The 288358-nt window shown below is 35.8% G+C and overlaps 3 protein-coding genes across 5 annotated transcripts; 1 reads left to right on the top strand and 2 right to left on the bottom strand.

The window, feature by feature from the left end:
• The first annotated feature begins 81450 nt into the window (after positions 1–81450).
• On the top strand, positions 81451–228011 carry LOC134540764 (alpha-tocopherol transfer protein-like). 3 transcript variants are annotated; one of them, XM_063383674.1, is made up of 8 exons: positions 81452–81586; positions 208611–208790; positions 211330–211424; positions 211975–212128; positions 213879–214072; positions 217928–218038; positions 219260–219410; positions 227080–228011. In XM_063383674.1, exons 1-8 carry the CDS (start codon positions 81538–81540, stop codon positions 227124–227126), a joined length of 981 nt encoding a protein of 326 aa, XP_063239744.1. In that variant the 5' UTR covers positions 81452–81537; the 3' UTR covers positions 227127–228011. The 3 variants fall into 3 exon arrangements, with proteins under 3 accessions (XP_063239745.1, XP_063239744.1, XP_063239747.1); XM_063383677.1 differs by lacking the exon at positions 81452–81586 and adding an exon at positions 175551–175634; XM_063383675.1 differs by lacking the exons at positions 219260–219410; positions 227080–228011 and adding an exon at positions 218748–218942 and having other exon boundaries at positions 81451–81586.
• Positions 117109–119681, bottom strand: LOC134540629 (uncharacterized). The gene has a single exon (XM_063383476.1). The coding sequence runs from the start codon at positions 118623–118625 to the stop codon at positions 117246–117248; it is 1380 nt and encodes a 459-aa protein (XP_063239546.1). The 5' UTR covers positions 118626–119681; the 3' UTR covers positions 117109–117245.
• A 363-nt stretch (positions 228012–228374) lies between the features above and the next one.
• On the bottom strand, positions 228375–259225 carry LOC134540765 (uncharacterized). Its single transcript, XM_063383678.1, has 10 exons — positions 259150–259225; positions 255537–255638; positions 252529–252760; positions 247500–247522; positions 247166–247201; positions 244015–244141; positions 241829–241911; positions 238331–238358; positions 232585–232740; positions 228375–230637 (listed from the first exon to the last, which is right to left on the bottom strand). The coding sequence occupies exons 1-9, from the start codon at positions 259186–259188 to the stop codon at positions 232619–232621; spliced, it is 792 nt and encodes a 263-aa protein (XP_063239748.1). The 5' UTR covers positions 259189–259225; the 3' UTR covers positions 228375–230637; positions 232585–232618.
• Between the last annotated feature and the right edge of the window lie 29133 nt (positions 259226–288358).

Below are 288358 nucleotides of genomic sequence, written 5' to 3'. Positions count from 1 at the left end.
CGAGAGTAAACGACTGTTCGTTCCTCCGTGGAAGCTACCTAGACTGACCTCACACCACCAATACCAAAGTATATATATCGTCAACTGGTATGACATCATGTCCACCACCTTGACTTCGTCTGCTGGAGGCCACCATCTTGTTTTCGTCTGCTAGAGTGTGCTGGCGACATGTTAGTATAATTTTCTGTTCACCATACCTTTGAACTAGACTGTTGTCATTTAACTTTTACCTTGACCTTGAAATTTGACCTTGACCTTGAAATTTGACTTTGATCCTGACGACCATCATGGATCCGACATTTTGTGTTCAGTACATGCTACCAGGAGGTACCACCTGCTAGAGGACATTACCACCATCTTGTTTTCGTCGGTTGGAGAACACCATCTTGTGTGTGTACTCATCTTACCATCATTACCATCATTACCATCATGCTAGTTTTATTCTAATCCGATAGAGTGCAGAAATAATTTATTATTACTGAGGTGCCCGCCATATTGAAATTTGGACGCCATATTGGAATCGTGTAATTATTTAGCTATAAATGCGGGAAAAATTCCAAAATTCACCAAAAAAATACAATAAATTTACATATTGAATCGATGCATCATGTCCTCGGTTCGATACTTGAACAGTGACAAGTGTAACTAAATATTAAATAAAATTTAGAGTCTGTTTTCCATTACCTTTCATGGAGTTTATAAATCATTCTCTCTTCAAAAAGAAAACTCAAGACAATGTACGACAATTTCGACGAATTAAATACGTGGCCGTTATGCCTTACATGAAAGTCTAGTTTTTCGATACTTAGAATAACCTCTAATCCGTTCATGTAAAAATCTATAGATACATACATATAGACTAAGCCTCTTCGGACCGCGAGACCGGGTTATATACAATGTCAGACGTATATACCAGTTATTTCCGAACCTCACGACCTTCTTCGATGTCAGCTAATTATATTCAATTAAACCAACGTAACATGTTTGAACGCTTACAAGAGGACCAAGAATATCATCAAAAAGGCAGCACCTTCAACAAAAAGGCAGCTCATTTGGAAGCACCCTCAACAAAAAGGCAGCACATTTGGAAGCACCAGCAACAATCAGGCAGCACATTTGGAAGCACTATCAACAAAAAAGACAGCACATTTGGAAGCACAATATAAAAGGGAGCACATTTGGAAGCACCATCAACAAAAAGGAAGCACATTTTGGAAGCACCATCAACAAAAAGGCAACACATTTTGGAAGCACCATCATAAAAAAGGCAGCACATTTAGGAAACACCATCAACAAAAAGGCAGCACATTTTGGAAGCACCATCATCAAAAAGGCAGCACATTTAGGAAACACTATCAACAAAAATGCAGCACATTTTGGAAGCACAATCAAAAGGCAGCACATTTCGGAAGCACCATCAACAAAAAGGAATCACATTTTGGACGCACCGTCAATCAAAAGGAAGCACATTCTAAAAAACGAAAGCTCATTTAACGAAAAGGAGATACATTCTCACGCACATTCATCTCGCTAGGATGCGATCGACAATGTTAAGTTAGGATATAATGTCTCCATCAGTCTATGAATCCATCAGTCTTTAGTTCCATAAGTCATTGGCTCTAATAGTCAGTAGCTCCATCAGTCATTGACTCCAACAGTCTTTTGGCTCCAAAAGTCATAGTCATTGGCTCCATCAGTCATTGAATCCAACAGTCTTTTGGCTCCAAAAGTCATTGGCCCCAACTGCATTTTGCTTCAACAGCTCCAATGATATTTGGCTAGAACGCTACGAGTCTAAGAGACTATGAGGCTACAAGGCTACGTGTCTACAAGGATCTAGCTGGTTACGAGACTGCATGGCTAAAAGGCTACGTGGCTGCGAAACTACATGCCTATGAAGCTACAAGGATACGTCTACTCGGCTCTAAATGAATGCAAGGCTACATGGCTACAAGACAACTTGTCTACAAAGCTTCATTTCTACGAGTCTTCAAGACTCCAACTGCCTACTACAAAGCTCCAACTACTCCAGCAGCATTATTTTATACGATTACAAGTCGAATTGTTTATGTAGCTACAAGTCTACGAGGCTACTTGGCTACGTAGCTACAAGTATACGAGGCTCCAAGACATAATAACTACGCGACTACGTGCCATGAGGTTACAAGACCACGTGACTACGAGTCTTCAAGTTTACGAGTCTGCGAGGCTACAGAACTACAACTACGTCTGACATTTTTATGACACGGTCTCGCGCTCCAAAGACGCTTGGTCTATATGTATGTATGGCTTTTTACATGAACGGATTAGAGGTTATTCTAAGTATCGAAAAACTAGACTTTCATGTAAGGCATAGCGACAACGTATTTAATTCGTTGAAATTATCGCACATTAAATGGAGTTTTATTTTTGATGAGAGAATGATTTATAAACTCCATTAAAAGTAAAGGAAAAAAGAATCTAAATTTTATTTAATATTTAGTTACACTTTTCACTGTTCAAGTATCGAACCGAGGACAGGGATCCTTCGATTCAATATGTAAATTGATTGTAATTTTTTTTTGTTAATTCTGGAATTTTTCCCGAATTTCTAGCTAAATAAATACACAAATCCAATATGGCGTACAAATTTAAATATGGCGGGCATCTCAATAATAATAAATGATTACTGCACTCTATCGGATTAGAATAAAACTAGCATGATGGTAATGATGGTAATGATGGTAAGACGAGTACACACACAAGATGGTGGTAATGTCCTCTAGCAGGTGGTACCTCCTGGTTGCATGTACTGAACACAAAATGTCGGATCCATGATGGTCGTCATGGTCAAAGTCAAATTTCATGGTCAAGGTAAAAGTTCAATAACAGTCGAGGTCAAATGTATGGTGAACAGAAAATTATACGAACATGTCGCCAGCAAATTCTAGCAGACGAAAACAAGATGGCGGCCTCCAGCGGACGAAGACAAGGTGGCATACATGACGTCATACCAGTTGACGATATATATATATACTTGGGTATTTTGATGTGAGGTCAGTCTAGGTAGCATCCATGGAGGAACGATCAGTCGTTTACTCTCGCTGGGAATCGAACCGAGAACCGAAAACAATTAAGAAACTAAAAATTTGTAGTTGGAAATTATTAAAATATTTTTTTGGAATTTTTTCGGAATTTCTATCATTAAAACTGTGGATTTTCAAGATGGCGGCCGTAACGCGAATTGCAACATTAATAGGATCCCATATGGTGGTCATGACGTAAAGTGTACGATGAAATCGTACTTAACCAAGATGGTGGGCGTAACGAAAAGTGCAATATTTATATAATCCAATATGGTGATCTTCACGATATGTGCAACGATGGTTTTTAAGTAATATTTTATTAAATTTTAATTATTCAATTCGATTGATTAATTATTTAATGATTTTTTTTTAATTTTTCAAGATTTTCTAACATACAAATTACGGATTTTCAAGATGGCGGACATGACGTCATACTAGGTGACGATATATATACTTTGACATAAGTGGTGGGGGTGAGTTTGCCAGCAACCACCGTGAGGGAAGGATCAGACGCCATTTTAATTTTAATTTTTGCCCTCACTGGGTTCGAACCGAGGACTCTGAGATCCATGGCGTAAGTGTACATTTAATTTTTTAAAATAGTTTTTATTAAAATTAATTAATTAATTTTTTTTATAAATTTTAAAATTTTTCCCGATTTTCTAACATAAAAATTACGGATTTTCAAGATGGCGACCGTAACGGGAATTGAAACGTTGACGTCATAATCCAAGATGTCAGTCATTGTATCCCTTTTCCTATAAATGGCTTATCGGAGCCGTTTTTAGGATTATGAGTTCTTTATAAGGCAAAATGACTTTGGAGGTTTTTCGAAATCCTAATATTCTATTCGTGGAATTTTTTGAATTATCAAAGTTCAAATATATGAGAATATATCGTAAATCAAATTCTTAAAGTGCAAGAATTAATTACCTTTATTGCCGCAATTGTTGCTGCAATGAAAACAATGGAAACCACAATAACTTTTCACTTCACTTTATAAACAGTTGAAAAAACAGTTCGCGTGTAGGTTGTGTGCTGCCGCTGTCTCTCTTCTACTCGGACGCATCGGCCGATGGAGTGGAGGAGAGATAGATGCGTCACAAGCCGATCGTGCCTCTCTATCGCTTGTTCCGCGCTCTCGCTTGCACGCTCGGCTCAGGCGCAACGTGACAATGAGTCATGCTTTTTTCGTGCGTGCAGCTGGCGTTCATCGATTCATAAGACGTTATCACCTCAAAAATAATATAATGGTGAAACTGGACCCCCTCTTTCACAAAGTCCTGTCTACGGCCGTGAGGCGCCTCGTTTGAAAGGCGTCTAACAGCCAGTTACTGTTCGTGAAGAGCAGAGACGGGGGACGCACCACAACGCCGAAATACCACCACTCCGAAATGCCAAATGGACCACAACGCCGACAACTAGAAAACTGCTGTGTACCACAACGCCGAATTACCACAACGCCGAAATACACTAACGCCGAAAAATGTCATTGCAGGACTGCCGCAAAGGTTAGGTTAGATTAGACTAGGTTAGGTTAGACTAAGTTAGGTTAGACTAGGTTAGGTTAGGCTGGGTTAGGTTGGACTATGTTAGGTTAGACTAGATTAGGTTAGACTAGTTTAGGTTAGGCTAGGTTAGGTTAGGCTAGGCTAGGATAGGCTAGGTTAAGTTAGGTTAGGTTATATTACGCTAGGTACATTTAAGAAACACACACAAATTCATTCAGTTGTTATTTCAGCGTTGTGGTACACAGCAGTTTTATAGCTGTCAGCGTTGTGGTCAATTTTGACATTCGGCGTTATGGTATTTCGGCGTTGTGGTAACGACCCGCAGAGACGCGCAAACTCAACTCCATGTGAGGACACGGGTGGACACTAGGCCGACCGTCTGTGACCTCGCTGATGATCAGATATATTCACTTGCTCCCACGAAGAGAAACTGAGGAATTCTCACTGAACATGCTTTTACTGCCTCCCCCCTTTCTCCACTCTATGAAAGCTCCCACACAAACAAAGCTACTGTCCTTCGGATGACGCTCCCACAACTTTGAAAGCGTTGGTAGAAAATTACGGTTCACACCACGCGGAGGTAAGAAGAAGCTAAGGAGTGAGTGTGGGCAATATTTGTATTGTTGTTAATTGAAGTCCAAATGAGAACGACCTACTACTGACCTCCTTTCCCACCTGAATAGCAAGACTTTTTGAATTGACAACGTCTAATAAATCGATGAACGCTGGCTGCACGCACGAAAAATTGTCCCACTACGGATGTCCCACAACGGATGTCCCACTACGGATGTGTTTTTTTTGTTTTATTTTCCTAACCTAAATTAAAACTAAGTGTATTTGGGAGGGGTCTGGGTTAGGGAGAGACTCTAAGTGCGTCTCAGGCCGAAGCCTATACGCTCTAATCATGCAGGGGTTAGCCATGCGGGAGAGGGAGCATTCATCGTGTGCTAGGAGGGGATTGGCCAGCCATGCAGTACGTATGTGTTTACGCATGCGTGGCATCTCTCTGGTATGTTGCGGATGGTACAGAGAACTCGGCCGGCATGTGGCGGCGTACTGGTTCGAGGTTATTGTTGTGCACCGCGCCACGGGAGTATATTCGCAAGGAAATGGTGTTCTTCAAGTACGTATTTTTTAAATTGCTAGTGTAAATCAGTATATTTAAACAGTGTTGTATGAGTATTGTTTTAGCTGTGTAACTAAATATTTATTTCTGGTATCATACTTTTCACGCTTCAGTTTGACATTGGTAATTATTTGTCATGAGTTATTATTTGATAAACTAAATCAAACACCGTATTATAGTTATGAACCCACGAGCGTGTAAATATTTCGAGTCCTACAGAGAATATGCTAGTTAAAATAAATTCAAACAAATATCGTGCGTGGAATATTATTAATTAGTTGCAGTACCCGGCTTTGCCCGGGCTGAACACTGGGTGATATATTGTCCGCGAGTTACAGCAAAATGGATAGCGATATGTCCAGTGTGGTGGACATTAAGAAATGACACATAATTACTGTTTGTGTATCTGTGACCTATGGTTTTCTGTATACCCATAGCGATCGGTTGAAAGGATTAGAAGTTGATGCGCTACAGCTCCATCCAGCGGCGAGTTACAAAAAAAAATGGTTAGTATAAAAATCTTCTCCATGATAAAAACGCTTCGATGTGCCAACTTTCACGGCGATCGGTCAAACGGTGTAAGAGTTTATCGACGTCATACATGCCAACATCCAATTATATATATTCTTATATTTCGACATTCTGGGGCTTTCACTTTTGCGGAAAGTGGATGTTCAGAACCTCGAATGGTTTGGAACACTCCATCTCGAAAGAGATATAAAGGAATATAAGAATGTAGGCATTTACTGTACTCCTATCTACCATAATAACAATATTGACAAATAGAAAGCTTATTACCTACCTATGAATAATTATCTAAATTAATTAATAAATAACTGCATGTTTAAGAATTTACGTATATACATAATATTAAACTTCAAACTATACACACCAAAAAAAACTAAGGATGATTGTGAAACTATTTTTTATTTGTCATAATGTTTAAAACATTTGTAGGATTTGTTTATATGTAAAAATGTGGTGGCAATATTCCGCTTATCCAAAGGAGTACAGAAATTAATAGAGATATCACTCCTTGTACACACCACAAATCTTTGAATTAAGTAAAAAAAAAAACATAGTCCAAAATGAAACAAAAAGTATAAATAACAACTAATTTGACAAAAAAATGTATACAACTGGAATGACAATGTTAACATCCGCCTGAAATTTAATATAAGTAGGTAGGTAAGAATATATATATAAGAAATTAAATGAAATTAAAACATACATGAATAAAATTATCTCACACTCAACCAAACATAATGTTTAATATGAAATAAAGGAAGATGGCAATTACACGTAACTATTCTAATTAATAAAAAAAATCAACTTTCCTGAAATAATAAAATTCAAATTTCTCAACAATATATTACATAATTGATAAATATTTCTGGTCTTCATTCTCAGCAGCCCTAATGGCTGGTTTCACCAATGTCCCTTAACTTTTAAGGGCTGCTTAAGGCATGTGTAAGGGCTGCCTAGCACATTGAATCATTTCACCAACAGTTAAGGAACTCTTAAGTAATCTTAAGCATCCCTTAGTTTAAGTGGTGGAAATCGGGCCCCTAACTATTTAAGCGGCACTTACTGTCACAAAACCATAAAAATAAAATGGATGCCGTGGAGGAATACGAAGAACTAGCCGAAGATGTACATTTTATTTTTGATATAAATGTTATTACTGAAGTTATGGAACATTTTTAAGGTGAACTTAATGTGAAATCCTTTATTATAAATACATTCGAGAATGTTCGCATACTCCACTTTTATTTAAGAACTCATTTAATAAGGAAGTAATTAAAGGTTTTTCTTTTGAAAAGTCTTAAAAGAACATTTATTACAAGGAATTTTGTATGTCCTAAAGGAAATAAACTGATATTTTTTTAAAATTTTATCTGCTATTAAAACTTAGTTTAAACATAGACAAAATTACAAAAGCGAATAAATTCTCCCATGCTGCGTCCTTTTCTTTGCTCGAAACAGCATCCGTCCTCTTATTTTCTATTATATTTTTATGCCTCTCAACTAGGCTCAACGCCTTCATTTTCTCATCAGAAAAAAAGTTTTGCGTTTTCATTCTCTTTGTTTCAAACATTTTCACACTACTTTGCAACGACCATATAGCTACTACTTTCCGTGAAAATACACTCACATCGTAACATCCAATTACTGCGAAATTAATAAACATTCAGATATTTGTTTACTGTTTAGTAAAAATATTTGATTGGCTTATGTAGGTCACGTGACAACAAGTTCGAAGTACCAACTGAAAACTATTAGTACTTATATCTGTACGAACCCTCGCTCTATGGTAAGCCAGTCCCTAACTAAGCAACCCCTACATAAGTGAATGTTACGATGGTGAAAACCAATTTCGTGAGATTTTACTTTAAGGAACGCCTAAACTTAAGCAGTCCTTTGCTGAGGGTGTGTTTAGGAGGCGTTGGTGAAAACGGCCATAAGACTCTTGATGCTCAGCAGATAAATTATAAACACTAAACCAAACTCCTTGCAAATAAGTAGGTACTGTAAAAAAATAACAATATTGACAAATAGAATGAATAAATTTCGAAGAAATTTATAAGTTTAAGAATTTATGTACCTACATAATATTAAACTTGAAACTATCCACACAATAAAAACCTAAGAATGTTAGTGAAACTAATTTTTTTTATTTGTCATAATACCTAAAATATGTATGTTTCTAAAATGAAACAAAGTATAAATAATAACCAATTTGACAAAAAAAAAATTGTACAACTCGAATGACATTGAAAACATACACGTGCAATTTAAAAGAATTATGAGTGCCCTAGGTCGGGAGAAAAAATGTATAAAGAAATTAAATAAAAAAAATGGGTGCGTGTACTTAGGTACGCGCATGAGAAGTTATACTTCTTTGGCATCATTAAAAAATAGTTTTTAATTGCATGCAAAAATATTGCGTGCAGTCCCTCCACGTGAAAGAAGTGAAACTTCGTAATGTGGAAATGAAAATAGGAATGGGTAGAAATTGATTTTTATAGTGAAATCATATTGTATCAAATCAAACTAAAAAAATAAAGGAAATAAATTTGTAACGATTCATAGATTCATCTTCAGGGAGAGCGAGACACCTATTGAATGTCTATAAAACTAACTTTTTTATGAGAGCAGATTTTCATGAAATAAATCATGAAATCATTCAACGATAAAAGCTGTTTATTTAACTAAGCGGACGGGTTCTCCCCAAGGAGAAAATTGACGTGGCGAGACCTCGTGGACATAGAGAAATGACACACACTCACTATTTATGTTTCTATGAAACATGATTTTTTTCTGCAATTTAAATTGTAATATAAGTAGGGAGAGCGTGCCGACTCTGGAACATAGACGAGGGGGGAGCGGGGTAATCCGGGGATTATCCCATTTTTTATGGTTTTTTACGCATTTTTTATGGTTTTTTATGTGCAAATCCAGTTTTTTATGCGCTAATCCAGTGGCTAATCCGCTAATCCGCAAATCCGCAAATCCGCAAATCTCAAATTCGCAAATCTCAAATTCGCAAATCCGCAAATCTCAAATTCGCTAATCCGCAAATCCGCAAATCGCAAATCCGCAAATCCGCCATTTTGTATTTCTAGAAATTTCCACCAACTTCGAATCGTGACGTCATGATTCTGTGTCGTCTGCTGGAGGCCGCCATCTTGATTTCTTCTGGCCGCCATCTTGTTTCGTCTGCTGGAGGCCGCCATCTTGATTTCTTCTGGCCGCCATCTTGTTTCGTCTGCTGGAGGCCGCCATCTTGATTTTTCCTGGTCGCCATCTTGTTTCGGCTGCTGGAGGCCGCCATCTTGTGTGACGTCATATAGTTCTGTTGGTCGCCACCAGGTAGCAGCAGGTATTATTTTATTTTAACTAAAATATTTTCAGTGCCGAGGCTGGGATTCGATCCATGGGACGTGAAAACGTCCAGGATGTCGTGGTTACGAGGCGGACGCCTTGACCACTAGACCACGAGACCAATTGGAATATGGTGGAATAAATAATCTATATATGCTACGTACTGACGGCAAGTTTATGATAAATGGGGGAGGGTGTTTTTGCCTTCCTTAATGCATACCTAAGGCGCCACATTTGAAATTAAAATTATTATACAGCCGCCATCTTTAATTCCAGCACAGACTACCAGATGGCGCCAAATTCAAAAATTAGTTGCCAGAGGCGCCGCCATCTTGGTTCTCAAGTTGGCTGGTAGATGTCGCTAGTATCGCGCGCCAAATTCAAAAATTAGTTGTCAGAGGCGCCGCCATCTTGGTTCTCAAGTTGGCTGGTAGATGTCGCTAGTATCGCGCGGCAAATTCAAAAATGAGTTGCCAGAGGCGCCGCCATCTTGATTCTCAAGTTGGCTACCAGAGTGTGCCACCGTCGCCATCTTAATTCATATTTCAGATGCCAGGGCACAGCACCATTCGATACATCGAATGCTAATCGATATATTTACTTTTATTTCATATTTCAGCTGCCAGGACGCAGCACCATTCGATAGGTCGAATGCTAATAGATATATTTACTTTTATTTCATATTTCAGCTGCCAGGGCACAGCACCATTCGATAGATCGAATGCTAATCGATATATTTACTTATATTTCATATTTCAGCTGCCAGGGCGCAGCACCATTCGATAGGTCGAATGCTAATCGATATATTTAGTAACAAGTGTTGCTACCAGAGGGCGCAATATTTAAATTTAAAAAAATATTACAACCTTTAAACAATTCTCCGCCATATTGGATTCAACAGCCCCACCATCTTGGAAGCACATGATACACCCAAGGACTCGTTCCAATACATGCACAGAGTGCACCGAAAAGATTGTTCCCTTACATGCACAGAGTGCACCATATTGAATGATCATGATATGTGTTCCTTTATATGCATCAGAAGCAGGCATAAGAAATATTTTCTTATAGGCATAATTTAGTGTTAGCTTTCCTGTAATGCATTTAATAATAGTGTAAGCTCATTATTATTATTTAGTGATAGTGAATTTATAACTATGATGTGTAGTCTCATTCTCTTCATCTCGACGTGGCGGAAGATTCTCTGGAGTGTAAGCTGAAAAAAAATAAATAAATAAAAACTTGTGTTTGAATTTATAGTGGTATGCTGCTTTCCACATCACCTTAGAGACTATGTCTCAGGAGGTACAGCATTAGATGCGTTAACTCCTTTTTTTTATACATGGCGAGTTTCCCCGAGAGGCCTATTTTCCATGTTTAACAAGGGCGCAAGCATTATGCTTCACCGTCACTCTCTCCGAAGCCGCTGTCCACTCCATCATCTGGCTCCACTTGCTCTTGAGCCTCCATTACAGCTTCAAAGCATGCTATAATACCGTTGTAAAGGTATGTTAGAAACTCGTATTCCTCTGGAAATGCAGCGAACAAATTGATCGCGGAGACCTCTAGATGGTGTACTATCGCATCTATATTCATGCCGATGCAAGCATGAAGCGCATATTCAATGCAATCGCGCATTTCCTCAAAAGCAGCCATGTTCATTATGGAATTGTCAGAGACAGAATGAAGACTATAGTTGACCTGGTCTTGACGGAAAGATGACATGCAAACCCGATGTCGCGCTACACATTCCAATGAGGCGCCCAGCGCGGGCTGACGTCACAGCTTGTTGATCCCAAGCTGCAGAGTGCTGGGTCGTGTTCAGGAAGTAGTCCACACATTATAAATACATTGCAGGAATAGAATCTCAACAACAGCCCACACAAACGATTCCATAGAATATGCTTCGATTGAGAACAAGCAATAAGGTAAAATAAAATGTGTATATGTAATCTTAAACTCCCATATCCTTTCTCTTTACCCATGTCCTCACGGTATCGGGAAACCCCTTCCAAGACACCTGGAATCTTTCACCACGCTTTCGATGAATTTTATTTACCAAGTATGTATCGGGGTATTTTGTAATTTGAATTTCTGAAGCATAAAAAACACCTTGTATTTCATTTCCATCCATATCACTCAAGTTATACACACGCGGAAAGCTGGACCTCATAGCTGTTACTTTAAACACTTCGTGAGACCAATTCGGTGTAAACCCCTTTTCAAAAACTTTCTTGTTTCGTGACACGCGTACATGATCCCCCACACGAGCCTTAGGTTTTCTAGGGTCAATTGTCTTTACATATTTGTAAACACTTTGTAGCAAAGAGTCATCCTTCACTTGATTCGGAGCCATGCCAATGGTGCGGTGGAATCTGTTATTGTAGACACGTAGAACTTGTGGTAAAATTTTAAGCCACTTATAATTTCCTTGAGCTGAAAACTCGCGAAAAAGCAGCGATTTTAGAGATCTATTAAACCGCTCTACCACACTTGCTTTAATCTCACTGTGAGTGGAATAATGATTAATATTTTTTCTTTTCATAAGAGCTCTGAAAGTTGAGTTATAAAATTCTGTTCCCGCATCACTTTAAATACTTTTAAAACTTCCTGCTTCTTTCAAAATACTTCTCATGGCAGCAGTAACCATCACACCTGTCTTTTGTTTAACTGGAACTGCATAAGCACGTTTGCTGTACACATCTATGGCAGTCAGGATGTACTTGTAACCACTGTTCACTTTACTGTATGGTATCATTTCTACCAAATCAATCTGTAGTAAATCATGGAGTCCATATGTTAAAACCCTTCTGCGAGGAAATATAATACGTTTGCCTCGGTGAAGCTCGTATGCAATCCCACGCTGTGCGTCGCTCATTTTGCAATGTATCCTGATTCTTGTAACTCTTCAAGTATCGAAAGGATTTCGTTATTGTGTCCGGTGTGGCCAGAAGCCTGCGAGGCCATTAACAACCTGAGTCGATCTACTATCTCATTCGGATCATTCCAATAAATGAACTCTCGTTTACGACCTAAATCCAATGTTTTATGTAACAATCCACTTCCTCGTTGCTGCGAACCAATATGTGGAAACAGTTGCTTAATGATATCAAATTTCGCATGTGACGTGCTTTTATAGAGATTTGTTGCAGGATCATTCTTTTTAAAATAAGCATTTGTAAGCTCTAGTAGATTACCATATTGTTTAAGGGCCGATTCCGAGTACGTATGTGGCTCTCTGCGAAATAAAAGTTCAAATAAACCAGGAGCAGGTTGTATTAGTTCATCTTTAACGCGAATCATATTGTTATCGTGAAAAAATACTTCCGTGTCCCCTAAAAACCAGCGGTTATGTCGTTTAGATACACCATAGGTTCCATCACCAGAGCGAAGGTTGTAGCTCTGCAAATAAGACTGCACTCCACCTAAAGAATCATCATATGGAACACCGTGATGTTTTAAAGGAATAGCGGTCGAGTCATCACTGTCGCTTGATTCTAAATATTGTTTCACAGTAGCTTCTTCCGCAGAATCCTGCTTCACAGTATCGATAGACTGTGCGAGCGATGTAGTAGGTCCAAGTTTATCCAAACGCGAATTAACAGACTTGAATATTTCTTCATTAATTGCATCCCTCTCCAAACGAGCTCGTTTGGCAAGTAGATACTTTGCACGAACATTTTCTATGACGCGCTCCAACTTACTAGCCTCAAGAGACATGACTGCAGAGTTAGCGATAGCATATCACCCTTTTATATACAACTAGCATCAATACGTGAGTGATCTAGGCATGTCTAGAGCTTGATGGTTTTGGAGGTGCTGGTTTTGGAGGTGCTGGTTTTGGAGGTGTTGGTTTTGGAGGTGCTGGTTTTGAAGATGCTGTTTTTGCAGGTGCTGGTTTTGGAGGTGAAGGTTTCTTAGACAACACACCGCGAGAATATTCATCAGGAGTAATCGTCAAAACACCAACAGTGCGATTCATTTGTGAAAGCTGTTGTACAATTCCAGCATTAATTTTCAATACCATCTCAACCATGTTAGCATTTAGTGCATCATTTAGTTCCTCTATAAATGTTTGTGCGAATAAATCTAACCTGCTCTCCAACGAGGTGCACATATCACCCAACTTTGTCGACACAGCTGAAAGACTTTCATTTAATTGAGCAATTAAATGCTGTTCTTTAGCCTCCATATTGCGCAAGAACTCCATAATCCCCACTTGCACATCTCTTGTTACAGTAAGTGATCTGTTGATATCTGTAACTTGTCGTGTCATACCATCAGTCATCGAATGCAAAGCATGTGTAAAAGCCCCGCTTACTGCGTCAACATACTTCTTATTAGCAGCATCACCATCTTGTTTAGGATCACCAACTCTCTTCAAATGTTTCCAGCTTAAGTCGCAGTCCCCTTCACGAGTAAACGTCATGCATGAGTCGTGCGATCGTTTAAGTCCACCACCACCGAACTTTGACATCATGATTCATGAACCTATCACAATAAACTGATCAAAACCACATCTGTAATGCCCTTTATGTAGAGGAAAATCTTTAGCTATCACAATGAAACCATGCTCATTAGGACTGTTCCAACAGTGACCGCAAAGAGTTTTAAATCTCTCAAAGCTCATATCTGTACCGACATGGTCGGAAAACACATGTTTTAGATTAAGATCGTCCATTTTAAACAAAATTATTAGATTACAATTATCTCGCACTAATTGCTTTCGGGTTTGGGTATAAGTTTGTACCAAGTAGAAACAGTCGATCTTGTGGTGTCGCCCCATAGAATAATACTTTTGAACAATGCTTTGTTTATCACAAGCAACATCATCGAAGATTAGCACAGAGTTGGGGAGGGCTTGACTGGGGTCTAAAACATCAGCATTTTCTCGAAATTTAAAAAATTTCACTCCCCCGACATTTTCCAGCACATGGGCTAAACGTTGATATTTTGGTTGTTCTAGGGACTTGCTATATAAATACACATTCTCAAAACGTATCCCATTGGGGTGTTCTAGAAGTGAAAGAATAAGACAAGTTTTGCCAGAATTCGAAGGACCTGACACTATACACCGTATGGTATTTGGTAACAGAGATCCATGACGTTCTTCAGTTTTACTAAACACATCATCATCAATTAGTGAAATTGGTAAAGCGAGCTGTTGTTGAACAACCTCCATTCTTAATACTAAACCTAAACACTATAAAACAGTCATCCTTATAGTGAAACCACTCAGTGTCTTGATATGTCTTGTATGAGACGGAAGAGAGGTTCAGGCTTAGTTAATTCTGTTATAAATAAGCTACCATTCGAGGCACATCTTCCGGGCTACAATTTCTGTGGACCTGGCACGAGACTAGCCGAGAGACTAGCAAGAGGTGATCGTGGTGTGAATGCACTAGACGAGGCGTGTCGTCTTCACGATATTGTGTATGCGAATAGTAATAACTTGGCTGAAAGACATAAAGCGGATAAAATATTAGCTGACACGGCCGAGAAGATTAGAAAGTCTCCCGAAACTAAATTTGGACAGAGAGTATCCGCGTGGACCGTTAACAAGATTATGAGAGTGAAACGTAAGCTTGGTGCAGGTTTAAGATTTTCATCATCATCAAAGAAGAGAAACCGTAAATCTGTCAGGAAAGCCCTGGGGAAGAAGGGTGGTCTATTACCATTTATATTTCCAGCACTCGCTGCATTAGGCAGCTTAATTGGTGGAGCTGCGGGTGTTGCTAAAACTGTTTCCGATGTCCGGAGTCAGGCACGTATGCAAGCGATAGCACGTGCAGTAAAAAACGGTTCAGGACTTTATCTACGCCCCTACCCACAGTCGGGTGGTGGGGGAAAGCGAAGAGGAAGAAGAAGAAAGAAAAATCGCGGGAGCAGGAAGCGATAATCAAAAACTTACCAAAGCGAGCTCTTACAAACCTCGAGTTAATGAAGGCGATAAAAGAATTGAAAATACCATACTTTAGACAAATATACATGCGCGATTCGCTACCTAAGAAACCATTGCGTAATGAAAGTGCTATTTTGAATCTAGACTCATCCAAAGGACCGGGAACGCATTGGACTGCTTATGTCAAGACCGGTCCTAACGTTGAATATTACGATAGCTTCGGAGACTTGCCTCCACCAGTGGAACTGATACAATATTTAAACAAGTGCAACATAACCTATAATTATGACAAACAACAAAAGTTTCATTCATGGAATTGCGGTCACTTATGCTTAAGATTTTTAGTATCAATATATAAGAAGCATTAGTGTTATCATAAGCCACATATGCGACAGAGTGTTTATAGAGAGACCACACACAACGCGAGACGCAGTGTAAACTAGACAAAATGTCAATAACATTAATTTTAACTGGGAAGAGCTCGATTATGAGAACCTACTACTTCCCTCCCTTGCAATTGGATGGAGAGTGGACAATGGCATTGATCGATCTGACAACATATAACTCGATACCGAACATTGATGAAAATAATCAAGTTTTTCGATACATCGCAAACAATGAACATCATGAAATGAAATTACCAACAGGTGCATATGAAATAAGTGACATGGAAGCTTACATAAAACAGAACCTACCTGCAGATTCAACATTTCTATTACGAGGCAACCCCAACACCTTACAGTGCATAATGTTCAGCAACAATATACATGTGGATTTTAGTGGAAAAAATACATTAGGTGAAATGCTTGGATTTTCTTCTCAAGTATACAAAGCAGGTGAGCTGCATGAATCGACAAATCCTGTAAATATATTCCCCGTGAATGTTATACGAATTACAAGCAATGCTGTGGGACACACATACTTGAATGGTAAATTAAACAATACTATTCATGAATTTTCCCCCATAGTACCTCCGGGATATAAGATAAATGAACGACCTACCACGCTCATTTATGTCCCAGTTACCGTTCAATCGATATCGGAGCTCGACATTCAAATAGTCGATCAGGAAGGACGCTTAGTTAACCTAAGAAAGGAAGAAATAACTCTAAGACTGCATTTGAAAAAACAATGGGAGTGAAATATTTTTCTAAGCATAAATGGAGCGGTTCAGGTGTGTCCTTATCCAGTAGACGACGAGACATCAAGCGGCTAACATCTGTTAACGTGAGATTCCTTAAAAAACTTGGATTTAGAGTTTATCCTCATGGAGAACACCGTTCTTGAAGTCGAGCAAGCACCACAATTTGAGGATTCTATTTCAAAAACTGAACTGCATATTTACAAACCATACTTAAATGGACCCTATGCCCCCAACTCTGAAATCCATATAGTGATTCAAAATCATGATGCATACACAAACATCTCAAAATCCTTTTTGCGTATACGTGGAAAACTCGTAAAGGCAGACGGACGGAAACCGGACCATGCAAAGATTATAAACAATGGTGTATTACATATGATCAATCGGATAGGATTTGAACTGAACGGCGTTCTTATAGACCAGACCAGATCACTAAGAGTGGTATCTACAGTGAAGAATTATCTTTCACGAACTCGTGATGAATACGCCATCAGCAAAATGGAGGGATGGTGTCTCGAGGAAAACTATAGCTTGCCTCTAACAGCCGATGGTGTTTTCGAAATCTGTGTTCCGCTAAGCCATCTCCTCGGCTTTGCTGAGGATTATCACCGTATACTTCTAAACTCCAAACAAGAGTTAATTATAGTTTTAGAAAATACGTACATTAACTCGATCGTAGATGCGAGTGCGCAGCCTCAAGCAGTTAATTTAACCATAAACTCTATCGATTGGGCCGTACCACACATCCAAGTGTCTCCAGCGGAACGCACGCGACTGCTTAAGCTTGTGGAGAAAAGCAGAAATATAGATATAGCATTTAGATCTTGGTCTGTTGAAACATATCCCAGCATGCCACAAGCACAAAATGTCAGCTGGTCAGTAAAGACAAGCTTCTCGATGGAAAAACCACGATACATAATAGTCGGCTTTCAATCGGCTAAACATAATGTAATGGCTGCCGATAAATCGAGGTTTGACCACTGCAACATAAAGAATATAAAACTATTCTTGAATTCAGAAAGTTATCCATACACGGATTTGGACATAAACTTCGACAATGGATTTTACTTAATCGCATATGATATGTATTCAAATTTTCAAGAGTCTTACTATGGAAAGCAGAATGCACCTTTGCTTGACCCTCATCAGTTTAAGGAACTGGCTACGTTATTCATGTTTGATGTAAGCCGTCAAGCTGAGAAAATACCTTCGAATATCATAGATTGCAAGTTGGAGATCACAAGCTCAGACAACCTACCGATCTTAACACAAGCATTTGCAATAATATTGCACGACAGACTTGTCTCCTATAATCCACGAGACAAAGCTGTTAAAATACTGAGTTAAGCATAGTAGAGGCTCAGTCGTGTCTCAGCCACCATGAAGTATGTTAATCTGCAAGGATTTTTCTCTCAGTATGGCTTTATTACCAAGGAACTTAGCATCGCTGACTCTGAGGGGAACATAATTACGCGAACATTCAAACCGCCGTTTGAGTGGAGAGACATTAGTCGTAAATACAGGAGAAGTAATGCGTGGCTCACTAAAAATTTTCATAGTTTAAAATGGGAACACGGATTGTTTCCCTACAACAGTCTTTCCACCATCTTGACAACTCACTTGAGTGGAACTGTAATAGTTGCTGGAAGCGAACAGAAAAGATGGTTGGGTAAACACTGTCTCAAACACATGCACATAGTGGATGCACAAGAGGAATATGGCTGCCCGGCTTTCAAAAAATTAGACATAATGTATGCTCAAAATCGTGACAGCATAAGACCTGTATCGTCTCGCCGTAATGTCGCATTGCTTAGGGCTTGGATGCTAGAACACAGCGATCCTGGAATGTTGGATGACGCGCTCGAAATGGAATCAACAACAAGCGAAGCAACGGTAAACATGTCTGGACTGGAGGCGCTATAAATTGAGGTCATCGTCCCGGGGTACGACAGTCAGCGTACAGTTCGCGGTCGTGCGGGCGTAGACTCACTATATATTCAAGAAAAATGACGTTCGATCCATCGGCACGCTACGCAGACGTGTCACCCGGCTTTCGTCGTGTGGCATACCTTACCGGAGATGGAGAGTTCCACCTCATAGTCTGCAACTTCAATCATCACTGGAGCACCGATTGCGATCTGGAGGCTCCGGACTTTATTGAGACGCCCTGCAATCAGGTAGATTGTGTTGTGCACTACTTGAGACCCGACAGTAAATTTCCTACTACCTTAGAAGAACTTAAGGCAGCAGCCGCTACTGAAACTATAACCTCAGAACCAGATTATTCTGCAGTAAGGTGTGATTTGAGACGCAGCACGAACCCAGAGACAGTTGTGCATTGGGAGGAGCAGTGTGATGGTTATGTTCACAACACAACTTATGAAAACAGTGTTTGCTACGAGACATGTAGTTTCCTTCAGTGTAAACTTTATCGATTCACCCCATTCGCTTAAGTTTGAGAGCTAAGACAATACCTATGTCAGTCATGTTATCACCGCGATTCCATGATATAACTCAAAGCCAAGAAGATGCCGTAATAGATGAATTGTGGGCACCGAGCATCTTAACATGGGATGAAGCGACAAGATATTTTAATTATCCTCCTGATCCACGATCTAAAGAAATGAAGCCTTCGACTTTGTTTGACAATACCGAAAATAGATATCTTTACAAACGTGCAAGTCTGAACTGTGTTGAATTTCATGTAGAGTTCTATGAATTTGATATTGGATTGAGTAGTCTTCGATACGTTTATTTCGAACTTTGTCGCGAAAATACTCATTTCCGACTGAGGTGGCACGCTGATAGACCATACAAGTCCGTGACTCTCTTGACTGTTTTCGACTGTCAGCATAAAGACTGTGTAATAAATCTTAGTCATCCAATGGCAAAGTTTCCCTGTACTATTGATGAGCTCAAGACATCCCGTGACAGAGACTATGAAAGTACTTTCTCCGAATGGTGTACCGGAATTAAACACTATCGCCATAATCCCGCTACATGCATGTGGAACCCACCTCACGACACGCCTTGCAGTAATCATTTGTGTTCCTTGTCGAGAGGTCGTTTATTACGAGAAAACAAATTCTCGGTGTCGACGCATCTAAGCAAGCAACTATGGGGATATAGATAATGGACTGTTCTACGAGATGCTCTACTCTATGAAATTTCGTAATCAATTTATTCATTCGGATGGGCAATATATTTTTAAATAGGATCGCCGCTTCCTGGGTCGACAGTCGAGCTGAAACTGTGTCGGTGTGAGGATCTGTGCCAAGCAAGATGTCTAACTTTCATTCAAGCAAGAAATACGTGAGTGTAAATCCTGGTCTAGGCAGTGTTGATTACAGCGAGTGGAGTCAAGACAATTTAAAACACATATCGGAAAGCTGTGACGGCATGTTTCACTCGAAACAAATACTCGACCCAGGACCTCAAGACATACCATTTGAATTAATTAACTGCTCGGGTTATGGACAATGTATTGTTAACATGCTTCGACACGATACAGTGCTGCCTGCCACGAGTGAAGACGTCTACGCACACGCATTCAACCAGACAGCTACCCAATCGGTTCAGGTTATCCCTGAATGCATTCAAATCAGCCCTGATTCGCCAACATCCATCATACCTGTAGCTGAGCCAATCACCGAGGCGACACCGAAGTCCACCAGACGACAGCGAAAGCCTGCTGCCTCTCGCAAGAGTCGAACCAGAGATCTCAGTCATTTAGGACCGGTGAGTCAAGATGTCGGAGTTCAAACAGAGTCTAGTGCTTCCATACAAAGAACTGACGAGATGGCCCGGGTAGCAGTGCGCTCATTACTTCTAGAATTATTAAGCAAAGTATAATTGAATTTTTGTCACTTTGTGTATGTAAATGTTTCAGCTGAATACGTAAATATAATATTCTTTGTGTGTAAGGAAATGTTCAAGTTAGCATTCAAATCTTTTTTTTATCGTCACTTTAATACTCTTTGTATGTAAATGTTCAGGTTTGTATGCAAACATTATGTGTGATTTTCTTGTAATATTTCAGTTTTGCATAAAGTTTTAAAATAAATTGTTAAAAGCATAATGCATATTTTATTACCGAAACTGTTTGCAACTTAAGTAAAGAACGTGTAGGTTACTGTATTTTTTATTAATACTCTTTTCAATTATATAATTTTCTGGTTTAGTATAATTTAAAAAAAAATGTATTCAAATTATCCATCAGTCTCTGCGCCCGCACGTTCACGAAATGTATGTTGACTACAATAAAACTAATGTGTAACCTCTGATTTATTGTTATGATTTAAGTATTCCTCTGATATAAAATAAAAGCTAGCATTGAAACGTCCTGCCTTCCTGGGCCGACCAGCGGGTTGACGTGCGAGAGCCCGTGGATGAAGCTCTCTATTTTCAGAGAAAGGAATTTGTTTTTCCAGACAACTGTCGTCGCACCTAAGAGGTGTCTATATGCTGTCACAGACTTGGTTGACAGTTTCTGCAATCGTTGTAATGCATTACAACGATTGCAGAAAAATGTTTTCAGTAAGCTATAATAAAAAAAACATTAATTAAATTTTAATTCTGAAAAAAGTGAATGGTAGAAAATCTACATTCTAAAACAAAAAAACATATAGTTTAACTAGTTTTCCATGATCACCATATTATTAAATGATTTTACCAAATATAATCTACTCAACTTTCTTAAATTAATAATTTTCAGTTTATAACTGTCATCTAAAGCCGACACACAGAGTAGGCGATTCCGCGAGAATTCAGGTCATCGCCCGACGCAGATTTATATATATATACACCTGCCACAGAGGTCGGAAACCTCATTTGATCGCAGCCAGCCCTCGTCAGCCCTCGATACCTCCTCCGCAGAGAGACGTTCTTCTCCAGATAAGGTATGTGTTCTGTCAGTTCTGACTGACAACACGAGATGGAGTACATTCGTTTCGTTAAAACACGTTCGCGCACTGTGTTTACAGTTCTTATTTAACAATATGTCCACTATTTTAAATAAATAAACACGTTAAAACGGTCGAATTAAGCAATAACTAAATCCATGTATTTATATTACTTAAATTGTGTATTATCACGGAAAAATTACTAAACTCTATTTTTTTTGTTGCGATTATATTACTTTGAATATTATTCCTGTTTTCGCTTATTTATTAATGATTGAGAATCAACTTGTTTTCATAATTATTTTTACAACGGGATGCGTGTATTTAATATTTCTTTAATACATCTTTCATTCTGTTACTGAACGCTATGCGCGATTTATAAAAACAACAACCATTCAGAGCTCGTTCTTTGCTTGCAAACAGTTAAATAAATTTTGTCAAACTTTAAACAATATTAAGCGTGATATGAAGTTGATATACATTTGTTTTCAATACAGTATGTTCCATGTAAATAATAATTCTCTACATTCTCAGAATATACCGACATATAATTAATTTCTTGCACATTGTTTACATGTCTTAAACATTTTATATTTCTACATTATTTACAACTTGAAATACTTCACAAATAAATATTACAAGAAGTTTTCTCATGACATACAATTATTTCATATTTACACTTATTTTTTCAATACAAATTTTTACACATATTATGGAAAATAATAAGTGCTGATACAGCTGTTGGTTTCAGTATATTAGAGCAAGCATCTTTTATTTATTTTTCAGGTTCTAACTTGTTGAGCGTATCCTTCTTTATTTTTTTTAAATTCCTTTTATAATAATGTCTTCTCCATACTCTAATAAGCGTGCTAGTTTTGAGGAAAGCGAGCCTTCGATGTCTGAGCTCGATGAATCATCTATTGATTCATTGATTTCATCTTCATCATCATTTGAGTCAGTGATTTTATCGTCGGCTGATGATTCATCCAACCTAGAGATCGAAGACACGCCACCTCCCTCTTTGCCTAGCCTGAAGCCCGTCGCTTTAGATTCCGCATTCCAGGGTCGACTTGTTGATTCCAGAATCGCGAATGATATTCCCCAGCCCGACCCCAACATTAATAGATTTCTCTCCAGGTGCAGGGAACCCTTTCTGGACGTAGTGGGTGGCGTTCTCCGCCCATTCAAAATTTATCTTACATTGGCCGCGGTATTTATTAAGGAGGATCCTTTGCAGGGGCCCATCAGTGAAAGCTTCCACTTCGCCTCCAAAAGTATCCCTGTTTTGTTAAGTGAGGACCTAGCAGAAATTTTCAGTTTCACATTAGTTTCTGTGCTTATGGAGCATGTAAGTGAGTTTGCTTTGCGCGGGTCTGGATGGATGTTGAGTCATGTAAAACATCTCGACATGCATGTCTCTGCATACCGACCATTCACGGTGGGGGCCGCGCATACAAAGTTGCCTGCATTTTTGTCTAACCGCAAAGCTTGTGTAAACATCGAGACTGACCGTGAGATGTGCTTTCTGTATGCCGTTATGGCAGGTGTGACGCCGGCGGCTGGGATGGTTACTCGTACTGGATCGTATCCTAATCCTCTCGAGGTTTTTGATACGACCGGTATGACGTTCCCCATGACACTGCATCAGGTTAAGATCTTTGAGAGTCTCAATAATATTTCCGTGAACATTTATTCTTGCGTGAGTGATCAGGGAACGATTATTGACGAGGATTTTAACAAACCCACTGATGCAAGTATCCAGCCGATTTGCATTACCTCTATGCGATGTGATCGCCATGTGAATATTTTGGCTATTCGTGCGTCTGGTGCTCCCGCTCATCTCCATTTCGTGACTATTAAGAATTTGTCCCGCTTGCTTTCTTCTCAACTCTCGCGTGATCAACATACAAAGTGGGTTTGCGACCGCTGTCTTCAGTATTTCCATACTGCGGACAAGTTGAACTCCCACACTGATTTGTGCAGCCAACACACGGCCGTTCGGTCAGTATTCCCGACTGAGGAGACCAAATGGCTCGAGTTCACAAATGTATCCAAGAAGGAACGTATAGGCTTTGTCGCTTATTGCGATACAGAGACCTACTTGAAACCGATGTCCGCCTGTTTACCGGAGACCGATGCCTCCAGCACCACGACGGTGAATGAGCACGTGCCTTATGCATGTAGCATTTTATTAGTTTGTTCGTACGATGCTTCGCTTACCAGATATGCGCACTTTGAAGGGGAGAATTGTGTTGCCGACATGGTCTCTACCTTGATTGATATGACTAAGTTGGTGTGCGCGATTTATGCTAAGACCGTTCCCATGAAAGCCCAGACTCCTGCTGTTGCTGCGCGGTTGGCGAGTCAGACACATTGCCATATATGTAATAAGACACTAGGTGACAAGTCAGTGTTGGACCATGACCACCTGACCGGTGAGATTCGTGGCTATGCGCATTCTCAGTGTAATATTGCATTTAGACTGCAGAAGAACCAACTGGTGGCTATTTTCCACAATCTTCAGAATTATGATGCCCACTTTTTGATGAGACCATTAGTCTCACGTCATATTGCACAACCTGACGGTTCCTCCATTTTGGAGAACCCCGGGGAGGTCAGGGTTATAGGCACGTCTCTTGAAAGTTACAAGAGCATAACAAAGTACATACCGATTACCGGTAATGATGCGAGAGGAGGTACTCGAACAGTGCGTTTAAGATTCATTGACTCCCTTAACTTCCTAACTTCATCTCTGGATACTCTGGCAGGTAATCTCTCGCCTGCTCAGCTGAGCCTCACTCGTGTCCAGTTTCCAGAAGACGCACAGTTTGATCTAGCTCGTAGGAAAGGGGTGTTCCCATACGATTTCGTCACTAGTATGGCAGAACTGCAGACGACCTCACTACCCCCTAGGGAAGCATTTCATAATGCTCTTAGTGGGACTGACGTGAGTGACGGGGACTATGCTCACGCTAGATCTGCGTGGAATGTTTTCCGCTGTAAGACTTTGAACGATTACGCGTTGCAGTATTTGAAGGTGGATATGTGTTTGTTGGCTGACGTGTTCGAGAATTTCCGTTCAGTTTGTTGCCAGTCCTATGGCTTAGATCCGGCGCACTACATTACGGCCCCATCACTTGCGTGGGACGGTTTGTTGAGCAAGTCTGAGGTGTGTCTGGAATTAGTCACCGATCCAGATATCTATCTTTTCTTGGAGAATGCTGTTCGGGGTGGGATCACCAACGTTAGTCGGCGCTATGCGAAGGCTAACAATGTTTACATGAGCGATTATGACTCCAGCCTGCCATCTTCCTACATCTGTTATTTCGATGTAAATTCTCTCTATGGTCATACGATGCTTGGTAAGCTTCCGGTGGGCAACTTCCAGTGGGTGCAGGAACTCGAATATGCAAACTGGAACTTTAGCACCATGGACACCGATGGTGACTGCTCATGTTTTATAGAGGTGGATCTATCCTTTCCGCGTGAATGTCATGACCGGCTATCAGACCTGCCGCTTGCACCCGTGAATGGCGTACCGGTGAACGGCAATATGTCAAAGCTCTTATTGACATTTGAACCGCGAAAGAACTATGTTTTACATGCAAAAACACTGCAGCACTACCTTACGTACGGGGCCGTTCTTGACAATGTTCATCGTGTTTTGCGCTTTGAACAAAAATCCTGGATGGCGTCGTACGTACGGTATAATCTGAATTGCCCTGCTCAGGCAGCGAACCCCTTTGAGAAATCCTTCTATAAATTAATGAATAATTCCGTTTTTGGCAAATCTTTGCAGTCGCCGCGTAGGGAGCGTGACATACGTGTGGTTTCGCGGTACGATACCATATATGGTGCGGCAGAGTTGATAGGTCGTCCATCATTTAAGGCAAGGCGGATCGTCGATGAGAATCTGGTCCTCATTGAGTTAGCCAAAGGTTCGGTAACCTTCAACAAACCCCTTTACACTGGTGTGGCCATCTTAGATTTATCCAAATTGCATCTCTATGATTTCCACTATAACTATATGCAGGTTAAGTTTCCCTTTCCATCTCTGCACCTGCTTTACTCAGATACCGATTCTCTTCTGTACCACATCGAGTGTCGCGATGTGTATTCTTCGATTCTCCCCGATTTGGCTTCTCGATTCGACACTTCGAATTATGCTCCAGATAATGCTCAAAGGTTTCCATCAGTCAACCACGGCATGACTGGTGTCATGAAGGATGAAGCCGCTGGACGCATCATTACTGAGTATGTTGGTCTTCGCCCCAAACTTTATGCATACAAGATGGACGATGGTGCTTTTACGCTTAAAGCCAAGGGTGTGAAGGCCAGTGTACTCAGCTCGCTACTTTTTGAGCAATATCTGGATTGCTTGCAAACAAATTCACGGGTTTGGGGGACTCAATATCATTTTCGTTCACGAAATCATATTGTTTGTACTGAACGCGTGACTAAGGTGGCGTTGTCATCAGGTGACGACAAGCGGAGCATTTCCGATGATGGAATTAGCACGCTTCCATGGGGACATTACCGTCTAGATCCCTGAACCTGAGTTCCCCACATAATAAGAGATTCTAACTTCTTTTTTTTTTTAATAATTTTCCAGTTTATTTTTTTTTGTACTATCCTCATACCTTGGTACGCTCAATAAGCATTGCTGCTCCGAGTCGAGTTGTAGGAAAACAACAGCACTCCAAACTCCTCCTCCGCTCGGAGTGGTCAACTGGGTAGATGGCAACCAACTTCGATTCATTGCCTCCCCCTTCAGCCATAAAACATTAAGAATGTTGGACAGAACTCATGCACTACTGTACTGCGCATGTGGAGATAAAACCATCGGTATGTTTAACATGTAGAGATTGCACTCATCTTATTTACACGGTTCAGATAGTGAATCTGATAGTTTTCTTTACATGCTAGTCTGTTTAATAATTTAAAGTAAATTTGAGTCTATCCTGATTTTAAATGCTAATGTGGTTAAACTTTGTTGCATGTCATCTTTCCGTCAAGACCAGGTCAACTATAGTCTTCATTCTGTCTCTGACAATTCCATAATGAACATGGCTGCTTTTGAGGAAATGCGCGATTGCATTGAATATGCGCTTCATGCTTGCATCGGCATGAATATAGATGCGATAGTACACCATCTAGAGGTCTCCGCGATCAATTTGTTCGCTGCATTTCCAGAGGAATACGAGTTTCTAACATACCTTTACAACGGTATTATAGCTTGCTTTGAAGCTGTAATGGAGGCTCAAGAGCAAGTGGAGCCAGATGATGGAGTGGACAGCGGCTTCGGAGAGAGTGACGGTGAAGCATAATGCTTGCGCCCTTGTTAAACATGGAAAATAGGCCTCTCGGGGAAACTCGCCATGTATAAAAAAAAGGAGTTAACGCATCTAATGCTGTACCTCCTGAGACATAGTCTCTAAGGTGATGTGGAAAGCAGCATACCACTATAAATTCAAACACAAGTTTTTATTTATTTATTTTTTTTCAGCTTACACTCCAGAGAATCTTCCGCCACGTCGAGATGAAGAGAATGAGACTACACATCATAGTTATAAATTCACTATCACTAAATAATAATAATGAGCTTACACTATTATTAAATGCATTACAGGAAAGCTAACACTAAAGTATGCCTATAAGAAAATATTTCTTATGCCTGCTTCTGATGCATATAAAGGAACACATATCATGATCATTCAATATGGTGCACTCTGTGCATGTAAGGGAACAATCTTTTCGGTGCACTCTGTGCATGTATTGGAACGAGTCCTTGGGTGTATCATGTGCTTCCAAGATGGTGGGGCTGTTGAATCCAATATGGCGGAGAATTGTTTAAAGGTTGTAATATTTTTTTAAATTTAAATATCGCGCCCTCTGGTAGCAACACTTGTTACTAAATATATCGATTAGCATTCGACCTATCGAATGGTGCTGCGCCCTGGCAGCTGAAATATGAAATATAAGTAAATATATCGATTAGCATTCGATCTATCGAATGGTGCTGTGCCCTGGCAGCTGAAATATGAAATAAAAGTAAATATATCTATTAGCATTCGACCTATCGAATGGTGCTGCGTCCTGGCAGCTGAAATATGAAATAAAAGTAAATATATCGATTAGCATTCGATCTATCGAATGGTGCTGTGCCCTGGCATCTGAAATATGAATTAAGATGGCGACGGTGGCACACTCTGGTAGCCAACATGAGAATCAAGATGGCGGCGCCTCTGGCAACTCATTTTTGAATTTGCCGCGCGATACTAGCGACATATACCAGCCAACTTGAGAACCAAGATGGCGGCGCCTCTGACAACTAATTTTTGAATTTGGCGCGCGATACTAGCGACATCTACCAGCCAACTTGAGAACCAAGATGGCGGCGCCTCTGGCAACTAATTTTTGAATTTGGCGCCATCTGGTAGTCTGTGCTGGAATTAAAGATGGCGGCTGTATAATAATTTTAATTTCAAATGTGGCGCCTTAGGTATGCATTAAGGAAGGCAAAAACACCCTCTCCCATTTATCATAAACTTGCCATCAGTACGTAGCATATATAGATTATTTATTCCACCATATTCCAATTGGTCTCGTGGTCTAGTGGTCAAGGCGTCCGCCTCGTAACCACAACATCCTGGACGTTTTCACGTCCCATGGATCGAATCCCAGCCTCGGCACTGAAAATATTTTAGTTAAAATAAAATAATACCTGCTGCTACCTGGTGGCGACCAACAGAACTATATGACGTCACACAAGATGGCGGCCTCCAGCAGCCGAAACAAGATGGCGACCAGGAAAAATCAAGATGGCGGCCTCCAGCAGACGAAACAAGATGGCGGCCAGAAGAAATCAAGATGGCGGCCTCCAGCAGACGACACAGAATCATGACGTCACGATTCGAAGTTGGTGGAAATTTCTAGAAATACAAAATGGCGGATTTGCGGATTTGCGATTTGCGGATTTGCGGATTTGCGAATTTGAGATTTGCGGATTTGCGAATTTGAGATTTGCGAATTTGAGATTTGCGGATTTGCGGATTTGCGGATTAGCGGATTAGCCACTGGATTAGCGCATAAAAAACTGGATTTGCACATAAAAAACCATAAAAAATGCGTAAAAAACCATAAAAAATGGGATAATCCCCGGATTACCCCGCTCCCCCCTCGCCTATGTTCCAGAGTCGGCACGCTCTCCCTACTAATATACAAAACGGTATTGAAAATTGAAACAAATATGGCGACACTACAAACTGTCAAGATCTTTATTTTTTTCTTACTCTCTAATTAGTTCCTTACAATAGCAAAACGTAACGTAATGGCTTGAAAGCTATTGCTCGGCAGACATAGAGGAATGACACTAACAGTTTGTATATCTATGACACGCATTACATAAAATTAAGATATTTTTTTAACCCGTTTAAAATTTATTTTTTTAGACAAAAGATAGCCTATGTCCATCCCCAGGATATAATCTATCTCCTTGCCAAATTTCATTACGATCCGTTCAGCCGTTCAGTCGGGAAAAGGTAACAAACAGACAGACAGACAGACAAACAGAGAGACAGAGTTACTTTCGCATGTATAATATTAGTAAGGATTTATACCATCTGAAACAATTATTCTTCTCAATATTGTCTCTTGGCCGTGTGGTTAGCATGGCTGACTTTCATTCCAAAGGTTATCGGTCCGAAACTCGGCAACTGTGAATTTTTTTTGTACTTGTAAAAATAAATACGGCGCACGTAACATTTCAAAAGTAATAAATATATTTGAATTAATTAATGCAAATAAAAGTAAATTTATTTATTAAATTGTACATTTCATTTCACTCCTTTGTATCCATACAAAATAGTGATAATTCAATAATATTGATTCAATTTTATTCATAAAAGTATGCAGAGGTAGATTTTATCATACAAAAGATAGAAAAATTTAAAAAAAAATTTTTCTCAAAGAATATAATATTTTTAATGCCTAAATGGTTTGGTTGCAAAAACCTATTACGGCTCAGTCTTAGGCCGAATATGATATTTCCTTTTCATCTGGATCAATCATTTCATCAATGTTTTGTTATGATGTTGTTACGTTAAACTATCGTCCGTAAACCGACTTTACAGACAACCAATTATTTTGTTATAATTACATTTAACGCCAATTCCTTGCGATGTGTTGTTAGCAATTTGTTATGACTGCATTTTAACGATTATTTCTTACAAATTACTTTTAAGCTATCAAACAAACTTCTGTCACTAAGCTTCATAGAGCTTTGGTTTGCTTTGCCAAACAACTGATCACCAGTGCATGGAGGTAAGAAGTAAGGGATTTGATGTGCTCTATATTTGGGAAGCCTAAGATGGACATAAAGTTCTGCCATTCCCGATTACACCCGAACAATTCACCTTCGGCCAACCTCGGGTGTTTTTATATATATTTATATTTCTCTGTTTATTTTAGTGTAGCTATACTAACGTAACTAACCGTCCATAGTGTTTTAAAGTGTTTTAATGTAGCTAACCTAACCAACCACTTTTAATATTTGAATTCACTTTTCCTGCGCAAAAATAAAATAAATCCTAAAGTTGGCCGAAGGTGAATTGTTCGGGTGTAATCGGGAATGGCAGAACTTTATGTGCATCTTAGGTCTCCCTCAATATTTGACATGTTCAGACTTGAAGTTAAAATGAATATGACCTCTCCACCTGCTTGGCAAAACAATTTTTGGTTATAATGAAGTTTTTAACGCTAATTTTATTTCTTGCAGATGTGTCAGTGTGATGCATTCCTGCCAATATTCACTACATGATGGCATACTTACGATTCTCCCTAGCGAGTTATTTTATAGATTGAGGTCGGGCCCCATCAGAGTCCCAACTCCCACTGCAAGAGTCAACTCTTGTTACCTTCCACAAGGTAAACACTTTCCCAGATGGGGCCTAACCTACATATTAAATTCAAACCAAATAAAACCTATGCTTAAAATGTAAGGTGGCAGAAACATTGACATAACACATAAAATTATTTCCAACGTTTATTGTTTGTCTTTAATACATCTCATAAATAACTTCCAGTACAAATATAGTTATATCTGTGATGACTCGTTAGTCCAACAAATATTATAATTTACACACAATAAATACTAAAAACTTTATAGTTTTCTTTGGTTGTTATGAAAAGGTATAAGCTCTAGGCTAGAAAAAGCCAACATTTATAAGCTACATTTGAATGCTTAATATCTTTACCAATATAAATAAAAAATTATTAACCAACTCATAAGGCAAGGTCTTTGGAGCGCTAAATCAAGTTATTGAAAACAATATGGCCGCCAAACAAGGAAATGCACAGAAGGTGCAGACAATGGAACAAGTGCCAAATCCACATTATGAGCACCTAAACAAAAAATTGGTTGTCTGTAAAGTCGGTTTACGAACGATAGTTTAATGTGACAACGTAATAACAAAACATTGATGAAATGATTGGATACTTTTATGAATAAAATTGAATCATTTTTATTGAATTATCACTTTTTTGTATGGATACAAAAAAGGAGTGAAATGAAATCTACAATTTAATTGATAAATTTACTTTTATTTGCACTCATTAATTTAAATATGTTTATTACTTTAACGAAGAGATTATTTTAACTATAATTTTTGCTATTAAACTTCTTCCAATCTGTGTTATTCTGTTAAGGATAGGACGAAGATAGGAAAAGTAGGAAACGAATGTGAGTGTTTCAAGGATGATGTGAAGGAAAATGGTTTACCCAACACCATAAAGCAGTCAAAAATAATATATTTGCGCCACGGACTCTGCAGCAATGCTAGGAGGAACGGGTTAGCAAAGAGCAATGAAAATGTTACATTGAAATGCATGAAAACAGAATTACGCCACGGACTCGGTCGCAATGCTAGGTGGTTAAGGTTAGCAAAGATCAATATAAAATGAGCGTAACGGGACACATCTAAACGGGACAATGTGCGAAACGGGACACTTTTTTGTGCGTGCAGCCGGCGTTCACCCATTTATTAGACGTTGTCACGTCAAAAATAGCATCGGTTGGTGAGTGCAGTAATAATAGGTTATGTTACAATTTTGACTAAATATTATTATCTCATATAAACGATCGTATAAAAAGTCAACTGCTTTTATTTAGTATTCAATGAAAAAAATGATCGTGCGTAGCTATTGATGAAAAATTAAAAATTAATGTTTATCCTCACACATGTCATAACAATGTGTCTAAAATGACAATTTGAACCGGCCAACCACCGTGCGAGAAAATCTTCTATAATATCCAACAGGTTAAGCCTGGCTTTTTAAAAGCAGCAATTAAAAAAATTTGATTTATTTGTCCAATTTAATCATTTCAAATTAACAATTTATTGACATTGATTTGATTTCAGTTTATTTCTATAACTAATTGTTCGTGATTATATTTAAACAAATTATTTAAATAAAATTTGCAACAACTGTATATAATATTTGAAAAAAAAGTATGCAATTTTTCATCAATGTTTTCTTATGACGTTATCACGTAACAGTATCGTCCGTAAACCGACTTTATAGACAACCCCCTTTTTTTTATAATTGATTAAAATAAAAATTTGTGGTCACTCTAAAATCCTCAAGGAACGTTTAGAACTCCGCTTACAGAAAACTGTGCATTCTATATTTTTTGGTTTGTATTTAGCTGTTTTTAATGCTCTCTTCTTAAGTAATATGATTGTTGGATTATTTCGTTAAATCAAGTCATATATTTATATATAAATGTTAATAAATACATAAATAACACACGTCAAATTTGTATGAAAGACATACTTGCTTCTGTGAATGACTCATGTTGGGCTGTAATGGGAATATATACATTACTGTAGCCAATGATCTCTCTGTAACCTGAAGTAGCTAAGTTGCTACAAAATTTTTTTTATACTCTGTCTTGGTTTATATATTTATTCTGTTTTATTTTAAATCCGGGAAGGAAGATGTCCGGCACCCAAAGACGTTCTCCTTGGCTTCGTGCCAGCACGGCATTGTCTACAGGAACACGTCTCCTAACGGAAAGTTTTTAAGGAGATGGCGTAGGGACCGGAAAAATTCGCGGTTTCAATGACCTCTAGGATGAACTTTATAGTTCTACGTACACTCGATCAATTGTCACCCTCTCATTGGCTGCTGTCTTGCGAAGGTGTCCCAACGTAGCGGCCTGTGATTCGATACAGCTTCGGTTGAGTGTTTCTCATTGGCCCAGAGTCATCCGGGTGAGTTGTGAGCCAATAGCAGAGGCAGCACTGAGGTGTAGCTATTTGAATTTCAGGCTGTCGTGAAATGAATCCGCGAATTTTTCCGTTCTCTAAGAGGTGGGATAGGCCTCAGCTCTACCTTGGTGGTCCAGTTAGATTAAAATTCCAGACTCACATGCCCTCCAGTTTCGACTGGAAAGAGTGCGACCTCCTTCCAGGCACAGGGGTTAAGCTCCTGTGATTTTTCTTTCTTGCTTTCCAAAACGTTGGACACAGCATAGCTAAGATCTGCCACAGAATTGGCAATTCCCCGGGTATGCACTCGCGTGCTCATGTACTGGAAAGAAAGATCAAGAATCAGGTGATGCGATCTTGGTGGTTAAGACCTTAAACTTGTCAGAAATATAGTTTAGTTCACACTTGTTTATGTGCATGTATGAGTGTTCGCACAATAAAAAGGCTCATAATTGCCAAATCTATGTGCTTCATACTGGTACTCGTCTGTTTAAACAAGCACACGCAACTCAATTGATGGTTTCGGAAAATGAACTTTATTTCATCACCTCATAAACGTACTATTCGCGTTTTTCATCCATCAGAGTATTAATATATTCAATTTTCTTTACCTCCGTGAACACGTGTTTTAACAAAAAAACTTTTTTACTTTTTGCTAGCTTTCAGTTGGCTAATAATTCACACACAACTCGTGGGAAGAAAAGTAACAAACTCCCAAATGCTTAAAAGTCAAGTCGTATGGTTTTGTTATGTGCATACATAACGCTTTCTGTTTATTTTTCAGCGAGAACCAACCTTTATTCAGCTCACGATTGATCTGTTAGTTGATACATAAATCCCATGCAATATCTTTAAAAAAAATTCAAAGCCAAAGGATAAGTAACTTAAATAAATAAATATCATGCAAAAGTTCGAGTCTTTAGAATGCTTTTTAAACTTTTTAAAAATAAGTCTAGTGTATTGTTAACTTAAGAGTGTGAATGTAAATGATCAGATTGTATGGAGCATGTTTTAGAGTAAGAGATTCCACTAAACTGTTTATGCTTGTTCCTGAAATAAATAAAAAATTAAAAAAAAATCCGAATTTAAATTTTCAGGAAAGACTGAATGAAACTTAAGCTTAAGTGCACATTAAAATAGACTATAACTGTCCAACTTGTATATTTATTTGACTTGTGTGAATTTTACTGTCCACGCGGACGAAGTCGCAGATACAGCTGGTTAAAAAATATTTCCGGTAATGAGTAGAGACCTGTAAAATTCGCGATTTCAAATCCCTAAAGGATAGACTCCATGATCCTCTATGCACTCGTGCAAATTACATCTGCTGATTGGTTACCGACTCGTAACACCTGTTGACTCGAATGATCGTGATTTGCTAATTCTTCTGTTAAAGATTTTTCATTGGCCCAGAGTCCTTCAGATAAACTGTGGGGCCAATCACTGAAGCAAAATAATGTCAAAAGTATTTAGACTCTATCCTATCGCGAAATGAATCCGCGAATTTTACAGGTCTCTAGTCACGAGACGTAGTATTCATTTTTTTTTTGTGTTTCATTTGAGAAATCTTCTCCCGCAGTTTCTACTTCGGGGTCGGAATAACCATGCAGTTCCATCTCAAAAGGACGAGTGCATATTTTCCTCATCACGATAGTGAGCGGTGCACCACATCGTTGGAGTCTTAGAGAAACAGGAGGTGTAAGTACCCGAATTCGCGGTTTGACACTACGGTAAATTTGCGGACTTTCTCAACGAAGACTTTAAGCATAAGGCGAGAGGAGAGAAGCCACACTAAAATCAAAAAATTCCAAATGGCCATCGAAAGCATGTGAGACGTGGCCACACACGATTGGCCGACACAGAAGACAAACGACAGGAGATTCCTCCTCTTGATTGGCTGGCACTGGAGCCATTAGGAAGAGCCTTAAAGTCATTAGCTAACTGAATCCCATTTACTTTATTCAAGCTAAATAATGGCAGGCATTTTTCGCGAATAAAACGGAACGCCTGCAACAAGGTATGTCCGCACCAGCGGTTTCTTCCTTGTGATAAGCGGCCGTCTGAGAGAGAAGTAGTTGCCTTGTTTGGCTGAGCCACTCAGGACGCGTTTACTTTCACAATGAATTACTGTGATTGGTGTTTTAACAATCGTCATGTACCTGAAAGAAACTCACCCAATCACGAAACACAGACGATGCTACAGTGTCTTAACTTTCAGCTGGTCTCGGAATCTTTTTGCGAAATATGCATGGCCCTAATAATAATACATTCTCAAACGGTTACAGCACAGATAAATTAAACTCAGAACAACCCTCCAGATTATCACAAATAATTCCCCACAAAATTAAATCCTAAAAAAAAAACTTGCAGTGTTAAAATTCGACTTATATACATCGATTATCAAAATATGGCCTTGCACCGAACAATAACACAAACAAAGATTCTCAGCAAAAATACTATCCTTTAAAAATAATGTGAGCGAGTCTTTTAGTACTCGCCAATAATGTGTAACATTTAACCTCGGTAACGAGCAAATTCGTATGTTTTCAAGTTGCAAATACACTCATATTACGAAACTCGGACACGAAATTTAACTTTGAATTATTTAAAATAATGTTGAGCGTGATAAGTATGGGAACGCAAATTGTGTTTTTCAACCACATTTCTGGACGCGAATTACACGTAGTTTCTGCACCTGCCGCTAGAATTCGCTGCCGGAATAGTTACGTCTAATAACAAATCATTAGAGTTGCAGACCGAACTTTTAAACAATATAAAGAAACGGCTCCTATAAAAGCGAAAAGAGACTTGAAAAATACTAAACCCCGGTTTTGGGCCTGAGGTTCAAGACATTTTATTGAAATACTGGCCAAATTATCTTTGAAAGAATTGTGCAATGGGAGTGCATGACTTGGTGTAAGCTTTTGGACATACGTCATTGCTAAGCACATGTATGTCTGTAGAAGAAAACTACAAAAAACCCAAAAGACAGAAACACAAATTAAGCAAAAAATTGCTGTTGTCAACAGGATATAAACACCACATAATATTCCTGTTATGGAGCAGATAGCAGTTCCCGAAACGTCGCTTGTTTCTGTTTTAGAAAACTATTGTGTTTGTTCCGTCTTTTCGTTTTGTCGTGTTTTTGTCTCGTTTCAACTGTTGTGCTGAATTTTTTTTAGGTTCAATATTTTTTTGCTGTCATCATTTGTGGTTTTTTTTTTCGTTCTCTTCTGTTTTGGACAACTATTGTAATCGTTTCTTCTTTTCGTGTTGTCGTGTTTTTGTCTCGTTTCAACTGTTGTGTTAAATTTTTTTGGGTTCAATTTTTTTGTGCTGTCATTTGTGGTTTTTTTTTCGTTCTGTTAGTCCATTTATCTTTGTTTTTATTTGTTTGTAGACCATATTCCTGTTATGGAATATTATGTGGTGTTTATATCCTGTTGACAACAGCAATTGTTTTGCTTAATTTGAGTTTTTGTCTTTTGGTTTTTTTGTAGTTTTCTTCTACAGACATACATGTGCTTAGCAATGGTGTATGTCCAAAAGCTTACATCAAGTCACTGGCCAAATGTTAAAAAATTCATTAAACAGTAAATATTATAACGTATAAAGTTTCCATAGAGATGCGTATAAAATAGAAAGTGTAAGTGTAGCAATAGAGTAACATTTAAAATACAGCTACGTCAGTGGAACACCGGTTTGTCCTTTCGAAAAAAATTATTTTTATTTTTTAAATGTGCTTGTATCTTGAAAGTTTATAATTTTATTAAAAAAACAATTGTTTATTATTTTATATATAATACGTTTTTTTGGCAGATTTGCTTTTTTGTAGTTACGCCCTTTTAAATTTTTACAATATATTTTTATTTTGTAGTCACTTAATTTCTTGCTGCTAAAATTTATCAGTAAATATCACAGATTCACTTAAAATAAATAATTTTTTGTGAATTTTTTAACATTTATGTATATATATCAGAAATAATTTTCATTTGTACAGTATTAAAATGTATTGAATTTTTAAACACATGTCGTGTGTATTAAATTAATGTGTTTGTTATATTCAGCATTGTACAGCGGGTACATTAGGCGCCTTGCAACCTCCTAGTTATAAGTTATAAGATATTTAGTAGAACATTGCACGAAACATTTAAAAAATCTCTGATTGAAATAGTTAGTTTATTTTAAGATTTCGGAAATTGATTATTATAATGTGTGCTGGTTAATTTAAGTACGAGTATTAAATATGTATGCACAATTCATGCATATATTTTCCTACCGTACTGTAAGCCATTGTATGGTGCCTTGAAATAAATGATATTGGCAGTACATGAACTCGAATTTGTATATTAAAGTCAAATACATTCGATTCAGATTTGTGTACGGATTCTAGGTTACGATATGAAATGTTGCATTTTAAGGTTCAGTCGTAGCTATGTGTCTTGTATTTCAAGTAGATACATAACCAGTTTAACCTTGGGAAAAAAATGTTGCATTAAAAAACAAAATTTAAATAAATAACTGGCTTCAAAATAAACAAAAGTAATATATGTATACTAAAAAAAGCAAAAAAAAAAATCTTTTATGCACCAATTTAATAATGAATTTTTATTTCGTTTATTGTAATTAGGAACTTACTGTTTATTATTTAATTATTAATTTTTTATACTTTTGAATTCGGTGCCTAGTACAACATTAATAAAGAGCGTTTGTAACTCAATACATGGGATAGAAGTGAAATTTCCTTGACATTTCAAACCTCAACTAATTATGTATACTAGTGCTATCTTCATATTTCTTTGGCCAAATTCCTATTAGGCCTATCTGCCCTGTTCGCGTTATAAATGTTTCACAAAAAAGTTTCACGAAAAAATTGCATTAAATATCGGCATTGAAATTTTAATCTCACCGCGCCCAAAGAAGTTTCTATTCGAAAGTACACTATATTTGTTATTGATGGGCAGACCTTGTAAAGACACTTATCGAAAATTAATTTGCAAGATTTTCCAAAAAAAATAACTTTGAAAAACAACTAATGTATGGAGTCAAAAAAAAAAAAGAAACTACTAGGCTTTTGTATCTCCATGTTCATCACATAGATTGTAGACTTATAGTTAGAGACCTGAAAAATTCGCGGGTTCATTTCGTGTTATACTAAAATTCAAATAATTATACCTTAGTGCTGCTTCTGCCATTGGTTCACTGTTAATCTGGAGGACTGAGGGCCAATTAGAGATCCTCACTCATAGAAGTGTCGAATCACAGGCCACCCAGTCGAGACGACTCACAAGTCAGCAGCCAATGAACAGTTGGCATTCGCCAGAGTGTGTAGAGGATATTGGAGTCTATCCTGGAGGTCATTGAACCCGCGAATTTTTCCGGTCTCTACTTATAGTTCTTGTTTTTTCAGAGAAGCTTTTAGGTTTTTATATATTTTAAATAGGACCATCTTTAGGTTCAATAATAATATTATTGAAATTTTAAAATTATACTTACATTTAAGTAATGTTACAAAGCTTCTATTATTTCGTTTCCAAACAATTAGTATCAAGTAGAAATTTAGGACTAATAAGATTTCATTTATCATACTATGATTGAAATAAAAAAAATCCCTTTCGGCACAACCTATAGGCATAGGTAGATTTAGAAGTACATATTTATTCTGGAAATATTTTAGTAACTTCTATAAACTCCTGGAAAAATTTAAGACCATTATGTAGCCTAAATAACATCCTTTATGTTCGCCTATATTAAAAAAAAACATTGATTTAACATTTGTTCATATTTCATGTAGCAAAAATTTTTTGAATGTTTTAACTTAATGCATCCAGCATTGAATGTGAACGAATTTCATATTATGCCTACTAAGGTATTTATGCAATTATTTTTTATCTCCAGTTACTATTTGTCATCCCTTGCACTAATATGTGGCCGTATTAATTTTTTTTGACCAAGGTTTAAGGTATTATTAAAAAGGCTACTAATAAATTACTACGAATTTGATACTAAGAAAGTTTATTTTTTTTATTTTCAACCCCCCTTTTTACGGTAATAGTTTATTTAATCATAAAAAAATTCAGCCAAAAGTTTTAGATAAAGTTTAGGTGTTTGACACAAAATTATAGTGGATTGGATAGTATCTATTAAATAAAGTAATAACATTTTGTCTTTCTACCCTTGTTGTTTTCACCCCTTGCAGTAATGGTTTGTACTATCAAAAAAAAAATTCATACGAAATATTTAGGTAAACATTAAAAGATTTCAAACAATTTTAATGGATTTTATAGTGTACCTACTAAGGCCGTTATGAATTTTTTGTCCTCCAAGCATTGTTTTTTCAGCCCCTTGCAGTTATGGTTGGTCGTATCAAAAACTTTTTCAGACGAAAAATGTTTTACATTACTCCTATGAGTTATTATACATTCAAACGGATGTGAAATTTTCCATATTATGGGATACAGCAATTTTTCTCTTTTTCAAAAAACCTAACCTTCCTCATTTTTTCCCCTTTGTTCGGATATTGCCAATTAAGGAACTCTACCGAGATTTTGCGCTACTAGTTTTTATGTATCAATTTGGAAGTGAGTTGTGAATAATTGCTACAGTAATCGTGTCCCAAAAATTGTGATATATATATATATGGGTCATTCTCCAAAAAATGTGCAATTTCAGTCCCGGTCAGTTTCAGAGTAATATAACATATTTTTAATGCTTGAAATTTCAACATAAATTCATTGGAAACCAATAAAATTTAAAAAAAACCTGTAGAAAACCTAAATACAATATAATCTCATTTTTTATTTGTCACAAAGTGTGCACTATCTCACCTCCGTGGCTTGTCCCCGCCGACAACTAAGCACATATATCAGTTCACTTTATTTGAATGGCACAATTTTTATCTGCTTTTATTTATTTGCCATAATGTATACCTGTAAACAATTTTTGTTGATAAAATAAAGTGCATAATTTATTTATTTCATAATTATATTGGGTGTTTTATGGTTGTCCCTCACACGGGTTCTTACCTCCATCAGTAAGACTTGAAACTGTAATAATCTATTATAGAGTGCATTGCAAGCAACAATCTGTAGACAAAAGCAAGGCGTGGTAGTAATTTTGTTTACTCTTAAAAATGCAGTTTAGTAAGTTGTTTCAAATGTGTATTTTCTGAAGTTTGTAGTATGAAATATGGATATTGTGTTTTGAAGTTCTCACCTCCGTGATAATTATTTCAAGGTAAGAAACATTGTATTTAACTTTCATTCTATAGATAAATGTAATAATGTGGTGAATAAAAGTGAAATCAACAAACACAAATGTCCTAACCTCAAATATGCCATAATTATTTAACTTCAAGTTTAAAATACTCACCTCCGTTACCCTCACCTCCGTTACTTGCAATATTCACGGAGGTGAGAAGAAGTAGGTAACAGAGTAACATTTTTCAACATTTTAATTTTGTTATTTTTGTGAGTAAAACATTATGTACACATTATTACATCACATAAATTATCAAACATTAAAGTATATTTCAAGCATAATATATTTATGTATTGGCCATTTTAACATGCTCTTAAAGATGCATTGCTATTAAATTGATGTTCAATTCTTCTTTGTGACCTACAATTAAGGTTATTATAGTAACAGACACTTCATTGTTCAAAACTGTAGTATAAATAATCACTATTTTGCAAAATCTACAATGCAGTGTTAAAAAAATAAAAATATTGAACATGAAATGTCACAAGCTTCTTAAATGTACGTATTCTATGCAGAACAATTTTTCTGGAGTGATGCTTCAAGAAATGTCAGCAATGTTTACTTTCACTAATAATATTTAATTTGAATTTTAAATATTTTTTATTACTTTAACTGTACAGGCCTAATTGTAAATAGATTTGTAAAAAAATTAGTTTTTGTATTTGCGGGATCTAGTAAGCTAATTACAGTTCGTTATACATTTCAGAATGACTAAAAAGGAAAACATCTAAGAAATTTATATTTATATTTATATTTCCTTCTGTTGTTGCAAGAATAGATAAAGTCCAAATTATTGAACAACCTTTGGTGAACAATTGTGGGCAGTATTTATTCAGCAATAATCTGGAAGGCTATGAAAACATTTCATGAAATGTATTTAAAATACTTTTAATTTATGAGACCAGTGTGTGTATTGCAATTTTTCAATTTCAAATTATTACTACTTAGTAACTTTTAATACTGAATAGAAACTTGAAATCGGAGGCTGATTTAACAGTGCAAATTACTTGCTTACATCAAAATGTGAAATTTAAGTTTATGTAAATTAGCGTAATTATGTCTTAATATTATAGGTACATTTTCTGTCTGTCTGTGGTTATTTATTATACTGGCTCCTAGAGATTAACTCTACTCTATGAACTCTATTCTCACCTCCGTGAACTGTGAACTTTTTAATATAATATATTTTTGAAGAACAATCACAACAGCAATAATGTACATAATACTGTAGGTAACTTGTAAAAATATTAATAAAAAAATCATATTTTTAAGTTTTTAGATTTCAAAATCCAAATTGCACACTTTTTGGAGAATGACCCATATACATATATATATGTATAAACTTTTGAGTTGTCGAAAATGTTAGGGTCTACAAACCATGAAACGAAAAAATTGTATAAAATTTTTCGGAATGTTGCACCTTGGTAAAAGTCGCAATAGGTAGTAGGCCTATTTATTTGAAATTTACCTAAAAACTACTTTCTAATGAAATTTTGAATAACAATGATTATATTACTTGGAATTTTTAAAAAATGTATTAGCTACAGTTTGTTAGAAAAATGTTTTTCTTAGGGGCATTTTTCATATTTTCTACTGTCTATATCTATATCTGTATATGCTGTTTGTATCCAAAATTACTTATTATATACATAGATTTTTAGTTTGGTGGTAAGAAGTAAACTCTAAAATTAAAGCTTTTGCTGTAATAAAGATTGCAGTTAAAAAAAGGCTGATTTTATTTTGAAACATAAATGATTCTTGACGATAAAGCATCATTTTTAACAAAGATCAGAGAAAAGCGACCCAATTGACTGCATTCTTGGTTTACGCTAAATTAACCGTTAGAAATGTGATACAATAACTATGTCACGCCAGAAAGTGCATTTGAAATATGCTACCACATGTATCATCATAAATCTTTTAATCCTCGTAAATGATCATTATTCTCTGATATCAGTCCAGTATTTATGTTTTCATATTTGCAATCATATCAACGCGGCGTTGGTTAAATAATTTTGAATTTAAAAGCCAGATTCAAAAAAAAAATTTGTCGGAACTTAATATGAATTTAGGTACCAATTTTTTTTACAATGATTATTAAAAGAAGAATAAATGTTCTGTTAAAACTCTTTACTATCAGTGCTAAGATGGTGACCACACTAGTTTATATTTAAGTAGCATATGGGCTCCGTTTCATGATGATTAAGCACAAAGGAGTGACAGCTGTACGCATTAATTAACTCTTGCTAAACTCGTCATTGAGACATTGAGTTCATGGACATGCGTTGTTCTCCGTGGCATTAAAATAAGTTGCAGCGTCACGCAAAATCTTGACATGAAAGCATTTCGCCATACCAGCAAGAAGTACGTAAAATATTGCTTTGTCTTACGTAAATGTATAAGCATCGCTGTGATTGTCTTAAAAAAAAGTAATCGATTCCAGATTCATGTAACTTACAATAGGGCGTGCTGAATTTTGGAATATTAAAACAAGATAAACCTTTTTTTCTCTCTCTCTATCTTTGTTTAATTGTAAACATACAATTATTATTATTTTGTTTCATGAGTGTTATTTCTTAAAGAATAAATATACCCATGGCTTGCGAGCAAAATATTAAGCCAAATTTTTAATTCAATCCTTATTTTTTTTTCTTGCGAGAGTCAGAAAACCATATTAAAACATGATATCAGATATCATTTGTAGGATCAAAATAATTTCAGCTACTCTAGCTAGTTTACTAGATTTACATTGATCTAAGTAATTTTTTGAAAACAGTTGTGCAAATTTGCCCAGAATGTACGAAGAATGTTTCATTACAGTGGTGTTTTGTTTAGTACAACATTGAAAATTATATTTTCAATCATACGTTTAGACAAGAGACATGATTATAATCAGCCAATATGAATATTTTTTGGATTATTTGTCGAACAAAGTTTTATATGTTTTATAGGCATATTATATATTATTTTATTTCTGGGATGTAAAAATTACCTTAATATATAATCATAATTTTTTTGAGCAGTTAGATTGTATGTTTCTACAAACTAAATCTTAAAGTTATGAAGTCCTATTTTCAACCAATTTTCTGTTCGAAGGACTGTCCTTCATTATGCTATTTATCTAAAATACATATTAATAAAAGAAAGTGTTTGACTGTGTCTCTGTCTGTATTTAACGGAGTCCAGGAACGGAAAGGTCTAAAGCAAACTAAACGCAATTTTTCAAATTAGGTATTTCCGCTTCCAATTATTTTAAAATGAAGAATTTTACGCCTTGTGTAATAACACCTCGAAAAGAAGTTGTCTGAATTTCTTAATTTTAAGTTTTAATAAAATTTATATATTTTTAACCTCACTCCATTACTATTGTATAATTGTATGTATATATATATATATATATATATATATATATATATATGGTCTGCTTTCGATTTATCGTTTGAATTTTCTTCACAGGAATTGATTATTGCCATCCAAACCCTTATAAACTATTTATTTTTAATCAGCTGCATTAATTTAATTCTAAGTATTGTTGTATTTGTAAAATAATTTTCACAAATATAACAAATTCTTTTTCTGTATCATAATAAAACCAAAAACAAATTTTTTGTGGCTTATTTGTGTCATAAATATACTTTATCCCGTACGAAGAATGGGTATTACTGCTTAGTTTATAAATATGCACTAAGGTTGATTAGACAAAAATAATGAGCACCGCTTACAGGCCGTAGCTACGTTAAAATACGTCGAATGAAACACTTAAAAAACACGTCGAGCAGGCAAAGTGGCGCTATGGTTTAACAAGAGACTTTCATTCGGGAGAACATGAGTTCGAATCCCAGTTCCAGGCAAACTCCGGCTCTGGCACGTTACTAAAGACAAAGACCAAATAAGACGTAGCTTGGCTTTTGGGTTGTAGCCGTGTCCTTGGCGAATAATTCACCGACGTTTCGGTCGACATTGCAGTCGCCATCATCAGGGAGCAGTTACCTACTGTTGGTACCAGTAGGTACCAGTAGGTACCAGTAGGCAACTGCTCCCTGGTGATGGCGACTGCAATGTCGACCGAAACGTCGGTGAATTATCAGCCAAGGACGCGGCTACAACCCAGAAGCCAAGCTACTTCAGACAATGCCCGTGAAATCTTGCGCACATTATTAATGACCAAATACTTCCGCGTTTTTGAAGTGAAACTTTTCGATGTTGAGTAATTTCGTGAAAGCGAGGGATGTAAAGGAACGGAAATATGTAACAGATGGTGCTGCTATCTATGGTGGATGGCGAGAACCGATAACCACAAAGCCAAAGGGAAACTTTATTGAATTAACCGTTTAAAGAATTTTAACCAGTTGGGCAGCATTTTAATTAAATTCTTTGTCGAAAATCAGGTTTAAAATTGGTTCTCTGTAAAGTAGGTTTACGGACGATAGTTAAACGTGACAACGTCAAACAAAACATTGATGAAATGATTGCATACTTTTATGAATAAAATTTAATCATTTTTATTTTAATAATAAAATAATAAATACTTGAAATTATACTAGCAATCAGATTTTTAAAATGCAAGAATAATGAACCTTTATTCACGAAATTGTTGTTGTAATAAGCAATGAAAACCACATTAACTTTTCACTTCACTTTATAAACAGTCGACGGACCAGTTTACGCGTAGATGACTTGTAAATAATTTTAAAAAACTGGCGTTTAGCTATAAAGTTTAAATATAATTATGAACAAGTTTCCATATAAATAATCTGTAATCAAATATCTATCATCAATTATATGAATCACCATAACTTTTTAGTCAATTGTAACATAACCTATTATTACTGCACTCGCCGACAGCGTAACGGAACACAGCGTAACGGAACAATGAGCGTAACGGGACAGAGCGTAACGGAACAATGAGCGTAACGGGACAGAGCGTAACGGAACAATGAGCGTAATGGGACACAGTGAAACGGAACAATGTGCGTAACGGGACACTTTTTCGTGCGTGCAGCCGGCGTTCATCGATTTATTAGACGTCACGTCAAAAATAGGATTTTGGTATTTCTTCAAGTCTTTTTCGCTTTTATCGGAGCCGATCCACTTTATAGCTTAAAATTTCCTTCTGCAAATGGAATGATTCGATGGTTGACCTAGCCGCTCCGGCAGCGAATTCTAGCGGCGGGTGCGGAAACTACGTGTGATTCGCGTCCAGAACCTTAGTTGAAAACTTCATCACGCCTGACATTATTTTAAAGAATTTTCCGTTAAATTTCGTGTCCGAGTTTCGTATTACAAGCATACTTGTGACATGATAACACATTAATTTGTTCGTTACCGAAGTTAGATGTTACAAATCAAAGGCTAGTACTCAAAAGACTAACTCACATTTGTTTTCACAGCTGGTGGAGTAATATCAGACTCACAGAGAAATGGAAGTGAAAAGGTAACGGAGTTAACTCGTTTAAAGTTATGTAACGAATATTTCTCGGTTGCGAGGTGTTTAAAAGGAAGACTTCATTCAAAAGGGTCAGGCGGACGAAGAGAAAATATTACGTATAAAGTAGAGAGTAAGAAATATTTGAAACTGCGTGTATTTTCTTCTTTGTTTTTTTCAAAGAGTATTTTTTTTATTAATTTAATCGTTTGAGTGAATAATTGAATATTTTAAAGTAAAACATTTTCACATCTGGTAACACAAAGTTTTTGATGTTGCATTTGTTACAGTAATGAACCTCTATTGGGTACTTTATTTTTGTTAAGTAATGTTACATTTAAGTTGTGCCACGCTGTTGTATATATTCCATGGAGGTTGCTGTTAGAATTGCGAGGAGACGACATGCTCTGACGTAGTTAAAGTCAATATTTAACATCGCTATCGCCATATTGTACCGCCCAAAAACATTCCGGAGATGGTGCCCAATAACGTCTGATAATGGTCGGTAAGTATGAATTCGAATCTCCGTCGTTAAAAACAATTAACTTCATTAAAAAAAATTGATTGTCTGTAAAGTCGGTTTACGTACGATAGTTCAACGTGACAACGTCATAACAAAACATTGATAAAAGGATTGCATACTTTTATGAAAAAAATTGAATAATTTTTATTTTAATAATAAAAGAATAAATAATTGAAATTATAATAGTAATCAGATATTTAAAATGCAAGAATAATTAACCTTTATTGCCGAAATTGTTGTTGTAATAAGCAGTTAAAACCACATTAACTTTTCACTTCACTTTATAAACAGTCGACGAAACAGTTCACGTGTAGATGTAAGTTGTGTGCTGCCGCTGTCTTTCTTCTCCTCGGACGCATAGGCCAATCGAGTGGAAAAGAGATAGATGCGGGCCAAGCGTACAATGAGCGTAACGGGACACAGCGTAACGGAACAATGTGCGTAACGGGACACTTTTTCGTGCGTGCAGCCGGCGTTCATCGATTTATTAGACGTTGGTACGTCAAAAAGTATTTTAAAACTGTTACTGCCAAAGTTTTGGGCGTCTAACCAATATGGCGCAACATAAATTAAACTTATAAAATCTTTTGACATTTTAAATCACATTGTTCACATACAAAAATTAAATTACACTTTTGAAGCTAACCTCTCAAGTCTATACTTTTTTTTACGTTTTCAATCACATTATTTACATAAAAAAATAATGAAACTTATAAAGTTAATTGCACAAATTAATAACTCTTTTTAACACGAATAAATAAAACGTAGATAATTTAAATTTAAAAAAATTGTGTGCGTGTAGTTTTGTACGTCATGTTTATTAGGTATATATAAAGATAAATTATTAGCATTTTTTATTTAATCAAACAAAAGATAATAATGATAATATTTCGGCACAGTCTATAACATCTTAAAGTACATATTTCTTCTGGAACTGTTTTGGAAACTTCTATAAACTCCTGGAACATTTTAAGAACTTAATGTAGCCAACATAACATCATATATGCTCGCCAATATTACAAAAATATAGATTTAACATTTTCTCATATTCCATGTAGCGATAATATTTTGAGTGTTTTTAACTTAATGTATACAGAATTGAATGTCTGAACGAATTGTATATCATGCCTTAGGTAGTTATGCAGTTATTGTTGACCTCCAAAGACTATTTGTTCATTACTTGCACTAATACGTGGTCTTAAAATTTTTTTGGACAAAGGTTTAAAGTAATAAAGTGATAGTTATTAATAAATTCCGACGAATTTGATACAAAGAAATTTTTTTTTTAAATTTCAATAGTTAGTTTTATCAAAAATTGTTTCAACCAAAGAGTTAAATAGAGTTTAGGAGTTTTACATTATATTACTATGGATTTAATAGTATCTATATCTGTTTGAAGTAAGGATATTTTTCTTTCTACCTTTTCTATTTTCACCCCTTGCAGTAATGATATATTATTTACAATTTTCTTAAGACAATAATTTTCAACAATATTTAAATGGTTCATCTACTCAAAAATTGTTTTTGATAAAAGTTTAAGATAAAAATTATAATATTTGCAAACAATTTGAACGTATTTGATGGTGTGCCTACGAAGGGAGTTAAGGTTATTTTGTCCTCCAACAGACGAAAGTTGTAGATATTAATTTTAAGATATCATAATAAAACAGTACGGATGTAATAGTGTACATAATACAGAAATTATGATATTTTTAAATTATACCCCTTTATGTTTTCATTCTTTCCAACAATGATTCATCTAATCATAAATTGTTTCTGACAAAAGATTTAGGTAGGTAATAATTACAAGATTTACAAACAATCCGAACGGATTTGATAGTGTACCTACTAAGGGAGTTAGGAAATAATTTTTTTATTCCACCCCTCCTTTTTTCAACCTATTGCAGCAATGGTTCGTCTAATCAAAAATTAATTACGGCAAAAGTTTTAGATAAAAATTATAAGATTAATAACAAATTTGTATTAATCCAATGTTGTGCCCTACGAAGGAAGCTATTATTTTTTTCTCCTCCAAACCTTGGTTTTTTTTTCAACCCCTTGTAGTTCTGGTTGGTTGGTCATATCAAAAACTTACCCGAAAATATATTTTGGTATTATTTATACGAATTATTATACATTCAAAAGGATGTGATATTTTCCATATTATTCGAATTACAGCGATTTGTCTTTTCAAAAAAAAACTTCCCCATTTCTACCACTTTTGTCGGATATTGCCCATTAACAAACTGGACCGAGATTTTCCACTAATAGATTTTATTTTTCAGTGTGGAAGTGATTTTTGTAAACTTGCAGCTGTTGTCGTATATATAATTTGTCAATGGTTTTAGGGTTTATGTGCCATGGAAAGAAAAACTCTATAAACATATTCCAGAAGTCGCACCATGCCAACGACTAAAATAGGTAGTATTTCTTTGAAATCTATCTAAGTGCCCATTTACAGGAAATTTAACAAAAAAAAACCACTTCAAAACGTCTTTTTTTCATTGAATTTTAGTCACCAACCTTTCATTGCATTTGTGATAATCTAAACGAGTAAAAATTACATGATAACACATACTTTATAGCTAGAACTGTTCTCTTCACAGTTGGAAAATATAGCCGAATCATGGCCTAAATCATATACATCTATTAACATGCTACTGAAAATTAATTTTGCTTCATAGAATTAAATAACACAAGTATGGCTTCACTTTCAGAATACCTATAAATAGTATCAGTAAGTAAACACATGTACGTTTTTATTTTAGCTTTTTTTTTTCGTATATGTTTCTTTCCTTGATAATCCCATTTTCGTAAATAGTCTGAAATTAAATATGTTATTAGATTTTTACCTCTATACATTTTGTTATAAATGTTCACTATTTAAGTCACATTTACATTGAATAAATAAAAAATTATTGGAATCTTAATTTATGATTTTTCGTTGAATGATGTAAAATTTAATTAAATTTGCTGGTGAGCTTTAAAATTTTAAATTACAAAATAAAATATTATGAGTAATTTTTATCACAAAGATAATGTAAGATTGACGTATTGGGTTTCTTTGAAATAAAATTACAAGCATTTAATTCAATTTTTATAGAAATCGCAGGAGGAAAGAAGTTGTCATAGGATCAGAGGTGCCAACGCCTTCCAATTCCGCACCTTACAACCCACGCAACAGGACAGTTTGACAGTTTGCCTACACGGTGACTGCAAGGGGTATTTGCAAAACCTTATGTTCGATACGTGTACAAGCGCAGAGACTGCTGCCATCTGCCGTGTGTATAAGAAACAAGCTGAGAACTGGCCATCAATTTGAGTACAGGTATTTCTGTAATCTGCTATACAAAGGCTGTAATGCTTGGCCGTTTTCAAATTGTTCAATAGGTAACAATGTAATTTGGTTTTCAGTAGGTTTTATTACGAGTGCATTCATTCAATAGTCCCTTGTTTTCCACAAGCAAACCATACACCGAGGTTAAAATAAAAATATACAAGAATTTATAATATTTTATTAAGTTTCAATATTTTCTCAATAAATACCAGTCTTAAATGCCTGAAACAATACAACCCTATGAAACATAAAATTTCAACACAGGTGGTTTTTACTGAAATTTAATGATTATTTTAGTTGCGTATCATGGCTAATCCTAGAAATCTATAATACTTGAATGGGTCAGTAACACGTTTTTACTATGAAGTTTAAAAAAAAACTTGACGAATTGGTAATTTATAATTTAATGAGTTTCGTAAGGATAGAATAGAAATATTTCACTAGATTAACATACAAAATCCAGTCACGTGATAATTTTCTCAACAAAATCTAGTGATAAAAAAAAATAAACGGTGCATCGAGAGAAGACGTTGAATTTGCTAGTTCTTTGGAGATGAAAATATAAGGCGTAATATACGCGAGGGGGGAATTTTGGGTTAAAAAATTGTAGGTACATAATAATTGCTTAAACAATATTTTATTCACGCAACATATCTGTATATGTAAATTTGTTAAAGTAGTGGACAATTCGGTACAAAAAAGTGGGCTTCAGTCTCGTAGCCTACTACTTGCCAGTGATGTGTAACGCCTAACCTCGGTAACCAACAAATTCACGTGTTATCGTATTTCAAATACACTATACACGTGTAATACTCATAACACGAAATTTAATGTAGAATTCTTTAAAATAAAACCGAACGTGATAGTAAATATGTAGTCAAATATTGTGTTTTCAAGTACCTACGATTGTTGACGAGAATCACGCATAGTTTACGCACCCGCTAATAGAATTCGCTGCCGGAGCAGCTACGTCGACTATAATCATTCGATCTGCAGACCGAAATTTTAAACTATATAATACAAACGACTCCGATTAAGGCAAAAAAGGTTTGAAAAAAAAAACTAAACCCCGGCTTTGGGACTTATTTACGAAAATCATTTTTTTAAATTACAGCCCATTTTTAAAATTCATGAAACAGTCATTACTATATATTTCCCTTAGGTTTTGTTTACTTTGGTTAGCGCCACTCTTCATAGATAGCAGCACTATATGTTGCACATTTCCTTTTATTTACTTCCATCACATTGACGAAATTACTCCAACTAAATGCAGTACACTAAGAGTTAAGAAGTTACACATAAAAAAATTGGTTGTGTGTAAAGTCGGTTTACAGACGATAGTTTAACGTGACAACGTCATAACAAAACATTGATGAAATGATTGCATACTTAATGAATATAATGGAATCATTTTTATTTTAATAATAAAAGAATAAATACTTGAAATTATACTAGTAATCAGATTTTTAAAATGCAAGAATAATTAACCTTTATTGCCGAAATTGTTGTTGTAATAAGCAATGAAAACCACATTAACTTTTCACTTCACTTTATAAACAGTCGAGTGGAAGAGAGATAGATGCGGCGCAAGCGTACAATGAGCGTAACGGGACACAGCGTAACGGAACATTGTGTGTAACGGAACACTTTTTCGTGCGTGCAGCTGGCGCTCATCGATTTATTAGACGTTGTCACGTCAAAAAATATTTGTTTCATTTTATGTCAGTTATTGTGTTACATAATGACACCGTGACGATGCGGGTTTTTGATTATATAGTATAGTCGGCAATTAATAAATTATTTAAACCCGAAACTAACGTCACATAAAACAATGTAATAAATACCATGGTTAAATATATAACCTTTAATCTCATGCAAAGTTCAACTATGTTGGTTGATATCTGATTGTTTACAATCAAAACAAACAAAACAATCATCAAATTCATAAAAAAATTTAAATCTTGATTAATTACAACACACATAGTGAATATGTGATTGCTCAAAATTTGACTGCAAACAAAGATAGTTTAGTAATTTCACTAATTATTCTCTACATAATGAGATTGCAGTTAATGCAAGACAACGAAAAAGTTTGGTTTATTCTTTACCTAATTGGAATTATGGTCAAGAAACTGTTTTGAAATGATTTCCATATTTTGAGATAATTTCAACCAGTGTAACATTGTACCAGACAAATATCTACATATTTATAAACACAGTTATCTGTAGGCCTAGTAATTTATTTGTTTGTAGGATTTATGTAATAAATTTTATGTTTGTAAAAGAACTTAATGTGTCTTATTTCTCAAACATGTCACTTTTGTGTGTTTTTTTTTTACATAAAATTACCTTTTTTGCAGTGACGAAGGATCGAACCAAGGACAGGAACTGATCGTATAAATCATTATTTTAATAAGTGTTTTTTTGATGAATTTCGAATTTTTTCTTGAATTTCTAGCTAAATAATTACGAATTCCCAAGACGCCACTTAAATTTCAAAATGGTGGGCACTACAATAATAATAAATGATTACTGCACTCTAGCGGATATAAATTAAATTACAATGTCGGCAGTGCACTCTAGCAGACGAAAACCGAAAACAAGATGGTGGCCTCCAGCAGACTAAAACAAGATGGCGGACATGACTTCATACTAGCTGGCGATATATACCTTGGCATATGTGATGGCAGGTCAGTCTGCTTGCGGCTTCCGTGGAAGAAGGATCTGTCGTCATTTTTTTTATATTTTTTTTTTTAATTTTTGCCCACGCTGGGTTCGAAGCGAGGATGTAAGTGCGTGTTTTAAATAATGTTTTGTTAAAATTATATTAATTTTTAAAATATTTTTTCTCTTAAAAAACTGTTACAAAATACCGATTTTCAAGATGGCGACCGTAATGCCATAATCCAAGAAGGCGGAGTGGTTTTATATCAATTTTTATTATTTTTTTATACAATTTAAATTTTTTCTTCATTTTCTAGCATAAAAATTACGGATTTTCAAGACGGCATGCGTAACGAAAAATGCAACGATCTAGAAACCAAAATGGAGTCCGTAATAAAACGTGCAACGATTATGTCATACACGACCAAGATGGTTCGCGTAACGAAATACGCAACATTGTTTTTAATTTTTTTTATTATATCTTATCAATTAAATTTTTTTATGAATTTTAAAATTTTTCCCGACTTTCTGGCATAAAAATTATGGATTTACAAGAAGGCGGCCTTAACGAAAAGTGCAAAGATATAAATCCAAGATGGTGTAATGATATTTATTTCATAAATTTTTGACGTGACAACGTCTAATAATCGATGAACACCGGCTGCACGCACGAAAAAGTGTCCCACTACGGATGTCCCACTACGGATGTGTCCTGTTTGCTCATTGTAGATACGCATGCGTGGCATCTCTCTTCCACTCGATTGAAACAACCATAGATTTGACTTTTAAATCATATTTTCGTCGTTTGAATTATTAATATTATGTAATTTAACGATCGTCCACCGATTTTCAGCACAATCGGTACGGTTATTTAAAAGTAATGATGAATATTCAAATACGTTTTGAACCAACAATGGTGTTTTACAGTAACACATAATAATTCAAATTACAGCCGGGATCTTTTGCACAATGCTTTAAAAAATATTGTAACACATCATAAATAAGTTTGGCGTATTTGGGATGCGTATTTTTTATAAAATCGTGTTATAAAAACGAAATAATATTATTCCCCTACCGTGAACAAAAATATTATAAATATGTATATAAGATCTGAAACTACAACTCTTCAAGTATGGCGTTGTGGCCGCGCGGTCAGCGTCAAAACTTATTCTATGTAAATATTTATCTGAATTTTCAAGTGTTTTAGTGATGTGTGCAAAAACTAACCACAAAAAATAGGGCTGATAGCCCCAGACAAGAGACAAAGGTTTTTAAACTTTCCTTTGAATAATATCTGCAAAACTTATGTAATTTTCTGTAAATATTGTTGTGTTTGTAAAGTGTAACTATAAATAATAAATGTAATTTTTGGCAAAGGAGCACCTGGTGGTGGCATGCCACACTGTCATGAAAATGTAAATGCGTATCAATGTAAAATAAAAATCTTTTGAATTTGAATTTGATTTGTCGCTAATTTCCAAGCTAAAGGTTGTCGGTTCGAATCTCGGCCGTTGCAAAAAAAAATTTTTTGTACTTGTAAAAATAAATACGGCGCACGAAACATTTCAAAAGTAATACATATATTTGAATTAATCAATGCAAATAAAAGTAAATTTATTAATTAAATTGTACATTTCATTTCACTCCTTTGTATCCATACAAAATAGTGATAATTCAATAAAAGTGATTCATTATTATTCATAAAAGTATGCAGAGGTAGATTTTATCATACAAAAGATAGAAAAATTTTAAAAAAATTTCTTCCTCAAAGAATATAATATTTTTAATCCCTAACTGGTTTGGTTGCAAAAACCTATTACGGCTCAGTCTCAGGCCGAATATATTTCCTTTTCCTCTGGATCAATCATTTCATCAATGTTTTGTTATGACGTTGTCACGTTAAACTATCGTCCGTAAACCGACTTTACAGACAACCAATTTTTTATTATTTTTAATTTTTCCCCGATTTTCTAGAATAAAAAATACGGAAATGAAATATGGTGGCCTTAACGAAAAATTGGAACAGTTACATCATTATTCATGATGTCGTCAGAGGCTTATCGGAGCCTGTAGATATGGATTATTAAGCCTCTATATGGACATTTAAAGCCGTTGGCATTTTTAAGAATTAAAACGGGAATTGTTAAGGAATTTAGATACATTTAGAGTCATTTTTGAGTCCAAAATGGCCGCCGTTATGTCAGAGAGGTGGGTCATTGACCCGGTGCCTCGCTTCTCAACCAGAAGCCAGTTCTCGGAGTCCCTTTTCTACACTACTACATTCGCTTCGACAATTAAATCTTACAATCATTAACAACATATATCAAATTTTAATTTTCAAGCTATCCTGAAATTTTAAGTTCTTCCGCATGTCGCACATTTAGTATTGAACACATTTTGACCGTTTGCAAGGTCCCAAAAATATTAAGAAACGTGGCTGTAATGTGATATGAATGTTCTGGAATTGTGTTTGGAGCATAAAAAAAAACAATAATTTTTTTCCTATACGCGTCATGAATAAAGCAGTGTTCTGTTATGAAATGATCTTATAATTATTTATAGGCTGGGTGCTGCGTAAACTTTTCAATTGGACTACCGTTGGGGAAATAAAGTCTTAACTTCTACCAATTGTCGCCTGTACAGCCAGAACTATTCAAACTAGCAAAATATCCTAGAAACATTCTGTAGTATCTCGGACAGTAAAATGTTTTTGATGTGTAACATCTTAACTCTCGGTACCCGCGTAATTTTGGTGAGAGAAATTTCGTGAATGCCACGGAAGTCAAGGGACGGAAATGTGTAATAACCACGGTGGTGCCACCTGTGGCAGATAGCGTGAACCAAAGTTCACAAAGACAAATGAATACGTTACAGTACCAACTGTTTAAGAATTTAAAAAAAATGAGAGTATTTTGGTAAATTTCCTTTTCGAAAATCAGGTCAAAAGCCGTGATTTAGTATATTTTTGACGTGACAACGTCTAATAAATCGATAAACGCCGGCTGCACGCACGAAAAAGTGTCACGTTACGCACAGTGTCCCGTTACTCTGTGTCCCGTTACGCTCATTGTACGCTTGCGCCTCATCTATCTCTTTTCCACTCGATTGGAACAACCATCGATTTGACTTTTTCGAGGCACATTAAACTTGAAACACTCCCATTCGTTTCCTACTTTTCCTATCATCGTCCTATTTTTAACAGAATAACACAGATTGGAAGAAGTTAAATAGCAAACATGTATAAAAGTTATAGTTAAAATAATCTGTTCGTTAAAGTAATAAACATATTTGAATTAATGAGTGCAAATAAAAGTAAATTTATCAATTAAATTGTAGATTTCATTTCACTCCTTCTTGGTATCCATACAAAATAGTGATAATTCAATAAAAATTAATCAATTTTATTCATAAAAGTATGCAATATTTCGTCAATGCTTTGTTATGACGTTGTCACGTTAAACTATCGTCCGTAAACCGACTTTACAGACAACCAATTTTTTTTTTAACTTTTTCGCTTTTATCGGAGCCGTTTCATGATAAAAAATTTGAAATTTTGGTCTGCGAATGGAATGATTCGATAGTCGATGTAGCTGTTCCGGCAGAAAATTGTAGTGACGTTTACGTGTGATTCGTGTCCTGAAATGTAGTTGAAATCACAATTCAAGTAAATTTAGTACGCTCGGTATTATTTAAAAGAATTCTACTTTAAATTCCGTGTCCGAATATAGTATTATGAGTGTATTTGAAACATGAGAACACATGAATTTGCTTGTTACCGAAGTTAGATGTTACACATCACTGGCGAGTTGAATGACTCGCTCACATTTTTAATTTTTTTAATGATTGTGGATTTTTTTAGTATTTATTTACCCGTCTATGAACAACAAATGTGAGCAAGCATTCAACATGTCAATGCAGATCCCATTTCTTAAGTTGCTTGCAGAAATGTTTTTGGTAAAATGCGGTGAACAAGATCTCTTGATCAGCGAATTCCCCAAAAACAGTTCCAAGTAGCCATTTCATGTTTCCTCAAGACGAGATTTTAAAAATTAAAACATAAACATTTAAATCATTAATAATTATTATGATTTATTAGCTCGTATTAACTTCCTCCAAGAGGATAGAAAAGCATTTGGTTTTATTCAAAATATAATTAAATTACGCTTATAAGATGCCACATATGTATTTACGGTTAAGTAGCGGTTTTTCCTTGTCATGAAAATGATTCATTTATTCATTCTCTAACGGTTTTTTTCAAGGTTGTTGTAGAAAATGCACAATACTTAGATAAGTTCTTAAGAATGCTGAATCACAGGTAGATTGTATTTTAAAAATTCACTAGCAGTTGTTAAGATAAAACAAACGAACTGTTGTTAAGATAAAACAAACGAACTGTGGTTATGATAAAACAAACGAATTGTTGTTAAGATAAAACAAACGAACTGTTAAGATAAAAAAAACCAGCTGTTGTTAAGATAAAACAAATGAACAGTTGTTAAGATAAAACAAATTAAAAGTGGTTATGATAAAACAAACGAACAGTTGTTAAGAAAAAACAAACGAGCAGTTGTTAACATATACACTGCGCAGTCATTAAAAATAACGAAGTGACATTGCGGTACTCAATATTCACTTCATTTAGGATCGTTTCACTGTGAAACCAGAATGCAAATAAAAAAGGTTACTGCTTTTTAAAATTAAAGGATATGTCCTCTGCAGATGTACCTCTAAACAAAGTATCGTTTAATTCAAAGACCGCATTCAGAGAAGGACTCTATGTGGGCCAGTCCGGTGCCTGGGTTCTGGGCGTGGAGGCGGAGAAACTGTCCACCATCTTTGATGACCTTGACCTTTGACCTTGACGTTTAACTTCAAAATTTGCCAACAATAGCCAAAAGAAAAGACTCAAAACTCTTCGAAATTTGCCTAAAATCCGCCAAAATCACATAAATTTACTGTTTTAAGAAGAAAAATTCCGCCAAAAAATCTTTAAAAAAAATCAGAAAAATTAAAAATTTCCTTTTTCGAGAGAAAAAATACCACGCAACAAATTAAAAATTGGGAATTCGAAAAACTTCAAAAGACCTTTGCTTAGAAGAAAAAAAACTCCCCAAAGTGACTTCAATTCCACATGGGCAAGCCACCATAAGCCGCTTAGGTTATGACCTCGACCATTAAAATGCCATGCCCTCCATTTTGATTTGTTATGTCATCGCTGCAATTTTCGTTACGGCCAACATCTCGAAAATTCAAATATTTTAAGCTAGAAATTCGGGGAAAATTGTAAAATTAATAAAAAATTAATATATTTTTTAATAAAAAACTTTCTACCATCTTGACTTATGACTTCATGGACACCATCTTGCAAATCCGCGATTATTATCGGAAAAATTGGGAAAATGTGAAAATAAAAAAAAAATAATATTTTTTAAAAAAATTCAATAAAAAAGTGCTTACGTCATGCAATCCTTGGTTCAAACCCAATGAGGGCAAAATAAAAAGGCGACGGAGCCATCCTCCAGGGAAGCCACAGGCAGACTGACCCCCCACCACTAATGACAAGCTATATATCACCAGCTAGTATGATGTCACGTCCACCATCTTGTTTTCGTATGCTAGAGGCCACCATCTTGATCCAACATATTGTTTTCGTCTGGTAGAGGAAAATGATGCCGCCATGTTAGTTTAATTTTTACCAGCTAGAGTACAGTAATCATTTATTGCCATATTGCACGCCATATTGAAAATCCGTAATTATTTAGCTAGAAATTCGGGTAAACTTCCCAAATTCCATCAAAAAATTTACAATCGATATATTGATTCGATTGAGCCTTTCCTTGGTCCGATACTTTATCAATGCAAAAAAATTTAATTTTCCATGAAAAATAGTATTTTAAAAAATATGGTGGAAAGTCCTAAAAAAAAGGTTTAAATTCCTTATCTATCAGCCTCCAGTAAGCCGATGATGAAACATTGGCCGCCATATTGAAAATTCACGATAATTAAACTTGAAATTCGGGAAAAATTACAAAAATCATCCAAAAAATCATTAACTACATAGACTCCCGTCCTTGGTTCGATTCTCAATAGGTACTAATGGCTAGGTACCAGTATTGTTTGCGAAAAGAGTTTTTCCCGTGCTTGGTTTAGTACCTTGCGTGCTGATCTACAGTTCTGCTTCATGGCTATTGGCAGCGCGACGTTGTGAACAGCCAATCATTATAGGTCTAAAGAAAAAAAAAAGGCCGGGATTTGTGGATAGGATCTCAAAATTCGTGAGAATTAAAACATCCAATGACTGACCATGAAGCAGAACTTCTGATGTGCACGTAAGGCGCTGGAACAAACTAGCAAAAAAATTTCGCGAAAATTAGGGCCATTTTGATATTTATTTTTGTCCCATGATATTTTCGCTTTGAGAAGATAATTATATCTGCTCTTTGTTAACGTTCGCTTACTTTTAGTTGCATACTTTGATTCAAACAAATTGTTACTTTCCGGGGGAAAAATAAAGGACAAGATAAAAAGTATACAAAAAAATAATAATTGTCTTACGTTTTGTTTGCCGAGAAATGAAGCGAGTCAGAGGCTGTGTTCCAAAAAGGTAAACATGCGTGCTCACGTACTCGCTCTCGGAAGTGACGTCACGAGAGTGTTGTTCCATATAGTCGAGTGCGAGCACGAGAACGAGTGCGCATATCGAGTGCGTTTGAATGCATGCTCGTTGCGTACTCTCCTAACCATTGTTTGTTTACGTTTACGTCTGAACTATTGATCTAAACAATGGTAAATGAACAATGCACGTTTCATTTAAGTAGCTGTTCGTAATTAAACAACACGCGATGTCTTCATGTTATCTGTAAGACGTGGAACAAATATGCAACAAAGATTAACAAGTATGATACCGGTAATAGCACGGTAATTGACCCGGAGGTACAGGTTAGGTTAGTTAATTTTAACATGATGAAACATAAACATATACATACATGCATTTAGGTGATGGATAAACCAACTTACATGTCTTAATGAAGCTGTTAGCATTGTACATTGTTGTAGGAAACCTCATACGCAAATAATACCTTAACCTACCACATGGGTGTGTTTACTTTGGAGTATGGTTGTGTTCCAAATGGCGAGCATGCATGAAGCATGCATTTTGCACGCAAGGAATTGTGGGTGTGAGTATGAGCACGAGTGCAAGTGCGAGTGCAAGTGCGAGTGCGAATTATTTGGAACACAGCCAGAGTAACGTGGCATATGTCATGTTGACGTGCAGCTTCTCTCACAGAATGTCCTTTTGAAACCGCTTGGGCAGCCTGTGTAAGCGTTTCAATCGTGGCCTTGCCGCGATCAATTTTCCTTTTGGGATTTCTCATCTACAAATAGAAAAAAAAATCATTCAAACATTATAAACATAGAATATAACTGATTAATTCCCACACATTTATTTCCAATATGCTGTTTGAAAATATATATTCACTTAAATGTATTAAAATTAACTTTAAACAACGAAAAAACATCATCATGTGTGTTGCATTGTTACACCAGAGGGGCCGGGGTAGGTTGTAACAAAGATAATTCATTGGTAAAACCTGCCCCACACGACACCATAACCGAAAAAACCCTGTGTGAACAGAACTTTTCAAAACGTTCGGAAGATAGAGCCAGGTATTTGTAAAGCACAATTACGTTATCCGACAACGTATTTTAAACATCATCATTGCTGCATTACACAAGAGACAGGAACGTAAGTTCGTTGAAGGATGTAATTCACTTACCTTTAAAAAAAAATCAAATAATTTGATGTGGCGAACGTATTCTAACTGACGCATCAACAGGCACGTCGTTTGATGTAGAGACAGCTGCGCTCTGTTGAGACATGAACGAACTATGACGTCTGTTACAACCTACCTCGTGTTACAACCATCCCCGGTCTCCCCTACGGATAATTCTGTCCATGTTACGATATCGAAGAATAACATATTTTTTTTTCAAAATGAAATTAATATTTCATAAACTTGAAATGCAACCTCAATGGTTGCCATTTGTGACGTTTACGTGCATTGCGGAAGCAGCAGAAGTGACAGTTAAATGTTCCGGGAGATGCCTCTCCGTTTACGTGATCCGTCTACGTTTCCATTCCATTGTGAATCGGGCCTTATCAACGCACGAGACCGCAGAACAAGGAGGGAGACACAGTGATACACAAATACGACACTCGCAGTGGAACGTGTAAACATGTTTTGCGCGACTTGCGGCACTTAGGGCGCGGTTACACGGGGGTCTGAACTACTTCAGGTGAACTTGTTCAGCTGTTGAGTGCGGTTACACACAGTCAGAACATGTTTCGTTCGAGGCCATTTCCCATTTAACTTAAACAGGTTGGCAAAGTAGTTCAGATCGACATATCTTCTACATTAGCCTCTGATTGGCTGTTTAGAATATAAATAGTCTTTTGCAGAAATTCAAGATGGAAAGTGTTTCTGGCACAAGTTCGAGTAATATTTTACCGAATGCAACAAAAAAATCAACAGATAATTATATATATATTTTTTAATTGATCCTGAACTTAATTTTCTTAAAACTGAGATAGGTACTCTCGCTCAAAAAATAATAAAAAATAAGTTAAAATATTTTACTGTGCATGTTGTTTGAATTCCCGATATGTAAAAAAATATTCAGCAATATGTAAACACATTCCATTTCTGCTGATAATGCTGTATAAACAAGTGAGAAAATCCCGCGTTTTCTGGATACAATTACAAAATAGAGATCAACAACACAGTCATTCGTTGATAGTAGACAATCGGTATTAGAGCTAAACACACATTTCAGCAACTACAGTGTAACCGTACACTTTCGCGTTTGTAAACGTGTTTACTTAAACATGTTCACCTGAAGTAGTTCAGGGTCCCGTGTAACCGCGCCCTAACTGTCGGGTAGGCCCATAACTACTATAAAAAAAAAAACAACTCCAAAGTGTTGTGTTCATAATGTTAATTTCAACTAATTGACGACTAAATGCTTAGGAAAAAGAGATTCCGTGCAGTTGTTTTGTAATAAATAATAAATGTTTTGTAATGAAAGAGTTAAATACGGAAAATTTCTAGTATGCCAAGCAACAGAGTATGTGGGCTACCAAAGTAAATGGAATATTATTAATTTTCAATGCTAATAGCTTGTTCATTACTTCACACAATCAAAATAGTTCTGTTAATAATATATGATGAAAACTTTTATCTGGCAAGTGGGCCTTGAAATACTTTTAAAAAAATTGGTTGTCTACAAAGTCGGTTTACGAACGATAGTTTAACGTGACAACGTCATAACAAAATATTGATGAAATGATTGCATACTTTAATGAATAAAATTGAATCATTTTTATTGAATTATCGCTGTTTTGTATGGATACAAAGATGGAAATAAATGAAATCTACAATTTAATTGATAAATTTACTTTTATTTGCACTCATTAATTCAAATATGTTTATTACCTTAACGAACAGATTATTTTAACTATAACTTTTATACATGTTTGCTATTTAACTTCTTCAAATCTGTGTTATTCTGTTAAGGATAGGACGATGATAGGAAAAGTAGGAAACGAATGGGAGTGTTTCAAGTTTAATGTGCCTCGAAAATGTCAAATCGATGGTTGTTCCAATCGAGTGGAAGAGAGATAAATTCGGCGCAAGTGTACAATGAGCGTAACGGGACACAGCGTAACGGGACACTTTTTCGTGCGTGCAGCCAGCGTTCATCGATTTATTAGACGTCACGTAAAAAAATGGGGTGTGGTTGTGTCATGGACACGGCCGTGTGTTGTACGTGAATATGTGTACGTAACAGGTAATATTTTCTATACAAAATATAAAATACTCTGTTTTTTATTTTAACACCATGTATATTCACTGAAACTGATTTAAACAAATGTTTTATATATGAAATCGATAGATTTTGACGAGAGCTGACGATTGAAACTCAAACGAACGTCGTAGCTTTTTCGAGTCAAAAGCTATACTAAATTTAAATCTCGTAACGCAGCAGAATGACCTCAAAATGGCGGCACTCCCCCTCCACCACGCGCGATGCGTCACAGTCCTCACTTAGCGTAACGAATTATTTGATCCTTTAAGCTATCCAGTGGTGTGATTAAATTTCGGATGGAGAAGATAGACATGTAGCTGCAACATGAAACTGTATCCACCGATTTTGTTATCATTCGTTTTTTGAATTTCCTCCCACTATGGAAGCAATTCAGAAGAGGTATTTACGTCAAAAAACTAGGTCTCGGTCTCGGCAAATGGAGTTTCTCCTGCGCGCGGGAAGCCTTCTTTTCACAGACGAGAGAGCCAAACGCCCGATCGTGCATCTTAGTTTTTTTTTGGTTCATTGTAAATATATATGGCGGTGTTGATAAACGGAAAGACCATAAATAAGGCAACGGTATTTATTTATCATTTTTTTTAGAGGAGTGTCCGTGAATGTTTATTTTGGACAACTCATGATAACTAATGGTCAATTAGGTTAGGTTAGCTACATCATAAATACTTTAAAACATTTTGCATGGTTGATTTGGTTAGAATAGCTACATTAAAGATACTGTGAAATCATGTGAACGGTTTCCTAGCCCTGGATAGCTACATATTTACACCCATACAGCACAAAATGTTACAGATATGTTTCAGAAATATAACTTTTGAAACATTGTAACATGTTTGAAACATTTCGCAACCTACCTGAAACATCTCGGATATATTTCAGAAATGTCCAAATGTCCGCCCTGTGAAATATTTCAATGAAACCTCCCTGCAACATCAAATGGTAATGTTTCTGAAATGTTTCCACTAATGTCCCATCAATATTTCTGAAACATTTAACCGAAATATTTCCATAAATGTTCTGAAATACATATAAAATGTATCATGTGACCCAAAATACCTCTGGAAATTAGGATGACTGAGGGTATATTTATAATTTAAAAGAGTATTGCACTTTAACAGATACCATAATGTTACAGCTGCATTGGTCAGCTAGTTGCAGTGAAGTGCAGTGACTGTGTTCCAATTCATCACAGCATGCCCACGTACACTTCCTCTTGATCACTTTGTGCATAATGCCCCTTGACCACTCCCTTAGAAAGTGTTAATCGGTGGATTGATATGATCTTGTTCGTATCTTCTTGTTTTCGTCAAGTTTTGCTTGTCCATAGTAATGTGTCATTTTTTGATTATATAAAAAAATAGATATTGTAATATTATTTTGTTTGAAATTATTTTAAAGATGTGCTCTGGTAGGGCATAGAATGTAAATTTTTGTCGTTTTTAATGTAATGATAATTGATTATATTACTTAATAATTTGGCTTGTACAATAATTAAAAATTTACTTATAATTTCTAATGTAAGATTAAAAAGGCCTGCCGACAAAATCCAACAATTCAGGTAAATTAATGAAACCATATTCTCCACCCTACTGAGCTTAATTTATAATTTATATATACATATATATGAACCAAGTTAAAGAAATAATTTAATTTATAAAGACATCAGATGTTTTCCCAGGTCAGCGTACCAGACTTGCCTAACATTAATTTTACAAACTATTTTATTATTCTAAAAACAAATTATGGTTATAAAAGCAAAATTTAAATAAGTCTTCAGTATGCTTGCAAAGTGAATGAAACTTACATGAATGTAATAGGTAGCCCAGCATTGGTGTCCATGGTTCCTGTCCATTGCATTTTATTTTAATGGGGAATTTGAATGTGATATAGTGGCAGGCAGGCATGCATCTACATCAGTACATGGGGAAAAAGGGACAAGCTAATGCACAAAGGTTCCATTATTAAATACAATGACAATGTCATCTTGTAATGAATAAATTAAATTGAGGCTCCCCAAGCTATCTGTATGTGATCTCCTTATGCTCAGCACAGAAAGTATGCTAATATTTACTTAATCCATAACAACCAAACCCCATTTGCATAGGAGACATGATTACTGAGCATTTTAAAATATAATTTTCACAACCCAATGTGTTATGGCCACTTCAAGTTTGTTTTTGAGTATCATAAATGAGCACTTGTCCATCGATGTCTTTATCTGTATTTGAACAATGTCTTGAGAATTTGGGTATGGTTTTCTATTGCATTCCAGATGTTGACATTCTCAAAAATCACGACACTGTTATTGTGTACGGTATCAGTGGTCTAGATAATCATGTGGTATTACATTAACTTAAAATACTTGATACACACAAGAAAAAAAATTGCATTCAACCTCAAACAAATGTTATGGAAATAAAAAAATAATATACCTATATACAATACAATAACATATTATAATAGAAAATTCCTACTTGTATGTTGCACAGGAAACCGGTATTAACATAATGAACAGCCATGAGACTTGACCTGTGCTCGTATTGTGATGTACTTTTCTCCTTATTTAATGCTATAGTAAGTACATATGGCTGGTGCTTGTTTTTTGGACATTTGCAAGAGAAAAATTTGCGCTTGAAAACCCTCAAAAGACATGTAACAATTTTATGTTATAATTAATGTCTTTTTCTTCTTAAACACACATATACTAATTTACAGAGTGTCTAAATATGAAACAATGCAGTCTTAATACAATTTCATCATATAGCTTTATAATCGACATATTGTTTTCCATTTCACACAAGCTCAACATAAATGAGACTGGACTAGAATCGGCTGTCCTCACTAAACAAAAAACTTGTCTGACCAGCCTAAATGAAGTGAGATGGTGGTGTAGTAGTGGAATATAAATGGGAATGAAACAAATGTGCAATGAGAAATACTCTTTAACATTGCAATGTCACTTTCCCTAATTGAAAGACCTATTGTATCAGACAAGAGCTCAAATTGATCCAGCTTCCCTAACATTGAGTGGCCAGTGACTTGCTGAAGATACAATAGTGGCAGTCCATAAAAAATCTGGTTTCCTTAATTTTTTCTATAGATAGCATGTTAATCTACCTAAAGTTCGTGGATTAAGCTAGGTTTTATATTTGTATTTTAATGCTACAAAATTGACTAAATAGCCTAAGGATAAAACAACAAATACAATATGGCAATAGTATATAGGGTCTCTAAAATCCAAATTTTCAAAGTAAATACACAAAATAATATTAACACAACCGTACTTCCACACAAACTATATTCAAATGAGATCACAAATTTATTGTAAACAAATAATATAAATAATTTTGTAATATGCAGTACAAAATTTTAAAATAATATGAATGGCGAGTTATACTTTGTACAAAATAGAAGGTAGCCAGTTTGGCCTAACTCGTCAACAATGTAATCATTAGAGATAGAGAAACTTATTTAAACAGACAATAGGGTTTTGGATTGTAACTTCTATGATCTATGTTATGAAACCAGCCAAGAATGCACCTGAAGTAAGTTAAGAACCATGTATAACCATAATCAGAAAGCCACACCAGGTCAAACCAGGTTCTTTCCATTTGAATACTTAACAATAGAGGCAAAGATGCAAAGGGGTATTTTCAATAACAAATAACAACGTAGTCTGAGAAGTAGACTTTAATAAAAAAAAACTATATGTATGTATATATATATATATATATATATATATATATATAATATATATATTTAATATATACAATACATGAAACTTTTAACTGACTCTATGCAGATGTTCTTTGAGATTTTTGCTGGAAAAAAAAGAAGAAAAAACAATTATTTTTAACTTGTTTCAGGTCAATTATGACATGTATGTGAGATATTTAAACATGTAGACACTAAGTTGTTACATTATTTATTTTTAAATTACCATGCAAACAGAAAAAAAAAGTTTCTGTTGCCAATGATAAATTTCAAAACTGAAAGCATCTTAAAAGGGACAAATTGGTATTGCAACCTATGCATTTTTTTTTCAAACTTATTAAGCAGGAATACTTCTTCACTGGGAATTTCTTAACATGCTATTTACATTCCTAATAATCAATTTAATGGTGTCTGGTTAATGCAAAGAGGCCCATGACATTGTATAATAACACATTTTAAGCAAAGTTTTAAAAGAAAACTTAAATTTAAATCCTAATGATTTCCTAATAAGTGTCTGTGTGAACAGTGCCTGTGATGTTACATCATTACAATTCAGCCCATGTTTTTGTGCAATATTACTCTAAAATTTCTAGTAATTTTTTGAGCAGATTCTCAATATTATCCTTTGTAGTGCACATTTAATGTTTATTTTCATTATTTAAATTGCTACCACTACATAACTATACACATGTAATCTAATAAATCATAATTTAATGTGTTTCCTTTATTGTCATATAATGGATGGAATTAGGTTTTGTCAAACTCTCCAAATCAAACATACTTGGTTACTACCATAAGTAGTATGTGAATGGGCATACTGGGACAGGGTTCAGGGTGTGGATTGTGATTGTCGGTCCGCCATCTTGGATTGTGACGTCACGGCGGCCATCTTGGATGGTTGTGACCTTGACCTTTGACCTTGACCTTGAATTTGATCCTCAAAATCCGACAAAATTGGGCAAAATTTGCCCCAAAATTCCTCAAAAATCGCCAAAATTTCCATTTCTGTGGAAAAAAGTTCCGCCAAAAAATCTCAAAAAATTCCACAAATTAAAAATTTCTCATTTCGAGGGAAAAATTTCCCGTTTCGAGGGAAAAATTCCCGTTTTTAGTCCTTAAAAATCCCAACGGCTAGAAATGTCCTGATAGAGGCTTAAGCATCCTTAACTCAAGCCTCAGTTAAGCCTCTATCAGGATGTGACCTTGACCTTTGACCTTGACCCCGGCGGCCATCTTGGATCCGCCATTTTGGATGACGTCATTTCGTTTTCTAGAAAATTCCGGCATTGTGTTATCCGCCATATTGGACGATGACGTCACCGTTGCAATTTTCGTTACGGCCGCCATCTTTAACTTTCTTATTTATTATCCGATTTCAATGAAAAAAATTTTAAAATTTATTAAAAAATCCATTTAATAAAATTTTAATAAAAAATATTTAAAAAATATACTTTTACGACACGGAGTTTGGAGTCCTCGGTTCGAACCCGGTGAGGCCAAAAAAAAATTAAAAATGGCGACCGATCCTCCTCCCGTGGTGACTTTTGGCAGACTGACTCCCACCACTTTTCTTAAAGCATATATATATCGTCACCTAGTATGACGTCATGTCCGCCATCTTGTCTTCGATGCTGGAAGCCATCATCATCATTGTATCGTCGACGAGAGTGCGCTGACACCATGTTAGTTTAGTTCGTATCCGCTAGAGTGCAGTAATCATTTATTATTACTGTGACACCCGCCATCTTGAAATATGGCCGCCATCTTGAAAATCCGTAATTATTTAGCTAGAAATTCGGGAAAAATTCCAAAATTCATTAAATAAATCACTCATTAACTTACATATTGATTCGATCCGCTCCAGTCCTTGGTTCGATCCCTGAATGATGCAAAACATTTAATTTTATATAAAAAATAATAATTTCAATAAACCATGTTCAAAATTCTTAAAGAGACTTTAAATCCTCTACTACCATCATCCTATCAGACACCAAGACCACCATATTGGAAATTCGTAATTGTAATGCTAGAGATTCGGGAAAAAGTTCAAAATTCATTAAATAAATTTGTAATCTATATACTGATTGATTAGATCGACTAAGGTCCTTGACACGATCCCTGGCCGATACAAAACAACTTTAATTTTAAAAAAGTACCAGAAAAGTGTAAGGTTCGAGAAATAAAACACCTCAAAGTCTTTTACAAACATAATATTTATTACACAATTTCTATCCTACTACAGAATCACTTGCGAAAGCCAACAACAATCTTATAAACATTTAGCCCTGCATAGACGTGCAACGACTACTTCTTAGCTCCAAATGGCTCCCAAAGCTCCAACAGCCTCCAAATGCTTAACACAGCTCCAAATGGCTCCAAATGCTCCAAACGGCTCCAAATGCTCCAAATGTCTCCAGCAGCTCCAAATGCTTGACAGCTCCTAATGCTTCAAAAGGCTCCAAATGCTCCAACAGCTTCAAAAAAAGGCTCCAAATGCTCCAATAGCCTCCAAATGCTTAACACAGCTCCAAATGGCTCCAAATTCTCCAAACGGCCTCCAAATGCTTGACAGCCTCCGAATGCTTAACACAGCTCTAAATGGCTCCAAATGCTCCAAACGGCTTCCAAATGCTTGACAGCTCCAAATGTCTCCAGCAGCTCCAAATGCTCCAACAGCTCCAAAAAAAGGCTCCAAATGCTCCAACAGCCTCCAAATGCTTAACACAGCTCCAAATGGCTCCAAATGCTTGACAGCTCCAAATGCATAACACAGCTCCAAATGGCTCCAAATGCTCCAAACGGCCTACAAATGCTTGACAGCTCCAAATGTCAACAGCAGCTCCAAATGCTCCAACAGCTCCAAAAAAAAGGCTCCAAAATCTCCAACAGCCTCCAAATGCTTAACACAGTTCCAAATGGCTCCAAATGCTCCAAACGGCCTTCAAATGCTTGACAGCTCCAAATGTCTCCAGCAGCTCCAAATGCTCCAACAGCTCCAAAAAAAGGCTCCAAAAGCTCCAACAGCCTCCAAATGCTTAACACAGTTCCAAATGGCTCCAAATGCTCCAAACGGCCTCCAAATGCTTCAAAAGGCTCCAAATGCTCCAAACGGCCTCCAAATGGCTCCAACAGCTCCAACAGCCTCCAAATGCTTGACAGCTCCAAATGTTTCCAGCAGCTCCAAATGCTCCAAATGGCTCCAACAGCCTCCAAATGCTTAACACAGCTCTAAATGGCTCCAACAGCTCCAAAAGACTCCAAATGCTTCAAAAGGCTCCAATTGCTCCAAGAGCTCCATCTTCAATTGGTTCCAACTGATTCCTATTACTTTTATCGAACTTGGCATGATTACTAACATGTCTTTATCAGTATACATTTTGACTGGCAGTGGTAACGTTTTTTTACACCTTTAAGTTATAAGTTTTATTTAGAAATCAGATTTCGATAAATGATAGCTTCCATCTGGAAAGAAAATATATTAATTTATCTTCAAGTTTATACACATACATTTAATTTAATACATTATTGTATGTAGCCAGCTTCCCTCAGTTCTTTGAGTATGAAGGATATTTCTTTAATGTTCGAATAGTTTCCTGCACAAAGCGATCCATGTAGTAGTCGTAGCCTGTTAACCAATATGTTAGGATCTTCCCATGAGGTATAATCAATCTCTTCTGCTGCCTTCATCATCCTTGCATGTTTATAATAAATATTATCTCTGGTGTTTATCGTTTTAACACCAACCACAAGGTCACTTTCGTCATCTTGCCAGTGATTATCACAAGCTTGATCAGGATTATTTATTTTATTACGCCGTTTCCATCGTTTTGGTCTCAAACCACCATCACAGTCTTCGCTCTTGCATGCTTTTGGTGCTTCAGTACAGTACTCAATCATGTCAGCCTCAAATGTGTCACCACAATCTTCAATCATGCCAGCTTCTGATGTGTCACCACAGTCTTCAATCATGTCAGCCCACAAACTTGATCAGGATAATTTATTTTATTACGTCGTTTCCATCGTTTTGGTCTCAGACTGCCATCACAGTCTTCGATCTTGCCTGCTTTAGGTGTTTCAGTACAGTACTCAATCATGTCAGCCTCAGATGTGTCACCACAATCTTCAATCATGCCAGCCTCAGATGATTCATCAAAGTCTTCGACCTTGTAAGCTTCAGGTGGTTCTCCATCTTTCACATTTTCATGGAGACGACTAGATATTGGAGTAAATATATTTTCATTTCTAATGTGGTTACAACTTCTTTCGTTTGTTTTAAATTTTAAATTATTATCTTGATCTAGATCAGTAATTTTAGCATTAGCTTTTTCGCCTTCGTTCCTCTTCCGCGATGTTGTAGCCCAGTCTTCGTTATCTTTATTCATCTTAATTGTACAGGTCTTGTAATGTCTATCCAAGTAATATCTTCTACCAAAGGATTTCTGACACTGACTGCAATGAAATGGTTTTTGACAAGGACCCAAATTACACTCGCTTCTCTCATGTCGTTTAGCATTCTTTCTCAAGGTAAACACCTTGCTACAGTATCTACAGTGATGACGTTTTGATACAGCAACAAACCCCGTTTCAGGATTCATATTAGTTATTGAGACTAATGCCAGATGCAAACTAAGAGTTTTAAATTAGATATATTACTTAAATAGAATTTTTTAATTATTTCATCAGCGAGAATTAATTTATCTCATTCAAAGGTACTTTTTGCAAGTAGTTCTGCTTTTCAACAACAGATGTCGCCACATGTTACTTGCAGGTAAATAATATTTAGTTCTTTTATGCGGGATGCGGGATGCTCACTAACGATCGCAAAAGAAGGATGGCTTCGCTAGACTCCAAAGAGAAGGAAGTTCGTCCATCCTGTTAGTGCTTCTTAGATTTCTCAGAGATTATTTGACTGAGTAATGATATTTTTTTTTAAATTTCCACCTGATAAAAATATTACAAGTGCTGATTTATTGGCAGAATTTCAATAATTAAATGCGACCTTGAATAAAAAATGACATGACTCATTAAGTAAAAAATTCTTCATGCAGAGATCAATTCCTCATCAGTAACCAGAAGCACTCGGAGAAAACCATCAGATGTCTAGTCAGGAATAATCAGAAGCACCCAGAGAAAACCATCAAAATATTGTCAAGAATAATCAGGAGCACACGGAGAAAACTACCATAATATTGTCAACAATAAACGGGAGCACACGGAGAAATCCACCATAATATTGACAAGAATAATCAGGAGCACACGGAGAAAACCACCGCAAGTTTTCTTTGATATCATAAAATTTCAGGAAAAAAATAATACTAAAAATAAAAATAAATTAATAAAAAATTAAAAAAAAAAAATAAAATAATACATAAATATATTCTGCTAGCTTGTGAACTTCTCATTGTTGAACAAAGATAGAGTTCTAGTACAAGCCAGAATTTTATGTATTTTTTTATTTTATTTTTTTTAATTTTTTATTAATTTATTTTTATTTTTAGTATTATTTTTTTCCTGAAATTTTATGATATCAAAGAAAACTTGCGGTGGTTTTCTCCGTGTGCTCCTGATTATTCTTGTCAATATTATGGTGGATTTCTCCGTGTGCTCCCGTTTATTGTTGACAATATTATGGTAGTTTTCTCCGTGTGCTCCTGATTATTCTTGACAATATTTTGATGGTTTTCTCTGGGTGCTTCTGATTATTCCTGACTAGACATCTGATGGTTTTCTCCGAGTGCTTCTGGTTACTGATGAGGAATTGATCTCTGCATGAAGAATTTTTTACTTAATGAGTCATGTCATTTTTTATTCAAGGTCGCATTTAATTATTGAAATTCTGCCAATAAATCAGCACTTGTAATATTTTTATCAGGTGGAAATTTAAAAAAAGATATCTTTACTCAGTCAAATAATCTCTGAGAAATCTAAAAAGCACTAACAGGATGGACGAACTTCCTTCTCTTTGGAGTCTAGCGAAGCCATCCTTCTTTTGCGATCGTTAGTGAGCATCCCGCATCCCGCATAAAAGAACTAAATATTATTTACCTGCAAGTAACATGTGGCGACATCTGTTGTTGAAAAGCAGAACTACTTGCAACAAGTACCTTTGAATGAGATAAATTAATTCTCGCTGATGAAATAATTAAAAAATTCTATTTAAGTAATATATCTAATTTAAAACTCTTAGTTTGCATCAGGCATTAGTCTCAATAACTAATATGAATCCTGAAACGGGGTTTGTTGCTGTATCAAAACGTCATCACTGTAGATACTGTAGCAAGGTGTTTACCTTGAGAAAGAATGCTAAACGACATGAGAGAAGCGAGTGTAATTTGGGTCCTTGTCAAAAACCATTTCATTGCAGTCAGTGTCAGAAATCCTTTGGTAGAAGATATTACTTGGATAGAAATTACAAGACCTGTACAATTAAGATGAATAAAGATAACGAAGACTGGGCTACAACATCGCGGAAGAGGAACGAAGGCGAAAAAGCTAATGCTAAAATTACTGATCTAGATCAAGATAATAATTTAAAATTTAAAACAAACGAAAGAAGTTGTAACCACATTAGAAATGAAAATATATTTACTCCAATATCTAGTCGTCTCCATGAAAATGTGAAAGATGGAGAACCACCTGAAGCTTACAAGGTCGAAGACTTTGATGAATCATCTGAGGCTGGCATGATTGAAGATTGTGGTGACACATCTGAGGCTGACATGTTTGAGTACTGTACTGAAACACCTAAAGCAGGCAAGATCGAAGACTGTGATGACAGTCTGAGACCAAAACGATGGAAACGACGTAATAAAATAAATTATCCTGATCAAGTTTGTGGGCTGACATGATTGAAGACTGTGGTGACACATCAGAAGCTGGCATGATTGAAGATTGTGGTGACACATCTGAGGCTGACATGATTGAGTACTGTACTGAAGCACCAAAAGCATGCAAGAGCGAAGACTGTGATGTTGGTTTGAGACCAAAACGATGGAAACGGCGTAATAAAATAAATTATCCCGATCAAGCTTGTGATAATCACTGGCAAGATGACGAAAGTGACCTTGTGGTTGGTGTTAAAACGATAAACACCAGAGATAATATTTATTATAAACATCAAAGGATGATGAAGGCAGCAGAAGAGATTGATTATACCTCATGGGAAGATCCTAACATATTGGTTAACAGGCTACGACTACTACATGGATCGCTTTGTGCAGGAAACTATTCGAACATTAAAGAAATATCCTTCATACTCAAAGAACTGAGGGAAGCTGGCTACATACAATAATGTATTAAATTAAATGTATGTGTATAAACTTGAAGATAAATTAATATATTTTCTTTCCAGATGGAAGCTATCATTTATCGAAATCTGATTTCTAAATAAAACTTATAACTTAAAGGTGTAAAAAAACGTTACCACTGCCAGTCAAAATGTATACTGATAAAGACATGTTAGTAATCATGCCAAGTTCGATAAAAGTAATAGGAATCAGTTGGAACCAATTGAAGATGGAGCTCTTGGAACAATTGGAGCCTTTTGAAGCATTTGGAGTCTTTTGGAGCTGTTGGAGCCATTTAGAGCTGTGTTAAGCATTTGGAGGCTGTTGGAGCCATTTGGAGCATTTGGAGCTGCTGGAAACATTTGGAGCTGTCAAGCATTTGGAGGCTGTTGGAGCTGTTGGAGCCATTTGGAGGCCGTTTGGAGCATTTGGAGCCTTTTGAAGCATTTGGAGGCCGTTTGGAGCATTTGGAGCCATTTGGAACTGTGTTAAGCATTTGGAGGCTGTTGGAGCTTTTGGAGCCTTTTTTTGGAGCTGTTGGAGCATTTGGAGCTGCTGGAGACATTTGGAGCTGTCAAGCATTTGGAGGCCGTTTGGAGCATTTGGAGCCATTTGGAGCTGTGTTATGCATTTGGAGCTGTCAAGCATTTGGAGCCATTTGGAGCTGTGTTAAGCATTTGGAGGCTGTTGGAGCATTTGGAGCCTTTTTTTGGAGCTGTTGGAGCATTTGGAGCTGCTGGAGACATTTGGAGCTGTCAAGCATTTGGAGGCCGTTTGGAGCATTTGGAGCCATTTAGAGCTGTGTTAAGCATTCGGAGGCTGTCAAGCATTTGGAGGCCGTTTGGAGAATTTGGAGCCATTTGGAGCTGTGTTAAGCATTTGGAGGCTATTGGAGCATTTGGAGCCTTTTTTTGAAGCTGTTGGAGCATTTGGAGCCTTTTGAAGCATTAGGAGCTGTCAAGCATTTGGAGCTGCTGGAGACATTTGGAGCATTTGGAGCCGTTTGGAGCATTTGGAGCCATTTGGAGCTGTGTTAAGCATTTGGAGGCTGTTGGAGCTTTGGGAGCCATTTGGAGCTAAGAAGTAGTCGTTGCACGTCTATGCAGGGCTAAATGTTTATAAGATTGTTGTTGGCTTTCGCAAGTGATTCTGTAGTAGGATAGAAATTGTGTAATAAATATTATGTTTGTAAAAGACTTTGAGGTGTTTTATTTCTCGAACCTTACACTTTTCTGGTACTTTTTTAAAATTAAAGTTGTTTTGTATCGGCCAGGGATCGTGTCAAGGACCTTAGTCGATCTAATCAATCAGTATATAGATTACAAATTTATTTAATGAATTTTGAACTTTTTCCCGAATCTCTAGCATTACAATTACGAATTTCCAATATGGTGGTCTTGGTGTCTGATAGGATGATGGTAGTAGAGGATTTAAAGTCTCTTTAAGAATTTTGAACATGGTTTATTGAAATTATTATTTTTTATATAAAATTAAATGTTTTGCATCATTCAGGGATCGAACCAAGGACTGGAGCGGATCGAATCAATATGTAAGTTAATGAGTGATTTATTTAATGAATTTTGGAATTTTTCCCGAATTTCTAGCTAAATAATTACGGATTTTCAAGATGGCGGCCATATTTCAAGATGGCGGGTGTCACAGTAATAATAAATGATTACTGCACTCTAGCGGATACGAACTAAACTAACATGGTGTCAGCGCACTCTCGTCGACGATACAATGATGATGATGGCTTCCAGCATCGAAGACAAGATGGCGGACATGACGTCATACTAGGTGACGATATATATATGCTTTAAGAAAAGTGGTGGGAGTCAGTCTGCCAAAAGTCACCACGGGAGGAGGATCGGTCGCCATTTTTAATTTTTTTTTGGCCTCACCGGGTTCGAACCGAGGACTCCAAACTCCGTGTCGTAAAAGTATATTTTTTAAATATTTTTTATTAAAATTTTATTAAATGGATTTTTTAATAAATTTTAAAATTTTTTTCATTGAAATCGGATAATAAATAAGAAAGTTAAAGATGGCGGCCGTAACGAAAATTGCAACGGTGACGTCATCGTCCAATATGGCGGATAACACAATGCCGGAATTTTCTAGAAAACGAAATGACGTCATCCAAAATGGCGGATCCAAGATGGCCGCCGGGGTCAAGGTCAAAGGTCAAGGTCACATCCTGATAGAGGCTTAACTGAGGCTTGAGTTAAGGATGCTTAAGCCTCTATCAGGACATTTCTAGCCGTTGGGATTTTTAAGGACTAAAAACGGGAATTTTTCCCTCGAAACGGGAAATTTTTCCCTCGAAATGAGAAATTTTTAATTTGTGGAATTTTTTGAGATTTTTTGGCGGAACTTTTTTCCACAGAAATGGAAATTTTGGCGATTTTTGAGGAATTTTGGGGCAAATTTTGCCCAATTTTGGCGGATTTTGAGGATCAAATTCAAGGTCAAGGTCAAAGGTCAAGGTAACAACCATCCAAGATGGCCGCCGTGACGTCACAATCAAAGATGGCGGACCGACAATCACAATCCACACCCTGAACCCTGTTCCAGTATGCCCATTCACATACTACTACCATAATTTAGCATAAGAAAAACTAATTTAAATAGAAAAACCAATGATGCTTATGCTTAGTACAACACAACTCGAAGACTTGTACCTTCTCTGCGGTAAAGGACAAGATTTATTTCAATTATTTTGCGCTGCAATTCCAGCCCACCAATAAAATGAAGGCCAGATTGCAGAAATAACTTTGTTAAGCGAAATGGCAATTAATGAAACCGCTGTCTAATTATATGTGTAGGCCTAGTGCATTCACTTACAATAAATTACATTTATGACAAGCCAGATATAATAGCAGGCTTTATTAAATTTCCGTTAATAGTAATACGTAGGCCTACAACATACGATGTAAGTACTACAGAGTGCAGAACATAACATAATAAAAATAATTACTTAACCAGTAGAATTGTAAATTATTTCAAATAAAACACTTCAATATTTATATTAAAATAAACACAACATAATTAATTTATGTGTTGTGCACAGTAAATAAACATTAATTACCCTTAACTACATATTATAGGTTATGAAATATATTTACTTAAGTATATTATAAAAGCCCGAAGGTGATAACTGAATAAAATAAATTGGTTTAATCAAATGCTATTAAAACCAAAATATTTAGGAACCTATAAGCCTATATTTGTGTGATTTTTAACTAAAGATAATAAATAACCCATACATTAGCATTCGTGTTCTACAGTCAACGACCATATATAGCTACAGTAAGTAGAAAACTTGTTAGATGCTTTCGCAATTTTATTAAATCGCGAATATCCTGTTAATGCATCACATAAATTAAAAAATCAGACTGAAAACAGCGCACATATAAATATGGCACGGGAATGTTAAGCATACCGACAAAAAAAGACATTCCTTAACCTACAGCTTTACACATTTCGAAGACGCATAAAAGAATGTTTCTATACCGGTACTTGCTTAAGTGCGAAAGTAAAAACAAAAAAAAAAGTAAACTAACATGAAATAAATAATGTTAAAACTTACAATTTATTCACCACATATAAAAATCCAAGTACCAAAATACTGCGCCAAAACAAGAAATAATACACAAAGACAAAGATTTCTAAACTTCAGTGCCAACAAGCATGATGGGAAGTTTCAATATAATGTCTCAGATACATTTCAGAATCAACCACAATGTAATATTGCCAAACGAATCTTGCTGAAATGTATCTGAAACTTCATTTATAGACATGAGTACTATGTGTCCAATGAAATGTTTATGAAATATTCCAGAAACATGACAGATGAAATGTAATCTATTCGAAACATAGTAATGTTACTGCAATATCACAGACATGTTACTGAAACATTGTGTGCTGTATGGGCATATTTTTAAGCAACAATAAAATGATTTTACAGTATTTTTAATTTAGCTGTACTTGCCTAATATAACCAACCATCCACAATGTTTTAAAGTATTTATAATGTAGCTAACCTATGACGTTTGTTAATGAATAATTTTAAGAATGACATCTTATAAGTTAAACCCGCGCATTTGGAGAATAAATGCCCGCGAATTCCCCCCCCCCCCCCCTCCGCAAATAAATACACCTGTTGTGGTACGGAAAAAAAAAGCGAGCATGAACTTCGGCGAACTTCGGGTGTGGCTCTCTCAGATTCGTGGTCGCGGCGATAAACGAAACACACACTTAATTCCAACAGATCGTCTAACTATCTTAAATTACACTATTTATAGGCGCGACCGCGATACCAGAAGTGGAGGGGTTGCCCTACTAATCCACAGAAGTATACAACATAGCGAATTTCATTTACCTGAATTTAATAAATTAGAAGCTGTTGCAATTACTTTTAAAGTCAATAAACAACAAATAGTGCTTATTTCGATGTATGCACCACCGGGCAGGTCACTAACTGAAAACGAGCTGGACATTTTATATGGCTCAGCTCCCACATTCCTAGCAGTCGGCGATATTAATGCCAAGCATAATGACTGGAACTGTCGGAGCAATACAGCCAATGGCCTACTGCTGCAAAGACACGAGTCTAATAAAAATTATCAAGTACATGCTCCCTCAGAGCCCACGCACGATAGCGGAGTACTAAGGCACAACCCCGATATTTTAGATATTGCATTAAATAAGAGAGTTCAAACGGGATTCGAACTCAGAGTCCTTCACGAAATGTCGTCTGACCACTTTCCAGTACATATACTATCGATGACGTGGACACTGACATCAGTCCTCCGAGAAAAATTAAAGACTACAAGAAAGCCGACTGGAGAGGCTTTCAGACGTATTTAGTCGATAATTTGCCTGCAGCCGATGCTGCCAACTTCGAAACGAAAGATAACATCGAATCAGCAGTCACTGAACTTACAGTTAAAATTCAAACTGCAAATAACTCGTGCATCCCAGAAAAGGTGGTTAGATTTAAGCAAGATGAACTGCCGGTGTATATTAGGGATTTCATTTCTCAGAAAAATAGATTAAGGCGCGAATATACTCGACTTAGGCAGCGCGACATTAAAGCGCGAATTAATGAATTACAGAAAATAATTTCCGATGAAATAACTCTATGGAGGAGCAGCCAATGAGAGACGAAAGTCTCTCAGCTACAGGTGCAAGATGGTAGCACCTGAGTATGACAAAGCGGTTCATCTATAAGATAGATAAAATACCTCCGCTACAAACTCGCACTGGGTTCGCTTTTACACCAACAGACAAGGCACAAGCCTTCGCGAATACCCTTGAATTAGCCTTTCAACCTAATATCGAACCCTGTGATCCGCAATTTAATGCCGGAATATATAGATACCTTACAATTACACTCAATCAGCCTTTAACTTCAAAACCTTACTTAACTCAATCTCAGGAAGTTAAACAGGCTATCAGGCGTATGAAACCACGTAAGGCACCGGGAAACGATGGCATTCAGGCAGTAGTCCTTAAGAAACTGCCCGACGAAATTTTAGCATACCTAGCTCAATTAATAAATGGAATACTTAAACTACAGTATTTTCCATTGCAGTGGAAAGAAGCGAATGTGATAGTTTTTCATAAATCCGGAAAAGATAAGACACTGCCCCAAAATTATAGGCCCATTAGTCTGCTGAGAACATTGTCAAAAGTAGCTGAATGCATAATTCTGCAGCGACTAAATGCTCACACTAAAGAAAATAACGTACTGCCGGACGAACAATTTGGTTTTCGCAGCGCGCATTCAACAACGCATCAACTGGTCCGTATGACCTTTGAATATATATACTGTATAGAAGTCGCCAGCCCAGGTTAAAATTTCTAATACGGTTTTGAGGTAGTTGGTTAATTCGCCGCTGCAATCGCCACCATCTCTAGGGCATCGACTTGTGGTGGTCCCTAGCGGACAAGTGTCGAACTCTTCAAACACCCCTTCCCCCTCCTGTGGAACGACGTTGAGCTGCAGTGAATGATTGGTGGGGGGTGCGGGGAATGACAGCGGGCGACAGCGCTGCGCTCTAACGTGTAAATAACAACTAAGACGATACAGGGCGTTACGGCAGCGCACTGCAGCGGTGAAGTTCCCAAGCTGCTCATCATACGCTTCTGAAAAACGTAGAGTAAATCCTATCCACTCGCGACTTCTATACAGTATATATATTCAAAGGTATAACAGAACAAATAATAACTGCGTTCAATCAGAATAGCTATAATCTCGCAGCGTTTTTAGACATAGAAAAAGCCTTTTATAGAGTACTTCATGAAGGATTAATTTATAAATTATTTAAAACTGGCTTCCCCGATTGTTATATTAAATTACTGGCCTCGTATTTGGAAAATCGATCCTTTAGAGTCACGACAGAAGGAGCACAGTCCGATTTAAAAATAATTAAAGCAGGAGTCCCACAAGGCAGCATTTTGGGGCCGGTTTTATTCAATATTCATATCCATGATATGCCTAAGCCCGCACACCAATCAGTTCAGTTTGGCTGCTACGCGGACGATACGGTATTGTTTAGCAGATCTTGTATTCTAGAACTCGCAGCAGACAGATTGCAAACCGCGTTAAATTCAATAGAACAGTGGTGCACAAAATGGCGAATTAAGGTAAACCCTACTAAATCAGAAGCTATAATTTTTACGCGTAAACATCTCCCGCCACTCGAAGATAGACCACGACTAACACTTTTCAATGAGCAAATTCCTCACAAAAAAGTGGTTAAATATTTAGGCGTGCACAGGGATAGGAAACTACTGTGGCGCGATCACATAGAGGCGAAAAGAAAACAGCTTTCACTAGGCTCATGGCCCTCTACCCCGTCATGAGCAGACGTTTAGGTAGCTCTGTTAAAAACGGAATAATAATTTATCACGCGCTAATAAAACCAATAATCACGTACGCAGCGCCGGTGTGGGCAACAGCAGCGGAATCTCACTTAATCAAGCTACAGAGAATTCAGAATAAGAGTATTCGTATTGCGACAGATGCGCCTGTGTATTGCCCCGTCAGGGCCATGCACAGAGAGCTCAAACTAGAACTTTTAAAACATTATTATTTCCGAACTGCGCAAAAATTCTATGATAAATGTGCCATAAGCAGAAACCCATATATTTCATCACTGGGTGAACAAGATCCAGGGTTGCATGGAAAATATAAAATGCCAAATTCAATCTTGGCTCATAGACCTCCATAGTGTGCTGTGGCTGGCTGAGCGATCGGCCAATCAGCGCGACGCAGTTTTTTTTTTTAATTATTCTCCCGTGAGTTGAAACTTTAAAATTATAGACAACATTAAAATGAAATAATTAGCTAATTCAAAATGGTCCGAAGCACGCAGGTGTAGGTTTGGCTCCCGGGAGTTCCACTGCCTGTTGTGTTAGGGCTGACTCACTATGTACGATGGGCATGGCCCGCCTAGCAGGCTTCACCTCCAGTGCCGGTTGTGTTTCTGAAAGACATGGGATTTTGAATTGCAAGCTTGCAACAAATACCAAAATGCGAATATGTCTTTACTTAATTCACCTGTAACTTTATACGCCGACAGTTCCTCTATATTTAACTAGTAGTATAGTAGTAGATATTATAGATTTGTAAATTAGTAATAAGTCCTAGCTACAAAGTAATAGCCATCAGAAATATATATTTGTAAAAAAATAATTAAAAAAATTAAAAAACAAAATCAAAAAATAATATTTATAGCTATTATTTTAATTTTGTCTTAAGCACTGCACGTCCATCCATGAGTTGGGTGTTTGCATATTGCGTAACGAAATGCCTAGTTTGTAAGTCATTTATCTTTTTTCTGTTTTAGTTTCTTAGTTTTTTAGGTGCTGACTGGCGGCGGAGTGAGTGGTCAGTGCAACCACTCACCACCAGCGGCGCTTGCGTCCCTGGTCACTAAATCCAGTACTGGACAATTAGCAAAGCGGACCACGAGTCCAAGTGCCCAATGGTAGATTCTTTTCTACTCTGACCAACACTTCATCCAGACCATCCTCTGTCTCCTGTAAATTCCTACATGTAATGCATGCCAAATTGCATCCCGCATGAATGTGCCCAGGGTTTTCCCTGTGTCTATGCAGGTTTTACCTGGGCCCAACCTATCTCTGGTTATAGTCTAGATTTAAGAGTGAGGGGAGTTATTCATGGCGCCAATCGTTGCCATGGCTGGCCAATCCCCTCCTAGCACATGATGCATGCGACCCTCTCCCTGCATGGCTAATCCCAGCATGACTAGGCGTATAGGCTTCGGCCTGAGACGCACCTAGGTCCCTCCTTAACCCGGACCCCTTCAAAATACACATAGTTTTTGTTAGGTTAGGAAAAAAAAATAATCGTGGTCGTGTGGTTAGCGAGGATGACTTGCAATCAATTTTGAGAAATGAAGGCTTCCCGTGTCGAGCCAGCGTGGCTGGCAAGGAGCGTGGGAGGTAGTTCCGCAACTGGCCGCGAGGCTGCGGTGGCGTCGCTAGCTGCTCGCTTGTCCCGCGGGCCGGACCGTGAACGTTGTTTTTCTCGCAGTGGAGTGCGCGCGCCCGGTTGGAAACGGTATTTTTTTTTCCCCCTTCTCCACGGACTGCAGGCGGCAGCTGACATGGCACCCGACGAGACGAAGGTCCTACGCGCCGCGATCAAGCCGCACGGTGAGTTCTGATTCGTCAAAACGTGGCTCGTCACACGGTCGCCGCGAGCCGGTGGTCGTGTAAACACCCGCTGATACGTGGCGTGTGTTCTCCATCGCTCTGCGTGCTACCGCATTCCACAACATTACAATAATGCGTAGTGCGGTCCGTTACAGAGGCCCGTTCTAAAAAAAAAAAAAAAATTGGTTGTCTGTAAAGTCGGTTTACGGACGATAGTTTAACGTGGCAACGTCATAACAAAACATTGATGATATGATCGCATACTTTTATGAATAAAACTGAATCATTTTTATTGAATTATCACTATTTTGTATGGATACAAAGAAGGAGTAAAATGAAATCTACAATTTAATTGATAAATTTACTTTTATTTGCACTCATTAATTAAAATATGTTTATTACCTTAACGAAGAGATTATTTTAACTAAAACTTTTATACATTTTTGCCATTTAACTTCTTCCAATCTGTGTTATTCTGTTAAGGATAGGACGATGATAGGAAAAGTAGGAAACGAATGGGAGTGTTTCAAGTTTAATGTGCCTCGAAAAAGTCAAATCGATGTTTGTTCCAATCGAGTGGAATAGAGATAGATGCGGCGCAAGCGTACGATGAGCGTAACGGGACACAGCGTAACGGGACAATGTGCGCAACGGGACACTCTTATGTGCGTGCTGCCGGCGTTCATCGATTTATTTGACGTTGTCACGTCAAAAACCCTGCAGCCAAACCAGTAATCACGTGACCTGCAACAAGTAACATGGCCGGAAAATTTCATCCGTCCGTCAATCAAATTTTTTTTTTGTAAACTTCGAACTTTTGACATGCGGACGCGGACGGTTTAAAATTTTAACCTCAAAATGTCAGCTAAGTGTCTGCGTTTAAAATGTTATTGAAATTTTTTAAAATTAATTTGATTCATTACACAAGATACATTTTCTCCAAACCAGTCTGTCCCTGCGGTTGAATGGTCTTAACAAATACAAATACTAATATTTTGTTAGTTTTCTACCGTCTCCCCGTAGCATACACCTCTCAAGCTATTTCGAGTTCTGGCCGTTGGCATTACGTACTGTTGGAAATAATAAAAAATAAAATAAAATGTAAATCACTCGTTTGCTGATGGACGAACACGCCAGGCTATTGTAATTCCTTCCTGCTTCGGTCTCCAGTGCCCATGTAAATGTGCATTTACCCTTTTTACAATGCGCGATATCTGCCATCATCGCTGTGCTATGTTGCCCCAGATATACGCCATAAAAGTTTTAGACAGCTTTATAATGTTATTAACAATTTTTTTTTTTAATTTATGTGAAACAATGTAGTTAGTAATGGGAAATCTTGAATGAGAAAATTGGAAATACATTATCTTGTTTTTCATCAATAACAGCAGCTGATAGTATTCAATTTTTTTTGGACGAGCCATAACTGAATAATGCCATATTTGGTTTCAACTTTTTTGTCAACATTTTCTTTTAAATATTAACATATTTGGCTGTGTGTGATCAAAACACATATTAAATGTAATGACTTGTTATTAATAGTAACCCGAACCACCTGGTTAGACACTATCAAATTCTAAACGTATTTTTTTAAGGGGGGTGGGGTGGAGGGGGTCCTCAGAAGTAGCTTATGGCTTTCCCGTTTGGAATGGACCGTGACTCAACTGAAAGTGTTGCAGGTCGACGAATCACTACAGAAAAAAAAAAGAGTTTGTGTCGTTAGGGCATCGCATAATTAATTGAAATGATTAAAAAAATCACGTGACATATGACACCATTTGCATTTACCTTATTTTTTTTTAGTAGCAAAATACGATCTTCTGAGTGAAGTTTACATTCAAGCCAGCTTTCGGTGCAAGTGGGATCTGGATTTATGTCCCACCTGGAGATATGGGTGTAAAATTCTATCGTTGGAATAGGTGAAACAAATATGCAAAGTTAGTAAAAATGTCAGTTTATGACAGTAAAAAAAAGTCAAAATTGTTTACATTAATAAAGTGGTTATAACGTCTGTGTTCTACTCAAGCAAACGAGGTTCCAGTGACAGCCATATTAATTTATTGGTGATGTGTCTTTCCAGCGGCAGAATGCTGGAAAAAAAAGGGGGGGGGATGGGGTACTTCTGGTATGATATAACCTCCATAGAAGTTGAAAATTTTGATATTATTTCATAAAAAATATACTGAAGTTAATTTAACAATTTTACTAACATTTTGTCAATTCCTAAGAAATACCTAATTGTAATTTTTTTTTATTGGAACTAAACTATTTATTGAATTATTTTTTTGCTTGGTAATAATTTTACGCAAAAATGATAATATGAATGTATACTTTTTTATATCAAATAATTAATAAAAGTTAAATAAAATTTATTTAGTTCATTGCAACAAAGTATGATGTAGAAAGTCGATACTAGAACTAGAAAGTAGGTACGCCTCAACCCACACATTCCAAGGTTTGATAAGCCTCACGTATCATTCAGATATAAATTTTCCACTTCAGTGGACCAATAGATTGAAAGGGTAAAAAAAAATATAGACTATAGAATTTTAATTTCCTGAATTGTGAACTTCAAAACGCTGCTGCAGTTGGGCACAAATCCGGTGGCCAGTGGTCCTGCCTTATTTTCCCCTACCCTCCTCCTGAACTGAACCACATTCTTCCAGGTCATCTTTCCCAACTTACTGTTCCAGTCCACTGTCCACTGAGAGAAAGGTTTGTTTGCCTGAACAAAATATTTGTTTGAATTAACAAAATATATTTATTTCGCCATATACAAACAAATATTTTGTAGTAGGAAAGATTCTGTTGACCCAACCAAAATGATTTTGTCAACTCAACTGTATATTTGGTTAGGTGTAACAAATCAATTTTGTTACTTATTAATTTTGGTTAGGCTAACAAAATATTTTGTTACGTCAAGTAAATATTTGTTTCGCCACATATAACCAAATATTCGTTTTATTCAAACAAACCTTTTTCTCTGTGTCGTTCTTAAAGATCATCGACTTTTCCGCTCTTTCTGTTCTTTCCCCCCCCCCCCCCTTTTCACTCTAAGGACTTTTATTTGTAATATTCTCATGTCACGGCTTTCCCGTTAGGTATAAAATAATACAATGCCGAAAATAATTCTTACGAATGCTAAATAATTTCCTCTGTTTACCCTGAAAACATCGTTCCTGATTTGCCACTGGTTTCTGAGTAATTGCCGTTTATAGGTTACATTAGATAGCCTAGGTACGCAGTAAAGCAGACGTCACCATGGTGTGCTTTAATTACGTTGGCAATCCTGTGGCTTTTCATATATTATGTATGTTAGAACGGATATGTTTTGTATTAGGATATTGTGACTCAATGGAACGTAAACAATAATTAATTAAATAAAAAATTACGTTGAGTCCCAACTGTGCATCCAAATCCAAACGTTAACTCATGGCAGGGATTGTTTTAGCCTTATGGAAGTGCGAAGCGGCGACATGTTACGTGTGACAGCACGTTCGTTACCTGACGTAAGAAAATGAATTATTACGTTTGATACTCGTAATCACAATTCCTTTTATACGCCAGGTTACGTGCTTTGGCACCTCCATACTGCAAAAAAAAAAAAAAAAAAAACTTGTAAGGTTTGACAATTGGGTTTGCATGCACAGTAGCGATTCATTGTAATTTTTTTTAAAGTTATTATTTACGTTCCATGAATCACAGAGTTAAAACGTGCTTACATTTATGGGAAACCACATGATCGGCAACGCAATTAAAGCATAGACGAGATATTTAGAACATTCTTGGAAGAAAAAAAAACTTATAGCACTAAACTTGCGTCCATATTCTATAAATTCATCCAACCTAAAATTACGAATTGGTAGGTTGTTCAAAGAACGTAGCTACTGTATTCCAATTGAGTTAATGTATTTGTCGGAGAAGAGGTATAGGGACAGTGCAAAATTGTACATTTCAGTCCATAAATACTCTTTGTCCTCTTTTGTAAAGTTTTCTGAGAATAAACCGATCGGTATTTTTTTTTATGAATTTTTATTTTATGAGGAACTGACTTTTAGTTGTGGATTTCCTGGTTTTACAAGCACAGATTAAAATTGTTACATATAAATTGCTGTCTCAGTATCAAGTTCACTCCAAACTGAAACAATTCTAGCTGACTTGTGGAATTGCAATTCAGATTTAATAGCGTGCCAACTTTTACAAGTCCAAAATGTTTCGTTATGAACCAATTCAGATTAACCATTGTAAAACTTTCACTTGTAACTTGTAGACTTCTGTACCTAGGACACAATGTGACAGAAACCATATTTTTCTGAGCACGTTTAAAGAATTTTTTTGAAGATTTAATGTTCGCAGGCTTTCACGGCCATTGTCTGAAGTAGCTTGGCTTCTGGGTTGTAGCCACGTCCTTGGCGAATAATTCACCGACGTTTCGGTCGACATTGCAGTCGCCATCATCAGGGTGCAGAGTTACCTACTGTAGTACTGAGTAGATAACTGCTCCCTGATGATGGCGACTGCAATGTTGACCGAAACGTCGGTGAATTATTCGCCAAGGACACGACTACGACCCAGAAGCCAAGCTACTTCAATTTTAAAAATTGCCCCGTATACTGTTTCCTACCGAAAGTTTTTGACGTATCGTAGATATTAGTGTTATTTTTTGCCAATAGTGAGAACTTCTAACAGTGCTCAAGTTCATGGTTAAACGTGCATTTGGTTGAAAAGTGGACACAGTGTCTTATGCCTCGTAGGTACAGACTAGTAGTTTCACTCGTGCATGTGTGATGTTGACGCGCGAGAAGTGGATCGCCTGTGTTTACGGCGCACTTTGGAAAGTTAACTCATATCTAGGCTCAGGATGAACGACCAGAGGCATTGGGTGACTTTCAGAGGTCCTTGGTAAACGAGTACAGATGCACGCGCTCTCTAATCTCCTCTTTCTCTTTGTCTCTCTCTCTCTCTTTGTCTCTGCTTCGAGTATACGGCTGGGTTTATAAACCACGCATTAAACGCAAGAACTCAAGAAACGCAAGCCGCAATTAGTAGGTACAAAAAAAAAAAGACCGTATCAAAACATCTGTTTTAAAAAGCACGCAAGACAAAAACGCAACGCGAACATCGGCTAACTTATAATTTTCTTGCGTTTCTGCTTGGGTTTGCGCCTTCCATATGTACCTATGTGCCGGGAAAGCTACAAGATTTTTTTTTTATCACAGTCATCACGTTTTATTTGCTACTAAACTTTTGCTCAGTAAAAATCAGATGAAGTATTAAAAAATAAAAAAAGTAACTTTTTAGACGTTATTACTTTATAATTTATGGAATGGTGGAAAATGTTTTTGACAATTTTTAATTATCTTGGTAGCAAAGTAATAAGCCTGGTTGTCATGTACTCGTGTATTTTTTTTTTTTTTGAAAATGAAACTGAACTTACGATTTTCAACACTTAATACTTTGCGGCAGTGTAGTTTTTTTTTTTTTTTTTTTTTTTTTTTTTTTTTTTTTTTTTTTTTTTAAAGTTTTGAAACAAAACTTTTAACTTGGCGTTTTGATTGTTCCGTATTTGAAAATAGATAATATATGAAACATACACGGGGAATATTCCCAGCTACAAAAAAAAATCAAAGTAGCCAAAAAATTTTTTTTTTCGAAACGTGAACGGCTTTTAAGTTGTTAGGTTGTTTAAGTTGTTGGCTGATTTACAAAGGTAATGAGAGCGTTAGTTATAGCCTGGAGTTGAGACTCTATTGTCTTCCTTGCTCTGTGGTTCTGGCCTGATCGAGTCACTGGACTGCGACCCTAGCGGTGACGGCAGGAAGTGACGAGGTGTTATCGGCCCGAGCCAACTGCCGCGTGATTCCGCTGCTTCGTCACCGCTGCCCGCTGACAAGTCACGCGACACACTCGTCCAGTCAGCGAGATATTTTTGACGTGACAGCGTCTAATAAATCGATGAACACCGACTGCACGCACGAAAAAAAGTGTCCCGTTACGCACATTGTTCCGTTACGCTCATTGTCCCGTTACGCTAATAAATTGACTAAAAAATTATGGTGCTTCATATAATCGATGATAGATAATTTATTAGAGTTTGTTTGTATGAAAAATTGTTCATAATGATATTTAAAATTTATAGCTGAACGCCAGTTTTTAAAATTAATTACAAGTCATCTACACGTGAACTGTTTCGTTAACTGTTTATAAAGTGACGTGAAAGGTTAATGTGGTTTTCATTGCTTATTACAACAACAATTTCGGCGATAAAGGTTAATCATTCTTGCATTTTAAAAATCTGATTACTAGTATAATTTCAAGTATTTATTCTTTTATTATTACAATAAAAATGATTCAATTTTATTCATAAAAGTATGCAATCATTTCATCAATGTTTTGTTATGACTTTGCCACGTTAAACTATCGTCCGTAAACCGACTTTGCAGGCAACCAATTTTTTTTTTAAGTGAAAACTTCTTCAGCCGCGTTGAGCGATTTTTGGTAGGGGCCAGTGGCATAGCCACGATTTGTGTTTGGGGGGGGGGGTGGTGGTGGTTAAGAAGCATGGTTCCTCCCCCCCCCCCATTAAAGCTGTGGGTGGGGAGGGACCTTCCCCCCAAAAAATTTTGGATTTTAAGGTGTTAAATAGTGCTATTTTAGCAGTTTTCGGTACTTATCTTTAAATATTGTACAAAATATTATTAATTCTTTAATAAAAAAATTGTTTGAGTGATGAAGTAAGAAATTAATTAAAGATATTTTAATCAAACCAAGTGCCTTGTCCACGTCCACTCAAAATCATAAATTATGCTAGAAGCTTGACAACTATTCCTGGAAACAATTATCTTTAGCTTGAAGAGTCACCCAGTCACAACCTGCTTATAATTACCGCGCTGGTTAAATACAGTAGGTGTAAGATATTTGAAAACTTGGGACCCGTCACGGCGTCACAACCTTATAGCTTCTGCTCGCGACAGGGGTAGGGGAAGGGAAGGAGAATCGGTAGGGCTCGCTTACTCTTCCCCTCCAGTGCAGTGGCCGGTGATAGCAGTAAGACACCCAGGCTTTTAGCTAACCTGCTTTCAGATAAGAAAAAAAATTGCTAAAAAAGGGGGGGGGGGGGGAATTAGAACCCCTAAACCACCCTCCCCCCTGGCTTCGCCACTGGTAGGGGCAAAACTTATGGGTTCGCGTCACCGACATGTTAGTGACGTGTTGCGCCAGATTGGCGAATCGCAGCGGCCTGTGTACATGTATACGCATATATACAATAATACATTGTATATACTCGACTGTATCATGTGCGTGTTTGACTCTTTTTTGGATGGGTTAAATCTTGTGAGTTCACATCACCGACATGCTGTAGTAGCAGTAAGTGAAGTTAATTTGACCACGTGAATACATGACCTAGGTCTGACATCGCTGGTAAGTCATAGCTAGGTAATGAATTTTTACGTAATTTTTACATACCACAGACATCTGTTGTGACTTAAATGATGTAAGGATAAATGATATCATGCTGATATCGTACTGACATAATACCAAAATCATTTTCTTACGTACATTTGAGGTAGAGATGATGTCATATTACACATTTAAAAACAAAGTTTTAATTTTATACTTCTGTTGACAGTCCCCATGACTGGATATTTTTTTTTCTTTGCCAACCTAAGGCTGGACACGACGTGACAGTTGGCAGCACTGCGGCCGTTTGTGACGTGAATACGACTTTAAAATTTTTCTTTCATAGTGGAGACAATTAAAAAAAAAAACGAATGATAACAAAATCGGAGGATACAGTGTGGTGTTGCAGCTACATATCTATCATCTCCATACAAAATTTAATTACTCCGCTGTATAGCTAAAGGATCAAATAATTCGTTACGCTAAGTGAGGACTGTGACGCATCGCGCGTGGTGGAGGGGTAAGCGCCACCAGTTTGAGGTGATTTTTGCTTCGTTTCGAGATTTCCACTTAGTATAACTTTTGACTCGTAGAAGCTACGACGTTCGTTTGAATTTCAATCGTCAGCTCTCGTCAAAATATATCGATTGCATGTATAAAAAATTAGTGTAAAATCGTTACAGTGATTATATATGGTTTTGAAATAAAACATATTAAAAATTATATAATGCCAGCCTATACGCGTCAAAAAGCCAAATCGAAAGGCAAGATTGTATACGGTTGGAAAGGGTTTCCCAAAAAAAAAAAAAAAATTGAATTATACCAATAAAACACCATATGACGTATTTTATATTTTGTAAAGAAAATATTACCTGTTACGTACACGTATTCACGTACAACACACGGCCATGTCCATGACACAGCCACACCCCATTTTTCTGCTAACCTACGGCCTGACATGTCGCGACAGTTGGCAGCACTGCGGCCCTTTTTTTACTCTGACGTCATCTCTGCAGCTCGTTGCCGGCCACGTGGTTCGTGATAAACAAGCAAATACACTAGGGACTAGTACAGGCCAGCTCTACGTAATAACAAATAAGGAGAGAGTTTGAAAAATAATCCATCAGCAAGAGGTGTGGCAAAACATGCTTTCTGCATAAATTTTTATACATACAGTACATCATAAAAAATTGTCCCAGTTATAAACTTCAATAGTATCAGCTGTAAGTGTTGGTTCAAGGTCACAATTAAAAAATTGGTTGTCTGTAAAGTCGGTTTACGGACGATAGTTTAACGTGACGTCATAACAAAACATTGATGAAATGATTGCATACTTTTATTAACAAAATTGAATCATTTTTATTGAATTATCACTATTTTGTATGGATACACAGAAGGAGTGAAATGAAATCTACAATTTTATTGATAAATTTACTTTTATTTGCACTCATTAATTCTAATATGTTTGTTACTTTAACGAAGAGATTATTTTAACTATAACTTTTATACATGTTTGCTATTTAACTTCTTCCAATCTGTGTTATTCTGTTAAGGATAGGACGATGATAGGAAAAGTAGGAAACGAATGGGAGTGTTTCAAGTTTAATGTGCCTCGAAAAAGTCAAATCGATGGTTGTTCCAATCGAGTGGAAGAGAGATAGTTGCGGCGCAAGCGTACTATGAGCGTAACGGGACAATGTGCGTAATGGGACAATGAGTCATCCTTTTTTCGTGCGTGCAGCCGTCGTTCATCGATTTATTAGACGTTGTCACGTCAAAAGTTACTCAATCAGTTTTCTCGCTTGCAGCGCGAAACAATTGCTCTTTCCCCAGTTACTAGAGTGTGAACCTGTAAACTTTATCTGGCAATAGAATGGAGCCCCTCTCCATTGGAATCTCCTTGCACGGGAGTGGTTGAACGTGTAAGTCCCTGACCGTTGGATTGGTCGTAATGGTCGAGACGATGGAGCTCTTTCCCGCTGTCCTCCACGTTCACCTGACATAACGCCATGCTCTATAAAAGATCGTGTCTACGTTCCGCCACTACCTAATGATTCGCCAGAGCTGAGACACAGATCTGAAGAGGCTATTGCTTCCATTACCCCGGACGTGTTAACCCAAAGTGTGGGAAGACTTGGACTTTATGATGGATGTATGCCGTATGACTAAAGTTGCACATATCGAACATTTGTAAAAATAACTAGGTTAGTTTACCTTCAATTTGATATGTTATTGGTTGTTAAATTTCCAAAATGAAACTGTTAGGGTGTACCATGGAAACTGGGACATTATTTTGTATACATTCTGAATTATCTGGTTTCAAACTTTATTCTTTTTATTAAAAACGTTTGAGCACTGGCTGTTTATTTCCCCCCTTTAACTGTATAATGATAAAAAAATAAGAGAAAATAAAGTTGGTTTTGTGGTCGTAATGTTGTGTGTCGTATGTATTAAACTGATACATTGTTCATACTAGGCATACCGTCTGTCATCTATCGGACTGACGTGACAACACTAGGTTTTAAAAGATAAATCTTGGGGTTATCTTATTAGTCTCTAGTGTATTTGTAAGCAGGGCTCTCATGAAATACTATGTGGCAAGAGCAAGGGAAGTTACCTTTGGGGGAAGGGGGGGGGGTAATTATTAAGTCTCCCCTCACCTTTTACTTAATTAAAAAATTTCAAGCCCTACAATCTACAATTTAAAAAAAAAACTCGAGACTATAAACGTTATCGTGGTCGTAATTGTAAACGTGTTCTGTGCCTATCTCATAACATAGGTATAATGTTCACAATGAATTACTATACCACTTTACTTGTTATTTTCGTCATACTGCCAGACGGCCCTTGGTGATACGATAAGCTTCTAAGTGTTCAGGGTTAGTTAAAATCAGTGGAGCAATGATAAATCTAAATGAAGTAGATCGGTAGCTCTACCGCACACCCCAAAAAGAGTTACCAACATAGCGACTGTGCCGCTGGATTTAGCGACTTTAGAATGCGCTCGGTGGCAAAACCTTTGTGTTTAGCGAACAAGATAGATTTTCTAGCAACTAAGATCGACAGATTGTGACATGTTTCTTGGCAGTAAACGAATTTGGGCGTAAAATTTGTTCAAATTTTTAAAATTTAAATAATTGGAGTAAGGTGCTAGTATTTTTTTCTTCAGAAATAATTAAGATCTTTCCGGGAAATATTTCTTCACCCGGTGTTTTTGACAGAATGGCTGTGTTATGCTTTCTTATTTTTTTATTCATTTGAACTCTCAGAAAAAATAAAAGAAAATAATTTATTTACGAAACTTTGCTAGGATATTCCTTCAGAAATTTTTCCTAGCATCTTTTCATGAAAACTGGAATGGTTTTCATAGAAAAATCACAATGTTAGAGAAAAGATAGTATATGTATATAAAATTCATTTATTATTGATGTAATGGTATGTGATGATTAGTAAATAATACATTTTTCTAAAAATAACTTATTTAAACAAATATTTGAAATGTTAAGCAATACATAAGAGAATTTTTTCTTCAAATTCTCGAAGAAATTTCTTTTAAATGATACTGTTGGCAACCCTGACATCTCATTCGTCTTTTTTAAAAAAAAGTATTAGACTTACGCATTGCCTCGAAACAATTTTGGAAATTATTCGAAATGTTTGCCCCATGCAGGTAATTTTCTACCAAATTTTTTAACGATAGAATTCTTTAAAATCGTAATAACTCTGAAGTTCAGAAATAAGTATTATTTTACTAGCATAATTTCCCAGAATTGCCCATTCTTCATGCAGAGTGAATATGCTTCATTAAGGTGATGTGGGAATTTTTAATTTCCAAAGCAGATGTAGACAGTAATTTTCCTTTTATTCTGGAGCTCAAATTTGCAAAATTTCATAAAGTCTGGAGTAAAATTGTAGATTTTTGTAATAACATATACCTATACCACCTGTGCTGGCCAAATTAATTGTTTAAAACAGGCCGGCACTATACCAATACAAAAACAAATAAAAATTAAAAGAAACCTAACACATAAAAATCAATGTGATTAGTTTCTTGAGAATTTAATACAGCCAGAAAATCGCGTTAAAGACATACATAGTTCGCTTTAAAAAATAAAATAACTACCACGATGAAATGAGATAGAACTTAATAATTAAAATAATTCATAAAATCATTGTTTATCGAATTTACCCTCCGCGGGTGTCGTTTATAATGATATGTATATGTGTATTACTAAATTTTGTAATAATAAGCTACTCATGTTGCGAATGCAGATGTCATAATTCGACCGACAAATACAAGTAACACACTGAAGTGAAATAGGGAAGGACTATGGCTCGCGAAAAGATAACTTATACCAGCGTTCGCCAGGAGTAGCTTTTCCTCTTATTTTCGCCAAAGGTAATATTGTGTGGAATGTTACCAAGATCGAATAAATCTGTAGATTTTATTTAGTTTCAAATCAAACAAGAAGACCCAAAATTATTTTAACGTATAGGTAGAAGAAAACCTTTTATTGCAAAGTTTGAGAGTACACGATGTCTTTAATTCGTCCATCCGGAGCGTCCAGTAATTTTCTTCTTATTTCTAACGTCAAGTGTGCAAAATTCAAATAAAAAGTAATAATTATGCTTTAAGGTTTATAAAAGGGGGGTGGAATAGTTTTAATGAATCTTTATGTATACATTTACCTCACTTTGGTTTCGGAATTATTTGTAGACAGTAAAATTTTACTCTTAATTTAAACGTCACGTTACTAAATTTAATCAAGACACCAATATCTTGCTTTGAAAGGTGCTAATATAGACAGGAACCTTTCTCTGGTTTTGAAAATTTGTATGCAAAATTTCACCAAGCTTGGAGTAAATTTGGCGTTTAGAGGCGATGCTACGCTAAGAGCACCAGCGAGCGTCGCACTTATCATCCAGCCTCGTGAACACAAATGCATCCCTGACAAGGCCCCTTTATATAATTACAAAAGATTTCCTTAAATGCTTCCAAAATAAGAACAGTCGCTGGAGCCAGTGTGTCCTTTGAGAAGGGGACTATTCCGAACCAGATGTTCATAGTATATAGCCTGTAAGTTATTGTCATTTTGAAGTTACAAGCAGTGTCTTGAAACGTTTCAATCGTACCTCCGTACTAGACAGCTTGTTTTTCGTTTTTATATGCACATGCTTGCCAATTACAGTCAATATTGGAAAAATGTTCACAAAAATTAAAACTTTTGCGAAAATCCATTAAGATGGGCCAGGCCGTACGGAATTATATACAGTGTCTTAAATTACAGTATAATGTCATTTTTTTTTTTTCGATTAGTTACAATTTTTTTGGCCTTATATTTATTAAGCTTTTATTTGCTTCCATGAATATATTTAAAGAACGCTATGAAAAAATCTAATCGGAGGTTATTGAATACCTTTTTAGCCGTGCATCTGAACTTTTGCAAGAGCGCCATCACACGAAATTAACGCAAGACAACAGTGTTCGTTTATAAAAATCACCAAAGTTTTCTTTTGCGGGCTTCTTTTGATAGTTAATGTTGATCGTTGAAAACGTGTGAAAATTTCAGTAATAAGATTTTAAAATGTTAATTACTTTCGCTGTGCAGAGTTTTCATAAGCGAAATAAAAATAAAATCGTAACCTTCTGTAGACATATCATGCGTATTTTTTTTACAGAGATTTCTGAAACGCAAGCCAAAATGCAAGAATTCTATATTCGGATGGTGATCGCTTTGCGGTTTTGCGTCATGCATAGTTTATGAACTGTTGTTATGAAATGAAGATATTTTTATGGTTTTGCTCCGTGCTTTGTTAGGTTTTACGCGTCTCGCGCACTTTATGAACCCAACCTTGCGCAGTAAAGCCTCATCGCTTTCCTCATTTCCACTTCACGGATTTCCTTGCCCGGACGTCACAGCAGTTGGTCAAGGGCGCGCAAACCAGTCTGAAAGCAGGAAATGGCGCGCTCGTTAGTGTCGCTTGCGGGTGGCCAGGTCGGGCGAACAAGCTTTTAACTTCGCTGGCTAGGTCAGGTAAACATCATCACGACACTTTCATGCATCAGTTAGCCAACTAACTGAGGGGAAAGGGTGACTTCCCCCCGCCTGACATCTACACTATTAAAAATAGAGCCAAGCAACATGCGACAGCTATTTTACTTCTTTCTGGCCCGTGAGCCACCTTTAATCTTAAAATCGCACACTTCGCGCCCCGCCGTCGTTTCCAATGATTCGAACAAAGTGACGGGGTCGCACTATTTATGTTGGTGACCACATAGCGAGTTATGGGAACGTAATAGTTCCCGGTATCGCTGTCACACGCTCCCGGCCGAGCATATGAGGAAACGGCGGCGGCAGGTAAACATAGTCCAAGCAAAAACTTAGCAGGTTAAACGAACATAGAATTAATTTATTTTGCTTCGTGTCACGACTGTGCTGGCCGTCTTAAGTGAGGCGCATTCCAGTGATTTTGAACATTTCTGATTTTATATCAAACGTTTTTTTCTGATGTGTAAACAAACGTCTTAGCTATCGGTATACGGCTTTTTGTAGGAGAAATTTCTTGAAAAGGTCGATGACCGGAAATGTATCACAAAGATGGCGGACCTACGTGAAGCAGAAAACCCGTATATGGTCCCTCTCGTTATCATTACGGGACATGCCGAACGTATTGGTGTGCCAAGTTAAACTTATGACCGCGAAACTACCGTGGAGTATATTTGGTGAACTAAAAATAGTCATAGTGAAATGTAATCACAAGTTTTAAAATACCTAAGGAAACTGGCATTACAATAATTATAATACATATTCCCCTCCAAATTCCCAACAAGCTTAGTACAATCTTGGTAGCACATCGGCAGAGCGCGCGCTTGGTAACATAAAGGGGCAAGGTTCAAATCTCGTTAACGGAAATTCTGTTTACTTCTTTAAATAACATCATATAATAATGTTGAATCAGCTCAATAAGGTTAAGGTTTGTTTGTAGGAAGTATTTACACAATTATTTCAGCCATTTAAGCAAATAAAAATGTACAAACATATACTTAGTGTTATAAAAAAATTTCAAGTTCGTGTTTTAATAATTCTATAGAAGTATAACTTCTAACGTATTCGGAAACTTTATAATACTAACTGTTTAGTGAATTTTAACAAGACTGTCAGTATTTAAATAAAATATGCTTGTTGAAAATAAGTTCCAAAGCCGGGTTTTCATCGGAGCCTTTTGTAATGGTTATAAAATTCCTGTTTCGTGTTGCGTTTTATAGTGGCAAGCAACGTTTACAATTCTAGGAGCAGGTGCAAAATGTAAGAGTGTGATTTGCAACCAGAAATCTTTAATCTGAAAAATTACTATTTTATTTATTAGGTTTTAAACACGCAAGGCATTATTTAAAAAAAAATGGGGTGTAGTTGTGTCATTTACACGGCCGTGTGTTGTACGTGAATACGTGTACGTAACAAGCAATATTTTCTATACAAAACATAAAATACGCTATTTTCTAATTTAACACCATATATATTCACTGTTACTATTTTACACTAATGTTTTATGTATGCAATCGATAGATTTTGACGAGAGCTGACCATTGAAACTCAAACAAACGTCTTAGCTTCTCCAAGTCAAACGTTATACCAAATGTAGGTAAATATCAAAATGCAGCAAAATGACCTCAAAATGGCGACGCTTCCCCCTCCACCGCGCGTGATGCGTCACATTCTTCACTTAGCGTATCGAATTCTTTGATCCTTTAGTTATCCAATGGTGTAATCAAAATTTGCATGGAGATGATAGATATGTAGCTGTAACACCAAACTGTATCCCCCGATTTTGTTATCATTCGTTTTTTTTTGAATTGCATAATAATACTAATAATATAAATTTCTATGGTTAAAAGCCTGTGTGCAGCATAATTGCTTTTAACAACTGCTGTTTTCAGTATTTGGAGCACAGATATATAATTTTAAAATTTTGGTTTGCTTGAAACTAATGAACAGATATTAATAAAACTTTAATGTTTTGGTAAGGTTTTTTGCTATCCTAAAAAACTATACAATATTTTCTGCTTAGAAAATATAATTCCTTTAAAGCGAAAAAGAGTAAAAATAGTATTACGAATATATATATATATATATATATATATATATATATATAGCCATGCAATCAATCGAGTAGGAAGCACGATTTCCAAACAAACAAAAATCTTCCAACTATCTGTTTTCAGAAGTTCTACTTCTAATATGAGTAAAAAAGGGAACGTTTCTTTTTGATAAGAAAAACTCATATCTTCGACTCTAATAGAGCTTCTTTACCAATTTCTCTGATTCACGTCGTTGCGTGTATAATTATTTAATGATCTCTCTTAAAATACAGTAAACTCCCTATTATCCGCGCATGCTACGAAAAAATACAGCACATATGTAAATCTGTATTTTATTACAAGTGAGCAAATTTGAACTCTACTGACGAGTGTATTGTGTGCAGTGTACAGTAAAACGCCACAGGCCTTCTCGGAACTCACGCAGTGTCTAATGAAGTCTCTGAGTACGTACAGTCCTGTATCCTTGTTACGAAGCAAGTACCGAGCACTTGTATGTTTACAATACTGAAATGTATGGCATGTTAATTATTTAGTAAAATACTAAAATTTTAGCATCATTTAAATTTTTTTATTGTTAATTGTAACTTTTACTGTACATACATTTTTAGAATTTTAAGTTGAAATTAATGTTTCCTTTTTTGTTTCCCATTTTCGGCTCTTTTGCGGATTATCCGCGATTTTCACTATCCGCGGTGGCCCTGCCACTTAATTTCGCGGATAATCGGGAGTGTACCGTATTACTATTTTTGAGCTGTATATCGATGAAAATACTTTGCATTTCAGGCCTGTCTGGGTCAAGTGGGTAGACTTTTCTCCAGGACCTATTTATTTGGGGAAAAAATATAATAATCCTATTTTATTTTATTTTATAGATCATGTGTTATAATATTTCTGGTACGAAATAATTCTCATCAAAGTATGTATTGCGCGAAACTTAATTTTAGTTGAAGAGAGGGGGATTGTGTGGGGAACAATTCTGATGCTCCATATTACAATAGAGTTGAAAATTTTCCTGATCCTTTTCGAGGAGTCTGTAAAACAACGTATGAAATCCTCCGTACTTTTCTCTATGCCAGAAACTTCACTGGTGTAAAATTTCCTCTTATTTTTAGTAATACATATTCAAAAGAAGGACTTGTTTCCAAACACAAAAATGAGGGAATATCCAATTTTTTTTTATCCTTCTCTCGCTGAATAGTAGTGAAAAACTGTAGGAGGCTCTGTGACGACTCTAACTACATCGGAATCGCAAATAATCGAAATAGCTATGTAGGTTACACTGACCATAGCCTTGGACAACGACCAAAAGGCCAATCAGGAGAAAGGAGGACTCTGGTTGGATCACTGCTGCAGCCAATCGGGAAACACGCCCCTCTCGGGCGAGAGTAGATATTAAAAAGGCAGAGAACTTGTAATAACCTTGGTAGGTAACTGCTCCCTGATGATGGCGACTGCAGCGTCGACCGAAACGTCGATTACGTGTCGGTGATATCTCCGCGGATACCAGCCAGAAGCCAAGCATTTCCAACGACAGCACATCCGAAAGACTGGAAATTCAACGTTGTTTCTTTGTACCCCATACAGTCACCGACTACACTGCCATCTATGAATCTGCAAATGAAGTAAAGTAATCGAAAGGGCGTGAGGCTAGAATGTATTGAAAAGTGGTTGTCTCTAAAGTCGGTTTACGGACGATAGTTTAACGTGACAACGTCATAACAAAACATTGATGAAATGATTGCATACTATTATGAATAAAATTGAATAATTTTTATTGAATTATCACTATTTTGTATGGACACAAAGGAGTGAAATGAAATATAATATTTAATTAATAAATTTACTTTTATTTGCACTCATTAATTCAAATATGGTTATTACTTTAACGAACAAGTTATTGTAACTATAACTTTCATACATGTTTGCTATTTAACTTCTTCCAATCTGTGTTATTCCGTTAAGGATAGGACGATGATAGGAAAAGTAGGAAACGAATGGGAGTGAGTGTTTCAAGTTTAATGTGCCTCGAAAAAGTCAAATCGATGGTTGTTCCAATCGAGTGGAAGAGATATAGATGCGGCGCAAGCGTACAATGAGCGTAACGGGACACAGTGTAACGGGACAATGTGCGTTACGGGATTCTTTTTCTAGCGTGCAGCTGGCGTTCATCGATTTATTAGTCGTTGTCACGTCAAAAAAATCTATTTAAAACAGTTTTTTTTCCAAGGCTCGAACGGAGGCACTAGATAACTATCATTCTCGCATAGTAGAGTTTTAACAATAATAAACGTCTCACGACTTGTCCATTGCCAGGATGCTCTTTCAATTTCAAAACGCTGATAATTTAGTTTTCGTTTTTAAAAAAAGTTATTTTACATTTGGGAATAAATTATAACTGCTAATTTTCTTTTCTTCAGTTAGTATATAAGCGATCAGGTGGTAACACATTGCTGTATGAATTACATTTAACATATACAAAAAATTAAATAATTTGTTTTTTACTATTATTTATTATTAATTTACATCATAAAATTTTAGATGAATAAAAAATTAATGCTCTCTATGAATTTACAAGCAAACTAGCTAGCTTTAGTAGCGCTATCTATCGTGTCGGTTTTAAACACTGCGTGGGCGCATGTCGGACCGTTGAGTCGCCACTGGCTGGCCTTGGTGCACGTATGGGAAGCCTTCATTTCACAGACGAGAGAGCCAAACGCCCTTTCGTGCATCTTCGTTTTTTTTTTTGGTTCATTGTAAATCACGATAACTAATGGTCAATTAGGTTAGGTTAGCTACATTATAATTTTTTTTAAAACATTGTGGAGGGTTGATTTGGTTAGGATAGCTACAGTAAAAGATACTAAGAAATCATGTTAACGGTTTCCTAGCCCTGGATAGCTACATATTAAAAAGTAATTTGCTAAGCAACCATAAAATGATTTTACAGTATTTTTTAATGTAGCTTTACTTACCTAATATAACCAACCATCCACAATGTTTTAAAGTATTTATAATGTAGCTAACCTATCCTAATCGACCGCAAAATTTAATGCCACACCGGTTTATACAATGAGATGGTACGGAAAAAAAAAAGCGAGCATGAACTTCGGGGAACTTCGGGTGTGGCTCTCTCGTCTGTGAAAAGAAGGCTTCCCATGCGGTTCTCTCGGACAACTGTCCCGGGGTCTGTGAACCCTGCGTTCCTCGGAGGTCGCTGCGGCGCAGTCGCCCTTGAGGAGCGCTGCGAGTCGTCGACACCGCAGCGGGGTCAGCACCGAGGGGTCGTCGACTGCGGGGGGTCACGTGACGTCAGCTGACCTGACCGCGTCCTTCGAGACGTTTCACTCGTTCCACAGTGCGCCGGCGTTCGCTTCGGAGAACTGCAGGAGTTTAGGCCGTCCGCGACATGAAAGCAAATTCAACAGCGATACGATGTCCCCCTCACAAGTCACTTCATAAGTAAACCATTTAGTTTGGGGCAGTGTCGAGACACACGGCAATTAAATGTGAAACGTCTATGACACAGAGCCGCTCTTAGAAGTGATGGCGTTGAAATGAAAACGAGACATCGACTGCATACTACTAAAACTTTCAATACAAAACAGACTCTGAATGGTACATAACTATTTAGATTAAGGGTCCCGCCTCGCATAGGCGTGCCTATAAAGGGGGGGGGGGGCCAGGTGGGCCATGGCCCCCCCTAATGTAATCACTCAGATCGGCATTTTCTCTAATGCGTTCGTTAATATTCGTATATTCCTGCCACTGTGACTCTCAAGCTGTGCAAGTATTACAAGATAAATAAAAACTCTTGCCTGTTTGTTTAACTTACAATTGCCTGGATATCATTATAATTCTGTTCATTGGAAAACAACTTTATATTATGATGGATAGTTCCAAGCTGTTGAGAGAAAGTTACCTTGACTTTTTTGCGTGTTCGTAACCATGACTTTGGGTTAACTTGAACGTAATTAAATACAGTAGAATGTTTCTAAAAAAATATTTTTGTAATAAAAACTGTTCTCAATTTGTTGAGTCTATTAAATTTAGTAATTGATTGAAAAAAAGAGAATGCTTTGCAAGTTTTTAATATTTGTGTTTGTGATTGTAATCAGAACTTTGAGATAACGTTTGCGTTAACGTAATTTCGTAGAATTTATTACCATGTAAATGAAAATCTTATGCAGGTTTATTAAAATGTGTGTTTTTAATAAGAACTTTATGTTAATCTAAACATAATTAAGTAGAATGTATTACCATGTAAATAAGAATATTTTGCAGGTTTGTTAAAATTTGTGTTGGTAATCAGTGCTTTGAGTTAACTTGAAAATACTTGAGTACAATATATCACCACATAAATCAAAATATGTTTTAATGATTTTAAAATTTGATGGATTGAACAATCATTCATTGTAAAACAAGGTCAGTTGAAAATTCAAGCTATTTTACTTTAAAAAACATGTACCTTTTGAGTGTCGTCTGTGTCATCTAGAATTTTGAATTAATTTTTTTTACGATGATGTGTGTATTTCAAAGCAAAAAAAAATAAATATTTTAAGAGGTTTGTTAAAGTTCTGTTGTCTGAATTGCTGTGTTTGCATTCTCTAAAAAGAAGTTCATTTCAAGGTAGATCTAGACCAAGCTATTGGAAAATTCGAGGGGGAAAAATGTGTAAGTATTCTTTAAATATTGTCTATGAAAAAAAAAATTTCCAAGATTGTTAAAATTATACGGATATAAATATTAACTAGTAAACATATCTCGTTGATACTGCACAAAAATATAAACAAGTCGATGAGTAAATGTATTTAGGCTATTTAATTCTAAATTCAGCTTCTGATTTAAAAATTTAGCAGGGGCCCCCCCCCCCCCCTAATGGAAATATCTGGGCTCGCCTATGCCGCCTCGTCAGGGGTTTATGTGTGTTAGTGAGCCGGGATGATAAGCGCGACGCTCGCTGGTGCTTCTAGCGCAGTGTCTCCTCTGGACTGGCGCGCAGTCTTCTCGTCGTGCACAGGATAACTGTGAAATTTGAGCGGTGACCGTAACATTATATGGCCAAGAAAAGACGATAAAGGTGTAATGCGAGTTCCTTAAGTGCTTTCAAGAATCTGTACTCTGAAAACATGCGTTTTAGCCATTTTAACTCTTCTAAAAATACAGTTTAAAAACTTAATCCGAAGTCGAAAGTACTGTTCAGCCCTCAGCGAACTCTTGAATGTTTTTCGTAAACAAACCCCAATCGGTTATCTCGAGTAGTTTTGAAATCGCGTAGCTTTTCCCAGGGCCGGTGCAAGTTAAATTGGCGCCCTAGGCGAAAAACCTTAATGCTCCCCCCCCCCCCCCACCCACCGCGCCGGACACCCACCAAAAAATTTTCCTTGCCTCAAAATACATCACGTAAGCCTAAGATTTTGTCAACAATCAAATGTAAGCAGGCTTGTGTTTTTGTTTACTTATTTACTTATTACAAATCATAAACAGGTCGCCGTGGACTTTAAATAATTACTTATATCAATATAAAAATTCCAAACTGTTACAAAAATCCATTTTCATCTAGTTTCAATAATCGTTAAACATATAATATCTGCTGTTATGTGTCGTGCTGTGCCGCCCCCAGCTACTTGGCACCCTAGGCGGTTGCCTAGTTCGCCTATATGGACGCGCCGACCCTGGATTTTCCTGAAACTCTATGCGCACCTTGTGTGTGCCCGGGTAGACAGGGGCCTTAATGTTCGACGATTACGGGTCAAGTGACGGCAGACCGTTCGACCTCGGGGAGGATATCGAATTCCGTTCGAGCGCGACACCGTAGAGATTTTACTAGCATCTAATCGACTTGCTTCAGGTACTACATAAACGAAATTTCCGCTATACTTAACGCCGGGGAATTTAGTCTGAAGGAATGGAATGCTGCGAGCTTTTCGATTTTATTTAAAACCTCTGCCGAATCAAAGTCGATCTCCAGACGCTGAAAGATTGACCAAACGGATTGGTTTCGAATACCGTTCTGTAGCGTTCGTCCGCTGCGCGCCAATGGTCCTCTGCATCATTTAACAACTTGCACTGACGTTCATGTCCCTCAGTTCGGAGACGTCTTCGGCAGATGTGTGGGTGCTGTCTTCACTCGATGTGGCCACTGGTACAGTCAGGTGCAACAGCGACGCTCCAGAGACAGTCTCTCTCGATCGGCGCCGGACCCCGGAGTTCCTGTGCGTGGCCCGTGGCCTCCTCTTGCCAGCAGTACACGTGATTTGTATTTGCACTGCCTGAGATTTACATGTTTTTTTAATACGTACGTATATGCTTACTTTACATTTTTTGACGTGACAACGTCTAATAAATCGATGAACGCCGGCTGCACGAACGAAAAAGTGTCACGTAACGCACTTTGTCCCGTTACGCTGTGTCCCGTTACGCTCATTGTACGCTTGCGCTGCATCTATCTCTCTTCCACTCGATTGGAACAACCATCGATTTGACTTTTTCGAGGCACATTAAACTTGAAACACTCACTCCCATTCGTTTCCTACTTTTCCTGTCATCGTCCTATCCTTAACAGAATAACACAAATAATTTAAATAGCAAACATGTATAAAAGTTATAGTTAGAATAATCTGTTTGTTAAAGTAATAAACATATTTTAATTAATGAGTGCAAATAAAAGTAAATTTATTAATTTAATTGCAGATTTCATTTCACTCCTTTGTATCCATTCAAAATAGTGATAATTAAATAAAAATGATTCAATTTTATTCATAAAAGTATGCAATCATCTCATCAATGTTCTTTATGACGGTGTCACGTTAAACTATCGTCCGTTAAACAACTTTACAGACAACCAATTTTTTACATGTAAATATAGTTGAATATACACTATTTTTTTTTGTGCCTAAATCGATCGATAGAAATAAACTCTATACACAAACACACGAATCATCGCGACGTCCGAGTATTGAGCTACAATGAATAGAAAACAGCGAGACCGCCTGTTTTGACCTATCTGCGTGATTCCCCTTCCCCTTTCTCCCCAAAACCCCCCACCGGCGACGCAGACTCAAGTTCGTAACAGCGAGCTGTCTTTATACGTTTAACGGATCAATATTAAAGCAATGAAACAGGAATAATATATCCCCTCCCTGTAACTTTCTTGGGGAAATTGCGTGGGCTCAATACGGCGCAATATAAATAAGTAGTATATAAATGGGCTTCCGGGGACAAGTTCCAGGCTGAGGATGGAGGATGGGGTCAGTCATTTTTGGATTTTGACGTCATGGCAGCCATCTCGGTGGCAATTTTCTCAAACTTCCTCAAAAATACTTAACAATAATTCCTAGAAACTGTCCTATTTTTAGGAAAAATATTCCCTTTTTTTTTTAGTAAAGATCTCCCATTTTTTCCTCGAAAAATCTGGAGAGGTCAAAATTCCTTGGAGAAGGGCCATTTTCATCAGAGAGGGGTCATTTCCATCAGAGAGCGGCAATTTTCCCCAGAGAGCGCCAATTTGTCCCCGAAAGAGGCAATTTTCCTCAGAGAGGGGCAAAATTCCTCGGAGAAGGGCAAACGTCCTCAGAAGCCCCATCAGAGGTCATGCATGACCTTGTACTTTATCGATTTCGGTCCTTGGTTGGATTCCTGGCGAAATTAAATATGTAAACTAATAAAAAAAATTAATAATTATTATTGAATAAAGTTGTAATACAAATTTTTTACTTCACATCTGCCAATTTTGATGAAAACAAATCTGCCATCTTGAAAATCAGTAATTTTAAATTAGAAAATCGGGAAAAAATTAGAAAATTAATAAAAGATTATATAATTAATTTTTGATAGAATAATGTATAACACGTATTGTGTTTGAACCCGGTGAGGTCATTCCATTAAAAATGGCGTCGGATCCTTCTTCCACGGAAGCCACCGGCAGACTGACCTCCCACCACTAATGCCAAAGTAGACATATCGCCATCTAGTATGACGTCACGCTCGCCATCTTGTTTTATTCTGCTGGAGGCCACCGTCTTGGATCCGACATATTGTTTTCGTTTGATAGAGGGCGCTACCGACATAGTTTCATTATTATACCCTCTAGAGTGCAGTAATTATTTATTGCAATGGGGATGAGATGTCATCCAAATGACGTGTGTGACTTAATTTGTTGTTTATTTAAATTTATTTAAACTTTATTTAAATTGTAATAAAATTTTTTAAGAATGTTTCGTAAATAAATTACATGTTAACCCTAACCGTTAATCGAACCGAGTACTCAAGTCGATTAAGTAACTAAATATTTGAAGTTATCTAATTTTTATATTTTTGGGGATTTTTTCGGCCTTTTTGGTGGAAAATGAAAGATTTAATGTTTACGGTCAAGGTCAAGGTGATGATGGGGCTTATTTAGAATTTTGCCCTTCCCTGAGGAAATTGCCCCTCTCTGAGGAATTTTGGCTTCTCCAGATTTTTTGAGGGGAAAAAAGTAATATTTTCCATATAAAGGGAATTATTCCCTCAAAATAGGGAAATTTCTGGGAATTTTGAGGAAATTTTAGACCGATATGGCCATAAAAGTGGGACATATCTCAAGTGGGAAAAGGTGTAAATCTTTTTCTTAAATTAACAAGTTTATCGACTTTGTGTCATCGATTTTATTGACTAGAGACTAAAACAAAGTGAATTACAATTCTGCCATTGTTTACCAAACACAGTGTAGGTTTTGACATAAATGAAACCACATCTGATTAGAGAAATAAAAAAAAAACAGGACAGCCAGAGAAACCATATACATATTTAAATAACTCCCAACATCAGTAAAGAAAATGGCTATGAGCAGGAAGATAGAAGAATCCTACTGTGTCGAACTCGCTTTGGTCAGAAAAAGACAATGAAACTAAAAAAAAATATATATGCATGATTGGCCGATAACAGTAGCCAATGGCCATGAGAGCCGTGCTCTGATTGGTTGGCACTAGAGCCAATAGGAGGAGGCCACACATGGTTGTCTAACTCTGGCAATTATGAAGATGCCTGCTGCAAATCAGGACGAAATGTTGGTGCAATATATCACTTACTACTCGGCTCTACCTTGAATGCTAAGATGGTTTATCAGGCAATGGCCTTGGAAGTCTGCAATTCACTGATTTAATGTGTCACGTGGGGTTTTCGTGGACACATGGGTCCTCGGTGGTTCAGTGGTGGCTGACCTCCGTAGCGTAGTCGGGTGCGCTTTGGCTTACTGTGCGAGGGGCTCTGGGTTCGAGTCCCGGGTAATAGACCAGGGTCGATAATTTTTGAAACCAAAAAAATAATAATAGTAGGATGAAACCCGTTAAAAAAAGGTCGAGAATATAACAAAAATTAAAGGAAAAATAATTTACGGGCGATCTGAGGTCGGCAAGTGGAAGGGGGTGAGTTTTTAAGGGTAAAAAACGGTGTATCTCGATTTCCTATTTAAAAAAATTAAATGACAAAGTTGTAGGTAATAAAGAGACCTACAACTTTTGTAATTACACTTTTTTCACATAACCTAAAAATTTATGTGAAAAATTCAAATAATCAAGTTTTTGGTTTTTTATTTTTATCTTATGCAAAAAAATTTCTTTTTCACGAAATTTGCTGAAAACTTGCCTTTTGCCTTTTTATGTCCCAAAGACACTGTAATTTTTTTGATTTGAAATATTTATTTTTTCACCTTATTTCGACTTAATATCGAAAAAACACCCAATTTTCAATCGAATATTCTCGCGTCAAAATATCAGCTTTTTAAAAAAAGTCGGACAGTTTTTTGTTCGTTGATATCTCTTCTTTCTGATAATGTAAAAAAATATATACATTATTATAGTAAATGTTCTCAGGAAATGCAAAGAAAAGAAAAAACTCGAATCCGAATTTTTTTAATCACTATGTACAATTTTGAGCTATTTAGTAAAATTTACACTTTAATTACTTGAAAAACGTAAAATTGGAGGGACTCCACGCACTATTTTTGCATGCAATTAAAAACTTTTTTTAATGATGCCAAAGAAGTATAACTTCTCACGCGCGTTATTAAGTACACGTACCAATATTTTTTGTCACTAGCCGTGTAAAAACAGGGTTTTGTTTTAGTTAATACTAAACATTTATATTAAGTGACTAACGCAATAATTTTAAAGTTTACTATCGCGACACATGACATGATCCACTATCTCAGCAGCGGCTATCTACCAGCATGCTTCAGAATTTTTTTTCCCGTCGTAGTCACAATAATTATTACGGGAGAAATAATGAGAGGGAATTTGAACCTTACGAAAGGAAACTGAGTAAACACGGAAAATTTTGCGTTTAGTTGATATTTTTGCATTCATTGTGTGAAGCTGTAGTAAACGTCATGAAACGTGCCTGAAATTTTACAATGTCTTTAAAAGCAGTAAGAGTTGTCTACGTATATTTCTGCCTCAGTTGCTCTATCAAAACAATTTGTAAACAATTCTACGCAATGTTTTGCAAGGTACATTCAGCAAATAGAGAACCACCGTACTACATTTAAGTAATGTTAATTTTGAGACTGACACAGACTGTATCCAGCGAAATTTTTCACCTGTGCTACTGCTTAAACTACGGACTTCCAAACAAAAGGTAAACTGCATCAGCGATTTTTCGAAGATTTGCGTGAAATATCGTGATGTAGGTCGTTGAGTTACATGCTCCATATCTGCTTGCATCAAGGATTTAATTTCAGCATATAGGCTTCACGGTTTCAAAGTTTATTGATAGCAGATTTTAAACAATGCAAGATAGTTTGCTTTGAAAAAATGGAATCCAAGCATGGAAACGTTCGATTTATTGAAAATTTATGTAACTAGTTTAGGCCTGCATTGATATAATATAGCCATAATATAGATTTCCGTAACTTAGAATCCGACCGATAAACTTGGGCTTCAGGTTTATAACGAAAAAAATAAATTTCCCTAACTGTCTAGCGTTTAACTTATCTGAATACTTTTAACACGAACTGCACTATTGTATGATTCTGTGATAGCTTGTCAAAATAGACCAATGGCTACATAAATATTAATTTATGTAGCCAATTTGCGACATTCGACTTTTTAAAAAAAATTAAATCACTGTAATTTGGCGATTTACCGCGTTTTCATTTGATTTTACTTATTTTGCACATAATTAAAGACATATCTCTTACCATTAATATATTCCAAAGTGGCGCACACACGAACGGTAATTATATTGATGTCTTAAGACATATACAGATGTATAATGTTAAGTTTTCATTTTGAGTCAAAATTCGACGGGAAAAATTGGACAACAGGTTTATTACGAATAAAAATGATTAAACCATGTTAACGCCTTTAAAGTTGGAGCTTATTATTTTTTTTTTTGCGAATAATAGAGAAAATATTTTAGTGGAGACATTCAGCTTTTAGATAATATTTATTTGAACAAAATTTACAATAGCAAAACTGATTGCTGTGCAAAATTTATTTCTTTGAAATGATTGGAGATAATACCATTATTTTCCATAAACTTTGTTTCTGAAGTGTTGTAACTCACAATTATTTCGTTTAACGTCAGAGACAAATTTTCGAATCCATCTTAAGAACTCGCACAAAAAAAAACATTCAGCTTCAATTTCAAAGGCTTACGCAATTTTTGGTAAGCTCTTACACGATGTCGCCCACATTTCTTCAAATAATTTTCTTAATAAAACTGCAGCTGACGTTTCTAGGTCGAATTGTCACTCAACCCGTAAACTTATAATTTACATTTGGTTGGGCTGAAGTTTTTTGAAACATCACCGTTGATGTTTGCGTCACTTTGGAAAGTAACATCTAGTACCTACACTGTATTTATTTGTGTAATTGGAACAGAAATATTTATGTAAAATTACAGGTATTTTTAAATTTGTACATTTACATGAAAACAACTGTATCACTACAAAATAGTGTAACAGTAATACTGGGTTTGGATTCTTACCTGATCATTTATGTTTTTGTTGTCCCACTACTTCTTATAGATAAAGTTATTTTGCAAACAGTTCCACGAATAGCTTTCCAGAATTAACTGCGCACATTAATACACATGATACAATAAAATAAAATCAAATGGTTGTATATTTAATTATCTTTTTCATGGTTTAAAAATTATGTTTGAATAAAAAATCAATTAAAATATAAATGTGTGTGCCAATTTTCGTAATAAATACTCAGTAAAAACTCTAAAAAAGTATTTCATATATGCAAACATAACCGTAGTCATGTTTGTACAAAGTCACGATATATTTCCTATTTCGTGGCAACTGGTTTTAAAACGAATCTTTTGTAAAAGTACTGAATTTTTTTTTGTGTAAAACTGTTTTGTACTATAATTTGAATACGAATCCATGCTAAAACAAGGTCAATCATAAACGTTTCCTAAATTAAAACCCTCTAAAAGATATATAAATGATTCTTTCTGGGCTTAAGATATTGTTTCCAAGTTGACGATTTATCGCAGAATCATAAAGGTTTGTGTTGAAAGTGTTTCGATAAGTTAAACTCTTGTTTAGTTTAAATGAAACAAAATTTTTTTAAGTGAATCAACCTGTATAAAAATATATTTTTTTTTTATCTCTCTGGCTACCAATTTGTTGCTGCATATCATAAGACCTGTTTCCGAAATGGAGTGCAAATGCTGCTGAAAGAATCTAAGCCATATTGCAAAACATTCCCGTCAGAATAATGTGCAGTGACGTTTGTAAACGCGGAGTAGCAGTTTGCACGACTCTGCTGGTAAACAAGAGTAGTGACACGGTTCACCCACGAAGCTGAACAAAGGAAGAACTTGCTCAGCAGAATAATTCAGGTCGACAGCAGAGCTTTCACGTAGTCTCGCCAAACCATGTGAGGAAGCGTACACTGTTAAAAAAAAAGTGAGCAAGTTTTCCAGTACTTGCTAGATAGGGTAGGTGACCCAAATATGAGACCCGGCCTTAATATGAGACCCTTGGTTATCTTGACAAGTAAGAGCTGCTACCTATCAGCCGCTCTTGGAACTAACAGAAGCCTCCATTTCCCGACCACGGATAGAGTGAGACTTTTATCTGACGCGCGCGAGATCCAGAATAACAGTTTATACGATTTTCTTCATTTTGAGTTTTCGTGAGTGGCATCTTGCAGCTTTATTATCAACATAGAGGTACTTTATATTAATTATCCATTTATACTCTGATATGAGCAGTGAAGTAAGCTTCCATGTGCATAAATAAGGAACTATGGCAGTTTAAAATTTCAGCCTTGTTGATGTGTTTTGTAGCGGCCATTATAAGGTGCCTAATATGAGACCATTTACGTGTCCTAATTTGAGATAGGGTCTCATATTAGGATTAAGGGTCTCATATTAGGTGATTTAGATTCAAAATAATACTGTCGCTGTAGTAACAGTAACTAATAAGTTTAGCCATTTGTAGAGAAGACCAGAGCCACCCAAGAGAAACTTCGATGACAGATCAGTCATGTTGCAGCAGTGCAGTTGGGCCCTTTATCAGACCTGTGGATATTTCACCACTACCAAATTTTCCTTCAAAAGAAACATCCAGTAGATGTGGTAGTGCCAATGTTATCACATCATCGCCATACAAAACAAGCTTGGATGAAAATGTCGCAAGAAAGAAAAGGCTGAAGCTCGTAAGAAATTGGTTCTTGGGAAACAGAAAGGAAACGAAGCTAGACCTACACAAATTAGATCTCGGAACACGGACAAATTAAGGATAACTACCAAATCATTCATCGCTGTAGATTCTGAGGATTCCAGTGACGAAAATATTTCGCTGCATGACAGTTCAAATGAAAGTAATGGACCTGAAAGTGATGATGAACCAGAGTGTTTGTTATGCGGCTGCCTTTTCTCAGAGGACAAACATGGCGAGAAATGGCGGCAGTGCCTCAAGTGCTATGAGTGGGCTCATGAAGATTGCGGAGCTGATCCATGTTTTGTGTGTCCTATGTGTAACAAACAAAAGTGCAAAAAGTGACTAAATGATATCAAATATGGAATTTGGAACATAATGTAGGGGATGTCTCATATTAGGAACACGTTTTTGTTTACATACAATTTCTCATTTTTTTATTTCTTAGTTTAATTACTTTCTGTTTTAATATTAGTGCTCAATCTTGTTTTTAAGTAGAAGTGCATGGCATAATATATCATCTAAGATAAATAAATCTACCAATAATGGTTTTAATAACAAAATATAAATATTTTTAAAAAGGGGTCTCATATTCGGCACACTTGCCCTACATATAACATCTAACCTCGGTAACGAGCAAATTCACGTGTTGTCATGTTGCGAATAAGTAGTATAGAAATGGGCATTCTGGCGCAATGTTGTTTCTTATGGGACTACGGCTTGATGGCTTGGCTTGCCAATCGTGAGGATTCGGCTATTTTCGGGCGTGTTCACCCCTCGAAGCCTGTGATCGGGACCCCGGCGGTAATCTCGGATGATGCCACGTCCGCCATTTTGTTTTCCCACCATTTTGAAAATCTGTGATTATTAAGCTAGAAATTCGGAAAAAAATCTTAAAAATCATCAAATAAATCACTTATTAATTTACTGAGTGATTAAATTGATTTTCTTTCGTGGTTCGACCCTTGTTGGATACAATGAAAATAATTTTAGGTACAAAAAAAAAACACTTATTTAGTCAAACTGGGTAAACAATCCTAAAAGTGGCTTAAATTCCTAATTCAGCAACCACGAGTATGTTTCCAATGCCGTCTTCTTAAAATACATCAGAAATTAATTTACTGACCGATTACTGTCCTTGGTTTGATCTCTGCTCGATGAAGGAAAAAAATTTCAGTTAAAAAATTATTTATTTTAATTTAACTTTGACAGGATGAAAAAAAACTAAATTACAAATAAACAATTTATTACATAAATTCTACAAGTACAAAATTATTTACGCGTGTTTCTCATTTTCTGCAGTCTTCTTAGAAAGCGAAGCAAGTCCTTTGCATGCCTTGGCATGTGTTTTCGGGGCAGTTCTACATTGCAGTCAATGATCCAAGCATGTCCAATCAGTGGCCACGCTCAGTCAATTTTCGGTCACGCACGTCGAGTTGGTGACCAAGCATGTATATTCGGTGGTCAGGCACATTCAGCTTGTGGCCAGACATGTCCAGTCAGTAGCCAGACATGTCCAGTTGTTGGCTAGACCGTTGGTGGTTGGCCACTTACAGTTTGTGGATAGGGTAACAAGACCAGTTGGTGGCCAGACATAAGACAGGTTGGCCAAGCACAACTAGTAGGTTGGTCTGGCACATACACTCAGCAGCCAATAGGTCTAATTTTTCGATACTTGGAATACCTTTCAAACAGGTCATGTACAATGTCAGGCGTGTATGTCAAGCAATCCCGAACTTCGTCGGTGCCTGTTACTGCTTTCAAACAATTATGTCGTATTTCAAGCTGCAGACAAGACAAGATGCTCTGAAACCGTCAGAACTACAGTATAGATATAACATATTATAAAAAAAATGGCCAAATAACTAAGCATGTTTTACGCTTACTATAGGACCAATAATCCCTAAAAAAAAAAATTACACTTACAACAGGACCAAAAGCTTTTGATCCAATATATATTTAGTCCTGAGTACAGACTTGCATACACACATTTAACGAAAAGGACACACATTTGGAAGCACACTCAAAAAAAGGAAGCACATTTAACGAAAAGCACACTCAAAAATGAGTCTCATTTAACGATAAGGACGTACATTTACACCGGTTCTTAGAAATCGTTTCTCGGTTCTCAGTTACAGGTTAACCTCCACACAATTTCAAGTCACACCAAAGATACAGCATACTCTAATAAATGGTGTATTTGTTTAAAATGACTCATCAGCGACCTACTGTACCATAAATAGACCACAAACAAGTCACCCAGCCCTAGGTAGCACCGTTGTTTCTAATGTCACTATATGCTGGAGCAGCACTCTACCTACATCCAGTGGTGCAGCAATATCTTGTAATACAAACCAACAGATTTGTTTTGCTCTACCAGTATTTAATTTAGGCACACCAATAAAAAAGTGCTTGAGAAAAATTTAAATATTTGTACACAAGAGATTTAAGTAATTTATAAAAAATAAACAATAAAAACTAATACTGGAGTAGCAAATAATGTATGTCTTATAATGGGTAAGGGATGGAACACCCAAGTTAACAGATGTCTTTTTAAAGAATATATTAATACATGATATGTTAATTGTATTATAAATATAAGTGGAGACCAAACATTTCTGCAGTAGCAAGATATAAAATTTTTGGTTGACAGACATCAAATCTTGGGCGAAACTGGAGGAATTCTTGAGTAAAATATCCATTTCTTTAGTTAAAGGACATGCATAACAAACTAAGTGACCTATTGATTTATATAAATATATCTTCAAATTATATAAAAAATAAAATAAAATAAAATTTAGTCTCCAGATATCATCAAGTTATCTAGAGCTGTAGAAAAGGCAAAGATTAAAATTAAAGATGGAAAAAAGCTTTTCGCAATAACACTCATATCATTTTATTCAGGAAAGTCGAAATTTTATTTTGATATTAAAAATTAAAAAAGTCAATATTTTAATATTTTTTACTGTCAGACTCCCCTTAAGAATAAGTTTAAAATGCGAACCCCACAGAATATGCGAGTGAAGATGCTTAAAAATAACTGCAAATTTGCTTGATAAATTCTTGTTCAATGATTTGTAGATTCAAATATTTTTTTTTATTACTCGATGGAATAATCACGAGCGACGAGCGGAAAAAAATGATGTACCGACATACTAAACTTTAATGTTAGGTAAATAGGTATATTACATATGGTTTTCGGGATCATGTAAAAATTCGTCTCAGTCTAAACTGCTCAAAAGTAATACCCGAGTTAAAGGAATCCGACTCTTCTTTAGGATCTTTGTCTTTATTTATTTATTTTTATTTATTTCCAAAATTCGTTCAACAGATTCTTAAAAAAATATAGAACATGTCAATAAAGTCAACAAAAATGAACAATACAAACAATCAAATTAATTAAATCATAATATCACATTAAATTAGTACTAATTAAAACAAAAATATAAATACATCAATATACAAACAAATCATCATAAGTTATTCTAAACATTATTATAATATTCATTTAATGTATAAAATGAATTTTCTAATAAATAGTTTTTGAGTAGAACTTTAAATAGTCTTGGGTTGCAATGGGAGATTGCTTTTAGTTTATGAGGGAGTGCATTGAAAAGTTTTATGCCAGAGTACAGTGCACCTTTTTGATACCTTGATGTATTATTACTTGGCACATGCAAGTCGGATTTATTTCTGGTGTCATAAGTGTGTATTGCACTGTTATTATCAAACTATCATTATTTTTAACTACAAAATTAATTAATGAGTATATATACTGACACATCATAGTAAGTATCCTTAGATTCTTAAACAATGGTCTACAAGAATCATAGTGATTAACATTAGACATTATTCTAATAATTTTTTTTGTAGTAAAAAACATCATTAGCATAGGGTGATGATGCCCAAAAAATGATCCCATATGACATTACAGAATGAAAATACGAAAAATATATTTGTTTTAAATAAAAAACAGATACAGTTGCTGATAACGATTGAAGTGCGAAACAAGCTGAACATAGTTTAGGTATCATTTTAACTATATGTTCCTTGCCACACAAGGTATTGTTTACATGCAAGCCTAAAAATTTAACACTATTTGCTTCTGTAATTTTAGTATCACTATAATTCAATTGAACTACAGGGTTAGACTGTTTATGTAAGTGAAATTTTAAGATACTTGTTTGATCAATATTTAGAGTAAGATTATTAGCATTAAACCATTGATTTAATTTATCACATACACTATTTAATGTTTGAATTAATTCTTGATTTTTAATGTTATGACACAATATGCTAGTGTCATCTGCAAATAAAATTACTTCAGACTGATCAGTTATAAAAGAAGGAAGATCATTTATATAAATCAAAAATAATAATGGTCCCAGGATCGACCCCTGAGGCACACCAAGATTAATTAACCCTTTATTTGAGTGAACTGTACTATGTCTATTATCAGAAATTTTTACTAGTTGATACCTATTTGACAAATAAGATGTAAACCAGTGGAGCGCAGTATTTCTAATACCATAAAATTGAAGTTTATTTAGCAAAATTTTGTGGTCAACACAATCAAAAGCTTTAGCTAAGTCACAAAAAATACCTGCCACATTCTCTTTATTATCTAGTGCTTTAAGAATAGTGGAGGAAAATTTGAAAAAAGCTTCATTAACAGATTTCCCACTTCTAAATCCATATTGAGACTTAGATAAAATATTATTTTTTTCAAGATAATCTGTTAATCTATTATTCATTAATTTTTCCAGTATTTTTGCAAAAGATGAGATTAGGCTAATAGGTCTATAATTAGATACTTCATCTTTATTACCTTTTTTATAAAGAGGTGTCACCACAGAAAATTTTAATCTATCAGGAAATATACCTGATGTCATGGAAGAGTTAAAGATAAAAGTAAGAGGTTCACTAATTATGTCAATGCATTGCTTTAATAATTTTATGGAAATTTCATCAATTCCTGAGGATGCTTTAGGTTTAAAAGCTTTTACAGTTTTACAGATCTCTATTATGTTAGTAGGTGTTAATGAAAAACTCATTATTTGTTTTGTTGATAGCGTGATGAGGAATTATATTTGGCTGGATGCCTATTTTAGGTTTATTATTAAGTTTTTTTGCAACGTTAAGAAAGTATGAATTAAAAATATTAGCAACATGAATTGGTTCCTGAACAGTTCTATCATTCACAGTTAGTTTCACCGAAGTGGAATTATTTTGTACACGGTTCATTTCCGCTCTAATTAATTTCCACGAAGTTAGTACTTTATTAGTTGAATTACTGATAAGTCTGTCAAAATAAAGCTGTTTGGCCTTTTTAATTACTTTATTCAAAATTATACAATATCTTTTATAGTATGTCTTAATACTGGTATCAGTTGCACTTTTAGCCAGAATATAGAGTTCCTTTTTCCTATTGCACGAATTTATAATACCAGTAGTTATCCATTTATTTTGAGAGGAGTTATTAACACTAACAACTTTTTTTGGAAAGGCTTCTTCAAACAATTTACAAAAAGTTGAGTGGAATTTATTATATTGTAAATTAACATCATTTGATGTATAAACATCATACCAATTTTCCAAAAGTAATTTAGCTCTAAAAAATGAAATTGTTGTATTATTGATAGTTCTAATCCTTGTACTTTTAACAGGTTTTTCAAAACTAATAACAAACTGAGGATTACTAAAAAATAATAGTTGGGCATCATGATCTGACAAGGCATTAATATAAGGTATAGTAAAACAATTTTTAACATTATGAGCCTCAACAAAAATATTATCTATTACAGTTGCTGTGAGGCCTTGAATTCTGGTAGGAAAATCAACAGTAGGTATTAAGTTATATACTAAAAGCAATGAACATAATCTATGTTTGTTAACACTGCCTAACATAAAATTTACATTAAAATCACCACATAAAATTATGTCAGAATTTTTACTTTTGATCTTGATTAATTTGCTTAATACAGATTCTAAACCATTTAAAAATATTAAAAAATTGCCAGAAGGAGATCTATAAGTGACAATTATATAGACCTTTCTATCCTGCAAAACTATAGAAGCCATTGTACATTCAAAATCCTTTTCAATACATAATTTATTTATATCAAATTTAACTAATTCAAATTTGACATCTTGTTGAATGTATATACATACACCTCCACCAGTAGTCTCATTTATACTATAAAAACTTGCAAGTTTATATCCAGGGATTACAATCTGTTCTATTTCATAAGATTTGCAATAATGTTCAGATAAACATAAAACATGTAAATTTATCTTATTTCCCTGATTACATGACTTTATTACTTCATAAAATAAGTCTTTTTTATTTTTAATACTATGTATATTTTGATGCATAATTGCGAGTTTGCCACAAATACTCTGTCTACTAATGAATTTATTGTTTAGTTTAGCATAAGATGCATTACACAGGAGAGTATTATTTTGGTTTATAAAACAATCTGCTGGTGGAGCATTAATATAATTTAGTTTTTTGGACCAATATCATAACCAATTGGAATCACGTTGTTTATATTGTTTTTGGATTGCAATACACTAACAATTTGTTTGGCAACATGTACTTTACCTTTTAAGTTTATATGTAAGCCATGTTTGGTGAAGCAGTCTCTTGGCAAATTAAATACATCAATAACACAAACGGATTGGAATTTTGAACGAAAATTTTGTAATCGCTTATTTGTAATTTCTATTTCACGATTGATTACTGATTCTTCATTGAGGTCATGCCTTCTTGGTATGTTGCAGACTGCTACCCTCGTGTTGCAAAGATTTAGTAATAGGTGTTTCAATTTAATCACTGCTGCTGAAGCTTCGTTTTTATATACGTCGTTTCCTCCTGCAGACAGCACAACAAGGTCTTCATTAGTGAGATTTCTTGAGTTTTCTGTGGCATGCTTAGTAACTTCTGCAAAACATCCACTTGGCTTTACCATGCCAAAAACATCTGTGTCCTGATGGCACTGTGATTTAACTTCTGCCGCTAAACCTCTTCCTTGGCTGTCCGAGAATAACAATATTTTTCTCTTCCTTTTGGCCAGGGCATTTCTCTGTTTTGCGTCTGTGGTGTTTATGTTTACATTTACCAAATTACTTTCACATATGGTCGATCTTTGCATAACATTTTTCCAGCCCCTTGCTCTATATTGCTGTCCAGGTTCGCATCCGTTAGAAGTTTGCAAAATGCTGTATTTATTATTTGTCGGTATTTCAATCCTCTGATGAGTAGGATCATGTCGGAGTTTTCCCTTAACCACTGTTGACCACGCAAAACTACCTGAACTATTGTTTTCTTCATTAGTGTGCCTATTTATATTTCGTACATTTTCAATGTCTTGCTGCAATAATTTAATTATTTCCTGTAATGATTTGTTTTCTTCACGCAACTGTGTAATGACCATTTGTACTTCTTTGTTATTCTCGTGGCTAGATACATGTTGGTTAGTTGCTCTTAATTTGATTTCTTCACACAACATCTTTGTAGTGTTTTGAAGCACTTTATTTTCCTTCGTTAATTCTGTAATCGCTGTTTGTAACTCACTTAACATGACACTATCAGTTAAAATATTCTTTGCGTGAAACATTTGTTCATTATCACTAATTACGCCGCCATTTTTTGCCGTGCACTTCTGACATTTCCATTCTTCTTTTGGAATGTTTTCAGGATCCACATTACTGCATTTTATAAAATGGTACCATAGATCACAGTTCTCACAAAATATACCATTTTTTACAATTTTTGAACACTTACCGCAGTTATGATCCATCAAGATTTTAAGTTTTGAGCACGAGCAATTAACACTGTTTTTACAATTCCGCGCCATCATTGTAGCATTCTTCACAGGCATTACAGCCTAATGTGAACTGCTTTTTAGGCGGTGGTTGTGATGAACTGCAGGACTGTGCAGAACGGTTGTTGAAGAAAAAGTTGATTCTTTTTCTTCAACAACCGTTGATGCTGTTTTCTTTTTTCATGACTGCCATTCCGCACTACTCACTCACGATACTTCAGATAAATAAGTTTATTTTAAACAGTTCTGTAGTACGGCTCACAAAGTTTCTTGGACTTAAGCAAGACGTACAGCTGTTGAATGATAACTGATGTGGAAAGCGCTCTGCACGTCAGGTCGTTACCGTTAGATAAAAACGAGGCGGGGTGAATGCAAGGGTCTGAAGGTCAGGTAGACAAGGGTGGACAAAAACGGAGCGTAAGCTACTGCAACGAGCGGAAACATTTACTGGTCTTATATCCCACAATAATATTTCCGCTATCAGCACTGTGAAACGTGAATATTTAGAATAAAACAGGAACAGTTGCGTATTTATTGTGTCTGTACACCTATCGAAAAGTCGTAATTTATTTTAAGAATAAAGTAACGCATAGACAAGAAAATCCCACAAAACCACTTAGCATTGCAACGAAGACAATGCCTCTTGTTCATCTAATTCAATGGCCGGGCAAAACCATCACTTTGCCCGGCCATGAAATGTTATGGCCGGGCAGTCGCCTGGATCGCCCCCCCCCCCCCCCCCCCCCCGGTTTCTACGCGCCTGCTACAGACTTGACTATTTAACGGAAAATGATATACATTAACACGAACATTAAACTCAGGAGGATACGATCGTTCGCAGGATACGATAGGATACGTCTCTAAATGTCTTTGGCTACAACTGCTGTCTTTGGCTCCAACTGCTCCAATGGCATTTGGCTACAAGGCATGGCTTCATCTATCTATAATAGTTCCATTCAGCAGCGAATGTGTTGGCAAGATATATTTTTTTTTAAAAAGCTAAACTTTCTTAGGCGCGTTATGAAAATACCACGACAGTGAATTTTTACGATACGCCTGCCACATTCAACGAAATTTTCAAAGGATGAAAAAATGGGTACATAGCTACCAAAAAAAAAATTGCTTTTAAAATCTTCTGTTTTAGTGATTAATACTGAATACTGGACCACATAATTTAAAACATTTATTTACTGTGAATAATAGTGATATAAATTGTTTTTTTAAATAATAATATTAAATATATTATATATATTATAATTACATAATATATTATGCACTAAATATAATATTTTAAATATGATGTTTTTATACATAAATAAATAACTGATGTTATGTACTCATATTCATAAATAGTTTGCATTATATAATACAAATAATATTATTAAATAAATAAAATCAATAAATTATAATTATCATTCTGTACATTTTTTAATTTAAATTATTAACTAAAATTTATCTCGATTATTTTACTAAAATAAATAACTGATTATATGAACGAGTTTGTATTAGTATCGAATTCTACTAAGTATTAATTTAATTTTTTTCAATTTGATTGAATTTATACATTACCAACCGTATTTATAATATCACTCCAGTCGTTTTATTATTTTATTTCTGTTAATTATTTGGATGCAAAATTAAAGTTAGTGTTTATAATGCATGGTGGTATACCTTGTAACTTGCGTATATGAGTACACGCACCCATTTGTTTTTCTTTACTTTTGTTTTGTTTGGACACTCGTTTAAATGCCTCGTCGCGTTCTTTGCAAGTATATCGCGCTGTTGTGGTTCCGGTAGTACCCTGCCACCTAGCGTACTTGGTGGAACTACTTCCCACTGTATAGCCAGCAGCACCCTGCCACCTAGTGCTACTTGGTGGAACTACTTCCCACTGTATAGCCAGCAGCACCCTGCCACCTAGTGCTACTTGGTGGAACTAATTTTGGCTGTTTAGTCCAGCATCGCCCTGCCACCTAGCGGCTACTTGGTGGAACTACTTCCCGCTGTATAGTCCAGCATCACCCTGCCACCTAGCAGCTACTTGGTGTAACTACTTCCCGCTGTATAGTCCAGCAGCACCCTGCCACCTAGCGGCTACTTGGTGGAACTACTTCCCGCTGTATACGCAACAGTTGTAAGTGGCCTTGAGTAATGACAATGATCTCCCACGGAGGGGAAAGAGGGCCAGTTTTCCCCTCATTCCCCTTCGAACCGCAAGGTTATTTCAGCTACACTGCATTTCAGGTGATCTGAGCACTTCTAAGTCTCTAATAGGCTACATTGCATTTCATTGAAAATCATTGCCTTTCCTTTCATTGTATTTCATTGCTCTTCATATTATTGCTATTTATTACCTTCCCTTTAATTGCATGTCATAACATTTCGTAACATTTTGTTTATATTTTTTGCAATTAATTCATTAAATTTCAATTGATTTAATTTAAGTTTATTTTATTGAATTTTCATTTCATTGCCAATTTCTATTCAATGTCGTTCGTTTCATTGGCTTTCGTTACATTTCATGTTATTTCACTGCCTTTCATTACATTTCATTTCATTTCGTTTCATTTCCATCTTTCTATTCGTTTCATTGTTTTAATTTCATTGCCTTTTGTTTCATTTTCCTTTCGTTTCAACGCATTTAGTTTCACTGCTTTTACTTTTAGTGCCGTTTATTATATGGGTTTTCATATTTTTATAAGTCAACGGAACATATAATTATGTTATTGGCGCGGTCGCATAAGACGTTAGTTCAATTACAATACAGCCAATAAAAAATTCTTAGGAATATAGACTAGGTATAAATCGACTATTCACTAAAAAACACTGGATGATTACAAAAAAAATATGGTTTGACTCAGAAATAATAATTTACCAGTATCTATTACAGATAAATTTAACACTAAAATTATTTTATCATAATAGTGCTGGAAAAAGTGAGAGTAATTTTATTTTTATAAACACTTTTAGTAATTATTTAATAGTAGTAATCTTATCTGGTTTTTAACACGGGTTTTTTGACTTATGAAAATATATTTATATCGTTCAATTACATTACAATAAATCTTTCTCTCGCAATAAGTGTATTTATTTCAGTGATTGAAAATGCTTTATACAGTGTATTGGATGCTTCTGTCGTGTTTTCACCAATTTGAAAGTTAAAAAAAAATTGGTTGTCTGTAAAGTCGGTTTACGGACGATAGTTTAACGTGGCAACGCCATAACAAAACATTAATGAAATTATTGCAAACTTTTATGAATAAAATTGGATCATTTTTATTGAATTATCACTATTTTGTATGGATACAAAGAAGGAGTGAAATAAAATCTGCAATTTAATTGATAAATTTACTTTTATTTGCACTCATAAATTCAAATATGTTTATTACTTTAACGAAGATATTATTTTAACTATAAATTTTAAACATGTTTGCTATTTAACTTCTTCCAATGTGTGTTATTCTGTTAAGGATAGGACGATGATAGGAAAAGTAGGAAACGAATGGAAGGTTTCAAGTTTAATGTGCCTCGAAAAAGTCAAATCGATGGTTGTTCCAATCGAGTGGAAGAGAGATAGATGCGGCGCAAGCGTACAATGAGCGTAACGGGACACAGCGTAACGGGACAACGTGCGTAACGGGACACTTTTTCGTGCGTGCAGCCGGCGTTCATCGATTTATTAGACGTTGTCACGTCAATAATGGATAAAATCTTAAATGTCATTGGGTTGTCATAGCGTCGACGTCTGTGTCGGTCCGTATGAAAGTTGGAAGTGGGTGGAAGTAAACTCACGGTCCAGCCATGATATAAATTGCTCCTATCACAATACTGTGGGTATGCATAGTTGCAGTTTAGTTTAGGTGGGGTGATAGGGGTGACGCTGGATGGTGCTTCTAGCGCGGCATCGCCTCTAAATCGCAAGGCTCTGAAGTGCTGACTTCTCGTCGTTTATGGGCCAACTATGAGATTTGTATGGCAACCATGAGATTACATGGCAGATAAATGAGGATACATGTGTATTGCTGGTCTTTCGAGTGTTACCCATTTTTAACCTTTCTTAAAATACAATTAAAAAAAAAAAAAAACCAAATTTGGGTAGTAATAAAGTTTTTTGACGTGACAACGTATAATAAATCTATGAACGCCGGCTGCACGCATGAAAAAGTGTCCCGTTACGCACATTGTCCCGTTACACTGTGTGCCGTTATGCTCATTGTACGCTTCCGCTGCATCTATCTCTCTTCCACTCGATTGGAACAACAATCGATTTGACTTTTTCGAGGCACATTAAACTTTAAACACTCCCATTCGTTTCGTACTTTTCCTATCATCGTCCTATCCTTAACAGAATAACACAGATTGGAAGAAGTTAAATAGCAAACATGTATAAAATTTATAGTTAAAATAATCTATTCGTTAAAGTAATAAACATATTTGAATTAATGAGTGCAAATAAAAGTAAATTTATCAATTAAATTGTAGATTTCATTTCACTCCTTCTTTGTATCCATTCAAATAGTGATAATTCAATAAAAATGATTCATTTTTATTCATAAATGTATGCAATCATTTCATCAATGTTTTGTTATGACGTTGTCACGTTAAACTATCGTCCGTAAACCGACTTTACAGACAAACAATTTTTTTTGTTAACGGACTCCACTATAACGTGAGCAGTTTTAAGTAGTGTGGTTTACTTTCTGAAGCTCTGCACACTGTATTTCCCCCCCCCCCCCCAAGTATGCGTGGCCCATAAATGGCCATGCATGTACTCAGGAACATCGAGGTTCGTGGTTGGCCGTGAGAACAGTTTTCTTTGCCAGGGCCCGAACGAATAGCATTTCACCTCTTGTCCACACAAGGACGAGCGTTTCCAGTTGCTCCGTGGGAGTGTTTTGAGTTGTCTTACCGACTGTGTTTTGTTCTTTTGACGTCTCTTCCACGGCGTGATCATTTGATAGATCGTAACACAGAAGAATTAGGAAAATTATCGGCAATGGCTACAGATAAGGATCCATCATGGAGTGTTTCGGAAAAAAAAAGACGCGGTAGACCAAAATCAGGACAACAACATTCTAAAAAAAATAGGTTGTCTGTAAAGTCGGTTTACGGGCGATATTTTAACGTGACAACGTCATAACAAAACATTGATGAAATGATTGCATTCTTTTATGAATAAAATTGAATTATTTTTATAGAATTGTTTCTATTTTTTATGGATACAAAGAAGAAGTGAAATGAAATATACAATATGAGATATACGTACAATTGATAAATTTACTTTTATTTGCACTCATTAATTCAAATATGTTTATTACTTTAACGAACAGATTATTTTAACTATAACTTTTATACATGTTTGCTATTTAACTTCTTCCAATCTGTGTTATTCTGTTAAGGATAGGACGGTGATAGGAAAATTTGGAATCGAATGGGAGTGTTTAAAGTTTAATGTGCCTAGAAAAAGTCAAATCGATGGTTGTTCCAATCGAGTGGAAGAGAGATAGATGCGGCGCAAGCGTACAATGAGCGTAACGGGACAATGTGCGTAACGGGACAATGACTCATCCTTTTTCGTGCGTGTAGCCGGCGTTCATCGATTTATTAGACGTTATCACGTCAAAAATGTGTTAAATTTCATACACAGCGCCGTTCAGAGCAATGAGAGGGATAGATCGTCGAATTTTCACGGCCAGAAAATTGAAAGTCTAGTGTCGACAGGATTCATGGGGAACCTTAGAAGTTAGGCGGCACGCTCAGTGTTTACGTTCACAGTTATGACCACAGTGACATGTCTACAGACTTTAGACTTCAGATTGTATTTAAGTGACCTTTGGGCCCGATAGTTTCGCTCGACGGCCCTGCAACGAATGTTTAGTGATTTAACATTTTAACCGTGTGATTTTGAAAATATATATATATATATATATAACACGTGTAGACATTTTGAGCATTATACAAATGTTCCTAGAATCTCCAGAAAAAGATTTTACAGGCCCCAGTTATATTTCATGCATGAACATCTTAAATTTAAATACACTTATGTATATTTAAATTAACTAATGCCCTATATATATATATATATAATGCGTTTACGAAACTGAGACCAGAAAAATGAAAAACGTTTAAAGCCCTTCCGCCTTCTGGAAAACCTTCAAGAAATGCTTCCACTCATGGAATAAACATTGGGATAAGTGTGCATCGCCTGTCAAGGTAAGTATTCTTACGCGCGACGCGTGCCAGGTACCTGAGCGGCCCTTCCAGCGGTAGTCTGGTCTGGCGGCCCCGCACGGCCACTGACGTCACGCGCGCATACCTTTGAGGATTATGGCGGCACTATAGTTTTAACGCACTACATTATTGTAAGATTGCATTAGTTCGCCCGAGTATCTGCATTAAAATTTTGTGATGTTGACAGAATCTCGTTAAATTACACATGCCTGCTGTTTGTATAGCACCTGTAGTACAAATCGTTATGCCAGTGCTGTCGCCATTATTTCATGATTTATCAGTGTCCACGATAGTGGTGACTTTAAGATGTTAGACTCGAAACGTTCTTTAAATTATTCATGCAATGGGGAATTTTGATCTAATGCAGGTATTATTGCCATTTTCCATTATAGTTTCGCACTGTTTGTCATGGAAAAATTTCGTAAAAAAAAATATCCATAATTGTTTTTTTTTTCTCCAGAATTTTTTCATGACAAACAGTAAAAAACTGCAACGGTGTATGTAAAAAAACTGCATAAAATCAGACTCGAATTTGATAAGTCATAGGTTCGATTATCCACAATTTCCTAATTTTACACATTCGTGGGTTGTGGGAATTTACTTTATATTGTACGTTAAAAATTTACTGACTTCGTTTAAAATAAACTAAGTATCTCACGTGAAAATATACGTGCCATGGTGCAAAAATACCCAAAAGCAATGGAAAATGTACACAATCATAGCAATTGCCCGTTCGCATGTACAATAGCGCTTAGACCTGCACACTATTAAAGGAAAAAAATCTCAAAAATCGTGCGTACAAAAATACACCGACATTTGTAGATCCTTTTCTGCCGCATGCACTGGGTGTCAAATTACACGATTTTTATATTGATATCAGATTTCATACCCGAGCCCGCTCGAATGTAAGTTTTAGTGTTTGCCCACAGACTCCTTCCACTCTGTATATTGTATTAATATTCTTGTGCAGTGCACGTACATCTGCGAACAATTGATCTGGATGCTAATTCATAAGCACAAACAGCCAATCATCCACGACTTTCCACCTAAACTTAACAATAGTCGTCAAATTGTACCTTAAATTGTAATATTTTTAAACGATGGACCCCCTAAAATCTATACTAATATTATAAAGCTGAAGAGTTTGTTTGTTTGTTTGAACGCGCTAATCTCAGGAACCACTGGTCCGATTTGAAATATTCTTTCAGTGTTGGATAGTACATTTATCGAGGAAGGCTATAGGCTATATTATATTATCAATAACATTAGGGATCCTTACTAAAAGTCCAATTTAGAATCAAATGCGTTGGAGGGGGTTAGATACAACATGCAGTAGACATACGAAGTGTGTGTTGACAATGCCGCAGGCGCTAGAAGTCTTATATATATATATATATATATATATATATATATATATATATATATATATATATATATATATATGTGTGTGTACTAGCTAAACCCGGCCACGCTTTGCTGTGGCACAGTTTAATATTAATTCATTGTTTAATTTAATATTTTACTGTGCATGGCTGTGGAATGTAATAGAAGAAATAAAAATGTGTTTAGCTTAAATATTTTTATTGTAAAGCTAATGGAAGGACTACATTCCTTGTTTTCCCATTCCCATTCCCATTCCCATTCATTAGATATTCATAATTTTTAACGCTAATAAATAAACTCTAATTTTTTGGCATTTCTTAAGTAAAAATATACAATTTTTATCCCATTTTTACGTTAATATTTTTAATATTGTAATTAAAATTAATATTTTTATGTACAAAATGAGGAGTGGACATAGTTATAAAATAATATTCATGGATTTTATTTTTTAAATCTTAAATTTTTTCTTAATACAATGAAATATTAGTTCTGTAATTATTGTTCCGTTCATAATTGTTTACACAGAATGTATTGAAAAAAAATTAAGTCAATTTATATAAAACCTTCTATGAAAGTTATACTGACTGTTTCATTGATAAAATTACTAAGAAATATATAAAAAAATATAAGTTTTAAAAGCGAATAAAAATTTATAATTAACCAAAATAAACTCAAAATACACAAATGTATACTTTTAAAACATGTAATTAAATTAATTAAAATGTGAAGTTTTTATTGTAAACAAATAAATATGAAAAACACATTTCCAGTGTCACATGCTGTGCGATGCCCAGAAACATAAAACTTCTGCAATATTTTATGAGAAAAAGCAGCTAATAATAGGGTTGCTCAACTCACAACGATAGAATGTGGTTAAGTGTCGAAAAACGTGTCTTAGTTAATATATATACTTTAAGAGGATTTTTCGGCCTTGACAATTTTCGCACAACACAGAAAACACGATTTTTCATACTTTGGCACCATAAGGTTTAATGATAGTAGCCTACATAATTCATATTTCCAGTGAAAAAATTAAAGTTAAATTATTTCCAAGATAAAAAAACTATATGAATACAAAATTCTGAAAATAGTGTTTCATTAAATCACAATTTTTTTATAAAACATAAGTTTACTCACTTTACAGATGAAATCCAACCAATTCCATTCTTTAATTAAACATTTATAAATGATACCATACACATAAACTGGTCACAGTGACACATTTTGTGCTTAATCAATATTTGGCTTATTATAAAACAAAACAAAAGTGTTAAAAGATTATTGTTGGAAAAATCAACAAACACAATTTGCTATGACAACAGGGTTGATATGACAACCGGTTTGATATATCAACAATTATCATAACAACGTACGTGATTATAACAAATTATAATAGCAATATATAAGATATAAGCTATAAGATAAGAATTATTTAATTTTCAAATGTATTATACGAAATGTATTTTTTAATTTAAACGTATTTTTATCAATAGAGTCGAAAGAATATACTTTCAAATTAAATAAAGTTTTTTATTCTTTCTTGAAATATATATATATATATATATATATATATATATATATATATATATATATATATATATATATATATATATATATATATATATACATATTTGTGTAAATTATAGTCGTCAAGGCACAATGGTTGAGTAGCCTGATGTGCTTGAGCTTCGACAATATGGTAAAGCATCGTCGAGTGTGGTCACAACTAAGTTGGGTGACCATGATATTTAGTTATAGAAACTTTTTTTTCCGACTTTTCCGGTGGATTTTCCCAAACTTTTATTTCATATAAACACTCTTCTGTTAAGATGCAATGTTCTGTAAAAATTTCAATCCAAACCATCGTATACTTTCCGAGTTTTGCGGCCAAATACATACGGAAGCTAAATTTTTATATATATAGATAAGCGAAATACCACTCACTGACTCACTCATCACTAGATCTCTAAAACTATACACCCGATTGACTTGAAATTTAGCATAGTTACTCATTTTGTGATGTAGACGCTCACTAAGAACGGATTCTGCGGAAATCCGATCCCAAGGGGAGTTTCTGGGGCGTAATATATCAAAATTTCCAGTTTTTGGTAGGAAATCACCATGGCAACGGCTGTTGCTTTGTTGATGCTTCATTCGTCTCTATGGTAACGACTATTTCATAGTTAGTACAGTCATCATCACCGTTTAAATTTTGCGGGTACTTTAAATATCAAAAATTGTCCTTTTTTTCAAGTATTTATATTTTACAGACTTGAAACTTCACAGTAATGTTCCTTATGTTACGCAGGATGACATTTTCCGAAAATTAGATCCCATGGGTGGTTAAAACCAGGCAACAGTGGGTACTTTGTCTGCATGAGAACAGGATTTTGCATTGTTCATGCCTTCTGCGTCTCCATGGCAACGGGCATCTCGCGACAGTGGCGTAACCACAAGGTGGGGCTTGTATAATGAGCGGCGCAAGAGTGATCTGCCTGTAGACTGCCGTAGCGAAGTACGGGTACATCAGTTGTACGTTGCGTGCACGAGTCGAGAATCCATCGGTGCTATTCATTTTCTCTCCAGTACATTATACTGTATTTATTTTATTTACCATTTCTGTAAATGGGAGATGTGGCTTAATTTTTTTCATTAGTATAGCCGTGCGAAGCCGGGTCGGGCAGCTAGTTCTTAATAAAACCTCTAGACATAATGAGTAGGGACCTGTAAAATTCGCGATTTCAAATCCCTAAAGGATAGACTCCATGATCCTCTACGCACTCGTGCAAATTACATCTGCTGATTGGTTACCGACTCGTAACACCTGTTGACTGGAATGATCGTGATTCGCTAATTCTTCTGTTAAAGATTTTTCATTGGCCCAAGAGTCCTTCAGATAAACTATGGCCCAATCACTGAAGCAAAATAATTTCAAAAGTATTTGGACTCTATCCTATCGCGAAATGAATATGCGAATTTTACAGGTCTTTAATAATGATGTGTTGAGTTCATTTAAGAAAAAATCATAACATAGAGTTTTTTTTATGTACGACTTTTACAAAGAAATCCTTAAAACTTTCCTGAAATTTCTTAATAAAGACCGTTGGACCTTTCGGTTATTTCTGATGTCTTGTATGCCTAAAGTCGAAATCACAATAGTCCGTCACATACGCCCGTCCTTTGTTCGTCCGTCGTAGTCTGTCAAAATCATGTCACCTGCAGCTAATAAGATGGCCCGAAAAATTTCATTGGTTCGCCCGTCAAAGTCTCTGCAAAGTTTTTGCCTGTTAATTATAATTATATAATGGATGCTAACATTTGCTTATTTATTTGCCATTTTTTAACTTGCACGATTTTTTTACACCTATTATATTACAATTTATAAATATGCGTTGAAAATTTTTTTGGACATAACATCTGCTACTTCTATGGAGTAAATGAAAAGAAAAAAAAATCGAAATCCCGTGTGTGACCGAGCATTTAAGTTTCGTTCTTTCACACCGAGTTGGTCATTTCACATCATTGTCATTGCTACTATGTTAAAGATTTTACTGTTAATTTGTACCAGTATATCTCTTGCATTCGTCAGGTCAAGCATTTTTCACATCAGAAATCTATCTACGAAACGTTAATTTCGAGCTTTAAAAGTTCATGCAAGTGATCATAATCGAAGACGTTTAACATTGAAATTTGGGGCCGTTCAGTAGGAGTTGAAAAAAATCGTAAAATTACCAAAAAGAGCTACTATAATAATAACAACAAAAAATCTCATTTTAAACCAAAATTAAAAAAAAAAAAACTAAAATCCTGACTGTCTTAAGAAGAAGAAAAAGACAGATATTCACACGTATGACACCAGAAATTTAATAAATCTGAGGACAGCAGAAAATAACACCAGGCAATTCGAAAATGGATTATTTACATGGGTTAAAAATGCTAGAATTTAAATATCCTAGAGAACAACAAACAGTTTACCAGTATTAAAAAAATGAAAAACTTGTTCTTATACGTCATGCTTTCTATTCTTTGAAAGAATTCTTTAATTTAGTAGAAAATAACTATATAGAACTGTATTGTTGACCGGATATCCTATGTTAAGTAACTGCAACATTTATTGTATAAAGTGATATTTATTCTTTATAAAAAGAGTTACCTAAGATTAACTACACTATTATGATGTATCTACTGGACAGCAAATTTTTGTGAATATATAGCGTATTTTGAGGAAATTAACATGTTTGTAATTTTTTCAATTTATGCTTTTGCATCTATATTTATATATATATTTTATACTAGCTTAAAACACGCGGCTTTACTCGCTCAAGTTCAGAGTATTGCTAAAATCTTGCCATTGAAAGTAAAGTATGTGATCAAATCCAAATATTTTGACTTAATAAATTTATACAATAAATTCGTCAATTCATAAAATATATATTTAATCAAAAACGTTTAAAAATTATATTTTTTAAAGTAGGTGTGCGTAGATATTTTTAATTATTAGTATAATCAAGGATCTGATTTTAAAACTTCTGTTTTAGGATGTCTGTTTTAGAGTGTTCAATAATTTATTTTACCTTAATGAAATCACATTTCATTTCATGAGGTAGACAATTTCAACAGTTGTTAAACGCATCCATATTTCATTTTAACTATGTTTATGCCATCATTTACACTAACACCTTTATTAATTTTTTTTAAAATCTATGCATAGAATCATTAAAACGTCACCTTCTTACTATTGAATTTCGCAAAATAAAATGTATTGTGGTTGTTTGTATTCGCATATTTATTATTGTTAACCAATATAATTTACTACGCTTGATTAAATTAAGTGATATCAATATTCTTGAAAACTAATTTTCCACCTTTCACCCCTTAAGCGGTTAAAATTGGTAAAATATAAGAATGTTGGTTGTTTGTATTTGTGAGTTTATTATGTATCCCTAATATAATTAATTACGATTAATTAAATTCAGAGATAAAATTATTCATCTCTAAAACATACTTACCCCCTTTTCACTCCTTAGAGGTGGATTTTTGCAAAATTAAAATTTTTTGTGGATGTTTTTGTGTGGTAATTCTTGGTACCGAATGTCTTACCTTTGGCTTCATTAGTTTCAGATATATAATTAACCATATTAAAACCATATTTAACCCTTTTCACCAACTTGGGGGTGGAATTCGATAATAATACAGTTTATAAATTAGCCAAAGAGCTTTCTAATAAAAAAAATGGTTTATGAAAAACCGTCAAGTAGTTTTCGATTGATGCTCGAACAAAGAGACCAACAGACAAAAATTTTAAAACAATATTTTTGAGTTCTCAATCATGTTAATAGCTATGTCTAATAATTTTTTCTTCATTTCATCCAGTGTACAGACTTTTTGCCTCGAACAGTTTTATTATTAGTACAGATTGAACAAATTGACATGTTCTATATCTCGGAGCCTTGATTCCATGTGGGATCAATAGAACAATATATATATATATATAAAAATGAATAACCTCTCCGAGTATTAAAATTCTTGTGAATTGTGGCCATTATGTTTAGGAAATCAGCGAGAAACCATTTTTTTATGAATACAAAATTTATTTTTACAGGAATGTATATACCTAAAATTAGCCATATATACCTACTCTTAAAACGAAAATTTAATTATTTTGAGGGTTATTACTATTTGCTCCCAAGACCTTAAATCATGAACACTTGTGTAATTTTTAACTGCTGTTATATAACATGAAGCAAATGTCTGTTTATAAAATTTGAAACGAAACGTAAAATTTGAGAGCACTATCGTCATGAATTCACAGGAAAAGCTTTCAAATAACAGTAATGATGACATGGAAACGAACAATAACCACCATGACATGTGAGTAACTTAAAGTAGGTACCTTAAAGTATTTGTTTGTCACGTTTGAAAAAGAACTTAAAATAAATACATATATATATATATTTGTAAATGGAACAGCCATATTCATGTAACTTAAAGATATCTGCAAATTTGTACATCAAGTTGAAAACAACTGCATCACTACAAACTAGTGTTCGCATTAATACTGGGTTCGTGTTCTTAGCCGTTAATTTATTCTGTGTGTAGTCGCAGTACCTCCAATACTTAAAGTTATTTGTAAATTGTTCCCTGAATAGCTTTCCTGTATTAATTGCGCTTAGAAATAAGCATGGTAAACCAAAATAAAGTTAAACTTTTTAATATGTATGTTTTGAAAACATTTTGTTTGATTTGAAACATTAATTAAAACATAAATTGATGCGCCAATTTAAGTAAGACGTATTCATACATGCATGCGAAAATAACCATAGTCATGTGTTAAACATATTTATTGTAGTATTACAAACTATTTCTTGGCAACTCTGGCTACCGAAGGTTTTTTTTTCATGCAAAAGTACAGAATTTTTTTTCTGTGTACCCCTTCCTCCTACCACTGGAAATTTTTTGCTGTACGGATGATTCTTCTTTATCACTTTCACTTCAGAAAAAAAAGGCAAACAGAGAGAGTGTTTGTTCAGTCGGGAGGCCATGACCCTTCTTGTGTCATTGAAACGAACAGTAAGTGCATTTACGTTAATGACATCAGGCGATGGCTGAGAGAAGTCCTTGAAATGCAAGGTAGACAAAAATCCTTCCGTGGTTTTATGCCCGAAGCACGTACTTTCAATTTACAGTGCCTAACATAAGTTTAAGACCACAGGCTTAGTTATATAAAATTACTTTTTTTTTTTTTTTTTTAAGTTATCAACATGAATATTTTGTGAATAGTGCAAACCACGATACATCTATCAAGCTGAATAAAATTTGCGTCATGACATTACATTTGTAGGTATCAAAAATGTTGTAAATATTAAACCAGTGTGGATTTTAGTATCAATTATTTTCCACTATTTAAAGATGTGTAAAATCATTTAGAAAAATAAAATGTTAACAAAATTTACACAAAAAATCATTATTTTTTAGATTTTGAAAAATACAAGGGAAAAAATAAAGCGTATTTCCAGGTTTAAATGAAAATATAAATTTAGTCTATAGAGCTAGCGAAACCTTATGGGTACAATTTCTTAGCTTGTTGTACATAGGCACCAATCAATAGCTTGAACAACAACATAACATTAAATAAGCATGTGGTTTTAAACCTTTGTTAGGCACTGTAGATTAGATGAGGAGGTGATAACTCTTCACTGAATCAGGCTGCGCTTGTCACGTTGCTAATCCTGTAGTTGAATCAGATAAATCGAGGTGATGGTAATTATTATTTTCTATTGGTCTTAATTAGTGATGGGCCAATCAAATCCTAAAATATCATCAGATGCTTAGTATTCGAAACATTCGAGTTTGGAGGAAAACGATTCGAAGATAAATATTAGAGGAAATAAAGTAAATTGATAAATTCATCTCTGATAACCATTGATGTTTACTAGGCAATTTGTTTTCTACATACCTATCCTGTTTCCATTCCCCAAGATATTAATTTGTAAAATGTAAGTATATAATTAAACTAGCTAAGAGCCTGCGACTTCACTCGCACTGTTTCTGAGTATTGCTAAAATATTACCAATAAAAAAAGTTACTAGATTAATTCCAAAAATGTCTACTGAATAATTAGACATACTATTATGTCAGATGCATAAAATATTTGTTTCATAACATAACTGTTTAAAAATGATATTTTTTGGAGTAGATATGTGTGGCCCCCCCTTTTTTTTTAGTATAGATTATGTATTTGATTTTAAAACTTTTGTTTTATGAGTGTTTGAATATATTTTTTAATTTTATGAAATCACACGAACCTCCTTTTCATTTCATGAGGTAGACAATATAAAAAAATCTTAAACTTCCACTTAAATTATTTTAACAAAGTTTATGTCATCGTTTACACTGAAACTTTAATTTATTGTGGTTAGAGATATTCTTAGAATTATTAAATAATTTCACTTTGTTACAAATACCTCCCATTATTTAAGGATATTTGATACAATCACATCTTTATTTGAAATATAAAATACACATATCAAAAGTATTTTACAACGTATTAGTTGAATCTTAGTTTACTAAGTATTACTTAAACAAAATCCCTAAATTTTTTAGCCCTCACATCTTTTCTCACAGGGATGCCAATGTAAAAATTAATAACTAAGTAAATGTGGCAATATCTTTGAATAAAACAAGAACAAAACTCAACCCTTTTTTTCTTTTAATCGCATATGTGAACTCCAAAACAATTATAATAAACTTATATTTATATTGTGTTAAAATAATTTTGCTCAAAGATTTAATATATTCCATTTTTTTTATTTTACTAAATAATATTAACTTCTGTTACAACTTATGAGGGGATATTTCGGGAAATGATGAATAAGAGAACTTAGGTTAAGGAATATATATTAAACATTTCCTAATCTTAAATTAAGTTTGATTTTATCAGAAAAAAATTATTACATAAGGGGACTCACCACAACGCCGAAATACCACAACGCCGAACGTACAATAACGCCGAAAACCATAACGCCGAATGCCAAATTGACTACAACGCCGACAGCTAGAAAACTGCTGTGTACCACAACGCCGTAATACATTAACGCCGAAAAATGTCATTGCAGGACTGCCACAAAGGTTAGGTTAGATAAGGTTAGGTTACGTTAGGCTAGGTTAGGTTAGGTTAGGTTAGGTACACAAATTCATTCAGTTGTTTTTCATTTTGCTCCTGTGGCCCCCCCCCCCCCCCCGCAGCAAAATTTTTCGGCGTTACTGTATTTCGGCGTTGTGGTACACAGCAATTTCTAGTCGTCGGCGTTGTAGTCATTTTGGCATTCGGCGGTATGGTTTTCGGCGTTATTGTACGTTCGGCGTTGTGGTATTTCGGCGTTGTGGTAACGACCCTTTATATAATAGTGCTATTTCAAAATTCCACGAAATGCAGATTGCGCCAAGTGAAATCCATTATTATCTACCTGTAATGCACCGATAACAGTCGTGTGTTTAGTTTCATGTACAGAAGTCACCGAAATGGGTTGCAGCACATTTGCTTGTGTGCTTGCACGCATACGAGTCTCCACAGTAGGCGCATGGATGTCATGGTAACGCACAAATTCATGTGTTCTCATGTTGCAAATGCACTTAAAATTAGAGACCTGGAAAATTCGCGAATTCATTTCATGTTATGCCAATATTCAAATAATTATACCTTAGTGCTGCTTCTGCCATTGGTTCACTGTTTAATCTAGAGGAATGACGGCCAATTAGAGACCCTCACTCATAGAAGTGTCGAATCACAGGCCACACAGTCGAGACGTCTCACAAGTCAGCAGCCAATGAACAGTTGGCATTTGCCCGAGTGTGCAAAGGATTGTGGAGTCTATCCTGGAGGTCATTGAACCCGCAAATTTTTCTGGTCTCTACTTATAATACAAAACTCTGGAACAAAAATGAACTTAGAATCCTTTAATAAAATTCAAGCGTGATAAATGTAAACAAATTGTGTTTTCAACTAAATTTCTTGCCACGAATCCAGTGGCGTAGCGTGGGCGGCCCGCCCCGGGCGGCAGCCCGCGGGGGCGGGTCGCCGGTGAAGCGGGTTGAGATCTGATCTATGATTCATTCATTACATGTGTCAGACACACTATAATGTTCCATTTTTATCTAAAATTTTGCGCACCAACTATTTTTTAATATTTATTTAAAAGAAAAACTGCGAAATCACTGACAGAGCTCTTTATAACGTTTGTTTGTTTACATACGAACGGCAACATCGCATCACGCCGCGCGAGCTGAGTTGAGCGGCACTCCTTATTATGTTCATTACTCATACAAAATATTTTGTTTCACGCGTCGGCCCGTGTCGATGCCTCTCTTTCGCACTCATTGAATTTAGTACTACGCATTGTACTGTAAAGTTTGACCTCAACCCAGGGCAAACCAAACAACTTCCGCAAACCGGGACACAGTAAAACTCCTATATTGCCCCGTACCGCGAGCGCAGGTAAACCCAAAAAAATATTAAAACCCAAACTAATAGCAGGCTTAAAAAATACTAATAAGGTTGCGAACAGTGAGAGGAGGCAGCAAGTTAAAAATACGCAAAATTTATATGACAACATTTAATAAATATATATATCATAAAATCGTTTCATCACAAATCGGCGCATCCATCATAAAATACATACCCTATTACTACTTATAAAAATAGCTATATAATAATACTAAAAAAATACTTTAACAATTCCCCCCAAAAATTATAATTTGATCATATACTTCGGAGCTCCGAAAATTAAATATAATTACCAAAAAGGCATTTAAAATATATAAGAACATATTAATACAAATACAAATACAAATATAGATACGCACCGGGCGTATCACCGCTGTAAATACCAATTAACATAGGCGAAATCTAGCAAAAAATGGACACACCTTAACATGCAAATAAATACACCAAAAATTTAGCAAATTACAAATTATGGGTTTACAAGCCCTTCTCAGTTAAGTCATTTTCTAACGGTCGACGCCTTTTTTCTTCTAGGTCTGGCAGGGATTGGGTGAAACACGCTGAACGTAAAATCCTTGTTTCAGTTTTATTAGTCCGTTAATTTAAATCCCAAAAATCCACAAATTATAGTTTCGCACCAGGGGTCAAAGGGGTGAACGGGGCGGTGGCACGGCTGGCACTTACTTGCTTTTTGACGTCGTGATGTCCGGTCACCAAATACACTCGTTTGCTCACGAGTGTTTTTAATGGCAAACCCTTGCCATTATACGTTACCGTAGCTGCAGGTAATTGTACGGATATGACGAATCCTTCGCCATACCGTCTTGGAGTTTATTTCGGCGCACATAATTCATCCTTGGAAAATCCTCGCGATATTCACACACGCCTCACCAACCACTCGCGTTCATCGTACCAAAGCGTTCTAAATTATATAAATGAACCCCGTTCATATTCAAAAAGGAACACTCGTATACAGTTACTTCGATGTGGAACCATCACCATGGCCAACCCGCGTTTTACTTCACGTGCGCGCCCGCCTGGGCCTACCAGGCGACTCCGCTCGCCCGTCTCACCTGACGTCACACAATCAGCTGTTCTGCTCGCGCGCCGTCTAGCGCAGCGATTACCAACATATTCGGTAGTGTCCTCGAACTTTCCAGACCAATTTAATAACTTAAAATCTTAAACTTAAAAATAATAAGACTAAACAAGAATTACAAATTTCTTTTTTAAAACAACATATAACAAACTTAAATCCAAAATAAATCGTATTACCAGGGCATCCGAAAGATATATAAAATACGTTAACCATTTCTGCCAACATAAACATTATCAAAGGTAGCAGCTGTAGCACACATGCTACAGTACTGATCTTTGTTTGTTTTAGTGCATCGTGAAATACCGTTACGCAATCACGCTTTACTCGTATGTTTGTTTCGCGAGAGTTTCGGATACGGAACGAAAGTCATTTTGATTGTGTTTCGATCTTTTAAATACTGTTACGATCGCGCTTGGCTGCAGTGCTTGGCGTCGCCGCGCTCGTTCGGCCTGTCTGCGCCCCCTTCCACCCGCATCCTCTCCCTGGTATCTCGTGCCATACTATCTCGCATCATCCTGACCGTCGCAGCGCGCATCTGCCTCAGATCGAGTTACTTAAAAGAGACCGCACTGCGGCATAAAAGGACTCAAGACATGTTTATCGGCGCATTTTGTGGGAACCCGATGCTGTTGCGTTTATCGGCATTCTTTGAGCAGCCACCGCGTCCTTCGCCAGGACTCACGACGTGTTTCTGGACATTTCGACGGCGTAGGTCGCGCGATATCTCGGAGACATACCCGATTGTTCTGGACGGGAACCCAAGGGCTATATAAGGAGGTAGGCCCGAGGACGTCAGTCAGTCTGAGTCGGAGACTGAGTGAGTTCTCCCGCGGCGGAGATCCGGGCGATAGTGCCGCGGGTGCGGCAGAGTGGCGAAGTCTTTGGACGAAGGTTCCAGGGCAGGGAGTGAGTGAGTTCAGTGGAGTCGGGAGTTTTCCCGCGGCGGAGTTTCCGGGCGATAGAGTCGCGGGCGCGGCGGAGTCCCGAGTGGAAGTTGCGAGCGAGTCGTCGAGTGGGATCTCGGCGAAGGGTGTGACGGCGGCGGCGGAGTGCGGCGACGGAGTCCCGCGGCGGAGACCCACGAGGGGTGCTGCGGCGAGAGTTGCGCCAGAGGTGCGGCCCAGCGAGGTGTGTTGAACGAGTGACTGCGGAATTGACATTTATTTAAGTTTAATTAATTATTTGCTAATTTAGAAGATTATTTGTAAGTGACAAGTAGTGGTAATAAGTAAAACTGTGTGTGTGAAATAAATTCTTTTAATTGGGCTATCCTTTACGAACCCGCAGGGAAATCGTAACAATACTGTTGAATCTTCTAAAACTAAACATTTAGAACTTTACCCAATCTTTGAACTAGTTTTTGAAAATGAAAAGAGTCAAAGAAAGCGGTGCGGGATTCCGCAAAAAGAAGGCTAAGAAAGAAGCAGATGCGAAGAAGTCTCAAGGTGCATTACTGAAATATTTTAGTTCCATTTCTGGTTCGAAAGCCACGTTAACGTCTTCGGTGGCATCCTGCAGCAGCGGAAGTGATTCCAGTGTAAGTAGGTATATGATTCCTCCATCTAGAATCATGCATGGCCTAGAATTACTCCAGTTATTTATAATTATTATTTATTTATTGTTTACAAAAGTTACAATATTTCTTACATTAGTCTCGCAAAACCTATTCACCTAGGTTTGTCTGCGAGTACGGAGTCACACTCGTTCATTAAATCTTATTTTATAATACACTTAAAAATGCTCTAATAGCTGTTTGAACATTGATAATTGTTTAAAAAGTATGGAGTATATTAACATAAATTACATTGAGTTAAGGTACATCTTTTTAAGTTTACGACTGAATTTTGTCCTGCTACTTGAATTTAAAACTTCAATAGGGGATGTTTTGTAAATCAGGTAGTAGTCTAGGAATATTTTTTGTTTGTTTTTGGATAACTTGATTATTTATGGTACCTGTCATACAAAGAAAACATAATTTTTCATTTAGCTCAAAAATGGCGCCAACGATTTTTCTCAAATTTCTCGTCATTTTATCTTTTAATAACATCTATAACATGGCTTACTCAGTCAGTTTTTACCGGGAAACTCTAAAAATGGTAGCTGCCATACAAAATCAATTTTGTTTGTAAATTTTCCTATAAGCCTGGCAAACCGCGCCGTCACCAAAACCACTTTTGTTTTGTGATAGATAAAATACTTATTTGAAATTCGAACGTGTCCTCCGGCCAATATTCATGGGAATACATAACTTATTTTACAGGTACAAGAAGAAGACGTACCTGCCGTCGCAGTTGGAAGTAGTTCTGGTCCCACCACAGAGCAGGGTCAAGACGAAGTCGACTCATCAAAAGTACCTCAAGCATCTAGTCATAAGCCTGCAGAAAAAGTGAATGTTGCCAAAGAAGACATAATTGAAATCGTGCCTTCTGCTCCTGCCATAATCAAAGATGTGAATCTCGACGATGTAGGTTGCTGGCCTTCTCCTATGACCGACGAAGTAAGAACGCTTCTAGTACGTCGCGGATCTGACTCAGTACAGCACATCGATTCCAAATTTGCCGATGTTGTTCGCTCAGGGACTTCAATGAAAGGCGGTACCCGAAAACTATCCAAAGAGTGGTTCTACAAACCATTATCTAACGGCGAAAAGGTTCTCCGAACATGGATGGTGTACTCGCCTTTGAAGAAATCCTTGTATTGTTTTTCTTGCAAGCTGTTTGGCAATTCAGGCTCTAACTTCGCATCTGAAGAAGGATTCAACAAATGGTGGAAGCTAAATCCAAGAATAGGAGACCATGAAAATAGCCTGGGCCATGAACAGAGCTTCTTGAAATGGAAGGAGTTGGATGTTCGCCTGAACTGTAAAGCAACCATCGATCAGAAACAACAAGAAGTTTTCGAAAGTGAGGAGAAGAAGTGGAGGGATGTACTGTACAGGTTGCTGAATATTATCCAGTTCTTAGCCAAACAGAATCTGGCCTTCAGAGGACATCGAGAAGACATTCGAGGAGATGATAGTGGCAATCGCGGGAACTTTCTGGAGTAAGTGCACCTCCTAGCTAAATACGACCCTCTTCTAATGGAACACCTGACAAAGATAAAGCTGGGAGCAAGAGTCTCAGTTTCGTATCTATCTCCAGAAACCCAGAATGAATTTATAAACTTACTGGGACAGCAAGTTCGATCCACCATCATCCGTCGTATTCAAGAAGCTAAATATTATTGCGTAATCTTCGACAGTACACCAGACATCTCCCACAATGACCAAATGAGCCAAGTTCTGCGATACGTACATATCGAAGGAGAAAAAGTCGCAGTGGTAGAATCTTTCATTGACTTCTTCGAACCAAAAGGAAAAAATGCAGAAGATCTCAGCAACGATATAATCGCGAAGATAACATCAGACGGACTGGACATACAGAATCTGAGAGGACAGGCTTATGACAATGCTGCCACAATGTCAGGGATCGACAATGGAGTTCAAGCCCGGATTAAAGCACTGAATCCGAAAGCTATATTCGTTGCATGCACAAACCACTCACTCAACTTGGCTGGGGTACACGCTGCTTCTGAATCAGTGGATTCCGTGACGTTTTTTGGAACTCTGGAGAAGCTGTTTGCCTTCTTTTCCGCATCAACTGTTCGATGGAACGCTTTGGTTGCCGTCACAGGTCAAGCAGTAAAACGAGTCACTGAAACGCGCTGGAGCGCTAGAAATGTAGCTGTCAAGATGCTTAAAAATAAGTTTGAGGTAGTTCTTGAGGTACTGGAACAATTAACAGATTCATCTCAAACTTCCGAAACAAGATCGGGAGCCAGTCTTCTCCTGACAGCCATGCAGTCATTTAACTTCCTAACTTTTCTTGGCTTTTGGGCTGCAGTGCTACCTGAAGTAGATGACGCATAGATTTACCTGCAGCAACGAGGACTAAGTGTGGATAAGTGTGCTCAGAAACTCTGCGCTTTGAAAACCCTCTTAGTGGAAAGTAGAGACCGTTTCGTGCAAGAAGCAATTGACTTTGCTAAGACTCTCTGCGAAAAACTCGGAATCGAACTCAAAACGAGAAGAATTCGCAGGAAAAAACGCATGCATGGCGATGAATCTTCTGAAGATGCAGCTTTGTCTCACGAACAGGAAATCCGTCGCGAGATTATCGCATCATTCGACAAGATCATTCAAGAAATGACGACTAGATTCCAGCAAATTCAAGAAATATCGGACAAGTTCGGATTTTTGATGCCAGCGAAACTTTTGGACAGCAAGTTCGAGTGTGATCTTTCCCATGTATTAGAAGACATCGACAAGGACGAGTTTCAGATGGAGCGGAAGCGTCTTCAGCAGTTTGTTGTTGTTGCCTGTTCTGAATCAGAGGAAGATATAAGTTGTAAAGGACCACTGGAGCTCCTCCAGTTCATTCAAAAACTGAATCTCGGAATTTCGGTTCCAAATATAGTCATCTTGATTCGTATATATTTGACTTTGGCGATTAGTGTTGCAAGTTGTGAGAGAAGTTTTTCGAAGTTGAAGCTAATAAAAAATTACCTCAGATCTACTATGAGCTCCGCTAGACTATCAAACTTGGCTATATTGTCGATTGAACAAGAATTGGCTGCTAATATTGATTTTGACAAAGTTATTTCTGACTTCGCTGCTCATAAGGCCCGTAGAATCCGCTTGTAAAACCGCTCATCCTATTTTAACTTCAATAAAAGGTACCTCATTGCATGTGAAATTTAATTTTAATTAAGCACCTATAGAATGGGGGCGGCAAAATGGGTCTCCCGCCCCAGGCGCCGAGATGGCACGCTACGCCACTGCACGAATCAAATGTATTTTCCGCACCCGCCGCTAAAATTCTTGCAGGTTTAACTACGTTGACTTTCAAATTTTTATATTTTCAGAGTTAAATGTTGAACTAAATAATGAAAAACGACTACGATTATTGTGAAAAAGACTTAAAATATACTAAACCTCGGATTTGGGCCTAATTTTCGACAAGAAATGTTATTAAAATACTGCTCATCTTAAAAAAAATATGTATATTTAACAGTTAAAGCTGTAAAGTTCTCCTTTGGCTTTGTGAACTTCGGTGCGCGTCATCCGCCACAGATGGCAGCACTCTGGTTACACATTTCCGTTTCATGCGACTTCCGTTACATTCACGACAATACTTCTACCAAATGCCGTATTCCAAGACCTAAGATGTTACACATCAATACAATTTTTTTGATACTGTGGTTGATATATATTGAATGTTAGCTTCTGTTGTAAAATTTTACAATACATCAATAAAAGTCAGGAATTAGCAACAAAAAAAATATCTTACTGACAAAGCGTTAATGCGTAGCTTTATAAGGCTTGCGATCTTGTTGTCCAACTCATTGTATGTCCTTCTACCAAATATCAACCAACTCTTGTAGATGTAATCACTTGCTTTTACGAACAATCGTGGGGGAATTGCAAATTTTATAAGCTTTTCCAAGGTGCACAGGATATTTTATTTTCCTTCGAAGCCTGATTTTAAATAAACGCGCATTGTCTTGTAATTATTGTTATAACGTGACATTTCTTGTTGCATTTAACACCGTGTAGAAATCTTTTCTAAGAATATTTAAACATTTTTTTATATAATTCTATCTGACCTCATGACTTCGTACGCGTGTACAGAAGAATTCAGCAGGTAACTGATCTAAATGTTTGTCATTTATTGTTTATTAATTGACTAATAATGTTAAATTTATATTTATCATACATTTACCTATAACCTAAATTATTGTTTTTTATGTTAATGTATAAGCCCAAACAAATTGGTGGAATCGCTAAATATTTGAGATGCTACTATATTTGTCCATGGTCGAAAAAAATTGTAACCTATTATATAAACTAATAAAATATTCTAAATAGCTTAATTAAATGTTTGTATTTATCTCAATATATTTAGAACCGTAAGAGATATCGTAATAAAATAAAGGTACAAGTAATCTTATTTCCGAACAGACAGGCATACAAAAATTTTTTAAAATTTATATTTAGTTTAGGAAGCTATTTAGCTAACCGAGAACGTATAATTTGTAATCATTCAAAAATAACGGACATTTCGATTTTATTTATTGACTGATATCGATGGTTGGCAGCTTAAAGGTTGGAAAATGTTTTGCCAGTCAAACCAGATTTTTTTTTGTTACGATCGAGTGCTGGCAAATGGGAAGCCTTCTTTTGACAGACGAGAGAACCAAACGCCTGATCGTGCATCTTCGGTTTTTTTATTTTTATTTTGGACAACTCATGATAACTAATGGTCAATTAGGTTAGGTTAGCTATTTTATAAATACTTAAAAAACATCGTGGACGGTTGATTTGGTTAGGATAGCTACATTAAAGATACTGTGAAATCATGTAAACGGTCTCCTAGCCCTGGATAGCTACATTGCTAAGCAACCTTCGGGAAACTTCGGGTGTGGCTCTCTCGTCTGTGAAATGATGGCTTCCCCTGGCAAATGCATTTTTCTCGGTTTGAAAACCATTTTTGTTACGTCGAGTCAAGAAGAAAGGTGGGTTCGATAAGGGGGGGAGTGGTTACTAGGCGTGCAAAAGTATTGCGGTTCGTCCTTGATAGTTTCTGTAGTTAATATATACCTAACAGCTCGCACATGGCCGAAGGAGGAAAAAAGTGAGATGTAAGAGCAGGTCGTATAAGACATGTTTTATTTTCTTCCCCCTGGCTTTGATTTACGACCTTTCGTAACGCCTCTATCATTAATTATGTGCAGACTTTCAGGCCATCAGACATCGCCTGCTATTAACCCAAAATAAGTATCTGGAACTTTTTTTTAAAACTGGTGACTCTTTAGTTTTGTAGCGCACGAACATGTTTCACCTATTTGAAGGAAATGTAAATCTGTTTACCTAAAAGGGTCTCACCAGACCTATTAACACTTAGACTCTTCTACTGTCTTTATTATTAAAAAAATAGATTCTAATAACTTACGGAAAATAAGCTCAAAAATTATAAAACAAATCTTTGACACTTTTGAGAAATTAAAACATTCGTGCGTTTCAAGGACTTTAAACAAACGGTTATACGATTGGAAAGCTTTTGGATTTTTTTGGGCTGTTTTCAAATACATATTTTCGTCTTGAATTGTTTCAGGTACAACGAAACACCATATTTCATTGTAGTGTACGTCCAAAAAATAATGCCCCAGTTATAAATTTAATAGTGTCAACTGTAAGCGTTGAAGAGTGTTGGTTCAGTAAAATTATGTATTGATTGAGTGTGCAAAAAAAGAAACCATAATTTTGAGAATTTATTCTCTCTGTTGCATCCCTGTTCGACAGGGAGTGTATCCAAAGACGATCTGATGGTGTAGGTCTCTCTATGACGTGGATTTAACTTATTTACATCGACTTTGCTGTGAGATAAAGAGTCTACAGTTGTAACATTTTTAATTAAATCACAAAATAAGATGTGTTGCAATGACCCCTCCATCATTACTATTGTGTGTGTGGTTTGTTTTCTTTGTGAAATATCACGGAAACGTAACTATGGTATGTCAATTGTTTTTATTCCTAAGTTAAGTTTTATTAATATGTATTGTCATTGCTTTTTTTTACTGTTGATTTCTCACGGTAGCTTTTTGATTTCTGTCAGAAACATAAAATGAAGAAGCTAACGGGGAAAATTAACAGGAACAGAAAAAAAAACAGCCATGACAGGAACATGGAATAACTACAGCGTGAGAACATGAGACTGCAGACATGTACAATGCCAGGTTATTTTGTAGGTTCAGGGTCATTTACAAGAGGATTGTGAAACTGTAATTGAGAGAAGATGGAGTGACGTCACTAATTTTTTTTCATCCCCACAGCCAGCGGCGATTTCGCAATAACAATTTTCAGTTGTCGAAATAACCTTTTTAAGGTATTTTTTTTCCTCATGACCTATAGCTCGAGGTGTAACCTCAAAGATGTGTGTGCTAGTTACAAGATGTTAGTTAACTCTCTGTATATTCAAGCATTTTCAAAATAACATTCAGCTTTTGACTTGATCAAACACGAACATACTAAGTTTTATACCTTTCCTTGTAGACAGTGAATTGTGGAAAAGTTGTTGAATGCGCATCAACATAATGAGACTCGTTTTTTTTTGTGTTGATGCGCAAAAACTACATAGATAAATAAGTACTAATATTAATTCATGATCAATGCGGATTTATGTTGAATTATAGAATGGATCTTTGAAGCTTTGCTAACCATTGTACCACGATAAATTACAAAAACATTTCTTACGCTATACGTTCCTGGGATATTTTATACGCGTTTTTTCGCTGTCTATATATCAAAAGGCATAAAACATGATATTGGGTACAATAAATAAACTATTTTAAAACCTGACGTTTTCCTGTTGAAGGAACAAAATCTATACAGAAACTCAGAATGTGACTAAATACTCACTAGATAATTAAATCAGCTTAGTATAAAAGTTTTATCACAAACTATTTAATTAATGTGTTTATAACAGGTTTAGCTTTAAGAAAAAGTAAACTGAAAGAAGCAAATCTTAAAATTTAACGATCATTATGTGAATTTCAAATAAGGCTTTAAGTATTTGTAAATGTTGAATACCCCTGTTTAGTTATTCTTTATTATATTTCATATTATTTTATGCTTCATAGAAACGTTAGAGTTATAAAAAAAATAGCATTCTTGTTTCAAATATCTCGTAGGAAACAAAAAGAAAATGTGAGTCTTTTAGTACTCCCCAGTGAAGTGTAACGTCTTACCTCGGTAAAGAGCAAATTCGTGTGTTGTCGTATTGCAAATACACGTATAAAACGAAACTCAGACATGAAATTTAACTTAGAATTCTTCGAAATAATTGCTCTATTTTGTTAAATACACGCAAATGGTAGACTATTTTTAACTAAACTTCTGGACGTAATGAAATGTATTTTCCCCAAGCTCCGCTAGAATCCGTGCAGGAGCAGCTACGCCGACACTCGAATAATTAAATTTGCAGGGCGAAATATACTATATCTTAATATATATAAATCCAGTGTCCTGATATTTTTTCCAGTGAACTCTTCACCAAGTCAACCGATTTCGATGAAAATTGGCATTTATGTGTAATCTTTTTCCAACTTGAGAGATAGGATAGTTTTCATTTCGATTAATGGTCTTAACAATTTATAATTAATAATAAACTGATTATCAATGCTGATTGGTGTTTAAGCCCAGGAAACAGTGGGTTCTTCGTCTCCATGACAACGTTGCGTGCTCGAGAGTCGGGAAACCATCGGTGCTATTCGTTTTTTCTTCGGTACATTACAAAGCATTGTATTAAGTTTTTGTCAAAATTAATTTTCATTTTATTTCATTTATTATAACTGTAAATAAGAGATTTGGTCTCACTTTTCACCATTAATACAACCGTGCGAAGCCGGGTCGGGCAGCTAGTACTATATAATATATTATATATATATATAATCTATACTATGTAAATATTTTATATACTATATAATGAAACGGCTCCGATAAAAGCAAAAACACTTGAAAAAAAATCACAAAACCCTAATTTGGGCCTGATTTTCCACAAGGAATTTCATTAAAATATTGCCCTTCATTTTTAAAATTCATTGAACAATCAGTACTAAGAAGTTTCCCTTTCGTCTTTGTGAGCTTTGGTTCGCGCCATCCACCACAAAATAATTAAATATTTTTTTAATATAAATGCTAAGAAATATGTATTTGTGTCTAATTTAATATTATTTTCACAGTTAAAAAAAATATTTTTTTATGTTCATATTTGCAAAATATTCACATGCATTTTGCGAATGCGGAAGGGAATGTCAAGAAGTATGGGAATGCAAATGTTCGTTGCATCAATAGTCCACACGTCAACTGCATAGAGTGCAGCGATTAAAACTTCAATAAATTCAAACAGAAAAAAACGGAAACAATTGGACTTGACTTAACAACGAAATAAATTGCGATGGAGAAACGCAAACAAGAAGAGGTGAATGTGATTGATATTCCGAAATAGATATTTTTCCTTTTACCATTTGCGTTAATAAAAAATCAGTTGTCTGTAAAGTCGGTTTACGGACGATAGTTTAACGTGACAACGTCATAACAAAACATTGATGAAATGATTGCATACTTTTATGAATAAAATTGAATCATTTTTATTGAATTATCACTATTTTGTATGGATACAAAAAAGGAGTGAAATGAAATCTACAATTTAATTCATAAATTTACTTTTATTTGCACTCATTAATTCAAATATGTTTATTACTTTAACGAACAGATTATTTTAACTATTACTTTCATACATGTTTGCTATTTAACTTCTTCCAATTTGTGTTATTCTATTAAGGATAGGACGATGATAGGAAAAGTAAGAAACGAATGGGAGTGTTTCAAGTTTAATGTGCCTCGAAAAAGTCAAATCGATAGTTGTTCCGATCGAGTGGAAGAGAGATAGATGCGGCGCAAAAGTACAATGAGCTTAAGGGGACAAAGCGTAACGGCACAATGTGCGTAACGGGACAATGTGCGTAACGGGACAATGTGCGTAACGGGACGATGAGTCACCCTTTTTCGTGCGTGCAGCCGGCGTTCATCGATTTATTAGACGTTGTCACGTCAAAAAAATGTATTTGTATGGCCGGCCTGTTATGCTGTGTGCAGCTGCGACAACTGCTAAGCTTCTGGTGAGAGCTGCTGTCACTCGCGGCAGAGCGGCGCTCCCTTGGCAACAAAATGGCCGCGGTCCAGATATCCGGCGGCGGCTCAGTAACAAATGACAGACTCGCCGCTGCCGTCGCCAAAAATACGCGCATGCGTACACTTGATGCGTAACGTGTTAGCTCTCGGCATACGGCATTTGGTTGGAAAAAAAAAATTCGTGAATGCCACGGAAGTCATGTGTAACAACCGCCGTGCTGCCATCTGTGGTGGATGGCGCGAAACAAAAGTTCACAAAGACAAAGGGAAACTTTAAAGTATTGACTGTTTAGTGATTTTTTTTTTCAACAATTTGAACAGTATTTTAATAACAATTCTTTGTCGAAAAATTCAGGTCCAAACCGGGGTTTAGTTTTTTTTTTTCCAAAGTCTTTTTCGCTTTTATCGGAGCCGTTTCATTTTATAGTTTAAAATTTTCAGTCTGCAAATCGAATGATTCTATAGTCGAAGTAGCTGCTCAGGTGAATTCTAGCGACGGGTGTGGAAACTAAGTGTGATTCGCATCCAGATATGTATTTGAAAACACAATTCGCGTACATCTATCACGCTGAGAATTATTTTAAAGAATTTTACGTTGAATTTTCGTGTCCGAGTTTCATTTTGTAAGTTTATTTGCAACAAGAGACTCCGTGAATACGCTCATCATCGAGGTTAGATGTTACACTTCACAGGCTAGTACTGAAAGACTATCTCACTTTTTTTTATGTTAGTTTTTTTTAAGAAGGTTGTGTTTAATTTATTTAAGTATATAAACTGCATTTAAATTTTTATAACGAAGGTATTAATTACACTTTTTTACTAAACAAAATTAAACATGTCCTGGCACTTTCTTTCCTCTCGTATCTTTGTTTCAGGTCTCCCATTCATTCCCTGTCCATCTTCATCATATTCGTCTCCATTTTCACTTAGTTCGGGCTCTTCGTTCTCGAACTGGTCATTGACATTTTTGGCCACATTGTTTTACCACGGCACAGCTTTCTATCGCTCTAGGTACTCTCTTTAATTGAACTCTTGCACAGTTACCCAATATGGGAACCTCTTACTCCGATCTCCCCCCTTTCCAGATAACCCACTTCCACGATACTTCCAAAACGCACTCTTTCTTGGTATACCTCCTTTTCCTCCCATTCCTCTAGACCCCACCCCCCCTCCTTCCCAAGTGAAAGTGCGTCGCTAGTCAGTGCTAACAAGTCCGCTCAACGAAATTCAGTGCCAGTTTGACCCGTGTCTTAAACAACTGTTTCCTTGTTGTATGTTGTCCTCGTTCACACAATGTGTTGAAACAGTATCAGACTTTGTACACACTGTCCTCTCGTATGGTCAGTTTATTGTATGAAAGTGTAAAATGTTTCATCTTGTATTTAATTGTGAACTCGTCTCCGGGGTTTGTTTTATACTAATTTTCCCCGAGATTCTTAATTCCCGGTGATGAATATATTTGGTGGTATACACCTGTTGGACTTACAAACAATATTTGCAATCAAGGAGAAAGAAGCTTGGGTTTGGTGCTCTGTATAGTATATATTGCTAGTATCTGATTGTTACTTAGATTTATAGCTTATGTTTACTTTTTGACGTGACAACGTCTAATAAATCGATGAACGCCGGCTTCACGCACGAAAAAGTTTCCCGTTACGCACATTGTCCCGTTACGCTGTGTCCCGTTACGCTCATTGTACGCTTGCGCCGCATCTATCTCTCTTTCACTCGATTGGAACAACCATCGATTTGACTTTTTCGAGGCACATTAAACTTGAAACACTCCGATTCGTTTCCTACTTTTCCTATCATCGTCCTAACCTTAACAGAATAACCCATATTGGAAGAAGTTAAATAGCAAACATGTATCAACGTTATAGTTAAAATAATCTGTTCGTTAAAGTCATAAACATATTTGAATTAATGAGTGCAAATAAAAGTAAATTTATCAATTAAATTGTAGATTTTATTTCACTCCTTCTTTGTATCCATACAAAATAGTGATAATTCAATAAAAATGATTCAAATTTATTCATAAAAGTATGCAATCATTTCATCAATGTTTTGTTACGAAGTTGTCACGTTAAACTATCGTCCGTAAACCGACTTTACAGACAACCAATTTTTTTTTAATAAACTGGTTTTAAAAAACCAAATACTTTTTTTTTTTTTAACTACGCGCACACTGGCTTGTTTTCTGTTAAACATACGTTGGATGTTGTTTGCTGCTGGCTCGAAATGTGTAACGAGCCAAGTAGATAGGCCGTAACCCGAGTCGCCGATCACGCAACCTTAACCACCATATCGTGTCATGACGTTCCTGATACCGCGTCAGTCGCCATATCCGAGCATCGTGCCACTCGGAGCCAAGCCACGCAGCACAAACACCAGTGGACGTTTCTTGCGCGTGACATGTGGCCTGCACGTTGATGCTTGGGCAACCCTTGCTTCCGGTTGATGTGCCCTTCACCGCGTATTTCTAGTTTCTCATTTTCAGTGTGCTTGCAATCCAGTGCACCTATTACAGTCGATCAGTTATAACGAGTTTTGCCACAACTTTGCACCGTTCATTACTTGTACTGAGTTACGAAAGGGAATCCAGTTTAGAGCCCTCGATCCATAACCGTGTTATACAGAATTTCCATAAAAGAAAGTTCCAGTTTGAATGGTGTATTATAACTTTTTTTAAATTTATACTATTAACAACTAATCATTATACATAAAATTAAAGATAAACTTACCTGTTTATTCTTAAAATGTTCAATATGTGCACATTTATTAATACGGCATACTGCTAACCTTCGTTCCACACTTCGGTTTACACTTCCGGAGTCATGGAAGGAAATAGCCTCTTACAATTCTGTTTTTAAAATCTGGCATACCATTAAGGGGCCCGCCTCGTCAGGGGTGCATGTGTGTTAGTGAGGCGGGATGATAAGCGCGACGCTTGCTGGTGCTTCTAGCGCGGTATAGCCTCTAAGCGCAAGGCTCTGGACTGGCGCGCAGTCTTCTCGTCGTCACATGATAACTGTGAAATTTGAGCTGTGACAGTAACATTATTTTGCGGAGAAATGAAGATAAAGGTGTAATGCAAGTCCCTAAAGTGCTTCCAAGAATCTGTAATGATTGTTTTACGCCTAAAAATTACTCTGAAAACATGCGTTTAAGCCATTTTAACTCCTCTAAAAATACAATTTTAAAAATTCATCCAAAATCAAAAGTACTTTTCGAATCTCAGCGAACTCTTAAATGCTTTTCGTAAGGAGACCCCACTCTGATATCTTGAGTAGTTTTGAAATCGCGTTGTTTTTCCTGAAGCTCTGCTCACCGTGTGTGTGCCCGGGTGTGCAACTCAGCGCTTCTAGAGCTCGTGTTTACAGAACAGATTTTTGCCTACGGTGTCCCCAATACGAACCAATATGAGTTTCGTTTTAAAAATCGCTAAAACGCCAAAAATCGTTAAAGCCTATTTTATAACACACACCGATAATTTAATGTGTAAAAATTGAATTTTTATTGTTTCTTTAAATTTATATTAAACTTTGGTAATCTTTATTAATAAATATAATTAATAAATTAACTAGCTAAATTATCCGGCGTTGCCCGTGCTTTCCCCATCGTGAAGAGGTTTCTTTTGAGTGGGAGAGGGATAGTTGTCTTTCCAAATTATTTTAAATTTCGCATGGGAATCCGAAAGTGAATGTAGCAATAACAGTGCAATAGCCGTTACCAGGAGAGGAAGAAAGCGTCAACATACAATAGAGAGAATTTCAACATTCTGCTCTGAGGACTGGTTTTCTCCACCTCTGACCCAAACCTTCGTCTTGTCCCGAAGTTCAAGTGTGCAAATTTTTTATCACGATCAGAGTAAAACCGTAGATCTGTACAAGAAAGAAAGAAACTATAATCAGACGGAAACTCTCCTTTGTACAGAATGAGTCTTCATTGGACTTCGGTTGCAGTTTTATCACAACAAAAATAGTTGAAAACATCTTTACGACGTACTTTCGAAAGTGCTCCCCAAGGCTGTTATGTCTTTTAACTTGAAGCTGAAGGACATTTTTACTGTAGATAAAAAGTAAAAAAATATTTAAGATGCAACACTAGTCTGGATTGTTTCCAACCGAAGTTGTACAACCACCGTGATATTAGTCTCTACCGCAAAATTATTTCATTGAAATAACTCAGAGTAAATCCTGTATTTTCTCACATGCTTTTTTGTGATGTGTTGCCAACCCATTTATTTCAACAGCCACAAAATTTGAGGTGGTTGTAGAACTTACTAAAGTTCAGAGTTCCATCTTAATTACTTTCTCTATTATTAACAATTAAAATGTTGTTGAGTCCATACTTCAAAAACGTATACCAGCCTTGTGAAGCACTTAAGACCGTAATACGTATAAATGTTTTCAACTTATTTTGAGGTGATATTGTTGAAGAAGTTTGTCTGTCGAATTAATAATTATTATTTATACGTTGATAACACGAGGTGAGGGAAGTATAAAAATGCACTGGTAAGGAAGCGAAAAATTACGCCCTCTTGCGTCGCTAGTTAGTTAACGACATAGTTCGATAAATCTAGCGCTAGATTGTGCGACACAAAAAATAAGCCACGGGGCCTTTCTGTCGATTGGCGATGCACACTTTGGGAACCCCTGATTTAACGTAGTAACAAGGAAGGAGAAATGTTATTAATGTGTTAAGTGCTTGGCTACCGCGATATCAAGTATGTCATTACCAACTTTACTTACGTCACGTAGCATGAGCTGAGCGTGACAATCTATTTTTTTTTGTGTAAGCACAAGGCTATTTCCCTGTTATATGTTTCTTCTAAGCGTTCTGTACTTTCCCTTCCCTCTTAAAATCACTACTTCCAGTCGACAATGATTGCAAACTTTGTGAAATGTTCCGGTTACGACATTGATAAAGCGATGGAATTCATTACGTTATTGTGTTTTTAAGATAGGATTTTGGTTTTGTTGCAATTACTATCGGGATGTTTAAAGAGTGTACGTTTAGTAGAAATCACAATATAAACACTAAATCTGTGGTTTTAATCCGGGATACAATGTAAAATAAAATGTAAGCGAGTATTTCAGTACTCGCCAGTGATGTGTAACATGTAACCTCATTAACGAGCCAATTCATGTGTTATCATGTTGCAAATACACTTATAATACGAAACTCTTACACAAAATTGATGTAGAATTCTTTGAAATAATGCCGAGCGTGATAAATATACGCAAATTGTGTTTTCAACTACGTTTCGTGACGCGAACCACACGTAGTTTCAGCAGCAGCCACTAGAACTCTCTGCCGAAGTAGCTGTGTCGACTATCGAATCATTCAATTTGCAGACAGAAATTTTAAACTCTATAGTGGAAAGGCTCCGATAAAAGTGAAATGACTTGAAAAAAAAATACTTAACCCTGACTTTGGACCTGATTTTAGAAAAGGAATTTTATTAAAATACTGACCACCTTGTTGAAATTCACTAAACAGTTAATACTATAACTTTACTTTTGTATTTGTGAAAGTTACACATTTACATTCCATGCGACTACCATTCCATTCATGAAACTACTACTACCAAATACCGTATACTGAGAGCTAAGATTTTTCTCATCACAGAACTGTCCCCCGTGGCCAATTTAATAAAGGGATGATACCATTTGTACCATTTATTCAGTAAAAACATGTATTTTGATAATTTATATGGTGACATTTTCAGCACAGGTGTTGGGCGTGGCTGTGATGACGTCATCCAGGATAGATTTGTTTGATGTCATGTGCTATTTCAGGATGTCAGGTGGGTAGCCATCTGCTAGAAGTTCATACTTCAAGTGATTTTGTTCATCAGCAGCTGATTTCTTGTTGGAATAAATAACTTAAGCTCCGTTGATTGAAGTGCGAATTATGCCAGTTTTGGTGCTTTTCGGATTGTTGGAATTGAAATGAAGGTGTTGGCCCGTATGAGTTGGTTTCGTGTAGGCTACACTTTAGTGGTGATTTTGCATTTTCCCTGGAAGTTAGGACATTAAGGAAAGGAATGTTCCCTTTGATTTCCATTTTATATGTGAAATTTATAGATGGCTTGAGAGAATTTAGGAACTGGGCCAACTCTTATAACTTTTCGGGGCCATATTTCCAAAAAAGTAAATAACGAAGCCAGATTTTAGATGGAGTGTAATTCTCCATGAAAATGTTGGCCATGAAGGGAGATAGTGAAGAACCCATTGCCATTCCATAGGTTTGCTCATAGAATTCATCTTTGAACTGGACATAGGTTGTATTGACACAGAGAGTAATAATTTCCATGAGTAATTTTTTAAGTTGTTAAGTTGTCAGCTATTTACCAAGCGATTGTAAGACTGTGCAAGCTTTTCTGTGCAGCATGTGCAATTATCTGTTGTTATTATTATAACGGCACACACCTCAATTACACGATAAAGACTTAATCTCTTCTTTGTTAATCGTATACTGCAAAGACCGGTTTTATTACGCAGATCTATGCGATACATAAATATTCAAAAGTACATAATCTTAGAAATAAACAGGTATTTACGAGGCTTGTTTGATAAATACTTAATAGATAGCGCTAGAGTCATGTATACCTAACCATGAAGCGTCTATCTAAATGACTAAATAATCTTTATTTTTTGTATTTATTTCATGACTTGCTATAAAATTGTGTACATATAAAATTTTATTTTCCTTTATATCAAATCATTTGACTTATGAGACCATCTTCATATTTGGAAGAAATATCAATAAATGCACTCTATGCTCATTTTAAGGACCAGATTTAACACGTGACTTTCAAAACTCGTCGCCTATACAAACACTCAAAACACCGAAACATGACGAAACATACTTACATATTGCATGTTTTTGGTAGAATTTCTGTTAAAATATATTCTCACACCGTAAGGTCACTTTAATATTAGCTGTGCCCGTGACTACGTTTGCATGAAGATAATACTTCAAAAAATTTATTTTTAAATATAGAAAATATAGACAAATATTTTAACTTATACGTACACAAAGTAAAATTTACATTAGAACTTCACTTTATACGACTTTTTTTTTCAGGAGTAAGGTGTAATAAATATTTGATAATGCAAATTTTCGATTTGTTTATGTACGAGTTATCGTGTCTAATTAAAAAACAAAAAAAAAATATTTTTACTATAATATTTTTATGAGCTCATCCTAGAACATATATAAAGAAGATACAGCGAATAAATAACTCCGCGTAAATTCTTTACGGAAATAAATTTTAGCATATATTTATTATTATATCTTAATAACTATTTGAGGTATTAAATTAAAAAAAAATAAGATCAATATATTTCTGTGGTTGCTATCCAGAATTTTTTTAACTTTGATGTCAAAAACATATAATTATAGGTTGAATCATATCGTACACACATATGCAAACTTTAAAAGAATGCGTGATTTGGTTTAGTTGTCTAATTTGCATAGGAAAAAGTATTTGATACGAAATTATTTGAAAATTACACACATATACTAAAAATTTATTTATCTTAATTATTTGTTTACTGATTATTCCGCCCGATAATCTTTAGTGTACTTTAGTGACGTCACGGTATTTAAAAGTTTTGATGCGTTTGAGTGTGTTGACCTAACCTCTTCTGCATTCATAGAATTGAAACCACGCAAAGCAGCTCTGGGTAAGCGGAACCTAGGATCTCTGAGGCAGACACACCGAATACTTACACTTTTAGCGAGTGATTTCGTGGACTTTCACTAACTCCTAAACACTGCTTTAATGGCCACACAGTTTGATTGTCATCCTGATGATCTGACGGCAACACACAACGAAACAGCGGTTAACACCAACTATAGATGAAGTAGGTATACATTTTATTTTCCGGAGAATATACATTAAGGGGGTATAATACTAAATTATTTTTGTTCTAATTGTTTCAGTTTTTACACATGATTTGAAATAAATTCATTGTATAACCATTATTTAATTTTTTTTTATTTAATGGGTTTTATTGATCTAAATACAAATTTTAGCGTCAGTCATAGAACGCAGGTATTGAAAGCATGTAATCGGACGTTATGGAATTTTAGATTGACCGTCTCGTATGTAGTAGCCTTATTCTTCAAGCACTTAATTTTTAGTATATTGTTTATGAATAAAAATATTCCAAAACCATAAAAATCTTATTTTATTGACGTTATACTTCTAATGCGACTTCCAACAAGGTTGCGTTAAACGTTTAACGCTCCTGGGGAGGGGGAATAGAAAGAGACAGAGCGAGAGTAAGGAACTAAGTAGAGAGTAAGAAAAAAATAAAGATCCTGACAGTTTGTAGTGTCGCCATATTGGTTTCAATTTTCAATACCCTTTTTGTATATTACAATTTAAATTGCAGAAAAAAATCATGTTTCATAGACACATAAATAGTGAGTGTGTGTCATTTCTCTATGTCCACGAGGTCTCGCCGCGTCAATTTTCTCCTTGGGGCGAACCCATCCGCTTAATTAAATAAACAGCTTTTATCGTTGAATAATTTCATGATTTATTTCATGAAAATCTGCTCTCATAAAAAAGTTAGTTTTATTGACATTCAATAGGCCTCTCTCTCTCTCTCTCTCTCTCTATCTCTCTCTCTCTCTCTGAAAATCGATCTATGAATCGTTACAAATTTATTTCCATTATTTTTTTAGTTTGATTTGATACAATATGATTTCACTAAAAATCAATTTCTACCCCTTCCTATTTTCATTTCCACATTACGAAGTTTCACTTCTTCCGCGCGGAGGGACTCCACGCACTATTTTTGCATGCAATTAAAAACTATTTTTTAATGATGCCAAAGAAGTATTACTTCTCACGCGCGTACCTAAGTACACGCACCCATTTTTTTTTTTTTTTTTTAGAGTTTTGGAGAAACTTAATTTTTGATTGATTTTTTTAGGAGAAAATAAAAATAGTGTTTAAAGAAAATGGGTTCATACGAACGGTTAATCCATGCTCAGTACACCTACGTGCTAAGGAATTATTGACATAAATAAATTATCACATGAAATGAATTAATGTAATATATTAATATGATATTAATTTATGAATAAATTTATTATTATATATATATTAATTTTATGTATAAATGATACATAAATGTATTATTATATAGTATAAATATTATTATAAATATTATTATATCATATACTTAATGTATATATTAATGTGGTATTAATATGAAATACAATGAATAATAAAAAAAAATTAAGTTAATAAAAAAAAATTGCGATTTGGTTGGTTAAAAAGCATTTTACATATAAACAATACATTTGGTTTATCAACAAATTTTTCGAACTCATGTGCAAATTAATGAAACATGAAAAAGCAAAACAAGTTTTCTAAAGAATATAAATAATTAGTAATTACATAAAATTCGACTTAGTCCATAGTGTATATATGTTGTAAATTCTAAACATGCTAATATCAATAACATGTGTATACAAAAGATTATATATAATCTTACAAACTAACATTTAAAAAATCCTTAAAATTGTTATCTTGTAAAGCTATGTGCGTATTATTTTCTTGTAAATGTAATTTTAGTGTATCATTGTATCACTTTAGATTGTAGCACGTTTTGGATATGTAAACTATATATATCTTAATGACGTGTTTCATAGCCGAATTGTATCAACCAAAATCAAGGCTCTTTGGAATTTATAAATACATAAATACAGAAAAAATAGAAAAGATTAATTTTAAATACTACCGCCATAAGGGGCGATGTAAAAAGTACAAGTCACCATACAAGCCTTGGGAAGCAATTAAGGGGACCGCCTAGTCGGGGGTGTATCTGCGTTAGTGAGGCGGGATGATAAGCGCGACGCTCCCTGGTATTTCTGGCGTGGTATCGCCCCTAAGCGCAAGGCTCTCAACTGGCGCGCAGTCTTCTCGTCGCGCATAGGGCAACTATGAAAATATTAGCGGTGAACGTAGCAATAAATTGAGAAGAAATGTAGGTAAAGGCGTAAAGAAAACCCCTTAAGAGGCCACTCCAGTGTTTCAGGGGTACTACGCAACCCGCGTTAACCCATAAGATTCAATGCTATTTTCATTCTGCTTATAACTAATTAACTAATATAGATTTCGAAATGATAATTGCTTGATATGTAAGACAACGATGCTCTTATCAAAGCCCCTTTCTTCAAAAATGTGCATAAATTATGGTTTTGTACTAATCTTTACTAATATGCATAAGTGTATTGTCTAGGTTTAAACCATAATTTATGCACGTTTTTGAAGAAAGGGTCTTTGATAAGAGCATCGTTGTCTTACATATCAAGCAAGCATCATTTCGAAATATATATTAGTTAATTAGTTATAAGCAGAATGAAAATAGCATTGAATCTTATGAGGTTAACGCTGGTTGCATAGTGCCCCTGAAAAACTGGAGTGGCCTCTTAAGTGTTTTAAGTAATCTGTACCGGTTATTGTATGCAAAAAATTTATTCCGAAACACGCCTTTTAGCCAATTGAATTCTTTTGAAAATAAAGTTTAAAAACTTAATCCTGAAACATAAAACGCTTATCGCCCTCAGAGAAGTTTTAAAGGCTTTTTCGTAAACGGACCCTTACTCTGATAACTTGTAGTTTTCCTTGAAGAACCGTACACCGTATGTGTTCCCAGGTAGGTGCGGCCATTAAGACCATTTTTATTTTATTTTATGAACCTGATGCTGAAGCTGGCTGCAGACGAGTCACGCCGGTTCTCGGTTAGCCGCACGTGGTGACCTTCCCGCCGGTAGGAGGACGCCGTGACCTCTTGACCTTGAGCCGGGGACGTCTCGGGCCAAGCGCACATGGAGTGAGACACGACACGACATGGCGCGCACATTTTGTCTCGTGGTAGTTTGACTTCCATGTTTCCTACACAATAACAACGCACACAGAGTGAGACAGTAGTTTGACTTCCATGTTTCTTACACAATAACAACGCACACAGAATGAGACACGACCAGACACGGCGCGCTCAGTTTGTCACATGGTAGTTATACTTCCATGTTTCCTACACAATAACAACGCACACAAAATGAGACACGACAAAACACGGTGCGCACAGTTTGTCTCATGGTAGTTGACTTCCATGTTTCTTACACAATAAAAACGCACACAGAACGAGACACGACAATACACGGCGCGCACAGTTTGTCTCATGGTAGTTTGACTTCCATGTTTCCTACATAATAACAACGCACACAGAATGTGAGACGACAAAACACGGAGCGCTCATTTTGTCTCATGGTAGTTTGACTTCCATGTTTCCTGCACAATAACAACGCACACAGAATGAGACACGACCAGACACGGCGCGCACAGTTTGTCTTATGGTAGTTGACTTCCATGCTTCATGCACAATAACAACGCACACAGAATGAGACACGACAAGATACGGCGCGCTCATTTTGTCTCATGGTAGTTTGACTTCCATGTTTCCTGCACAATAACAACGCACACAGTATGAGACATGACAAGACACGCCGCGCACATTTTGTCTCATGGTAGTTGACTTCCAAGTTTCCTGCACGCAATAACAACGCACACAGAATGAGACACGCCAAGACACACCGCGCACAGTTTTTCTCGTGGTAGTAGAATTCCATGTTTCCTACACAATAACAACGCAAACAGAACGAGACACAACAATACACGCCGCGTACAGTTTGTCTCATGGTAGTTTGACTTCCATGTTTCCTACACAATAACGCATACCGAATGAGACACGACCAGACACGGCGCGCTCAGTTTGTCACATGGTAGTTTGACTTCCATGTTTCCTACACAATAACAACGCACACAATGAGACACGACCAGACACGGAGCGCACATTTTGTCTCATGGTAGATTGACTCCCTTGTTTCCTACATAATAACAACGCACACAGAATGAGACACGACAAGACACGGCGCGCTCATTTTGTCTCATGGTAGTTTGACTTCCATGTTTCCTGCACAATAACAACGCACACAGAATGAGACACGACAAGACACGCCGCGCACAGTATGTCTCATGGTAGTTTGACTTCCATATTTCCTACACAATAACAACGCACACAGAATGAGACACGACAAGACACGGCGCGCTTATTTTGTCTCATGGTAGTTTGACTTCCATGTTTCCTGCACAATAACAACGCACACAGTATGAGACATGACAAGACACGCCGCGCACATTTTGTCTCATGGTAGTTGACTTCCAAGTTGCCTGCACGGAATAACAACGCACACAGAATGAGACACAACATGACAAGGTCCGCACATTTTGTCTCGTTGTAGTTAATGTGGGAGATCAGGGTAGGCGCCAGCAGTTCTGATAATGTCTAAGGGACTGTCTGGTCAGCTGAGTGAGGTACGGGGCTGAGGCGGTGACTATGCTGGGTTTTCTAGCCTGGTCATGGCTGAAGCTCTTATATCTTCCCGATCAAAAGGAGGGAGTAATCCCATGACCGTTTAGTCTAAATTTTACTTGCTCTGGAAGTTTATGAACTGTTCTGTATGCCGACTCTGAATCTATCCTTAAGGGGTCCGCCTCGTCAGGTGTGTGTATGTGTGTTAGTGAGGCGGGATGATAAGCGCGACGCTCGCTGGTGCTTCTAGCGCGGTGTCTCCTCTGGACTGGCGCGCATTCTTCTCGTCTTCACATGATAACTAATATTTGAGGGATGATCATAACATTATATGGCCGAAAAATGAATATAAAGGTGTAATTCAAGTCTCTTTAATTGATTTCAAGAATCTGTACCGGTTGTTTTACGCCTAAAAATTACTCTGAAAACATGCGTTTTAGCCATTTTAACTCTTCTAAAAATACAGTTTAAAAACTTCATCCGATGTCGAAAGTACTTTTCGGCCCTCAGTGAACTCTTAAATGCTTTTCGTGAGCAGACCCCACTCGGATATCTTGAGTAGTTTCGAAATCGCGTTTTTTTCCCCCTGAAGCTCTGCACACCGAATGTGTGCCCGGGAAGGCGGGGGCCTTAAGGGCGCAAATTTGAGAGGAGTGGTAAAGATGCCGGCCTTCAGTAGTAAAAGAACAGTAGTTGATAGCCATGTTTCTTGAACAAAAACAACGCACACGGAATCAGACGCGGCACAGCGCCACAGAACTGTCGCGATCACACACGAGGCGACAGCATCGAATGACTGCTCTGACATTGTTGCAAGCAGACTGTCCGGCGACTATGTTAAAGACCTTCTTTTCACTGTTACTTTAATGTCAGGCAATTTTCACTTCTGAAGGTTTTTAATTGTTATTTCTCATCACGGGCATATGGATGCAGGTCGATTTGTATGTTTAATATAGAAAATACATGTTTTATACAGTACGTACGTCCATGAAAGAATGTCCAACTTACAAAATATAATATTATCGACTGTAAGTGTTGTAGTGTGTTGGTTCAAGGTCACAAATAAAGAGTTACTGAAATAATTTTCAATGAGCGCATGCGCGAACACTGCTTTGTTGTTTTCTCGCTTGCAGCGCTATAGAATGGCTCTTTCCCAAATGATAAGAGGGTGAACATATAATCTTTATTTGGCAACAGCATGGAGTCCCTCCCCACTGGAATCTTGGTCTTTGCAGTAATCTCCACCAGTTTTTGAACGTTTAGGTTATATGCCACGATTATTTTTGTGGATTCGTGTTTAAGCACGTGAAATTTGTTCTCGTGTATGTGATAAGATAACGACGAATTTACGACGATTCCTGGATCATTTGTAACCAGCTTTCTTTTTAAATTTCAGGAGAAATATTTTAACAATGCAGTCGGTTGAGAAATGTAAGAGCATGCACGATGAAAACCTGAAAGGTCATCCAGCACAGACGCTTATATTCCTATACATATTTAAAGGCGTATTTTTTTAAAGTATAGCCTACTGTTTTTAATCATTTTATTTTTACAGGAAAGCCTTTAACTTTGTTTATATTATACTTTTCTACATTTATTTCCTCTAATGTTAAGGCGCTCATCGTATCGTGCAACCAGCTTTTGAAGAATCCCATCCTCGTAGAAGTCTGACGCCTGATTCAACAACCACTGAAGCTCGGCCGTAATCGACAAAATCGTGAAACGTCTGTTCTCTTTCACTTTTTCGCCTGCTACTTTCTGCACGAAATCTTCAGTAATGACAGAAGCACGCCTACTTCGTTCCTCCATCACGAACATTCGTGCGGCCATCTTTAAAACACATTTACGTACCCTTCCATCGTTCGTAATGTTTCCTCCACACACTTCACTGATATGTAGGAACCGGAAAAATTCGCGAATTCAATGACCTGCAGGATAGACTCCAAGATCCTCTGTGCACTCGGGCAAATTACATCTGCTCTTTGGCTACTGACTCGTGACAACTACTAACTAGAATGCTTTTGATTCTATACTTCTTTCGTTGAGGATTATTCATTGGCTCTGATTCCTTCAGACAACCTGTGGTCCAATCACTGAAGCAGCAAAAGACTAAACACATTTGGATTCTAGCCTATCGCGAAATGAAACCGCGAATTTTTCCGGTCTCTACTGATATGACGAGTTTCAGCCTTCTATACGCCTTTAGCTGTAAGGAAACGAATCACAGTTGCGTATTTCACAGTCTGCGGGATTCCCAATCGGCGGAGACATTTTAATTACTCTCAGCCAAACTTAAACACGGTCAAATGTTTCCGTAATGGCGACTGTTGCTCGCCAACAGAGGTTAGGTACACATACCGACCATAGCGCTGCAGCGGCCGAATTTCAAAACGGTACTTAACTTTAAAAAAAAACACCTCTCGTAATTATCACTGAACCATTAGCAAAAAAAAAAAAAAAACATTTTTGGAGAGTAACTTTTTGTTGGTAGAATCGCTTGTAAAAAAAAAAACATTTTAAACTGCACTACGTTTCACAAAATGAGTTTAAATAAAAATATGAAAATATTATACAAAAAAAAATAAAAAGCTACAATTACGGATAATGACGCAAGTGAATTACGCATGAAACTTAAACAAAAAATATTATTAAATAGATCTGAAGAAAATTGTTTTAATACGAGGTCACCTTCATGTTATGAACATGTTCACCTCGAAACAGTTGCATCATCTGCGCTGTAGTTTTTTTTTCGTACTCCACGAGAGCAACAAGACAAAGTAATGATATTTAAGACGATGTGTTTTTTTTTTAGCAGTCACATAATGTAAGCGTATGGTTAGGCAACTGTAGGTAAGCCACTTCCTCTCTCTTGTGAAGAATCGTCTGCAGTACATTGGTCTGCGAAAATCTATGAAGCTTATTAAGAAAATAAAATTATTTTAGTAAAAACAGCTCATTGTTATAACATGATGCTTATTATAAGTTATTTTGTCAGATCTCTGTTAACTCTCATGGCGCGAAAATAATGGAACACAAAAATATTATGTGACCACCAGCTATCACTGATGAGTCATTTCGTTGATATTACAATAATATATTTTGTCACCGCTAAACATTTTGTTAGGTCTTTAAGGGGGTGCCTCCCATTTCAGGTCATGATTTAATGTCTCGTTAATCAGAGATGAACTTGTAGATTATTTAATTTTTTATATTTTTTACGAAATTAAAAAAATATATATACATCGCACACTTTTAGCGTGATTAGCTACCAAAGTTACATTTTTTTTTGGGCCTACAAATAAAGAGAATGAACTGGAAACAGGACTAAAACTTTTAAGGTTTAGAGGCAATGATAATGGCTACTTCATGATAGGGTTTGTATGTCTATTGCAAAAATGTTTTTATATTTTGCTCAGCTGTCAAAAACCTCACAAATTAGAGGAGACCAAGTATTATTAAATAAAATATTTTGAAATCAATTCCAGCCGCTTCTTGAAGTAGCCAGGAGCAAATGCTTTGAAATCTAAAGAGTGTTAGTTTTGTTTTTCAATGGATTCTCTTTATTTATATGCCCTAAAAACGTTAAAAATTAAACTTTGGCAACCTATTATACAGAAAGTATGAGATTTTTTTTTCATTTCGTAGAAGTTAACCAGTTGAAAAATTTGGCATGTTGGCCAGCGTTTCACTTAAATAAATACAAAATAAAGACCTTAAATTTAACGCACCGCCGTAAGTGCCCAAATATACTTGTGGTTTCTATAAAACTTTTTTTTATGTAGCGCTAAACTGTTCAGTTTTTCATCTAGAATTTACAACGTACACTGGCCACTCACTTATCTAGGGATCTTCATAAATTTACGAACATTATCGTTTACCGAAACGAAAACAAATTACCAACAATTTTTTTTTGTACATCAGGTTATGTTAGCGATGAAAGTATTCGTAATTTTGGTTACGATTAGTTTCTCACTGATGCAGCCTTTGAAAAGAAAGAAGTCTTTTGTAGTAGCTTAGCTTCTAGGTTGTTAGCCATATCCTTGGCTAATAATTCACCGACGTTTCTGTCGTCATTGCTCCCTGATGATGGCGACTGCATTGTCGACCGAAACGTCGGTGAATTATTCGCCAAGGACACGGCTACAACCCAGCAGCCAAGCTACTTCAGACAATGGCCGTGAAAGCCTGCGTACATAAAGAAGTTTTTTGTTAAGGCTGAACCGGAACATGAATACTACATGTCTTCTGCGTGCACGCGAGAAATGAATTAATCGTCTTGTGACAACACACGTCGCCGGAATACATCAGGTCCGCATGGTAAAGTCACGTGGTATAACTGGAAATCCTCAGGTGTTAACCACGTTAGCGCGGGGTTGCCATTCGCTGTCCGCTACAGAAGGCGTGGCCAAAAAGACTCAAAAGACTCGTGCTAACTTCCGCCGCCAACAGGAGGTCGCTGAGGATGAAGAATGGGCGCGCCTAAGAAGAGAGGCTGTACGAAAAAAATTTGTAACTCTTTTCATTTCTAGCTAGCGAATGCCCAGAATGCGTTGCTATGCCTCTTTCAATTTTTTTTTGTAATTTGTTTAAGTAGGTACACGCACACACAATGCATATCTCTATCCATATATATAATCTCTATATCCTCTATTAATCTCACTACATTTCTCTAACTATTTAAAATTCTCTCTCTATATATATATATACATGTAGGCCTATATATATCCATCCTATGTAACACGCGCGTATTCGAAGGCAACGTTGTCAAAATGTCAAAGCAATCGGTAAAATTTTTTTAGAAGATTTAAGATTTCGAACGAACATTTACATTTTTATTTATATACATAGTGCATAAAATATGTTTTCTGATAAAAAAAAAAGACAAAAATAAAGTTTGGTGGTATTTATAACTAGGCTCCTCTATTCATTAGCCATGAATTTGACATATTTTGTTTTATTTTAACCTTTATAACTCAGTTTTTTTTTAATTTAAGAAAAACCTAAATCGAAATGTCTGTTTTTTTCTTGCACATTTTTGCTTATGATTAATTTTTTTTATCTTTACCAGTTCACAAGATCACTCAAAGCTAGTCCAATTTTAATTTAGTTCTTATGTGTATGGCGCAGATGTATCACGTATAACAAGACTACAAAGAATTGCGAAAAGCTTGTAATGAAGTTGTTTTTACAAGTTCAGAAAGTTATTAAAATGTGCTTTTGTTATAAAAATGGTCAATTTTATATAATGGAGATAAAAAAAATTTGTCATCACCTGAAACGGTTTTGGTCAAATATCTTGTATTTTGACATTGGTTTTTGCCCTTTAATGTGTAGGTCATTGCAATATTATTTACATGTGACGAATAAGATAAACTACTAAGTGTAAAAATAAAACAATGGCAATTTTCTGTCTGTTTTGTAATTTTTATTTGTAGTATAACTTTTCAAGCTATCGCCTATGGTAAACGTCGTAAGATGTTGTACCAGACAAAGATGTATATTAAAAGGATTAAATGACTTTTTGCCTGCAGCCATTGGTTTGACGATATTCAAGCTAGGCAATAAAATTAAAATAAAAAGTCGCATTACTCTTCGCCGCCTAGGGTACGCAAGTCTACCTTCGCATAAAATAGATTAAGGTCACAGCGGGGACGCACCACAACGCCGAACGTACAATAACGCCGAAAACCATAACGCCGAAATGCCAAATTGACCACAACGCCTACAGCTAGAAAACTGCTGTGTACCACAACGCCGAAATACATTAACCCCGAAAAATGTCATTGCAGGACTGCCACAAAGGTTAGGTTAGGTAAGGTTAGCACACAAATTCATTCAGTCGTTTTTCATTTTTCTTCTTTGGCCCCCCCTCCCCGCAGCAGCATTTTTCGGCGTTACTGTATTTCGGCGTTGTGGCACACAGCAGTTTTCTAGCTGTCGGCGTCGGCTAGGATGTTCTGGCACGTAACCAATTTCCGCGTAGCAGCTGAGGTGAAGCGAGATTTTACTCCGGGAAAAATTACTTATTGAAACGTGTTTAAAACACTTCTAGTTTTTTATTTTTAAACATCTTTGCTCTCGGTGTACGACATTTGGTGGGAGTTATTTCGCGAATAGAAAGGAAGTCGCTTGGAACGGAAATGTGTAACCATGGTGCTGCCATCTGTGGTGGATGGCGCGTACCAAAGTTCACAAAGACAAAGGGAAACTTTATTTTATTAACTGTTTAGTGAATTTTAGCAATATGGGCAGTGTTCCAATAAATATTCCAGGTCCAAAGCAGGTGTTAAGTATTTTTTCAAGACCTTTTTCGCTTTTATCGGATCCGTTTAACTATATAGTTTAATCTATCATTTTGCAAATCATATGTTTCTGTATTCGATGTAGCTGCTCCGGCAGCGAATTCTAACGGCGGGTGCGGAAACTACGTGTGATTCGCTTCCAGAAATGTAGTTGAAAACACAATTTTCGTTCATCGCTCTCGGCATTATTTTAAATAATTATATGTTAAATTTTATATCCGTGCTTTTAATTTTTTTTTCCGCAACATGAAAACACACGAGTTTACTCATTACCGAGGTTAGATATTTGCACATCACTGGCGAATACTGAAACACTCGCTCACATTTTTTTAATGTGATTTATTTTGCCATATACTTTTATTTCGCGAAGGTTTTCCACTCATCAGCAGTGATGTTATTGGACTTTTAACACACGCCATGGACACTTTACGAGTAAATAATGAACTAATTTGGTTATAGCCTTTGGTAAGTTAATTGTACGAGCATTTTCCGAGAGTATTTAGGGAAACCACGAAAAACAGGTACTAGAATGGCATTTTCAGAATCAAACTCAGACCCTTCTATGTGCGAGTAAAATTTTTAGAATCACACCAACTTTTTATGTTGTTATATATTTTTCTTTGTTCCTTTGCTCTTCAGTGATAAATTTTACAAATGAGTGTGGGTTTGTTTATTTGTAAGAAGCTAACTGGAAATCTACTGCACTGAATTCCAGACGAACTCATGATATGCATCATAACATGATTCCTCTCCTAAGGAGATGTTTAACGGTAAAAAAAAAATCCGTAACTGTAAAAAATCTCCAAATGTAATGAAGTGAAAGTTAAGATATTGGACGTGAATTATAAACAAACGAAAACCACGAGTGCATCATGTTTCTTCTCTACCTCACCGTTTCACTAATAGTCATTTTTGACGTGACGTCTAATAAATCGATGAACTCCGGCTGAACGCACGAAAAAGTGTCCCGTTACGCACATTGTCCCGTTACGCTGTGTCCCGTTACACTCATTGTACGCTTGCGCCGCATATATCTCTCTTCCACTCGATTGGAACAACCATCGATTTGACTTTCTCGAGGCACATTAAACTTGAAACACTCCCATTCGTTTCCCACTGTTCCTATCATCGTCCTATTATTAACAGAATAACACAGATTGGAAGAAGTTAAATAGCAAACATGTATAAAAGTTATAGTTAAAATAATCTCTTCGCTAAAGTAATAAACATATTTGAATTAATGAGTGCAAATAAAAGTAAAATTATCAATTAAATTGTGGATTTTATTTCACTACTTCTTGGTATCCATACAAAATAGTGATAATTCAATAAAAATGATTCAATTTTATTCAATAAAGTATGCAATGATTTCATGTTTTATTATGACGTTGTCACGTTAAACTATCGTCCGTAAACCGACTTTACAGACAACCAATTTTTTTTATCGACCTTGTTGTTACAGGACGTAAGAGATGGAACGTAAAAAAAAGAAGAAAATGGTTTGATAATGACGTGTTTTTTAACCGAAGTTTTTCTCTCTCTCGCAGTCACTGATATGCACGGTGGGATGAGAACTTAACGACGAAACGTTGTGACGAACGATGGAAAATTTTCCGGGACCTCGAATTAAGTTTTTTTCCCCCCTCCTTCCATTTGATTTCCCCTTGCGGTGACGTCAAACATCGCATCCGCATCTTCACAGGTTTGTTATTATGAAGTCAGTGCTGTTTTTTTTTTTCAGTTACCTCGGTTTCTTGTTACGTCTTTCATCCGTCATCCAAGAGCCTTCATCTTTCCACGCACGTAGCTCGTGTATTGTGCAGCAAAGTGTTCGTATGATATATGCATACTTATTTTTTTCACAAGATGAAGTCGGAATACGTCCATCACGTGACCTGCAGCCAATCTGATTGGCCGAAAATATATTCCATTGGTCCGTCCGTAGAAAACTTGAAAATCTATAGCTTTGACGGACGGACGGATGGATTACATCTATGGGTTTGGCTGCGACAGTCAATTATTGTCACCGTAATACAGGCCTCTGGTGATTGCTCAGGTCGTTCATATGTTTTGTATAGCAACAACATTGCGGTCATTAAAACTCATGTTCAAACAATTTAATTAGGACTCTGAATTTTCCGAGGAAATGCTAATACAATACATATACATAAACACTACATAAAATAACAACCAACATCTCTACGAATCTCCGAGAGATAAACATGGATTGTTGGCAGCGGTTATTTGGGGGAAATGTTCATACAGACGGATTAAAAAGTCAAGATGTAATTTGCTTGGCCGGATGCAAGCCGTTGAAGGACGAAAGAGTGTCGGATGGATAACGGACGGATGCGACGGACTATTGTAATTCCGTCTTAAGTCTTTAAATATTTGTGATAGGTTTCTGCAAGTTAGTTAAAGACAATCTTAAGATTACTCAAAACGTAAAAATGATTTTTTTTTATATTTCTCTTTTGTAATAATATTTAAATTAACAAAGATTGAAGAGTATAAACAATAAATAGTTTGTGTAGTTCATAACTTACAACCAAGACGAATAAAATACATCAAGTTTAGCCTATTGCATGAATAAGACGATGTGCTCTAAGTGCGTTCTGTGTAATCATTTGAATCCTTCTCAGTTTCTTGACAAAGAGAGTAAAAAAAAACAAAGAATGTTGCTGACTACACAACTGAACATTTTTCTATTAGCGCTTAATATTTAATACACCGTCAGTTGCTGGTGACGTCAATAATAAAATTATACTATAAATAATAATATTAACGTAACCAGGTAATGTTAATTATGACTAACACTATCGATGTAATGTTTACTATTTTATTTATATTTGCTATTTTCTTTTTTATGTAAACTATATTTGTTTTGTAACGTGCTTTTGTAACGTAACGTTCTTTGATATCCGTGTCAGCCATTCACATTTGAATTTTTTTTTTGTATTTGAATAGCACCAGTCTTTTTTGGACTTAGTAAATTTGGCAGAACTAATAAAATTAATAAATCAATAAGAAGCGGAATATATTCTACTCGACCTAATGTGTTGTCATTTGCAAACAGGTGTAATCTGGGCCATTTATGTTTTTTTTGTGGAGTTATTGACATGACAATTGACTGTTGGAAATCGATTTAAAAAAATATTATGCTGGCTGCGTTGCAATAAATTTTGCAAACTGAATTGAAACCCTGTTATGCACGTTATAGTTTTGCCTGGGACATCAGTTTTGTTTATATAATTTCCCCCTCCCCCAAGGAGAAAAAAACTTTCTATGTAATCTCTGTATTATTCATATGCTTTTAATGCACAAATTATTTGGATATGCATGAGTAACATGCCTATAGACTTATCATGCAACACAAATTTTACAGTACTCAGAAGTGGTTCCAGTTGTCGACGTAAACATATGCCAAAGGTTGTTCTGTCAACAGTGTATGTAAAGGCCCTGTCACGCTGTAAAATAATTATCTCTAATATATTTTACAGTAGAGTTGGAGGGTTAGTATTGGACAGAAAATGCTTCTTTTCTCTTCCATAAAATAAAAATTGTGCAGATAACCTCAACAATGTTTTAAATCATGCCGTATTATGAAAGTTTATTTTTTGGCGGAGCTATCTCAAACTTTTCAATTTTAATCTCAATTTGGAAATTGAAAAATGCATCACAGTGCTGTCAGAATATTTGAACTTGTTTTCGTATTTGTGCATTGTAAAATTTTTGGGACATGTATAAATTTAATCACTGTGATATTAGAAAAATTTGGTAATCAACTAACTGGCATGTGGAACTGCTTGAATCGATCCTTCACTGATAAAAAATGATGTAAATTTAATATCACATTAATTAAAAAAATACTGCAACGACAAAAAAACAATAAAATTACAAAAAAATATATATTGCATAATATCTACTCTACTACAAGAACAAAAAACAAACCACTACCATTATGTCAAGATATGTAAAGGACTTGCTGCGTACTCTAAGACGACTGTAGAAATCGAGAAATGGTAGTGGTTTGTTTTTTGTTCTTGTAGTAGATTAGATATTATGCAATATATATTTTTTGTAATTTTTTTTTGTCGTTCTAGTATTTTTTTAATGAATGTGATATTAAATTAATATCATTTTTTTATCAGTAAAGGATCCATTCAAGCACTGCACGCGAACAAATCCCTCATTATTTTTGTTACTGATTTTTTGGATGATTTTTGAAATATTTTCCGAATTTCTAACTAAGTAATTACACATTTTTAATATTGCAACCAAGACGACCGACAAGATGGCGGATTTCGTGACAGTTGACTGTAATAAACAATATTGTACTCTAGTATGTAAAAATTAAATTAATATGGTGACAGCACCCTCTAGCCGATGGCGTGTGTACTGCATTGCAATAGCGCTCCTTGTAAAGATTACTGGAAAAAAAAAAAAAAAAAAAACGTGGCTGCCATGTCTTCATACTGGCTGACGAAATATATGCCTTGGCATTAGGGGTGGGAGGTCAGTGTGCCTGTGGCTTCCGCGGAGGAAGAATCTGCCGCATTTTTTTCTCTAATGACATCAACTGTTTCGAACCGAGAACTTAGAGCTTCATGACGTAAGTACATTTGTTAGTTAAAATTGTAATTCAAGAATTTTTGGTTAGTTTTAAAATTCTTCCCTAAATTTCTAGTATTAAAATGACAGATTTTCAAGATGGCGGCCGTAACGAAAATTACAACAGTAATGGCATAATATTAAAAATTTTTATTAAAATTATATAAATTGTTTTTTATTATTTTAAAATTTCTTTCCAAAATTTTGAAATTGTTACTATGGATTTTGAAAATGGTGGCCGTAATGAAGAGTGCAACGGTGACGACATAATTTTCAAAATTTTGGAATAGGTTTTTTTAAATTTAAATTGTACTAATCAAAATTTTTATTAATTTTAAACTTTTTCTTGAAATCATATTATTAAAATTACAGATTTTCAAGATGGCGGTAGTAACGAAGACTGTAACGGTGATGACATAATTTTTTTTAAAGTACCTGAATCGTGCTTTTATTTTAAAATTTAGTTATTTTTTTTTTTACAATTTAAAAATTTCTTCTAAATTTTAGCACTAGAATTATGGATTTTCAAGATGTCGGCCGTATGGAAACGTGCAACGTCGAAGTGTGGGGGATTCAATTCCAACAAAAAAAAATGCGGAAAACAAATTGCAGGAAAGCAAAATGGCATATTCAAAATAGTTTCCGAGGTCAAAGTCAAGGTAAAAGGTCGAGGTCATCGAGTATGGCCGCCCTTGACGTCGCAACAAAATATGGCGGTTGGCATCTCGCACCACGCTCCGACTCCATGGCAGGTAGGAACCAAGATGTACTTACTACTCGTGGATTTCATTTGCTGCTGGCACCGCAAAACAGGCCTGGTGGCCACAGCATCGGTTAGTCGTTGCTATAGGTATTTGTGTGGTTGGAAGCTTTTGTATGAAACATAAAACATGTTGGCAGCCGCAATTGTGACCAGTTTTTGCGATTTAGAAATGGCAGGCATAGTTGAAATTTGTTGATTAAAGACACTAATATGTTAGTGAGCGAAATATTGAGAATTTTTTGTTCATCATCAACAAAAATATAATAGCTGAAAGTAATATTTCAATTTTCATATTATAAAAAAGCAATACAGTAAATTCACTATTTTTAGCATTATAATGACCATTTTATAAACCGCTGAATCATTTTATCATTTTTTAAAATTATCTTTTTATGTGAATAAAGGTGGCTTTAAATGATTTGCTAAAGTTATCAGTGATAAAAATAGTTTCTCAACTAATTTACCTCGGTGTCCTGCCATTCCGTCTCCTTAGTGTTTCTCGTTTTTCATAACACAGCATGTGCCGCTCTGTAGCGCTTCTCCGGTTAAGTTCTGAGCATATATTTATGGTGAATTGTGCTTGTCTAGTGGTGTTCTGTTACCCGGTGACACGTGTACCACGGATTTTGAAAAAAAAAAAAAAAAAAAATTAAACCCTGTTGAAATATTGTTCTCAAGTCCGATATGCTGGCTCAAAAGTTGTAGCTTCAGGCTGACGTGTTCATATTCCTATGTGTCCTGGGTTCGATTGCGGAAGGCAGTTACACATAATTTCAGAATCGCAGAGCCGTGAGAAACACCAAGTAACTCAGTGAGTCAGGTGTAGGTGGAAGTCGCCCTCGTGCACGAGGTTGATGATGATGATGGACTATGGACTATACACGATAGACGATGGACGATGGACTATGAACTATGAACTATGGACTATGGACTATGGTTTATGGAATATGGACTATGATGATCCTTTATCATGGTTATCCTTAATATGTTAAGCACTGTGAAAAAAAATTGTGTACGTCCACGTCGTAGGAGTTACTTTGAGATGTGTACGAAGTTTACATTTTTTTTTTTTAAACTAATGGTTGTGTTCATTTACATCGATAAAAATTTTTACAAATACGTTTTAATAATTTCTTTCCCTGGCGATGAAAATTAAAGTGGCCTTTCAACGCTATATTGACACACAGATGAAATCCTTAGACTGCCACTATCTCTCTCTCTTTCTTATTCTCTCTCTCTCCCTCTCTCTCTTTCTTATTCTCTCTCTCTCTCCCTCTCTCTCTTTCTTATTCTCTCTCTCTCTCTTCCTCTCTCTCTTTCTTATTCTCTCTCTCTCTCCCTCTCTCTCTTTCTTATTCTCTCTCCCTCTCTCTCTCTCTCTCTTTCTTATTCTCTCTCCCTCTCTCTCTCTCTCTCTCTCTCTCTCTGTAGTGCGCGTGCTTGGCCTCCAGGTAGCAGGAGAGTACTCTTCACAGAGCCCCGATCAGTCCTGCTCGCTCAATACACTTTTTGTTAGGAATTTAAACAAAAAAATTAGTCTGTAGAGAATTCACACATTCCACGATTTTAACGTATTTTAAATATAACTGAAGAAGACCCAAATAAACTTTTCAATTTTAATTATGATCACGTAACATGCAGAAACCTACCCTTAAAAAAGTTGTGAGAATTTTATTTATGTAATACAGCAGACATAAGTGAAACATCACACATAGAGGCATAGTATATTTGTAGGTAAACATATATTTTAAATAAATCTGTCGTTTACAGCGTAACAGAATATGCAGTAATGTGTCATCGCTCCACAAGCCCTTGCTTGAGAGTGGAGGAGTGGGGCGCTCAACATCCTCGTCGCCCTCAACCACCGAGAGCTTGGGTCGTGTTTGAATTCAAGTACGCAGCTATGTACTTGTGACCCTGCGCAGGAGCGTTGCCGGGGGGGGGGGGGGGGTTAGGGGTTCAAACCCCCCCCCCCCCCAGCACCAAATCTTTAATTAAATTTCTTATTCATCACTCAAACAAATTTCATATTAAAAATTAATAAAATTTTTACCATTACAATATTTAAATTTAAGTACCGAAAACTGCTAAAATTGCACTATTTTACACCTTAAAATCCAAATTTTCCCGGGGGAAGACCCCGGATCACCCTTTTTAATACGGGGGGGGGGGGGGGCGGGGCATGCTTCTTAACCACCCCCCATACACAAATCCTGGCTACGCCACTGACCCTGCGTACTTCACTTGACCTTGTGGTGTGCTTGACGAATCTGGAATTGTTCAGTGTTTCGTCTTTTCAAACCGTACTAACCAGCCGAACAGCATGTTTACATTATTATTCTCAACAAATAAATGTTATTGGAAAATCAATGTTTTATTGAAATTAGTATTTTTTTTTATTTTTAAATTTCATCAGAATCACACGAATTTACGACAGTTTAGATTATGTTTCTGCTTTTGTTTCGTAGTTCCGATCTGTATGCATGTGCATCTATTTGTTTAAATTTCTTTATAAACCTGTTTAAATCTGTTTTTTAATAAATTTATTAATACCAGACAAGCACAAATTTGAAATTATTCTTCAAGTCTTTAAATTACTTAAATGTTACATAAGATATAACTTACAATTTATTTTAATTTTAAAGGCGACGTTTCATAAACACGAAGTACGTGAAAAGTACACAAATTCGTTTACTCGCAGACTTGCTTACTTCACTTCCAGAGGCGAGTACGTATGAATATATAGTCCAGACGAATTTGGACACGGTCCTAATGCCATAGCGTTGCACTTTTTGTTACGCTATAGTCATCGCCTCAGCGTAGCCCCTTCCGGCTGTAGATAAGTTTCCTTCTAAAACAAAAATGGGGCTTGTGATGTACGTGAATACGTGTACGTAACAGGTAATATTTTATTTACAAAATATAAAATACGCTAATTTTTTATTTTTTAACACCATATATATCCACTGTAACTATTTTACACTCTTTTATACATGCAATCGTTGGATTTCAACAAGAGCTGACGATTGAAACCGAAACGAACGTCGTAGCTTCTCGGAGTCAAAAGTTATACTAAATGGAAATCTCGAAACGCAGCAAAAATGACCTCAAAATGGCGACGCTTCCCCTTCCACCGTGCGCGATGCGTCACAGTCCTCACTTAGCGTAACAAATTCCTTGATCCTTTAGCTATCCAGTGGTGTGATTAAAATTTTGTATGGAGATGATTGATATGTAGCTGCCACATCAAACTGTATCCCCCGATTTTGTTATCATTCGTTTTTTTGAAATTCCTCCTACTATGGAAGCAATTTTGAAGACGTATTCACGTCAAAAACATCCGGAGACGCACTAGCACGCCCATAACGGGTGTCTGACGCGGGCTAAATGAATCGTAGGTCGGCGCGACGGTAGCGCTCGCGGCGGCCGCTTTGGGAACTCCTCCCGGCGGCCTTTGCGACGGTTTGTCCCTGCGTCGGCATTTGTCCTCCCGCCTCAGTGCGCGCGCAGCCACCGCGCAGACAGGACGTGAACATGGCGCCCGCCGGTAAGTCACCTATGCTTGTTTCTCTTCAGCGACGACCCGCCAGCCATACCCCTGTACCAGCCATTGTCTGGGGTAATCGTTCCTTATTGCGTGTCCAGTTGTACTTAAAAAAAAAAATAATAAAAACTCTGAGCGAGTCAGTGATGTGTACAGACCTGCAAAATTCGCGGTTTCGATGGCCTTCAGGATAGACTGCACATACCCCTGTACACTCGGGCAAAAAACGCAAGTTCATTGGCTGCCGACTTGTGAGTCGTCTCAGCTGGTTTGTCTGTGTGATTCGATCATTCTTTGGTTGAGGGTTTGTAACTGGTTGAGATTCGTCCAGATGAACAGTAAGCCAATAGCAAAATTATCTAAGAGGTATATGTGTTTGAATTCTAGCCTATCACCGAATGAATCCGCGAATTTTGCAGGTCTCTAGTGATGTGTAAAAATTTTACCTCGGTAACGAGAAAATTCATGTCTCATGTTTTTCATGTTGCAAATAAACTTATAATACATAAGTCAGCCACGTATTTTAAAGTAGAATTCATAAAAATAATTTAAATCAATTATATGTATATATTTTAAGTTTATACCAAATATTTGTAGACGTGAATAACACACTTACTTTCTACACCCGCCGATAGAATTCGCTGCCTGAATCGTGAACGTTGCTTGCCGCCATCGAGAAGCCTAAGATGTACATAAAGTTTTGTCCCTGCCCGAACACGCCCGAATATTCACCTTCGGCCAACCTCGGGATTTGTTTTATTTTTGCGCAGGAAAAATTAATTCAAATATTAAAAGTGGTCGGTTAGGTTAGCTTCATTAAAACACTTTAAAACACTATGTATGGTTAGTTAGGTTAGTATAGCTACATTAAAATAAACAGAGAAATATAAATGTATATGAATAAACCCGAGGTTGGCCGAAGGTGAATATTCGGGCGTGTTCGGGCAGGGACAGAACTTGATGTACATCTTAGGCTTCCCGCCGCCATCACCCGCAGATGACTGCATGAAACAAACGGAAATTTTAAACTAACAGAAACCGATACGACAAAAGCGAAAAAGACTTAAAAATTTCCCTATCCTTGCTTTGGAACTGATATTCGACATGGTATTTTATTAAAAACAGTGTCCTTATTTTTGAAATTCACTAAACGGTAAATACTATAATGTTTGCGAACACGTTAGAAGTCATTCTTTCATGAAATTACTAAAATATTAACCTGGAAAATTTAAAAACATATTATACCACTAAGTATAAGTTCGTGTATTTGTTTTTGATAAACGACTTAAATAATTATGTAAATACTGCCTACAAACAAACCTTAACCTTATTGAGCTTATTCAACATTATTATATTATATATTATAATTTTTTTAAAAAAAGTAAAGAACAATACCATTTTAGAAATATGAACCATGCCCTTGAGGCAAACAAGCTCTTGCTCTGCCGAGGCCATTGGCTCACTCTTAAGGATTGTTTCACAAATATGCGGTTTTCCATTCGGTTCTGTTCGTATTCGGTACGCTGCCGACAAGTGTGAAACGGTGCTTCGGTTTCTGTTCGGTACCTAATAGGAACAGCGGAGCACCGAATACTCCCTCGACCCGAACAGGTTTCATCAGGTTTCTGTAAGCTGTAACACGTGTCCGGGAAATAGAAAACAATCAACGTGTTTACACACGCGAGGCTCAGTTTCTGTTTTAACTTGATAGCGAGCGGATCTCTCTTTTTTGAAAGTGTCGCAGTTTCTCTGATAAATATGAGCGGTTTTCTTGATATTGAAATAATTTAAAAAAAACAACCTTTTGTTCTCATGCTTTCTTAGCTTCGGTAAAACAATAAGAAATTGATTTCGAAAGATTTTGAGTAGACAAAATTTTTACAGTATTTAATTTAAATTGAAGAGTTTTACGATTGAGGGTAAATACGCTCGGTTAATTTAAATCTGAGTAACACATAACATTTCACGTTCGAAATAAATAACTGTTTTTAAAGTTCCCAAAACAGCGAACTAGATTCAACCGGATGTGAAACATATTTAAGGTATTATTATGAATAAAGTTAATAATTAAGCAAACTTACTATATCCTGAATACACAATTTAAAGTAACGTTCAGCTTTGTGATGCAGTTGTTTGCAATTAAAAAGAACACTTACAGGCTGTTGCACTCAAATCGTCTGAGATTCTTTTTCCAAAGGCATAATTAGTTAAATGCCCTAATTGTTTACATTCTAAAAGAAAGCAGGGTGTCTCACGCCTCTTTTAATTTCCATAAAAAAAGTGTTTCTTCTTAAGGGCCCATATGTAAGAAATGGTTCTATCTTCTTTTAGAAACTATTAATTAATTTTACCTGGCATTTCAAAATTCTCAAAATTTGTTATGTTTTTGACAGCCAAGATACATGAAATGAGTTTTTATGATAGAAATGCAAACCATATCATGAAGTAGCCAGTGGCATTGCAGTTAAACCTAAAAAAGTTTCAGTTCTGCAATAAATTAAACTCTCCTTATTTGTACAACCCAAAAACTTTAAAAATGTAACTTCGGCAGCTAATTATGCAAAAAGTATGCGCTGTATATATTTTTTCATTTCGTGAAAGTTAAACAATTGAAAAAGTCTAAAAGTTGATAGGTGATTAATATAAATATAAAATCATGACCTGAAGTGGGAGGCAACCCCTTAACTGCGAGATAGTCCGTACCCCCCCCCCCCCTTCCCGCTGAAAACAAAGACTCCGTGAAAACATGTCTATCAAATATATGTCTTCCTTCAGACCACCTCTTCAACAGATCCTGACTACGCCCATTCACTAGTAGGGAAGCCTAAGATTTACATCAAGTTCTGCCCGAACACGCCCGAATATTCACCTTCGGCCAACCTCGGGTTTATTTATATATATATATTTATATTTCTCTGTTTATTTTAATGTAGCTATACTAACCTAACTAACCGTCCTTTGTGTTTTAAAGTGTTTTAATGTAGCTAACCTGACCGACCACTTTTAATATTTGAATTCATTTTTCCTGCGCAGAAATAAAACAAATCCCGAGGTTGGCCGAAGGTGAATATTCGGGCGTGTTCGGGCAGGGACAGAACTCGATGTACATCTTGGGCTTCTCTTCACTAGTACATGTGCTTCCACAGAGGGCTATTAGAGAGTCTAGAGGTGGCTGGGTGTCGCTCCTAACGCCCGGGTTTGTTTGGTCCTAACGGCACGCCGGCCGGTGTGGACAGAACCGCCGGCTGTTCCCGGCGCGGACGTGACCTGGTTGCAGTTCGCAGGCACAGCCGTCGTGCAGAACGCACAACCAGAGAATAAAATAACAATAATGATGATAATGTGAGCGAGTCTCTCAGTGCTCGCCAGAGTTGTGTGTAACACTAAACCGGGGACGCACCACAACGCCGAAATAACACAACGCCGAACGTACAATAACGCCTAATGCCAAATTGACTAAAACGCCGACAGCTAGAAAACTGCTGTGTACCACAACGACGAATTACCACAACGCCGAAAAATGGCATTGCAGGACTGCCACAAAGGTTAGGTTAGGTTAGGTTAGGTTAGGTTAGGTTAGGTTAGGTTAGGTTAGGTTAGGTTAGGTTAGGTTAGGTTAGGTTAGGTTAGGTTAGGTTCATAGAGGTATAATAGGTAGAGGGAGCGTTGGCTATGCCATGACATGTATAACTGTGTGGTCAACACATATCACGTGAATTAAGGATAATTTGAGCGGGAATTCAAAGTTTGTTTCAGATTCGTAATTACAAAAGCATGAACGTAACGATTCTGTAGGCGTTCGCTGATCATCAAATGAGAGTATTTATACCTTTGGGAGTGTAAGATGTGCTATTCAGAGAAAATATTTTACCAAGCATGGATTTTATCTAAATAAGGCTGGAAAAGACTTGAGTGAAAAATTCAGCAAAGTAGTTAAACAGTTACTTAAGAAGGAAGATGATGTTCCTCTTTATTTTAATGATAATTTAATGATTGTTCCAAAAAACTTGTAAACGTACATGTGATCTTTGTTTTTAAATTGTAATACTTACTATACAAAAATATTATAACTTTTAAATAGGTTAGTGAGTAACTGGGTTGATTCTACAAAAAAAAATCAAATAGAAACCACTTTTGATTATAATTTTGAAATTATGAGTAAAATAAATAGTTCCTAAGATAAGTTAAATAATATTAATCTTAATTTAATTAATCAAAATGTTAGAGGTGCTGTCACCCACCTCTCTGTGATGGATAGCAGGGAGCACCTAGCAGGGTTACTGGCAAATAGATGTAATATATTTTTTTTTTCCAGTTAAATTTGATTTTATTTTGTGAGGTGATTTAATGTGAATTATATGGTGGAAAGTACTCACAAAAAATTGCTAAATTTTCTTTTCTTAACGTACAGTATGATCAATGTGGTAATTTTCCAAATATAATAACATTCTCAACAGCAAAAGCTATTGGTAATATATTTAATAATAACTAAAAATTATCATTCATTTATTTTAAATGGTCAGTCTGAACATGATCCACAGGTTTTGAGCATAAATTATAATTTAAGTAATGTAAATAAGTCTATAACAAAAGTTAGATATAAACAAATATATGACAGCTCTCTTAAACTACTATAATTTTCTTTAGTCAAAATCTTGGTAGCCTTTAATGTTTGAATCTGATTCTTACACACTTTATAACAATTTTCAAAAGATTGTATTATTTCATTTCAATGCTTGTTGCCCCATAAAATACTGTAGTACTCCCAAAAAATCTATATATCAAAATACATGGCAGGGCCGTAGCCAGAATTTTGTGAAGGGGGGGGGGGGGGGTTCCGTTTTGTGAAATGGGAGGGGGGTCCAGTTTTTCATGAAAAGGGGGGTGGGTGGGTTAAGTTTTGTTTACATATTTTTCATTTAGTTAAATAAAACTCTGTCACACTAACATCTTAGGAAACAATTCACGTATAGAAGTCCATTACTTACACACATAAATTAAAGTAGTGATTTTGCTAGAGAAAAGACAGCTAAACATTTTATATTTTGAATTTGTGTGGGAAGAGGGGGAGGGATGCATTGTTGTAGGCCACTATGAGGATTACAATAATACTTTCAAATTAATCCCTGTGTATGTAACCTTATGTATTGCTTATAATTTTCTTATTTTGATTTCACTGGTTCTTACTGTTTTAAAACCCTGAAGGGCAAAAGTGGGGGGGGGGGGTTCTGTAACCCCCCCCCCCCCGGCTACATCACTGTCCATGATTAACAAAGGGTATAATTAAATCTTGTCAAGTTAAAAGAGACATATCTAAAATCTATAAATATGGGTCTCCTTGAAGATAAAATTTATTATAAAAAATATAGTAAAAATTTAAAAAATTAAATATATAAATTAAAATGAAAAACTAAAAACATTAACAACTCTTCAAATAAAATCAAGACTTTGTGGAATATAGTAAGATTTAAAAAATCTACTTCATATACAAATGAAACTCTGTCTTACCTCATATGTGTGTGTGTATATATAAAAATAATTGTTAATTTATTTATTTATTTTCGTCCATCTGAACATACAGACATTTGCACAAATGGTATAGGACACATCAAGAAATATAATTTAACATACAAACAGTAAAAGTTAAATATACCAAAAATCCAGACATGGGAAAAAAATAATAAAACTGGTGTTACAGGTACATATACAGCTTCTAAAGATAAAATTTTAAATTTGACAGTTGACACAAGTTTAACACAAAATGGTTGCAGAAACATTAATACAAGTAGAAGTATAGGCTTGATACAATAATACAATTGTATACAGTTAGGCCCTACAATTTAAACAGTAGTAGTACAGTTACAATTATATATTTTACAATACAATTAAAACATATATTAACATAACTACATGCATAAAGTTAAAGCAGTAATACAGTAAAGACAAATATTGTACAAGATATGAATTACGAATTACAGTAAACTCCCTATTATCCGCGCATGCTACGAAAAAAATACAGTACATATGTAAATCTGTATTTTATTACAAGTGAGCAAATTTGAACTCTACTGACGAGTGTATTGTGTGCAGTATACAGTAAAACGCCACAGGCGAGCCCAGTGCGAAGGCGCAGATGACTCACGAAGCAGCTTTGCAACACATCGTTGGACTGCTTCACTATTTAGAGGAACAAGACGACGATGCGCAGTTGGCTGAAAAACTTATGTTACGGAAATTCAATCAAGAATTTAGAAAATATGTTTCCAAAGTAAGAAACAAAAGCAAGTGACTGATTTTTTTTTTCTTCAAAAAGTTGTAAATTTTAAGAGTTGTGCTTTTTAATGTCTAATGAAGTGTCTGAGTACGTACAGTATGTACTGTATCCTTGTTACAAAGTAAGTACCGAGCACTTTTATGTTTACATCAGTGAAATGTATTGTATGTGAATTATTCAGTAAAATACTACAATTTTAGCATTATTTAATATTTTTTTCTGTAAATTGTAACTTTTACTGTAAATAAATTTTTAGAATATTAAGTTGAAATTAATATTTCCTTTTTTGTTTCCCTTTTTCGGCTCTTTTGCGGATTATCCGCGATTTTCACTATCCGCTGTGGCCCTGCCACTTAATTTCGCGGATAATCGGGAGTGTACTGTATCTCGTAAACATTGAAATTGTATTTATAAATAATAAAAAATAAAAGTAGGTATAAAGTGGAAGTTAAGGTTGTTCTATTTAGATAGTCTGCTGTGGAGTATTAGCATTCTTGAAGTAGCAAGTTAAAAACATTTTTTTTTTAATTGTTGAAAAAAATTTATTTCCTTAATGTTCTGCGGTAGATTATTGAATAATTGTGCTCCTTTAAAATGCACTGTAATAAATACAAGGGCGCCCTTACCCATGGTCAGGGAAGGGCCATGCCCCCCTCACCCTAGCTTTCAGGAAAAAAAATTTTATGTGTTTTTGAGGATTTTTGGCAAATTTTAGTAATTTTTGGCACTTTTTGAAGGTCTAACCCCCCCCCCCCTCCTCTATCCTATGGGCGCCCTTGAATAGATGTGATGGCGCAGTTCACCATTTCCACGTGTACGTTTTATTTATGCCTTGTATTGTGTGTGTGAATCTGTGAATTAGTTTTGTATGAATTGTGCACATTTTTATAATTGATTTATTCTACATCCAGTGAGACTTGTACTACAAATATATTTATGGAAAGTAATACAAATAATTAAAATAATATTGCTTTGTGTAACTGTTGCATTACTGTGATGCAAAAGTTATATTATGACTTTAGACCGAACTTACTGATTAATGTAAAGGCTAGTGCTTAATGCATTGCAATTTCGTAGTGGTTTTGTTGTAAACTTCTTCACAAGTCTTTTTTTCTCATCCTCAGTGCATTACACTTATTTCTGTGGTTCTTTAGTCCATTTTTCACATTAGCAAGAAACTTCTTGGCCTTCCTCGAAGACTGAATATCCTGTTCATTAAAGTCACCAATGTAATGGTATCTTGGAGAAACATAACTGGTGCCACCTGTTGAGAGCACAAAAACTAATGAAAAAATATTCAACACACAATTTGAACACAAAACTCACATCTCGATCAAATAACACAAAACAGACACTACACAGAAGTGACATAAATTAAATAATTTTTTTTATATGATAGTTGACACCATCTGGTAAAACATTACAGAGGTTAAATGGACTAATTTTCATTCATTGTAGCAAGGACAGTGAGAAAATAGAATTTATTATATAATGATAATCATGAATTTAGCACACAAGTTTAGAACGCCATTAGTGGACATAATAAAGGATAATGTACTGCGAAGGAGGATAGAGTGGAAGAAGAGGGGATGGCAACCAGTCAGTCCACAACCCAATTGCGTGCCACAGATAGATAGTTTTTTATGCATAATTCTACAAAACATATCAAGTCACACTCTATGAAATCAGTATAGGCTAACGTGTGTGCATTAAAACACTACTATCATAAGCCTACTCATAAAGAAAGTCATCAATAAAATATCAATAGTGCACCAGTTTTGTTAAACAATTTCACTGTATCAATTGTGGATGTAATACTAATTGATAAGCATAGTATATTATTTACTCTAGGTGTAAAGTCATAATGAAAGTTAAAATGCCCTCAGAAATTTACAACTGCAACTTCCAAGACTCACTCAAACTAAGGTTGTAGTAGTAGTGGGTATCCTACATCAGCACCAACTGAAATTTGAGTCACATGTCAATAAGGAAGTTAAACAAAAACAGTAAGTCCAATTAATTTGTGGTACCTAGTTATAGTAACGTTGGTTTGGTGGATGTATTGGAATTTGAGAGAAAATACATTACCAAACATGGCTGGAAAAAACTTGTTAATCGAAAAAATCTGCAAAGTAGTTAAACAGTTACTTAAGAAGAAAGATGCTCTTTATTTTAAGGATAATTTAATTAATGTTCCAAAAACTTGTAAATGTATGTTCTTTGTTTTTAAATTGTAACACATATTTTGTTCCTTGAGTCCACCAGACTTTTAAAACATATAATGCATTATAATACTTTAACTGTGTCTTAATTAGGCTTTCAAAGAATAAATCTACTGATAATGCAATATTTAAACTAACCACGGAAATCTTAGCTCTAAATAATCATTAACATGTTATTAGCATTTTTATGACCTACCCAAGGCTTTATTGTGTAAATCATGAAATCCTTATTGAAAAACTGGAATACTATAGAATAAGAAATAATTTTAATAATTTACTTAAATCTTACCTTAATTCTAGAATACAAAGTGTAATTTCAAAAGATAACATGACAGGAACAAATTCAACTTCTAATACTGGGATCATTTACCATGGAGTTCTCAAAGGATCTGTTCGTGTCTGTTTATTTATATAATTATTACTCTTTTTGTACATTTGTACTAATTTATCTTATACATCTTTAGGTATACTCTTATATTGTTTTGTATGTTGTATCTTACTTATCTGTCTTACCTATTTGATGTTATATATATATAAAATTTTATTATTATAATTGACTTATTTTACATCCAATAAGACTTGTACTCCAAATTTATTTAGGAATTTAATAAAAATAAATTAAAAAATATTGCTTTGTGTAGGCCTAGAACTTACTAAAATAGAATAGCTAGGTTACAACATTGTGTTGCATTATTATATCAATGTATAACAATGCTGCATTCAATTAACTATCCGGAGATCACTAGCCGAAATGAATTACACACCAAGTGGATGCAATACTTTGTTGCACATTTAGGTGAAATATGATTATAACTTTTTTAAGAGATGTATTTCTTTACCTTCTGCCTCTGTTGACACATACGTTTCGGACGAGTATATCGCCTTTGTCGTATCTCGGACATAACCTTGTTTACTTCTCTTTCCATTAGTGTCGTGACATTCCTCTACAACACAACCGTTTGACTGGTTTCCTCGGGTTTGGAGTGGTAAGCAAATGCGGAGGGAAATCGAAAATTGTGGGAACTGCAGTGTTCTTTAGCCATGTACCACCAAACTTCACTCTATCGAAGCACTCCTCTTCGAAATGTTTGGAACATATTTTTGTCGCCGAAGTTACTTTGAAATCTTGTCGTCTTACTTTGATTTCCCACAACCTTCTACGGGTTTCGTCCTTCGGAAAACTGAAAAAGATTAAAATTGAGAGATAAAAAGCCAATTATAGCTCTCAAGTACCAAACACCAGCGTACTTTTAATGCTAATATTCACGTAAATAAGCATATTTACCTGTGAAAACTTAGCGGGATTCCTTTATGGTGTATTGACTTGCATCCAAACGCACAGCAATACAGAACCATTTTCAAAAATTAGCACATAACACGTATTTTCGCCCCGATGCGATATGTCAACAACAGCAATCGTCCTTAAGTCACGTGTTTTTCGAGCCAACCATGTTGAACACGCATTTGTGACGTCACGCTCTCTCTACCCATATTACCTCTATGGTTAGGTTAGGTTAGGTTAGGTTAGGTTAGGTTAGGTTAGGCTAGGTTAGGCTAGCCTAGGTTAGGTTACGTTGTGGCATTTAAGAAACACACACAAATTCATTCAGCGGTTTTTCATTTTGCTCCTGTGGCCCCCTCCTCCCCGCGGCAACATTTTTCGGCGTTACTGTATTTCGGCGTTGTGGTACACAGCAGTTTTATAGCTGTCGGCGTTGCGGTCAATTTGGCATTCGGCGTTATGGTATTCGGCGTTATTGTACGTTCGGCGTTGTGGTACCGACCCCACTAAACCCAGGAAATTATTTCCCAAAGAGATAATCTTCGACCCGGCTGATAATCGAAACAGGCATATAAAGTCTCACCAACCGGACGCAAACAAATTACTAGCAAGTAACTAACCTTTGGAATACAGATAATTTCTAAATAATAATCCGATATATGTTTGAGAAATTGAAAATTGAAATAACACAACCACAACGCCATTGAATCCGTTGCCAACAAATTTTGTGGTGTTATTATGGAAATAATATTTATTATTTCATTCTTCGACGCGTCAAAGGCCCTTTTCTTGTAATTTTTTGACATGTTCAGCTTACGTAATACTTGTTATAGGCAGGTAGTTTTGAATTTGTGTGAAACAAAATCATGGAATAGTCAGGGAAATGTGTCTATGGTCAGGGAATCAACTAGTTATTCGAATGATAATCCTGTATCGCTAACCTTTTTATTATACCAATCTTCCTGATTGTTATTGAAATGCTGATGTAAAGTTTTTATTTTATTTTTGGCATGTGAGGTTGGATTCCGTCTTTATAGTGTAATATAGTAAACAAAAGTTTGATAATAGATTCTATGTTATTTTTTACTTGTGTAAACAGATTTTTTTTAAGACTTAGAAGAATACGTAAGTAATTCTGGTAATGTTAGGAAGCAGCGGAAAAATAAACGATATTGCTTGTTTTCTATGAAAAATATTAAATGTTTTCGTCAGTAAAATAAGATATGAAGATATTGAGAGGAATAAAAGAAAGCTATTGTGCTTGTGGGGTTTTGCCTAAACAACGTGTTATAGTTAGAGACCGGAAAAATTCGCGTGTTCAATGACCTCCAGGATAGACTCCAATATCCTTTACACACTCGGGCAAATGCCAACTGTTCATTGGCTGCTGACTTGTGAGTCGTCTCGACTGGGTGGCCTGTGATTCGACACTTCTATTGAGTGAGGGTCTCTAATTGGCCCTCAGTCCTCCAGATTAACAGTGAACCAATGACAGAAGCAGCACTAAGGTATACTTATTTGAATTTTAGCATAACACGAAATGAACCCGCGAATTTTTCAGGTCTCTATCTATTATGCTTGTGGGTTTTGCCTGAACACCGTGCTATAGTTGTTAAGTTGAAAGCACATCGTGTGAAGTTCAACTGCGCGGAAGGCAATCCGGGGTTTTGCGAACTGAGGCGTTCTCGAGGCGCGGGCTCCTTCAGCTCGCGATATGCTGCGTGTGCTTCCAGCCAACCAGCGAGCTCTGCACAAATGTTGTTCTGCGGCCAGTTGCAAAGATCACGTGGCACCGACACGCAACGCAGCCGCAGTCGTTTAAACCGAAAAGCCAACTGACGGACTTTCGTTTTGCCGTCGGTGGGTTTTCCGTCGGTGGGTTTTGCCGAGAGTGGGTTTTCCGCCAGTGGTTTTGCCGTCGGTGGGTTTTGCCGCCGGTGGTTTTGCTACAAACAAAATAGAAATAAGAACCTCTATTAGTCGCGCATGTTGGCACGCTCGTCGCCTCTTGATCACTGTTGTCATATTTATAATATTTATCCACATGTTTCTAGTTTCATGCAAGTGTGAATTATATATGTGCTAATAAATTATATTCAGTACGTAGTGATTTAAATTGAATATTTTGATTAATATTATTTACTTTTTCGTAAATATTAGTAAAAAAAAAGTGTGCCTTTATACTTTTTGAAGTTCTCCAATATAATTGAGGTTAACTATCCGTATGTACTATTTATTGATATAAATTGAAATATTATTATTGAATATAATTAATACTAAATATTATTAAATTATTAATGTTAAATATTTATTATTGGTTATTTAATATTTAAAAAATAAAGAAATAAATTTAATAAAACATTTGTGAAAAAAATTAAAATCGAACATCAAATTAAAATATTAATTTTTATTTTTTATTATTATATTGAATAAATAATAAATATTTATAAAATTAAATGAACAAATTTAATGAAAACTTTTTGATAAAAATGAAAAGTGAATATTAAATTAAGAAAATAATAAATATTTAAAAAATGAATTAACTTAAATCATTTTTTTGAATTTATTATTACATTTATTTATTTTATTTTAAAATATTATATAATCAATAATAAATATTTAAAATTAAGAATGTTATAATATTTAGTACAAATTATGTCATATATATTTATTATTCTCTAAATTTTATTTATTTAATTTTTCAGATTTAAACTGAACTTTATTGACTGTGTTGACTATCTTTTTCCTGCCCTTTTACCATTTTATTGTAATTAATTATTTGCATGCAATTAAAAAGTATTTTTTAATGATGCCAAAGAAGTATAACTTCTCACGCGCGTACATAAGTACACGCACCCATTTTTGTTTACCTAGTATATAGGAAATGGCCAATAAATTCCAGAAATCGTACCTATACAGGAATGTAGGAGCGACATTCCATACTCTTTAAAGCGGCCTCGTCTGTAGGGTTGGCCTCATTCCAAGATGGCGAACCTCATGCTTTTTGCTTACAGATTGGACACTGCAACGTACTGATCCCTGCTAAGGAAGACAAAACCTTACCGTTTATCATTGTCAATTACATTTGAAAGTCCATTTCTACTCCTCTGACTTTAAATGGTACAAATTTCTGAATTTGAGTTGTTATATCTTGGTCCACCGAAAAGATAACCTGTTTTGTCTCCTCTATAAAGTGAAGCCTTGTAGGAAGGACGACAAAAGCGAGTGGAACTCGGGCAAGGATTTTCCCAAATGGCACCATTTTTTTTTCCTACGCGTTTTAGAGGCACAAGTGAAGACAGAAAAAAGCTTTCGCCCCTGGATTCCTCTTCTTCCCAGCCTGGTCTGTATTCTGAGGAGCCATCAAACCTCCGTTCACTTATTAAATAATATTTTCCTTGAAAACTTTCACCGACAGTTTCGACAATCCTGCCAGCAACGTGGTTCAACAAATCCTGTAGCGGAACTTCGCAACACCTTTCGGTCGCAATAATATTATTATAGGCCAACTTTTTGGCTTCATGTAGTTTTTTTGTAGTTCGGGTGTATATCTGCACCTTTATTTTGGCAGCTGTTCGTCTTCATCGAGGAGACATAATTCCTCTTCTGTAAAAATTGTGCTGATCCAGCACGATTGCCCTTTCTTCGTGGTTAACTGAAAATCACTATGGGTGCTTGAGGACAAAACTACTTCGAAAAAAAATCTCAACAAACCATGATGACATTTGTCAAAAAGTCATCCAAAATATTCTAAATCGGTTGGCTTCACCCTTCACAATTTTCTTTTTTGTTCGCTCTGAAACTTCTTCGAACATTTTTTTCCCTGAATGACCACGTTTCACCGGACTAGTTAATGGAGCATTCTCTTCTCTTGTCCCACTGAAGTGAGATAAAATGTATTCATTATCTAACCATGATTTTATATATATATTTTCCTAATCTTCTCTTTGAACGATAGGACTCATTCCATTTACTTATGTAAAAAAAATAAAAATTATTTAACAGTTTCTTTAAATGTTCTTCATCATTCCATCTGTAATTCTTGATTCACTTCTTCATAATATGAATTCAAATGATTTCTGTTCCATAATAAACTTTCCTAAGGCCCTTCTTGTAGGCATTTTCAGTCCTAAACATAAAAAAAGTAATAACTACTCGATTTTAGAAGGTTACCTGTCACATGTAATTATTTCGAATTGTTTAGATGAATACATAATTTAATTACTGCCCCTACTCAGTTAAGTCATTGACAGGTCAGTGTCAATATTAACCGGGAATACATTAGTAATCAGAAAATAGATATGTAAATGAAAAAAAAAAAACTTACGAAAAGACGATATGGTCTTCAAGTAGATTATTCATGAGTAGAGACCTGCAAAATTCGCGGATTCATTTGGTGATAGGCTAGAATTCAAACACATATACCTCTTAGATAATTTTGCTATTGGCTTACTGTTCATCTGGACGAATCTCAACCAGTTATAAACGCTCAACCAAAGAAGGATCGAATCACAGACAAACAAGCTGAGACGACTTACAAGTCGGCAGCCAATGAACTTGCGTTATTTTCCCGAGTGTACAGGGGTATGTGCAGTCTATCCTGAAGGCCATCGAAACCGCGAATTTTGCAGGTCTCTATTCATGAGACACAAAAATTCACACTTTCACTACTTAGCAATAACCGATAACTGGAGATACTAAAACTGCACTGCAGTATTCACCAGGACTTTTCCACTGGGTGATCCCAGGAGGACAAGATTAACGGGAGGAAAAGGCATCGCGTGCCACAGCGTCGGTTACGTGAGCGCTGGGGTTTTCCCAGAACTTGCCCTGTCATTACTCTGGCTGCAGGCGGCTGCAGACAAATAAGGCACAGATCGTTACCCATGTACATATTCTACTGCCTGGCACAAATAACTTTGCATGAATAGGTATTAATCATTTCTAAAAACAAAAACTTCTAAAAATTTTAAATTTCAAGAAAAAAATAGCCTGTTTTTAAATCTCTCTTATTCCGTTAGGTATTATTCGGCAGCATTCCTTAGGGTGCCATTATAAGGTACATTTTATGAACTTCTTAGTAGTTCCAACAGTATTCGTATAAAAAATATCTTCGCATTGAACATAACTTGTATATTTTTTTGCGCACATGTACATCCAGGGTTGTTATAGACTGCAAGGTTTGAAAAATCACAGCGGTCAAATGAATCACTCAAATTCAAAAGAAAATTTACCAACGAGTAGTACACATCATATAGATGCATACATGAGATTATCAACTAAAAAAAAGGGGGGGGTTGTCTGTAAAGTCGGTTTACGGACGATAATTTTACGTGATAACGCCATAAGAAAACATTGATGAAAAATTGAGTACTTTTAAACTTCAAAATATTATTTACAGTTTTAGAAAATGTAATTTAAATAATTTTTTTAAATATAATCACGAAAAATTAGTTAAAAATCCCGGCTTAACCTGTTTGATACTATACAAGATTTTCTCGCACGGTGGTTGGCCGGTTCTTGCACGCTCAGCTCAGGCGAAACGTAACAATTTTTCGTGCGTGCAGCCGGCGTTCATCGATTTATAAGACGTTATCACGTCAAAAATTAAATTATATATTTGATTTTTTGCACCATGATTGCAAGAGCGGGACAGTTGTGCGTCAATGGTTTTTCCGACGGTGGTTCTGCCAGTGGTGGTTCTGCCAAGAGACTTTAAGCCAATGTTTGGTCAAATGACTTTCGGTCTGTTGGATGCTACCCGGTCATGTTGACCGAAGGGTGGGGGGGGGGGGGGATTATATCGACACACAAAGTTTCTGCACCACTTTATATCGCTGCTTGAGCTGAAATCTATTTAAAATGAACAGTTTGTTATTTAACGTGAATTTTAAAGATCTATATTACATCTTCTCTATAAAACTCTGCCGTGCGATTCTCTACAGCTTAACTTTTAAAATTATACAATGTGATTCTATACATATTAACTTTTAAAACTTTACAATAGAATTCTCTACATCTTTACTTCAAAACTATGCAGTGGGATTCTCTGCGGACCCACGGTTCGATGCTCGGATCTGGCGGTCGCACCACGAGGCCCGCGACTTATTTGCTTGCACACAGCTCAGGCCTGTCTGAACGAGCAATAGGCGCAAGCACTGTAAACAAAAGCGTGTGCAGTTATTGTTCAACTGAGGGAAGATTTCCACACCAGGACTGAGAGTATAAGTAACTGTACCATGATCGTTAGAGACTGGAAAAATTCGTGTTTTCGATTACCTCCAGGATAGACTACACGATCCTCTGTGTACTCGGGAACATTACACCAGCTCATTGGCTACTGACTCGTGACACCTGTTAACTGGGATGTTTGTGATTCGATACTCCTTACGTTGAGGGTCATTCATTGGCTCACAGTCCTTCAGGAAAACTGTGTTCCAATCACTGAAGCGGCAATAAGTTACACGCACTTGGATTCTAGCCTCTCCCTAAATGAAACCGCGAATTTTTCTGGTCTCTAAGATTGTTTCGGGGAAAAAAAAAATCTCACCGCGGTACGCTCGCTGGTGGGAATACCCTGGACTTCAACCGAGTGAGATTCGTGTTTTGAACGTGGCCGATAGCTGAATAATTAATTTTTTCGACCAATGCATTTTGTGTTATTGCCCACATGTATACAGTGTGCGTAGTTTAATAATATTTAAAACAATGTGTGAGTAGTTTACTGAACTTTAGGTTACACTCCTCATCATTTTAGTTTTTCTTGAAGTTGAGATAGGTTATTTTTTTTAAGGAATAAATTTTTAGTAAAAATTGTTATTTATAATTTATACCACAGCTGTAAGTTTTATTTTTTTTTTATTATCATTAAAATACTCAAAGATGTTAAAAATATTCAAAATTGTAATTAACTTCCAAGTTGGTTTTCATTGGAAGTGATTTTTTTTTGACGACATTGAGCTCGTAATAAGCAGTCACTTGTGAGGTTGTTCAGACTTGTACCCGCTGGATAAAGAAAAAAATTAGCATTTAATGTTAATGTCCTTGAGTAAAAAATCGCTGTCCGGTGCTCTTCAGAGTTTCCAGCTACTGAAAGGCTTGCCTGTGTACACGACCCTGGTTGGCCTTGAAGCTTCATGACGTCATGACGCAGACGCCAAGGACGTATGTTTACCCTTCGAGGTTTAAGTGGTGACTATAATTTTCAAAAAAAAGCTCGTCGGTCTGGGTAAGTGTACATTTCTGAGTCATGACGACGGGTTGTGAAATGCTCAGCACCGCTCTGGCTGTTAACAAGGTCTAGTAATTAAATAAATACTTATCTTCACCAAAATAATTGATCCTTGGACTAAAAACTTTTGTGAAACTCGATGAGATAAGTGTTTGTTATAGTGCATATAATATAAGATATTTACGCAATACAATTTTTAAATTTTTTTATATTGTTTGACTGTTATTGGCAAATTTGAAATTTCTCTTAATTACTGGGTACTTAGGTCTTTTTCGAGTAATCTGTTTACTTACGAGCGTTTTCATGCAACAAGGTAGTAAATTGTTGGAAGGACACAAAATATTTATTCGGTCTTTACGTTTTCTTTTTTTGTAAATGAAAATAATCATATAAATGTACATATATATGTAAATTTGTACATTTGCATGAAAAAAAAACTGTATCACTACAAATAGAGTTCGCAGTAATACTAGATTCGGATTCTTACCCGAGCATTTATGCTTTGTGTTTTCCCAGTACCTCCAATAGTTAAAGTTCTTTGAAAACTTTTCCCTGCATAGCTTTACAACATTAACTGCGCAAAGTAATAAGCATAATAAAACAAAATGAAGTCCAATTATTAAATACTCAATTTTTTTTCGTGAATTAATAAGATTATTTTTTAAGGAAACATCAATTAAAATATAAGATTATATAGCGAATTTTTCGCGAAAAAATGTATTTCATATATGCAAAAATAACCAAAGCCATGTGTGGTACAAATTTACAATAATCTTGCTTGTAGTGTTATAAACTATCTCCAAAGGAATCTTTTGTAAAAATGAAAAAAAAAATATATATATATGCTGAACAGAGGTATTTTTGAAAGTACAGGTATCTCGGAGATGAGAAAGATAATCCTCAACTGTTGGTTTTTGTTTTCAAAAATTCTGTTTATTCATTGAGAAAAGAGAGTACAGAGGCAACGAGGCCAAATATATACAATAATGATAGTAATAATACACACACACCTGGTTACACAAGAGTCGCAATTACAAATGCGAAGGTCTCTTCCTGCGAAATTGGGTACGAATACACACAAAAAGGATAAAATGATATACATGATATAAATACACTATAAAACAGACAGCATACATGGGAAAAGTAGAATTTAAAAATACCCTACCACAGAACCGATTGGACGAACCAAGTTAATATTTTGTTCAGCCATAATGTTCGCAGGCTTTCACGGCCATTGTCTGAAGTAGCTTGGCTTCTGATGGGTTGTAGCCGTGGCCAGGTAGGTAACTGCTCGCTCCCTGATGATGGCGACTGCAATGTCGACCGAAACGTTGGTGAAAACATTTTCCAAGGACGCGGCCACAACCCAGAAGCCAAGCTACTTCTGTTCGCACGGCCTACTTTCGAGTGTGTTGACGATGTTGAGCACGTAATGAGTGGGCTTCGCAGCGACCCTAACCTCGCTTCCGCCGGCTGGGGTTTTCCCCGGCGTGTGTAACGAGCTGGGATTGGTGAAAGCAGCCCGGCAGGTTCAGCCTCGGGCGATGGCATTGGTCCGCTCGGCCCACGAATCGTGTCAGGGTCCGCTCGTCCTGTCCAGTCGTGTCCCGTGGTAACATGAACCAGCTGGTGCTCGCTTTTTGACGAGACAACGTATAATAAATCGATGAACGCCGGCTGCACGCACGGAAAAGTGTCCCGTTACGCACATTGTTCCGTTACGCTGTGTCCCGTTACGCTCATTGTACGCTTGCGCCGCATCTATCTCTCTTCCACTCGACTGTTTATAAAGTGAAGTGAAAAGTAAATGTGGTTTTCATTGCTTATTACAACAACAATTTCGGCAATAAAGGTTAATTATTCTTGCATTTTAAAAATCTGATTACAAGTATAATTTCAAGTATTTATTCTTTTTTTATTAAATTAAAAATGATTCAATTTTATTCATAAAAGTATGCAATCATTTCATTTATGTTTTGTTATGACGTTGTCACGTTAAACAATCGTCCCTAAACCGACTTTTCAGACAACTAATTTTTTATTCAATTAAGGACATTTCTGACGTACCTTTCTGGAAAAAGTATGTGATTAAAAACATTCTTTACGAGAGAAACTGACGCAATAATCCATCATATGTACGAAATATTTAAATCATAACAAAATCTTCTACTAAAAAAAATTAGCATTCTGTTTATAGACGTTTCACAGACAAGAAGTGATAAATTATCTTTGTTTTGGCTCACAGATATGTTGTTGCTTTGCAAGCGATAAAAATGAATTAATAAACGTTTTGCTTTAATATCATCAGAGTTTTCATCCTACAAATGAATGAATTAAATGAAGAGTTTGGTAGTTGATAATTTTTTTTAACTAAGAAATAACTAAATTAACACAAATCACATGACATTATTTTAAACCTACACTTAAATGAGTGATAAATGGGTTGATAAAAAAAATCTTGAGAGTTGTGACACTGGACTTGAACTATAAACATACAATTGTAGGTTACCTTTCTCAATGCCCTTCAAGCAAAACCCATGTAGTCTTGGAATATATGTTGTTGTTCACAGAGGCAAGTCACTAGAATTTCCATATGATTACAAACTTAGATAAATACTGTGACTTTACAAAGTAAGTTCTAGACCATAGTGTATAACGATTCCATGTATTGCACGATCCAAACACAAATTATTAGAGACCGGAAAAATTCGCTGTTTCGATGGCCTTCAGGATAGTCTACGCTTTCCCCTGTACACTCGGGAAAATAACGCACGTTCATTGGCTGCCGACTTGTAAGTCGTCTTGGCTGGTTTGTCTGTGATTCGATCCTTCTTTGGTTGAGATTCGTCCAGATACACAGTAAGCCAATAGAAAAATCATCTAAGAGGTATATTTATTTGAATTTTAGCCTATTGCCGAATGAATCCGCGAATTTTTCCGGTCTCTACCAATTATACTATTTTCCTTGGCGAACGTATTTATTTGGACTCATTCGGTGGGATGGATGACGTCATTTACTGGCGATATTGGGAATAAATTAATAAATGACTTTATGACTAGAGACCGGAAAAATTCGCGGGTTCAATGATCTTGCAGGATGAACTCTATAGTTCTACGTACACACGGTTAAATGTCACCCATTCATTGGCTGCTGTCTTGTGAGACGTCCCAGCGTAGCAGCCTGTGATTCGATAAAGCTTTGGTTGGGTGTTTCTCATTGGCCCAGAGTCATCCAGGTGAGTTGTGAGCCAATAGCAGAGGCAGCACTGAGGTGTAACTATTTGTATGTTAGCCTATCGCGAAATGAATTCGCGAATTTTTCCGGTCTCTTATTTATGACTGAATGGCCCTAAACGTTTCGTGGTACTCGGATTCATTAGAGATGATGAGGGGCTATGAGATGTGATTGGAGCGTTGGCGGAATGATATGGTGATGGGGAGGGGGAAACGGCAACCCGACCATAGAAACGTCCGCTATGTTGACCCCCTCGCGAAATACCAGGGGTTTTCACTCGCGCCTTGGTGGGAGGCCAGGAATCTGACCATCTTAATGTGTAAACGGACGTCTCATTGGACGTAAATGTGTAACCACGGTGCTGCCATCTATGGCGGATGGCGCTAACCAAAGATCACAAAGCCAAAGGGAAACTTTATAGTATTACCGGTTTACAAAGAATTTTAGCTAGATGGACAGTATTTTAGTAAAATTTCTTGTCGTAAACTAAGTCCAAAGCGGGGGGTTTGGTTTTTTTGAAGTTGTTTGTTTTTTATCGGTGCCGTTTCATCATTATTTCATTTAACCATTCGCTCTGTTCGGGTAGCGAATTCTAGCGGCGGGTTTGGAAACTACGTGTGATTCGCGTCCAGAAATGTAGTTGAAAACACAATTTGCGTGTATTTATCACGCTCCGCATTATTTTAAATAATTCTACGTTAAAAATTCGTGAACGAGTTTTCGTATTGCAAGTGTATTTGCTACATGAGAACACCTGAATTTGCTTATTACCGAGGTTAGATGTCATACATCTCTGGCGATGACTGAAAGATTCGTTCCCTTAAAAAAAAAAAAATATTTATTTATATTTTATGTTTATCATGTTTCGAGTTAAAACTAGCCAACCGCCAGCCTTTATTGACAAGTTTTTGACGATGTGATTGACTTAGGTGTATTTTTGAACGTATTTGGACTTTGAAAAGTTAACACTCATTCCATACCCGGGACGCAGTCCACAAACCTCTCGCACTGAAAGCCATCCACGAATCCAACTTCCCAAATGCATGAAGGAGGTGTACCGCGGATGTACACATCCTGAAAGTCAGGGAAAAATTCCGGTTAAAGTCAGGTAAGTGGGAATTGGTCAGGGAAAGTTAGGGTATTAACTCTTGAAATGGTAGAAAAGTCGAGGAAATGTCATAGATATGCTAATTGATGGGGAAAGTTCCATGCTCATATCTGCCAGCACCTTGATTGCTATATAATGAAATGGTTCCAATAAAAGCGAACGAGGCTTGAAAAAAATATTAAATCACGGCTTTTGAACCTGATTTTGGACGGTGAATTTGTTATCAAAATACTTCCCATATTGTTAAAACTCATCTAAAAGTTAATACTATAAAGATTTCCTTTGGATTTGTGAAATATTGTGTGCAACATCCGCTAAGTTGCTAGAATTAAAAAATCAGGCAGGGAAAAGTCGTGGAAATTTTTTTTAAAAGAGATTTGTGTTGGCACCCCTGAATCGTTACCTTCGTGGTCACGGCTGGAAATGGAAGGCGACATAGAGGATAGATAAGTACTCAATCACTTCGCTAGACATGCGGTTGGCAATGACCCACACTCGACTGTGGCCGCTGTGATGGTAAGTGAACTTGCTGTTAAAAAAGAAAAAAAAGAACACCGCTTCCAGGGACAGATGAGGTTTGGCCTTTCCAGCAGACAGCACTCTTTCATTTACACTCATTCCTCGAAACACACACACACACACACACTCTCCCCCCCCCTTTTCTTTCCTCCTCTCTTTTTAATCCTACGTAGGTCTCTATGAAGAGGGAAAACCAAACGGTTTTTTCAGGCCACATAATAAAACCAAAACGAGCTAACCTTCGGATGACATTTCGAAACCGGTCTGCGTACAACTGTACGCACTTGTAATAAGGTACACCAAGTTCCAGATGGGTTGAGACTTTCCAAATGGTTCTAAAGCGAACGTTGACTATAGACTGCTGAATGTTGTGAGTTAGTGGAGGGGAAAAAAAATAGATCCTTGTAGCACCACACTATATTATTGTGCATCAAAAAAAAACCTTTTTTTTAAGCGTATTTCGTAAGAATATTCAAATGTCAGAGTCTGAATGTTCCATGCACCTTCTTTAGAGTCCATTATAGGATAAAAAAAGCACGAAGAAACAATAAAAGTTGATGGACAAAAAAAAACCTTTGAGATATACAGAGTAAGGCAAAATGAAACTAGGCACAACACAAGTTTTTTTTGGTTTTAGCTCAGAAAATATTTGTTTTAGATGCAATGTCTCCAGGCAAAACGCTTTTAAGGGAAGCGCAGTTAATTATTTTAAGAAAAACTCATTGAGAAAAATTTCAACATTTATAGATAATTTAGTTCGTGAATTCGCATTAAGGGAATTGAGTTAGGAAAATCGCTTTTAGGGAAAATGAAGTAAAACAAATATCTTTTTGGATAACGCACTTAAGCTAATAGCTTTTAGGTAAAACGAAAGGAAAATATCTTTTAAAGGAAAAAAAGGCAGGTAGAGAAAACTATTTTAGAGAAAACGGGTTTGTGGAAACCACAGTTATGCCAATGACTTAATGGAATTGAGTTTTTTTTACATTCCCGTATTTGATAAGCATTTTGTAGCTTCAGAGTGACATTGAGATGAACAAGCTTCAGTGACTGATTATTTTAATGATTGTACCTTGTTGTGTAATTTATCTCGAGGCAACGCATCCTAAAAAAACTTGCATTACATTGTACTTATCTTGGTTGTACTTACCTAATGGGCAGAGTTAAATGTATTTAAAGGTGTTTTGTATTTCTCCGTTCGCACACTCGGTCTGATATTTAATTTCTTGCTCGCTATTCAAAATTATCCTAGTTCGACGGACGAACGATAGCTGCAGGTTCATCACTGAAAAAAATATTTGAAAACTAAACACGACTTATGGTTTGAAGTGTTTTCCAAGGCTGGTATTGCCTATGCCTTTCGAAGTTGTGATTTTGATATTAATTGTTTTAATTACAAATAATGTAGAACGTTTTTAATGTGGATCATTGGGGTCTGGATGATTTTAATCATCCATAGTTCTAGTGTCGAACGAAAAATTTTCGTCATATGTATATAATATGTTGGTATGTATGTTTGTTTGACGTTGATAAAACTCCTACTCAGTTTGGCCGATCGCCATGACAATTGGCACATCGAAGTGTTTTTTTTTTCATAGAGAAGGTTTTTATGCCATCCATTTTTTGTGCAACTCACCGCTAGATGGCGCTGCAGCGCATCAACTTCTAAACCGTTCAACCGATCGCCTTGGGTAAACAGAAAATCATAGGTCATAGTCATACAAACAATAATTGTGTGTAATTTTTTTATGTCCAACACACTGTCATATTGCGCTATCGCCCTGTGTGTTAGTTTAAATAGTTTTTGACGTGACGTCTAATAAATCGATGAACGCTGGCTGCACGCACGAAAAAGTGTCCCGTAACGCACATTGTCCAACTACGATGTGTCCCGTTACGCTCATTGTACGCTTGCGCCGCATCTCTCTTCCACTGGATTGGAACAACCATCGATTTGACTTTTCAATCATGTTTTCGTAGTTTGAATTATTAATATTATGTAATTTAACGATCGTCCACCGATTTTCAGCCTATTCGGTACGGTTAGTTAAAAGAAATGTTGAATTTTCAAATAAGTTTTTGTACGCACAATGGTGTTTTACAGTTACACATAATAATTGAAATTACACCCAGGATCTTTTACACAATGTTTTAAAAAATATTGTAACACATTATAAATAAGTTTAGTGTATTTGGGAAGCGTATTTGTTATAAAATCGTATTATAAAAACGAAATAATATTATTCCCCTAAGGTGCTGTCCTCTACGGTGACGGACGCGAACCGAACGAATCGCGCTATCTAGCCGCTTCCGCGGCAATCAGGCACTTGTTAATACATATTTTCCTTTTTTATCGCGAGGGGCATTATTATTAATGAATTATAAATAAAATTTCGTGCCCGGGGCCACAATTGCATACCATTTTATGCACTGGAAGACATAAAAACGTAAAATATTCTCGACGAATTTTAATCTGTGGTTTTCATTGCTTATTACAACAACAATTTCGGCAATAAAAGTTAAATATACTTGCATTTTAAAAATCTGATTACTAGTATAATATTATGTATTTATTATTTTATTATTTAAAAAAATATCATTTGTCGGCGAGTGCAGTAATAATATATTATGTTATAATTGACTAATAAATTATGGTGATTCATATAATTAATGATATATATTTGATACAATTTATTTATATGAAAACTTGTTCATAATTATATCTAAACTTTATAGCTAAACGCAAGTTTTTAAAATTAATTACAAGTCATCTACATGTGAACTGTTTCGTTGACGGTTTAAAAAGTGAAGTGAAAAGTTAATGTGGTTTTCATTGCTTACAACAACAACAATTTCGGCAATAAAGGTTAATTATTCTTGCATTTTAAAAATCTGATTACTAGTATAATTTCAAATATTTATTCTTTTATTATTAAAATAAAAATGATTCAATTTTATTCATAAAAGTATGCAATCATTTCATCAATGTTTTGTTATGACGTTGTCACGTTGAACTATCGTCCGTAAACCGACTTTACAGACACCCAATTTTTTTGTGATGAACGTGCAGTTGAAGTTGTCCTTCGAATTATACTCCTCCTGTTTAATAGAGTCAATTGGTATGTAAAGTACCCATTGAAAATTAGGGAGGGCGAGGGGGGGGGGGGGAAATACATAAAAATTTAACATCCATGGACGAACGTTCATTTTCAATTCATGCAACGAAAGATGGCTACTTAAAATTGCAGATGGAAAACCTGTCATAATGTTTGCCATTTAGAGGTTACGCTACGATGTCGTAAGAAGATAATCGTACGGCATTATGTCGGATCTTTCCTAACTACCAGCACTTTTTTACACAACTGATTTTTTCTTTTATCCTGCGTGTGTTTTTTATCAGTGACCGTAAGTAATGCAAACGAGCATAGTCGGTGAAACACCTTGTCAATAATGGTTGAAAAATTTACCAGCAGTTCAAGCTAAATAACCAAGGCTGGCAAATAACAGAGAACACCTTAGCAGTAATTTGAAAAAAAAAAGAAGTAAATATTCAATTGATTCAATTGATAAAAAAAAGCAATCGAAAGATAATTTAACGAGAAATTTAGAATCAATGAGTAAAACGATATATATATTTTTTCATTTTTGCTGTCATTTTCACCTTTGCAGAATTTTTTTGTGTAAAATATATATTTATTTAAAAAAAAAAAATATTTGTGTTCTCTGCAATACAGTTATACAAATCCTGGGTTTCTGTTTTCTGTGACTGTCTCGTAATTGTACACTGATAAAACAACTGTGTTTGCAGGAACTAATTATCGTCTTAAATTTACGAAGAACGTTAGCCAAAAATAATCGAAAGATCCTCGTAATTTACGTATACCTATAATCGTAAATTAACGGGTGCTTAGTTCACTTTCTTTGAGAGAAAAAAGTTGCTAGACTCCTCTTGAACTATTAACAGAACCTTCACAGACATTTGTTTTTGTATAATTGCATATTTTCCCTCGGTGTAAAGAAGCTTGTGTAATTTTACACAAAATTTATGTGACAGAAAAGTCTCCACCAATATTGTAACTGTACACCAACGCGTGTTGGTGTATTTTTACTTAAACACACGAGTAATAATTAGGGACCTGAAAAATTCGCGGGTTCAATGGCCTTCAGGATAGACTGCACATTCCCTGTACACTCGGGAAAATAACGCATGTTCATTGGCTGCCGACTTGTGAGTCGTCTCAGCTGGTTCGTCTGTGATTCGATCCTTCTTTGGTTGAAGGTTTATAATTGGTTGAGATTCGTCCAGATGAACAGTAAGCCAATAGCCAAATCAAATAAAAGTTATATGTATTCGAATTCTAGCCTATCGCCGAATGAATTCGCGAATTTTTCCGGTCTCTAGTAATAATAAAACACGTGTCAGTGTAAAATCACACTAACATCAGTGGATGCTCTGCTGCTGCATACATTTAGTGTAAAATTACAATTTAAACAGGTTGGTAAATATGCCATGACTGTCGGTATATTTTTATTCAGTGTTATACAAATTAAATAATGTATGCATATGTAAATTAACCCCAACTGTTAGTTAATTTTGCTGCATAATTTACTAAATTTACACTAAAATTTAACATGTTAATTTGTAGTATTTCCAAAAAATAACTCATTATTTTACCTTAAAGCTTGTAATTGTACAATGTTATTGTAAATTTATTTTTAAAGTTATCACTTTATAATGATCAAGTACTACTTCCTGTAATCTGAGTGACCTAGCAGAGGATCGAACCCCCCAAAAATGATCATTAGTCAAGCATATTATACCCCACGACCATACCGCACAAAAAAAGAAATATTAATAATTATGAGAATTACTTTCGTAACCTAATGTAAATTAAAAGGGTTTCTGTCAGTATAAATAGTGAAATAAATTTATTGATACTTATAGATCTTGGCTATCGGTATACGGCATTTGGTAGGAGTGATTTTGTGAAAATGGAACAGAATTCGACTAACGAAAATGTGATACAAAGACATAGTTACTTTCGTAGACATTAGGGGACATACCAAACGTGTTGTTTTGCCAAATGAAACTTTGATAGTGAAACTACTATGGATTATATTTTGGTGAGCTAAATTAATCATACTAAGAATTAATCCCAATTTTTAAAAACATAATAAATTGAATTAGAATGATTAGAATACATACTCTCCTTCTAATTTATCAACGGGCAACACTAAAGCTCGTGCTTGTTAACCTCAAATGGATATAGTTAAAATCTCGTCACTGTAATTTTTTTAATAACATTGTAATGAAATAATGTAATGAAAATGTTAAATCGACTAAATAAGGTTAATTTTTGTTTGTAGGAATTATTAACAGACTCATTTTAGTCTTTTGAGCATAAAAATAACACAATTACCATCGAAAATCAGGTCCAAAGCCATGGTTATATCGGAATGGTTTCTATTTTAAAATTTCCAGTGGTTTTTCGCTGCTAATTGATTTGTGCGTTTGATGGTGGCGAGCAACGTTTAACGATTCAGAAAGCGAACTATAGCAAAGAGGTTGCATTTCAAAATTACTGATAGTTTATCTCTGTCTGTAAATAATAAGCTAGAATTTTCACTTCTGTGTCGCGAGGACTCCACGCTCACATTAAATTTTTTTTGACGCGACAACGTCTAATAAATTGATGAACGCCGGCTGCACGCACGAAAAAGTGTCCCGTTACGCACATTGTCCCGTTATGCTGTGTCCCGTTACGCTCATTGTACGCTTGCGCCGCATCTATCTCTCTTCCACTCGATTGGAACAACCATCAATTTGACTTTTTCGAGGCACATTCAACTTGAAACACTCACATTCGTTTCCTAATTTTCCTATCATCGTCCTATCCTTAACAGAATAACACGGATTGGAAGAAGTTAAATAGCATACATGTATAAAAGCCATAGTTAAAATAATCTCTTCGTTAAATTAATAAACAAATTTGAATTAATGAGTGCAAATAAAAGTAAATTTATCAATTAAATTGTAGATTTCATTTAACTCCTTCTTTGTATCCATACAAAAAAAGTGATAATTCGATAAAAATGATTCAATTTTATTTATAGAAGTATGCAATCATTTCATCAATGTTTTGTTATGACGTTGTCACGTTAAACTATCGTCCGTAAACCGACTTTACATACATTTTACGCAACAAACCTGTCGCGACTCGCATATCTCTGGAGCGGGCGGAGGCATGCACGTGGGTTACGGAACAGTCGAAGTGGCACGCACGTGCGGCTCGTGCGACTCGTGCAGCTTGCTGCTGCCCCTCTCGACGTTCCCGACTTGGCGACCGTAGCGAGGCAGCGCCCACCCGGCGCGGCGTCACGCACCCGGGCCCGAATCAACTAAGTTATACCAGGAGGTGGTGTGGCGTTGTTGAGTGATGAATAGGGACTGGAAAAATTCGCGGGTTCAATGACCTCCAGGCTAGACTCCATGATCCTGTGCACACTCAGGCAAACGTCGCCTGTTCATTGGCTGCTGACTTGTGAGGCGTCTCAATTGGGAGACTCGTGATTCGATACTGCTTTGACTGAGGGTCTATAATTGGCCCACAGTCCTCCAGGTTAAAACAGCGAACCAATGGCAGAAGTTGCATAAAAATACAATTATTTGCATTCTAGCATATAGCGAAATGAATCCGCGAATTTTTCCGGTCTCTACTTATTGTGAATAAAACAAACACTTTGGCTGGATTTCAGAGCTCTGTCGTCTCGAATTGCTTATGTATACCATCGGCGGATGGTTTGGCCACTTGGGGGATCAGAATTAAACTTTGAACGGAAGTTTGAACTGAAACTACAGATTCACTCTTAGCAAATTGTAGAACACACAAAGCTTTACGCTCAAGGAGTCGCCATTTTTGCGTAGGTGGAGCTGCAAGCGAGAAAAACAACAAATCGGCACCCGCGCATGTGCTTATCTAAAACTGTTTTTGTAAGGGTCCCGCCTGTGTATCTGTGCTAGCGAGGCGGGATGATAAGCGCGACGCTCGCTGGTGCTTCTAGCGCGGTGTCTCCTCTGGCCTGGCGCGCAGTCTTCTCGTCGTACACAGAACTATGTACTATGAAATTTGAGCAGTGACTGTAACATTATATGGCTGAGAAATGAAGGTAAATGTGCAATGCAAGTCCCTTATGTGATTTCAAGAATCTGTAACTGTTGTGTTATGCCTAAAGTTACTCTAAAAAAAATAAGGCCTTTTAGCAATTTTGACTCTTCTAAAAGTAAAGGTTAAAAACGTAGTCTGGAAACAAAACTACTTATCGGCCCTTAAAGAAATCTTATAATAATTGCTTTTCTAAAAAGAACCCCACTCGGATATCTTGAGTAGTTCTGAAATTCCGTTGTTTTTTCCTAAAGCTCTGCACACAGTATGTGTGCTCAGGTAAGTGGGTTCTGCTTACGGAAAGTATTTAAGAGTTCGCCGAGGGCCTAAAAGTACTTATGAATTTGGATTAAGTTTTTAAATTGAATTTTAGAAGAGTTGGAATGGCTAAAACGCATGTTTTCAGAGTAATTTTTAGGCGTATAACAACCGGTACAGATTCTTGAAAGCACTTAAGGGACTTGCATTACACCATTATCTTCATTTCCATGTTATGTTACGGTCACCGCTCATGCGCACGACGAGAAGACTGCGCGCCAGTCCAGAGGAGACACCGCTCTAGAAGCACCAGCGAGCGTCGCGCTTATCATCCCGCCTCGCTGACACACTACACCCCTGACGAGGCGGGCGCCTGAAGCTCGTTAGCTGTGACCTTGAACCAACACACTACAACGTTTACTGTTGATGCTATTAGATGCATGACTGCGACATTAGTTTATGGACTTGCTGTGTAACCCTGGCCAGGCGGGTCCCAAATGAAGACAGGTTCAGCGGCTCTGGAGGTGCGCGTTGCCTTGGCCGCTATCGCAACACCGGGGCTCACATGTGGCTTGTTGCCTCAACGCCGAGGCGTGTGCCGCATTCGCCCGCCGTGACGTCACTCTCACCTGATTGGCCGGCGTCAAGGCCAATGGAGAGGCCGGGATCTCACTGATCCTCCACCAGGCCGCGAACATTCATTTCATTTCATTTATTCATCGACTTATCTCACGCGGCCTAGTTTAAGGCGTGCTGCCTTGTCTGCCATTTAACCACAGACATGTTATACAGTTAAATGTAAAGTTACAACCAAACTAACCTAGATAAATGACAGTAAATAAGAACATGATAAACAACAAACAAAATACAAGAAAAATTAATCAACAAACCAGTTACTAGCAAGTTATTAAACACTACTCACGCATATTAAACTTCATGTTACTGATTTATCAGAAATATTTTTTTTAAAGTAATCCCGAGACTGTAATATATTTAACAAAAAAATTAAAATAAAACTAATTCCAAATACATTAAGATTAATTTTTTTAAACCTTTAACAAACAATTTAAATAACCATACACACGCGCATACACACTTGAACAAACATCATAAAAATAAGGATCTCGTACACCTCTTAATCAACTTTTTGCAATATTATATTGTTTGTTGAGATATTGTATTTCAAGTTGTTACGCTGGCAAGCACACGACTATCAACACAATCTGCGCGGAATCACTTCACAATTAAACTACTACTGTTAATTTCAGCCAGTTAAATTAAACGATGTACCCAACATCTGTTGGCAGTGTTACTAATTTAATATATTAACTACCAAGTTATTATGCCTTGACATCTGATCAACTATTTGTGAGCAAAATTTTTCAACATATAAATTAATTTTAATTATTTTAAATTTTTGGTTAACCTTTCTAGCCTCGTCACATATTTTTATTTAAAATTTTTGCTGTTAACTTATTATAAGTAATATAATTAATTAATTTTTTTAGCATGAATCACACCTGAGCATAGTAATATCTCGACAGTTTCTTGCTGTCGTTGGTTGTTGCCCCATGCACCTGTTACAGAAATAAAATATATATATTAATTTTCCTTCCGTGCGCACGACTTCTTTCCCATGCACACGACCTCTTTGCCATGCACACGACCTCTTTGCCATGCACACGACCTCTTTGCCATGCACACGACCTCTTTGCCATGCATACGACCTCTTTACCATGCAAACGACCTCTTTACCATGCACACGACCTCTTTACCATGCACACGACCTCTTTACCATGCACACGACCTCTTTACCATGCAAACGACCTCTTTACCATGCACACGACCTCTTTACCATGCACACGACCTCTTTACCATGCACAATACTTATTTTCCATTCACACGACCTCTTTCCCATTCCCATTCTATGCGCTCTTGTAAGTCAGTAAGTTCGAAAACATGGCCGCCAAATCTTGTGCGCACGACCTGCTGTTACTGTAATTTTTTCCCCCCATTGTGCACCCAGCTTTGCAGCCAGTGGGTGGCAACCCAAGTAGCCCGATATGTACCCGAGTAGTGTTTAAAATTGCCACGATAGGTAGCGCTACTAGACCTGCCTAGGTTATTTTTTTTTAATTCGCTGAGAGCGTCAAAGATTATAATAAATGATAATTGAAATATTTACGGCGGGATTAAATTAACGACATTATTAATAAATAGTCATAAAACATAAATCATTATTTATATGACTGTTTGTTAAATGTCGGGTTTATTGCGGTAATGTGTTACCACCTTATAGCTTCTATAATAACTGAAGAAAATGAAATTAGCAGGTATAAGGTAGTCCATAATGCAAATAATTGTTTTTATAAAAAAAAACCTTCAGCATACTGAAATTGTATCGAGCATCCTGGTTATAAACTATTATTTAGGCATTATTATTATTATTTATGTTCTTCTGTGCGAGACTGATAGTTATCTTTATCTACTGCCTCCGTTCGAGCTTACAAAGAACGCATTACCAATCGATTTTTTCAATACATTCTATCATCAAGTACTTTCGATCACGTTACTTCATTTATAGAATCGTAGATAGCAGTGTAGTCGGTGATTGTATGTGGGTGCAGAAAAATCACTTCTGGTTTCTAATCTTTTCAGGTATTGATCGTTGGTTACAGCGTGCTCTACGCTTAGTTTGCAGTACAGAGTAAGGCTGGGGTTGATACAGAGTACGAAAAAAAAAACGCAAGATGAAACATACATTTTAGAGTTCCGGTTTAATAACTACGCAAGGCGCAAAGGCGTAACGCAAGTATTGTGTAATTTACAAATTTCTTGCATTTTGGCTTGCGTTTTGGACGGCCACATTTGAAATGAAGTGTTACGAAAACTTTTCAAGATTCAGGCTTTACGTGCAGAAGCCCACAGTGTTATTTTGATGTGTAAACATCTTCGCTCTCAGTATACGACATTTGGTAGGAGTAATTTTGTGAATGAAACGGAAGTCGCATGGAACAGAAATGTGTAATAAAGGTGCTGCCATCCGTGGCGAATGGCGCGAACCAAAGTTCAGAAGCCAATGGAAAACTTTATACTATTAATCGTTTATTGAATTTCAACAATATGGGCAGTATTTTAATCAAATTCCTTTGTCGAAAATCAGGTCCAAAGCCGGGGGTTTGTATTTCTTTCAATCCTTTTTCACTTTCATCGGAGCCGTTTCCCTGGATTAACTTTTCACCAAAATTGGCATTTCTGCCGTCGTCATGGTGTTATATGCCAATACTTCCAACTATATATAATTATGTCATTTTTATACAATTGCAGAAAATATTTACTGGTTATAATCCACAAATAAAACTATAAATTATGTGTAACACCTCAGAGGTGGAAGTAATGAAACAAAGTAAAATTTACAGCTACAGACTGTTTATCAATTCAGCAACTTGTGGGTCCTAAAACTAAAATTAGAAAAGAACTAGTAGTATCATTTTATAGTTTAACGTTTCACTCTGGCAATCGAATGATTCAATTGTTGACCTACTTGATCTGGTAGCGGATTCTAGCGGCGGGTGTGGAAACTACGCGTGATGAGTGTCGAGAAATGTGGTTGAAAACACAACTTGCAAACACGTATCACTCTCGGAAGAAGGAAGGGGGGAGCTGATGACGGTCGACGTGTTGCAGAGATGAAGCAGCTGCTGACCGACATGACGGAGAAGCCGTTCGTGCGGCTCGGCGACTTCGACCTCACCATCGAGCTGGACGACCCGAGCAGCGAGCTGCTGGAGAAGGCGCGCGAGGAGCTGCGCGAGACGCCCGACCTGGCGCGCGAGTCGGTGCAGGCGCTCAGGGACCTGCTGCAAGGTCAGTGCGCTCCTTCTTCTTCCAATATGTGACCATTGTTAAAAATAATCGATTTTTTTCTGAATATAATACAGTTTTGCGAGTTTTCGATTACTGCACGAATATTCGATTACTTTCCGAATGTTCGATTAGTTTACGAGAATTCGATTACTTTCGGAAAATTCGATTTTTTTTTCGAATTTTCGATCAGTTTATAAACATTCGATTACTCTCCCAATACTTGATTATTTTCCCAAAATTCGATTACTTTCAGAATGTTCGATTTATTTCCAAATAATCGATTAATTTCTGAATGATCAATTACTTTATTGCTTTTCATTCACTTCCCAAATGTTCGATTACATTTCGAATACTTGATTGCATTCCGAATAAAGAAATACTTTTCGAATATTCGGCTGTGGTTAAAGTTGCAATTGAAAGCCACAATAAAGAAGAATTTATCTACCCTACCTTGTCTGAAATCATAGTTTTGTGAAAAATATTCCCCAACTTACAAATTTTTTTATCTGTTTCTCTAAGCCAAAATTAATTATTAATGTGGTGAAGGCAAAAATTGACTGCTCACAAAATGTTAGGAATAAAATGGATATGGACATATTGGATTCCTACCATTTGGTGATATTGCAATAAATATTTAACGAAATAAGAATATTTTCCTCTTAACCAAACATTTCGATAATTATATACCGAAAAAGAAAAACCAAATACATCTTCTGAGATTTAGTCCAGAAAACAAAACTCAAAACTCTCTTCATCGTACAGTCTTTAGTCATGGGTATGGCCGCTCCACATATGGATGAGTTCTTCCATCCTGTGCTGCATGACTCGAATGAGATCATAAAGTTTGTCTTGGGACTAACGTTTCCGCTATGGTGCAGCTTCAGTAAGTTCCTGAAGATTGTCCGGTGGGATTTGACTGTCTAAAATCGCCATTTTTAGCATCCCTTATGTATGCTCAGTTACATTCGTGCAGGCCAATCCATTATAGTGATGTTGTGTTTTTGTAAATTCCGTAAACCTGTTCCAAGACGGCGAGGTTTTGCATTTTCATCTGCTAGGATGAAATGATCATCGAATACATTTCGGAAATGCCCCACAAACGATTGTAACACCTCTTGAATGTATCATGGACTATAAAATGCATCCTGGATGAAAATAATAAGGGTCCGCCATCTCAGCTTTATTCCTGCCCAGAACATAACCCTTCCACCAGAGTATGGTAGGACCTCTGGACATGCCTTTATTGCTGACGTTCAGAGGTTTGGCATATTCTAGTACTCGGGTGTCAGGTCTGGAACCAATCCTGGTCTCGTTGGTAAACATGGCTTCAGCCCACTCTGCAATGATCCAATTTCGACGAGAAAAAGCCACGTTCCTTTGATAATCTCGGTTCTGTTGGTTCAGTGCAAATCGTCTCATTAGTCATCCTGACTGTAGACCAACTTCATGCATTCAATTGCACACTATTTGGTCTGCGATACGAACCCCTGTTGTTCTGGAGACGTTATTCCTAAGAGCCCTTGCAGTTGATGTTATACGTCTGCGAGCTGACACTTCGAGATAACGATCCTGGGTTGGTGTAACACGAGGACGGCATATCGTTCGTATTTCCCGTATCTCTGTACTTTCTCCACACCTCAGACACACTTGCTTTAAGTGACATTTAACCGATAGTCAATATCTTGCTGGGTACGTATGATGGCCTGCTGAAAGTAAAGCCACTATCTGACTCTTGGAAAAACATTTTTATTACAGTGTGATGCTAGTTATAGTTTGAGAGTCGCAGCTTATGTTAAGTGAGAAATAAATTGGTTTAAAGCTTTTGATTGATTTACGCATCATCAATTTGAATAATGTATTATTATAATAATGTTAATAATAATCCAGTGTACTTAATGTTAAAATTACATAATGGTGTTTCCTTTTAGGTGATAAAATATTTGTATGGATATTATATGAAGTTATACAGATTCAGCAGTGGGTGGTAAATGCATTGGCTGATGAAGCAAATACAATTATTTGAATTTTAAACTGTTAATATGGTTTCATGGGTTTTTCTCAGGCATGTTTCAAGTTCTTTCAGCAAATAAGAGTAGCTAGTTTGTTGAGCTACTTTTTGGGGATATTGTGGTATTTTAGTGATTGGGGCTCTAAAATATTATAGAGTTTTTTTTGTAAACTTTAAAACTGTATTACCAAAATAACAATTTGGAATTTTCTACCATTGTAGTGCAAGTTAATATTAAAAATAAAGGGACACCTTAACATTTTTGCTATGTGATACCGCAAAATTTAAGGGGGAAATTTATTACTGGTGTTCGTTGTAAATTGAGTTCATTGTTAGATAAAAATTAATTTATTTAACAACTTCACAATATTTTTGTACAAATTTATTTTAAAAATTTATTATTAAAGATTGTGTGCAATTATAGGCTTAAAATACTGCATGCTTGATAAATGTAACAAAACTTGTTCTTTTATATTAGTGCCTTTTGCTGTACACCTTTATGTTGTCAGTAATCAATTCTTATTTTTACAGAGGATGAACGATTGAAAGTACCTCTAGACAATGATGCTTGGCTCATAAGGTTTCTGAGGCCATGTAAGTTCTACCCAGAAAGCGCGTACGATCTGGTAAGTTATTAGTTTTAACAATGTAATGATTTTCATTTACTCTTTACAAATAATAAACCCAATGAAAAGCTTTGCCAGTAACAAAAAGAAAACATCATTTATCACCAGCTGCCCTACTACTGTGGTGGAATTTTTCATATTTTGGACTGTTAAAGGAGTGGAAAAAAATTGAGACAAAATGTAGAATGCAACAACGATGGAATGTTGTGGTTAAAAATACCAGGAGTTTATGAACAGCTTAACAATTACTAATGATAAAGCAAAGAGAAAATGCCCAAAAATAAATTAAAATGTACCAAATATCCCCCAAAAATTATTAAAATAATGTAAACATTATGAAATGTAATTAAAATATCTTGCTAAACTACAGTTTTACCTAATCATAAATGTGATGCGAGGATATTTAAATGCACTGATGTTTAACAAATAAATGCTACTAATATGTTTATAGTACTAGGACCCCTGTAATGTTTCAAATTTTTTTGGGCCCCTCTTAATCTATATTTCGGTTGCCTTGCTGTAATCGTCCCGGTACCGACGACTGTTGCAGATAAAGCGCTACTACCAGTTCAAGGTGAAGCACCATGAGGTCTACAAGAACCTGAAGCCCAGCACGCAGAAGAAAGTCTTCGAGCACAACATCATCTCGGTGCTGCCTAAGCGAGATCAGTTCGGGCGGAGGATTCTGGTCCTGGAGCTGGGCAGTGAGTGTGCGGACTAGCGTTGGGACGAGTGTCTGTTTTAAGGCGTTCGACAATGTGAATGCGAAATCGAATCCGAATTCGAATGCGAATCCAAATATTCCGTTTTCAATGGTATGGAATGCTTCAAAGCTTTAAGCTTTTGAAGTTTAATAATTATATATTCCAGTTTGATTATTAACTTTTTAAAATTTTAAATAATAAAAAGAAAAAGAAAATAAATTGTTTAATTTTTTGGAATATCTGTTTTTGAAAGAAGTTGATTATTTAAATTACTAAAATTCACAATAATGTGAAAGTAAAGACTGATAAAATTGTGTGAAGTATGTATATGTTCTCTTGTTTGTTTAAATTATATATAATGTTTCGTTTTTTAGTGCTTGATTATCTATAATATGATGATAAGGGAAGGCTGATGAAATTTATAATTTAAAATTACCTTAGTGAGAAAACTTATTTTTTTAAAAAACGAAGTAAGAAAAAACTTTTCTAGCAAAAATGCCAATAAGTAATTTACATTTTTGGTCTTATTTAATATTATTTTCACATTTGAAAATAAATATTTTATTCTGATGTTCATGTTTGTAAAATATTCGCATAAATTTTGGCGAATGCAAATGTCAAGAAATATGCAAATATTCATTACATCACTAATGCAGACCATTGGATGAAAGTGGATCTTGGGATAATATTCCAGAGGAATCCAATCTAATTTTAGTGTCCTATGCTTTTTTTTATATCTTCCACGTGCAAATTCTGCAGAATGGTTTCTTTATAATACGTTATAGTTGAATAATACTTCAACATCTTTGACACCCAGGCTTCGAATGGACAGATAAATATTTTATGCAGTCCACACTTTCTTTTGATAATCAATATAAAAAATCTTTAATCGAACTGTCAGATTTTTTACTCATCGTAAACTATTAAAAAGCGCGCATAATCCAAGTATTTATCTTAGTTCTTCGAGATTTCCTCTAAGCATGTTTTGTTTTAATTGAGCAGTTTGGTTACAAAATGGTATTTCACCCATGGGATGGGGAATAACAGCTGATGTTGCTATGTAGATCTGGTGCACTGCATAAACTTGTAATATACAACACAGTCAGTTTTGTAGGTTTTGTTGAGATTTAGTTACGAAAATCGCTATAACTTATGTTAGCTTTTTTTTTTTTTTTTTTTTTTTAGATAAAACAGATTCTTTGTCGATCTGGACAATTGTAACTTAATAAAAGTGATTTTTTTTAATTAACCATAAAGCACTTAAGACTCCCTCCCACAAATAAGCAAACATCAATTTGTTATATAATTATATACATTTTTCTCTTATTTCCGTCTTGTCCTAGATTTCGTCAAAACATTAAACTTTAAGCCTTAAATTATATAACCATCAATAATTTTCAGGCATTAATTTAACTAATATTTTTTAAGCTAAAGTGTAAGTAAAGCAGTTAAAATTTTATTCTGTATTGCTATGAAACACAATAAAAAAAGGCACTTATCTGAACAAGCAAAAACACAATTGCAGGATTGCCGTAGTCAGTCAAGAGCTTTATTTAAAACATGACTATCTGTAAAATTTCTCTTGAAATCATGATTTCAGTGATGAAAACAACCATTGCCGAATGATTTTGTCTTCAACATAAAATTTGTTGGCATTATATAAACTTAGTTCACAAGATGTCTTGTAAGCTTAACAAAGTGAACTCGCTATGCACGGTGCCGCTGTCTCATGAGTGTCGTGCTTGCGCAGAGAAGTGGAAGCACAACAAGGTGAGCCTGGACGAGGTGTTCAAAGGCGCGGTCCTGTTCCTCGAGGCGGCCATGATCGAGCCCGAGTCGCAGATCTGCGGCGCCGTCGTCATCTTCGACATGGACGGCCTGTCGCTGCAGCAGGTGTGGCAGTTCACGCCGCCGTTCGCCAAGCGCATAGTTGACTGGCTGCAGGTGAGCTGACGAAAACCCGTCCCCTTAAGACCCGTAATGATGCGCAGTGTGGAGCAGAACCTCTGTGCTCCCCCTACTATGCACAATGTTCATATTTAGTGGCCAGTGGACTGAAAACAGGGTGGATATAGATTATACCGATGTTACACCAAGCGCATAGTCGACTGGCTGCAGGTGAGCTGACTAAAACCATCCCCTTAAGACCCGTAATGATGCACAGTGTGGAGCAGAACCTCTGTGCTCCCCCTAATATGCACAATGTCCATATTTAGTGGACAATCGACTGAAAACAGGGTGGATATATATTATACCAACTTTAGACCAAGGGAGCGTTCAAGTATTACGTAACACAATTTTTTGATATTTTTTGGACCCCCCTTCCCTCCATGTAATGCGCCGTAACATTTTTCTGTACCCCCTCTCCCCCCTAGTAAAACGTTAGGTACCCCCAAGTGACCATTTTTACCTAAAAGTCACAATTATGTGGCGTAACGTACCGGAATAAGTCACTAAAATACCTTTGTTATTGTTTTAATCGCGTTAATGTTATTTATTAACTTTTGAAATGTCTTGTTTTTAAAATCAAGAGATTTCTAATGTTTTTTTTTGTCCTAATAAATTTTAATACTCAATCATACATTTAGCAATCGTACATTTAATTCCGTCGTTTTCCTGACTTGGCTCTGTCCTTACACACTTTTTGCTTTATCTGCCATTATTCTTCTCATGCATTCTCCTATTTTAGCGTTTTACTAATAAAGATATTAAAATTAAATAACAAATTTTATTTATAATAATTATTTTTACCTTTGGCAATGCAATTACAAACATAAAACTAACTGCAATAAAATATATTTGTCAAAATATAATCGTATTTAAGAATATGATCAAATGAAAACGAAAAACATTTAAAATAAAATTAGCCATAATTAAAATAAGTAGATTGTAAAAAAAAACAATTATATTGGAGTTTTACTGCTCCTCTGTCCATGAGTTTGCCAGCCACTCAGATTCTTTCATTACTGGCATCCGGAGAGCAGACGAAAAGGGTTCCGGAATTGTTAACCCGCTTGCATCAACTTCGTCTTCGTCGAGCCAATCGGCATCCTCAGACGATGTTTCACAGCGACGCACAATGCAAAGAAGCTCATTTGCCCTTCTTGCAGCAAGTCGCTGTGGCCGTACTCGACTTTCACGAAGGTCTTGGGCAGTCTTGCCATGCATGTAACGATTGTGCATTTGCACACTCTTGTGGGATGTAAAAAAAAACCCACAGGTTGAACATACTCGGTTCTTTATGTCGGATTGTACTGATGGGCAAAAGAAATCGTAAGGCATCTGCTTAAACTCTTCTAGAGGAGGCGACAGATCAACAGACAACCTCTAAAGAAGTGGCGAAAACTTGCATGATCCTCTGTCTATCTGACTAGGTACCACGAACTTGTTTTCTGTTTGAAGGATTGGGCAGGGTGGCGGCAGGAAAGTTTCTGGAAAGACAGATTTTAATGCACTCCTCAAGCTGGAACAGCAGGATTCATCCGCGCATTTAATAACTAGCAAGAAATATTGCGATTCACGGACGTGAGCGTTATACCACGCCATATTAGGTTCTGCTGGATCCTGCAAGCTATCTTCAGGGTTTCTATATTCCGCCGAAACATCGTAGTTGTCAATTTTCATACAGTCGGTCGAGTGCTTGGAGCACATAAACGAAAAGGGTTGCCATCTTGGGAGAACAAAATACGAACAATTCAATCGGGAATCCTCCGTAAAAAATAAACAAAAAGGGTTGCCAACTTGGGAGATTTTAATTCACTAGTTTTTTTATTAACCTTTCAGACCAATCGTCTTTCGTACCACAACATTACTGTTGTGATGAGAGAAAATCTCACACATAGAAAACAGTGTATTTTGAATATCAATACCTATATGATTTCTAATATGGCGATTGGAGTCTACGTTAACAACCGAAGTATAACGAAGCCATCCGAATAGCGGTGTTTTTTGTTTTAACTACTTTACTGGAGTGACGAGAAAAACTATAACAGCTGTTGATATATATATATATAGCTTTACTTTTGGAGTTAAAAACAACAATATTCACTAATCCTGTAAAGCAAGCAGAAGCAATTTTGTGAAGGTAAAAAAAAAAATTAAGCTATCATGCCATTTGAAATTTTGAGAAAAAAAAGTTTAAAAAATGCGTGAAAGAATCTGTCTCTACGCGACCGTTCTGAAGGGTAAAAAAAAAAAAAAAAACAATGTGACGTTACGCGTAGGTCAAACCCCCCTCCCTTGTAGTCAATTAATGGTTAATGCAACACTTACTTATATTGTGCCATAAAGGTCAATGTCATGGAAGATGGGAGGCCATGCATGCATTACTACATAGATACTGCATGAAAGTTACTACTTTGTCCAGCTGATTTTCTGCACCATGTTTGCTGGTCTTCCAAAAATATTGGTAGCATTTGTGTTGTGGTAACATAACTGGTTTATTTGGCAGTGATATATTTTTTAAAAGATATAAATCCTAATTCACATTTGGTAAATTTCTTGGCGTTTAAAGATGGCAGTGACGAGTTAAATGTAAAATATCTTCTAAGAAATCCTAATTTCAAGATGGAATGGCCAGAGAACATTCTAATTAACGTATTTTTGTAAACAAAGTTTTACTTCGTAGTTAGCAGAAGTAAACCCAGCTAGCATGATCATTAAGGGCCTGCCTACATGAACACACACACATACAGTTTGCAGATCTTTAGAAAAAAAACCCCACAAAATCTTAAAACTTCTTAAGATATTCGAGTGTGTCTATTCACTAACTGAGAGCAGATGAGTAGTCCTGTTTCCAGATTTCGATTTCAAACTGTATTTTCAGAAAAGTTAGAATGGCTAAAATGCGTGTTTTCAGAAAAATTTTCTGACATGAAACATCCGTCACCGATTCTTAAAATCACTCAAGGGACTTGCATAAAAACTTCATCTTCAGTTCCCTGCTATAAAAGTTGTTACTGCTCCGATTTTATAGTTTCCCTATGCACGACGATAAGACTGCGCGTTTGCTCCACAGCCTTGCGCTTAGAGGCGATACCGCGCTAGAAGCACCAGCAAGCGTCGACCTTACCATGCCGCATCACTAACAAAAGTACACCCCTGGCTTGGCGGATTCCGTTTAGAAGGGTTCAATCAAAGTAAATCCGCCCTTGGGGGGATGTGAGATAATAATAATAATAATAATAATAATAATAATAATAATAATAATAATAATAATAATAATTTCCTAATTTTTTTTACACTTTGTTAACAATATTCACTTAATTAACCAGAGAAATTAGCACTCACGAAAGCAAGCTTGTATGTGAGTGCATCTAGTCACTTCAAATTACATGCGGTATTTGGACAAATATAATATTTATAAATGTATAATAACTGAGAAATAAATATATGAAATATAGCCTAAAAAAAAACCTTACATTAGTTTTATAAGGATGAAAGTTAAAAAGAGCAATTTGTTAAAATTCAATATAATGTATTGACCAAAAACATATAAATTATAACATTGTTACATGAATAAATTAAAATATAATTCAAGAAAAATTAGTATTTAAAGTAAATTACAAGTACAAAGTTATATCAATATATAAAACTTACTTAAATACTAAAGCCATCTATTCATCAGTTAAATTATCTAAGCAATTATTAACATATTTGTTTTATTTGAAAATAATTTTTAGTTTTTAGTTTTCCAGGAAGAATAACAACAAATTTGGAAGCAAAAATTCTAAAGATCTCTTGAGATATTGTTTTATGAAATGTTTATGTCTTGTGACGGTGTGCACTGTGTGCTTGCAGGATGCAGTGCCCTTGAGAATTAAGAACATCCACGTGGTGAACCAGCCTTACATCTTCAACATGGTGTTCGCCCTCTTCAAACCGTTCCTGCGAGAGAAGCTTCGGAACAGGGTGCGTGGAAATGAACAGATACATCCTTAAAGGACCCATTAGCCTTATGCAGCGATGGCCAACTCCACCTGTTTTGAGGGCCAGAAATATTTTCTAAACTAATAACTGGAACACACACAGAAATTAATTTTATACATATTATTTACAATTTTTTGTATTTATTACATTGTCTTTGCTAGAGTAAAAATTAATTAATAAAGAAAAGAAAATACATAAGGGATAGTTATAAAAAGAATGAAGAAAGGTTCATAAGAATCTATGAATTGATGTGTGTGTGACTGCTGTCTCTTGCTTCTCAGATAATCCTTCACTGGTTGGACTAGGACTCGCGCACAGCCATCCAAGCCCCAAGTGCTTGACCTCTTGCTACGGTGACACTCTGGAGGTTCTCCAGATCACCAGCTCACAGTGTGAATCTTGGGGCATGCAAGCCAGTATGTGGTGTGTGTGTGTGTAACTGCTCTGTCTCATTTTCCTGGCAGATAATCAGACCAGGAACTGACATGTGTGTGACTGTTGTCTCTTGCTTCTCAGATAATCTTACACAGGTCGGACCAGGACTCACTGCACAGCCACCTGAGCCCCAAGTGCCTGCCCTCTTGCTACGATGACACTGGAGATGCCCCAAATCACCAACTTGCAGTTTGTCTTTTGTACGCAAGGCAATATGTGATGTGTGTGTAACCGTTGGGTCTCGTTTTTCTCGCAGATAATCTTCCACGTGTCAGACCGGGACTCGCTGCACAGCCACCTGAGTCCCAAGTGCCTGCCCTCTTGCTACGGTGACACTCTGGAGATGCCCCAAATCACCGGCTCGCAACTTGTCTTTGTACGCAAGACAGTATGTGATGTGTGTGTATCCGTTGGGTCTCGTTTTTCTCGCAGATAATCGGGACTCGCTGCACAGCCACCTGAGCCCCAAGTGCCTGCCCTCTTGCTACGGTGGTACTCTAGAGATGCCCCAAATTACCAACTTGCAGTTTGTCTTTTTTACACAAGGCAATATGTGATGTGAGTGTAACCGTTGGGTCTCGTTTTTCTCGCAGATAATCTTTCACGGGTTAGACCGAGACTTGCTGCACAGCCACCTAAGCCTCAAGTGCCTGCCCTCTTGCTACAATGACACTGGAGATGCCCCAAATCACAAACTTGCAGTTTGTCTTTTGTACGCAAGGCAATATGTGATGTGTGTGTAACCATTGGGTCTCGTTTTTCTCGCAGATAATCTTCCACGGGTCAGACCGGGACTCGCTGCACAGCCACCTGAGCCCCAAGTGCCTGCCCTCGTGCTACGGTGGTACTCTGGAGGTGCCCCAGATCACCGGCTCTCAGTGGCTGGAACTGCTGCTCATGCTGGACAAGGAGTATGAAGGTGAGCTCATTTTTTTTATAGGAGGAGGATGAAGCCTCTATCTACTACACAAACCTCCAGTTAGTTACCCAACCATTAAATAAATTATCTTGGCTGTCAAAGCTGAGCTGCATTGAAGTGGTGGATTGTACCTACGTTCACTATTATTTGCAGTGGAAAAAAATCATGATTGAGAAATCAGCTGGTTTTATGATTCCTGCTCAAATGTAGATTTGAGCACGTGTACAAAGCACCACTTTGACGCAGCTTGATTACGAAAGCCAAAGTAGTTTACTAGGCAATGACGTCGAAAGCTTTGAATTTATCGTATGATTTAAATTTACCTATCCTTTGTCTTTGATTAAAAACATTTGATTTTTGTCGCCTTTAAAGTGTGCTTGGTTTGAATCCTTAATGATCCAACTCCACCTAACAACCTTAAATTCCAGCCATGTACACAAGTTTAAATTTACAATGTATGTTAACAAGCGTTCTTCTATCAACATGTTCACTATACTGGAATAGAGAAAGAGCTCGTTATGGTGTGTTAAAAAAAATGAAACATTTCGCAACCGTAAACCATTTCAACTAGGACTGTTTAGGTAATTTCAAAAAGAACAAATAATATTTTCAGTATTACTGGCATTAGTAAAAAATATTTTTATTTCGTATCCCAGTAAGTTGTATGAAATGTACATGTACGTAAGCATTTACACATAGCGATTGTACAATTCAGAAACCTCAGAAGTAATAAATAATTGCAAAAAAGAATAAGTACAGATATTTAAGATAGTGTTGTGATAATCTTATACTTTGTGCATGGAGTGGGGATTGTGACGAATCTAAAAGGAAAGTAGGGAAAAAGGGGTGGGGGGTGACGCACACGCCTCGCTGATATTTCGCAGCAGCGAAGAAATCATTACAACCTATTATAGTTATTGTGCTTTTAAGCACGTGTAATAAAGCTACAGTTTGAAGGTTTTCACTTCGGTTTTTTAGGTTTGGCACATTGTGTAGTCCCACACCCATAGAGCTTCTCTTGTTCAGAGTAATTTTCCGGTTGTATTACTGCGCTGTCTTCGTTTATAGTTCTGTCAGCGTTTGTCGTAATTGTGGGTTTTCATTTTATTAAATTTTTTGCTGTGTTCTAGTGATTTAAATTTTTATTTCACATTTCATTTGTACATTTCCACTATTATTTAAATAGTTTTAAATACCATTGTACTAAATATTATTATTTTTTGGGCATTCCCATTAAAACTTTACCAACTTTGATAATCATGCATGGCCGTGTTCACGAATGTGTCAGATTAAATATCTTTCACTCTATTTTACAGTAATGTATGAAAATTTTCACCTTGTAGTAGACAACGTTTAACTACTCAAAATGATGGTGGAACTATTACAAATGACATTGGTTTGTGTTATATGTTTATGTTAGTACGCACATTTATAAATTCATTTGTGTTTGATTACTAGAAAATCCTGATTGAATTATTTCCAGAAAGAGATAGTATGTTGGAAAATAATTTGGGTGCGAGTCATAAACAAGAACATCATTGAAACGAAGCATATCGAGAAAAAGAACGATGATAATAAAATGAATGCAAATTATGTCTCGCAGACATATATATTAGAATGTGACAGTATAATTTTCTTTGGACTGGGTTGCACGTGTTTTGAGCCAAGCTGCCTTTTGCAGATTATTATTGATTCTGGTTTGTGATGGGTGCATGAAAACAACTGTGGCCATCCCAGAAAAGTATTTTGAACATTTACGTTTTTTAAATATACTTCATTGCACAGACAGATTATTTAATATATAGCTGGATTTTTTGTCTTGATGCCCGACACAACATTTCTCATACTATTTGTCATAATAGGCTTATCTGTCAAAACTATACGTCGTAAATATTAACACAAGCGTTTGTGTAGAAAACTTTCTGCTTTGTAATACAAAACTTTTATTTTAGCTTTTAATTTGACTAAAAAATTTTAAAATCTTCTATAGTTAAATATCAAAGACACGTAGATGACAACACAGAGCGTCCACCATGGGTCATGGTTCTGATAGTTCTGTTAGAAACGAGTCTGCCATTAGATACGGTTCTGAGTGTTCTGTTGGAAACATGTTCACCCTCCTCAGACATGGTGGTGACAGTTCTGTTAGAAATACGTTCTCCGTGAGACACAATTCTGATAGTTCTTTTAGAAACGAATCTGCCATTAGATACAGTTCTGAGTGTTCTGTTAGAAACATGTTAACCCTCCTTAGACATGGTGGTGACAGTTCTGTTAGAAATACGTTCTCCATGAGACACAATTCTGACAGTTCTGTTAGAAATGCGTCCGACATTAGACACGCTCAAATAACTTCTGGAAGGGTCCCCCACCACATTGGAGGGCGGACGTGATGAGCTGCGAAACATCTCTGGTGCTAGTCTGGTCAGCTCTGTGCACTTCGGCCAGATCTCTGTCTCTCTGGGGAAGCCTTCTATTCACAGACGAGAGAGCCAAAACCCGAAGTTCCCCGAAGTTCACGCTTTTTTTTTCGATATCTTTAATGTAGCTATTCTAACCAAATCAACCGTCCACATTGTTTTAAAGTATTTATAATGTAGCTAACCTAACCTAACCTAATTGACCATTAGTATCCTTTTATCAACACCGCCATATTTATTTACAATGAACAAAACAAAAACCGAAGATGCACGATCGGGCGTTTGGCTCTCTCGTCTGTGTAAAGAAGGCTTTCCGTCTCTCTGGTTGTCTGCGGTTGTCGTAGGATGGGTATTACTTTGAGTGAACTACAAGGTTAGCCGAATGATTAATGGGAGGGTGGATGGTGGCAGTGATGCTGCGATGGGTTGCCTCAGCCTCTCGCTGTAGCTTCTCAGCGTATTCATTTCCCTATGAGTCTGGGGAGCTCGTGTTAGTGAATTCAGCCCTTAATGGGAGTACATGCCAGTAAACCACTGCAGCTTTTCTGCTGAAAAAAAAAATTGGTTTTCTGTAAAGTCGGTTTACGGACGATAGTTTAACGTGAAAACGTGTCATAACAAAACATTGATGAAATGATTGATCCAGAAGAAAATAAAATATCATATTCGGCCTGAGACTGAGCCGAAATAGGTTTTTGCAACCAAACCATTTAGGCCTTATAAAATATTATATTCTGTGAGGAAGAAATTTTTTTTTAAAATTTTCTATCTTTTGTATGATAAAATCTACCTCTGCATACTTTTATGAATACAATTGAATCATCACTATTTTGTATGGATACAAAGAAGGAGTGAAATGAAATGTACAATTTAATTAATAAATTTACTTTTATTTGCATTCATTCATTTAAATATATTTATTACTTTTGAAGTGTCGCGCGTGCCGTATTTATTTTTACAAGTACAAATAAAATGTTGCAGGATCCGTGATTCGAACCGTCAACCTGTGGTTTGGCAGCCAGCGATGCTAACCACACGGCCATGAGGCCATATTGAAGTGTTGTTTCAGATGTTATATATATATTAAAAACAATTTTGTTTTTTGTTATGGGACTTTTAAAAACGTATGTAGTCCGCCATATTTATTTCTTATAGTGCTAGGCGGGAAATTAAAAATATATTGTCGGCTACAAATCGGTGGACAATCATTAAATTACATAATATTAATAATTCAAACGACGAAAATATGATTGAAAAGTCAATTCGATTGTTGTTCCAATCGAGTGGAAGAGAGATGCCACGCATGCGTACAAAGTGCACAACAGGACACATCCGTAGTGGGACGTCCGTAGTGGGACTATGTGCGTTACGGGACACTTTTTCGTGCGTGCAGCCGGCCTTCATCGATTTATTAGACGTTGTCACGTCAAAAAAAACGTTGTATTGTACCTCGATCGAGTTCGCAAAACCAAGACCCATAACTTTTATTAAACTCTCTTTTTTCGTATCAACTAAATTGGCATTGTTTTAAAATGGAATCTCCTTTGGATTAAATTCTGTCTCAGTGGTCTACGTGTCCGTTTGACAATTTTGTTCCGTCAAAAGTAATTGCATTAAAAAATTAAGACAGAAATATTATCTGAGCTGCAAGGAGGCTGTTACAACAGAGACGTATCTACACTTCAAAGACATTTGCTATGAAGCTGTGAGCTTAGCATTTAACAGTTAAATATTTTATTGACTGTGGGAGTAGCTAGGATGGCGACTTACGTGGATTTTCAGTTTTTGCTAAACATCAGGGCTTTGCAAATGATATTAAGGAAGTTGGTACCTCTAGTAATACTTTTGGGAACTTTAACATTTGAGATAAGTTTCACGACAAAGACTACACTTAAGTTTTACTGACACACAGCTGTGCAAGTGGACTCTGAAATGTTTGGTCAGTGGACGCCACCGGAGTCATTTCTGTGAGATGTTTCTTCTAAAGCGTTCCTTTCTTAATTACATGATCGCATGATTTATCCCTAAAATGCATCAGGAAATCCTTCCAGAATGTATTTATAATGTTGTTATGTGTTTAACTTAACCGTCAATATTTGTGGTGCACCCCTTTATTTAAAATTAATTCTTATTGGCTTAGTTTTATGTATACTTTTATGGTCAACCGAAGCTTTTAAAATTCCTTCCAAGTGTATTCTAACAGTCATATTAATGTTAAAAATTTTTTATAAAATGTATTTAGTTATAGCGAGCAACTCCAAATTAAAAATTTGTTCGGTTATGGACAGAGATTGATTACAGGTGTTAAAGTTAGCTAGATTGTACTACGTGAATCGAATAAAATTACTTTTTTTTACTTACTACCTATGAAAAATTCACAATTTTGACAAAAATTTTGAATCACAGTTTTGTGGTAAGACGTACGGAGAGTAGGATTTTGTGATAACTTTTCCAGAGAAATTTCAAATATTTATAAACACCGTTGCCGATGATATTTGGCAAAAGACAAAAATTCCTATGGCTAACAGCATATAATTTAAACAAACTTAGTTATAGTTACCATAGTCATAGTTACAGTTATTGTACCTGCATTCTGGTTACAAAGCAGATAATCAATGACTAGTAGTCCTTTACTAATGCTAACTAAGTAAGTAACTAAAATTATCCCTTCTTGTTTTGTGTTTTGAAAGACACCTCAAATGTTTTTATTCATAGATCAAAAAGTATTGTCTTAAAATATTTTGTGGTTCTAACTACGTATAAATACATTAGAAATAAACACAAAACAATGGTAAACAAATATTGGTGAAATTTATTATCCTTTTAATAGACGGGTTAAATTTTAGTTTATAATTATTTTTAAACTAAAAGCTGTATTACTGTTATATATCTCAAGCACTTTATTAATTTATTTTTTTGAAAAGGATTTATTTAATGTTACCACACATGTTAACAAAGCATCCAAATTAAAAAAAATCTATTACCATAAATACTACCACGCCTTTTAAAGACAACTGAGCGATAAGAACCGAGCAAAAAATTTACTTAAAAGTAGGAAAAAAATAATTTAATAAAACACAAAAATTTATTTCGTATAGTAAACGTGCTGATTTTAAAAGTTATGCGGTATTGTAAGCTAAATATAGTATACAGTTTAAAATATATCTATAACTTTAAAGTTAACTTTAAGTCATACGTATTGTGTCATACATAACCATCTAAAATGTTCTAACCATTTGTCTAGTAATCATTTACACACACTTATTTTTTCAATCAAACTGTAGCTTTGCTGAACCCCCCCCCCCCCCTTCACGGTTTCGCAGGGGAATTTTTTGCCTTCACGTTTATAAGTAATGCAGTAGAGTCGTCTGATAAGAGGGTCCAAGATCGTAGTTACCTATTTTGCATACCTGTATTTCATCACTCTTAGTATTCTTAAAAGTAATTTTGATATTTGATTGTTTTATTCAGAAAATAGCCGTTTAACTAGTTTATTGGTTCTCACTTCGTTTATTGAGTAATTGTTCGTGGGAATGCTTTTTTCCCCAGTAATTTATTTGCTCTCAGTATTCATTTCATGCCTATATATTTTACATGGTTTTTGACGTGACAACGTCTAATAAATCGATGAACGCCAGCTGCACGCACAAAAAGGTGTCCCATAACGCACATTGTCCCGTTACGCTGTGTCCCGTTACGCTCATTGTACGCTTGCGCCGCATCTATCTCTCTTCCACTCGATTGGAATAACCATCGATTTGACTTTTTCGAGGCACATTAAACTTGAAACACTCCCATTCGTTTCCTACTTTTCCTATCATTGTCCTATCCTTAAAAGAATTACAGATTGGAAGAAGTTAAATAGCAAACGTATAAAAGTAATAGTTAAAATAATATGTTCGTTAAAGTAAAAAAAAAACATATTTGAATTAATGAGTGCAAATAAAAGTAAATTTATCAATTAAATTGTAGATTTCATTTCATTCCTTCATTGTATCCATACAAAATAGTGATAAGTCAATAAAAATTATTCAATTTTATTCATAAAAGTATGCAATAATTTCATCAATGTTTTGTTATGACGTTGCCACGTTAAACTATCGCCCGTAAATCGACTTTACAGACAACCAATTTTTTGACGTGACAACGTCTAATAAACCGATGAACGCCGGCTGCACGCACGAAAAAGGATGACTCATTGTCCCGTTACGCACTTTGTCTCGTTACGCTGTGTCCCGTTACGCTCAATGTACGCTTGCGCCGCATCTATCTCTCTTACACTCGATTGGAACAACCATCGATTTGACTTTTTCGAGGCACATTAAACTTGAAACACTCCCATTCGTTTCCTACTTTTCCTATCATCGTCCTATCCTGAACAGAATAACACAGATAGGAAGAAGTTAAATAGCAAACATGTATAAAAGTTATAATTAAAATAATCTGTTCGTTAAAGTAATAAACATATTTGAATTAATGAGTGCAAATAAAAGTAAATTTATCAATTAAATTGTAGATTTGATTTCACTCCTTCTTTATATCCATACAAAATAGTGAAAATTCAATAAAAATGATTCAATTTTATTCAAAAAAGTATGCAATAATATCATCAATGTTTTGTTATGACGTTGTCACGTTAAACTATCGTCCGTAAAACAACTTTACAGACAACCAAATTTTTTTTAAAATTGGAATTTTCGACCACAGGTGGCAGCATAGGTCCAAGTTAGATCCATTTTGGCCAACTAGTGGCCACTCCAAGCAGATAAAAGGCCTATCGGCCCTTTTTAACCGCGCATCGTAAGAGAGAGCGTGAAATTCGCTAATGAACTTTGAGTATATCATCGTGCCCACGTGATGAAGCGATTTTTGTGAGAAGTTTTGTTTGTCTGCGAGTTTTTAGTTTCCATAGTGTAAATGCAGCTGTGTCCTAAAATGGCGGCCGTATTCATTGTTTGATAAAGAGATATATAAATCAGCTAAATTTATTCACGACGGCGTTAATTTTTTTACAAGACCATCGTCGGAATGAACAGACTTGACCTGTGGCACTTAAATTCTTCTTGGTGCTTAGAAAATATTATTCGAGTGTTCAATGCACATACAGTTCAGACCAAAGATATCTGGTGAGGTCTGGGTCGGCACAACACATTACTGATACCAGAACAAAACCTGGGCATGGGAATTTAGTATATACCTGAATTTTCAATCAAATAAATTTTGAGATGTGTTTTTAATTTTTTTTACAGCCATCAACTCGTACGGGTACGACAAGGACAAGGAATCGAAGAAGTAATGTCACGGACAGAACAGCTCTTTACATATCGTCATGTCACTCAGGTGTGTGTCAAAGAACATGTGTGACAAATAAAAAAAAGAAGACAGAAATGTAATCTGAGCTGCTAGGAGGCTGTTACAACTGAGACGTTCCTACACTTCAAAGACAGTCCTATGAAGCTGTGAGCTTGGCATTTAACAGTTAAATATTTTATTGACTGTGGGAGTAGCTAGGATGGCGACTAAACTATTTTTACGCACAGGTGATAATATATATATATATATATATATATATATATATTTTAACAATTTGCTGTTTTCTGTACCGAAACAAAAGTTGTGCAATGCATTTAGTCTGTTAGCATGAATCTTGGACCCTTCCTAATACCTATAAACTGTTTAGTTCTTTTGCAATTAATTTAAAAATAATAAATAGTATTCTTTTTATCCAAACATTAAAAAATTATGAAGTTTATATTCTGTAACAATTAACACAGCACAAAATTTTAAAGACTGAGAATTACTTTGAGTTTAAAATTCTTTAAGATAATCCTGAAAAAGAAGATTTATAAATATTTTATGAATGGAAGTGTAGTCTTAGTTCAAATATATCATTTTGTGGGCTTATTTTAATTACTCTTGCCTGATAAATCTGTTACTTATAAAACAGTAACGTGAAGTTGTAACATTATTTGTTACTTTTTGTATTGTGCTAATGTGTAAATAGGAAACTTGTACAAAAGTTTATATTTTATATATTTCCTACTAAGTGAACTTTTTTTAGACTTTGATGGCCTATTGGTACTAAGCAATATAGTTTTGTTATCTTTTGCGTAATATTACTTATATCTTATTATAAAATATGGATTATACTGGTGTTTTAATAAAATTGTTATTTCTGAAAGTTGTCTTGTCTATATCAACTTTTTTATTCATTTGTAAAGAATGTCCAATTAGAATGTTAAACGAATAACTGAAATGCCTTACAAGTCTGCAAACATAAATGATACAAAGTATGCTAGTGCTGCTAAAAATCATTGGCACTGATTAGGTGAGTTACAAAACTATATAAATTGTTTGAGAAAACGTTTAGTTAACAAAAAAAAATTATATTTGTTGAATGACAACCTTCCTTAAAGAAAAAAATTTCATTCAGCGTCCAAAAATTTAAGGTAGTAATGATGTTATGACTTATAATGAAATAATTTTACTACAGCGGCAAGTTCCGCTGTAGTTTTATAAATTTGTTCAATGAAACAATGCCAAAATGCTTAAAGTTTTATTTAAATATTTTTATTTCTTTACAATAAACCAGTTATTCATTACAACTAATACCAGCGTATAATTTTTGCGGCTATTAGAAAACATTTAATAAAATATCTGGTGGCAATATTTGGGATGAAACATAAAATTTAAGGTAGCCATTCTGATGAAATACATTGAATACCCCGAAGATATTATGAAAACAAAATAAAACGAAATACCCAACTTTTTGTGTGTAACATAGGATTGTGAAGTAATTTTTGAAACTTAAACACAATGCAAGCATTACAAAAACTTACAGCAGGATAGCATGTTGTTACTGTACTGAAATATTATTAAAGATTTAATTCAATTGTGGAATGTTCGGTTCTCAAAAAAAACGAACGAAACTATAAAGCTTCTTTAGTGGCAAAGGTGATTTGCATAGTTCCTTTTTAAATCCGTCAGACATTGTAATGTTACGAGTGAGAAAACAGATCTGGAAAGGATAGTCCAATTTCTCGACTATAATTTTATTTCTTAGCTAATATTCACACTTTTAATTAAATTTGAACAATTTAAATGTCTGTCCACAAATAAATCACTCTTTCACTAAGTCCACAGTTCACTCTCCGCACGGGAGCTAAGCTCGACTTTGGCTCGTCTCTCACCTGCTCATCTCTGTCCCAAAAAACATTGCCTCGCACACCCCACTCGTCCGTCGCGCGCAACACAGTCAACGGTGCACCAATCCTCGCACCCGAGGCCCGTCGCTCGTCCTTCACTATCGCTCGCCAAGGGATCGCCATCTTTCTCAGCTTCTTACCCGCGCAGGTCAGCCTCTCCGTTTAAAGTACCACTCGGCAACCGCTCTGGAACGGTCTCGCAGCCATTCGACTGGACAGCCGAAGCTCCGAGAACAGTGGCGTCCTAGTTAACGCCACTTCACGCAGACGGGGCTCTGGAGACGTTGCAGAGAGACGCTAATCGGTGATCACTGACCTGCATCACTACCCTCCCGCCGGCCTCTTCGCTACGCCCCGTCGAAGCAGTCAGACTACCGACGTTTACGCTGTTGGGCTGTTATCATGTCATTACCCATGATGGCACCTTTATATATACATATTTTTTCCGGTTTCCAAACTTTTCTTTGGTGTAATTAATTATAACATTTGGTTAAAATTCCCTTACCGAAAGTGTAATTATAAAATCGGTGATTAATCCATACAAACGGATGCAATTAAATGCATGACTCTGTCGAAGTTAAATATTTGTGTGAAGTTTAATGGTGTGAAAGGACTGCAACAATATCTTAATAACATACTCTCGGTTTAAACAATGCATCTGCTTGCATTGTAATGTATGTTTAACGTAATTTTTATTAAACTGCTAGTGAATGTGTTATTTGTTTATTTTGTATCCGTAACAATCTTATTTTAACTAAGTAGGAAATACATTTTTTTTATATTTCTTAAAGTAAATTAAAAATTTAAAAATTTAAAAAACGGTTTTAAAGTTTTTTGTTAAAAAAATATTTACATAGTTAAAATACCATATTCTCTCAAATATTTTGGGCATGTGGAGAAAATGTGTGTTCTTTGATCGCAATTATTTAATTTATTTGTGATTTTTAAACACTGACTACAGTACTCGCTAGTGATGTGTGATTTGCAAACCGAATTTTTTTTCTCTATATAATGAAGCGGCTCCAATAAAAGCGAAAAAGACTTGAAAAAATGCTAATCCCCAACTTTGGTTATGATTTTTGAACGAGGAAATATTATTTAAATACTGGCCATCTTGCGAAAATTTACTAGACAGTTATCACTATTAAGTTTCCATTTGGCTTTGTGTACTTTGGTTCACTCTATCCGCCACAGATGGCAGCACCGTGGCTGTTACACATTTCCGTTCCTTGACTTCCGTCGCATTCTCGAAATTGCTCTTAGCAAAAGTTGCATACCGAAAGCTAAGATGTTACAGATCAACAAATCCGTAGCTCATAAAACGTTGTGGTAGTAGGGTGTGTTTGGGGTATCGATTGTAAAAGGTTCTGGAAATCCAAATACTGAAGAAAGGGAGCCACTGTTAACAATAGAAAAATTTAACAGCTATTAGAGTACAGGGAAAAAAGCACACAAGTAACAAAATAATGTAACTGCTTTTGTGAAATGCTGTCTCATTCCTGCTCAGTCGGTTTCATTGCGGCCATTGCTTCAAAACGTTGATTTCACTGGGTCTTGCATCTCTTGGATTAGGTGTGGGATTTTTGATATGCCAAAGAAGTCCTGCAAAAGGTACATTCTTTAAAGTAACAGTCAATTGGAACACTGATGATTATTTTTTCTTTTAGGGAAGGATGGAAATAGAAATATTGGTTCCCACAGTTCTCATGCCTTAGCCATTTTATATTTCTTTTAATATTGATTGTTGAAAACTAAGGTAGAGATCACTTATAAAAAACGCTGAAAGGTCAAGACAGTGTCTGTTGACAGAATTATTAAGTTGTTAACGTTCCCAAATAAACCCTAATGACATTGCAGGGGAAACTATGTGTGGCAGCTATTTACAAGTCACTTAATGCTTGTGGAAAAATTATTAACTACGCTTAAATTAAGCCATAATTTTGTAAATTAAAGGATAGAAAAGTGTTATGAGCCAAAAATCTTATAGATATAATTTTTTTGTTTGTTTTCCTACTTTCCTCCTCAAGCCTATTACACATTGGCTTTTCTTTGGAGCTATTCCATGAGAAAGATAATGAACAATAAAAACGTTGCAAGTTAACTTGTACTAATTATAATTTGGATTTTTTTTGTTTTATAAAATTATTACCTACACTATGTTGACAAACATTAAGTATTTAATGCGTTTTATTCTGCATCAATATTGTTGATTAAAAATTCTGTGAAATATTTATGCACGAACATAATTAATATATGCTCCAATTTCTTTCAAAAAGCTGCTAAACATTATAACAAATATCTTTACTTACCAACTTTATGGTGTACTAGCTGGTACGGATGGCCTTTTGTCATAGTCGCTTGCATGCTTAGCGGACATTCATAAAGCACTAGTTTACCACAAGTAAAAGCTTACAACACGAGACCTATCTATATCTGAATTTAAAAATATTTTGAACCATACGTGTTTTTTGGTCATGTTTTCTTGTAGTGAGTTATTTGAAGTTACATGTAACAATGGGCTTTAAAGATTTTTTCCATAACAATAAAAGAAAGTATTCCAAGTGAGAATGGATCTACATTAGTACTAATATATGATGATTTTTTTGGGGGGAAAATGTTTACATTACCTATTGACCGTTAAAATTAATTATCCGTCAAACCACAGGGTTTGTTTCAGTTAAATATTTATTATTTCATACATTTCTTGTATTGTGTCTCAGTCTAAGTTTGGATAGCAGAAAGTTACTGTGGTATGTGAAATAATTTCCATGTTAATATTGACTCTAGAATGAAAATTACTTCTCCCTCATGAACGCTTCTGGATAGGAAAACATCAGTGATTATTATGCATATCAAACGATTATTTCTATCTGATTTGTTAACATATTTGTTTACAATAATTAATTCATCTTTGCATTTTTCACGATTCTTCCTGGCGAGCTATTATTCCCTGGCCACTAGATCAACTTCTAGTTTTAATCTGCGCACAGTTAAGTTTTGTTTGCTAACAAATTGGTTACCAAACTCTCACTCCATAGACTAATAGCACCATGTGACCAATTTTTCTTCTTCTTTTCCTCATAGTGCAGACAAAAAGGTTAAAAAAGTTTTTGACGTGTCATGGGGTGATTGAAATGGTTTGAATTTCTTTCATGAAAATATTAATTTACCTGGCATTTCAAAATTCTCAAATTTGTTACTATTTTGACAGCCAAAAAACATGACAAGAGTTTTTGTGATATAAATGCAAACCATTTCTTGAAGTAGCTAGTGGCATTGCAGTTAAACCTAAAAAGTTTCAGTTCTGCAATAAATTAAATTATCCTTATTTGTACAACCCAAAAATGTTAAAAATGTAACTTTGGCGGCTAATTTTGCAAAAACGTATGCGCTGTACATATTTTTCATTTCGTGAAAGTTAAGCAATTGAAAAAAAGTCTAAACGTTTATCAGTGATTAATATAAGTATAAAATCATGACCTGAAATGGGAGGCATGCCCTCAACGGCGAACCAACTATAGGCTAGGCGTGCGACACTCGTGTACTCACTGCTTCGAGGTATACTCTGTCCGCCGCAGTCGGCTCATGGGGGCGGTCTCCCGCGCCCGCCTGCATGTCTGCCTCTGTGCCGCCTCCGCGGAGGCGGTGGGGGCGGCCCATTGGGACACGCGATCAGGTATTCCCTGAAGCTGTTGCAGTGGACGCCTGCAGCAGCAAGCGTTCAAGCTGGATGAACGATGAAATGAAAAAAAGGTTTCACGTTTAGTTCGACAGCGGAGTCGCCAAGAGACGGACAATGGGTGAAATAGTTAAATGACTCGGCCGTGAAGTAACTCGTTTGTGGAATGACATAAGCTGTAAATTAACTCTAGGGTCAGAAATCACTACGTGGTTAAATGAATTTCGTGTAAAAGGTCTCATTCGTTAAACGACTTGGAAGTTAAATAACTCACGGGTGAAAATACTGAGCTATGAAATAACTCAAAGATAAAATGAGTCAAGAGTAAAGTGATTCGAGGATGAAATGATTAAGCTGTGAAATGATTCAGAAGTGAAATATATCAGTGGGTAAATAACAAAGAGGTAAACTGACTCAGCAGTGAAACGAATGAAATGACTTAAATGTGAAATAACATCAGTGGAATGACTCGGGGGTGAATAACACAAAGTAAAATAGAGTAAGTGGTGAAAAGACTCTACGGTGAAATGACGCAGTAGTGAAATGACATGAGTGAAATAACTTAGAAATATTGTGAATCTAGTTGTGAAATAACTGATTTGTGTAATGGCTGGAGTATGTAATGACTCGGATGTGAAATGACTCAGTTTTTAAATGACTTACGAGAGATATATGTTTTTTTTATATTAATGCACCCAGCTTTGAATATCTTAGAATGAATTCCATAATATGACAACTAAGTATTTTTTTTTTTACTTTCTAACTATGTTTTTAATTCCTTGAAGTAATTGTTGGTCGTATGAAAAATTATTTCCGACAAAAGTTGATACTTGTACCGTTATAGGCCCTAGCGCAGTAACTAATTATTTTAATTTTAATGACAATGTTATAGGAGTTAGGATAAAACTTTCAAAGAGTGCATCACCAACAAATAAACTCATACAATAGTTAATGGGAAAACTAGGTTTGTTAAACCCGAAAAGCTCTATAGAAATCCATATAACAGAAACACGTACAGGCTGTGTATTCTTAAACAACGTCAGAGTAAATACAATTCCAAAACACCAACACATTACGAAAATAGAACTCATAGGCATTTTACTAGGGTTGTACTAAGGTAGGAAAAATGCTCATATATTATAACACAAATTGATTAAACTTACATAATCAGCACTATATATACCATAGGTAAATATTTATATTAAATGATGTAATGGGACTCTGAATAAATTAAAAAAAGGGAAATATTAACATTTAACAAAACTCTTCAGATCAATTTTGACAGACTGCTGGATTAAACGTCTGTATAAAATATGACATTATTTACCAAAAAATTAATGTTTATGCACACATTAAAAATCTTAAACTTCAAACCAATTAATTTTTATTTACTATATACGCTGGAAAAAATTTCTCCACAAAATTAACAACATGGTGTACATAGAAAAACGATGAATTATGCAATAAACACAATATCAAAATGTCTGAGGTAACCTCGCTCACAATTTTGTAGTTTCTTTAACATTCAACATTATTATATACTATTTGTTACCAAATTGATATTTATTACATATATATAACAACAAATCATACATAAAATTGAAAGTAAACTAATAAAAGTTTTTCTAACAAATGTTCATTATGTACACATTTAGTAGTTATACGGCACACATCTAGCCTAAAGTCTAATTCTTCCCACTATTTGGTTAAGGAAGTAAGGAAACGATAGCCTCTTCAATTCTGTGTCTCAACTATGGAAAATCATTAGGTTGCTGTGGAACGTAGACACAATCTTTTATAAAGCCCCAAAGAAATAAATCGCATGGCGTTACGTCAGGTGAACATGAAGGCCAGCGGAAAAAAGCTCTGTCACCTCGACCATTACGACCAATCCAACGATCAGGATCTTCGACAGTTAAACTTTACACGAAACGCTCGTTGAACTGAAATTACAGATTCACTACTAGCGAATTGCAGAACACAAAACATATTTACGCTCAGGAGTCGCCATTGTTTTGTATGTGGCGCTGCAAGCGAGAAAAGCAACAAAGTAGTACTCGCGCATGTGCTTATCTAAAACTGCTTGAGTTATTCTTTAATTATGACCTTTAACAAAATCTACAACGCTTACTGTTAATACTATTAAAATGTATGTATGATGTGACATTCCTTTATGCACATATTGTACAACCAAGTTGTAAACAACCATGTGATGAGTTCTCAACTCGACACAGACTGGTCGGGAAAATTAATTATCAGGGAAATAACTTGTAGGTAAAATGACTCATAAGAAAAATTACACATGAATAGAATGACTGGAGGGTGAAATAACTAATGGGTGGAATTACTTATGGGTAAAATGACTCTTAAGTGAAATTTCACATGTGTAAATGACTTAGTTGTGAAATGACCAATGGGTAAAATAATTCAGCGGGTAAAGTGATTCAGAACAGAAATGACTCGTGGGTAAAATAACTCATTGGCGAAATGTCGAATGGGTTAAATGACTCAGCAGTGAACATATTCAGATGGTAAATTATTCAGGGGTGAAATTACTCAACAGTGAAATAACACAATGGTGAAATGACTCAGTGCTGCATTAACCCAGTAGTGAAATGACTCAGTGGTAAAATAATTATTGTGCGCACGGATTAGTTGTTTCACAAAAACATAATAATATGATGGCGAAATTGATTTATGTAAAATTATTAATGCTAGCTAAAGTATCCGGTGTTACCCAGGCTAAACACATCATAATATAAGGATCATCAATACCGAGACACAAGCCTGTATGACATTCACTTGAAAAATGGGAAATTTAGATATTTAAGTCCCATTGTTTGCGCAATCTCGGAGCATCAAGACTACGAATAAGCAAAACTGGGACGCCAATCTTCAGCTTCATTTAGTGGGAAGGCAGGCAACCCCTAGGCAAGACGTGACGGATGCACCAAACGATAGCGCTTTACAAATTCAAGGCAACGCCATCTGTTGACGAAGTTGATATGCTAAACTGTTATTAGCGCCTTTAGTTCGCTAGCAGCAGCGACCTTCGCTAAGCGGATGCGTCTTGCCAATGAGAAGGATAAGAATATGCCAGGCCATACTATATGACCGCGGCGGACACCGAGAAATGACACAAACTTACTGTTTGCGTGTGTATGACCAAAATCTTAGGATTTTATATTATAAAATTTAACTTAGCCCTTTTTCAATCCTTTAGGGATCAAATTTCATAATTATATGTAGTCTATGTTACTCTCGAGCCCATAAACTATCTGAATGCAAAAAAAAAAAATCATGTTGATCTGTTGCTCCATTACTGCATGAAATAAGGACAAACATACAAACACACATTCGCATTTATAATTTTAGTAGGGATATAGAAACGAAAAATAATACCACTAGGCTGGTTTTAAATAAAATCCTCGAGATTTAAAAGAAGTTAACAAAAAAAATAACACAGTAAAAACTTTCAGTGCACCAGGTGGAGATAAATTAATGTTTTGTAATTAAAAGATTGCTTATACATTTTTAGTTAGTTTTATTATTAAAATTTACTTAACACCTCTCGTGTGTACAATATATAGAACATTTTTAAAATTAAGTCGATTGATATCGTCTAATTACGGTTAAAATTTACAGCGCGATGTCTCTCAATACGACGGGGTTCATGATGACAGTTGTTTGTGAAGCAGTGTGCGATAAAATGTTCCTACTGCTGTGTTGGACGTGCGATGTCATTCCAGAGATAGCTCCCCTGCTGACTAGAAGATCTCGCGAAGAAGCTGATAAATTGCTCTGATGTATGAATACTTTGTCCGTGCATCCGTGTTTCACGAGCTGTACGATTAACATATAGCTACTTATCCTACTCGACAGTTCCCTTGCCAATAGCAGTTGTGGAGTGGGCCTGATCATATTGGAAGAAGGTGACTGTTATTTGAGATGTCGAAACCGTTGTCGGTTCTGGGATCCGAGACACGATCCAAAAAGTCCACGGAATAGGTGCATGGATGCCCGCACTCATGGCAATCCTCTGCCTCCTTGTGGCACCCTTGTTGTGAAGGGGGAGGGGGGTGGCTATTCTGAGATGGATATCCTCATCCCCAGGTCACAGCTCCAGGACACTGCCGGGAACACCCTTGTATCATTCATCCTCAGATTTCCTTAAAGAATACCCGAAATTGTGAAAGTGCTGAATCTGAGGGCAACAGGAGATGCGACAGAAACCTTTCTGGGGGGGGGGGGGGGGTTCCACCACTGGGCCCTGGTGACGAATCCCAACGGCCAGATTCACCGTGAAGCACCCAGGTGAATGGTTGATGGGAGACTTTGTGCGCCGCTGGCGGTGACAGGGGCGGCCGGGACCTAGTCGTCTGTGAACTGCTGGGCTCAGGTACAGTGGTCGGGGGAAGAGTCCCAGATAAATTAGAGGTCCTCCTGCTAGATCTGGTGACGGCACCAGTGGTAAGCCCTAGACTTCACCGAAGTTGGCAGGAGTACGGGATGATCCTTGTGTGAATGGATATCCCCGCTGAGGTTTCCGATGTCGGCACGGGATCACAATGGGCAGGACTCGTACTTGGTGGCGGTGCTCCGATCGCTTGGAGCAGGCTCCAAGGGTTTCCTAGCCCAATGCAGAGTCGACGTGGTGACCGACGACACAGCTCTGGTACTAGCCTGGACAGCTAGCAGAGGTTGGCTAGGCCTCCACCGGACCACGGGTTCACTGGATGTTTTGAGGGGTCCCGGTGTGATGTGGGAGATCGGGGAAGGCGCCAGCAGTGCTGATATGGTCTTAGAGTTCAGGACACAGCCAACTGTCTGGTCAGCTGAGCGAGGTACAGGGCTGAGGTGGTGACTATGCTGACATCGTAGCCTCAGCCTCTGGTAGTAGCCAGAGCCCTAACACCTTCCCCAATTGCGTACATGGCGTATCCATATCCGCTCCCTTGGGGGCCGCAGAACAACACTTAGGGCGCTCGGTTATCAAAGATAAAACATAGGGAAACACTTTGGATTGGTCTCCGTCGCTCCGACTCGTCGGAGCTCTTGCCGATAGCGGTTTTTAAGTTTGTCTGCTTGCGCTTAAAGTTAAATATGCGTTTATTAAAACCATTTACATATAAATGTTTTGCTATTTTTTAATTAAATGACTATGTTATTTTAAACAGAAAGTATTTATTAAAGATACTTAATATTATGCAAAAGCCTGCGGATTATTTTCGATGCATATTTGGTAAAATAATGTTATTTTGGAATGCTATTTTAAAATTTTTAAAAATTATTTATTTGAATGTATCAGACATAAAATTGAAATGAAAATGCCTGTACTTATATGCGTTTAAGATGAAACATAAAGTGTTTACCTCTTATTTGAGCATTAAAATATCTAAACGTTTGCCAAATCAATTATTTTTTTATGTGCAACTTTAAGTAAGAATCCAATTTGACCCTGGGGGATAATTTTTTTAAATATATTAATATAACTATAACTAAGATTATGCTATTTAAATCACAGCTTTGTTAATGTAAATTATTCGGGGATTATGAGACTTAATGACACTTATTGCACATTACTGAATAATAATAATGCATATGCAACTAACTTACTGTCTTCCCAATACTCGTCCGGGCAGTGCTGAAACATGAAAACAGGACAATTTTACTATAATACTTTCAGTAACATAGCATAACTATAAAAGTTCTTTATAGAAATTTATGTATAAATTTAACTTATTGCAAAGTTGCGCATAAGCAAAATTTTTCTATAAACCTAACGATTACTTACGTTTTCAATGATTCATATATATTTTTTTAGTAATTTGTTTTGAATATATATATCACAGGTTTATTTATATATTTTTAAATAATTTATGTCATTTACTCTAAAATATCTGTAGATAATTTATTTGCTTGGACAGTCATTGTTTTTATACACATATCTTAGTGTCTTAGTGCTTATTATTATTATTTTGAAATTGTTAGTAAATATTTTTTTTTTAATTTCAGTCTTAACTTTTCTGTGTACCTGCCTGCTCATTATTTAACATCTAAATTAATTATTTACTCTGTAAATGTTTTATTGAGGTAATTGTGATAAAACAATTTATACATAACATGATTTTAAGCAGCTAGCTGTCCGTAATATTTTTAAAACATTGGGAACTTATCCATAAGGTTTGTACCAACCTCGGGGTATAGTACAAGTATTTATCAATTAAGTTAAATAAAACAGCAATAGAAGATTAAGAAAGCAAGGTGCCTAATGAAGGATATGTGAACTCTTACCAAAATAATACGTTCCAAGGGATTTACACAAGTTCGTTCAACAGATTTATTCATTCAAAACAAGTAACATGCAACTAAGAAAATGACAGCGAAGACAACGAGTGAGTACAGTACCAATAGCAATGAAACATCTTGAAATCATGCGGATGCAATATACTGAACAATTCATGCGATACAATAACGTTTCCTGCATCTCATGATCAAACAAAGCTTAACAGCATTAAATAAGACTCGTGATTACAGTACCAATTAACCTTTAAAATCATGCAGATGCAAAATACTGAACAATTCGGGCAATACACTAATGTTTCCTGCATATCATTATCAAACAATTAAAGCTTAACAGTACTAAATAAGACTCGTGATTACAGTACATAGCAATAGCAATGACTAACCTTTAAAATCATGCAGATGCAAAATACTGAACAATTCATGCAATACAATAATTCACTAAATTCATGCAAGAGCGATATCAAGAGCAATTAATACACTGGTCAAAATTTATATCGAGAGAGAGAACCCTGTTACAATTACCGCATCTGACAAAGGTTACAACAAAAATTTCAGATGACGACCTAACCTAACCGAAACCTGTCATAGATTCACGAAACATCGTTAGTGCAAACTGCAATACAATAAAACAAATATATTGCTAACATTACATATTTACGACACCGCGGCGTCGGTAAAAGCACCACATATACAGTTACAGTAAAGAATTTAACTCGCAAGGTGAACATTTAAATTTTACCTATAAAATTGATAATACTGGGCAAACGCAACACAGCCAAACAAAACAACTGAACGACATAATGAAACAAGTAATGATAATCAAAACAAACTTTCCAAAGGCAATCCGAAAACCAATTTAGAAAAAACCTAATCCAAATTTAATCAATCACATACCCCCCTTCGTGCTGCCCACACACGTCGGAGAAGAAGTACTATCAGCTACCCTATGATTTACATGTTACCTCTTTCAAACCTGAAATAAGAAGAACGTCAAACAGTCGTTGCAACTACCAGGGAGACCAAACGCTTGAGCGCATGCGCAGAGAGAAGACTGGAGTAGGGGAAAAGGAGGGGAGGCAGCACAGACCACCAGGGAGGGGACAATAAGGAGAGGAGGAAGGAGGGAATATTCTTGTTTGTCGATGACGTCACTCAAATGTTTTCTTGCTGCCGGCACAGGTTAACTCAATCAAATAACATAATTTAAAACTTCCAAGTTATAATCAAACGATACTCGCCATTTCAAAACATCAAAAGTTAGTATTTTTTGAAGTTAGATTAGTTGTCATTCTTCAATTTATCGATTGTTTTTAAATTTTGACACTAAATAATATTAAACTTTTTGTCACAAGAATTAATTTAATGATTAAGGCTCAATATTATGTTAAATGTTCAGAAGTTTCATTGCAAAATTAAGTTGTGCAATTATAATTTTCGTGTATGATCAACACCAACCTACTCGATATTTATGTGATAGTCAGAATATGAAGGTTGAAAAAAGTTTAATAGCCTTAAACTCTAGAGCAAATTATTTACAATTTGTATATTTAATTTTATTATTATCCTCTTCGAGAATGATTTAATTTAAAATTCCCAGTATCCAACTAGTGTGACAAATAATAAAAAGAATTCATGAAGGACCGAAATCATAAGCTCAAGTTTAGAATACAAACTCGGCTTATGTTCAATGTGACTCAAAATGTGTTTTCATTCCACCTAATAAGTATATTGTGTTTCAGACAAGACAGTTTCAATTATAAGACTTGTTAGAAGTTTGCCCACTTCTGAAAATGCATTAAGAATTCACATTTATAAGCTCAGAATAGTGTAATTTATTGGATAAAATTTGCGTCAATTTTGTCACCATTTTCGTCATTTCCGATTTCAAAAACAACAGACATAATTGAGAGCATCGATTATTAACACTGATACACAAGATAGCCACAGAGATAAATTTTGTGAATTGGTGTAATGATAAATTAGATATATCTTGAAAGAAACCACCTTTGTGTGTGAGCAGCAGACTATGACTCTTTCCATTAGCATGAATTATGAACCTAATTGTGATTTGAAAAGAATTACTGCGTGATTTTAAGAAAAATCATGGTGAAATAAAGCTCTTATAGACTTAGGGCACTTAAAATGACAATATAAAGACTATCACCAAACACATCAACCAAAAACTTGCAGCAGAATATTATATAATTTAGAGTAATCACAGATGCTGCAGAAAAAGTTACTTAGTTCTTCCACGTTCCTACCCAGAAAGTGTTTTTCCTCAATAGGCCGTTCTAGAGTTATATGATGTTATGGATTACCAGCTATCGCTGCGACGTGGCAATGGAGAACTAGCTGAGATCCTGCAACTGACCTAACGCAGTATGAAAGACAACGCAAATCCCAGTCTTGATCTCAGGAAATGTAAAAAACACCCAATAAATGAAAAATTCTCAACCCGACCGTGAATGGAAAACATAATCCATGGCTCACCAGCCAAAAATATCCAGCCACTTTTTTTTTTGTAATATGTGTTTGGTTCATTCGTAATGTTTTTGTTACCAAACAGCAATCCAACATCATCTTTGACAACATATTAGTAACAAAACATTCAAATAATTCGTCACATTCGCTGATTGTTTGACATATTTTTAACTGCTTTAGACAAATCTATTTTTTCACCTGTGCCTTAACACCTCATAAGGTAGGAATTAAACTGATTTATTAGATCAAATTTAAAATTTTGTCACTACGTGTAGAGTAATATTTTTTTGGGAGTAAGAGAAGAAATCCCTAAAACTATAGTCTCACCACGATAGCTTGGCGAAGTAAACATACTATCCAATCAGAAGCTCCTGAGGTGCAGTTTGTGGGTATCTCGGCCACTAGTTGTTCTGAAAACACATTAAATACCGAATTAGTATTTGCGTTATACAAGCAGACACTATTGGTGTGAAAAAAGATGTCACTTAATTTTCACGGTATGTTAGACTTTGAAATAACTACTATATTTTAATCGAGGAAATTAAATCAAGGAAATAACAACGTTTATATTCTGTAATATGCTTACAAGAAAGAAGTCATCATTCATATGTATCAGAAACAAACAGATTGCTCTATATGCAGAACTTCTCAAACCATTGTCTATCACAGTAGTGTTTGTTTCAGCAACATCTAAATGTCATTTATAGCCCATTTTATTTTTGTTCCTATGAACAGTAAACATTCTTGGAGTGTTTTGTGTACGGCATTTTAGTTCTCAAAACTATATATTTTCTCAGTGTGGTGCAGTTTTTAATGTCATTCGATTGTTGAGAAAAAGAGATTTATTTAAAAAAAAAATACTGGTCGGAAACGATATTATTTGAAAATATATTCAATTGACCAGGTCTGTACGTATAAGAAACCAGATCTAGGCTATTTCCATATTGTAGACATTGCTACTTTTACGAAGATGACAATATGTTGTCATTTTTTCTGTCGTTGCTAGAATAATGTTTCACTTGTCGTGGCTATTTTACGACGAATCATAGACGTTCAGAACTGCGGTAATTACATTGTTACTGACCAAGTATACTGCTGTTAAGTATTTTTGGCTCATGGTGAGAATTTTTTGATCCAAGATAGATTACAAGCCATTTTAACTTATCATTTTAATTTTATGAACTAATTTTAATAGGTAGTAGTTACCTTTAGACAATTAACCGCGCATTATAACTCGCTATTGGCATCTCTTGCGATAATTGTTGACGTGGGAGCCAGTGCGCCGCGCGATTAGTCTATCCGCCTTACAGCTGTGTTGTGTTGGAAAGGGATGTCCAGGCGCTGAACCTGTATCTCTATTCACTGGTGGCTAACTTCTTCGAAGAAGGTATAGAGACATTTGTGTCACAATATGACGAATGCCTCGATCGTTTTGTTGGTTATGTAGAAAAATGATGTAAGAGACTGCTGAACTTTTGGTATTGAAATTATTATGTTATGTAAATTTGTCTTTTTTTACAGCCCATCGGAGGTTGAAAAAATCCACCCTCGTATAATGAAGCAGCTACTTTCTAATTGACACATTGAGACATGTTAAAAGTTTGTTTGGCTGATCAGGGTTTACAAGAAAGTGACAAACTTTAGACACGAGCAATGGTTTATCAAACATAATAAACAGGCTAATTTTTCTTCGATAACTAACTGTCCATGACAAAAACAAAACAAATCAAGTAAAAAACTAATACAAGTCAATATGTAACAAAAAGTCAAATTTGTTTGTGAAATTTCAAGTTTTTCTACATAGCATTTGATATTCTTCCAGAAATAGTGTCTCAAGTAGACAAATTCTAAAAAAAAAAAAAAAAAAAAAAAGCATTTACAGTTAAAAAATATTTTTATGTAGTTTTCAGGCTGCCTAATAAATATCAATACTGTCCCGCCAATTTTCTTTAGTGAAACGAGATATTTTTTTATCATTTCTCAAGAAAACCATTTATTTTAATATCAAAATTTCACTATCACTTTCAGTCAACTTTTTGATACCAAAACAATTATTTTGTTGTGAACACGAAAATTTGCTACGGCATGCAGTGATGGAATATTTTGTAGCTCGGCTTCAGGTTGCCTCATGGGTACTTTCATTTCAATTAAATAACTGTTTATCCAGGAAAATTTCTTTCAGCATTGCATTTGTATGTCCTGTTGCAAATTTTAACCTGGGCATATTATTCTTATTTTCCATTTGTAAAAAGGTAGGACAAATATTTATTTTCTGAGTAATTGGATTATGGTTACGCACTTATTCATGTTTTGGTTTTTTTTTTAAATCGAGTTACCCGCTAAAAACTCGTATTATACTTAATTATTCCTACAGATGTTCAATTAGCAAACAATTTAAAAATAAGCATGGAGAGAGGCAACCGAACTCTAACATTGTTATTTAAAATTAATTATTATTTTTTGCACAAAATGACCAAAGCTTTATTATTGACCATTCACTTGAAGGGTCTGACCTGGCGTCGCCACGCAGCTGTGCACGATCTCACGGACCTTGTCGGGCCTCCAGGCTGTCGTGTTAGGCGTCAGCAGGTCCACCGTGTGGTCTCCGAGGGCCTGTCCGTTCAGCCTGCCGTCCGCCGCCTGAAACCACCCAGTAGCAGGCTGACCCCACTGCCTGGCCAGGTCCTCCACACAGCCTGCACAGCTCCGGGTGTTAGTAAACCGCTGAAGATTTATTTGACTCTTTCAGCCACACTTTATGTATTCCTAGGATATATATATATAATTGTAATTTTTTTATTGTTTAAACTATTATTTGAATTTTTTGTGTGGTAATAATTTCACATTTAAGTTATAATAATAAATAATATTCAATACATTATGTATATCAAAGCCAAACAAAATATGATGTCCAATAACCCAAACATTCATGGTTTGATGAACTCCATGTATCATTGAGATGATTTAAAGCAAAGGCACCACAGATAATGGACTGGAGTTGACTTGCTTGTTGTATGTGGGCACAGCGCCACTACGTCCAGACGGAACTCTAACGTGACTGGAGTGGTGTGACAGAACTTGACATGACTGAGGTGGAATGACAGGACTTTACATGACTTGTGTGATGTGACAGGACTCGGTATGACTGGAGTGGAGCGACAGGACTCGAAATGACTGGAGTGGAGTGACAGAACTCGACATGACTGGAGTGGAGTGACAGGACACGACATGACTGGAGTGGAGTGACAGAACTCGACATGACTGGAGTGGAGCGACAGGACTTGAAATGACTGGAGTGGAGCGAACCGGACTCGAAATGACTGGGGTGGAGTGACAGAACTCGCCATGACTGGAGTGGAGCGACAGGACTTGAAATGACTGGAGTGGAGCGAACCGGACTCGAAATGACTGGGGTGGAGTGACAGAACTCGACATGACTGGAGTGGAGTGACAGGACACGACATGACTGGAGTGGAGTGACAGAACTCGACATGACTGGAGTGGAGTGACAGGACTTGAAATGACTGGAGTGGGGCGAACCGGACTCGAAATGACTGGGGTGGAGTGACAGAACTCGACATGAATGGAGTGCAGTGACAGGAAACGACTTGACATGAATTGTGTGATGCGACAGGACTCGACATGACTGGAGTGGAGTGACAGGACACGACATGACTGGAGTGGAGCGAACCGGACTCAGGTCCCCCACTCCAGTCACTTTGTGCGTCTTCTATTTATTGACAAGATACGTTTGTGGCAAGACGGAAGGAACATTAGTAGATTAACTTCTGTTTGAAGCTGCACGTGTTACATGTTTGTACGACATCGATGATAAAATTTTTTTTTTGACATAACACTAACATTTAAAATATGGACAGAAATAACTGTTAAATGCTAATTGATTAAGGTGGGAATCCTTATTTATATTATTATAGTGCATTTAGTAAATGTAATTTTATTTCTTTAGTTTAGGTTTACATTTTTTAATTCTTAGTTATATTAATACATTGAGCAATGAAATTATCGCTGTTTTATTTGATGTGACGTAAGAAATTACTGTAAGATACGTTTATTTCAGTGTTACTTTCCCGATTAGATTAAAAATTATTTGTCACGCCCTGAGATATACCGATTCAAAAAGTTGAAAAAGTTGTGTTCATAATATGCATAAGCACGCCGCGTATATACATCACTGAAGATGTAAAATATTTTCTTATCGGTCTGTATAACTTATACAAACAAAATAGTACAGTTATGAGAGTATCAACTCGAAAGAAACCCAGTCCCTCATTTTATACGCCAGTGTAACCTTGAGCGACATCTTTTCTCCTATTCAATTGTCCGCGTGGCAAGGTTCGTATACATGCTTTTTTTTTCCAAGGCCTATTAGACGAAATACTAGTCTCCAACGTTCCTTCGTAGTTAAAACATCGCTGTTAGGACAATTTACTTGCACCCAGCAGAAAAAAGAAGAAGAAGAGGAACAAGAAGAACAAGAAAAAGAACATAAAGAAGCATAAGTATTAGATGATTACAAATAATTTTCCCCAATTTCTTAAAATTCACACCGCTTTCATCATTTCCAATAGTACCATTTTGTATTATGAAATAATATTGAATTAAGCAGGATCACAATAGATGGTGGAATAGGCCTACCGGGGAAACCACGTTTAAAAAAAAAAAAAAAACGCGCCAAATACACTAACCCATAGGTGCCGTGGAAACGTGTACATATTACGAAGAATACAACTTTTTCAACTTTTTGAATCCTTATAACTCAGACACGGTGACTGTTAGGAGAAAAAAAAAGTAAAAACAATTTGTATAGATGATTGCATAATATACAATTTTGGTCTGATCTATTTTTATGATAAAACTGACCGGTTGCCTGAAAAACGCAAAAAAACCCATATTAGCGAACTTTTACCTTGAATAAAATTTTTTGCAAATGTCGGATCGATGGAAACTTTTCAAATTTCATTTATAATGATGTTCCGAACAATCGTACAAATTTTCATCTCTATGCGAATTTTTGTAACCTTGCATGTCTAGCTTTACCGGGATAATCGGCGGGAGCAGAATATGTAAGTGTGATCCGCATCCAGAAATATTGTTATTTGCAAAGCGACTGTTTTATTTATCAGTATATTTATCACGCTCGGCTTTTAAGTGAATTATACGTTTAATTCCGTGTCCGAGTTTTTAATCATAAGTTTATTTGCAACACATGACTGGCGAGTACTGAAAGTATCCTTCGATATCGTATCATTCAAATAAATCAGTTTTTATTTCATAAACATATTTAAAAAAATTGTATTTTTGGTTTTTAAATGATTGTTGCTCTGCGATAAAAATTGTCTATTAATACTCGACTGATCTTAAACTATCATCGTAATGTGAATAATACATACAAAAATTAAAATATTATTTGCTCAGAAATAAAAATAATCATTTGTCATTTGTAGTACCAAAACTTTAGTTATTAAAAACTTTTTTTCAACAAAGAATGGTTCTGGATGAATACCAGACTGTCATAGTTATACAGTAAGTTGCTATGATGGGCTAGCTGGGTTTTAGCCCTTGGGAAGTATTCAGAATAATTACAAACATTAAATATTATATTTTAAACTAGGAAATACAAATATAGAAATTGGTTTTACTCACGAGAAATTCATTTTGCATCTGTTCTTCGACGATACACTATAAACACAAGAATAACCAATATTAAAACCTTCTGGGGGGGAAACATATGTTAACAATTTTAGAGAAAATTCATAAATATCAATGTTACCTATCCTTTAGGTTTAGGATGCAAACCACATTATTAAAATTAAATTTGTTTTCGATTCCATGCATGTGCTGAACAGAAATGATAAATCATTGCCATATACATACATTTTCTGTAAAATATTCAAGCATCTACAATAAAAATAATTTCATTGCATTGAATTAAACAATAAAAAGCGTCACTATTAAGTTTTTAAACAGTTCTGCTTACCCTAACCCTTTCTTCGGGATCATCTGGAAAAAAAGGAAAAAAAACATTACTACGTATTTTTCACAAAAAATAATATATTTATGGTTACAGGCATGGGCGCAAATCTGTAGGATTTCCAGGGGGGGGGGGGGGCGTGAATTCTGTGGTTTAAGAATTTTGCGCTAGAGGTCAACCGAAACAAGTCTTCTAGATGATAAGCTCGTATGTTATACACTTTATTTTTACGTAAGTGATATTAACAATAAAGCGGAGCAACATATGTTTTAGTAATTATTAATTAATGACTATAAGAAGTGATCTCTCAAACATGTTTGAATAATTTCCTAACCTAAATACATAAAATATCCATGAAAAAATCTATAAAAATAATATACGTGAATATAATGCAAATAGATAACACCCCATCCATACATTACCATTTTCCAAAAGTGTTTATTCTAATTTCAGATCTTGAAGCAAAATGTCAGCTTCACCGTAGAGACCGATTAAGTTGCTAAGAAAATCAGTAAAAATTTAATATTAGGGTAACAGATCTTATTAAAATCATCTCAATCTGACGAAGTTTGAGATGTAAAGAGTGGGGTTACATTTTAAGGCTTCCGTACCCAAAGGGTAAAACGGGACCCTATTACTAAGACTCCGCTGTCCGTCCGTCTGTCTGTCTGTCTGTCCGTCTGCCACCAGGCTGTATCTCATGAACCGTGATAGTTAGACACAACAAATACTAAAAGCATAGTAAAATAAATATTCAAGGGTGCTCCCATACAACCAACGTGATTTTTTTGTTCGTTTTTGCTCGATATTGAAAACGGCAACATGTAGACGCTTGAAATATTCACAGAATATTTAGTTATATATTCACTTTAAAATAAATGATTAAATAAAAATAAAATAAATATTTAAGTGGGGCTCCCATACAACAGACATGATTTTTTTGCCGTTTTTATAGATAATGGTACGGAACCCTTCGTGCGCGAGTTCGACTCGCACTGTGTCGGGTTTTTTTTTATGCCACATCACATAATTATTACTGCGATTCAAATGCTGTTCGTGAAATTTTTTGTTCACAGTTTTTGATGCGCCCTAAAAACCCAAAGCGCCAAAGCTAATAAACAGATCAACATCAAATGAACGATCGAATCATATTAAAACCCTTAAAAACTGTTTTATTTAGTAAAGGCATCAACCAGGTATAAAAGAAAAAAAAATAACTTAATGACACAAATGAAACATCTCGGAGATAGAACTATGAAATTTATCCTACAGCTAATTGAACCACATACATTTATCGGCTTATATTTAGTATAATCAGTATTTTGGCAGTGAATTATTTAATTAAAATATGCCGCTTGATAAGGTATTAAAGAGACGCGTTTGCTTCCTTATTAACTTAAATACGAATGTGTAACGTTTAAATAATTCTTTCTCTTTCTTACTTCTGTTTTCTCGTGCAGTGTTGCAGTTATCAAATAACTAATGTTATAAAGTGATTATCGGCCATGAATTGTGAAAATTATCGTTTGATAATAAAAGGGGAGTGATTTTATATTCCATATTGACGAGGAAAATTTTTTTCCCCTGTATATTCACATGTAATGTACAGAGCAGCTAGCCTTACAGAATGGAGAAGAGCTAAAAAATTCCAGAAAATGGTATATAAGTTAAAGTTCGTAAATAAACTAAATTCTGCTATAATTACTGTTAAAGTATTAAGTTGTTTATTTACTGGAAAAAATAACGTTTCATAATCACTTAAATAAAATATATTACCTAACTAATAGTCACTACTTATAAAACAATCAAGCTTACCAGGTGAGAATCAGATTCTGTTTTCCGTTTCTTCCGCGTCACGAACTTATCCATGTTGATGTTTGCCAAGAAAGCAGAAGACTGGCGCACACGAGAGCAAAACCACTTTAAAAGCAGACTACCTGAAACCTATAATACTGTCGTTTCAGAGGACAAGGTAGTGTGTGTAACAATGGGGAGGAAATGCTAACGGAACCCTACCCTAGCTTCGTCCTTTGGAATGAACGGTTTCTAGGAATTAAGGGTTTCAAAGTTCTCACTGGAAAACTCCATACCATGGCTTTCGCAGAAGGGGTAAGGGAAAATAACTACGGAACTCGAAGGTAGGAATGTAAAGCATGTCAAAGTGTCTGTCGTCGTTGTAAATAATAATCTGATATATATGTTGTGTACACCATTAACTTTAAAATCACGAAGTGTGCCCCCCCCCCCCCCAAGGAGGGGCCCATTAATTCCAGGGGGGCTGGGCCCCCCTGCCCCCCGGGATCTACGCCCATGGTTACAGGGACCAATTTTAAACACTTTGCCCAAAATGGATCGATGAACTTTCTATAAGAGGCGAGGTGATGTATACTGGGTAATTTTATAAACACTGGAACCATATCCTTAAAAGATCCGAGCTTTATCCAAAACCTGACTTATTTCATGTATTTTAAACACCACTCCAGGCAAATGCAAGGATGTCTGCTTACCAATGAATTATAAACACCTGGTTCCTTTGCCAATAGTTTGAATTGAGTAGTTGTCCTCTGTATTAAGAGTAGCCAGACAGTTAAAGCAAAACCTAGATATCGCGAGGACATAAATAATTCGAGCAAAAAAAATATTGTTTGTAATGGCACAGTTTTGAGGACTAAGAGTGAATTATATTTTGCAAGTTTCCTTGCTAATCGCCTGTGGAAAAACGAATGCGACCATAAGTGGTTGTAGAATACACCAAGTGGGAGTGAACTCGTTTTTACCTTTGAAATACCTGCTTTATTTGCCTTTATTTCTTAATTTATTTTTACTTCCAGTTTAACTATAAAAAAATTTCTTTGAATTTTTTTTGAATAAGTTGATTTTTAACTCTTATTAGAGGCTTCAAAAACCGGTGTTAACCACGGGAGCTATGAAGTAAAGGAAACGATTTGTGTAATCTCTTGCCATTTTAATAATTTACATTAAAGTGAATACGACCCACCACAGCTTTTACCATTATATAAGCAATTAATTAGTTTTATTTAAGTTCTCCGCTAATTAACTGACGATGTGTTGTTAGAATTATTGATTAACAACATTATATTATTTTTAAAATTATTTATAGCGAGTGCCATTCAAGCTAACAAACCAACTTATAACAGAACTATTTATACATCTTCTAACTGTGCTGCGAAATTATAATTTTTCATCCAGAGTGACTTCATCTTCAGGGCAGATGAATACTCCACAGACTAAAACAGTTATATTTAAAACACATGAATATTAAAGGATAAGCCTGAAATGTACACCGCCTGCTATAACCAAGTGAGTGGCCAGTTGACTGCCCGGCGTGATCAGACAGAGAGAGTTAGTTCTCAACTAGCGAACTAACTTGCGAGTAGTAGGCTAGTGTTACCAAGGAATTACTCTTAAACGCGAAGCAACTATTGCATGAATAATTATTAGTTTCCTGCGTTCCTTGGCTATTTCTTACCACAATTTCAAAGAAAGTGTATGAATAAGCATTAATTTACAGATCAAAATTAAGCAAGTGGAATCAAATAATCTAAGGCAACACTCCACAAAATAATTCTAGGTAATTAAGAGCCACGATTATATCGTGTGTGCTTCCGTCCTATGCATACTCTAGCATAATATTAGAGTGGTTATTGGACAAAAAACTAAGTTCAGAGCCTGGTAATAGTTTCGAATAGTTTGCACATTTTTACTTTTGTCTGTAAATGTTACAGAACGTGTCATTATAACTGTGGTACAATTGTTAAGCTATTACATTTTAATTTGTGCCTCAAACATAGTTTGCTACCGGATGAATGAGTGAAGACTTCATGCATCTACGATGATAAAATAGCAAAACAATTTTTAACTTCTATACCTCGTTAACGATACACATTTTGCGAATTTTAATTGACGCTACCCAAGGAATGATTGACTAAATGCAGTTTTTTGGACATACGACATTGCAGTTTTGCACTGTTTGTTATGGAAAAAATCCGAAAATCAAAAATTATTAAAATTTTTAAGAAAAGACTGAATCAGCTGATGTCGGACAAACAGAACCAACGATGAAACAAAACAAGTATTATGAACACCACAATGACGACAGCACGGACCCAATTTGGCGTATGTCCAAAAATACTGCATTTAATCAAAATTACCCATTGCATGAATCATTTAAAAAACGTAAATAATTGACGTGTCACGACAAGAAGAAAAAAACTTTCATTTCTTTAAATTAATAGTGCAAATATACATAGTACAGTGTCTTTGTAAATATCGCCAAAGTGCTAAAGAAATGAGATCGGAATCACGGAACTTAAAAACCCATTAGTAGGGACTGGAAAAATTCGCGGGTTCACTGACCTCCAGGCTAGACTCCACGATCCTGTGCACACTCGGGCAAACGTCGCCTGTTCATTGGCTGCTGACTTGTGAGGCGTCTCAATTGGGAGACTCGTGATTCGACACCGCTTTGACTGAGGGTCTATAATTGGCCCACAGTCCTCCAGGTTAACAGCGAACCAATCAATGGCAGAAGTTTCATAAAAGTACAGCTATTTGCTTTCTAGCATATCGCGGAAATGAATCCGCGAATTTTTCCGGTCTCTACCCATTAGTAGAGACAGGAAAAATTCGCGGGTTCATTTCGCGATAGGCTATAATCCAAGTACGCGTAACTTGTTGCCGCTTCAGTGATTGGAACACAGTTTGCCTGAAGGACTGTGAGCCAATGAATGATCCTCAACGTAAGAAGTCTCGAATCATAAGCATCCCAGTTAGCAGGTGTCACGAGTCAGTAGCCAATGAGCTGGTGTAATATTCCCGCGTACATAGAGGATCGTGGAGTCCATCCTAGAGGTCATTCAAACCGCGAATTTTTCCAGTCCCTACCCATTAGTCACGCGTGATTTTCCGATGATACAAGACCAGTGCCCATTTGGTAGTGAACTTTGCTGGTTCCTGGCAGGGGGTCACATACTGCGAAGTTCACTTGAAACTATCTCCAGCATAGTCGACTTGCCTGGTCGTGGTAGCTCATGCCGGGGAGCTCTGCGTGGTATTCTGACCAGGCGTCCTGATCCTTCGTGCCGACGATGTTCTTCCTCCGAAGAATTGTTCGCCGAAGACCAGGAAGACCTGTGGTGTCCATGTCCTCTATGCGTATGTCCGCGTCTTTCGTGTGATCCACGGTGTCTGTGAGGTCTCTCGTCCAGAAGCTCTATAGTTCTTCCGCAGCACACCCTGTTCATCCACTGCGAGCAACATCTCCACCAAATAAGTTATCCACGCCAGGAGTATGTCTCAAACGCAACTCACTATCGCTAGGGGGGGACAGGGGCGTAGACTGGGGGGGGGGGTTAGGGGTTATAACCCTCCACCTTAGCCACCCTTTTTTTTCTTATCTGAAAGCAGGTTAGCCTGTAAGCCTGGGTGTCTTACTGCTATCACCGGCCACTGCACTGGAGGGGAAGAGTAAGCGAGCCCTACCGATTCTCCTTCCCTTCCCCTACCCCTGTCGCGAGCAGAAGCTATGAGGTTGTGACGCCGTGACGGGTCCCAAGTTTTCCAATATCTTACACCTATTTTATTTAACTAGCGCGGTAATTATATGCAGGTGGTCAATTAATGCACTGAAAGAGCAGTTTTTTAAGGTAAGCATAAATTTCAGAAAAATTTTTTCCAAGATTAGACAGCTATACGTATCATGATCTCGAGTTAGTCCACTAGAGTGGTTGTGCGTGATCCTGAAGGTGAAACCAAAAATGTAGTTTACAATAAACCTTCAATATATCTTAAATTTGATCAACACATAAAAACAGTAATTGACTTTATTTTATTTATAAACAACATTTGCAAATTATTCCGTCCATGAGATCAGCTAGTCGTAGGTACATTAAATGAAATTATAATCTGGCAAAAAGATTTACAAGCTTTGATACTGAGAGTGTTTATAGGTATGTTATCTACTACCCCTTCTGTAGTTTGTTAGTACCTATCTATCTCTGTATATCTATCAAAATATACTTTGGATTATTTTGAAGTATAGGTATGTTGTTAGTGAGAGAAATAAAGTAATTAGTTAATAACCAGTATGGTGTCGTATTACATTAACTTTTGTGATATATTTCTACCTAGTTTTTCGTTTCATGGTCCTTAAACCATAAATTCAAATTATATATATATATTTAGAAAAACGAAAACTGCCGCAATTTTGCATAATTTACTTCCAGGTGGATAGAAAAAGCCTATAATTGATCAAAATCGTTCGATCTCAAGGCAGTAAAAATAGAGGAGGTTTTTCTAAAACACAAATATTCACTTTAAGTCCCTTAATATGAAGCAAAGTGGCAACTGTTGAATCTATTATGCCTTGTACGAGTTGTTCAGAAATTTCTAGTTTAAAAGTGTTCCTGATAATACTAAACATTAGAACAATAGGTGGAAAAAATTACGGTTAAAAACCACAAAATAAATAATTAATTTTATTAAAAACAGTATCGAATACGTTTGCATGAATGTAAATATATTTTATACCACCTAAAACGTTTGGAAAAAACAATTCTTGCCACGTTCAAATATTTACGTAAGTGTTTAATAAACGGAATTTAAATACAAAGCAACTAAAGGACAGAATATTTTACAACTTTCTTAGTAGGCACATAATGTGAGACATTTTAAAATTGTCGTAAAACTTTTAAATTTAACCTTAATGTTTGGATAAAACGTTTACTTTGTAACTGCAACCCTTAGGGTTAGGGGCAAATAAAATTTCTGATGCCTAACTTATGGGCGTAAATTGATATTTTATCTTAATTGACCAATTTCCAGTTCATGACTAAATTAATCGAATCGAGAATGTTGTAGAAAATCTACAAAACCACTTGATACATAAAAATTAAACACTTCAAACATTTTGTCTGCATAGAATATGCGATAATGTTGTATTTACCTTTTTGGAATATTCTAGAATATGAAGTTTTCAGAATTTTTTAGGCATTCCAAATTGTTAAATATATTTTCATCACGTACCTTAAGAAATATGAACCTTAAGGGGTCAGCCTCGTCAGGGGTGTATGTGTGTTAGTGAGGCGGGATGATAAGCGCGACGCTCGCTGGTGCTTCCAGCGCGGTATAGCCTCTAAGCGCAAGTCTCTGAACTGGCGCGCATTCGTCTCGTCGTCACAGGATAACTGTGAAATTTGAGCGGTGACCGTAACATTATATGGTCGATAAATGAAGATAAAGGTGTTATGCAAGTCCCTTAAGTGCTTTCAAGAATCTGTACTGATTGTTTTATGCCTAAAAATTACTCTGAAAACACGCGTTTTAGGCATTTTAACGCTTCTAAAAATACAGTTTAAAAACTTAATCCGAAATTAAAAGTACTTTTCGGTTCTCAGCGAACTCTTAAATGCTATTCGTAAATAGGCCCCACTCGGATATCTTGAGTAATTTTGAAATCGCGTTGTTTTTCCTGAAGCTCTGCACACCGTATGTGTGCCCAGGTAGGCGGGCCCCTTAAGAGGGAATATTATAACTCAGCTTTCTGCTTTCGTTTTTTATTTAAGGTTGTAGCGAGGAATTTTTTCAGAGATTCATGTATACTTGAAAATCTGATTGAGTTGTGGTCATTTCTGCATGTAGTAATTAAAAAAATATATATCACATTTGCCCTGATATTAGCATTTCGGTTTGGTTTCTAACAAAGTGTGTTATTAGATAACATTTTGCAAGATATAAGTATATCTTATCATGCTGACTTATATTTTTCATGCTTCTCAGTTTGTGGTTAGTAACCTTTGATGTGTGTTTACACTGAAGAACTAGAGAGTTATTTAAGGCAATGAAAGAAAAAAATATTAACATTATAAAAAATCAATGAACAAATCGTTTCAAACACTTTTCAACTATTACATCTACTAAAAAAAATCAAATAAAACTAATTTTTGACAGACTAAAGTGCAATTACAAATTTTTAAATAAGTCGTAGTTTAACGCTGTCAGTTATTATGATACTTTTATACTTACTGGACTTCCTATATCTGGTATTTCGGAACAGTTGACTTCCCTCTTCCTTATCCAATGTGGTTCCTCTTCACTGCCCAAAGCATAGTCTTGGAACGATGCCGCCTGCAAGAAAGATAACACATCTATATTGTAAATACACTTTAAGGTAAGTTTGAATAAGTTTTTTTTGTTACTTAAGAGATGAAGAAATAAAAAACTGGTTTAAGTTCATTGGTCGAAATCTTTATTTATAATATCTGCTTGACCAAACTTCACTCATAAGAATAAACTGAAATAATAATATGCTTAAAATATATGTATTCCTAGGCAAATAAATTTAAATAATTGTTTTACAAGTTAATATTTAATGAGGATAGTGTTTAAAAGAGTTTATTCTTCAGAAGACAAATTTAAATAAATCGTTTCCAAAAATGGTTCTACGATTATAAATCATGTGGTAAGTGGCTGTATTTCGTTTTGCATTACTCCGAAACACGTGAATTGTGGTAGTAATAATTTTGGGGAAAACATTTAAATTAATTTGATCTTAGAGAAACTTGTCCTTCTGTATCAATAATAATAATAATAGAATTATAATAATAAAGCTAAGAAGCTAAAACTATTCTAGCGAAATGACGTTTAAAAACTGTAGAGTAGTTGCTAGAAATATTTTGCTTTAGCGATAATACTTTTAGATGGTATTGCTGACATGTTTTCTTTTGTATTTGTGATAAAAAATTCGTTAAAATACATCGGTAAAACTGACATACAAAATTACACCAATTACGGTTTCATTGAATCTGATGTTATTTACTGTTTCAACGGTGTAGCAAAGTCAACAGCTGCATTTGAGAAGTTGTAGCTGGAAAACTGTAAGAAATTAATGTTCGGAATTAAATTTCTCAAGTTATTATCAGTTCTTTAGAAATTTACATAAATTAAGTAAGAATGAATTTTAACGTTGTTCTGAAAATATAAATTAAAAAGTAAACCAAGTTAAAATCACAAAAAAAAATTCTGTGTTTATGAAAATTTATTTATTTTTGTATAACATATTTGTGCAACGATTTATAAGCCACAAACGGAAATATAAATTCGAACATTATTCATTAAGATTGTAATTTACAGGCAAAGGGGATAAAAATTATTAACAACTAGCTGCAATCCCTGGCGTCGCCCGGGCTGAACACTTGTCCGTGAGTTAAAGCCAAATGGGTAGCGCCATATGACAGTGTGGTGGGCATAGGCAAAATGACACGCAATATACTGTTAGTATGTCTATGACATATGATTTTCTGTTTACCCGTGGTGATCGGTTGAACGGTCCACTTGGTGTATTAACTTGCTTTTTGGTGTTATATCGCAATTTACCATTTAATTTTGTCCCTACCAATGAGTCAACACATCAAATTTTTCAATCAACCAAACTAAAAACCAAAATTGAGATCTAAATCAGGGTTTTACACTCTTACTGCAGCCAATTCCACGACTCCTCTTTGTCCCATATGTATTATCTTCCTGACACATTATCATCACTTATCTGGCACACATTACTTATCAAAAAACAAATCAACACCATGTGAACAATTCTGCCTGTCAGAAAATGAAAACCAATAAAACATATATATAATATTATCATATTATATTTATATCGCAGAGGCTACCGCCCCCTCGCCCCTCATGACCGCCAACCACATCATACATGCGCGTACAATACTTAATACTTATTTGGCTACAACACTAATACCTACATTTTAAATATCGCGATATCTTTAGAATAAAACGTCCGAATTGAATACTTAAAAAAGTTCTAGAAAGGTATTGAATTAGTCTTGAATATGCAGTAATTTATTTTGATAAGTATTAATACCAAGGTACACAATAAAGAGTTTTTGAAGCGTCGGCATTTTAATTATTTAAAAAAATAAAAGAAAACACTAATTGTGAGATAACTACAATAGTTAGACATATGGTTACGCGATATTTTTTGAAGACAATTATTTGTTCTGCAAAGTGGTAGTACATTGTTTTGTTCTATAATCAATAGGTTTCGCAGCGTTCGCCGTGTAAGGATTTTTTCGGGTCATTTTTTACACCTTGGGTTACCTTATTGGACTTTTAGTAAGGATACATAATGTTATTGATAATATTATATAGCCTATAGCCTTTCTCGATAAATGTACTATCCAACACTGAAAGAATTTTTCAAATCGGACCAGTGGTTCCTGAGATTAGAGCGTTCAAACAAACAAACAAACAAACTCTTCAGCTTTATAATATTAGTATAGATAATATTTTTTGCGTAGATGTTTAAATTATTGTTTGCGGTTTCACCTTCATTTGGAAAAATTTATGAGCTACTGAAGTAAATAAGAAAGTTAACTGTATATTCAAATATTAAAATATAAAAATTAAGTTATCGAAAGTAAAGAATTTTCTGCAGTTGTAAAAATTGTTTGTGTTGTAGTACAGTCTCAACATACGTATGCAATGGTTGGTAAGCTCTGAATACTTAATTAAGTCGTAGTGTCAAATTGTTTGTAATTTTGTTTTAAATAAAATCTTTAGACAGATACTATTCGTTAAACTCAAATGGAAACACGGGAAAATAAACGTCAAGAAACTAATCTTCTTTAATTGCTATCTCTACTCGAACATCAACAGCTGAAGAAAATCAAGTACTAATGGGTTGCATAATATCGCACACCTCTCATAATACTGAGGCTTTAGCTACGATACGGGCGCATGCTGCTTAAGTTTTCTATCGAGATTGGGTAGTACTATAACGTTTTATATAACGTACATATAATCGTTACAATATAAAGTTGAAGTATAGATATTTTCAACACTAAACTGCCAGATACTCGTGAAATATAAGAAATACAAGATGGATGGAAAGAAATCATAAGAAAATAAAGGTATTAATTCTGAAGATAAAAGAAAGGATAAAATGCATTTAACCGTTTCAGTTCACTGTTCAGCGAAACCTATGATATTTAACGATATATGTACAGCAAAATCTTTCAAATTTGGCAGAATTATCAGCTGGATTAATTTGGTTGTGATACAATGAGGTAAGCTCTGCAACACATACACTGTTATGAAAGTGCCAAATGATGTAGCAGACAAAGAAAAAAGGTTTTGGATCAGTCTATAGTCTCAGGTAGGTTTCTAAGGTGATATTTACGTACGTTGGGAGAAAAAAAAATGGATCGAAGACAGCATTTCAAGAATATCGATTTTAATCTCCACTAATCCATAAGAATCAATCGGCCAAATTTCATGATAATTTTCAGAAAAAAATTTAAATAAAATCTAAATACTTTTTATAATGATATGTAGTAACACTTAAGAATAACATGCACAGACTTTTTGTATGATTTGCATAAATTATTCATTGAAATCGATTACCTCATATTTGTTTATAATGTAGTCAAACTTATTTTTTGAAACGTTAAAAAAATATAGCTTTAAAATTCTACATCTCCTTTGAGCTGACATTAAAAAATTGTATTATTTAATTCGTTATAAGATACAATGTGATTGAGTTAACTACTCAATGACAAGAATGATTTTGTAAGTCAATTAGGAAAATATTCATATTATTTGAAGTAGTGTAGTTGCGTTTACTCACCAGAGCAGCGGCAAACAGGGTTATCGCAGCGGTCTTCATGATGGTTTGATAGCAACCCACGATGGTCGCACTGTATTTATACTGTTGGTAAGTTCGCACCCCGACCGCTAGGTGCGCTGTTTTTGCGTTTGCGCAAGTGCTTCGTCGTTAATAAACCCTTCATCATAAACGTGGGCGAGGAATAATTCAAGATGCGGCTATTTACAGGGGGATGGTCATATCTGTATGATTACATGGTAATTGTGTGAAGCCATTTTTTTCCTTAGATAATTTTTGCGTCATGTTGGTAAGGCATCCAAAACATTGGCGAAAGTGTAGGTTTTTTTTTGCATTGTAAAAACAGTTTTAAATAATTTTTATTTTCATGTTTATTTATTTTCTGTTTCAACCACGCAGATTCTAGCTCATACTTACTAATCATCAGACGTTATAAAGCATAATTTACGCAAGTGTTTTGCACGGAAAAAATTACGATGACGATGATAAAAAGTGACTTAAACCACGTCACAACATGCTGTTTTCTGACATTTCCTCAATCCACGGCAATTTACTGGATTTCTTGGTTATTATCATATACACTTCCGGTATGTGAGATGCGGCATGTGAGATGCGTATGAAATGTAGTTCGAAGATGGAGTAGTGGACACCAAAATACGAAATATTTATACGTTCTTTAGTTCATTATTGCAACGGAGAATATTGATTTAAAAGTATTCTTTTCGACATGCTCTGTATCTGTCGATACTCTGTTTTATATAAAGAACCATCAAAATGGACAAACAAATATTAATACGCAAACACACAATAAAAAAACAAGACAAAATCAGCCGATGTCTTTTTTAAAATGAATATTCACCACATAGAATTCCGTTGAAGGAATCGATCGGAAAAAAAATATCACGGCACAGACAAAAACAGTGAGCTGACAACAAGAAGAGTAAATAAAAACAAAACCAACATTGGACAACACAGTACATCCTTGGGTTCATCTGTGCATCTCTGTGTTGTTGTGCTGTAGAGGTTACCTATCTATTTTGTATAATCGTTGTTTTTGTTTCCTATTTGTCGCTCTGTTACAGAAGGTTGGTGTTTGTGCGTTTTTTTCTGTTCTTGTTACAAATGTTTCATTAATTTTCAACTCACTGTATTCGTATGTGCAGTGAATTTTTTTCTGACTTAAAACCGTCCACAAAATTCTCTGTGCTGTCTATTTTACACCTTACAACTGCTGATTTTGACTTGTTTTTCGGTGTTTGTGTATTAAATTTTCTTGTCCATTCCTGTGGTGTATCTATGACATACAATCTAACAAGCCATGGTGTATGTTCAACAATTTTTAAAGTTTTTTTTGAATGGTGCAAAATTGTGATATTATTGCAAATAAATGGCTTCAAATACACTGTAAATAAATTTTATAATGTTTGTGGCAGCAGAGTGTCTAACGAAGTCAATGTAATTATATATCTTCATGGGAAACACACATAACATAGAAGATTCTATCTTGTGTGTTTCTAAGTTATGTGTTTCTAAGTTGTGACAGCACCCCTATCTCCATGTGTTAATGTGTTCTATATCAAATTAATTATAAGACAATTGCTATGGTTTGGTAAATATGTCATAGCGGTTGGTATAATTTTACCCTATAATTTATAAATTGACATATGCGTGCATGTGTATTTTAACCAGGAAATGTCATCTAATTTTAGTGCATCGTTAAGTAAAACTACAATAGCAATTACAATATAAATTTGCACTATTGACCACAATATTTTATTATTTTTTGGAGATTATACGTAGCTGTTAATGAATATAGTGTGTTTAAAAACGAGTTATATTTTATCACTTTTGATTGTTCAAGTATAAACACTTCTAAAAATCTAAGTGCATTAGGAGAGTTTCAAACACATGACCTCTTTGTTGTTAGTCTACCAAGTGGTCAACGTGCACACTAATAAATCTTTGGTTTACGGGAGCACCAATTATTAACCTAATGTAATTAAATGGGGCGTTGCCAGTATTAATTAATTGTCAAATAAATTTATTTCGCAGTTCCTTGGACGTAGTAAATTTACGCTGGCAAATAGTTTATACTTTTACAATAACATATATTTGTGTACCTGCAACTACAGTCAAAAAAAAATGATCACTGATTAATTTAACACTTTATAAATAAGTAATTTCTTCTGTACATCTGTATGTATAATTTAACACATAGGCCTAAGTTAGTGTAATGAAAGATGAACATTCGTGTAGGCTATATTAAGAGAAGCCTGTAGCAAAATTGGTATTTTCTAGGAACATGTCTTTAAAAATCACACCAAGTGTAATAGTTAAAAAAAAAAGACAAAAAAAAATTTAAACTACAAAACATTTATCTTTGTAATTTCACAATTTACAGTGTACGTCACGGCATGATATCTCCTGATAATACCTTACTAATTTTAAACACCGATATTTGAAGGGCATGGGGGGAAAAATGGTAACCCACATATTGGACATTTTTGAGCTATATGCAGGAACACAATGGTACACTCATACTGTACAGACAGATACTAGAGATAATATCTTTGAAAGGTTTGTGCAATGGGAGTGCATGACTTGATGTAGGCTTTTGGACATACGCCATTGCTTAGCAAGCAATGGCGTATGTCCAAAAGCCTACATCAAGTCAGATACTAGAGATTTAGCCTTACGACCACAGATGGCAGCACAATGCAGTATTGATTCTATGGTAAGCCACATTGTTGGGCAAAACATAATGGTAAGCCACAAAGTAAAATGGACGCCACAGCTGGTTGCAGTAGGAGTAGCACTAATGATTCAAGGATGTTACAAGAAGTTTTTAATGAAGATAGTGATGGTGAATTGTTTGACGATGACGAAAATGATCCAGATTACAGTTTACCTACAAAGGAACAGCGTATCTGCTTAAATGTTTCAAGTGGAAGTGAGGTTAGTGTGGTTTTATGTTCATTGCTTCCCTTTGAGGGTTACCATTTTCTTCTTGCTAAATAATTTGCACAATTAATCTGTAGTTTTAACATAGTTTAACATTTTTAAGAAATGTCTTATGACCAACTTTAAATTAATTATATATTCATAAATATTTCTAGGCTATAACATAATTTAAACATGTCCATAAAATTATTTTATGTCCAGATTTAGGGTTACCATTTTATTTCTTATTAGAGTTATATGGTTACCATGTTAATACTGCAACAAGGAGCATCACATTGGTTGAGGTTACTGTATGTGTTGTCTGTGATTATAAAGCTCTACATTAAAACCCTGTTGTTTTACAGTGTGAAAATAGTACTCAGGCCAATCCTGAAACGGTGAAAAATGAAATAAAGAAGAAAACGTCAAGAAAAAGAAAGAAAACTATGAATAAACAACAGAAGAATAAATTGGCTAGGTATAGTGGACTACAATATTAAACAAAGAATGGTGTGATTACACATGAAAAAATTGTCGGTGACCCGTGCAAGTGCCGTAGAATGTGTTTTGAAAAGCTTGGGGAGGAACACATTGTTGCCATACATAAATTATTTTGGGAAATGGGATGCTTTAGTCTTCAAAATTCTTATTTGTTTAGTTCAATGCATGTAGAACATGTTAAAAGAAGGTACACGGGTAACAAAAGCAGTAGGCGTAATAATACGATTACCTACAGTGTTAAGAAGAATGGTCTGAACATTGACATCTGTAAGATTGCATTTTTTAATGTACATGGACTCCAGAACAACAGAGGCCGATTAGAACATTTGCAGGCAAAAATGCGAGCAGGGGCTTCTACTGCTCCACAAGACACACGTGGAAAGCACAAGAACATGCCTCATGCCTGTTCACAGGAAGATGTTCAACTTGTGAAAAATCACATTGAATGTATCCCTAAATACAGAAGTCACTATAGCCGAAAGGACAATGGGGATAAATTCTATGTGTCTATAGAGTACTCTATTCAGAGTTGTTATGGTCATTACAGGAATGAATACTGCACGGAAATTAAGATTAAAACCAGTCTCTTTTGACAAGTACCAACGTATTTTTATTGAAGAGTACAATATTTCATTTAAATTACCGAAATCGGATACATGCCCAACATGCGACTCATATGAAGTAGAATGTAATGCTGCTAAAATAAACAAGGATACAGACAAGCTGAAGAGCATACGGATAGCAAAAGAACTGCATCTAAGGAAAGCACAAGCAGGCCAACAAAATATTAAATGGCTGACTGCAAAGGCTTCATCAGACAAGAACATTCATGTACTCACCTTTGATCTACAGCAAGCATTGCCAACACCTAAACTTTCATCAGGACCCATGTTTTACAAAATAAATCTGTGGACCTATAACTTTAGTATTCATCCTTGTGATTCGTCTCCTGGCCATTTCTTTGTTTGGGATGAAACTGTAGCTTCTAGGGGGTCTGATGAAATCTGCAGCTGTTTGAACAAGTATCTAGAGGAACACAATATTCGGGGCGATACATTAATTGCTATATCGGACAACTGCTCTGGCCAGAACAAAAACTGGAACATGATAACCTTTTGGATGTATGTAATTGCTCAAGGCCGTTTTCGTACCGTTGAAAATCACTTTCCTCTCTCAGGACACTCAATATTGCCAAGTGATCGTGATTTCAGTGTTGTGGAAAAGTATGTACGTCGACATGTGCAGTATGTGTACACGCCTCAAGACTGGGTAGAGATCTTAAAAAAAGTGTGGTCGAAAGAAACCATTTTGTGTTCATGAAATCCATTCAGATGATTTCCTGCAGTTTGGTGACATCAAAAAAATTGTTTTGTCAGAGGAATGTGACAGAGGAAGGATACAAAGTGCTTCTCCGAGAAGTTGTGTGCTTCACCCTAACAGCAGAGGAACCTGGAATCTTGAAAATATCACGGACATTTACTGGCGAATACTGGGATAGGGTCAACTTGAACAAGAGGGGTCGCCCAACTCCCTTACACAGCATTACCATAGTAAAGAAGTACTCGAGGCCTCTTCCAATAGACCCGCTGAAGGACATCATGTCTGCGCTTAAGTGGATACCCCCAGTGCACCACGATTTATACAATGCTGTGCATTCAAAGAATATGCACACAGTCAAGGATGACTATTTGGACGTATCTGAAGATGAAATGTGACTGGTGTAAATATAATTTTTTTCTTTGCAGCATAATTGCATTTTAAGTATGACATGATTAATGTACTGATTCAATGCATGAGAGACACGACATAAACATTGTTCATTATAGTTCACAAAATAACGAAACTTTCAATTTCAATTTTTTAATAAATTTCAAGCCATATTTTTTTTAAATATAATAATATTGTACGGCTATTAATTTCCTTGATGTAAGTATTTTCAGTGAAGTTTAAACAGTACGTATGTTGTATAGTAACACTCAAGAATGTTTTAACTTACATAATATGAAAATGAAAACAATGGAAACCCACATATTCATTGTACATTAACTCAACAAAATAGTAAAAAACTAATTTGGTTTATATTATTATGTATAAGATTTTATGTCATTTTTAGTACAATATTATGTACATAAATTATAAATTAACTAGCCGACCCGGCCACGCGTTGCTGTGGCTAAAGTTTTTGTTATATTACATTATAGTAAACAATCTAAGAGGAACAATAAGAGAATGTGTAATATGGTGATCTCCTTATTTGACTTTCTACTAATATAACCCTTTAGTACAATGAAATTATTTACGAACAAAGACGAAAATGTTGATGTTGGTATACAAATTCACTGGATTGAGATTTGAAGGGGAAGTACGTTGAACACAATTAATTAAAATGTTCTTACACTTGATATTAAGCAGAAATCAATAGGTACAAAATAAAAATTTATCAGATTTAATATTTCCATTTAATTTTATAACAAATATAAGTATATTACAGTATAATACAGTAAATAACATGTGACGCTTAAACTCATGAATGAGGTAGGCAAGGCAGACAGTCTTAAACTTTTAAACATTAATATCTATTTTTTTGAATTATAAATACTTTCAATTTCAATTTAATTTAACACCAATCGGTGCACAATGTTTTTGGTTAACCTGTCTTTAGCTAACACAAATAGATTCGACGGTTTCCCAACACGTGAACACGCAACATATAGTTGCCCATGAGAAAAACATGGATTTTCCAAATCTAAACCACAAATGGACATTGTTTGACCTTGAGATTTATTTATAGACATGGCGAAAGCTAAACGAATTGGAAACTGTAGCCTTTTGAAGGGTATGGTAGAATCTGATGGTATCATCGGAATACGTGGCAGCAGGACCACTTTTCCTTTAAACTTCCCAGCCAAAATGGTTGCTTCAAGAATGTTTCCGGTGATCTTTTTGATGACCAAACGCGTACCGTTACATAATTGAGGTGGATTCAAATTACGGAGGAGAATAATAGGGGAACCAATCTTTAATCGAAGATTATGTGGTGGCATTCCAGGGATATCTAATGAACTTAAAAATTCAATCGGAAAATTTACACTTTCATTTTCATCAACAACAGTATCGATTGATTTAAAAGACATCAGATCGCCTGGTAACAACTGTTGTATCTGGAAGTTAATTTCGTCAACATCAACGTTTTTGGCTGCCAAAATCGCCCGTTGACTAAGCCATTCATGATTCAAATAATTATTCTGTATATCCGGGAAAATACTCTGAATCAATTCATTTTTATCCTGAACAACAGTGCAAAAATTGTCTGGTAGTTTAATGCATTGCGTATTTGGTTGCAGTTCTATTTTACCGTTCCCAATATCTAGTAGTTGTTCGGAAAATATTTGTGCTGATGGATCATTTTGCAATTGTACTCGCATATTTATGGTCAATCGAAGTGTTTCAACACTTCGCAATAAGAATGATTGTTTCAAACATGCATTAATCTCATCCGCGAAAGTAGAGCGAGGTATAACCGGTAAGGTCTGCCGGAAGTCACCAGACAAAAGTAAGATAGCACCACCGAAAAGTTTATTATTGCTGTTTAAATCTTGCATAGTTCTGTTTAATGCTTCAAGTGAATATTTGTGTGCCATTGTGCACTCATCCAAAATTATTATAGAACTCTTCCGCAACACTGCAGCTATTCCACTATTCTTTTTGATGTTACACATTGCATCTGGTTTATTATGAACGTCCAAGCATCTGGTTTATTATGAACGTCCAATGGCAGCTTGAATGTTGAATGTGCTGTTCGCCCACCATCCAGTAAAGTAGCCGCAATGCCTGACGATGCTACTGCTAATGCGATTTTTTGTTGCGACCGTATTTTGGCAAGAATCAACGATATTAAAAATGTCTTACCGGTTCCACCGGGTGCATCCAAGAAAAAAAACCGCCTTGTTCAGCAGCAACAGCCAGCATAATCCGATCATAAATAATTTTTTGTTCTGCTGTCAGTAATGGTTCACTGTTCATGATAATTGTTGCTAAACTTCCATGGTCATATTGATTTTCTCGTTGTAAATCGGTATTGACTAAGTCGGTGGCTGGACGATTAGGTGATGGCATACCATAATGATTAAGTGGTAAATTTGAAATAAGAACACATAAATCCTCGATCATGACCAATGCTTCATTGTACATCTCTGGTGTATAATCTATGTTTTTGAATTGATTTGTTTGTCTAATTCGGTGCAAGATGTCTTCTGTCATACAATTTTTATATTTTTTCCACAAAGTTTGTGCTTGCGAGGGATAACATGTCGTCAAAATAATTGCAAACAACTGACGAATGTTATTCGGTGTTGATGTCAACGCAGCATCAGCAAGCGTTAAGTCCCAATGGTTATCGTCTTCTAGCAATTGCAGTTCACGACATGCATCCTGGTATGTATTGAATACTCGACCATTAACTGTTCGTAAAAATTCAAAAGACGTTGGTCCGGGAACATTCACCAATAACAAACGTAAATAGAAGCACTCACGTTGCTTTGGATGTACCGTGTAAAGTCTCCCCAATGTCTTAGCTTTGAATATGCCTGTAATGGAAGGATGTGGTTTTCCTTGTTTCCGTGGCTCCCATTTTTTACTGGATTTGTTCCATGTGAAATAACGTGGAACATCACCATACACCAATGTCTTCGCGAATTGGCCAAAAACATCAGGTTTTTGACACAATGTAAAAAATTCAGTTAGAGTCGTTTTCGGAGCTTCGAACGCTCTTTGGAGAACATTTTCTTCAGTGAAGTATACACGTTGACCGTTTTCAAGATGTATTGCCAGATGTTGGACAGCAGGATCTCTTTCGTGGATGGGAAAGCTGAGAATATGCCAAATAGCTTCATTGCTGCTAATGTATCTGCCCATTTGGTATCGTGCTATTTCGTCATTTTTATTTATGTTTTGTACTTCAAATATGGCCAAATCACTGCCTTTGTTTACATATTTACAAATATACTTAATTGATTTAACAGAACTGCAAAGCTCAACATTGATATGAGCTTTGTAAGTTTTTGAAAGTAGTGGTGAGTATGGTACCACCCACTGATTATCAAACTCAACTTGATTTGGAAAGTTCGGCAGTCGCATTGTAAATGTGTGGCCACCATTCTCAGTACTTCTGCGGCGATACATTGGATAACCATCAATATCCGTGATCGTGTCATTCGTATGCGGCTTTGGGAAGTTTTTTTTCCATTTTCCATTTTCCATGCACGGTGACGTCATGTTGAAAGCACCGCATGGCCCATGGATCATGTGTTTGGTGACAATATCAAATAATTCTTGATCAATTAATGGGTCTGGAATTTCGGCTGAAATTATTTGATCGATTTCTTCAGGACGGATTCTATCTTTAAGCCAAACCAAAATGTGGGCATGAGGCAAACCTCGCTTTTGCCACTCTATCGTATACAGCCAACAACGTGTGATACCAAAAATTGAATATTTAACAATAAAATCAATTAAGGATTTCAATTTTTGTTTAAAAACACGTGCAGTTAAATCATGACGATGAATGGCTTGTTGTCCTGGCAATAGTAAAGTTTGTATCTCTTCACAATTCGGATTACATGTGAATGTAATAAATAAATCCGGTCGGCCGTAATGACGTACGTAAGTCATCGCATCTTGTATGTATTCCTGCATGTTCCGTGGACTGCCGATGTAGCTTGAAGGTAAAATGAAAGCATTACCGATGTCATTGGGATTTAAATTTCCATCGATGTTTCCAGCAACAGCATCTCGTAAGTGAATATATTCTTCCGATCGTAGTTTTGCCTGGTTGAATCGAAGGAATCGCAAGCGTTCGCTTTCGACCTTAGCATACATATCAACAATGTATTGATGGAACAGCTGACGATATCGAAGGATATAATTGTCTTGATGTTGTCTAACCATTATTCGGTGTGCGTAGTAGTTCATTGAGCTAACTTTATTATTTCTGTAATCACCTAAAAAAATAAAAAATAAAATGCAATACGAAATTAAAATCTATACATACAGTAAGAAAGTAAATAGATAATTGTTAAACTTACCGGTATTTGGATCATACTGTTTGATATTAAGGTGATATTCATCTTGTCCTTGCCAAAATATCAATGGATATTGTATTGCGTCATATGAACGGTGTAGATCCGAAATCGTACTGACAGTGTTGTCTCGCCGTGTAATTTTTATAGATCTTTTGTCAACTGGATCACCAACCATGATAACAGCAACCTCATCAACAGTTGGAGCGTTGAATCTACCAGCATGTTCACCTAATGGTACTTTGTCGGCTTTTATGACGATTTGATAATTGTCATTTTGCAGTCGTGGCGAAACTCTTTTGATCAATTGAATTAGTTGATTGTGATCTTCTAAAAAATTTTCCAATAATATCACAATTGCTCTTTCCTCTGCTTGTTCAATAAAATTATACAGGCACCGAGTCGTCACGCGCTCTTCACAATCGCCCATAAAATAAATTTGAAGAAATTTCGGATTGTTATCAGGCATTGGCATCAGTGATCCGATTTTATGGTACACCTGGCCTTGAATTTTGAATGTAGTTTCAAAATTACGTCCATCGGATGCACGATCGCAAATTTTAGTTGCCCCAAATGACGTCATTTGGAAGCAAGAATTAAATTTGCGTATCTTACGCAAAAATAATTTGGAATCATCTGAATTGCCAGTAAGAAGGGATAATAAAGGCTCCGGCGGAGCGGGTAGAGGTGACAGCACAACTTTTCCTGATGCGCAGCACATGCCGGCTGCTTCATTCCGAAATTTCAATGCCTGACAATATTGACATACTTTATCCATTCCACCGATAGCAATTTTTGAATGCGCTGAGTAGTTAATATCTGGTGCATATTCAAAGGCAAGCCGAACGAATGATGCACGTGTTAATGAGCGGCTGATCCGTTGCCTTTGTCGATCTAGTACTCGTACTGTAGCTATGTTTCGTTTTCGTGCCGCTCTTGTTCTCGTAATATTCTGTTGCAGACGTTCGTCACGCTGTTCTTGAGATTCTTGTGCACGACTTTCTGCAGTCCTGATTCTTTGAGCTGCATTTCTTGTTTCGATTTGTTCTGGTAATTGCTGAGCTCTTTCAACACGTTTGCGTCGTGACCCTTTGCTGCTCGCGTTGTTGAGGTTAGATTTTTTCGGTGGCATTTGACTGAAAATAATAATTTAAACGTTTAAATATTAGAAAGAGGAACTGAAAAACATGTTATCATAGCACATTGAAATAATAAGTGCAAAATAATTTTCAATGGAGGTTAAATAAAAATAATATAAAAATTTTTGTACAATTATTGAAAAAGTGTGGGGAGCTTTGTGCCATTTTCTCATTGATATATTAATTAACTTTTATAAAACTATGTGATATTACTTACATGTATAAATTGAAATTATTGTTCCTGTGCTCCTACTGTGGCTATGTCTCGTTCTCCTGCTGCTCTTGTTCTTATGATATTCTCTTGAAGACGTTCGTTACACTGTTCTTGAGATTCTTGTGCATGACCTTCTGCTGTCCTGATTCTTTGAGCTGGATTTCTTGATTCAATTTGTTCTGCCAACTGATGGGTTCTTTTAATACGTTTGCGTCGTGCCTCTCTGGTGCTCGCGTTGTTGAGGTTAGATTTTTTCCATGGCATTTGACTGAAAATAATAAATTAATCGTTTAAATATTTGAAAAAAACAATTGAAAATCATTCTAATTAACTTTTATAATTATGTGATAATACTGACATGTACATATTTAAATTATAGTGTTTAAATAATAATTGCAATAAGAATTGAAATACTAATTTAATCGTTTAAATATAAGAAAAAAATCTGAAAAACTTGTTATCATAGCACATTGAAATAATAAGTGCTAAATATTTTTTAATAGAGGTTAAATAAAAACAATAAAAAAATATTTGTACAAGTATTGAAAAAGTGTAGGAAATTGTGTATTATTTTTGCATTGACATTTTAATTAAATTTTATAATTATGTGATAATACTTACATACATATATTCAAATTAAATTATAAAGTTTTGATCGATGAAGCACAAATAAGTAAAAAACAGGATTAATTTCACTGTATTATCTTCATTATAATATGAATTCAATTTACACTTCAGTCTAAGTAACATGCTAACACCAAAAATTTAAAAAGTGGAAATAATTGAATTATACGGTATTTCGTTCACTACAAAATAAATTTAATTAATTTTATAGCGTCAACAACACGTGGTAATTATGCTGTTAAAATGTAGCTTATATGACACGTTCGTAGATTTACCATAGCAGCGCCATCTATTAATTACTTACTCAACCCAGTCGAAAGGTATCGACATCTGTTAGAATCATTTGGAGTTAACAGATAATTGTGACTGTCAAATAATAACAGACAAATAATTAGCTGAATTATACGGTATTTCGTTCACTACAAAATAAATTTAATTAATTTTATAGCGTCAACAACACGTGGTAATTATGCTGTTAAAATGTAGCTTATATGACACGTTCGTAGATTTACCATAGCAGCGCCATCTATTGATTACTTACTCAACCCAGTCGAAAGGTATCGACATCTGTTAGAATCATTTGGAGTTAACAGATAATTGTGACTGTCAAATAATAACAGACAAATAAATAGCAATAAATTAAAATTGCGACTATAATTTGAGATTTAAACTATTCTATCTCTCAAGTTGGATCGAACTGCACATGGTGTGCGAATTTTATTATAATCGGTTAAGTGGTTTAGGAGTCCATTGAGGACAAACATTGTGACACGAGATTTATATATATTAAGATAACAATCATGATATTGACTTAATTTATGTGTCACATTTTTTCAAAACTTTACATCTTGATAACTCAGTTGTGACACATTGTGGGTTACCATTTTTTCTCCCCATGCCCTTCATTTATGTAATGGACTTTTACAGCAATCCGAAATGAGCTCTGATAAATTGCAGTCTTGTTGTCTGTAATAGCTTGGGCGTCATGCCTCGGTGGCTGGGTTCGAGATCGAACTCATCTTGCCGCATGATTTAGTTAGCGGTCACGAAGTTGTATTTAACTTTTAGATACAAATACTGGTTAGATAAGATTGATTAATAAATTTAACATTTATTGTAGCATAAACAGCATTATTAATTAAAAATATATATATTTTTAATTTTTAATACTAACTTATGATAAAATATTTTATGGAATTAGCGGAAATAAATTCCACAATTTGAAGCCCGCTTATAATCGCCTATGTCCCAACCACCTGATCCCTCTATTCAAGACCGTGTGACGTAAAGCTTCGACATTTTAGTGGAATTAGGTCCCACCATCTTGGATTTTAACCCTTTATGCTGCAATTATAATTTTGAGCTATTTATCTCAATTTTTGGAATGTCAAGGCATGAATAATATCTCCCAGAACATCTGTAACTTGTTGCAAACCACATATTTACCAACAGGCTCCAGTCTGTAATCGCCACAGAAAAACAACTTATTATATCACGCGGGTGACTTCAACTGTCATGATAAACACACCAGTTCACAAAAGTGTTGACTTCAACAAGTAGCCATAACTAAGTCCTATGCCATGTCAAGCTAAGAAAAAAAAAAATATAGCATTGAAGTTTCTTTTTAAAACGGTATCAAAATATTTGAAATTGCAAGAAATTGCAAGGCCTAATCCCAGTTTTATGATTCTCCTGTCACGATTTTCTCGACGTTTTCGAGTCACGTGTTACGCAACCATTGTTTATACGCTAGGCGGCTGTTCTGATGACTATGGACGAAGGTCGGGAATGTCACCGTTCAAGGTCAGTGTCGCAGAAGAGATTTATCGGTTACCATAAATCTCATCCAACACTTACGCAAAGAAGACGTGAAAACCCAATGCAAGCGGTGCATTCTGCATTCGGATTCACGCGGGCTTTCCGTGCGATGGGTAGGGCCATCAATAATATTAAATAATGAATTAAAAATACTATTAACTAATAACAATAAAGGAACGACACTTATTTTCATTTCACTCTTCATAATAATTATAATTAATAATATTATAGGATTATTCCCACATATTTTTACAAGAACAAAACATTTATTAATAACATCATCATTAGCACTTCCAATATGATTATCATTTATATTCTTTGGATGAAAAAAATACAGAAAAAATATTCATACATTTAGTACCAACAGGTACTCCTACAGTTTCGTGATTGGGTGAGTTTCTTTCAGGTGCGTGACTATTGTTAAAACACCAATCACAGTAATTCATTGCGGAAGCAAACGCGTACTGAGTGGCTCAGCCAAACAAGGCAACTACTTCTCTCGCAGACGGTCGCCAATCACAAGGAAGAAACCGCTGGTGCGCGTATATCTTGTTGCAGTCTCATAGGCGTTCCGCTTTATTCGCGAAAAAATGCCTGCCCCTAGCGATGGGGTTCCGGGTTCGAGTACCAGGTAAGAGGTAGAGATATATAGCAAAAAAAAAATAATAATTGGGTGTGGCTGTGTCATGGACACGGCCTTGTGTTGTACGTGAATACGTGTACGTAACAGGTAATACTTTCTATACAATATATAAAATACGCTATTTTATGTATGCTATAATCATGTTTGAACACTAAGAAGTCGCGTATAGGCCGACATTATATATGTTTTATTATTTTTTTATTATTTTAACATTATATATTTTCACTGTAACTATTTTACACTAATCTTTTATACATGCAATCGATAGACTTTGACGAGAGCCGACGATTGAAACTGGAAAGAACATCGTAGCTTCTCCGAGTCAAAAGTTAGATATACTAATTGTAAATCTCGAAACGCAATAAAATTACTTCAAAATGGCGGCGCTTCCCCCTCCACCGCGCGCGATACGTCACAGTCCTCACTTAGCGTAACGAATTCTTTGATCTTTGATCTTTGATCTACAGTGGTGTTATTAAATTTTGTATGGAGATGATAGATATGTAGCTGCAACACCAAACTATATCCCACGAATTTTGTTATCATTCGGTTTCTTGAATTGCCTCCCACTATGGAAGCAATTTTAAAGACGTATTCACGTCAAAACATGCCATTAGTCAAAGAGATGTCAGCATGTAAAAATATCTTCCAAAATATATCAATATGAAGGAGATAGTTGGCTTGCTGGTAATACAAATGAACACCAAGTAATATATGTGCAGTGCTTTAGAAAAAAAGTACGCGATTTGAAAACTACTACAGATATCGGAGTGGGATGTGTTTAAGAAAAGCATTTAAAAATACGCTGTGGGCGGATGAGTATTTAAAATTTCGTATTTTTTTTTCAAAACTTTATTTTAAAAGAGTGAAAATATCTAAAAATGAATATATATCAAAAAATGTATAGAAATACAAGTTTCTTGAAAGCTTTCAAAGAATTGGCATAAGTAGTATATAATAGGGCATCCTGCAGCTGGAATCGTAGTCAGGTGTTTGTGTCAGTGGTCGCCATCTTGGATTATGACTTCACGGCGGCCATCTTGGAAGACAATGACTTTCACCTTCAAAATTTAACATAAATTGCAAAAAATTGTCAAAAGTTTTCAAAAATTGCGAAAAATTCCTCAATATCTACAGTTTTTATAAAAACACATTTCGCAAAAAAAAAAAAATCAGAAAAATTAAATTTTTCCTGTTTCGAAGGAAAAAAATTCTTTAGGGAGAATTTTCCATTTTAATCTTCATAAATGCCAATGGCTTAAAATGCCTCTTTTAAAATCTAACTAATGCTGAGTTTTATGCGAAACCAGTGTGCTTTTGTTGTATAGCATGCGATAGCAATATATGATTTACAGAAACAGGCTGGAAACAGGACAGCAATAGTCAGCCTCACCCTTATGTTGCAGTGCAGAGGAAATGACGTACACTGTTGCCAGATTGATTCTACCAGGCTTCATAACTTTATAGATACTATAATAAGTTTTAATATTTTTAAATTTTACAATTTGTAAATTTTACTGAGACCAAAATTAGTTCCCATCGACAATTATAATCAGTGTATGTCGTTCTGAAATATAAAAAATTGGTTGTCTGTAAAGTAGGTTTACGGACGATAGTTTAACGTGACGTCATAACAAAACATTGATGAAATGATTGCATACTTTTATAAATAAAATTGAATCATTTTTATTTTAATAATAAAAGAATAAATACTTGAAATTATACTAGTAATCAGATTTTTAAAATGCCGAAATTGTTGTTGTAATCAGCGATGAAAACCACATTACCTTTTCACTTCACTATATAAACAGTCGACGAAACAGTTCAACGTGTAGATGTCTTTTAATTAATTTAAAAAACTGGCGTTTAGCTATAAAGTTTAAATATAATTAATTGTGAAGAGGTTTTCATATAACTAAACTGTAATCAAATATATATCATGAATTATATGAATCACCATAATTTTTTAGTCAATTGTAACATAACCTATTATTACTGCACTCGCCGACAGATGCTACTTTTTTTAATAATAAAAGAATAAATACTTAAAATTATACTAGTAATCAGATTCATTTTCTTACGTACATTTGACGTAGAAACACATTTATAAACAAAGTTTTAAGTTTTCATTTCTGTCGGTGCGGTGCAAGCGTACAATGAGTGTAACGGGACACAGCGTAACGGAACAATGAGCGTAACGGGACACAGAGTAACGGAACAATGTGCATAACGGGACACTTTTTCGTGCGAGCAGCCGACGTTCATCGATTTATTAGACGTTGTCACGTCCATAAATACTAAATACCAACTTTTTTTCACAGGGGTAACGATGAGCATCAGTTGGTATCTATTAATAAGGCATTCCATAAAATTGTGTGATATGCTCACATATTAAATTATTCAATATTAAATTACATTAAAAAAACATTTGAAACCAAGATAGTGTTTTTCAGTTCAATATTATTAGAAAAAAATACATATACCTACCTACATTTTCAGATGATCTCGTTGAATTACCGCAAGAAAATACATTTTCCATAATTTTCATTTAAAATTTTCCGTGGAAAATACAGTGATTCAGATACATTAAAAATATTGTTACAAAGTGGTTTCTGGCTATGTCGTGCTCTTTGAAGAATATCTGGCAAATTAGCACACCGAAACCAGTATATAGCTGGTGGCAGAAAGTGTGCATTGGAAAGAGAGAGTAAATTTCATTTTAAAGAGGGAAGCCCACAGTTGACAGGGATGATAGCCACGTCCGAACAGCGCCGAAGTCCTCCGAAATTGGCCGATTTCTCGTGAAAAAAATATTTTATTTTCATACAGTAGCTACTATAAATAACGCTAGCCTGAACAACCTTTCATTTTAGTTACGATAACATTACCTGTCAACCTACCCTCCCGGGGAAAAAAATAAAGAAATATTATTTATTAAAATGACCAAACCTAACCTAACATTTAACTTCGGTTAACTTCGGAACCGTTCGGGTCGTGGCTGTGGTCTTCACGAGCGCGGACTGCATGCTGTCCCCACGGACGTGCGCGCTGCAGCCTAAAGACGAGAGTAGGGGGAGCACACGGGTTCTATGACACTGTAAACAATCAAGTAGTAGGGGGAGCACACGGGTTCTGTGACACTGTAAACAATCAAGTAGTAGGGGGAGCACACGGGTTCTGTGACACTGTAAACAATCAAACTGGTGGGTGTGGGAAACTGACGAGACAAGGCTGTAGCTTGAGTTTGTCCGGTTGACGCATCTCGGGCGAGGTCAAGGTCGCGCAGAGACAGCGGGCGGGCGGCTTCCGTCAAAGAGCACCGACCCCAGGTCAAGTGAGGAACCAGCGCGCATGCGCAGAGGGACAGTCGCGTCGGAGGACTGCCGGGAAACTCTTGTCGTACGGCCATTCCCGGGTTCAGAGGTCACGCGTCCGGACTTGCGACCTTCTGATTCGACAGCTAAGAGATTAGGAAGTAGTGATTAAAGTTTCTATTGATGTGCGGTGTAAAAGAAAACAAAACAAACACACACACACACTTCCAAACTATTTCAGAACAATATTTAATTTTAAAAAAGTGTGCATTTACCTGTTAGAAATTACAGTGAATTTACAAATTTTTTCAACGACGAACATGCATGAGTAATGTTTTCTGTACTTTTACAAAAGGGCCCAAAAATAGTTTGAAATACTACAAGAAAGATAGTGTAACATTGTACTACAGTTGGCTATGGTTATTTTTGCACATATAAATATTTTGAGTACTTCTTACAAAAATTTCCGCATAATTTTGTGTTTTAATTGAGGTTTTTTTTAGAATAATGGAATATAAATCAAATATTCATTGTTTTATGATGCTTGTTAATGTGCACAGTTAATAATTGAAAGTTATTCAGGAAATTGTTTACAAATAAATTTAACAAAGCATAAATGGGTGGGCAAGAATCCGAAACCAGTATTACATGGAACACTATGTAAATCCACAAGTCCACAAATATCTGTAATTTTACATGAATATTTCTGTTCCATTTACAAAACAAGAATCATACTGTAGAAACTATGGTAGAATCCTATTCCGAGTATACTCGATGGTAGACCAGGTAAACACACACGTGGAATAATCGAAAATGATTTATCTGTAGTCTTATATTGTCTTTAAATGTTTTGTTAATAAATCAAGATAATTCTTGAGAATAATGCTAAATTAATTTAACACAGAAGATTCCTGGATATTTTTTTACCATCTTTATTCGTAAATTAAAGGTGAAAAATTCTAACAATTAATAAGGACTCTTTCATAATAGAATCTGAGAAATGAATGAATGACTTCTATGGTAATCTGATATGCACAGGTGGATTAATAATATTTAATAGAGCAGGTTTTCTTTTAAGAATCTCTGTAAAAATCTTATATCTCTAATTAACTTCAAGTACCTACAAACTAATGTTTTCGTATGTGTCCTTAGAATATATATATTGTCAAATAACCACTTTGTTGATATTATGGCAAAAATTATTACTGAATGACTTAATTTAGATCAGACAGTTATGTTTGCTTGCTAAATATATATTTATATACGATACATAAAATGTTAATTTGGCTAATTCGACCACATTTGTATCACGTTTCGGTGCAACATGGTTACTTTTTATATCTATGAAGGTTTAATTAACGTAAGTCAGAAATGCTGCAAAGTAGTAGTTTTTCTCAGTTTTTAGCTACAAGTATTGCTATATAGAAAGTTGCAATTTTTGTTGCGTCCGCCATTTTAAATATTGTATTCATGACCGCCATCTTTAATCTGACATCACAGTCACTTTTTTGATTCTGATACCATGTGTGCCATCTTGCCATCGTCTGCTGAAGGCCACCATTTTAAATTCCTCCATCATTGTTTCTGGTGTTTGTTTCTGGTGTTTGTTCCTAGAGAGCGCCAGCATCGCTTTGTCTAGTGAACATAAGGTCGATCTTACATTACCTTAAAATGCTGTTGTGGTCCATATTGAATCATTAAACTTAATTTTTTAGACAACATACATTGGAAGCACTGTGATTCTTACCATCACAGTTCTGGCCTCTGGGTTGGAAAACATATGCCTTTAACGGCAAAGCCATCGAGAAGATAAATAAAAGAAAAAAAATCCCTGACCAAGAGGTTATGAAGCAGTTAATATTCAGGTCACTACAGATTTTACTACGCACAATTAACAAAACGACACAAAAATTCAATAAAAAAGAAAACACACAATTGACACACCGGACACACAATTGACACACAGTAAACATACACACAAACATAGTACACGCAAATTACATGCAATGTACACTCAATACATGCGATAAACACTCAATGGACACACAGTACACACAATGGGCATGCAATGGACACACAGTATACGCAACGAACATACACAACACACAATTTTTGTTATTTTCCTTCCTTTTTGTTTATTGTGCTTACAATTGTGCTTTCTTTTCTTTGATTTTGTTTCCAATTGTGCTTTTTTTTAGTTAAATACATGTTCTGTTTGGCCTATACGTATAGCATTGTACATGGAATGGTTGGAATGTATTTCTTTTATCGGAAGAAAATTTACTTCTGTGTTAGGCAGCGCGTCAACGTATTTAATTCGTCGGACAGGTATATTGTATAGAGTCGTTTTTCGTGGAGAGTATGACTAAAAAAACTCCACAAAAGTTAATAGGAAACATAATTTAAAATTTATTTTAAGCTTCAGTTACCCTTATATTTAGCTGATTATCCATCTAACCAAAGATGGGAATATATCGCGTCAATTATTATTTTAAAAAGAAATTATTTTGAAGATTTTTTGGAATATTTCCCCGATTTTTTATGTTAATTATTTTGAATTTTCAAGATGGTGGTCAATATGTTATCATCTGCTTACTGGAGGCAGGTAGTAGAAGAATGTAAGCTTATTTTAGGACTTTCCACCATATTTATTGAGTCTATATTTTTGTATTAAATTAAATTATTTACATCACTGAGTGATCGAAACAATGACAGCAACTAATCGAATCAATGAGTACATTAATTGCATGTTTATGTAATGAATTTTAGAATTTTTTCCGAATATATAGGTTAATAAATACAGATTTACAAGATTTTTTGCCAAATGTCCAGGTGGCGGCACCACAGTAATAATAAATGATTACTGCATTCTAGCAGGTAAAAATTAAATTGACATGGTGGTAGCGCACTCTAGCAGACGAAAACAAGATGGTGGCCACCAGCAGAAGAAAACCAGATGGCGGACGTGACATCATTATAGCTGGCGATATGTATAGCATGGAATTAGTGATAAGAAGTCAGTCTGCTAGTGGCTTCCTTGGAGAAAGGATCCGTCTTGGTTTTTTGGCCCTCACATGGTTTTAACCCAGAAGGTAAATGTGTTTTTTAAATTAAAATCTATTAAAATTTGATTAATTAATTTTTCATAAATTTTAAATCTTTTCCCACTAAAATCTGAAAATAATTACAGATTTTCAAGATGGCAGTTTTAATATTATAATCCAAGATGGTGGAGTTCGTTTATATTAATTTTATTTTTTTTAATAATTTACAATTTTTTTCTATTTTCTAACATAAAAATTACAGGATTTCAGGATGACGGCCGTAATGGAAATTGCAACATAAGAGAATTTGGCATTAGATTCGTATATGGCGGAAAAGTTCTAGAAAACAAAATGGTGGGATTAAAAACGACGAAAAGTTCTAGAAAACAGAAATTTCAGATACAAGATGGCCAGTAGGGTCAAGGTCAAAGGTCATGCCCGAAGGTGAAGGTCACCCAAGATGGCTGCTGTGATGTCACAATCCTGAAGCCTATTGGTGTTTAGCATTAATTTATATTATTTTTTGGTGAGAATGACTTCAACGGTGATGATAAAGTCATCACGCTAGAGACATGCAAAATTCGCGGATTCATTTCGCGATAGGCTAGCATCAAAACAACTATACCTTCGTACTGTTTCTGCGATTGGCCCACATTTTGTCCGGGGAACTGTGAGCCAATGGGAAACACTAAACCAAGAAAGTGCCGAATTACGGACAGCCTAGTTGAGACGTCTCACGCGTCAGTAGCCAATGAACAGGTGTCATTGCCGCGAGTATTTAAAGGACTGTGGAGTCTATCCTAGAGTTCAATGAATCCGCGAATTTTGCAGGTTCTCTAGGCCCCCATCGGACACTAAGTTACGGTCTTAAAAAATCAACAAACATAAAAATTAATATGTAATCAAATATGTTAATCCAATTAAGATTCTTGATGTCGGGTGGTTGCGATCAGACAACAGTGGTTGTCATGTGCACTACACTGTTGTCACAAGGGTGAGGAGACTGCACGGTGCAAGCGAGCGTCTGGTCAGGCTTGAACGCGGCCTGCGGCCGGTCGAAACACCCGCGCCTCCTCGCACCTAGCACCATGCCACATGCAGCACCTGGCACCATGCCACATGCAGCACCTGGCACATGCTACACACGGCGCCACTTGCCACCGTGCAAGACCTGGGGCAAGCGGCTCGCGCCTCGCTGGCTCGCTCGTGACGCCGGCAGGCGCCTGGGAAGGTTCAGGCTAGGCTTCTGCGATAACCAGAGATCGGAAAAATTCGCGGATTCATTTTGCGATATGCTAGAATGAAAAAAGTTGTATTTTTATGCAACTTCTGCCATTGGTTCGCTGTTAACTTGAAGGACTCTGGGCCAATTATAGATCCTCAGTCAAAGCAGTGTCGCATCACGGGTCTCCCAATTGAGACGCCTCACAAGTCAGCAGCCAATGAACAGGCGAGTGTGCACAGAATCGCGGAGTCTTGCCTGGAGGTCATTGAACCCGCGAAATTTCCAATCTCTAGTGATAACTAGTACTGTTTTTTTCCACTTTCTAATCGAATTTCTAATCGAATATCACCACATTTACTTACAACGAATATTTTTTCTAGTCAAATTTTAACAAACAATGAAATTTTTTTTCACGCTTCAAAGAAGTCCAACAAACACCGAACCCAAAATTCAGTAAATTAAAAAAAAATACTGTTTTTTATTTGAATCGAACATTTCAACATTCACGAATATCGAATGTTTATTATAATCGGATTTTAACACAGAGTAAAATTAATAAAAGAGAGTAATATGAATGGAGCCATTATAAAGAGTTGTAAAATAATATAGCAATGCATTTTCAATTTTTTTATACCAGTCAATTTTAAGTTTGAAAGTAGTTTTGTTGATCTGAGTACATAGATATAAGATAATATTATTGATAATTTTAAATAATAACAATTGATTTTTATGTTAAATATAAAAAAAACACTTGAATAATGGTGCAGTACAGTTCTAATTTTTGAAGGAAAAAAATATCATCTGAGCATCATACATGTAACATTTATCTTCCAAAAATTTATTTTTTTAATATGTCCGACATGCATCAAATATAAAATTATTCATCAATGTCGAATATCGAATGTTTTATTCGAGTACTCGAAGTCCGCTAGTTTCCGGATGCAGTCCGCGGGCCACCAGACGTTTCGGCGGCTTTTCTGGGAGGGCGTGTGAGGGCGCCGACCGACCAATGAGAGACAGTTGAAGATGTATCGGTCGGTGTCGATCACCAGCGACCAGTGATTGGCTACAGCAGCGGGAAGACGAGATCCGAGGCATCCAGCGACTGTGTGATGTCTAGAGACCGGAAAAATTCGCGGATTCATTTCCGCGATATGCTAGAATGCAAATAATTGTATTTTTATGCAACTTCTGCCATTGGTTCGCTGTTAACCTGGAGGACAGCGGGCCAATTATAGACCCTCAGTCAAAGCAGTATCGAATCACGAGTCTCCCAATTGAGACACCTCGCAAGTCAGCAGCCAATGAACAGGCGACGTTTACCCGAGTGTGCACAGGATCGTGGAGTCTAGCCTGGAGGTCATTTAACCCGCGAATTTATCCAGTCCCTAGTGATGTCTTCGTGAACGAAGAGGAAGACTCGTGGTCACATCGGCGAGGTGTAGCTAGCGAGTGAGTAGAAGGGACAGCGGTGTTCTGACACAGTTTACGAGAGGGCATCTGCATTTGTTAAACTAGCGTTTATAATTCCACAGGCGTTAATTCATGTTATTATCACTACAGTAAATCAAATATCATTTTAATTATTGTTCGCAGGCTTTCACGGCCATTGTCTGAAGTAGCTTGGCTTCTGGGTTGTAGCCGCGTCCTTGGCGAATAATTCACTGACGTTTTGGTAGACATTGCAGTCGCCATCATCAGGGAGCAGTTACCTACTCCCTGATAATGGTGACTGAAATGTCGACCGAAACGTCGTTGAATTATTCGCCAAGGACGCGGCTACAACCCAGAAGCCAAGCTACATCATTTTAACTAACTAAATGTGTGATTATTTTGAACACTGTTTCCCCCAATTTTATCGCAATATAAAGTTAATGAATAACCAAGCATCAATAATATATGAGGTTAAATTTCTGATGTCTGAGCCAAGTGATTTTCCTAAAATATAAATTAATGACATTTTGAGATAGGACACAAACTCTTCCAAGCTGTGAAGGTGGATATTTATTAAGGTTTGCTCTCACACTCTGTAAAATGTATAACATTAATGAAGTTAGTTTAGTTTAAGAACTATTCTTGGAGATCCACACTAAATGCACTTCGAAATCTTTATTTTGTCGCTTATTGTATCACCTCGAACTTAGTTAACAGTATTTGCGACATGTTAACTGTCAATAAAATGATGTAAATGTGAACACTTGAGTTAGTTTTATTTAACGCTATAACATTGATCTTATAAAATACTGGGTTAAAACATTTGTGACCAAACATGAAAAGCAAGAACGCTCTTATGATAAATTTTTAGGAGAGCTGTCAAATTATAGAAGCCTATGGTTTTTTTTATCTTTTAGAAGTAAATGGTTACACAAAGGTCAGTGCGTCACATTTTAAAACTAAATAATGATGTTAAGTGAATAACCTGAGACCAAATAATGTAATTAAACAATAAAAATAAGATAGCTTTGGTGAAAATGTTTTTCAAGAATTTACTTTAAATACTAGTTATGACAATAAAACGTATTAAGTACACAAAATTTCGTGTGAGACCGAGAATTAGGCCATCATTTAAACATACAAATACAATATTGGTGTTAAAAAACTGACTTAAGTTGAAGGTTATTAAGGTTGTAACTCAACAGTAGAATTTACAGTAGTGATCCATCTATGAATTTATTTCTAAAGCTTTGTGTGTTCTTTAGAGCTAGAAGCAGACTGGTCAAGTCTTAATAATTATTTAATATATTATACTATATTGAACAATTTGCTACCATTTTAGTTCTACAATGTAATTATATTATTTTTTTGTTTCAATTTTTTATTTATGTTAAACATAATTATTGGTGGTTAACATCGCACTGTATGTAAATCTTATTATCTTATTATTTAGAACTAGGCTATGAATACATAAAACGTATTGCTGTATAACTAAATTTGCAAAAGTTTATATTTATGTAAAGTTGATTTTTGATCAACTTTTATAATTACTTCATCACGTGTTATTTATAAAATGCATCTTATTGCAATTGAATTCACATTTAACTTATTTTCTTTAAACTGCATGGGTATATATTTATTAGTATTTGGCTCTATACAAAAAATTATTTCACTTTAGCTGGAAACAAATTTGTTCAATTATTGAAATTATAACTATCACAATTTGACTATCAGCATTATTTTTCTTTTGTTTTACATTCTTCAATCACAATCTAAACATTAATATTTTATAGACGAATTAAAATTATGTTTGGAAGCTCTGAAAACATAGAAAAGTAGCCTTAGATGATTAAGTTTAATTGTAGTTTATATGATTTGTTGACGGTTAAAGGTTTTGGTAATCCAGTGAAGTGCGCATACTGAAGAAAGTGAAATCATTAAAATAATATAACATTTCAATAGCTTTTATTGTAAAGCTAAAAAAATACACCTGGTTATTTTATGGCTGTTGTAAATACTGGATCGTTTATATCGGGTGGCTTGGTTGCAGGAGTTATTCCAAACCGTTGATCCCAGTGGGTCTTGAATCATTCAAGTAAGTCTTCAGGTGTGAGACATGCGATGATAGTCCTGCAAAATGTACACATTGAATAGTAACAGTCAAGTCAAAGACAAAGTGATAAAGACGCCATATTTGTTTACACAGTTCACAACGCCATAAAATTTTTGTTCATTTTAATATTGGAACATTAATATTAAGGCAGCGATCAATGTCTCAGAGATGTTCAAGAGCCATGAGAATGTGGTTATTTATATAGTATTATTACAGTTGTAGCTATTTCCAAAAAAAAATAGTAAAGTGAAATATTGAAATTAAAAAATTTATAAAAGTCCAAAACTGTTGAAACCAAGATATTCGTTTATACATATCTAGGGACTGGAAAATTTCATGGTTTCAATCACCTCTAGGATAGACTCCACAGTCATATGGATACTCTAGCTTACTGGCTGCTGACTTGTGAGACGTCTCAGCTGGGTTTCCTGTGATTCGACACTCCTTTGACTGAAGATCTCTCATTGGCCCAGAGTCCTCCAGATTAACTGAGAGCCAGTGGTAGAAGGATCGTTTGAATTTTGGCTTAATCGCAAAAAAGAATCCACGATTTTTTCTGGTCTCTATACATACCCTCTTAAAGACTCAATATCGCACGCAGAATAGTTTAATTCAATTTCTCGTCATAACTATCGATTGGATTTTCCTTTGAAATTCATCACGATAGCTATCTTCCTGCCTATATAAATGATGGAGTTGAAGTACATAGAAAGAAGTTCTCCAAGGAAGACCAAGAATGAGGTGGGAAGAGCAGATAGTTAAATAACTGCAGGAGAGAGAGGAGAAGACTGGAATAAAGTGAAGGGTGAGGAATGGTGGAAAGACAGACGAATATTTTACTACTCGGCTGCCGGCTGGAAGCAGTTGATAATGATGATAATGATAATGATAAGAGCTATCTGCAATAGTAATTTAAATCATAAACTCATGCGTTTATTTGTACAGATATGTGACAATTTGCATGATTTCAGACGAAACATACAATACGAGAGAGAGAGAAACATGAAAAAAGTTGCAGGAAATATCCCTTCATTATTTTTAATGACCAAAAAAATGTATTTAATCAGCAGGCCAAGTGGGAACAATCCTCAAGCCTAGTAGTTAAAAACAGGGCTCTTTATCATAGCTGTATTACGCAAGGAAGACAGTGGACAGTACACATATCGCAAGTTTATGTGCGGCGCATTAAATAAGCTATTCTTCAAAATTTTTTTCATCATTTAGAAACTAAATAACATGCCCACTTTTAAATAGGAAATAAAAGGTTTCCAATGTTTTAAGAAATTATTTAAAAGCAGATACAATAAAAATAAAAATTAGTGTTTTGTAAACTTAGTACATTAAAAAAATTGTTTAGTAATATATATTATGTTTAATTGATGCTCTGGAAAAATTTCATTACTGCCCCACTAATATCGAGTAATGTTCTTTTGTTTAAGATGAACTGATTTTTTTAAGCTAAACATAAATTTGAAATGTGAATGTTAATCGTTCTATGGTTTTACACAGAAGCTTGGAACTAGGACTCTAGGATTATAGTTATATTAATGTCGCTCATATACTAAAGTTATGCCAGATAGCGAAATGTATTAACGACCACGGGAGCAAACGTCTAGATGAGATTTTGAACCCAAAATATAACAAATGATGCGAATAAGAATAGAAAACAAAGATATTTTTACCCACTAATTTTGCAAATTTATGTTCTGATTATATTTGGACAATATTTTCCAATGTATACTTGACATATTATTTGTGCATGTGTTTAATAATAAGAACTAGAATTAATTTTCACATGAAAAAAAAGTTCAATATTCGTTACATCTAGCCAAGATTAATTTATTGTTTATTTACACTATAACTGTACAACAATCGTTTCTATTGCTCGCTCGTACTGGCTCGTACCTTTGAATATATATACTGTATAGAAGTCGCCAGCCCAGGTTAAAATTTCTAATACGGTTTTGAGGTAGTTGGTTAATTCACCGCCCCAATCGCCACCATCTCTAGGGCATCGACTTGTGGTGGTCCCTAGCGGACAAGTGTCGAACTCTTCAAACACCCCTTCCCCCTCCCGTTGAACGAACTTGAGCTGCAGTGAATGATTGGTTGCGGGGTGCGGGGAATGACAGCGGGCGACAGTGCTGCGCTCTAACGTGTAAATAACAACTAAGACGATACAGGGCGTTACGGCAGCGCACTGCAGCGGTGAAGTTCCCAAGCTGCTCATCATACGCTTCTGAAAAACGTAGAGTAAATCCTATCCACTCGCGACTTCTATACAGTATATATATTCAAAGCTCGTACTGAGCGAGGTCAGCGCGACCTACTGAGGGGTGTCCGAAACAAGGAGAGATCGACTCACACGAGGCGACTGCTAAAGCATTGGGCTTATGGAGGAGACTAGTGCAGCGCTCTGGTGGCTTGGAAATGAACAACTACGGGGCACTGTTTCTTTGCGTGAGGCGGCAGGGGGCAGGTGTTCAGCGGGCGTTCAAACACCCAGGGGAAACAACTCGCAACTCTGCCACGAGAGTGCAGATGCGATACATTCGGAGACAGGTGTGGTGGCCTTGAGATTGGCTCGGAGTTGATGCCTGGCTGTTGAACTGGGCCTGGTTCCCTGTAAAGGTTGTAAGGGGGGATGGGAAATGTGCTACTGCCGGTGGGAAATTCTCTCGGCGTGTCGAGGGCTCAAACAAAATGAACCGTGCTCGTGCCTGAAATAGCTTGCGTAAGGCTGGCTCTCAGAACCTAGCTGCTCTAATAGCTTGCAGGACATAGCAGTTCTTGTCACGGCTCGGAGGAGAATTACAGGCGACGGACGTGCACCAAAGCGGGTATAATACGAGCGCACTTTTTGGGTCATTAGATGGTAGGCAAAATAGATTTAATGCTGGGAACGATTGGGGAGACTGGTCTGACAAAGTTTAAACTGAAGTGTACAGGAGGTGGAAAAAGTTCAAGATCTTGCAGCAAAAAAAAAAATGACAGGCGACATAATTTTTCAAAAATTCAAATTTATAATTGTGCCAAAGATACTAGTTGGCGGCAGAACTTTAACGACTTTATTGTTTCTCACTCTATTTAAAAGGTGATCTCTGAGTATTAAATTTCTCTTGCATATTTACTGTACTGACTAACCAGTTGTGCAAAGTTAATTTGTAATATTTTAACAATATCACACATTATTGATTAAAGCTATTTTTTTTCCTTAAATTTGTTTGAAAACACGAAGCCAACTGATTAAATTATTTTATCCGAATTCGAATGATTGTTCGTCTGTGGCGAAGGGTCGAGTGTAAGTGATCGACAAATTGCTTAACTTGTCGTTGAATTTTTCGTAATTAATTTTTGTTTGTGTGTGGATGAACTGGGAATATCTTACCAATATCTAGTTGTCATTGTTTTAGAGGACATATAGTCAAACTATGTTTTTCTATTTGTTTTGATCGTCTGTTTGAATTGAAAGTAAAATATTAATTTGATTTGAGGTAAGTGTTTATATATCAAATATTCTATGGCACCCAGGCTTAACCAATATTACAGGCTTCTTTTAAGTGATGATAGCACCCGTATCCTTTAAAAGATTGATGACACTACTTCTTGAGATTGAAATTAAACTAACATACAATAGTGGAATTCGGGTGAGTAGTTATTTAAATATATATATATATATATATATATATTAGTTGTATAGAAAGTGATGCTAGTCACTTTGAAGTGTAGAGTGTTAATTTTTTATTTTTAGGAGAAAGTAAGTTGTACTATGAGTGACATAGGCAACAAAATTCTTACTTAATAAACACATGTAAATATTAAAGTATATCGATGCCATCATTAATAAAACAACTTGTGCGAACCTAAAATACAATGTGTTAAAATAGTTAGTAAAACATGAACATGTTATGATTTTAGACAATTATGTATTGCAACTATACTTCTTTATGTTACCTGTTTTTGTGGAAATTGATACGAACATTTTCACATCATCGTCATCTGTCAAATTGTTGTATAAAAACACATTTAAATTCAGAAATTTCATTTTGAACACACACTAAACATTAGTTTATAGCTGGAACCGACCAGCTTCAATTAGTCTTAACTCTCGCTAAGTCACAGTAAT

Source organism: Bacillus rossius, chromosome 17, assembly GCF_032445375.1.
Source record: "Bacillus rossius redtenbacheri isolate Brsri chromosome 17, Brsri_v3, whole genome shotgun sequence".
In the NCBI taxonomy this organism is placed as follows: Eukaryota; Metazoa; Arthropoda; class Insecta; order Phasmatodea; family Bacillidae; genus Bacillus; species Bacillus rossius.
The sequence above is the reverse complement of the archived record's forward strand: the minus strand, read 5'-3'. Positions and strand labels throughout refer to the sequence as shown.

Coding starts and splice junctions, on each gene's coding strand:
- LOC134540629 (XM_063383476.1), bottom strand. CDS start 118,625: ATGCCTGTGAAGAATGCTACAATGATGGCGCGGAATTGTAAAAACAGT.
- LOC134540764 (XM_063383674.1), top strand. CDS start 81,538: ATGGCACCCGACGAGACGAAGGTCCTACGCGCCGCGATCAAGCCGCAC. Junction 208,791..211,329: donor GCTCAGGGACCTGCTGCAAG/GTCAGTGCGCTC, acceptor TTATTTTTACAG/AGGATGAACGATTGAAAGTA. Junction 219,411..227,079: donor GCTGGACAAGGAGTATGAAG/GTGAGCTCATTT, acceptor TTTTTTTTACAG/CCATCAACTCGTACGGGTAC.
- LOC134540765 (XM_063383678.1), bottom strand. CDS start 259,188: ATGAAGACCGCTGCGATAACCCTGTTTGCCGCTGCTCTG. Junction 252,761..255,536: donor TACCAGATATAGGAAGTCCA/GTAAGTATAAAA, acceptor TGTTGCTCGCAG/TGGATGAACAGGGTGTGCTG. Junction 247,202..247,499: donor ATCCCGAAGAAAGGGTTAGG/GTAAGCAGAACT, acceptor TTGTGTTTATAG/TGTATCGTCGAAGAACAGAT.